Below are 288,358 nucleotides of genomic sequence, written 5' to 3' on the forward strand. Positions count from 1 at the left end.
CCACTCTTTTCCTTTTTTCTCCTCAGAAAACACGGGTTATTAAAAAAGTGTATGTGGGTTGGAGAGCCCGCTGTTTCTAGGAAAGCCTCTTGGCCAGAGGGTACATTGGGTCAAACTCACAAAACACCAATGGGAGGAGCTGCAGAAGACATAAATGAACGATAGGGATCAAGAGAACCGAACTCAGATCTTAGAATTTATTCAGAGAGCCATAAATCACCCAGGGTTTCTGACCAACACACGGACGTCCCTTCCAAGTAGACTGCTGTTTGACCTGGCAACAACTGCAGGGAGACTTTTCTTGTTCATTTTTTCAAAATGGAAATCTCCGATAAGCCTTAATCTCCCACCTTGATATATTATGCCTTCCAGCAACCCCGTTCACACCCCCATGGCCTCTTTCAAGTCTTGAAAAGCAATCATTGTTTGTTTTGGAGAATTAAAAAAAAAATCTCTTGATCTCCCATTCAACATGGAAATTTGGGGCATGGGAATTAAAGTTAAATGCAATAAAAAAAAAAAGGAAATAAAAGCCTTTTGGAACTGTTTGGCTTAGATGAATGATGTGTGTGAGAATGGAAATATGCTTTTGGGAGTATTGTTTTGGTGGTTGTGTGTGGGAATGTTACACGATAAAAGGCACAATGTGTCTTTCATCTGATGCTGTGTTTCCTGCTGATATATTTTTGCTTGTTCATGTCACACTTCAATGGGCACATGGATGCTCACTGTATATATTTATATTTACATCTGGGTGTCCAGTTTAGACTCATTTAGCTGGATGGATCAGAAGCCTTGGTTTCAACACCGACGGAAAATACAAGTCTAAAGTCACAAGACTACCTTTGCAATTAGACAGTGTCAAATATTTGACTTTGTCATTACAACCACCTGTCCCTGACAGCTCCAAACACACAAACAGGCATCACCCCCACACCCTCAAAGACCAACTCGACTTCTCCTGTCATTTTGCAGACAAAGCATTGTTCATTCAAACCGTCAGCAGAATCTCCAAGAAAGAGCTGGTTGGAACCCTAAGAGTTTTAAATTTCTTTAAAAATGGGACAAATCAGGCACTTTTTGTTACAAACATTTGCAGACGCCTATGTGAAATGGGCTCTGTGCTTTGAGACCACACAGGTCTACCAACATACCCACCCCCCCAACTTATACAAAAAAAAAAAAGAACGCTTTTCCTTTTTTAATTACTATGTCAGTCGAGCATAATATAAAAAAAAATAAAAAATAATAATAATACAATTTACACAGAAACAAAACTTAACATCAAGTTGACTAATATGCCAAAAAAATGCATATTCTTGACTGAATACATATTTATATACACAAACACACACTTATACATATAGATTTATATATACACATACACGTGCAGATACACAAATAAATACATACATGTTTGCCAAAGTTTAAAAAATTCCCTATAAATTATATGAAATTTTAACCGTAAACTAGTTTTTTTAAAGTGTTAATTAATTTAAGATGAGTTAGTTTAAGATTTAAGATTATTTTACACTTATATGCAGTCAGTCAAGTGAAAACCACATCTTTTTGTCTTCCCACAGACAGAAAAAGACAGTCACTGCATCTCAGATGACCAACCACCTAAAAAATCTGGTTTATAATTTAAAGAACAGTCTTCAGATTTATTTATTGCAAAATAAAAGCGGGAAAGTGTTAATAAAAAATGAAAAAATGGCAGAAGTTTTGGGAATAATGCATCTTAGAGGGCACCAGTGAAGTAACTATATTGCCCAAGTGAACTCTGTTACCTAGAAGCTGGAGCGTATTTTAGAAAGTGCCTCTTACCACTGCAGAATGTAGATAAACACATACCATTTAAGCTCTCTGTCATGATTCTACAGTCAACAAATTTTGCCTGGCAACACTGCCAGTTTACAATGCTAAGTCCCTATTTCAGTGCCTTAAATTACTGGGTAACGTCAGTCACTTGTGTTGTGTGAGTTTGCATATATGCGTTTCTTCCTAACGTGGTACCAGTTTCTGCAAGAGGAAGAGTTTTTTTTAAGTTTTAGGGCTGCGGTTGCAGGGTAGAAGGAATCCCTGAAATGCGTTGGCGCATTTTATCCTTAAGCTTTGGGATGTTTTTAACCACCTGTGCCTAAAATACCACACATTCTGCTGCCAATATTAAAGAATTGAAGGGCTGGGGACACATTCTTGGAGGCTTTTAAACTAAATTGTAGGCCAAGAAGTCATACAAGACTTGACAAAAAAGGTCTAAAGAGAAAAAAAAAAAAGAAGCTCTTTTACTTTAACTGCCAAAGCTAAAGCAATTTTTGTCTTTTGATGCTCCGCTTTTTTCTTTTCCTCTTGACTCACCAAGAATTGGAGAGAGACGAGAGCTGTGCAGTGTTTCCTTTCAAGGGTCTCCCACAGTTTCTGCAGACCAGCCGGTGCAGTGCATAATTCTTCCGCTGTCATCTTCCACTTTTGTGCATGGATGTCGGCGTTGCAGAAGTGTAAGTCACCTTTGACAGGGTCAATGACAAATACCTAAAACACCACACGCCCTGGTTTTGCAACAGCTTAGGTGGTCCGTCTGGTCGTTTATCTGAACACCCACTTTGCAAAAAATACTAAGGTTTAAACAAAATGAGATTTAAAAATGATTTTTATGGGTATAATCATAAAAAAAAACATTCCAAAATGAATCACTGTTGTCTAATAGCATGCATATTTATATACTTAAGAAATAAATAAAACAAATATAATTAAATTTAAATACTTTTTTACCGCTCTAAATTGTTGCAATTGTTCATTTTTATTATCAAGAAAAAACATTTATTTCAAGAGAAAATCTAATATTTCTTGGTTGTTTTCGAGTTATCTGGTATATTTCACCAATTAAAGATCTAGACTCCAAAGGTTGCGGTCTTTAAGATCCACATGACAGTTTTTCATCCATTATAAATGTTTTTCATATACTAAACATCTTCTTACGCAAGTGAATCCATTGGTAGAACTTTTGGCTTAACTGGAAGCCACGTTCATAGTGCCCTTGGCAACGTGTGTTCAAGCAGCCACTTCCAATGAAAAGACTATGTAAATGCACATCAATGGTTTTTTTGGCCTTCGTGTTTAAAACTCTTGCATTCCTGTGTACCTACACAGATTTTAAAGACCTTTTACAGGCTCTATGTGCAAAATGCTTGGCCATTAAATGCACTTTGAAAATTAAACCTTTAATCAATTAGGGTTTTGGTAATGACGTGTGGATGGAGTCCCTTTTATTTCACCTGCGTAACATGTGGTGGGTGTATATGTAGCTTTAGATTTACCCCTAAACGAGAAGGATACAGCTGATCTTTGTATTTTGTCTGCATCAAAACTGCCGTTTTTGGTACAGTTTTCTGATCCAAAGTTATGTTTTGAGTTATGCGGTGTTCTGTTGTTAAATGTTTCCTTTCTCCACAGTCAACATCACACCATGTTTAAGTTTTAATCATTAAAGCTGCTCTGTTCCAGTTATAGAATAGTCAGTGCATTGAATTTCTTGGTTTTCTGTTGGTCATTGTCAGATCTTCACGTTACATCCTGTTCAGGATTTTTGTTTACCGCATTTTAATTGTACTTTCCTTTTAAATCAAGTTTTATTTTACTCATTAAAGATTTATTCATTAAAAGTTTCTGCCATAAGCCTGTGTCATGTTTGGGTCACTACAATTTCTAACAAAACCAAAAAACAAAACCAAAAACCAGCAACCATCATACCTTAAATGAGGTTTATGGCAGCAAATGGTGCCACAATGGTCATTCTGACCATAGAGTGAAATCACTCCATCTCTTTGTGTGTTGTAACCTGAGCTTGTGTATTCTATGTATGGCAGACATTTCAGCCACATGCCCCATGTGGGGCGTGCAGCCAGAGGTTACCTACCAGATTTACCCGAGACCACAGTGTGTGTCAGATAGGGACCCCACACAGAGAAAGGGAAAGTGTCCCTTTAGAAAACGCAGATGTAAATATTTAAAATGTCTGAAATTGGGGTATTTACACGTGCTTTGCAAAACCAATTAGGATTGGGTTGACACAACTTTGTACTCTAGGTAAATAGGGTGTCATTTTCATCCCACTGCTGGAGATGTTTGATTTGACAATAACAAAGTTGAGGTTCATATGGGGAGGTGCTAAACAAAAATGTATGATTTTATTGGAAAATTTGCACACAAAAAAGGAGGCTGTGCTGACTAATTTTTAAACAATTGGTTTTAAAATAATTCCATATTCAAAGCTTAACTTCAAAAATTAATCAGACAGGTTTTCAGCAGATGTTAACAATAGAAACGCAAGCAAAGGCCATTGCACCAGCCCAACAATTATATGCAATCTGAAACCCTCCTGACAGTTGTTTATGATTATGTTGAGCCTCATGCTACTTTTGTTGTCAATTTTATTCTTTTTTCTTTTTTTTTTACTTTGTACCACACATTTCTGTATTTTCTTCTCTGTTTGGCAGAGGTTAAAAACAAATTAAAACTAATAATAAACAAATTCCTCATAATAAAATAAGAAATATACCATTTCTAATCCCCTGTATACATTTAACAGACAGCAGACTTTAACAGACTTCCTCTATAAGCCTAAAAAGAGAGAAAAAAATAGATGAAGAACAACAAAAACTTGCTATCTATTGATATAAATGGACTTTTTGGGGGATTTTAGATTAAACAAATCCAAAGAAAAAAATCATTTTCTTTTGCAAAATTCTTGTCAGCACAACTGTAAAAGAAAATTTACGCACAAAAAGTGAAGTATGACCAAAATAGTTCATTGAGCAATAAACAAAACATTTTTGACAGAACAAAAGAACAATCAAGGAAGTGTTTTAAGTGAGCAGCCGTTATGTGCAGGAAGTGAGCCCTGACTCAGCTAAAATTATTTTGTGTTACCGAGATAAAAGGGAGGAAAAAGGAAACAAAAGTCAAAGTCTTGGAAACAAATCATTTTTATTGTTCCTGCCCTCTTCATCCGTGCTGACCTCAACCTTTTAATGTACATTCCACTTTTAAAGTGTATTTGATGCACAGCAAATCGACGAACGGCATTTGTAGTCGTCAAACTCTTGAAATATACAGTTGTGCATGCATTCACAACCATGTATGTAGAACACACAGAAGCTGCTGGCGGCAGGCGTGGGTTGTGCTTATCACCGCTGCCAAGAAATTTCTGGCTTTCTGTTTGCCATTTTCTTCTGTAACCAGAGATGTTACACTGACAGTATCTCTGTGCGGGAGCGTTTGAACTCAAATGCCAAAACCCAAACCAGTAATAACTGACACTGCAGATGAATCGGTGTGAACGCTCTGCTAGTTCCCTCTCATGGTGTCAGAAGGCACTCCGAAGTGCTTTTGCTGTGCATCCCAGTTATGCAATTTATAAGCAGCAAGCGTCGGCCTATAGCTCAGGCGCACCGTCTCCTCTCAGAAAGCGTCTGGTTAGAAGCTGTGTGGTCGAGTGTAAAGCTGCTAGCTGGGAACACATGCAATTCCAAATAACTCTGCAGGGCCTGAGGATCTGGTGACAGTGCCTCTTGGCTTGCAAAAAGTCAATGCTAAAATGAGACACACTTTAGAGTTTGGGGGGGTGGGGGATCTAAGATGGAGAGGGGAAAGGACAGATAGTGGGTCGGGGAAAGACGAGTGCAGCATGGGGCTGTGATGAACTCAATGAGCTCAAATTTATCCCCGCCCCGGCCGTTTGTTTTCGCTTTTCATCTCCCTAAAGAGTTTAATATCTGGTCTTCATTGTTTTTGTATAGCATATGAAATCCCTACCCAACAGGAAATCCACTGACAACCAACATTAGGAGGCATTATCATCAATCATAATATCTGCAATATTGAAAGACCTTCCTCTGAGCTAAAATGCAAAACAGCTAGCTGATAAAAAATGTTCATTTTGATGAATTCTGCCCTTTTACGCTCTTCTGCAAGATATTGAACCTTTTATTGCTTTTAAACTTTTCCCCGATTTTGATAAATATTTCATTTAGTCTTCTGAGTGTGCGGGTGTGTGCGCATGTCCTCTTATCTGTCTGTCCTTGAGTGTGAGCCAGGCAAACAAAGTTTGTAAACAGTATATAAGTGAAATTATAGCGCCGAGTTTTCACTCACAGCCTAATGCCAGAGGCAACCACTGCTGCGCCATTGCCAGCTGGGGAAATCAAGCCAGTCCTATCTATTTGCAAGTTTTAATGAGGTCAAGTAGAGGAGTCTTCACCACGTGGATGGGTGATGATGCAAGTTGCTGAAAAAGTTTTGGTGCAAGTCTAAGACTCCTCGCAGGTAGACCTTGGGGGAGCCTTCTCCTGGAGTGAAATCTGCCATTATGTGGTGATTGAGGGATGCAGGGGGACGAAAAGCACCGCTTCAGAGTGGCAGTTCATGGAATTAAAGGAGGACACAAGAAACGCTGCACTTTGGGCAGAGATAGAATTAATGCCATAAAGCCTTTTTTATTAATATTATTATTTATATAAATTAAAAAACAAAAAACAAATGCATTACTGAAATGGTAAAATGGATAACTGTCTGATTTGAGCCTTAAGAAAAGGCTATATTTTATTTATTTAACACATGATTTTTCAGCTTATAAATATATTTTTCAAAGCCTAAGCAAACTTATCCAACATCTGAACAATTTTTTTGGGTGAAATTCCACACTGTACATAAGCAGGATTGTAACAAATAAATAAATGAAGTTTTGCCAAATTGATTCATTTTATTACAGCCTTTTATTGTGAATTAAATATGCATATCACTTTTAAAGTTAAGAGTAGATAATGCTTATCACCATGGAGCTTATTTCCTGTCAAGCCGTCCCCTTTAGGAAGGGAAACCCTAACCGTTACCTGTGAGAATGGCTACACTTTTATTCCAACATGTCTTCTGGATATAAAGCATCATTTTTCTGTATGTTTTTTATTGCTGATTTGCATTTATATTTTTAGTTTTTTTCCCTTAAAAATGTCAGATAAGTGAAGCCCTGATACCACACGGCTTTGTACTACTGGACAGACAACTGTGCCTATGTTGGTGCTGATAAGAAGGTGCAAAAGTACATTGACGTGATAACAAGCGGTTGTGATAAACTGTCAAATGTCTGTCAGTTAGTTTTTAATGACATTATCAAATTTGCAGTTGTGACTGTTTAGGCTACCATTAAAGGGCCTTTCAGAAATCTACTATTCCCAAATCAAATGACTGCACATTTATCTTTTTTTGATATTTGATGAAAAAAAAAAGCTTCATGGGTGCTTTGTTTTCTTTCCTAAAAGGTTATGATGGAAATATAAACATTGTATGACGTTTTATTTGGAAAAAAAAGTTCATCTTCTGAAAATTTTCCATTTAAATTGTAAAAATTGAATGCTTCAGCAGTGTGGTTTAATCTCCTGTAAATGTATAAGCCATGGAAAGACATTAACACTTATTGTGATCTATAGACACCCGTCTCCTGTTATAAAGTAGGACATTTTGTCTATAAAACTAATGAAAAAGTCCACCCCCCCCCACCTTCTATAGATTTTGTGGTTAAAGAACAATGCCGCCCTTCTTCCACCATTGTTCCCCAGAGGAGTCTTGATTATTATGCCTACTTTTCTTAAATGCTTTTCTGGGGAGGACAATAGTCACGTATTTGTGTCCCACATATACTTAGTGGCTGGGCAGAGCAGGCCTTGCCAGACCAGCCTCTTCTGAAACAGGTTTGAAACAAATGTCATTGTGTTTGTACAAATGCCATCTCGTACCATGCATGTCATTTTTGAAAGTACCCTGACCACAGACGGATGGAAAAAGCCCATTTCGTGTGGACGCCTGTCAACTTTAAGGCAAGAAGTGATGTTTTCCTATCCCATTATAGCTTGAATTTTGCCCCTTAGTGATAAAATCAAAAAGGGAGAGGTAAAAAAAAAAGGTTAAATTTAAACTTTAGTTAACAGGTTTAAAGAGGTTAAAGAGAACACACAGATATGTGGCTGCCAGTGAGAAGTCATTTCCTGTTCAAATGTTTACCACACTCACTGTTTATACCTCTTTATTTGTTTATATTAGCTTAACTACATATAATTTGGCCATGAATAAAAAGCACTGAAGGGAATCTCACCAGTTTATATATACAGGCATGTCATTTTTTGTTTATTTTTGTTTGTTGTTAATGAGTCAAAAATATCAGAACTTTCCTTTCACTGCTCTCATTGAGAAAAATGCATAATTGCAGCTGATTGGTTAACGACTGCAAAAACAGCCCTCACTGTTTACAGGCTAAATTCAAGTACAGTGATGCAACAGCTTGTTCTGTGATGCAGTGCAGCATTTGGGAATGCAACACTTACGCTTTGTATGCATCCCCCTCTGGGAATGCTTTGCCATGCAGCTGTTCCTGGGAAGTGCCTTAAGCCCAAGTTTGACAAGAGCATTCTGGAATAGGATGGAGTCGAGGGACGACCAGCAAAGCTCTGAATGATAGATTTCCTTTCCGGCTTTGGCAGCAGTGATCAATACATGTGCGTGAAAATCCGTAAATTCGTTACAGTAAGAAGATTATCCCAAATCTACTTAAGGCTTTAGATATTAGCCTAGAATATATGGGCCACAAATTGTATGAAAACAAAATGATAAAAAAACACAAGATCTCTTGATGTTCAGTTTATTTTTAAACAGATGATATTCATTTTGTTATGTTTCTGTACAAGTGGCTGATTTTGCAATGATGTGTACAAAAAACGGTCTGAAAAAATGGACACGTGTGCAGTTTGTGCTCTTCAAAGCCATCTTCAAAGGTTTGGACTTGGATTTTAACGTGTGTAAATGCACTAAAAGCTGTCTGCAAACGACCACCAACAAAGTTTATTATGCACTCAAAGACTCAGGCTTCAGATTACAGTCTACTTGGGTCAAGCTAAACATAGGGACATGGACCAGATATAGCCGAACATCATCAAAAATACAGTTTCTTCACAATAAGCAATTTCCTTCCTTTCACATTTGAATTGTAAAACTGCCAGACCTCAAGCAAAGCAGAAATAATCACATGTGGATGATTTAAGCAGATGGAAATAGGCCGATTTCAGTTAAAACATGCTGGGAATGTCATAAGCTCACCTTTTGCTGGCCCCTCAAATTGCTAATCTCTTCAAAATATCTGCTGCTCCTGGATACCATGTTTCTGGGCTGCATGGCACCAGCAATTAACCACGGCTAATTAGCGGAAGGACAAGTCAGCCCTACAATAAAGCAATGAGGCATGGCTCAGGCGCTGCGTTTCTAGCTGTTAGACACAGTATGTTGTCCCCCTTTTTTAAAAGCAGCAGTTAACCGTGGATAACCAGCGTACTCTCACGTACTTCCCTAAGGGCGGACGCTCTTTACCTCAGTGTTTTAACTTAAGTAACTCATTCATTCAACAAAAATAGAAAATTCTTAAGGACCCACTCCAATTAAAATAGTGTTTTGGGCGTTTTTTTTTTTTCATGCTCTTGTGGCATTTTTCTCATGATGGAGGACATATAAAAAGAAAATGAAACTTATAATTGCATTTCTGATCCTTGTGAATCAGGAGCAGATGAAAAAGAATGCTATTTGAAAAAGAGCATTTTTGTAATCTAGAAAATATGATGGGTGGGTGGCAAGCTCCCTGCTTCACTCCATTCTGATGTATCCAATTGCAGACAAATAGATACATGTACATCTTTTTCTCCCTCATCTGAGCTGGCATCTGTATAGCATGTAAATACAATTTTTGTTGCTCTGCAATGTTAGCTTGGGGTTGTGAGGAGCTGTAAGCTAATGGGAGAGACTGTAAACAAAGGGATGATGGGAAGTCAGGGCAGACTTACTTAGTGCCACCAATCCTGCCCACGATTCAGACGTACATTTCTAATCGACTCTTGCCACTCTGCAGAAACTATGTCCAAGAAAACCACACAGGTTTTCTGTTTCTAAAACAGCATAATCATAATAAAAGACCAGTGGGAACACTTTTACAACAGATCGAAAGATGATTGCAGTGGTCTTTAAAGCCAACCTTCAAAGTAAAAAGCGTCACTTAATGTCCTGCCACAGACCAAAACTAAACCAGTGTTGACAACAATAAACTAAATGATAAAATCAGTTTGAACCAGTGTGGGAGATAACAGACGTCATCCCTTTTCGGTATGAATTAGTAAATAATTGTATAAAGGAAAGCTTGCCATTTTGTGGTATGACAGGATTCAGCATGAATAAATAAATCAGTTCCAAATAAAACACAATTTATGTGTCACACTTAAGCTGTACAGCTGGTCCTTCTATAAAGCTGAATGTCTCATGCAACTTGGAGTCAAATTGTGGAAGTAGCAGTTTAAAAAAACAAAAAATAACTGTGAGTGAACTAAATGGAGCCACACAGTCGCGGTTTTAATTTCCCATCCAGAACTCTATCACATTACTGGGAACATAATCCTCCAATTTAAGATAAGCACCTTACCTGGCTGTGTTCTTGGAGACAAGAGGCAGCAGTAAAATCCAGTTTTGTTATCTGTACACATTAAAGCAGCAAATTGACTTGAGTTTCTATTTCGTTCGGAAAATTAAAACATTTTCTGATATCCAAAAGAGTTTAATTTATAATCCAAAGATTGGGAATCAGGCTAGAACTTTCAAACTGAGGCAAATTCAAGCATAAAAAAGAAAAATAGAACCAAGTCAATTTATAAAGTAGCTACTGGGTGGATTGTTACGCAAGCGAATTATATCGTCTTAAATGCAATTTGAAACAGATGCATGGTGGTTTGATTGGCTGCTGACTGTTTCATCCTTCATCTGCAACATCCTTTTCCTGGATGTGTTCCACTAGGGGACAGGCTTGTTTGTCCCGCCTATTTTTGGAAAAGCCACAGCTGAAAAAAACTGTCTTTCTAACTGACTAAAAACAAACTAGTGGGTCACGTCTATTGATTGGATATTAGAACTGTACTGAGTGAGTGTGATGTCACCCATGGAAAATGGCTTTGGCTTCAACCGAATGAAGTCAATTTGGTTTCATGTCAATTTGGCTTCTTGGAGCCAGCGGGTACTTTCTGTTTGGAACACAAGTAGGGGGGGTCACTCAGTCCAGTTCTCATATACAGTCAATTGTCATGTCACATCCTGAATGTGCTCTTGCAAAGAAAAAGCTGGGCCTCATTACCCAATACAGGTTCACAGAACACCTTTTGTTTTACATAATCTGTACAATATGTACTTTTTAAGGGGGATTATCTATATCTCCATTACAGACATGATTTTACTATAAATTATTTATCTATGTTGGCTGCACGGTGGCGCAGTGGTTAGCGCTCTTGCCTCACAGCAAGAAGGCCCCGGTTCAAGTCCCGGCTGGGGGACATGATAAACTACATCAACGGGGGACCTTTCTGTGTGGAGTTTGCATGTTCTCCCCGTGCATGCGTGGGTTTTCTCCGGGATATCCGGCTTCCTCCCACTGTCCAAAAACATGCTACATAGGTTAATTGGCAACTCTAAAATGTCCATAGGTGTGAGTGTGAGAGTGAATGGATGTGTGATTGAAGACATTCTACCCTGCGACAGACTGGCGACCAGTCCAGGGTATCCCTTGCCTACGCCCAAGTGGCCGGGATAGGCTCCGGCAACCCCGTGACCCCGAAAGGGAATAAACGGTCAAGAAGATGAATGAATATTTATCTATGTGCTAATATGAAAAAGCCTCTGAATATGCTTGCATTTAATTATTTTCAGATTTCATTCATATATATATATATAGCGGTATATATATGACAGTTGCTTTAGTGTACTGTTGCTTTTTTCAATTATGGATTAGCTAATCTTAGCTAACAAACCTTCCTTGATCTTGAGAAACAGATTGCAGTTTGGTTTAAAATGTGGTTTTAGAAAATGAAATACATGCTAGAAATGTTGGTATATTACAGGTTTAAAGGATATTACAGGTTTCACTTTAAAACTTCTGGGCTTTTTTATTTACAATTATTCATGGTATGGAAACACCCAATTTCATTTTGATCATATCTTACAAAAAGCATTTATTTTTTCATTTATATTAAAATTTTTAATTTGCTTAAACTTTTCAGACTACAAGTGCATTGTTTTGTATGATTTTTGTTACTATTTTTTCTTATCTTAGTCTAAATTTTAACGTTTCTACAATTGTGGCAAAAACACAACGCAACTTGGCATTGGCTATAAAATTCAGCTAAAACATCACGAGGGATATTATTTTTGTTTATAAAGGGAAAAGTTGAGGAGTGTGCACCGTCTGTTTATTGCATTAAACAGATGACGCAAGGGAAACATCCTGGTCAAAGTTTGTTGTGGTCAATGAGAGGAGAAAACTGTCTGCCCTGAGGGACTGCAATGAACAGTGAGTCATTCAGGTGTAGAAGGCCGAAGAAACAGGAGGCTAAAGTTGATTTAAATGATGGGTCAACTTTGACTGAGAACTGTTTCTAAAATGCAGCCCGGGTGATCGTTGGTGGTAACAAGATGTCAAATTCAAAGAATATCTGGAAAATGTTAGAGCTTTTAAATGCAGCTGGTGGAAATGCTGAAGGACAAAGCTGACTCTTTTACACTCCTTTTATGGGTTGAAATAAAGGTCAGTCATGGTTTGGAGAGAAAGGATGTGAGATTTACAGTGTGTGTGTGGGAGAAAGACACAAATATTTATATGGTGCAAGAGTCTGCAGTATAGAGCAGGGAGTGTATTTATATAAGACTGTTACATACATGTTTGTTTTTGAAACAAGCTCTGAAAATGGTAATTAATTAAATTACATTACTTATTTGTTTGAATTTAAAATTCAAACTATCAAAATACATTTTAACTAATAACATGGAGGATTAAATAATTTAAACAAATAAAGAGGTTTTGCTCAGTTAACGTCCTATATGACATAAAATAAATATAAAAACCACCTCCAGTAGTTTTGATTTGTGCAACAATCCCCTGATTTTAGACCGTAGACGTGACCAGACGGAGGATGTAAGCTCTCATCTGATGGGATTCTGAATGAAAAAAGGGCTCCAAGGCCATTTTACAATAAACAAATAAACAAACAATGAACAAGACAAATGAGAGCTTAAACAATGAGTAGCAGGCGTGCACATGTTCAGGGACTCAGTTAAGACTTTTCCTTTAAGCTTCGGGATTAGGCGAATCCGGTTTCACTGCAGGGACATTTCTTTTATCCACCTTTGACAAAAACCTCTCATTTGCCAGCGTACATTACCCTGCAATCATTGATTTATTTATTTTTCTACAGTTGAATGACAACAATAATTGGTGTTGCTCTTAATCCCAAAATTTCACACTTTGTCAAGTTAGCCTCCTTACATGGTTGTTTAGGCGATCTTAAGGCTGATTCCAAGCTGGATTGAGTCCTTTTGTGCATTTTTAATTCAAAACCTCATTTAAAGTCCAATATTTAACTGAGTGATCCACAGGAATTTTCCTGGCTCACAACATTTTTTCAAAATATTTTTTTTAATGATCAAACGTGCCAATGTGAAAGCGCCCCAGGACTGTTGGCGGTTGGCACTGGTACTAGTCTTCTTTTGGATTTGGATTTACGTAAGGCAATCAAACCAAAAAATACTAAAGAAGAAAAACAAAAGAGATGTATAACATAGATATATCAAACTTTGGATGACTCAATTAGGAAAATTGAAAATGTAAAAGCAAAAGAAATACGAGTTAATAATAGTTTAATTAATTTGCTGAATTTGTGGACAACTGACAAGAACCAGCAGTGAGAGGATGTACTGAAAAACTAGCTTGTGTCATCAAGATGGGGGATTAGAAAAACCTGGTTTGCAGAAGTAGATTCTGCAAGGAGAACCTGGTTTGGAGGTCATGTAAACACGGTAAACACATTTCCCAGGGGCTTTTTCCATTCACGCATGGCAAAGCCCGCTGACACCCAACGCTTGACTTTCTGCAGAAAGGAGTGGCTGGATTCTGTGTGTGATGGTGCCTCTGTGATTAAGTGTGGTAATCTGGTTACTGCTAAACATGTAAACCTCTTAAACCACAATGATCTAAACATGTAAAAGAAATCAACAGGTCTCCCACGGATAAAAAGCGCATTTAAAGACAGCGTCCAATCCTTTCCCCTTACTTCCCTTGGCCCTTGTCTGTTTTCAGCTCTTTTCCTACGTTCTGTTGCTGGAATTGTATTTTATGATATATTCAAGTGAAATAACTCAAAGTTAAAGAGTTGATTTGTTGGCACTCACGTTGACATCATCCATTTAGAGAAGATGATTAATGAGCCCGCACTTTGGAACAAGTATCATTAACCTCTCTTGGTGTTCAGACCTCAGCAGCGCAGCAGAGGCAACACAGATCATCTCTTTGGTGTTTATCAGACTTGTCACTTCGGCGATTGCTTTTCTCAAAACTACAGCACCGGTTTCCAGCATTCAGTTTGAGTTTGCCGTGAAATTTCCTGTTGCATTGCCATCTGTACAGTTTCAAACTTTTCAGTCTGTACGAACCCTTAGGTTGACAGACCTAGATTTCGTCGGCCTGATCTTAGACACTCTTTCCTATTGACCACTCGTTGGTTATAAGCACTCAGGAGGAGCTCCACTTTGATCCGTTCTCATGTTTTGAGCCATGTGCCTAACAGCCTTAGCCACCACAGCTGACAAGTTTTAAGTAGTTTATAGCCATATTATAGAAGTGTCCAGGTGATCCTTTAAAATTCAGGCTGAGTCTCATCCAGTAGGACATGGTTCATTAGGGTGTGGTTGTAGTCTTTTCTTCAAATGTGTTAGTCATTTTTGTCTGCCATTGCTTGTGGGATGTTTAACTCTGCTTACGCTCGTAGTGTTTTCAGGAAACGGATAAAGAGAGGAGGCTGGAAAAGACAGCCGACATCCAATTCATCAATGAACCATTTGCATCGACACACAGCTCAATAAATGCAAGCAGATGCAGCCCAGTGGAAAAGCCTGGTGAATGTCAATGCCTTGGTAATGAGAGCGAGCTGGAATACGCCCTTGTGAGCGTTGACTGGGTGAGGCGAAGCCATTCTGAGAAGATCACAATTGACCAACCTGAGTGGATGAGTTTGGGTGAGATAAACATAGAGGAGCAATGGAAAAAAGGGACATTTTTAGTTTTATTATAAGTAGAATGCCTGATCTCAACTTTATTGAAATCCCTTTTCTTCTGAGTCAGAAAATTAGTGCAACCCCTTCCTAAAACCTCCCCTTTCCCCTCCGCAACATTTTTATCCTCTTTCACTTGTCCCCCTTCACCTCAATTAGTCTCGTTTGCACTCTGCTCCACTTATCCCTCTTTAAACTGGTTTTAGTCTCATTCAGTTCTGTCCTTCCATCTCCTGTTGCTTGCCTCATGACTCAGAGGGATATTTTTCTGGCTCACAATCGGTCATTAAATGTGGGTAAATATAGACTGGAAAGACGTACGTGTGACTGAGCACATCTACTCAGCAGACACACCTCAGGGAGTCTCTTTCTGCAGAGTTGTGATTTCTCTTAGTTTAGATCAGTAGTGTGAGGTAATCTACCTGCCAAGAAGCACGTTGTAAAGATCAAATGACTTTAATCCCACCTACATCGTTTGTCTTTTATTTTGACTTTGCTCTTTCTTCCTGATCTCTTCATCTGTCAGTTCCCATTTTAAGCCTTAATCAAGCTTCCCAGCTAAATAGACAGTGCCCCCGCTCAGCAGAATACAGCTCGATTTGATGGCTCTCTGAAAGTAATACCCTTGAATTGTGACTCGCGTCACATAATCACATCAGTTAACATGCAGACACAACACAGCCAAGGCCACGGAAATGAACAAAAACAATGAGAAGAGCCTTGATGGAAATGACAAACCAGGAAAATGCGTGCAGAGTTATTAAAAAAACTTAAATATTAATAATGACCACAAAACGCCAAGGGCTACAAAAACTAAAGAGAAGATAGTTTGCAGTTTTTTGCATTTTAAAAGTGTAAGTTCAGGGTTGGCAAGGACATAAAATAGCAGTCGTTTTTAAAGGAAACACATAAATATTGCATAAAAATAAATTATAAAATGATGGAGTAAAAAGTTCAAAATGAGTTCAGAAATTAAAAGTGCAGTTTTATGTTTTTATTATATTCAATAAAATATTAATATATATCATTAGTTTAATTATAGATGTAACTTTTTGTGTTAAAGTTATGGCATTCTTGTTGTTTTTACTAAGACAATTTGTTGTATGATTTGTATACCATTTTTGTGGTCAAATGTGTTCATTTATTATTTTACATTTCTATGCATAAAATATTTGTTTAAAACAAAACAAAGAGTGAATAAAACATAAAAAAAGTGATTTTGATATGTATACTATATTATACTATATTTTGCATTATGTACTATCATATAGAGAAGACAGTGTACACCTCTGCCGTTGCAGAAGTGAATGCTATCAAGTTTAACAATAACATTGTTGTTCTTTACCTATTTTACTTTTTTAACCGGTCTCAAATTTGACCAAAAGAAGTTTACAATTATAAAATAGAAAATAAAAAGAAATAAAATAAAAAGAGTTTTTTTTTCTACCTTATTATGTTATAAAGGACACAATATTATTTCTGATATAAAAACTAATATCACATCTTCCTCTGCACACTATTTGCAAAGGGATGCTCCGATTTTACAATGTGTGCACGAACACAATATATATATATATATATATATGTATGTATATATAAACTTTTGGTAACATGACCTTTCTTTCCTAAAATTAGAAAAGTCTGCAGAAATTGTGGTTTTAATATCCAAAGTAAGCCATCTATTGTGACAGATCAACAGAATATACATATATATATGTATATATATATATATATATATATATATATATATATATATATATATATATATATATATATATATATATATATATATATATATATATATATATATATATATATATACATATATATATATGTTCCCATACATATATATATATATATTTTTTTTTTTTTGCAGTTTACAGCATTTATAAATGTTTTGTGAAATTCCATAATAAACGTTGGTCATTTCTGTCCCATTTTCAAAAGATAAAGTGGGTCACAAAAACCCCACAAACAATGAAGAAACAACTTTTCTTACAAAAATCTTGCATGCAAAACAACCTCATTTAGTCAAATTTGACTGACTTGCTGCAAATTATTCAATGTACAGTGAATATAACAAGCCGATAGTAAAATGCATAATACCTTTAGTAACTCAAATTAAATATTTAACTGCAGTTTTTCATTTGCACCACTAGGTGACATTAGTTGTCCAAACTATTTGTATGGTATTTCTATGCCATGCATAATTGTATCAAAGTATTGGTTCTTTTCAAATAGTTTCTGGCCCCTTTTGTTTAATCAAGGATAAGAAAAAGTGTTTGGTTTTACTTCATCGGGTTGATCTGTCACAATAGATGGCTTACTTTGGATATTAAAACCACAATTTCTGCAGACTTTTCTAATTTTAGGAAAGAAAGGTCATGTTACCAAAAGTTTAAACAGTTTTAAAATGTCAAACCTAACAGAGGCATATTTTACTTTTATCCTTTTGGAGAATGGACACATGTGGCATCGGACGTTAAACACAATATTAGGATAAATTAGCAAATAGCACTTTTGAATCACTTTGCTCTTGATAATACAGAGAAACCAGCTGTCTCACAAGGTATAATCCAGATAACAGATGTGAAAAAACATGCAGGAAAACAAATGTTGAGAGAAAAAGATTCAATTCGTAATGCTGGTTTTGACCTATAGGGTGTGGTGCTGTTAGCTTTCTATAGGTTGCTTGGCTAACCTATAGGTTGGTTGGCTAAGGCCAATGAAATATATATATATATATATATATATATATATAAAAGACAAACTATGGGCTAATTTCCTGCATCCCCAATCTGTCTGTATACTTTTCATTAAATTGGTATGCAATTCAGAAGCACAATGGTTTCAGTCAGTCAATATCATCAAAAAGGATTTTAAATGTTAGATTCATAGACTCAAAACCTAGACTGAAATTTAGTTAACATTTTTAAAGGATTCTGAGATTGAGTATGCAGTTAAAAAGGATGTAAATGTGACAGAATTCAAAATTCTAAGTGGCAAAAATGCGCATTTACCGCACAGCAATATTTTTGCTGATATTTCAACCCCATGTTCATCGATTGAATTTAATATAGAGTTTTATTCAGAAACACACCTCCACGAGGGTGGGTGCATATCCTACATCCAAATAGAAGAGTTTGTCTCTAATTTGAAGAGAACCTTTGGGGGTTTTATGGACTTTCATATGGCCACACCTCTTTACATTAAATGTAAAGTAAAGTTGTGTTTGTTCTAAACTTTTTGGACAGGCTATGATATTCTGATTTGCTAAATCAGTTTATGACATTCTTTGGGGTGTTTTTGCTGAGTGGAGGGGCCCCCACAATTATTTACAGGGATTAGATGGAGTGCTTTATATTAAGGTATGCACAGAAAGAGCATGAATCACGGAAAGCAGAGCTTTTGCACAGCCGTATTAGCACCAGGCAAGAGCTAATCCAGCAGGAAGCACCGAGCAATGTGCACAAGAGGGAGAAAGTTTCAAAACAAACAGGACAAAAGCTCCCAAAACCTTCACTTAATCTACACTCTTATGGATTAGATGTAGAGCAGCCTTTCAGAGATCACATGATGCTGAAGAGTCACCACTAAAGGCCACTAAATACTAAATGAAAAAGTATCCAGATGAATCCTGTATGGAAAATCCTAGTTTTTTTGTATTTTTCAAGATGACAGCTGCTGTTGAAAATGTGCCTGTCTAAAATACTAAGCTAAAAGAAACTATGGAGCAGGGAAACATCGTATGAGGTTACAGGAAGCCGTACGCCATATTTGGACTGAAGTTCCAGGTAAAAGTCTGGATTTCCTCTAAAGAATTCTTCCTGGTAGTACAGTCCCATGTGATGCTTTCAGGCAGTCAAGCCAAAGTTTTCTTGTCCAATAGATCAAAACAGCTAGATAGAAGGAAGCAGACTATTAACGCCTTTTCAAAAGCGTTTAACATGCCATTATATCAGATGGTGATAAACCATCAAAGCCAAGTTACATAATGCCTTTTTAATTTTGGCAGCTTATCAGACCTCGAATCACTATGTTGTAGTATAAAAAGCAAGGAAATGTTATCTAACATTTGTGCCTGAAAGAATCATAACACCAGCAGTTATGTGGTGCTTTCACATAATGGCCTTTGTGCAAAAATGTCTGGCTAAACTCTTTAGAAAAGCAAACCACAATGAAAAATAAAATCCAAGTTATATTATGGGATGAAAAATGACTCACTAAAATTAGGTCAGTTTTCTTCTTCCAGCTGAAAAAAGACCAAAGTTTGATTGATGACTCAGTTGCTTGGTTTTTTACCGTAACTTGTAAACCTGATTTATACATCTTTTAAGAAAATGTGTTTTTCTGATAACTGAATTTCCCCTATTTTCCCACCATCTTTTAGTTTTTTATTTTTTATTTTTTATTTGGAACTTCGCTCCCAAGGTTATGCATTTAACCTTTTAACTGTCAGCACAACCAAAAGCTAGAGCACATTTAGAAAACTTTAAAAACAAAAATTGATTGTATTACTCCCACAAGGCAATAAATAGCAGAAAAAACCCCAATTTTTTTTATCTAATGAACTTGTCTTCTCTAAGTAGAGAGGGAGGTGATTAGGTAATTACCCCTTTGTGGATTCAATAAAGTTCTATTCTAATCTTTTCTGTTCTAGTGGGTTAAACAAAGCCTAAATAATGACCTACAAGTTCTACTCAAACTGCTTCTTTGATTGTCCTCTTTTATCCTATTACTCTAATTTAACGGACACGTCTATGCACATCATCAAAATGTTTGTTTATTCTTTTGGCTGATTATTTATCTGCCTTTCATTTAAAAAAAACAAAAAAAAATGAAAAACATGCAGGAATTTCTTCTTTCCTTATTGTCCTTCACATTACAACGTATTGAAATTCTAGTTGGATGTGCTGCCCAGGAATATGGAATCTTTGCTTAATAAATTCATGAGACACAGCATTCACAACACAGCAACCTTTTTCTTATTTTATATAAAAATTTTAAAATAAATATATATTTTTTACATAGACACATTAAACACGTTAATAGCTGGGAAAGAAGAAAACAGAATCTAACAGAGAAGGCTCGACGACTGCTGGCAGACAGGATGGAGATCCAAGTTTGACCGGGTGGTGTTGTGGTGGGGGCGCCTGGGGAGCTGCTAGCAGTAGTTTATCAATTTTTTTTTGCATCTTGCACAAAACACAGTCCAGAAATGTAACTACTTAAATACGGTTTAACTGTAGGACGCGCGGACAAATGTGCACACAGCGAATGCAGGAGAACTCATTCATACAGGCACTCACACGACAAAGTTTTTACCTTCACATGGCACACAAATCCATACACCAAAGGGGTTGCAATGGAGATGTCGTTAGTAATTTGCATGATCTGTTAAGGGAATGTTAAATTATTATTTTTTGTTATAGGAAAGCGCAAAGAGTGTCCAGGTTGAGAGCAGCCTTCAGTAACCTTACAAACAAGGAGAAAAGACAGTTATAAGTACATAACACACCATACATAAATAAAGAAAATTAAATATGTAAATGAAATACTGTAAAATATTATAAATTATCTAAAATGGACTATGACAAAGGGATACGTATGTACAAGTACTGAGCAAAGATGTGTTATCATTTGATTTCTTGTATTGTGTTCAACAGTAAAGAGATGCTGATAATCCTCTCTCCTTAAAGAAAAACAGAAAAAAATAATTTAAAAAGCTCTTAAAGATCTCTCAGTACATTATCAAATGGAATCAAACTACAGTATATTATTTTTCAGTGGTTTCTTGTACATAGCAAACATTAAATTCTATATTGATGACCAGTATCCCTTTAGAAGTATATGGCACCACAAGTCCAGAGTCTCCTCTGATCACATTGTGCAAGTCCATTGCAGTCCTGCCGTGTCCTCAGAGGGAAGAAAGCCACATGAAGCAGGGACAGATCTCCATCAACTGTCCCGTTTGTCTTGTTGTTTAGGTCAACTTGAAGCCTACGCAGCAGTCAGCCAACTTAAGTCCATCCATCATTTTTGTCTTTTTATGAAAGTAGAGCGCGGCCATGTCCTCATCCATATCACCCACTGATTTCGGAGTTAAATATATGTAGAGGTTTTGTGGGCGATGGCGACACTAAACCACAGTAGAGTTATATCCAGTGAAGAAGTTGTACAAAATGACAATAACACTACACCTGCAACTCAAGCTTGTTAGAAATGACAAAAAAAAAAAAAACACATGGCGGCTACTTTTTGCTTTTAGTAAAATGATGGGCTTAGATACTCGTTTCTGTAGCAGCATAACTCTTTTTTTCTTTTATCATGGTCTATGTACACACAGATATACAGAGGAGGAAACTTCGGTTCAGTCTTTCTGTTTGTTCTCTCTCAGTCCAACGGGAATGCAATCTACAGAAGAGCTTACAGTTCAAAAGTGCTGTGCTATGAAATATCGCGAGAATATTCCTTCATCTTGTACATCTGGTGCTGCCACCACTCTCATCTTCTTGGCTTGTCACATCTACAGAAAAAGAAAAGAAAAAAAAGGCATGAGGAAAGGAACACACAAGTTTATATAACGGCATTAGTGTTTAAAACTCTGTACAGTTTATAACACAAGGAATTCCCATTTTAGACATGACAGATTTAGGAGGTGGACTCATATGATGACATTCATTGATTTAGTCGGTGATATCGCAGCAAACTTAAAAAAAAAAAAAGTTGTTTATTATTTTATGGATCAAAGCAATCCTGATCAGGGTGAAAGAGTTTAACTGACACATTTATGGCTAGTGTAAAAGATACAACTTGGCGGAAGGCAGATCTTTTCAAGGGGGAGCGTGTCGTACCCTAAGGCGACGGGAAGACATACGCTCCTGGTTGTACTCACTTCGATATTTGTGGACTTCCATTTTGAAGTCTCAAGTTCATGTCACAAGTGAAAATGGAGCTTGTCGAGAACCATGGAAACTATGCATGCCCGTACAGTAACTACTAGCCTATCAAGATAACCCCCCCCACCACCACCCTTCTCTCTCTAAATAGGGACATAATCCTCAAATTGAACATCATGCAGGTTGTGTCTAGAATTTTCCGTGCCAAAGCTGGTAACTTGGTGAAATGTAGGAGAATAAATACAGCACTTTAAAGTCATAGTAGATATAGTGGCTTTTGTACCTTTCAGACAGTCAACATGTAAAGATTTCACATGAAATGAGTGCAGAAGAAGAGATGACATGCAAAACAAGTATACAGCTAAAGTCTAACCACTTGTTTCCACCGGACAAAGGTTGTGAGTTTCCAGCTCAGATGCCTAAGTTTATTGTGGCCACTAAAACACTGAGACGCTGCTCTTGTTAGTTTTCTTCTGGTCAAAGTTTTGGTCTTCTTACATTTTTTTGATGCATTAGAGTGGCAAAACAGCAACTATATTAATATGTCTTACTAAAACTGGGTATTTTTTAGTCTCAACCATGAATTGAAGAAGATTTTTTGTTTTTGTTTGCTTCTGCTATTGGAACCCCGAAAGCTCCCCCACTAGATTAACAGACAAACCCAAACCCGATGACAACATTTTGCACATCAACATCTAAGGCCCACCACCAACAATCTCAATCTTCCTCACCCAATAAAAGAAAAACCCACTCAACAAACACCTTTACTTGGAGAAAAGTTTTTTGAAACCTTCACTAGATTCCTTAGTAAAAATGGAAAAAGTTCAGCTCAAAGGTTTGGTTGGCAGCTCCTGCTGATGCTCAGGCTTCTTTCTCTTTTTCTTTCTTTCTAAAAAACACGTTTGAACAAAAAAAATAATGCCAATTAGATTGAGAACTGTGTGATTGACCTGACTGTGATCTGTTGAAATAAAGTCGTAACCACCTTCTAAAATACACAATTGCAAAAAGAAAACCCCACAACGAAAGGGAGTAAAGCAGCATGGCAGCCGGAGTGCAGCACGACCACGTTCGGTGGAAACAAGGGCTGACGAGCGCTAGCAGCTACTTTGCAACACAGGTGGATTGTTTATTTGTTAGTAGTGTTATTCCAAATGCTATCTAGCTAAGCTACGTTGCCCAATCGAAGCCTGGAAAGTCTAGTTTGAGTTTAGCTCTATCAGTAGCGCTTACTTGCAGGTCCTCTCGTTGAGCTCTAGCTGGCGTTCTTTACAGTATTCATCTGTGTGTTTGCAGGAGCACCGGCAGGTTGCAGGATCCTGCACAAACAAACGCTTTCTCTTCTCTGAGCAGCGATCACAACATGGCTCACAGACACTGGACAGACAGAGAGACAGACAGAGATGGGGAGGAAGAGGGAGAGGCAGATTATAACAGTGCACTATATACCACCTATAGGACAGGTAGCTTTTAATCCACCCCGTTCATGTTCTCCAGTTTGCCTCTCCAAGCCCCTGCTGGGTCGCTGTGCATAAAACACAAATGCACAGAAGTTCCCACAAAGCTTGCAGAATTTAACGCAAAAAAATAAAGAAAAATACACCCCCCCTCCCACCCATCCCCACCCTTATATCTGAATCCTTTCATATTAATGGAAAAACAGACAATTTGGGTTAGACATGCAGTGAGCAAAGCTTTAGACCAGTTCATGCAACAGACAAATGACATACAATGACTTGGTTAATGAGAACACAATTCTCGCTCTCACATTTCAGAGGCTTAAAAGCTATTAAGAAAGACTCATGGGTCTGTTTGGTGTACCGTTAAGAATTGTTCATTTTATTGAAGGAAAACTGAAGAACGCGAAACATGAAATTCAAAACAGAGACTGAATTGATCTGAATTACATTTCTCAACATGTATAAAGGGTCAGATACTCCACTAACATTTCAATATATATATATATATATATATTACATATAAACATACAGACAAGTGGTTTTAACAGTGAGCGAACAGGTCATCTTTAAATTAGTTTTAAATATAGTGTGCTAATATTAAACAGTTTTTGACACAAAAGTAGGCAAAACATAAGAACAAAAGTGGTACTTGACACACACAAAAAAAGGGAAGAACAAAAAAATACTCGAGATAGCCGTCACTCCTATCTTCACATGACATAAAAAGTACCAGCATTAAGCGGAGGACAGCAAAACCAGTTTTTAAAGTTGAAAAGAAAAAAGAAAAGCTAAGAGACGAGTACGAGACACAGCAAAGCGGCACAGACTCAACACCAAAGACAGGACTATGATTACAGTCTTAGTGATCCCAGCATAGATAGCAAACAGCTAGAGCCGATCTGCGACGCTATGCTGGTGGATCTGATCTGTTTCACCACAGGGTTTGGGTTGCTAAAAGCTGATCCACCATCTGTTTATTCCAGCTTCTTTAAACGTGACCATTATCAATCATGGTTAGCTATCGAACAACAATGTTCAGATTTTGGCTTTTATCGTCGGTGGAGTCTGCCATAAAGGGGAGGTTTTTTTTACAAACAATGCGCTGAGATCAGGGGTGATTTTGGAAGGCTGATAGGGGTTACGCTTGAGGTCTTGCAGGGCTCTGTATAGAGAACTCTGCAGCACTTCCTGGTCATGGGAAATTTTTAATAATTCCTGGCAAAAAGGCCAAGTTAGACACTGATTTGGTAAAAATGTAGAGCATGGCTGGCGAGACAAAGTTAGGACAATACACGGAAGCGACATGCTAACTGATGTGGCTGACGGGTGAATTAGATGGTACAAATTAAAAGGGGCAAAAAAGCTCCTCCCAAATTAGCTTAATTATGAGAAGTGCAACACTCAGGTGCAGGTAGGTGGAGAAGGCGGAGCTGACATACGCATCGTGAATTGTTTTGTCACTGTTTTTCTTTCGCTTTCTCTTTAGGCCTTTGCCCTTGCCTTTCCGGGATTTTCTGCAAGAGAAAAAGGACAACAACGCAGAAAGATGCCTGAGAGACTGGCCAGAGAGATGGACTGCTGAAACTGATGACAGCTAAACCCACAGTGGGTTGACAGTCATTTTTGTTGCGATGTAAAATACTGATAACGTGTTAATCAAAAAGGAAAAAGTCATTCCAAGAGTTCCCATTCGTCGACTTTGCTTCATTAAAAACAGTGTTTTGGGAAATTGACAGAGAGAACTGCCTCCCATTGATTTGAATTAGGTTTGTGCATTTTCAAAAGAAAGAGAATGACTTTTCAGCGACTGAATGAACAAAAATGACCCTTTTGACAGTGAAAGAAGGAGACACACCCAGAATTATCCACATCCTGCTGTGTATAAATCTGATCGCTATGACATGATCTGTGAGAAAAATCACTTCATTGTCCAAGTCGGGCTCAAAAAGACTGTCTTCATAAAGTGGCACAATGACTCTGCAGTAATCAATTAATAGAGTGAGGCTAGCCGTGGGCGGCAATTTCCCAGATGAGCTGAGGACAAAAGATTTGGGATCTCACCAAATTTGCATCTTCCAACAGATCTGGGTCAACTCTTTACAGGCGATTCAAGTTGTTTCAGAGAAGATGACAATGAGGACAAAGAAAGTGTGCTTATTAAGCAGACACAAAAGGCGGGATACGTAAACGCAACTTTGCGCCCATAAAAGCACACATAGAACCTTTTCCTGCACAAGGAAAATGAGAGGTAAAGAAAACCCTTTTTTTTAGCTTTAAAAAGTGATCAGATAGAATGGTTCCTCTCATTTACTTGAACAAAAAGCAGATTAACGTACTGGTATCTTAAAGTGCGATTGCATTTATTTTCTTGTTTTCACTGCAGTGTCAAAAACTTGCAGATAAAAAAAGACTTTAACACATCAATGTTTTATGCATCCTGCCTCTAGTGAAGGAATTGGAAATGTTCTAAAAGGCTTTTCTGTTACACCGCATAATCACCAAAACTAAGTTTATAGCATGTATGTTCTGTTTTTTTTTTGTCTATAATTACTTTTTCAGAATTGTACAGAAAAATAAATAATGTGTAACAGTTTAATGGCAAGAAGGTCAGTTTCTTCTCAGAATACAGTGTTATTTAGCCGCAAAAGGATTTTTAACCTATTATTAGGATGCAGTAGTTGGTTAGAGCTTCAGAATATCTGTAAAATAATTTGTGGATGTGCATTTTTTGAATGTTTTCCAGGGAAAACAATCACAACTCTGCACAAATTTCAGCACACAGGCTGATAGTCATTTTGACAAATAATGTTACTTTAATATCTCACTTTGTGGAATCTTCCACGTGTCTCCAGGTCTGTCCAGTCTATGGATGACTCAGAATTACTAAGTGTTGCTTATGTGATGCCGAATTTTATGGCTTCATTCTCAGCTTGACTGGGTTTTCCTTAAGAAAAGCTACACTTTTAACCTTATCATGTGTGCTGTATGTTTAGTAGCTTTCATATTAAAATAGTGTCACATCATCATTAAAAAAATAATTAGCTAACATTTCTTGGAATCATTTGTTATTTTTTGTAACTGGTGAATTATGGGTTAGATTTCATTGAGTGGGGATTGTGAGTATCCTATGAAATTAAACCCAAAGTAGAGGAATCATTGTGAAACTAATAAAAGATTTAGTGCTGGCACGACTGAAAAAAAAAAAAAAAGACCATGTTTTGACATTTCAAGGCTCTGCATCCGACCCACAGGGTAACACATGTTGAGCGGAAATCCTCCGCAGAGCTAAGTCAGAACCAGCCGCGACAGGATGACACCAACTGAATCTGATGCATGAATGAAAACTTCCTCTTTTATTCAACTGAAATCAGGTCCAGTTTGTCAAGGAATGCTGGAAGTTAACTACTTTCACAACCTCAGCAGGATGACTCACCCTAACAAAACTCAGAGACCTCCTCAGGGTTTAGCAGCCAGCGATAACGCCAACAATAACGCTTGAAAGCGTTAAGGCGAAGAAGTTGAATGACCCCAGAACTATTGCTTCGTAGAAGCAAGCCACCAAAACCAGACTCGTAAACAGTTGATACAAGGTTAAAGGGAAGGTCTCAGAGCGGAGCCTTATCTAAATGACAGACGGCCTGACATAGAACCAAAATACGGCCGACAACAACAACCGTGCAATGGAAAACTATTAACGACCACTCAGAGGGAAGATTAAAGAGCTTCAATAACCCTTAGGTTCATGACTCGTGTTGCTTGGGAAGGGAGGATCACTCAAGCAAGAACTATGAGCATAAAACTTCAAAAACACTTATCTATATCAGTGCAGGAGTTACAGAAGTTAAGTGGGATGTAAACAGGTGAGAAAGAGTCGGAATGTAAAGACGAGATAGAGGAAGAAGAAAGGGTATAGATAGAGGGCAGTGGCCTCCTCATGCGTCATTCATTCACATGATGATTAAGTGGGTAGTTGCCATGTTTATCAGCTGAGCACTGCATGTTAATCCATGCCATATATGAGACGACCACATGTAGCATGTCCACTTGGGTTTCAGAAGTGAGAATATCTCTTGTGTGTTTGTGAGAAAAGGAAGAGGTGAAACAGAAGAAAAAAGGGAGTGAGATCAATAAGGAGTGTACGTAAGGCCAGAACGATTGAAAGTTATAAAGAGTTTATCTGCAAATCACTATAAAATCCCAAATCCCCATCCCTACCCCCCTTAATTACCCCAATCTCCATGCAGAGTTGTGGTACTCACTTTTCTTTCTGTTCTTTCACTTCTTTCTTTAATCTGAAAGGCAGCAACAAAGCGGCATGACATTAGATCACAGTTTGTCAATTGTTCTCAAGTAAACACACACGGCATCAGAGGTAGCTCATTAGCATAGGTGAGCTCACAATAATCTGCTAAAATCAGGTTACGTCATTGTCCTTTGCCAGAAACCGCGATAAAAGCGGCTCTCGTTCCGAAATTCAGAGCTTAAGAATGAAAAAGGGAAGTTGGGAAATAATGCGGCGTGCACAAAGAAGGGTGTGTTCATTGATGGATACGCATGCATCCAAACACGTCGACCACCGAAAGCGGAAACTCGCCCATGTGACAGCTCCTGCAGATAAGGGATGGTGGAGCAATAAAAACGCTCTGGCACACTTAACGGACATCAGTTTGTCAATTATTTTAAAAAACTTTTATTCTCAGTCAGGTTCCAAGTTTCTATGCAAAAGGCCAGTGCAATAAACAGCAGAGGAAAGCATGAATCCATACATGTGTGTACAGTACTCCCATATACATTATCTAAAGGTGACTGATATCTCTTGGCCTAGACCCGTGTTATCTGTATGTGGTACACTATCTATGTCATGTGCCATGGTCAACGTCCTAATGTGCCTTTTGAAAGAAAGTGATCGGGATAAACCTATTGGGTTTCACTTTTGTCTACGGTGGCTTTTCAAACCACTTCCAGCAAAAACGTCTTGGTGATTTACGACTTACAGAACAAGCTCCAGACTAAAGCAAGAAAATGCGACAAAAATTTAAAAGTCAGCAGTAAAAAAAACGCTGAAAATCTTTGAATTTGCTAATTTCATTCACCCAATTTGAGATGAGCTCATGCTGCCAGTCCTCTTGTCGTGATGTGTGGAGCAATGTGGAACACAAATGTGAAAATTTGAATGATCTCATGCTTTATTGCCTTTACTGCCATCCCAAGCTCATTTACAGGACTTTCCTCCTATAGCTTGTGTTAATTTCTCCTAAATACTTGTTTTTACTTCTTATTTTGCTCATCCTTTCCTAACTTTGAAAGGAAATTATTAGAGATTTGAATTATTCTATTTTTGTTGAAACTTTCACATTTAACTCATGTACGTTTCTTTTCTGAGCCTGTAGGTGGTGCTCTAGAGGTGAAATGCAGCAACTTTAAGCAACAATTATGATGTTATTAATGGTTTAAAAAAAGAAACACAATGTGGAAAATTCTGTCACAAACATTTAAGTTAGAAAGGGGCTCAAACCATGTCGGATCATTACAGGTTAAATGTTTTTCTTAAACATGAGCATAGAGTCCACACAGCAATGAGACAGCTACACTAGAGAGAATTAAAAAGTAAGTTTCATCCAACAAATAGAATAGTAAATAAACTGTTCCAAAGAGAGTGCAGATCCACTCCAAAAATCTGTGCCAAGATGCACGTCCCTCCGACACATGACCGATCCGTTAATCATTTTCAGACAAAGAATTGTAACTGTTTTTTGGAGCGCTTGTTCCACTAAAAATTCTGTTTCCAAGCCAAGCATAATGAACACTAAAATGCCATAAAGTATACGAGTTTAAAAAAAACAACAACAATAAAGCCCATTTGAAGTTTGTAAACTCATGACAGAAAGTTGGCCAAATTAAAGAAAAAAAACTCCTGAAGTTAAGAGTGCTTGTGCTGACTGAATAAAATAATCAGGGGCATCTTGCCCTGACTGGGAATCAAACTCCTGATAGGCCGTGGCATTCTTTTGTCCTAAAGGGAGTGATTGTGTTGTCGCCACAGACAGAGGAGTCATACAAAAAGCAAATATTGCTGGAAATTTGAGACAAGTCATGATTTTTTTAAAGTCTGCTTAATCTTGCATATTAAAATCTCAAAAATAATTTACTTTAGGAAAAACTACAAAATTTTGCTAACCCCTCTTTACTTTAAAGCAGTTTATCTCAAGTTGGAGAGAAACCTGTGGTCACCAAACACTTCGTTTAACAAAAAAAAAAGTAGCCCAACCATGAACCGCAGGCTGTGAGTGCAAGCCACAAGATTTCGGTTTGATCAATAACCACTGAGGCAATCGCGGTGAAGGCATGCGGTTACTGGAAGGACGTCTACATGCCGCAGACCCTCAGCTGCACAGCGGAATGAGGCCGAATTCAAAAACATGATGGATGTCTGCACAGATACGTTCAAACTTGTTCTGAAGCCAAGGCCAGATTTGCATCAGTGTGATTTCCATCTGACAAATGTGTCAGGCAAAAACGGAGCACAATAACTTCGCACGATGTGCTTTGCTAACCTCTGCTCTGCCCCACAATGGTGCCGTGATTAGCTTTCTAATGGTTTCTTGAGTGTGTGTTTGTGTGTGTGTGTTTTTAGGGGGTTTCTTACCTACACTCACATGCGCTGTGTTCTGTAAAACTCATGAAAATGTCATTTTGTTGCCTTTGGGGTTTTATTCTTTTAATCTGTGGAGATAAGAAGAAAAGGAGAGTTTCTTAATAGTCTTGCATTAAAAATCAACATGTACCAATAAAAGAACTAAAAAAAGAAAGAAAAAAGTAAGGATTAGCATTTAGGTGAAGCAGAATCTGAAGTTTTCCTTCTGTAGGTTCCAACTTAGAATATTTAAAAGCGTTTCACAAAAACCACGCATTAGATCTGAACATATCTCCATAAAAAATGCTGCAACAAGCTTTTACTCAAAAATTTTGAAATGTTTTCATTCTGCTAGAGTTTGGTTAAAAACAGAAAAAGAAGATCAAAATACAAAGCATCCTTTGACCTCTCCACACTTGGATCAACTCGATGGGCCAAATAAAACCCCAAAACTTCTATAAATATTCAGTTAAAAAGCACACCTGTGCTTTCAAACAGGTAAGAAATAACATTTAAGTGCTACTGCTGACCTCCATTGTTATATTATACGTTTCTGTTGGCGTGCACTGCAGCATCTCGTCATTGCAGCACCCGGCACACCTTTTCAGAACCACACAGGAGGGGATAAAGATGTGCTCCACTTCTTCTGGATACTCCTGTAGGATATCCACCAGCAGCTCTCGTGGCTGACACAAACTCTTGTTGTACACCTCCATTAGAGGGATCACTGTTAGAAAAAAAGAAAAAAAAAAGAAAGAGGGACAGCGGGTTACAAAACAGCAACGGAACGCACTGAAACAGAGATTTGATTTAAATATTGGCAGGCGGGCAAGAGACTCAGAGAGAAGGAGGGTAAACCGGCACGTACACCCACATTTTAGAGCTTATTGTTCCATTCAAAAGCTCTTTGTTTATGTAAGCAAAAAGAGCGGCCTACTTTTACTAACACTTACACAATTTCTCACTGACATTAACTTAAGGTCTTTTGTGAGCCACAGCAGCTGTGCAAAAGTATTCCAGCTCTGGTGTATTATCATTCACCTTGTCTGCGGCTGCACAATAACAGCTTCTCGTATGGGTTTATTCACCTTCAGTCTACCCCCCCATGCATACACACATCTTTGTCTTTGCAGGAGTTCTGCTCTTGAGAAAGATGTTAGCACACAGAGTGACAACACCTCGGAAACATCACCGAGGCCACGGGTGAGCCTCAAACCAACCCAGCATGCCGGCCCTCTGGAGCGCCAAAGCAAACACGCCTGAGCAATATCATGAACCTCAGCTTGATTGTCCAAATTAGATTGGGCAACTCCGGGATTGTGCAAAATGAATTTGTGGGCCAATGAGGTGACATTCCTCTCTCTGAAAGAGTGGTGATGATCCCCCCCCCCAGCTTGACCTCATCTGGTACGCAGGTTTCAGAGGTGAAACTGCACTTATTAAACAATAAAAAGTCTAAGGGGGTTCAATCTTTGCACAGTGAAGCTACAAAACATCCGCCAGGGGGCGATCACTTCCTTTTGGAAAGGCTTTCTTTCCCTCTATGGACGCATGCCAGAGAGCGACTGTATTCTCTATTCCCACGGTGCCCTGTGGGACACCTACCGTCATGTGGACCTCTCGCTGCTTCCTTCGGTATGTGGGCACTCTGCAAGAGGAAACCCGTGTTAATAAACAATAGTAAAAAAAAAAAAAAACGTAATTGTAATAAACATGCTCTTTAGTTATCCAATTGTACAAACAATTATGTTTGCATTCAAGCATTTTTATTGACGTCCTATCTCATTATATCCGGAGCCACAAGAGGAAACTGTTATATACAAAAATCCTTATTTAACGGAAAATGATTTGCCAAATGTTTATGGTCTCGTATCTTAATGCACTTTATTATTTTAAAACCCATTATAAAGGGCGCGTGTGGAGTTATATGGCCATATGTTTGCGCAAAAGAACAAGCCTGTAGTTCCGTCTCAGCTACGTGGCAAAGCTTCAAAAACTTGTAAATCATTCTTAGGTTTTCTGCGCCCCACAAATTCCAGATTAATAACAGGACGTCACGGAGAAGAGTGGGGGCGGCTGTCACAGTCCAAAGGGGACACGGGACCTTTTTGGCGTCCCTCCATTTGTTAGTTACGCGCAAAGTTTCATTTGCCTTTACCGTATACCCTCCTCCTCCCCTCCTCTCTTCTGATCCCACACACACACACCCACCCTTTCTCTTTCTCCCTTATTCCCACAGAAAAGCGTGCGTAACTCGCGCAATCCCTCCCCAGTGTTGCATGAGACAGTTCCAGTTAAACCGGCGCGCCGCAAAGGAGTTCCCTGGAAATAAAGTCATGAAAAGTGAAAATAAAAATTCAAAAAAGGAAAAAGAAAAGAAAAGCAGAAAAAAAGAAAGACGGAGGGGGGGGGGGGTGCAAGGAAGCTCCACCCACTTTGGGTGGCGTGAGAGGGTCCGACCTTGTGGGCTGAGGGGACCCCAGCCCCCCAAAAAACACAATATACTGTATTATTAATGGATGGGTGTTGAGCCGTGAGCGCAGGCCCTTTAATCGATTGATTTGCGGGTTAATAACTGCGCTTTAAGAGGCGTCATCCTGGCACAGACGGGCGCTGATTGGCCGGCTCTTACAAGCATTATGGGTCGATCATTTAAATATTTACAAGACTCCTAAGAGGAGTCATACTTTTGATGGTTATGGGAATAAGAGGAAAAGTGTCGGGAGAGTCCAATCATGTCTCAAGAAAGTTAGAAACCACCTCCTAAGGTGGTGCGATGCTTCATTCTCCACCTTTACTCAACGCAGTCCAACACTTGATTAATAATTATTTAGAAAACGGCCCAAACACGCACGCAGACATTCATTAATTATTGAACCTAGTCGAATAATCTATATAAAAAGGTCTTGGATTTGACACATTTTGGTTACATTTCAATTTTTCGGAAGCCTCCCCCAGCCTAATGTGAGTGAACTTGCTCACATGCCCTGCCGCTGCGCCTTTAAAGCGTAATAATATCTCCAAGGTGGTTTAAGAGCAGGCCCGCAGTCACACATACAGCGACAAAACTTCACAACATGATTTCAAAATCAGCCCTTATGTCACATTTGTTGTACAAAAGCCACCCCACGTGAGGTGGGTCCGGGTTAAACAGTGGCAGCTTTTTGCGTAATTCTATCTTTAACTTTCGCCACTAAACATTTCGGCTTGGTGACCTCGAGGCAAGGGCATTCATGGCAACTCACTGCTTTGGTTCCAATTTGCGCCTAAATCGAACAGCAACACACTCACCTTGACAGCTGACAGTGTCAAAAATAATAGTGTCAAACTGTCAATAAAGTTCATGGTGTTGAATGTCTAGTCCAATATAAAAATATTTCAAAATAAAAGCGGCCGATGAGGCGATCTGTCCCAAAACATCAAAAGAGAAGAAGAAGAAGAAAAAAATCAAGAACAAGTGGACCGGCTAAAACTTCTGTGAGTGAGGAGCCGGGGGTTGTAAAGGCAGATCCATGCTGGTCCCAAGGTTGAGAGCGTGCAATCCTTTTTTCTTCTTCTTTTGAGCGTAGATTTTCTCTCGTTCTTTCAACTGTTGCCAATGATTTTCAAGATATCCAGAAACACGAGAATCCAAGAGGCGCAGCGTCTCACATCGTTCCGCGGCAGATCCTGGCTTTCTTGAGGAGTAGCAATCCACATTACAAGAATAATCCCATACTTGTTAGGCCGATCGTCTCCAAGCTTCTGTCCATTTGAAACTTGTAGCCGATGCGCTCCGATGCGTAACTTGAACCCGTGGATCTGTGCCTGATTCGGTCCTCTGTCAGTGAAGCGGGTCAAGCGGAGAAAAAACGGGAAGCAGCGTGCTCCTCGGGTCTCCAACTCTTTCGTACTGCAAATGTGCTGCTCGGTCTATGCCATCAGTGGATCTCGGGGCGGGACATAGCCTTGTAGGTGTGTCCCTGTGACGGTGCGCCCATGGCTGCAGTAAAAAAAAAAAAAAAAAAAAAAAAGAAAAAAACGGCCCAAGAGAGGTTTCTTTAAGAAGTCTCTGTCTTCAGACGTTGGAATCACCTAAAGTAACAGCGGGGTGGTCGTTTAATTTATCTGATTAATATCCCATGGTTTAAAAATCACTTATAGGCACAAACATGATGTGACACTGATGAGATTTCTGCAATAAAAATACATTTTAAACACATTATCTTCCCTGTAAAATTGGTCAGTTTAGCTCCCCCCTGAATTGGTTCTTTATAGGGAACCAGACCCTTCCTCTTTTATCAGATGAGGGCACACATTTTCCAGTCTTGTGGATCATCAGCCCTTCGCAGTGCCGCCCCCCTGGTCTATCTCTAACCACCAAAAGAGGAATCCCAAATTGCAAGGCACGGAGAGCGTGTGTGTCGGGACACGTAGGACCGGCTCCGGCGTGCGTGCGCCGTTCAACGTTTGCCGGGTGAGTCGTGGTCAGGAGGCTTTCCGCGGAAAAAGCGCGCCGTGACGCAGAGTATCTATGTGCAGCACCTGGCCGGCCAACGCTGACCGGTGGGCTTCTTTGTTCATCAGCTGAGACATATGCAAGAGGAAGAGGAGGGGAAGAGAGGGACAGATGGATTCCTGAGGAGGGGATTCAGGTAAAATGGCTAAAAAGGGGGGAAACATGGGCGTTGATTGATCCAGATCATCAAGTCAACTACATCATTTAAAATAGGTAAGGTAGGACAAAAAAAGTCCTTGCTGGGTACAGTACATGTGATGGTAAATAAACTTAAATATTCCTTAAATAAATACATTATTTAAACAGAAAATGCCATCATAATATAAATATTAATATTTTGAGTCATTCCAAAAGTCTAGCAGTTATTGATCTGGGTTTTATAAAGATACATTGGATATGAATAAAAAATTACATTGTTGTGTATTTTAGTACGCAAAAATAAAAAATGCTTAGATAAAATAAATATGGTTTATGAGCTGCTTCATTTCTGTTTGCTATTGAATATGAAATCCACACTATACATATCTTCTGATTGAGCTTTCATTTCCATAACAGCAAAATCAGGATGTGAATTCCAAATGAGATTAAGGCTTCTTAAAGTCAAAAATCCTTTCAGTTGAGTTCTTCTGTGAGTTTTTTAAATCATGCCTTTAACTAGTTTGAACTCTATGGATGTCTTTGTATATAAAGGGAGCCCTCTTCTGGATCGATGCTCTACTGCAGGTCTAAAAAAACGCTTTCATCTGCCTCAATGACAGATTGATAGGCACCATGGAAACGGAACAGCTGATAAGTACTGACATAATGTGGCAGCTATCTGGCCGCCACAGAAAGCCGGACTGCTGCAATTCACAATATTGCTGTGCATGCGATGGGACGAGGAAGCAAAAAAAAAAACAAAAAAAAGGGGGGGACAATGAGAGACTATTGAGGATACCTGAGACATGATAAAGCAAGAATACAGAGGAAGTAAAAGATAAGGAAGAAAGGAGTCTTTTCTAATGGGAGGAGGAGGAGGAATCCCGACTAGAGTGCTGCTGAGAGGAGTTTCTCAGCCTGATCCACAGGTAAATTGAAGAATAACACTTGGGTTCATTAGCAGTGTCACAGAGCTACCATTTCCGCTGACTCAGAGTGTGTGCACTTGTGTGTCTTCTCCAGTGGACAAGGATACATTTGATGGAGCATGCGTGTGCAACTCAGTATGTGCTGACTCAATGCCCATCCGAACCCACACACTTTAATTGAAGGCTCTTCCCCGAGTGTACAATAAGCAGCCTCCCCTGCATTGATCTGGACATTGACACAGCTTTGTAAACACTATTATGTTGGGAAACCAGGGTGATTCCTGTCCGTGCTGCAGAGGACAAGTGAGCGTGCAGTAATCCTCCAGCAAACACTCCCTGTGAGCATCCACTCTGTCAGGAGTAAGACATGGGAGTTATCGATGTGGGTGTTTACAGTGTGGCCACAGTGTTTAATTTAGTCAGAGTTTGTTCTTTTTTCCACGAAGAGCGATTGTGCCGTGGCCTGATTTCATGCGGCCGCACGAGTAGTTTTCCACACGAGTGCAGGATGCAGTCACAAGGTGCTCTGACGTTGATGAAGGTTTGAGAGGGTGATGGTTTGCAGTCCTTCTGGCCCTCCTCTCAACCCACTGTTGACTTCCTTTGTTTCTGACATTGTAAAGCATTCCTAATATATGATAACAAACTGAATTTCATTTAAAAATATTGCTCAAGTTTTAGTCATAAAAGATGCAGGTGGAATAAGACAAGAAATCTAACTTTATCGCAATATTCTTCCATTATTTCCATTAACTTTTTGTTTCATAAAAAAAAACCAAATGTGTAGCAATACATTTTTCTACTTTTCCATACAGACTGAAGGGTGTTTGAGTGTGAAGAAATTAAAGTCACATTGTGTTCTAAATGTTACCAATAGCCTGCCATATACGCTTTTAACACCTGGTGCTAAATTATACAACTTTTTTCCTTTGCGCACTCCCTTTTGCAAGAAATCGTTCTACTTTGTTGATGTAAGTTCACTAAACAGCTGGAAAAATCACAGCAGGAAGTGATTTTCCCTGTAAAGTGCTTCTGTCTGGGTTATCAGAGTTCACCTCCCAACTCATCTTACATAAATTATACAAAATTGGGTCTTTATGAACCATCCCATCCCACTATTGAGGGGCTGAGCTTTGTGCACTTGTACATCTGGCTGCCCCAGAATAGCATACTCCAAAGTATTTGTAAGTTTCCTAGACGTAACTTTTTTCTTAAAACTTTAAGGGACTTGGCTGGGACTGATTCTAAGTCAGTTTCACAACTGTTAAACCCTCCCAACGTGTCATTTACTGATTTATGTCCAAGGTCAAGACTTACTCTATCCCTCTTTAAATTCTACGTACATGAAAGTACATACTTACAGTAATAACTGTTTCTTACCGTGGCATCCAAGTGTAAAAAATGAGTTACAGTCAGTTTTAATGGGCAAAAATGTCTGGCTTTTTAAGGCAAGGATTTATGTGAATAGAGTTACTGCCATGCAGTAGATCTGAATTGACCTAAAAAAGACACCTGGTTGCTTTCCACCATTTGAGTTTACATTTCACTTAGCTCAGTCTTAGGATGAAACCACTTCTGTTGGTTTAATAGTTGATCATTAGGGGCAAATAATGCTTCAGAAATTGGACGTTTATATTTGTGAGTAGTAGTTTAGGCTGTTCTGCAGGCAAATCTCCAAATACCAGAGGGCATTGTGGGTTCTTTGGTGCAGGGTTATGTAACATTCTTTTGTGTGGTTAGTTGGTTATGGACCAACTCCCACGTTCACTATAGTGTATATGAAGTTTTGCAGTGATGCCTCCAAATCTTAGATGTCTGATGGTTATTTTGTTACAGGTGGTGCTACTGTAAAATTTTGTTGGTGTAGCAAACTAGCGCTAATGCTAGCAATTTTTCAAGGTTTAGTGTTGGAAATTTGCCAAAGCAGTGTTCACACCCAATTCAAGGGGTGCTCAGCGTCAATGTACAGTTTTGATCAAAGGTCCTGCGGCACGTTTGAACTCTGGGTTATATCCAGAGTTCAAATATCTAAAACTTTGGCAAAGAATTCCTGTCGCGTCAACCAATCAGGGACTTTGGCGTGTGACGTGTTGATGATGTAATCTTTCGTTGGAGTCCAAGACCAACATTGAGGACACGCCAATCCTTTTCCTTTTAAACTTTATGACATTTTTCTTCTTTGTATCGACATAATAATAAAAAGGTCCTCTAATTTTATTCTTATTTTTTCTCTCCTTGGACAGCTAGTCGTCAAACTGGGGTACAGAGATGGAAGTACCGCTGAAATTGGCTGTCATTCAAACGCAGCTCCTGCAGTATATGATAAACTTGACCGTACTGGGAAAGTACCTAAATGATCTCATGAATCCAAACATGGAGATGTGTCACTCATCCTTTTGTAAAGATTTTCAAAATAAATAAATCTGATTTCAACGTCATCCGTATCTTCCATGCATTGATTTTATATGAGATGCCACAGAACCATTACCATGCACCAACTTCCCTGTGCAACAGTGGAGGAAAGTTGTATTTTGTAAACATCATGATAAGTCAAACAAAGCATAATTTCAAAAAGAAAGTTCACTTCTTCCCGCTTGTTCTTGTCCAGTAACAAAAAAGAAACGAAGTCAAATAGCTAAATCGTTCATTCATCCTTCTTAGATTCTCTTCTCTCTTTCTATTCTGAATCATCCCAGTCTTCAAAATAATCAAATTCAAACAAGTTAAAGGAAACTAGCATGTCTTATTTATTGCATTGCTGTTTGATAAACTGGATTAATTTGTGTCATCCTACGTATTGTTAATAAGAAGTTTGAAGTGTTTAGATTTCTCAGAAAAGTGATCCTACTGTCTTTTTTATAATGTTTCAGATTAGAGAACTCTGGATCTGATGTTTTTTTAATGGCTTTTTTATTCTTTATTGTTTGAGATTGACAAAAAAATACCCCTTGGTGGTGTGAAAGTAAAGGCTGGTGGAAGTCTGTTACAATAATAAAAAAAAACTTCATAAAGCCACTTTTTAAGTTGTATTTTGATCTTTTACTGTGCCACATTGTCACAAATGTGAATTAAAAGACTTCACAATGAGGCTTTCCACAGCAATTATTAGGTTAAATTGAAACTAGATTAATTACAGTAGATTCATTAATTACAGGTCATGATTAATTGATCGTTAAAAAAGTTAATCAAACAACAGCTCTAGCTGATACTAGCATGTAGTTCATGTTCAAATGTTTTTGTTTTTAAAAAGCCAAAACACTTGTAACCAGAGAGAGAGAGAGCCTCCCACATCTCGACGTGTTGAAACATTGCAGCTGTGGACCAAATCCACAAGGAGATGAATGACCAGCAGACAAATCCAAGTCAAATTCACTAACATAGTGCATGCATAGAGGAAGGCTCACACCCACACATTACTCTGACAGCTGTGTTGGAATACAGTTTGTCAGACTCAGTGAAAACAACAATTTTGCTTTGCACCTTTTGCATTTACTTTGATACTGTCAAGTTATTTTTTCGAGAGTGGCTTGGCTGCTTTGCTGTCCAATTCTCAGAAGTGATTCAGACAAAAAAGAAATATTTACTACCAAAATCTTCCTTCCTAGAACCAAGTATTTTTGCATCTCCTGTTTATCTTCGCACAACTTGCGAAGAAAAGGGGAAATAAATGGAGTAGCATTTTTATCAATTATTTACATAACACATCTAACTGTCCGTTGGCAATTCTTCTGTACAGATGAATTCCCTCACCATCAATATGACCGTATGAATCATCAACGAAATGAGTGTCAAAACGGTTAACCCTGAACATCTGCGTGGAGCGTGCTGCTTGGAGGCAGCACTCATCTACCTCCTCCTTCATGCTGGTGTTTATTAAGGATGTATGGATCAGTAAAAGCAGTTATATAGAATCAGAGCGGAAGTTTGAGTACTTTAACTAGAAAAAAACCCTCCTTTCTAATCATCATCACTTTATCATCTTCTTTCAGATCCTGTCGCAGAGTTGGATGCTATGTACTCGGCAGTCCAACGGTTCATGGAGTTCATAAGGTCATGTGTTCAGCAAAGAAGAAAAATGAAGAGGAAAGTGAGGGTGAGGAAAATATATTGTCGTTTAACCCGACCAAAGGCTAGTCTTGTCAACATAGATCATTTAAAAAATTGCTGGGACCAATGTTTAAAGAGCACATGCTGGGCGAATCAGATTCATTTCTTTCTGCCAGATGGATAATTTCTCTTTCTTTAACTAAACTTCCACAACAAGCTATTGCTAACTGCTCACATGCAGCACAGAACAGCTTCTGTTCCCTTGTCAGGAAAGAGTCTGAGGCAACCTTTGGCCTTTCACTCTTTCATATTGCAGGTTTTACAACGTGTTGTGGGGTGGCAAAGTGTTTACGGGTGCTTTCACACCTTTAGTTCGTTTAATCTGGTTTGAAGCATCTGAGGAGTTTGTCAACACGTGATGTTTTCTGCTTGGTTCACTTTCTTTACACACTGTAAAAAAATTCCCAGCATGCCATTATGCGTCACTTCATACCCTACAAAAACTTCCCCACAGGTAAATGATCCCTCATGTGATCTGCAAAAAACAGCAAACAAGTAAACACGGGAAAGTTGAGGAGGGTTTTATGCTTCTGTAACACAGATGAGATTCAGATTCTCTGATGTTGCTTTGAACTTTTTTGCAAATTGCATTTTTGAAATAAAATAAACATTGTTAAGAGAGTGTCAGTGCCTTGGGATCACACATGAATGCAAATGTTTGGCAAAGTAGAATCTTAACATGATTTATTAGCATATACAACCTGTGATTTCTAGTCCACATGACAACATGGGACCATAGACAATATATATCACTGGACAAAGTGGGTATGACTTCACCTGTAGAAAATGCCTTACCTTAGGTTCCAGTGAAATGAAGCCAATTCAGTCGCCATTTTTATGCAATAGGGGTGCTACCATTTGGAGCCAGCCCACAGTGATTGTTCCGAGTCAGTCTGAGTCACATTTGTAGGGAAACTGCTGTCGCCAATCATGAGTAAACTTGTTTATTAAGACATCTGATTGGTCAGTTTATAACTTGAATAACTTGCGATTAAGAAAGAATATAACTTAAAAAAGTTAGCAAGAAGATGTTAAAAAAAAGGTAGCAGAGCAAGAATGGTTACTCTGTCAAATAGAATGAGTAATAACTGTTTATTTTCCAATAGAAGTCTATAGGATTTTTGCAATGCAGTTGGTAAGCGTAGCAGGAGGGGTCCGTGTGTTCTCTGACATATACTGTCTATGCATGAAACTCACTTCACTTGCAAAAAAACCTAGTATGGTTCACTACCATCTGATGCTACGTTCACACCATGCTAGGAAACATGCTTTTGAGCAACCGCTTCCGATGAAAAGCCTGTGTAAATACACATATATGCATGTTTCCGCATTAAAAACTCTTGTGTCCATAAGTTGATACACAATTTTTTTGTCTGTTTTAGGGCTCTATACAAAACACGCACCAACTGTGCATGTGAGAAAAAGTTAAACCAGTTAAACTTTGACCGATCAAGGACTCAGATTAGGTAGTGACTTATGGATAATAATATGAATAATAATGGATTGGATTTATCTGCGCTTTTCCAGATACTCAAACCGCTTATACTGAGTCTCCATTATTCATTCATACATTCATACCAGTGATGGTAAGCTACTGATGTAGCCACAGCTGCCCCGGTGCAGACTGACAGAGGTGTGGCTGCTAATACGCGCCCCAATGACCATCAGCAGGACATTCATATGCATTCACACACCAGTGGAGCCACACTGAAGGCAGGTGAAGTGTCTTGTTCAAGTACACAACAGTTGGCTGGAACCGCCCAGTGGCTCAGATGGTAGCGTCCTTTTCGAAACACAGAAGTGCCAACCACTTGAGAAAACGATCATGAAGGGCAAATTAATCATTGCGGTTTATGCTGATCAATGCTGATCAATTTCACTCTTTCATACAATTTGCTTTCACAAGTGATCGACCTTGGGAGCATTTCAGGCAGACTACTTTAGCACTGCTTTACTTCGGTCACTCTCTAGGGCGGTTTAGTTTAATCAACTCACCTGTTCAGCGTCCTATTTAAGTCCAGGTGTGCAAGTTTTCCTTCTCTTCCTTTACCGCAAGCGCTGCGTTCGTCGCCCCACCCTCCTCCCCGGCTTCCACCTGTGTGCTCCACTAGGGGTAGTTATTACCCAAAAGTTTTAGGGAGATCTTGTCTTATGTCATTGAACGGAGCCTTATGCCAAACAAAAATAATGTAAAAATAATGTCTTTACTGCACGAGTTGTCTGACTGATAGCAAAGCTATCAGGGGCAAATCAAACACTTACGGGGACTAAACCCCCGAAAGAATATCATCTAGTTCCCGGTTCACTGGGGGGACAAACAAGCTCTAAGCAAGAAGAAACAAGTAAACCAGAAAGGAAAATCGGGAGGTCCAACGAAACTGTAACTTTTACTTTACTGGTAAGCTTCTGCATCTCATCACCACATTTACTCAGCAGATATTTTCAAGTATTTTTGTGATTCACACTAATTCAAATTTTGTCTGTGTTTTTTTCACTTGTCATAAGGCACCATTCTGATGTAATTTACTCCCCAGCTTTCCTCTCTCCTATTTGTTTGTTGTTACTCTTCGGTCCTCCGAAGCGAGACCCTCGCTTTGAAGCAGACCCTAGCTGCGCGTAAACGTGAGAGGTTTGAACACAGAAGGCCGAAACGTCCATCTACGTGTGTTTAAATGGATTTTTCATTGGAATTGGTAGCTTAAATGTGCATTTCCAATAGCTGATAAATGAATCCTTGGAGACAAGAAAACATTGAATCAAGAACAAATTCTTTCCCTACTTTTGTCACGTCTTGAAAACAAATGTTCTCTTCTGAAGAGACATTAAAGTTGTTAAATAAAAAAATGTTAAAGGTTTGAATTTATCCATTTCAATTGAAGACTGGTTCATTTGAATGTAATGACCAATTACACTATTACCTATTACTACATTTTTGGACTTGATCAGTGCTATAATGTAATACATTTGGCCTGTTGCATCACCCACTGTTTCTTCAGCAACCCTGAGGCATTTGCATATACAGATGTTCAATGTGTGGTTTTTTTCCTATCTCTACTAACATTCACTTCTGTTATCTGTCTGCCTTTAAGCTGATGGAAAAACCATTAGAAACAAAAAATAACAAGACACTAGGAAGTCAGCTTTATCCCTGTTTTTTAAGCTAAGCCACACTAATCTTTGTGTTTAGTGTTTTGCCAAACTATTTCCATGACTGTTCCACTTGGTCTAAATAGTATTTAGAGAAGTGCAATTGCTCATCAGAAATAAAGACCATAATCTTAACCAATGTCAAAAGTCAAGCCTCCAAATGAATGGTATTTGCTGTAGATGTGTTTACAGCTTTAATCTCTTGGAAGAGTATCTTCCAGGTGTGTTTGTGAAGTCTCAGTGGAAGTCGTTTTCCTACACACACGTTGTCTTATCTGTGTGTACCTTCCTTTGTGGGCCTGTCACAACCAAGCCATTCTGGCGTGCTGATGGCCACACAGGCACTCTCATAAGCACAAATGCAAACGTATACCCACATGCTTGTCAGTGGGCCCAATTCCTCATGAACACTGACCTGTGACCTCAGGCCCTGACCTCAGGTTAATTAGTGTCTTGTGAGTTGAAGATGAACACATCCATATTCTACAGTACCTTTTCTGCTGTTAATTCACATAGATTTTGATTTTTTAAGCATTTGTTTCTCCTCAGCTTTTAGTCACAACAACAATTTCCCGCTCTGCTGTCTGTCCTTTCCGAAACCACATAACAAAATGTTAAAAGGGTGGCTTGCAGTTAACTCACTCAACAAGTATTTACACCCTTGACTTCGTAACAGGCCTTACCCATTAAATGCAACACAGACTACAATTGCATCATGGATCTCTTGATTCATAAACTGACTCTGAAACCTCATAGTGTTGTGATGCCACACCTATGAGTCTTTCAAACTGTGGCAGCGATGAGGGAGCACTGAGACATGTGTGCTGAATCATGTTTGCACTGCATTTAAAAAGACGGAGGAATGAGGGGGGAACAAAGCGTGAAAATAAACCATCGGAGGCTGGAGACGGCTCCGGTGTATCACCTGTTCATCCAAGAAGGCATTCATTACATTACTCAGCAAAATCTGTGATTAAGATAAAAAGAAAAAAAATGGTGTACCAATAAATTATACAGACGTCTATAAAAAAAGATTTCTATAATACCTTTACATGTTGTATGCTTATTTGTCCACCTCATACTTACACACCACTTTCCTTTGCACATAATGTTTCATTATAGGCTATAATAATATCTCCCTCCCAGCAAGACGTTCAGCCCTCAATCATTATCACAGCAGGATCTGTAGAGGCCCACTTGTAAGGGAGTACAATGCAATTAATTCAGAACGTATCGTCACATTACACAATTTTCCCTCCAGTCTATCCTACATAGCCGGTTTGTGTGAAGTTGTTGTTGGGAAATAAAATGCACCCTGATTGATGTGGGAAAACACAAAGTCAGACTGACAGTTATGGGAGAATTATTACAAGTATGCACACGTCAAAAAAAAAAAAAAATCTGTTTACAAAGGGCTTTTCCCAGAGCAGGAAAAGGCAAACTTTATGTTGCCCTGAGCAGAGACTGGTTTCAAATTGGTGTGAAAGCACTTCCACTCTGAATTCTCATCCTGATTTTATACAACGTCCTTCTATCACACTTACATTTACAGTAAAAAGGATTAAGGGATTAAGTTAATTTAGGACTCACATATATCTGAGAAGCCTTTAGAAAAAAGAAATACAGTGAAAAAGGCTTTTTAAAAATATTCATTTAAGAAAAGATATTTTAGCTGAGTTAATTTTTTATTGTGTTTTTCAGTTTCCCTTGTTTAAAAGTAGTAATATTACATTTGATTGAAATAGTTGTGAACACTGTTTTCTTTTTTCACTATTCTTATAGTTCAGATACAGACATCTGTTCTGTAAACAGATGACATGCAGCATGCTCTTATTCTCTTGGGAATATTATATCACTTCACTTGGTGCGTCAGTTAGGGAGGAAATGACGATATATAAAAAAGATGTCAGTCTTTCTCTGCATTATGACATCTGAATGTTTGCCTGTATATGTAGATATAGGTAAATGGCAACTGGCTTATGCTTATACAGTGCTTTTCTGCCTTCCTCAAAGGCCCAAAGTGCTTTACAGTCACAGCCCCATTCATGAATACATTCACTCACTGATAGTGAAACAAATCAATAACCACCACAGGCAATGTGGGGTTCAGTGTCTTGCCCAAGGACACTTTGACACATGGGCAGGCAAGGCGGGAATCAAACCTGTAATATTCCGATCAGAGGTCTACCGCCCTACCACTGCACCACCTTCATTTGTATATACTGTGCATACACATAAATAAATATAGAAAATCTCTTTTTTAAGCAAATTAAATGGAAAAACATATTTCCCATTCTAAAAACTACAAATCCCACCAGAACTGACAGCCTAATGAGCTTAATTTTCCAGGTAAGTGATGGAAAGAATGTGAAACGCATGGACAGATAATGAAAAAGTACAAGGATCACGTTTCAAATACCGGCAAATTAAATTCAAAAATCAATTCAAAAAGGAAAACTAATATTACCATGTTCAGCAGTCAAAAAACGTTTCTGTTTCACACAAACTTACTTGAACTTTGAATGGTTGCATAATGGCTTGAAATGTTGGTGGTTAATGGGAGGTACCAAAATATTTTTAGCGGTAAACATGGCCAGGCGTGAAAAAGGTAAACAGCTGTGTAACAAAACAGGTTTTTGGAAAAAATCTGGGACAGGTGTCAAAGGAAAGTGAATTATTATGTGAAAAAGGGCCTGTGAAAGAGACTATTTATATACACGTACATTTAATTTAAACATTCTAAAGTTATTCCCCAATATACCGGTACTTATGTACTTATCTTTTTATTTTTCTACCTATAAATTTACTTTGTGACTCTACCTTCTTAAATAAAGATAGGCTACAGGCTACTAACAAAAGATTTACTATATATGTCACCTCAGGTTTACAAAATTAAAGATTTCAGCAGCTGAAGAGTTAATCCTGTGTGGAAATAATCGAGTTTCTCTGGTTTATTAATTTGCAATGCATGTAATTAAATGGACATGGCTTGGGTACCAGTGGCCATAAATCTGTTCAAATGAACCTTGTTTTGCCTCTGTGCTTTAGAATTTCACAAGTCCTCCACTTTAGTCTCACGCTTATCTAACCTTGCCCCTGTGGGTTTGCGTAATATACAGGAAAAAATATTGCAATTATCATACAGGGTTTTTTTTTCTTTCGGCTCCCCTTCAGAGGTCGCCACAGTTGATTTTGCTTCAGTTCAAGTCCAGGTTCTACATCTACCTGGACTTGAGACCAGCACAGCAAAACAAGTTACTAAAATCGCATGAGGAACTCGGACTACCAACCACACCCAAGCCAGCTTTGCAGCTAAAAAAAGGTTGTTTAAATAGTCTCCCATCTATGTGGACATCTCTCTCCAAAAGCCAAAAAACAAATAAAAAAATACTCTACAAATATTGCATGAATTTGAGCTCTAATTAAATCAAAACATCTGGTAAAAATAATGTCAATTGTAGTTGACAAGAATAAAAAATTAGGCAATAGCACTAGAAAAAGGTTTTTGTTACCAAGCTCTTAGTAAATTACAGCCAAGTTGGACTAATAGAGCAGTCAATGAGACATTGCTCCCATCTGAAGCCAGCCTCCTGTGGCCATTTAAGGAATTACAACAATTAGTGATTTTGAGTTTTCTTCAAATTTTGCAATGGAATGTGAGGAACTGGTGGTTTAGTTTGGTTTATTTTTTTGTTTTTTTTTAGTACAAAAAAATAAACTTGCTGTTCATCAATGTGATTAATCTTTAAAGTACTAACACCAAATCTGATGGTGGATGTACTTTTTGTCATATCAGAAAAGGGGGAGAATATCTGCTCTTTATGCTTTTTTTCTAATTTTTATAATTGAAAGCAGAACTACCTTGCAGTGTGTGTGCCTGTTTGTATCCCCTTTCAGGTGGCTAAATTGCCTTGTCTTTGTTAGCACTGCTTGTTTCACTAAGACAGAGTCCATAGCCTGGCAGTGAAACCCAACACTCGCTTGGGGAGAAAGGTCTTCCCCAAAACTCAGGCTTGATTTCTTTACGAGGTGCAGAGTCACACTAGGTGGGGCTGCACACTGGGGAGTCTGCAAAACCCGACACCGAACACGCTGAAACGAGCCCACGCCACTTAAATTTACTCAAAGAAATTAAGACTCTGTGTTCCCCAAGAGCAGGATGCCCAGGGTTTTAATACAGAGGATGTAAATCAAAGAAAGGAAAAAGAGGCAAGCAGGGAAAGTGGAGTGGATGAGACAAAGATGACCTTTGGTATTGAAGGAGGGTTATTTATGGGTGCGAGGTAAAGGATCAGAGTGAGGTTATGAGAGGCTGATTTCTGGTGTTGACAAGAAACTTTGACATTTTGCATAAAACTTGAGTTGACTAATGACAAAAAGATGTATTTTAAAAAGCCAAGGCTTCCCCAGAGTGTTTTCTGTCTGTTATGACAATGTGCTTTACTTAGTGTTAATATAGGAAATAGATTAAGATTGTTGTAGAAAAAGGTGAGTGTAAGATGATGTGTTAGTTACAATTGTTGAAGCCTGAGCAATAATTTTATTATTTTAAAAAAGTAAAAGAAAAACGACCTAAAAGTTATTTTTTATGATCATAAAATCGTTTCTACATCAGTGAGTACAGCCAGAACGCATTCATATACAAACCTTTTGGCATTTTAAGGTGCATTGTTGCTTTTTGAAAAAAATTACGGCTTTAAGTGCGCCTTATCGCTCAGAAAATAAGGAAACACTTGCTAGGAAAAACACTTGAGTTGGAGTTTATTGATATTTTCTAAGCCGTGATTTATATTTCTGATTTGAGACATATAGTAAATTGTCAAATACTGCAGTTCCTCCAAAGACCACTGGAGGTAGGTTGCAGAAGGAAATATTCTCTGTTGACTCCAATGTTTAAAAGTAGAAATATTACCTTTGTTTGAGGCAGTTGTGAACACTGTTTTCTTTTCACAGTACTTAGAAATGTATAATATATTTATGCACATTTTGCTGTTTTTTTTTAAAGTTTAGAAAACATTCTGAGGAAGGTTGTATTATCACATTTTTTGTAACAGCTTTTCAAATTTTATCCTGTTAAGTAGCCTACTCCTTTTTCTTCCCGTTAACTCAGTCTTACATCTTAGAGGCCTTTGTGTTATCACTGTTATCTCCCTTTCATTACAATAAAACCACACACCTCTCTTTGTTCCTCTGTCCTAATATCCTTTAAAATCACTACGTATCCTGAGTCTCATCTGGCTGCCAGACATGTAACATTGTATGAACTCAGGTTTCCCTTTATTAATATTTATTCTCTCCCCGAGGCAGCAGCTGTAAATCTGAACATGCTGCTAACTGTCTTATCTGCTGGTTGACTCTGGTTGGTCCGGAAAGAGTTTTAATGATGACACCATACGTACATTGGCTCTGAGTGGCCTGCTTGCAGACTTAACAATGTAATATAGACCTATATAAAGCTTGGGAAGCTGTATTATTATCTTGCTGCAGGGAAAGTGAGGTAGAACTCATTTCTGCTTTTGTGAGCCAGAAAAAATCCACAAAATAAGGGTCTCTCATTACTTAACTGAAACACGACAGAGGCAATTTCCTGTATGTTGTCAGGACTGTAAACTGCAATTTGGCGTAAAGAGAGAAGGATTCTGCAGTCTGGATCCATCAGCTGTTGTGAGCATTCTTTTCCCTCCATAACTGATTAGAGATCATTTTAAGTAAAATAAAAAAAACTTAGATACTAATTGGGATGCAGAATAATAGATCGAGTACTTTAAACTCTTTAATGCACAGAAAGTGAAGACTTGAGATGAAAATGCTGCAGTTTAACGGGCGCCTTAACTACTTCCTACCTTTTTTACTCTTGCAAAAACTACCCAAATCCCAGTGACATTCTTTACTTCCCTGAAGCCCAAATCAGAACATGAGAAAAGAACTTTTGCATTTTCTGCACTATAAGACACACTTAAAAGCCTTATTTTTATTCAAAAAATGACAATATGGATTAATTTTGGTTGTTGACGTCGAAGCAATTTTAAGAGGTATCCAACACTCTGTCAAAATGGCAGTCTGGAATTTTTATGAGTTGCAAAAAGTTCGATGTTATGGGAAATACACTAATGTGGGTAGTGTGTGTTTTTTTTATAATTTAGTGGCATTCGTTTTGCAAACAAGGTTAGGAGTTACTCCTGTTGTGAATACGCTAACGTGGTTAACGTGAAACAGGTTCTAGAGTTATTGTGAACTGAGTTAATAAAGTCTGGCTTTATTAACTCAGAGTTATCTCAGATTCTTTTGTCTCACTTTATAATTCAGTGCACTTTATATATGACATAAGTTCGGTATTCATTGACGATGCGCCTCATAATCTTGTTCCCCTTTACAGTGCAGAAAATATGGTAAACCTCATAAGCAGAACAAACAAAATACTGCTTTCTTTTTGTACGAGAAACACCAAGCTTTCTCCCTGACCTTCCTACAGGTGATTAACCCACTGGAGGGCCAACTACATGACCCATTTGGGAAAGCCCAACTGGAACTCATGGTTGAAGATCCAGCTACTTATCAGTGACCCCTTTGCCTAGAGCTGGCTCCAGAGAGGGGGCCCTGGTAATCCTTGCCTCGGCTACAAAAACTGGATCTGTCCTTAAAATTGCAAGTAAGCTACTGTCCCCCTCCCTTAGGCAGAAGCAGAAATTGTGAAAAACAAATCACTTATTGGTTTTGGTTGGTTCTGCTACGAGCTGGCCATGAACCAGTGTTGAACCATATCCGTGAAAATATCACACATTTACAAAGGCTGCTGTATCATTTGGATCTCTGCTTTGTATTTGCTTTATCATTCATTCTGAAGGAGATTGACACATTTTTATATAGTTTTGCTTTCTGTATACAAGACTGTCAAATATTCCATTCAAACGTCAACATTACCAAGATTTGCCACTTTAAGTTTTCACTTTTAAAGATTGTACTCTTTATCAAAATATTGGTGTTTCCACCATTTTCCTACATTAAAGAAAAAAAATACACATTTGCAGTGAGTAATTATGGGAACCTCCATCTTCTATCAAATGTGATGATCAAGTGCATCCAAGAAAATCCGTTGTTTCTCATGATGCCTAGATCTGAAAATCTTGTATTTTGAGGCAGAAACAAATAATAAAAAAAATCCTTTTCATTCAAAGTACTAACACAGTTTTAGAGAAAACAAAACACATGGACTTTTTCCAGTAGGAGTTCACTTTTCCTGCAGCTTCTTTGAAGATGACCCACATTCTACACATGGCTGGGGACACAGCAGGAGAAAGGACTACTTTCTGACCCTACCACTGTGACCAGAAGATGACCTCTACCAAAGCAAGGAAAGGATCCCATTCAGTGAACAGTGTCAACTAATAAACACTGACCATTTATGCCGGTCATTGCCCATCCAAATTGTTCACTGTCACTTTTACAAATGCAGATGTTTATCTTTTTCTGGCTTGTTTTGGAGCAATTGCAGCAAACAATAGGAAAAATTACAGTTTTTATAAAAATTTTCTCATTTGAAAGACAGAAAACAAATTTCAGGAGGGTCAACGCCACATACGACCTGTTCAGGACTTCGAATCTTTTGTCAAACTCTTATCTTTGAAGGTACTCACTCACAAGCAAACCTACTGGCAGACTGATGAAAGCCTGAGGTAGTTTAGCTCACAAGTATGTTAACTCTACTGCACACATGGCACACTTAGGAAAACACATGGTTTCATACTGCGATGGTAAACATTGAAGCTCTCTCCTCTTGACCTTTGTCAGTGTAACCATGCACAAGTGTGTGTGAAATGCCATGCTGGTTTCCTTTAACCATAACCTTTGTGGGGAACTCGTGCTTTTACAAAAACTACAGTCAACCAAACTGATTAAACACTATTAGACTATTTAAAAAATGAGGAAACCCAAGAGCTGTGTTTGTGATGTAGTGTACTTACAGTGTTACTATGCAAATGACAATGTTAACATATGTTGAGAATTTATTAATTATATTAAATAATAAAGTCTGCCATTTACTCCCCTTCTCCCAAAAAGGTGCATTACTTGAGTTAGCAGCTGTTAAATATGAGATCTAATTGAGGAGGTTTACATGCCAAATTGCACAATATGGATGATTAATATGTGTAAATTGACTTAAGCAATGTAGTCATCAGAAAATCCTGATCATATGGTACTCAAATATCCAATTTATTTGGATTACATGCCGATGTAGCTTTTGAACTTCCTTATAATTCCATTATCTGTCTAATAATGGATCATGAACAGTTGCAGAATTAGCTTTGCTTTTGTATGAATAAATATAAAGTTACTGTTATTCTCCATTTGTATTCCTAAGGAAGTTATCCTAAATTTATCGAATGTGTTATGTTTTTTTTTTTGCTTGTAAATTGATTGTTGGCAAATTGGCCAGAATCAGGAAAATAGATGTATACATTTTCATGTCAAAAACTACATTATAATATAGATTAGACAATAAAAAATAAAATCTTAGTAAGTTGGAATGGTGAAGCTGGTTACAAAATTTAATGTTTTAATTTTTACATCTACCCAGTGAAGATTTCTTTTTCTTATTTGAAGTTTTTTGCTTGATTTTATGATCCGAAAAGCTCCTGCATGTAGTGACTTAATGTGCTCATTTCTAAAACAAAATGTATAGGTAAGGCATATTTTTCCACTAAGTAGGCAGATTTTGATATTACTCTTGTTCAAAATCTTGTTTGTTTCTAACAAAACCTGCTCATTTGTGGAGAGCTCTTAAACGAAAAGTCAGCTAAAACTTTAACGATCTGTTTTGGTGTCATGTATGCATCACTGTCATTGAAGCCAATTCTGATCAATACCTGTGACAACAGCCATGTCTCTTGAGACTGCAAAAAAAAGCTACATATTGGCAGTTTTTGATTGAAAGGGGCTGTTGGTTCAATGCTTTGACCAGAAGGAAGACAAGGAACCTTTTGCCATACAGAGGCAAGTAAATATGTGCACAAATTATTGTACAACCTAAATCCTGTAATTACATTTTAATGGTAGGTTTTTGGATTTTTGAAAACTGCAGCTGGAAATCTTTATAAAATTCAAAGTTATGGTGTTGTAGAAGGAAATAAAAAAAAAAAAAAAAAACGACAACCAACCCCCCCAAAAAACATGCATGCACATCTTCATTTGCATGGTTGCACATGCCTGCTCCGCCAAAACAAGACCTGCTGGGGCCAGGTAGGGACGAGCGGAAGGAACTGTTGAAACACAAGTGTGTGCTTTTTGTCACCTGAAAGAAGGTTTCATGTTAAAACTTGCGTGCGATTTTAACAGACGACTGGATTGACAAGCGTAAGTGTGTGGGATGTGTGCTCACAGAGCGTGAGTGGGCCCCACCACACAGATTTCTCGATTCGTTTTTTTTTTTACAGCCCTTAACTCCACTCTTCCAGGATCTCAAGAGAGTGTAGAGAACTCATTTTTAATCCAGTAATTGAAAAACTTTCCAGTAGAGCAAATACAACCCTTTAGATTAAAGGTTAATTTATAAGATAGTAAAATGATAAATGAGTCTGTTTGCTAGTTCCTCAAAACACCGTTTAGTTTTGTTGGAGGTCCTTGGATGCGTTGGAGCTCCTTTCCCAAACTTAATTTGTTTCATACTTACTCGAAACAGCCTTCGGAAACCTACATGTGAAGGGAGGAAAACTGTGGCTGTGTTGTCTTTGAGGGAAAGCCAGAGTCAATAACGCAAAGGCGAGGGGCACTCAAACGAAAACGCAAGCAGGAAGGCTCAAGAGTGCACTGATGACGCTCCAACCCTCTTCCTCATTCTGTCTTACCTTGTTCTGTATGATGAAAGTCAATATTGACCTTTAGTCATGAAGTGGGTCTCAGATCTAATGTAATTTACTGTGAACAGTAAAATCCTGAGATGCTGAGACTGAAGTCTGCATGAACAAGTGGACATGCTACACGAGGATGTGGAGAAATATTACATGGGGTGACATAATGTTTAAGAAAATACGAATTTTTCTTAAGAAGATAGGGAGTTAAAATGGAGAGGCCTGAAGGAGGTGATAAAAGCCAGTAAGTAAGGAGGTTTAGTGGGGGATGAACAAAAGAAAGGCAAAAAGCTTGAGAGTGCTATGGAGGGCAGTGAAGGGGAAGAAAGAGGCGAGACAGGAGGGAAAAGAGGAGGCTCAGGGTGGCAGTGAAGCTGAAGCTCCACAGGAGTTTGAGAACCAGTGAACCGTGCTGTACCCCCCTCCTCCCCTCCTCCTCTTGTGCCCCTCTCCATCAATGTGAGGAAAGCCTCCTGTTGCGCTAGCAATATGTTTCCCATGAGCTTTAACATGTGGCCCATTAACCCTTCTCCCTCACTGTTGTTATTCTGGAATCTTCGTGGAAGAAAATAATATTTTGCAGAGCGCAGAATAACATTTGTTTGATGGAGATGCTGGCGAAGATCAAATGAAACGAGTTTCGACCGGTCAGTTTGATGAAGATGATGACAACAGAAAGGACTATACCTGCTTCACATCAACTTTGGAATCCCCACTGAGGTTCTCTTCAATGTTAAACCAGACAACTGTGGCAAAACCAACCTTTTTGTTGGTTTTTCACTTTAAGAACCATCTTTCCACCCAGTTTTTGCACCAAATCCATCCTACTCCAAATCATGAAGGTGCTTTAGCAGATTCCAATGTGACCTACATCACAGAGATCAGGATAAATGTAGTTAAGACCTTTGGTTCCCAATCCAAGCAGGAATTGGTTTTCAAAACCCATCCCATAACTGTACTGATAACTGAAGCCTCAATGCACATTTTATTCACTGGAATTCTTAATCAATAAAAAATGTTTTTTTTAGTAATTCCATGTTCTGTTGTACAGAATTTATTGCAGTATATAAAACCAAAACTCTAATAGAGAAGCTACAGTAACGTTTGTAAAATGTTACGACGTTCAAACTGCCTTGTAAAGGACATGCATTTGGACTTTTTCAATAAATGAAAATCCATAGCATTTACAAAATATACTTTCAATCAAAAAAAGAATTAGAGCAAGAAACTGACTTGTTGATAAATTAGAAGTTTTTTATTTGTTTGATTTGGGAATTTGTGCATTTTCTCAAACACAAAGATATATGAATTAAAGACCTAAAGTAGATCTAAAGTGAAGAATTCAGTGGATACAGTTGATATAAGAAGCATACACAGTGGTTTTGTATTTTATAATTCTTTATTGTGGAGTGTTTTCTGCTTCATGTATCCCAACAACACCTGGGTGTAACACTGTCAGTGCGTAAAACAGCCTCCAATGACAGTAACCAAACATCGGACTTTACATTACATCAACATTTTCCTACATTTACTCGTTCAAAACTGGGATATGTCTTGGAAAAGTGTTGTCATTAGCAGAAAGCATTCAACTGCAGCCTGATGGGATAATTTCCGATTGTATAATGGTTTCTGCTGAATGCTTTTGTAGGCTCAGATTGTACCAAATAAAATAAAATGGATGCCAACACATTTCTGAACCTCATCTGGAGTTAGAAGTTCAAGGTAGTTAAATGAGGGAGACCGACTGCAGCTGTTATAGGTTTTCAAAGCCATGTTTGGTTCCTGATCTTTAACAAACTAAAGACGGAAACGTGCCAATGTGCGGTGGACTGTTGTTTAAAGAGTCTGCTGTTTTTACAAAAGCTGAATTGTAGTCTTTTCTATAGTTAAAGTGTCATATTGTGGCTCCTCTTAGGGAATTCATTCTGTGTTTGCATGTTTGTGTGTGAATGTGTGTATTCAGGCATGGTTACTGATTAGATTCAATAGAAAGGCACTTATATGAGGCACACCCACGCGAGTGGAGAGACAGCTCCAAGTTAATCCTGGACAATATCAAAGAAAGAAAGTCCAGACTCCTGAGAAATGAAGGGAGTGACCGTGACACACACGACACATAGCAGAAGAGAGGTCAGGAAATAGGTGGAGTTCAAAGACAGCGACAAAAATGAGGGGTTTAAAAACCTTTTGTAGTCCGCGACTCATTGTCTGTTCCATGCTGGATCTTTTTGTTTGGACCGTTTATAGTCATGAAGGAGATTTTATTGTCAGTAAAAACTAATTTTCCACAACATGAAAACCGTGCAAATACTTGCCAAACAAGCGCACAGATTCGTTTTTATTCTTGGATTGAAAGTCAGTTTGATTTTGACCTCTGTTAGGTACAGTAAAGAAATCAATGTAGAGTGTGTTATGTCTGAGCTGCCTTGTCAGCCTCCCCTTGTCCCCGTCGCCAGTGGCGACACATCCAAGCTAGAGAAAGGCCAGGACCCCATTAAGGAGATCAAAGCTCCATGAAGTGAATGAAGCTCTTTCTCCTTCTATGTTGGTCTGTCTGATTCACATGTGTTTAGATGTGACACACTATTTCCTCCATCTCTCTGTGGCATCATTTTCTTTTTACCTGTTCAGAAAGCAGTGCAGAGATTGCTTTTAATACTCTGTGTTAAGCACGGAAAAAAAGAGTATCTTTGGTAAACACTCAAACATATAGTAGAGTTATTTTAAATGTTATTACTCATACTCTTTACCCTTTAAATAACACTACATCAAAGAAATTCAGATTTTTTGTAATTACCGTATTTTCCGGACTATAAGTCGCCCTTTTTTTCATAGCTTGGCAAGGGGTGCGACTTATACTCCGCAGCGACTTATATTAGAAATAAATTGAAATAAATACATTGTTAACCCTCCTGTTATGTTCATTTGTGAGGAACAGAGATGATGTTCCTGGGTCAATTTGATGTATGAGGTATGTTAAGTGTTAAGAGTATGTTAAGTGACTCAGAGAATCAGCAAACTTTTTTTTACAGTAAGATCTTGAAGGCTAACAACATAATATTCTATTTTCCAATGATTTCATAGATTCAGAAATGCAATAAAAGTGAAAACTGTTTCTACAAATACAGGATGAAAACAGAGTATTAGTTGGCCAATGATGCTTCATGAAAAGAATAAATAAATAAGTTTGAGAAAAAATTACTGTGAAATTATTAGATAAACAGTCTGCTATGATTGTGTCATATAAGGTTGTGAAAGTTAAAATGCGACTTATAGTCCAGTGCGACTTATCTGTGTTTTTTTCTACTTTATAATGCATTTTTGGGCTGGTGCGACTTATACTCCGGTGCGACTTATAGTCCGGAAAATACGGTAAAATGTTTCTTAATCGGTTCCATGAAATCAATAATTATTTTGCAATGTTGTTTTCTTAATGACATATTGACAGTATCAGTTATGATACGTTGGATGATTTGGAACGTTTTTGTTCACATCAATGGTAGTTTAAGAAGCAAAAATATTCACACGTGTTCAGGAAAAAACACCCTATGTACCCCACTGTCTCAAATTTGACACAGACCTTTTTAATATGGTTTAACTTTATTTTTAAGAATACATTTTCAACAAATTTTGCAAATTCTTTTAATACAACAAGTGGTCATTGTAAATGAGTAACAATAGATAAATTATTCTCATCATGAGGTTTTGAAAATCAGCAAAACATTTCCTGCCAGAAGTGTTTATGAGATTTCATAAAAGCAGCCGTTTTTAACCCTTGTGCTATCCTAGGCACTTTAACTTTGGGAGCGGGGTCATTTAGACCCACCAGACAGTGCTCTGAACCTTTTTTCTTCAATGATTTGTGATCTTCAATGGTGTCCATGGATTACATGAAATCTTTCCACCTTTGCACTACAATTACATAATCCAACATTCATTCATTTTCTAATCCATTTTGTCCCTTTTGGGGTCACGGGGATGCTGGAGCCTATCCCGGCCGCTTGTAGGTGAAGGCAGGGGGATACCCTGGACAGGTTGCCAGTTTGTAGCAGGGCAGAATGTCCACAATCACGCACCCATTCACTCTCACACCAATGGACAATTTAGAGTTGCCAATTAACCTATGAACGAATGACTTTCCACCTTTATCCACCTTTGTCATGGTAGGGAGAACATGTCAATGTAAGGCTGGGGTCATCTAAGATAGCACAAGGGTTACATGACCAGGAAAAGCCCTTTTACTGCCCCTAGTGGAACTATAATGTACTACAGTACAGGAAACAGACGATAGAGTTTTAGGGAAAGTTTGGATCACGCCAGTATGATAGGGGTCTCAGAAATGTATCAAATTGACACGAATAGTTATATAATGTTAATGACTTCTTAAGTAGACTGGAGTAGGGAAAATGAGCTCTTCTGCAACAATTTCTTGTTTTGGTTTATTTAGGTTTTACACGTTCCTTGGAATGAACAAGACTGTGAAAATAGTTTAAGCAGAGAGAAATCTGATGACCCAGTAACACATTGCACTCAAGCTTTTCTGCTTCCTCCGTATGGGTGAAAGTCTGCCTGAGTGAAGGCCAGGGAAGTGAGAACATTTCCTAAATCACAAACACAACTGTAAGTGGAACAGTGTAGCAGAGTGAAATAAATTGGAAGAGACGCGTAATTTTGGTTCTTGCTTTCTCAGTCAACACGGGGAGCTGGCCTTGTGTAAATTTCATCATTTTCTCTTTCCAGTTTCTAGTTTAACATGACTGAACAGCAAATACGTTTTGAAATGTGACTGCAGGACATTGAAGGCTGATGTTTCCTAGAATTATTTTTGGCCTCATTTGCTTTTCCTTATTCCTCACTCAGGAGGGCTAGGAGTTAAACATGCTTTGGGCTAAGAAATGTTTTGGTATAGAGGGTTGACCTTGCAATAGGACACTGATTTTAAAGAACACAATCAGTGTAGTCTTTCCCATTACTTTTCATAACTTCGTAAAGTCAGGAGAACTTAATAAATCCAAACTGATAGATTTTTATCAAATACTTTTCTTGTCATGTAAGCAATTGAGTCTTAAATAATAATATAAAATAGGGCAGGGTGTAAATTAGATTCAATTTCTTTAAGATTTAATAAAAGACAATCCCAGGTGTATAGAGGCAATCAATTTAGTTGCATTAAATGAAAGAAACCAAAAAAAGAAAAGGTTTTAAACTGAATAAAACATTGAAGTGAAGTCATTGAGGGTTTTTTTTGTTGAAACGGGTTCCAAAAGGTTTTAATGTTTTCACTATATAGACAGAAAGAGAATCAACAGACTTGTTGGAAACTCATTCTAAAGAATGGAATTCTTCGTTTCCCAGGCGTTGTCAACCAATTCCTGACAGGTCACAGTCTATCACCCATCTGTTGTGACAGCAGCACACTCTGCATTCATCATTCATATTTAAATTAATCTTAAACTGGAACATGCAGACGTGGTATGCAAATGTGGCTGGATAAAACAGCTCCTGTGTGTTTCACAGAAACTTTTAGAAGTGTGAATGTGTGCACACTGCTTTTCTCATGTTCTGCTTTAATATATGCGTGATCAAATCCACGCAGAACTAGGGGTAATGAGATGTTATTCAAACATACTTTTATATAATATCTACTCTGTCTACTACGTCTTTGCCTTATGTAGCCGACGACATTTAAGGTTTATCTTGATCATTTTATTGTAAGGATTAACCACTTCGTTACAAGTCAGCTGATCCGTCTATTCTCCATAGTAATTTGTAGAGTGCCTTTTTAAAGAATATATTATCTCTTCATAGTCATTTTTCTGGCTACTTGCATTTTTGCTTTACATTTTTTTGCACTGAAGCACTTCAAAAAGCAAAAACAGTGTTTTAGAGCAAATTTAACAAACCTTATGTACCTTTTCCAGATAATACTTTTTCCTCCATGAGAGGGTGATAAGATCACACATGGATGTTGGAAAGATGAACCTTTTTACTTTGATCTAACTTAATTATTTGCTTCAGTTAAGATAAATCAATTATTTTTAGTTAAGTCAGCTAAAAATAACACATAGTTATCAGACAGTTATTTTACTTTCATTTAAATCAATTCAATGAAGTAGGTGTAACTTTGGTGCTGCTGTTAGATCGGCACCGCAAGGAATTGTGGGATACCATTCCCTTTGCCTGTCTGGACGGATTTGGGTTTAAGTGTGGATTTATGACCAAATGTGTTTAGTTGTTGACCTGTTTTATGTGTTTTGTCTAGTTATTTGTCCTGTTATGTTTAAATTTCTCTGCACCATGAGTGAGAGGGTGGGAGAAGATGATGGGTTATTTAGCACCCCTACTGGTTGGTAATGTAAATTTGAAGTAGGAGAAATGGGAAATGTCATATTGTTTTATTGTTGTTGTTGTTTTTTTTAGCTTGTCCTGTCCAACAGCTGGGCAGGCAGATGAGAACTGAGGGCCTCTTGTGTTGGACATATTTTAATTTAACAAGAGGGGTTATTAATCTTCAGACAAACCAAAGGTATGTCTGAATAAACCACTTTTGTAATTGAGGCCAAACTTTATTAATTTCAATCATGTTTGAAAATCTTTGCTGTTGGACCGGACGGAAAAGGAAAGGAGGGAAAAAGAGAGAGGGATGTTAGAGGGGGGGGGGTTGGAGGGTGATAATAGGAGGGGAGGGGGGATAAGACCATGAAGCAGCATAGAGCAGCAAGTTTACTGGTTGTTTATCATTACGGTAAGGTTCAAATGTAGTACAAAAAGGGCGGGGCCTGTCCACACACACACTCAAATGTTATCAACACACCTGCTGGCTGCAAAAATGTCCACATGTCAACATGTACACAAAACAGATAATGTTCACACACGCATACTTATGCCTTTAAACCAACTAGTGTGAAATATTTCATTCATTTAATCATGCAAACTATTAGTGCAAAGGTGAGCTAACACCTGTGCTCAGGTGAGTGTTTATGTTCTTCTAAAATGGACGGTGGAATGTGGAAAGAAGGAAGGAAAGTGCCCAGCCATCCCCACACCAAGACCCCCGCCGCAACAGCAGCGGCAGCTGGAACCCCCCAACGCCACATGGCAGCAGGCAGGGAACAACCGCCCCCCGGGCGACCAAATCTGCCACCCAGGCCAGGGCCAGCAGGACCGCAGCAAGGCCCCCAGAGCCAGAGAGCAGGGAGGCACGGGGGGAAAGAGAGCGCCGCCCCAGCCCAACCAGGGGAGCAGTCCCCCGGCCGTGCCGGGAGAGCCCAACGCGGGCATCCCCCCGCCCCAACCCCAGGTACGAGCCAGGACCCCCCCAAGGGAGACCCGCTCCGCACTCCAGGCAGCCACCCACCCGGCCCACAGTTGGGCCCACAAGGGGTGTTGTAAACTTGGCCCGACCAGGCTCGGCCACAGTTGGAAATTTGGCGGGGCCCAGCGCTCAGGGGCAAGGACCAGAACCCCCCTCCCCGGGCGGAGAGAGCACCGCCGGGCCCAGGAAACCGGCACCCAGGGGACACGGCCGCTGTTGCCAAGGGCCCCGTACCCCCCACCAGGGAAGGGGTAGGGGACAGATGGTCCTAGGTCCCACCTTCCTTGCAAAATGTTTGTGCGTGTATGTGTGTTTGTGAGGGTGTGTGTGTGCATGTGTGTATGTTTGTGTTGGAATGTATATTTTGAGGGGGGAGGGGTGTGTGTACTAAGGGGGGTGCAGTTAAAATTGGTGGGTAGGGCACTGAGGGGACATCTCGTGATTACTCACAGTGATGTCCCATCACCCTCCCCACCAAGGGGCCCTAAATGTCTAAGGTGCGGTTGAAATTGGCGGGTAGGGTGCTAAAAAGACATCTGCTGCTTGCTGGAAGTGATGTCCAAGCACCCCTGCACCATGAGTGAGAGGGAGGGAGAAGATGATGGGTTATTTAGCACCCCTACTGCGAGGTAGTGTAAAGTTAAAGTTGGAGAAATGGGAAATGTATATCTATAGGCTCAAACTTAGACAAATGAGAGGTCAAGAAGTACAATAAATTAAGATGGAAAAACAGTTAATTGAATTTGAGTAATATGACATTTAGTTAGATAAATATGTAAATTTGAGTTTTAAAAATAATTGAGTTGGGTAGACATAATGAATTAGGTTGAACATTTTTAACTCAATTACTTGTTACCAATTGAAGTAATTCGTTTATGTTGGATAAGTTATATATATATGTGTCACACTGAAAATAGAAATGAGATAGAAACTCGTGCGTTTACTTTGTCCATTCTTTTTCTCCAAGCAGAAACTTTCTTTTGCTGATGATGCAGCCATATTACTGTTTTGATGAGCGTATAATCTTCATACCCTGTCATTTAAATCTCTGACTCCGTCTCACTGAAGTATAGCGCTCTCATTTTTTTCTCCACGCGTTTCCATGGTGACTCAAGAAATCGGCGATCCATAGAGAATGTCTTTATGTACCTGCTGTGCACGCGCAATAACCCAGGGTTACCAAGTCCAGCGTAATTAATAATTATATTATTAATATATTATTATTATTATTAAATAATTAATAATAAACTCATATCCGGTCTTTTGGAACCGAAAATCCCAGAATGAGCAAGTTCAGGCTGATTTCAGGCAGAGTTCAGGGTTAAAATCCGAGTAGTTTAAACATGCTTCCTGGAATACCCCCCTGGTCTGCAGTGATTGATTAACTCATTTTATACCATCCTCTCACTTTGTGTTGATTTTCCCGAAACTATCTTAATCTGCACAGAAGCATGGATGGGCAAGGGGAATTTAAGAAACATACAGAAATAAATAATAAATTATTCTGCAGCTTGAAGTGAATCTTCATCACTGCAGCTCCTGTTACACACATCTTAAGTTATTGTGCTAAACGTGCTTACTTTTAGCCTGTTTTTGTATATACTTCACCCTGAATTTTGGTCATGAAGTGGTCTGTGTAAGGCATTGGACTAAACTAAACCTTTAAAGCCATGTTTGTATCTGTGATAAATACATTGCAAGCACTGCTATCTGGTAAGAACATCCTTTTGGAAGCAGAAAATTCCTCCACAAAGCAAACTGTGATTTTGATCATTAAACCATTAGACCATGTTCATTGTAAATACAAGAGTAGTAACTGAGAAAGCCCAAAAACCATAAAATCACTATAAATTTAGAAACTTCCAAAGGGCAAATTCAACTAAAGGAGTCTGAAACAAAAATCCTATTTATTCATATCTGATCAATGTTTCTCATCATTAGTGGCCCATTCTGATGTAGAAACATCATTTTGATTGAGATGTGTAAACACTCAGCATCTGCGTAACAGATGTTGAGTAGTTATGATCCATTATTTTACAGATTCATCCGTGGGGACTGTCAACAAAAACTGTTTGGGATATTTTATTAAAGGAAATATAACCATATGGCTTTTGGAAGTAAACAATGAATTAATTCTAGCCTGTGAGCCAGATTTGGAACATTGTTGACTTTTTTTTTCCTGCAGGTGGTTTGTCAGCTACATGATGTATTCAGAGTGTTTCCCTGTTTGTTTAGAAACCCTTTTTTCACCTCAGTCTTGAGGCTGGTTTAAAAACTAAAGTATATGGAGCAGGATCAGATCAAGAGAGACCACCATGGGGTTGTTGCACAAGCAAGACAGTTCAGTACTCAGCCCAGCAAAAAGAAATATTTTTACTCTCTGGCTCCAAAAGGCTTTGCTCTTCTGTGATTATAATTCACATCCAAGATTATTGTACGTTGGATTCATTTTATATTTGACACTAAAACCGTGCTGTAATGAGGAATTGATTTTTTTTAAACAATCATTCAGTCATTAACTCTGGAAAGACCTTAGAGAATCATATATACTCTTATAGCGTTTAATGACACATTTCAGGCAAGATAATAACAGCTGAAAATCTGATAAAAGTGACTTCAAATAACCCTGAACAAAAAAGTTGTTTCATTGTAAATAATAAACACTATGTGAGATAAATATACATTTGAAGTGTTTTTTTACCAAAATGTAGTGTTTTTATTTTTTCCACTTTTTCTTTTTTGTGCATTTGAAATTTCCATGTTCTAGCAACAAAATTTAATACAAATGTGGGTTATTTAATTAGGCAATTACTTTTGAACTTATTTTATTGTGATGATGATGATTAAAGTCACTAAAAGATGCCATTTGTTAGACCAAGGTCGAATCCAAATTCTTCCTCTATCCCTCCAGTTGTAGGGGTATTAAGATAGGGTAGGGTTGTCTGAAAAATGTTTTTTAAGGGCGTCATGCTGTGCCGCTGAGGAGAAGCACTTTTCTTCATGTGGGTGTGCTCTGATGTACAGAAGTTTACCTATAAATGTAAGTAATAACTGTTTGTTTTAGCATGACTTTTCAAGGTTTTTATGTATTTCCGAGCGCTAGCAGATCTGCGCTTACGTAGCTGACCCGTGACCATTGATGACGTCATCTAATGGGAGCCGTAAGGGTAGGGAAAGAATTCGGCCCAAGTCACAAACCTGGATCTCCTGTAAGAATCATTTTGTCAATTTACTTAAAAGAATGACAATTTCTACTATAGCTATATTGGTCAAAGTACTAAACTAGCTTCATGAACTAATCTTGTTTTCATGCGTTTTTACATGGCCACAAACACACAGCTGATGGAATTGAGGTAAGGAGTCAAAGTGGGCAAACCTGAGAAGTGCGCTGTCAAAGCAGACAAAGAGGCAAAAACCTTCGATTTTTATCTTCAATAATATTTTTATTTATATTAAATTGGGCATTAAATGTGATGAATCTACACATTCTTATATAAATTCTTGAAAAATGACAGTACTGAACTGTCAGAAAAAAGGGCCAAAACAACTTTACAATATGAGCAAAGTGATTTGGAGTTTATAAAGAAAGTGCAAGATTGGTGAAACAACACAAATGTTCTCAGCTTTGCATTTATACTAAATACCCTAAAAACATATTTCAAGCCATACAAATATTGTTTAAAGGAAAATGGAGTAAAGATGGTGACATTTCTCTCCGAAACATAGTGATCAGGATCTTCTTGAAAGCACAACATTGGCAGCTGGTGGTTAAGTGTGACCCATGGGGGTTTGTCAGTGCAAGTGACATGGATGACTTCTTTGACATATGTCTTTTTCAGGGAGGTCTGTGGTTATTTAAGCACAACAGAGCCAGATGTTATTCTACACATCTCACAACAGCATGGCTGTACAAGAAAAGAGGGTTGTCATCCACTTGTCTTTATGCATTTCAGAAAGAAGTACAAAAACAGAAAGAACAGAACAGAAAACAGTGACTACAGACTAGTCTTGTTTTTCACCAAACAACTTTAAACTAGGTTTAAGTTAGCATTTTTAACTAGACAAATGCAATTAAAACAACATATAGGATGCTCTTGTCTTGTGTGATTAACTTCTGTCAAATTTTTTAAAACATAATATTTTGTAAATACTTTGAAAATGAAACACGTGTCAGAAAAGTTGATATCATCATACGTTTTGAATGAAATACAAAATATCTTCTTTTTTATATATAAAAATCTTTTGTTATTTATGGAATAATGTAAAAAATTAAAAAAAACTAAATACACAGTGGTTTTTATTTTGAAAATCTAAGCTTTTATTTTATACACGTGTAAAGAACTATTGTTCTAATTCTTGGTACGAGTGAGTCAAGTTCTGTTGTTGTTACATCATGGAGAGGAAATGATGTCCGATCTCAGGGACAACAAAATACAACCAAGAACATTTGAGGACTAGGACTTTTAAATTAAAAAACAATATTAAAGTTAAAAATGTGTTTAAAATGTCACTTCAGCTCTTCTTTTTTTACATCAAGGCAAAGTGACGGCATAACAACGTCACGTCCGAAGGAAAGCAAAATAAAATGTGTTTACACAGTAAACAAGGCTGTTTTTTCTACAATAGACAGCCCTTTAAAGTTACATCACATAACCTTTTGAACACATTTCTGGGTTTTATGTTTTCCATTGCTGCTCTGAACAGCTGCACTTTATGAGGGAAATGAAAGTGCTTTTTATTTCCCAGCATTCAGCTTTTTTAAAGAAACGTGCATGACCTCAGATGACCTCTGTTCGGGAGAGGGTTGCTCCTGCCGAACGAGGTCTAACTCTGGATCGCATTTGTGTGGCAAAATGACACTTCCTTGATATTGGTGAGACAAACAGGAAATGGTGGTTTTACATCAACCAGCAAATTACCAAAGCAAAAGTGATACTTTATAACCTCAAAGTGAAAAGTATCAAACCTTCAATCAAGCATCTCAGTGAAAAAAGAAAGAAATAAAAAAAGGTCAAATGTAGTGACACCATGGTAGAAAGACATCCAACCCACACACTCAGAAGTCTCAGACTACATCCTGGTTGTCTGTGCACCCAGATTATTTTGTAAGCTGAAACATGAGAGAGTTTATATTTTACAGTATACCAGAGGTCTGACGATTGAAGATTAGGTTTCAAAAAGGTGATGATTTACAGCTTGCTCCTAAAGGCTGGGTCCAGATTTGCTGCGGGCACGTTTCCAACAGAAAACTGAGGAGGTGTCAGTCTGAAGGTAAACCCCTGAAAATGTTACCTTTGAACTCAAAAATTGCTGCACAACAGGATAAAAGCCACCGATTAAAAGGCGACACCAAAGCGGCCTTTTTTAAATGCCAATTGGCTAAAGGTTTTTGACGCTTTACTTATATTCAGTTAGCTTCTTTCTTTAGATACACAAATGCAACATTTTTTTAAAAACATGCAATTGATACTTTTTTTTTTTCATTTAATTTAAAAATGCATACATTTAGGTATGTAAAACAAAAGTTGTATCAAGAATAATCCTGAGACTTACCCCTAATCAATAAAAGGAAAACATAAAGATTACTGTTTATTTATTCATTTAAAATCTTTGGCAACAAATTCTGTTTTTTTGGACTAGTCCAAGTGTTATGGGAGCGCTGGAGGGTGATGCTGTCAGTAACTCCTCTGGGGAAGTTTTTAGTAACAAAGACGAAGCTTTGAAATGATGCAAAATGATACGTTCACAAAGTATCTGTTCCCATCATGTCAGTTTTTTTGTCATGATTTAATCAGGGTTGCTTATCATATGTCATCTTTGATGTTCCTCATTGGTGCAATATACCTTAAAGGGATTTGGAAGCCCCCCACATTGTTTTTTGGGTAAAAAATCACAATGAACTTCAGGTTAGGAGGATTTCACAGACAGTTAAAAACTGTCTCTCTAGCTCTAATATTATGCAGAAGGACATACAGATTAAAGTTCATAAACATAACTGGGGGAGCCAACGGAGGGGGAGATCCTGCACAGCCAGTAAACCTAAACAGAACCCAACACTGCATGCATAAACACACAGAGGAGTGTATGTATGTGAGTGTTTATCGAGGAATCTGCCTCCTTGCTCTTCCTCTTCAAACTGGATGTGAACTTCCTCCTTTGCTCTGCGTCGCTCTGCAGCTGCATCACACAAACTCAGCAAATCAAACGAGAGAAGGTTTGAGGTATTTAATCAGTTGCCATGGTAATCTGAACAAACAGGGTCCCCCGTGTGGGGAAACAGCGGTTGCGGTTTTTGGCAGGTCCTCAGGAAAGAAAAACAGTTTTTCTAATTAATGTAATTCTTGTCATCAGTCTTCTTGAGTGCCCTTGTGGACATCTGCAAAGCCACCTCTGGTTCTTGAACATTACACAGCTTTATGGAAAGCCACAACACATACTGTATATTAGGCTGAGCAGGAACTCCAACAGAATGTTGAGAATTTATTTTGGCCATATATGTTTTCCCATATGAAATTAGCAATTGCCACATTTTCATGCCAGGATCCAATTTTAAACCTCTGGGAAAAGGTCTGGAGGTCAAATTGGAATATACAAAGTTCTGTTTATATCTACTTCAGACAAACAAGACCGGGCTTCTCTAGCGGGTTTGCAATGGTCAGCATGTAACTTTGAGATTCCTAGTTTGTGCCATCTGTTCTATGCCAGCCCCTGTTTAGCTCCTCTTGTTTCCTGTTGGGACTGGATTGTTTGTCTGAAAAACAATCCCCGAAAGAAAGGAAAATACAACCGTGCAGGCTGCAGACACTCCTCTGAATGGGTGAAGGAAAAGCTTGAGCTAAATGCTGACTGCAACAGGGAGGTACGCTGACTTGGCATTTACAATATATCAGAGCCATCATAGTTCTTAGAAAGACGACGCTGAGCCATTTCAACCTGGCGTGAAGTGACTGAAGATTGTTCACGGAAAATAATTTTGACACACAAATGAAACAAGTTTAAAGAAAACTTTATCATGCTGGAGTTTCAGTTCCATGGTCTCCACATCCATAAAAGATCATCCATATCTGTATGAAATTCCACTGCTACCAGGGGTTGAAGAAGAAATTGTCCTTTGACCCAAAAATTCAACGTGGAGCATCAACACATCCTTACTTTTGAATAATGTGTGTATCAGCAGAAAACTCAAATAATGTATTAAATGTTCTCCTCTAAGTCGATTCATTCACCTAAATGAATGAACGGAGAAGTCTATAGGGCAGATTCTTGTACAACTTTGATCTTTTGATTTAATTTAATCATCAATTTCTACAATGATGATAAAAAAAATTAAAGCTTTATATTAAAGTTCATTTTAAACATGTTAATTGTATTTGTCTTTATTATTTTGGTTTCATTTAGATAGCTTGATGTTAATAGTTTGATTGGATTTCAATAGGATCCTCCCAAATATTAATGTATTTTAAATTTATTATCTTTTATTATAACAGCACTACGATCAGCTGGGTTAATTAAATAATTTTTTTTAAATTTAGTGTAAAACTTTGTATCTGAACAACTTTTTGTCAGTCTATTAGTAGACGTCCTATCTAAAAAAATTTATCTCTACAACTTAATTTTAAATTAACATATGCTTTGGGCTCCACATGTACTTTGACCATTGCTTTTCAATGGAAAGTTGTGTGAAATCTATGAGCAAACTTAACTCACCCAAAATGCACTTTTGGAAATGGTTAACACACTAATCTAATTTCATAAATTATTTTGGGGCAGATCTTTATTTAAAAAAAAAGGAATAAAAAGTGTCACAACCATTCTATAAATAAAATGTGTGTTTTTGTTTTTTCTTAGATGTGTGTTTTCCTTTGTGGGATGGCCTGTGCGCTACTGACTCCGCCTTATCTGGGCTTCCCTGGAGCAATAACTTTAAAACTATGGTGAGTGGGTGTGGACATTTGACTCATTGATGATAAGTCAGTTTATAATTAAATTAAGATCATCAATTGTTGCTTTCTTGGAAAAGATATAGAACACAGACAAAAAAAAAAAAGCTTTCAATATTTTTTTTTGTAACTTGTCAAGTTCACTGTTGACCAGACAATTATCCTTGGAGTGAAGAGGAGCTAACAGCCCCTTGTGGTTACCTAGAGAACTGCCGTTGACTCAGGTTACATTTATTTTCAGACGAGCTTCAGGTGGAAAACTAAACATGTTGCAGTTCAAAATGGTTCTGTCTCCAACTCCATCAATGCAATAGAAGTTGGTTATTTAAATCCTGTCTTCTATGGAGGAGATGTAATTTTAACTTCCAGCTTTATCATGTCTAGTTTAGCGCTAGCAGCACGACTATCCATTAGATAGAAGACAGATTTTGGAATTCAAAGTTGTTCTTTGCACAGATGCTTTTTGCAAGAATTATAAAATACTATAATTCTCTCCCATATCTGCATGCATGTGAGTTTGTGCTAGTTCCGCACTACACCCTCAAATGTTTCCAATGTCACGCTCCATCAAATTACTGATGCATGCCGTTGCCACAGCAACCTCGGATGATTCTGTGATGCTGTCTAGACTAACAAATCAAATTTTGTCAATTTTGAACAACAGTGCAGACAGTCCTTTCTTCAAGATTAAATTTGCCTTCCATCTAAAGCTACCATCTTTTCTCAAGGGCATCTTACTGACAGTTGCTTGCTGACCATCGTGCTGATGCTTTAAAGAAACAGAAAAACAGTATTAAAAAGAAATGTATGACCTGCTCTTCTGAAAATACTTGAAGTGTGCAACCTTCAAAACCAAATGTTACGTGTGACTGTCCATAACAGTTTTAAAATCCCATTTAAAAAGCATTCCCAGTGGTCTTTTAATTATGATTAGGCCGTTTTAAGCCAAATCTAAAAACCTGTCATTTTCTAGGACATAGTTTCTGCAGAGCGGCAGTAGCTCATTAGAAATTCACCTCTGAGTTGAGGGCGGGACTGTTGGCGTACTGTTGGAGTAAGTCCGTGCTCATTTCCCATCATCCCTTTGTTTACAGCCCTTCACACCCCCAACCTAACACTACTGGTGCAACAAAAATAAAGAACAAATTTAAACATTAGTCTGCTGTTCAGTTGCGAGCCAAACCCCAGCTTGAATGAGGAAATCAAAGATGTATATCGATCTATTTGTTTACAAGTGGATGCATCAAAATGGAGCTGAGCTTAAAATTTGTGTCCCCAGGATTTTAATTTTAATCTTATTGTCCCCTTTATGTTGTTCATCATCAGAGAAATGCTAAAAAAAAAAAAAAACATGCTAAGAAATTCCATTTTCATCAAAGTCAGAATTTAAAATTGAATTCTAATATTTATTGATCACATTAAGAAACATTTTTTGGGGAATTACACAAACACTAAAATAATCATTTTTATGGTTTTCTGCTTTTTAGAAAACAAAACTTATCTAAATCTTAATAATATAACCAAAAAAAAAAAAAGCAATGACAAGGAATGGGTTAAGGTTATAAAAAGATCTCTTAAATATCATCATGAACTTGTAAGTGGATACGTTTTCATACAGCCTTTCTATTCAGCTGACCAATGGTGAACATTCATTTGAAGTCATGCATGTGTCCCTTAACGCATCTCAGACCTACATCCACTCCACTTTTAGCTCAGGTCTAATAACTCCTAGTTCCTGAGCGTAATGGCAGACTCTTTGCCAGTTAGATGTGATCCAGTGTGTGTCATGTGTGTGTCTGTCATTTACTGCTGAATCACAACGGTAAATCTTTGAGACAAACAAGAAGGTAAGAGGAAAATGTTTTATGAAAAAAATTACAGATTTTAGCACTTTGTTGTTATGTTGGATACATTACAATGTTGAAATGCTTCATGTTGGGCGTTTTTTCTAAATCGCCATCATAATGGCAATTTAACTTTTGATGATGGAGCAACCTTTTAAATAGAAATTTTCTGAAATGAGTTATTGATCTTTTGCATAAAGGTTCAAATAAACAGTCGTTATGATGTGCATAAAGAAAATCAAGTAAATTGAGCAATCTTACACCACTTTGTTTCATAGCTAAAATGGTAAAATAAGTATTTCTATGGTTTTTATTTATTTAATTTGATAATAAAATGCAAACAGAAGAATTATTAATAATTTACTACAATGACTTTAAACTATTAAATGAACGTTTACGCGTTCTCAGAAATCACTGACTGTTTTACCAAAACTTTTGCAAACAACTGTGAGCTAAAATCTGCTGTTTTGTGTAGCAGGTTGTCTTTTACTCACCAATAACCAAAGACAGCACTGTGTTGTTTTCCTGGGTGTAAAACTTGGCATGGGAGCCTCTCACAATCAGCAAATGAGCAATCTGGACCTGTGGCTTGAGTGAAGGGGAGTGGGCAGAACCAGTGAGAGGAGAACAGGAATGCTAGATGGAGTGGGGCAGTTCAGTAGTCGTGCTTACTTTACTCTGTGGGTTAATTACCATACTGACAGACTGATTACTGTGAGTGACATTGGAAGGGGATCTGGCAGCAGCTGGACTCCTTAACCTTCCAATAGTGCAAGTTTGTGTGAGAAAACAAGACTGCAACAGGGAACTGAAAAGGGAGGAACGGTTTTGTGAATAAGAAATGATTTAAAATAAAAGGACTTGAGCGATTTCACCCCTCAGTGGATGCATTTTGCTGCCAGTTCGACTGTGGAATGCATCTCTCTTTCTCTGTGTGTGTGTGTGTGTGTGTGCGTGCATGAGTGTGTGTTGGACACCTGGAGTTTGAATAAAGTGTTTATCCATATACTTTTCAGGTTCAGGGTCAGTGAAAAGGTCCTTTGGGCCACAGCAGATGAAAAACAAACACATCAACAGACAAGCCATCCTTTTCACTTCGGCGAGGGTCTGGCTATGATCACCACTGCAGTAATTATAATTACTGTGCGCCACTGCAGAAGCAGCATGCTAACAAGGTAAATGATATCTCTCAAGACATGGATGACAATTAGTGCTTATTTGGGTACTTAAAGACGCACTACGATGAAAATTGTGTTTTTGACTTGTTTTTGTTGCATTTTTCTCATGATGGAGGACATATGTAAAGAAAATTAAGCTTAAAACTGCATTTCTAAATATTTCTTTATTCCAATCAAAATGAATCAGGCGCAGAAAAAAATCCAGTTCGAAAAAGTTTGTATATCTGTCATGGGTGCTACAGTCAACAGTTCACAAACTCCCTGCTCCACTCCATTCCGATGCATCCCCTTTTAGACGACTAGATCCATGCACATCTTTGTTTTCCTCGTCCAAGCTGATGATTGGAGTTGTTCTTTAAACAAATAGTCAAACTTTTTCCTAACCCACTGAAAAGGTCTTTCAATGCATAAAGACGCAAATATGTTTGCATTTGCATATTTTTTGTCATTTGTAGTTTTTAAACAATATATAGCATTCTAACATGGGGGCCACCACCCTGCATAACCCCAGTGACCCCCTCCTCCAATGCTACATATCTTGGGAGCACAGAAGCAAAGGGATGACCCAAGAAATGAAGAAGGAAGCAAAAGAAAAAGGGCTGTCTAAGTAGCTTAAGTGTTTTTTGTCTTCATCTCTTGGGGATCAAAGCCCTCTCCCGTAATAAAAGCAGCCTCTCTCATGAGGGGGATTAGCGCAAAACAAATGTGGCTCTGACTTGGCCGTCGCTGGCTGACTCCCACACAAAACAAGGGGAGGAGGAGAGGACTTCCATGCCAGCACAGGTGGGCAGCTGGCAAGCAAAAGGAGCCCAAACGACACCTCATTTGGAAAATATCCCGTAAAGTATTTTGGAAAAGAGCTGTGGGGTGAAGGATTATGATCCCCCAGTGCACAATATCACAAATCATCCTGTGATGCCGTGATAGGCAAGTATGTGTTGGGGAAGCCCTCCGTCAGCCAAGAAAAGGCGACTCAAATAAGAAGCGACACTTTGGGGGTGAACAAGTACAATATGACCACCATCTGAAGCTGTTTCTCTTTATAGTTAAAGCTTTGGCAGAGTCAACTTTTGAAATTCTGTATTTTAAGTTTAGTAATACTAAGATTCTTGAGTTTTTTGGTCTAATTTGGTCAGAAACCGCAGAGGATTTCAGCAATTTTGCACAGCATGAAAAGCATATGCACTGCTATGTCCTCATGCCCTTAGTCAGTTGTCATACTCAATATCAAGCTAAAATAGAGACATGCAGCTGTCTTCAGCAAGGTTATCCAGCCATCAATGTCACAATGTAAGCCACAACTTAGAACAGCGTCTATACAGTCCATGTGAGTGTGATCATGACAGATATGAGGGGCTGGAGTGACTGACAGATGCTTTTCAGTCAAGAGTGGGCTTCGAACACCAACTTGTCCATGACTCAAAAAGTTACTGCCATGATCAGAGCTGGACCGGGACAAGAAACGCCGTGAACAAGTCACACGCCTGACACCACGGCGGTGATGGGATAATTCAACAGGTGCCATGGGGACCAAATACTTGTGCGATCACGATCCCAGGAGATGGATGACACAGCAGTCATCTGACCCACTGACATTTACAAAGGTGAAAAAAACAGTTTGAAATATGACACATTTTCTTTAGTTTTGACTCCCCTGATATGCACACGGTTTTCACGTGTCTGTATGCCATTTGTGAGAGTTTGTATATATACTTTATGGGCATCATAATGTTGTCATAATTTTGTGCTGCCAAAACAATGAATATCAGTGTGCCAAGCAAGCTGTGGTTATAAAAACACAGCTCTGTGGGAAGAAGGTAAACGAAATAAAACTTTATAATCCTTAGTTTTCTTAAACAAATCCAATAAAATGTGTAATTGCACTACAACATGAATGTTAATGGGTTTTTTCTGTCGTTTCCATCAGAGGAGCACCACACAGTTAAACCAAAACTCAAAGTAGACATGTCAGTTTTGTCATAGCAAGTTGTTTTGCCATTGGCAAAGGGTTCTAAGGCAAAGAAAAACATTCCTTTGCTTCAGTTTCTTCTACCGATAATGATCACAGATGCAGCACAAAAGCAGAACAGTAAAACTATCTATTCAGTCATGCAACAGTTGGATTCTTTGAAAAACCTGGTGATTGCTCCTGTGACTGTTTGTTAATCTGTGCAGCAGCTTCAACAGATCTCTAACCCAAAAGATTTTCTCTGGATGTTTCCTGAGAGTGTAACAGAAAAGCACGAGGGAGTCATTTATCCCCAGACTAATGTGTTAACATTAGCATAACTACACAATAACTTGGCGTAAGAAATTTGTTTCTGGCGACATTTCTGGCCATTAAGAGAACTACAGCCAAAAAATAAATGTGTCAATTTATGTGTTATGGAATTTTTTAATGCAAAACTGTAATCTCTTTTGAAAGATGTGTTATTGTTTGCATGTTTATGCGTTTTCTGTTGATACCAGACCAGTTTTGCAAGCCTATCCCCAAAATGAAAGTGTTATTGTTGATATCCTTTTATGTTTTGAATGTTGTCCAACATCTTATCCTGCATCAAGTGGGATGAAAGTAAAGCTGATGAGTTTTCAGAGAGAAAAAGAAAAGCACATAAATAAAATGAATCCAAATACAACAGTTCTGACGTGAAACTTATGTAACGTTACACAAAAAATGTCCGATTAAAAAAGAAATAATCTTATTATCTGGTTGAGGAGAAAGTGCTGTTTTATGTGTGGATTCTCGACAGAATGAGTTAAAAAAAATCTTTTCTTATTTTTTTAAAAGGAGATCCCCTCAACTCATTATTCCAACTTCTTAGCTTTATTCTAATTCCCTCACAAAACAAATTCCAAAACAAAAATAAATACTTTGAGGCTAAAACAATGTTTGCTTGCATAAAGGAAACTACTTTTTACACACGTCGGTGCATCAGTCATTTGGAGCTTGCCAGACTTGTAGTTGCCTGCTTTGGGTCAGTACCCATTGCTTTTAGAGGTGACGAACAAGAGGGGCTGACATGTTCGGAGCTGTTTGACTTTGTTTCCTTTTTATACACAAACAACGTCCCACTGTCATCACTCCATCCCTCAAATACCAAAGCATGGCCCCAGTGTTGGCCCCTCTGTTTGGCCCCATGATTTTTCCTGTGGAAAGCACCCCCCCCCCAAGAGAGAACTCCAACTGAATGAAAGCTCAAATTTGTTCCTCATTCAGTGTTAACTGGGGCTAAAAAAGGTTTTCAGACGTGAGGCGGGTTTCTGCAGCCAGGGTCATTTTTTGTTTTGATTCTTGCCATCAGAAGGTCGCTGCTACCCACCCCTATTGCCTTGTAACATTTGGATTGGATTACACTCTGACTAACACCGCACTGTACTCTTGCTGATACAATTTACCACTGGTAGTCAATCTCCGCCTGTAAAGCTGCTGGCCTGCGTCACTTTGGGTTAGTGGTAGTTTTCTCACAGGTTATCACTCTCACAGCTGTTTTCTTTTTTTTTCTTCTCATCCCTCTGGCTGTAATTTAAGCTAGCCTGTGATGGTAATGGATTTAACAGGTTCTTTTTCAACAGCACTCTAACCAGATGTGCTCTGTAGCCTCAGGATGGATGTGCTCATTTCTTCTGAGGTGGTCCTCCATTTTTAACCAGGTAGGACTCATCTGGAGGTCCTTACCCCGCCTCCTAATTATCCTCACCTTTCTTTTCACATACCTGACTTCACAGATCTTAAGCTCTCTCTGTATGGCCTCTTTCATTGTCTGTTCCTACCGTAAATCCAAATCTTTAACTCTGAACCCAGGTGACATGTGAACCCATTTTCAAATGAATTTTTCATGTTCTGGTGTCCTCCAGGTACTTGTATGTTCTCAACTGCAAGTTTGTTTAAAGTCATATATTACAGTGGTCCCCAACCTTTTTCCAGGCCATGGATCGGTTAATGGTAATGTTCATATTTTCATGCATCAGACTTTATGACCCAGAAGTTGACGTCCAATTTTTTTTTTTTGCTTCCAGTTTTCCTTAAGTTGAAGGCTCTTCTTCTGCTTCCTCGTTGGCTCTTTTCTACAAAAACAAATACAAATACATTTGTTATTTGTTAATTTTACCTCAAACGTTTCAATTTAGCTTTTTTAGAAAGTAGCAAATGTATTTTAGATACGGGACTGAGCGACTAGACATGCATCAAGAATGTATCGAATGTGGTGGAGAATCCAGTAGTTTTCCAAAATAAAACTTCCTTTGAGGTCAGATTATTAATGAAATGGAAAAAAAAATTTGTTGTGTTTTTTTTTCTCTGTGGCCCGGTATCAACTGTCCCATGGACCGACACTAGTCCGCAGCCTGTAGGGGTTGATACCACTTCTATAGTGTATTAGACATGTCAAAAACTGTCACAAGACTGTAAAAAGGATTTATAAACTAAGGTTATGGCTGGAATCAGTGGAAAAAAAAGATCTGACTCAGTTGCAAGTTTCACATATGATCCTCAATAGCTTTGTTGCAAGATGAAGTAACGTTTCTGTTGTCTGGGCCACAGAGTTCATTCATTGGTTTCACAAAGCATCTCGACTTCATTTACTGCAACACACAACTTCTACAACTAACTTCTCCCAGATGTGTAAGTCAGCAAACGCTGGGTGTGAATCAAGTAGGTGCAGCAATGATCTGAGAGAGCTCTGACGGAGGAGGGCAGACCAATGGGAGATGTAGAAAATGGCTGGGTGAGAAAGGATGTGAGAGGGGTTGTGACTGTCTTAAGGGAGATCCAGAGGTTAAAAAAACGGGGGGTGTCTATAGTGGGTGGTGCAGGACCCCAGGGAATGTCAAAATTATTAGAGCCAGCATATGACAGGAAATAGATGCAGCGTGGGCAGGATAGCCACGAGGCAGCTGGCCAGACATTGTTAAAAACTACAATGAACTGTGTTGTATGTGGGTTAAAAAAAACTCTGTGTACTTCTCCAGAAAATGTACAGCCTTTACTGCTTCTACTAAGAGTTAAGCTGTCTTTTCCAGACAAAAATTCATTATATATTTTACTCGCATGTATTTTCAGAATTATAAAGATCTGAGGAAAAGAAATTCTTAGCCTATTCAAAACAGTCTAAATAACTAAACACATAGTTAATAACACTGATTGGATATCTTCTCTGTTTGATTTGGAATGCTTGAAATCCAGAATATTGCAAAGACTTTAGATTCCATCTTGTTGCGTTTGGACCACAGAGCTCACTGGATACTTCAGTCTGTGCTGGTCACCTGTTATCCATCCTTTCTGTTACTTTTCAGGAAATTTGAAAGGACAAGAAGGAAAAACACAGAGACCTCCAACCCCCCAAAATGGGAAAATACCCCTTTTTTGTTGTGAGATATAGAAAACAAAACTCTTGTAAATTTGGTATATTGGTTGTGGAAGGCATTTGAAACTAAAAGGAAGTCATCTGGAACACAAACAATAACAGAGTTGGAAGTCAAGCTAAGATGTCATATAGAGACATCCAGACCACCAGGGCGCACTATTGTGATTGATGCACTGCCAGAATTAGTCCTTTTGGAAGATTTATGAAGCAGTTTAGCCATTCTCAATACCACAGGAAAAACAGAGAATGTCACCAAGTTTTTGGGTGACTTGAAACTTAATAGTTGGGAATATATTCAATGAAATGTGTGCTTCAAGTACCAGCCGCTGTTTTGTTGTTGTTGTTTTGTGTTATTAGATATAAAGATGGATGAAAGTGCAAAATATCAATAGTGCCGAGGTTTGGAGAAGGAATGTCGCTACCCGACTCGGCTGTGATATCTAGTGGTTACAAGTGGGAATAACATTTATTAACCATTTGTGTAGGTGCGTTTGTTGGGCATAGAGCAGGGGTGCTCATTACGTCAAATCGCGATCGACCAGTCGATCTTTCTATCAACAAATTAAAATCCTCACCAAGAAGAACATGACTTGATTGACATGCAGAACGGCCAATCGAACATCCCCCTAATACATTTGTGTTTGCGTGTTTAGATACACTGATTGCAAATTCTGTCTGTCATCACAAAGTCGCTACTTGCCCCACGGCACGTCAAGTCCCCGGCAGAAGACCACTTCGGCCCACTGGAGTGTTTATTGTTTATTGATCGCCCCTTGTGCCTCCTCAATCTGGAGTCGCCGCTTCTGACCCAGCTATCCTGCTGCCGGCTAGCAGCTCCTGTAGCAAGCACTTCTCGAGCGCTGCCCAGGGAGCCAGCAGACAATTTCTCTCCCATCAATCTAAAAATTTGGCAGGAGACATTCATATAGTTATTTTGAATTTGATTTATGTCAGTTACTACTTTGGGCTTAAAAAACGTCTTTGTCCAAAATAGAATAGTTTATTACGGGCATCTTATTGTAAACTAGTATTCTGCTTAATATAGTTTTATTGAGGAACTTTTTTTTCCTGAAAACAAGTGAAATACAACTTTTTTCTTTTCTTAATGATCTTTTATCAAATCTAACTCTTTAAACCCAAGACTTGATGAGTCCCAGACATTTCACAAAGTGAAGCTGGAGTAAACTTGGCTGCAGAACTACTGCTTAAAAGATTGTCAAGCGTCAAAAAGTTTTGCATGTGTGAATGATCTTTGTAATTCCAGAAGGATTGATTTTAAATAGTTTAGAAATAGCCTTACAATCATTCTCATTTTTATAGGGTTTAACGACTGTTTCTCTTTGGCCATTGTTAATGTTTTCCCTTTTAGCAGTTTGCTAACACAAGGCTGAATGTTCCACATCAACAAACTGCCAATCCTTCTTTTTTTTAGAGTAAACTTGGATAGTCACGCAAAGCTTCTGCAGTGCATTTTCATTTTTCATTTGAGCTCTTTCGATTTCATATATATGTGTAGCTACAACGTGATGAACCACCTGAAAGTCTCTTTGAAACTGTGAACGAAGCATTGAGGGCAATTCCTACCACAACAATCACAGAAACCAATGAACTGGTTTACACTTCAGCAGCAGTGATCCTCAAGATGCTTGGATATAAGAGCAACCACGGGAGAAAACAAAACCCACCATGGAAGCAAAGGTTGGAGGCTAAAATCAAGGCAGCTCGCTGGGATGTGAGTCAGCTGACAGGCTCAAAGAGGAGCACTGAAAAAACAAGTACCTAAGAGATACAGACAAATCCCCATTACTGAAGCAAGGCTCCTGGCCGTGAGCAGCTACCTAAAGAGGTACACAAGAGACATTGAAGCAAGGCAGATAAAAAGGCTGTTTGCAACTAAACATGTGAAAGTGTACGCTCAGTGGCAGGGTCAAAACAGCAGAGCAGACTCACCAAGGCTGGAAACTGAATAGTACTGGAAAATTATAAGGGACAAAGAGACAGCATGTAACAGCAATGCCCAACAGCTGGTCTATCAGAGAAAAGAACATAGCAACCTCCCTGAATAGAATCCAGTAGCCATCACAGTGGCAGACATCCAAGAAAGAATCTCAGGTATGAAGAACTGGAGAAAGCATGGAATGTAAAGGTGACAGTGGTGCCTGTGGTAATTGAAGCACTCTTGGCGAGAGGGGCTTTTTTTATATACCGGGTATATATATATATATACTATTTCATTTATCAATAACTCTTTATAAAGTGTCTAAAATCCTTGGACAACTTGGACAGAACGTGCTACAGCATGACTCCTGTGGAAAACACAAACATGACTTAACAGTTTTCTGATTTATCAGACTCTTGTAGCTGATTCCTGCAGACATTACTTGCGTCTTTTCAATCAGCTCTCAATGTAACCATTGCCCACAAAAAACAAAGAAGAAAGAGGAGAATTATTGCCAACATGCACAGGAACAATAGCAAGAAATATTTGCAGATTCACCGTTTTGATGTGGTTAGACCATTCCTCCATGTCTCTTTCATGATGAGAGTAAATGAATGGGCAAATGACTCTGGGCTTGGCTCTGGATCATTGTATCACTCAGGAAATGTGTAATGCCTCTTAACTGCTGAACACAAACAGCAGAGTTCCGTAAATTAAGTCAATTACATAAACTGATCTAAAGAATAATTATTTTACACTCAAGGCACAATTAAATCCCAGCCAATATCATTAATTGCATTTATTAAATATATTAATTTTACTCTATTTTTTGGTTTGTCTTACAACATATTTTTTACACAAAAAGCTATATCTGCATCTGGTTTAAATGCCTGAAGAAACCTGAATATAAATCCCTGTGATATGGTGCCTCTGTCAGACTCCTCCCCCCTTCCTCTCCGCTTGGTTCCTGATTCAGCCCAGCTGCGACCACTTACCTCATCGTCTCTTCTGCCTTCATAAGGAACTCCAGGATCATCACTCCTCGCCAGTCCGTTGCCCCTGATGGAATCCATTGCCGCAAGTGGTCGCCTGAAGCTGTCTCAGCTGAAGAACCTTCCTCCTGACTTCACTCCTTGGTTACACCTCGAGCCTCTGCCGTTTCCTCTCTCCCCCCGGAACCTCCGCCGACGACAACTCACTCTGTAAGCCTGCGAAGGGATCCACCAGTGATGCCACCGAAGACTACCTTCCGTATTCTGGAAGCCACGTATCCTGCTCTCCCTCCATTGCAGACCTCCTTATCAAATCCTCTTACCTGCCACTCTCGTCCTCCTCTGTTTCTTCCGGGTTTCAGCGTTTGGGTCGAAAAGTGTTCTGTAGCCATGACACCCTGTTTGTAGATATGATTGAAGGGATTTAGATGTTTATTCAAAAGGAAGCAGACACTCACATTTATCCACAATATGTCTTTTTTCTCCTTGATTTTAACCCATTTTTTTCTTCACTCACTGGGCTTTGAAGCAAGTTTATAAAGAACATTATAAATGTTTTTGTTGAACAAGCCAACAAAATGAAGACTGGAATTGTTCTTGCTATACCACAAAACAGAAAAATGTATTTTTACATGGACCTTTCCTCTGCATAAAAACCAGGTTTAGAGCATTGTAGTTTTGAAAGGCACTTTGTGTGGTCAACAAGAATGAAGTTTATTCTCCCTTTTTGCATGGTTAAAAAGCACTTTTATACTTTCTAGATAGCCTCATCCAAGAAGAAAGCTGCAACAACACATCAGTAATGGCTGGTTTTCATAACCTCCTTGAAGAAGGCTGGACAGAAATGATCCACCACTTATTATTTATTTAGTTTCTGCCTAGAGGGAGCTAACACGGACCATTTCTTCACACCAGGATGACGAAAACGAAACAATGCCTAACAAACATGAAAGATATGTACAAAGGAAATATTTGACGGGTGAGAAAAAAATTCCACAGTGCTTGGGATGACTTCACAAAGCACAGCGAGGCCATTCTGAAAAGTCAGTGCTCCACCAAGTGTAAACACATTTTTAATAAAATATTTATACATTTTATGCAAGTTCATAAAATATTGACTTAGAGGAGACCTATTAAGCATTTTGTGTTTTTCAGTCAAATATTTTGTGTAATGTATTTATTATGAACATGGTTTAAAGGAATAAAGCAGAATAAAATCAGGCCTTTTTGGATTTTCAAGATATTTGTAAAGACAAGAATACCTTGTCTTTACGAAGAATACCTTAAAGGTATTCTTGTTTATATACATTTGACCAAAAAACAAGAATATTTTTAAGGGACATTTGTGTTTTTTGACAAAGCTAAATGCTGTGGTCAAAAAAAGGCTCATAAATTAAGTAAAAATATTTACCATTTTTTACTTACTTCACTTCTTTGAACTGAAAAACTGCTCCTCCACAGCCAGTGGCTACATATTTTCTTTTATAACACAAATGTCCTACAAAATAAATTCCCCCTATAGTTTGTGTTTATGTGCACATACTGTAGATGATGCCATATGAAGGTAAGCCAATTGAAAGACAGTCACACATTGATAAGTCGAAAGAAATTAAAACACACTGGGGGGGAAAGTGAAAAGATAAAAAAAAGATTGGCTCATGGTTAAGATGACTTTTTTTAAAGTAACACAGTATTAATGCTGATAGAAGTTATATTGTATTAACACCAGATTGCTTTAACAGCATGATATGGCTTTATTATTAGTTGTTTCCTAGGAGCAGTCAGGGTCACTCTATCATCCCAGAAAGAAAATTAAAGCCAGTCCAAGGAAATATTATTGAGCAAAAGTAAAAGCCTTTGCGTATTGATTATGTATTAAATCCCCGGTAAAACCCCTCAAATGGCAACAAAATCATTAACTAACGGTAATCTTTAACGTTTTCTCTGCCTCCAACAACAGTGAAACCACAAACCCGTCCATACATTTAGAACATTCCAGAGCAGCATAGTAGTTTTTGGCTTCCCCTCAGCCATCAGCTACACACAAAAGCCTCCAAATTAGTTTTGACAAAGCAAATTGTTGTAGAGAACACAAATTTGGCGCATGATTACACATTTATTATCCATTGCATGTTTTGTGGGAAACAAACAGACTTCTGTCATTTAAGAGAGCCAAATAGTCAATGGTGTGCTGTGAAATTTGAGCAGCACTGGTTAAATGCACATTTCCCTTCTGCTAAGGTATGTGTTTGTTGTGTTTCAACTATACCCTATAATGGAAACCAGTTTCAATGTCTATAGGGAACATGTATCTAATTATCAAGATTATCTCCAACTGTCAAACAAGTAATATTATTCTTAGTTTTTAAGTAACTACCATACCTCTTTAAAAGGATGTAATTTAATTTCCAGCAGGGCCCCATTCCTCTGAGGAACACTCTGTTCGGAGCGGATTCACCACAATCCCACCTCTGCACGAAGAGATAGACCATTTTCCCAACCCTAAATGCTACATGGGAAGCCCAGGGCCCCCAGACATGAAACTTTTACTATGTCCCAAACCCTCCGATTAATGCAGACTATATACAACATAAATATTCTTGAGTGCATTTTTTAAGCAGTCAGTTGGGATTTGGCTGAAAGCTGTCATGATTTTCATTAACCTTCAGGTTACTGTTGGGATTCAACCATATCATGAAAATGAAGTAAGAACTTTAAACCCCTGCATGGGACAAAAGATAACTGTGCTTTTAATTTCACATTACATGAGCTGGATCAACACAAAACAGGGGTTTTAGATTATGTAAAACTTAAACTGATAAAGAAAGAGGTTAAAATGTCATATTTCTGGAGAAAATCTATTTTACTTCATGATTATTGGTCAATTGGACACCTCCCAGAGGACAGCTCCTGGGGTCTTTGATTTGATCAGCACTCATGGTGATTGCAGTCTGGCAGAGGTCCCACGAAAATGTTTTCAGGACCAACTTCACGTTTGGTACATGCTCAGGTTCTGTGGTTTTAGTGGAATTAACACCTGGGCTGACACCTTTCTCTGGAGAATTGAACAAACTGCAGTTAGTTAGTTGTTGTCTCATCAGATCCATAGAAACTAAATGCAGTTGTTTTCTTTTACAGCTCTTTTTCAAAAACAATGTTGATTTTAGCAGGACGGCTTTAGCACGCTCTAGTACAGTCAGATTTTTCAAGACTTCATTTAATTTTATTTATTTCATATAGCAAAGTTGCTGATTTACTTTACTCTTTACTTTATCGTAAAAGCATTCCTGATGGTCTTTAATTATGGCCATTGAAACCTTCCAGAAAGTTTTTGCTGCTGTACAGCATTCACTTATTCAGCTAAAATTGGTTCTCAATGCTGACAAGACAAAACTAATGTTGTTTTCAAACTCAAAGAAGGTCCCTAAAACCATTCCAATGGTGTCCAACTTGGATGGAAATGTCATAGAGTTGGTTCATGAGTACAAGTACCTTGGTGTCTGGATTGATGACTCCCTCACCTTTAAACCTCACACAGAAAAACTTGTAAAAAAAAAAACAAAAAAAAACTCAAACTTAAACTTGGCTTTTTCTTCCTTAATAATTTGTGTTTTTCTTTTGAAGTACAAAAGAGTCTTGTTTTAATTTTAAGTTACTGTAAAATGTTGTGAAACATCAAGACTTTACATTTTTGTTTTTTCATGCTGCTGGCCATTAAAACAGTAAAAAACAAAAAAAAAGCTATTGTTTTGGATGCAAAGCTGGTTTGTGGCTAATCCGGAACCCTCTCTTTTTCTTCGGCAAAGCATGGCTCTTCAGCGAACATTGACAATCATTTTGTCAGTGAAGTCAGATGTGATTCAGGCTGTGCATGTTTCTAATTCTAACTTCTCAAAGAAGCAGCTCTGGGATTTGGATGTCTTTTTGTTTCACTGTCAAATTTAGACTACACAAATCAATAAAAAAAAGTCTCTGTTTTAACATTTGATGTTTTCTCTTATCTGTTTTCAAAAAAACACAAAGCTAAAATGATTTAAGGTTTTTTTGTTTGTTTAGTTCCCACCGAATTCAGTTTTTTCCACTGAGATTGTAGCCTTAGTATTGCTCATAAAAGCCGCCACACAGAAGTCTACAACCACCTCTTTGGTCTTTTTGATGTTTGGCATCAGGTTGTGGCTTCTCCATCAGACCGCCAGCCCTTTTGCTTCCTTCCTACGTGCCGAGTCATCGCTGTAAGAGATTAAGCCAAGCACTTTGGCGTCGCCTGCAAATTTAATGATGTGATTACCGGAGTAAGACGGGATGCAGTCATGTGTGTAAAGGTTGTACAGAAGTAGACGGAGTGCACATCCTTGAGGAGCACTGATGCAAAGAATTAAAATAGGTGAGATGCATTTGCAGAGTCTGACAAACTGTGCAGTTGTTCAGGAAGTTAGATCCAGTTGCATATGGTGAGACTAAGAGCTAAAGCCCCTGCATTCTCTGAATAGGTTCATTTGACAGGATTATGTAGTAATAAGCTTAAAACTGAAACTCTTTTTGTATTTTAAAAAAAGTGAAACAGTTTCATATGGAATAAAAAATCTCAATTACCTGTGAAAAACCTTCAAATTGTTCAGATCCTCACATGAACCTCCCATTTTCTTCTTTCCTTTTTAGTGTATCATCTCTGGACTTTCCCATTTCTTGGCATGCAAGCTGTCAGAAAGCCTTTCCATGCTTTTCTGTAAGTAGACATCACTGTAAAGGGAAGACAAGTGCAAACGTCTTCAGAACTGCAGCCTTTTCTAACTTCCTGCAGCATGTGAACTAACTCTTCTTCTGGATGATAGCAGAATGGACTCTTAAAAATGTGGCCCATTGTGTTTGAAATACCGTATATCTGTTTCACATTACACTGCACCTCCCAAGGTTTACCCTCGCAACTTGTTGAGGTTACAGATCCAATAATCCGAGCCAGATCTTTGCTGAGGAAGCTTCTTGAGAGGTAGGATTGAAAGATCAAGTTAGTGATAAAAAAAAACAATATTGCCGATTATTGACATGCAACAATGAACCAAGCTGTGTACTCTGAAATTACCTAAGAGTCCAAATGATTTGTTTTAATGTGTTTGATCCATAATTTTTTTATTATTTGGGTTTGATGCAGGAATTCTTCACTTTCAGCTTTAGAAGATCTACCACGAGGCCTCCCTTTGGTGGAACATCCCTGTAATACTCCACCAGGTAGATGTAGTCTTCCCAAAAGTTATCTCTGCTACCTCTGATTCCCCAAAGACCATGCAGGCTTTCATCTGAGTTCCTCCCTGATGACTAAACCTTGCACTGTGTTTCTAAAGGGACCCCCAGCTGTTCTGGGAAAAATGTACATTTTCTCTGCCTGTATCCCTGACCTGAACCGTTCTTTCACAGCCAATACCCCCCAAGGATGGTTTTGAAAGAGAAGCAAGTCCCATTCACTTTTTTTCCAACTTTCCTCAAAAATGAACTCATGTCAAAGACAAATTTAATCTTTATGTCGTGAGTTCCCATTCATGACAACTGAAAAAGAAGATTTTTTTTGTTTAAAAAGCTGTTCAGATTTTATTAGAGCCGTAACTTCTGCTTGATAGTGGGGTGTTTGCTGTTTTGATTGGCAGGTGGGTGGACCAGTGGGTAAACTTAAAATTTTTTTTTTTATTCTTTCCTATTTAGTCACTCATTTTCCAATCTGTGGGGAGATGGGTGGAGTAACCTCCAGTCCATCTGGTCACACCAGTTGGCACTTCACTTTTTAATCCATTTACAATCCTGTGGGCGACGTTAGAGTCCTTTTGTGCAATTATTATTTGTTCCTTGTTAATATAAAAGTAGGAATATAGACTGAAAGACAAATTGAGGATTTTTCTTTCTTTCAAATTCAGCACTTCTGAAGACACTGCACTGATCTATTGGCCATTCTCATGCAACAGATTTTTAAGCTCCTCCACCCAGGAAGGTGAGTTACTTCTGACCTGTCCTGTAATACCCAAAGTAAATTGATCAACCAACTTGAAAAAACAAGAACCAGGAAGTAATCTGAGTTTTGGTTTGGCTGTAACAAGCAGGATATCGTCTGCAAAAGAAACAACAGAACTAACCTTTACTTTATAATCAGTTGTGAATTTGAAAACGAAAGTTTATCTTCCTAAACTTCAAGATGACCCTTTTAGCAGGAGCAATAGAATTCTATGTCAAGGCACCAAGGCTGAGTGAGTGAAAAATCTCTCTGACAGGTAACCCTTTACACCCTTAACACTCTTTCTTTACACTCTTGAGTAACTCTTTAAGCTTTTACACAATTAACATAATTCCAGAGGATTCTAAAATGGAGAAAAGTAACCTTGCATTTCGATTTAACAATTTGTAGTAGTGATTCAAAGTAGTGTATTTATATATCAGTGTATATCAGTTGATTCTGTCATGAAGAAAAGCGACTGTGCTTCAGTACAAAGCCAATATGCAAAGCCGCTTTTTTAGAAATGGCTAATTTACAGTTGATCGCGTAAACAGTCGAAGAGCTACAGTATGTCAAAGGCCTGTGGTATTTAGGTGTAGCCAGCGACATCTCAGATTTTTAAGGGTTAACTAACTAAAACAGACAAGAAACGTCTGTGCAAAGCACTGCAATTGATTACTGCGAGAGAATCTGCCATAAAAAAAGAATCTGACCAACACAGATGGAAAAACAGAAGATGAAGGTGTCAACATGTATTTCCAGCACCAAACCACCCTCTGCCAACCTCACCTCAGAGCAGAAACATCTGTAAAAAACAGACCATTTTATCTCCATCCTACCTGCAGATATAGAAAGATGTACAGTTGTCTTGAACATTTCTTTGCTGCACAAAGATTTCCATAATTTTGCGCAACATAACCAAAACACTTAAAAAAGGGAGCCCGGGTACCCCAGGAGAAAACATCCCATGTTTGGATAAATTCTCAAAAATCCACAAGGGAGGAGCACTCCTAGGACCAATTGTGAGCAGCCTAAACTTGGTCCTCTACAATGAGGCCAAACACCACATGATCTTTTTATCTTTGTTGGTAAGAAACACAATAAACCACATCCACAACACCCGGGACACAGAAATGTAACTTTTTTTTGCCACCCCTCTGAGGCCGTCTGCACAATAATAATCTGAAGGAGAGGTTACTCGGATGAGCAGCGAGATGTCTTCCACATCAGTGTTTCCCAAACGGGGTCCTCGAGGCACAAACTCCTGCAATTTTTCAATGCAGCCTCCCTCAAACACACCTGCCTTTCATAACTATCATTGTCAGGATACTGTAGAACCTGACGATGAGCTATATCAGGGCACCTGTTCTTGATCAAACTTTAAAGTCCAGTTGACCTGAAGGACAGAATCCAGAGATGACACAACATGGGTGACTGTGTGTCTCCTTAGACATTCATTCGCTTTTTGTGAATACCTTTGCGTGACACAGATGTGCTAACTCTTTTCAAAGTTGCTATAAATTTGTGATTGATTGAAAATTGTCCCAATTTTGGGGATGAGTGGTAAAGGAGCTCTGTTGGTGACCAAGACACTAAAAGCCCATAAAAAAGGCAAGACAGCTCTCCTTAACGTATAGCAGATGGAGCAATCGCTGCAAATCGAATTCCTCACTCATCATGGAAAACTCACGATACACATAGCATTTAATCCAGACCATAATGATTTCCGCTGTGAATTGTTTTTCGCACTTTTTTAAGCAAACTTGAAACAGCATTTAAAACTACAGTTTCAAGTTACACAAAAATTGGCCTAAGATAGTTCTTTATACTGATAAAGCCCCTTGGATGAGTAGCAAACGGTTTTAGGAAGGTAGATTTTTAGACTCAACTTCAAGACAACTGGATGAATGAGAACCGTCACCGAGATAAAAGAGAATGCATGCAAAAATATGAACAGGTTACATTACATAAATCACAGTTTCTCCCATTTTTTTGCTTGGGGTCTTACGTTCACTAGAATGCTGTTTGGTGTAGTTTTGCTGAAAAGTCTGAAAAGCCTTACACAGGATTTTTGTTTATATGTATTTGACATATGCTATCGGTAAAACGTACAGAGAATTCTTGTGAAAAACCGTCAAGACTGAATCCCATCACTCAGCAGCTGTGGAGTCGAAACCATGAAATTGCACATGGGTAGGAAGCATGAGGGACTGAGCTCTTTTATGTTTTGTTTTTTTCTTTCGTGCGACCATGTAGGGACGCTCTTACAAGCGGGTGTTTATCGAACATAAAAAGGCTCCGATTAGCTGAGTGCTTGTGTTTGTTCTCATGGCCTGTCTCAGGTTTTTGTTGCTGTTCGCTCTCGTCTTTCATCTGGTTCTTTCTCTCCATCATCACACCCATAAAGGTCCCCCGTGAAGACATCATTGTGCTCACCACAACAGAGAAAACATCCCACATTTGTAAATGGGCTGCTGCCAGTTGGACAGGTTTTTCTTAAACTGGGAGTTCAGCAGGGAAGGGGGAGAAAGTCTTCCTTTTTGAGTTCAAAATGACAGCACATAGGGGATGAAGACAAAAATGACTGTGTTTATTTGTATGCTTCTTTCTAACTGATGTAGTCCCTAAACGCAAATTATGAAAGAGTTTACAGTTCACCACAGGATCATGCAGGGACAAACTAAAAGGAACATGTGCAATCTGCTTGCTACATCGTAATTTGATTTGTAAATTGCGCAAATATAAGATATGAAAACATCCCGACACCCTAAGGACCTCTGTTATCATCAACATGGCTCCCGTAAACCGTAAGGGATTTTTCTAAATCAAAACACTAATGTTTTCCAGGTATCTTTCTTGGATAGTACTCTGTGGTCAGATTTTTTGTTATGGTAGCCAACTCCTTTTTGTTTTTTTAACCAAACCTGTTTGAGATTAGGATTTACAAGGCTACAGATGCTTTCACACCTGTTTATTGAGAGTTTGTTTTCACAGATAATCTGTTGTATTTTGGGCAGAAAATAAAAGTCCACTGAACTGTGGACCAAAGGATGGTCCCTCTGGAGACAAGAGTATACTCTGGTACAGTTCAGCAAAAATGTAAATGTTGATTTGTTCTTTAACAGACTTAAGACAAGAAGAATGTGCATTTTTAGTACACAACAGAACGCCATTTATCTCTTCGTGTTTTCCTTCTTCCTGGTTGTTTTTGGCTAAAGCAATACCACCCTAAAGCAAGGTTCACACCAAACACCAGTTTTAACGATAAAACACAATCAGTGGTCATGTGGTGTGTTTTGGTGGTTTGGCAGCAGTGCATTTCAAGCATTGCGACGTAATGTTTCCAGAGTTCAAATATCTGAACTCTGTCAAAGAGTTTGTGTCATGTCAACCAAACGGCTTTTGCGGCATGTGTCGTGTTGGTGATGTCATCAGCTAGTGGAGTCCAAAACCAACATGGAGGAGAATCTGGTTATTGCTGTTTGTTCACCTCTTGAACGTAATGATATTTTTCTTATTTGCATGGAGACAATAATAAAAATGATCCTCTTCTTTTATTCAGATTTTGTGGAACTTCAAAATAAATAAATCTGATCTCTCAACATCATCCGTGTCTGCCATACTTTGACTGAGATACACAGACATTCAGTGCTTCCATGAGTGATGAGGCCACACACTTAGTTTAGACAGTTGCTCCTCGCACATCCATCAAGAACATCAAGTTTTTAATACATCTTTGGATAAGTGTCAAGCAGCAAATTTGTCTAAAGAGAGGCGACAGACATGAATTGTACATGTGAATCGTGTTTAGTGTGAACGCCGCACAAGACCGATACGACTGTAATCTAACCAAATCTTCAACTCTATTGTGAAAGCTTCCTAAATATTTTAAACTACTCTTACAAGGTTTGAACAAAAAATGTTTTCTGTCTAATTTTGCAGTTGGACTGCCCTGCACATGACTGAAAATGCTTCACACATTTTTTTTCTGTTCGGCTCACCCTTAAACAGATCAAACCGTGTGAAAACATCACACAGCTACAACAGCTTCTTTTTTAAGCGATTTTTCCTCAAACAAGACACTGTATCAAGACCAAGAAGAAAAAACAGCTACAGTCCTGCTGCTGGTCCCCTAACTATCATATGCAGGTAAGTGCCGTCATTCCATGAAATGTACCGACAACCTTTTTATTATTCCCATTTTCCAGAGCCTTGTTTTGTGTCACTTACCCCCGATTATCTTCACTTCCCCTCTTTGATCTGCTTACATGGTCTATTTGCATCTACACTGGAGCTGAACAACAGCAGAGTTAATATTGAACTGTACCAAGACCCCTTTTATGTCACACATAGTTCAAGTGAGTTATCTAACATGACAAAGAAAGCAGACAATCTTAGAAAATAAACTCTGGTGTAGAGCAAAGATGTTTGCAAATACATCATAAGCTGGTTAGTTGTGGTTTTGATTGCTTTCTCTCCAATGAGATCCAAACACTAGGGATCATCAATCATATTACGTAATATTTTCTTTAAAAGCAATTATTGTAAAACTCGTGTAAGAACCAGAACCCTTTGTTGTACCTTTCCAATTTTTCACACAGACTATCTTCTAATTTTGTTGGTGTGGAGGGCTCACTCGCCTTGCAGCAGGGAGGTCTTGGTTTGAGTCCTTTCTGTACATTTTCCCAGCCTCTTCTCTAAGTGAAAACTTAACAAGACTGGAGATACGAAATAGATCATTGGAAGTAAATCTGATGGATGGGTGGTGACAAAGAACCAATTGCACGCATGTCAATTTTGTCTTTTGAACCAGAAGTGGATCCCCGTGAACAATCCGACCCTTAAACATGTGGTATAAAAGCTTGATCCGTTTAATAAATCCAAACCATCTGGTGAACAGTTTGGAAATTTTCAATGTCTAGATGCCAAGCTTGTCCACAACATTTGGAAGTGTTATGATCAAAAGTAAAACATGAGCATACAAAGCTGGAGTTAGCAACAAACAATCCCCTAATGATCATCTATTGAAGGCTATCCAACGTATACAAGCTCTGTCTCCAATTTAGGCGAAAATTGAGCAATATGAGTTTACTCCACGCAGTGTTAGGGGAAAAACAGTTTGTTACATTTGGTTCATGGTTTGGCAGAAAAGTGCACATCCCAGCCCCCTCTTTTATAAACCATATTGCACTGTCATGCTAAACTGGGAGTCTGAAAAGGAGAAAACACACATAAACTTTGGATTTTATTTTTGTTCTCCAGATTTAAACGTTTTTTTTTTTTTTAAGAGATTGAGGTATGCCATAATAATAAACTTAACTTTTTTAATTGTCTGAGTGTTCCCCCCTCCGGCAGAACTGACTAGTCCCCACAATCTGGTCATGTAAACATCATAGGCACCTATGATTCACATTGAAAGTACAACAAATTCCAAAAGATTACAGGGTGGAAGAAATCTTGCAAACAGCAATGTAAGTTGAATCTCTGCTGTCCAGAAGCCACCTAAGATCTCATACAGCTGCAGCATAAACATTTATGCACCCATGCTGCTTTCAGTCAAAAATGATTCAATACATTACGGAAAAGCTACAAAAAATATTTTAAAAAAAAAGATAAGAGAGAGAAGAGATCAGATAAAAAGTTTGAAAAAATGAAGGAAACACTTAGCTTTTTGTACTGTCTTCCAAAAGCTCTTCCACAGAACCATCTGAAAGCAGCTCCACCTCCAATTATCTCATGGATACTTGTGATCAAATATATAATCATAACCTTCCCACATACATTGATTGGACATTCTGTAGAGTCCAAACACATACCTCTGAAATTTTACTTTGAAATAACTTGTTTTTTAATTTTTTTACTTACAGATGAATGAAGAATAAAACCAATCCCAATGTGTGCAAAGCAAAAAAGACTGCCCCCGAAATGGTAAGAAACTCCATTTTAAAAATTGGGATTCTTTTTTAAATTTACTTTTATGAGGAGGAAATTCCAATTGTGAACCTTTAGACGTGTAGAGCACTTCCATTCATTTACTTTTTTACACTTTTATCACTTGCATTATTTCTTCAACTGTCTTGCTGTCAGTCTTTTTGAAGAGTAATAGCTACATTGCAGTGAATTTTTTTAAAAATTGTATTCAACGTTGATTTATCATAATGTAAATATAAGTTGTGAGATGGCTGAGACTCAGGGTCTCTTTCCCACATGTGTTATTGTCACACCGTTTTACCACAGAACTGAATCATATCATTTTTTATATTACAAGACTAAAAAAAGAAGTTGCAAACGCCGCAACAGACAAAACTTGTTGCCCTTTTGCATCCGTCAGACTGCAGATTAGTGTTACCTGAATGCAGATAAATACAGACTCCAGATAATCATTTTTCTAGGGAAACTATCATGTGTTCAAAATCCAGCCAGACTATGATAAAACATATTAACGTGTGACAACGTTAAAACCAGGACTATTTCACCAGCTAAAAAAAACACAGATTCTCTTTTAAATGTGTTTATTTAATGTGAGCGGAAAGAATTAAACACGAGTGTCCTTCCACTCAATGACAAAACAGCACTTGGAAAGAGGAGCTCTTCCTCCCAACCGTTCCCCGTCCTGTGTTTGCCAGGCCTGGAATGTTACTGGAGAGTTTGTCTTGTGTTTGACTGCCCAGTCCTTACACATACAAGTGAATGGGATATGGAAGGACTTCAGATTTGCCTCCTTTCAGCGTCCAGTCTTTTGTAGGATCATGTCTCTTTGTTGGACTGAATGTTTCCTCATTAAGCCTTATGTAAAAAGACTGGAGAAACTCTTGAATGAACGCAGTTGAGGTAAACTGGATTCAGAAAGCTGCATTAAAAAAAGCCAATGTGAAGTTGTTTTCATAAAAGACCCCCAACTGGGATAGAGAGACAGAGTAAGGGTCTCAAGTCATGTTCCCTGACTTGTCTCTAAAAGAGGCTAAGGGAGTGAAATTAGAAAGTGCATGGAGCATTTGCTGTTCTCTTGTTGATCTTTTGTTGTTTTCCTCAGTGCTAAATGGTTTGCAGGTCAGCAGTGCAGAAAAGGTGAGAAAGCAGAGTGTCAGTAAACCACACCTTCACCTAATAATCACCAGTGCCCCCTGCTGGGCTTCTCCTGTCTACAGTTTATCCTAATTTTATGCATAAAAAAAAGAAAAAATGTATGCCAATGAAAGAGAAAAACTGGCCTGATCTAGTGTCACAGTGAGCTGCACCCCAGGTGTGTTTCATATCAATAAAAGAACAAACTTTTTTTTATTTAAAAAAATATATATATCAGCTCTTAAAATGCAACACGTGCCATTATGCGTTGCAGTTTCTAGTGCATCATCTGAGGTTTTCTTGAAATGAATTGTGATGTCACATGGTTTGATAGAGGCATGCTTTTTGATGATAAGAAACAGATCCTTACAATGTGCCGTCTGATTTCAAAATGGAGTTTGATCTGAATTTCGTGCCCATGCTAAGAGTGAAAGGCAGATGCTTAAAAACCCCACTGAGATAAGAATGCATGTGAGGAAATGTGCAGTGGTGAAAAAGGAGGCTGTGCACACCAGACTTTGTAGACTAGAGTTTTGCAAACCGTGAGCATTTAATAACTCACATGCACATGGTGGACAAAACGCTTGTCAGACAGGGAATAGGCCAAAAGCCAGGAAGTTTAGGCAAGAAATTTCAAGTTATGACAGGAAATGTACTCAGAAATCGGATGTTTTACAAGAGAAATAAAGAAGCCAGAATTGAGATAAGTTTTAGAGACCTATTTTTGTTGCTCCTTTGGGGTCTTCTGTCAGTTTTAAGACCTTCATTTTGGTTGTTTTGCAGTTTTGTTTCTCCTTTTGTTTTTTAGATGGGAAAACTCCACTTTGAAAAGCAAAATTCCGTTTTTGTTGAGAGAATAAAACTTAGTAACTCAATTTTATGAATGAGTAGAGTTCTTAAGTTTTTGCTGTAATTAATCTAATAACCCAAGATGTGAGGAGTAGTGAAAAGCATAAATTACTGCTGGACTTTTATACCCTTAAGAAAGTGTAAAAGGTTGACCCTCCATGACACACTAATTCGGGTCTCCCTGTGATGGAGAGGCACACCGTCCAGAGTGTGCTCCGCTTTTTCTACACCGTGGTTGGGATAGGCTCCAGTAACTCTGTTACTCCAAAAAGGGATTGAGCAGATATAGAAGATGGATGAATGGATGGATCAATTCAGGCTTGCCTTAGAATAACCAGGGCAGGGCTGCCTATCCCCCCTGCTTAGATTGATACATCATTTTCTATTATTGTCATTATTATTTCCACCATATGTGCCATGGATACAACATTCTATTAACATATTTGAATTAAACTTAATAACAATAAAAATTAGTTGTTCATAGCCTGCTATAAGTTAGAACCTGGGGAAAGTATGGTGCACTGGGGTTCTTTCATCTACTTCTCCTCTCTTGGTACAGTGCGATTCATGTGATGTCCCTCTTTTCCACTCCCCTCCAGGGGAGCGGGAGTAAGTCAAGATTCCATTTGGCTCGTCTGTGCTCCTGTACTTGACCGTGGACCTCACCTCTGGCTCGTCTCGTGCCCCAGCTGTCTCCAGGTTCCATCCGGAAGAAGCCCATTTGCTACACCATTCAAACATGTAGTTGTAGAGTTAGATGGGGTAAATCTTCTTTAACAGTCCTTGTACATCGCCTGTCCATCCTGGAAAATGATGCCTCCATCATGTGGACATACCTGAGGTTTCTTCTTTGTGTTTCCTTACCGAGAAGGAAGCTCTAAGGGCAGGGATGCCCAGTTTAGCTTAGTCTGTTTAGTTAAGCAATCAGCTGCTGTGCTTTATAACTGATTTTATGTTTTGTACAATTTGTTAAGCCAGTTGAGACAACTGTGTTGTAATATTAGGCTACATAAATGAAATAAAATTGAACTGTTTTGAAAAAAAACACAAAAAGGGAGATACAGTAGAAATGTCAGCAATGCTTTTCTTGAAACTGTCTTTACTAATCGTGTTATTTTTTTAAAGAGACACATTTGGTGTGAAACGAACCATGTTTGACCTACATGCCAATACTTTAAACATTAGACTTAAAAAGAAAGCTGAAGTATGAAAAAAATACAAGTTTTCTTTGCCTAAAAACTAAAATCTGATGTTTCCAAACAACCTCTTGCCAAAATGTCCCGGTAATCCAGTATTTTTTCTGTCTGTAGAGGGTTCAACTTCTTTGTCATATTCGACCATTCTTTATTGATTGTTTTTGTTTTGGTAACATTGGAAACAGAACTTAATTAGACAACAATCAAAAACCTGTAAATGTAACAATGCTGCTCAAGTGCATCTGAAGGATGTTAAACAGTAATATGAAAAATAGGGAGGTCTTTGAAGAGCACCTAGAAATCTAAACTAGTGGTTTAAAAACTGACATTTTTGGCCTTTTTAGGTTTGAATCATTTTTTTAAAAGGGGAGTTTTCTTCATGTCAAAAACTTTCACAATGTTGACTCTCCACAGTGAAAAATGATCCTAAAGGACTGCAAGTGTGTCAGAATCCCAGACCGAAGGGGCCTGGAGCATCTGCACATGTTTAGTGGCGGATCAAACCAAGCTGGTGAACGAAAGAAGCAGAGAACATACAGTGGCTTAACGCATCAGGTATTTATTTGGGTCAGTGGAGGCTATGAAGTGTAAAACAGTGTGATTTATGTTTGTCAGGTGAGCACCACCAACATAAGCAGACGGTACATAGCTTCATCTCTGTGTGATGGAAAGCATTTTTAGTACAGTTTTAGTTTGATTATGTGGTTGTTTTGTAAAATGAACAAGATGTGTTGTTTCTCATGACACGCAGTGGTCACCTGGAAAGTGTCTGCCCACTTGTAGATGGCCTCATGTAAAAAGCAACCTCGGTTAACTGGAAACCATCTGTTCCATGTGAAAATGCAATTAGAGGTTTCATGGCAACATGCACAAAGGAGAAGTTATGAGGCAGTGAGAAGACTCATCTGAGCAGAAATGGCATCAATAAAATCTGCTCAGTTTGAGACAGCTCAGAGTTTCTTTAAACAATGAGAAATTTGTTTTTATCTAGACTTTTTATGGTTTGCGTGGGTCTGATCATGCGGTAATATTGTGACATAATTTTAAACCTACACTATATAGAACTGCAGGCACATTGGATTATTATTATTTTTTTTAATTGGCCAGTTGTGTCTTCGTTTCCCTCTTGTCTTTCTTGTCTCAACCAATCTCTGTGCTGTTGGCTGCGGGGTCCCGCTCAGAAGGTCGGACAAACACAACCCCTTTTGTCAGGACCTGGGGGTGCAGCATCCCTTTCAAACTGAAAAGTAAAAAAGACAGAGAAAAAAAGACGAAGATTGTTTTCCAGCAAGAGTCAATGAGCTGTTGTGAAATCGGCAATGCAACTTGCATTAAAACTGTAACATATATTCATTTGTATGGGAAAGGCAGATGCAGAGCCGCATATGCGTGAGAGAGAAGATGGAAGCCAGCTCTCTCAGCAGGCTAAGAGGAGAAAAAAATGGGGGATAAGTCTCTTCAAACACTAGTGAATTTGCTGAAGAAGCCAGTGCTGTTAAGCACGTACGCTCCAGAGAAGTACGGAAAAGGTAGCGTGTGAAAAGGCTGAGTAACAGATGAAGCGAGAGGTCTGGGCAACTTGATACTTGGATGCATAAAGTTTCATATCAGTTGCAGAAACCAACATCTGTTGGAGAGTCCATTTAGACCTACATCCCCATTTCAAGGTCCCTTGGTTTCTGTTTTCAAACATTTCCTTTGACGTTTCTCTTTTTTTCTTGTCTCGTTTGTCAGTGAAAAAGTGTCTTAAACCCAACTCCTTGAAGCCGGATGATTGTGTTCAGTTGACTTCCTTGGATGGAACAGGCCTCACAAGTTAATCACCCAAGAAAAGCCTCTTAGTGACAGCTATGCCTTAATTGCATACCAGAAAGCACCCATCAGTTTGAATGCAGCAAATCCACAGATTGCTCCTACATGGGAATGAAGCTTCTTTCAAACTTTAGAATTTCTCTGAAAAACAAGAACACAACTAAACACGAGGCATATTTTCTTTGATACATTTGGCATTTGAGAAATTTTGATTCGAGGAACCGAGTTAAATTTTGCTGTTTTGATCCCACGGCCCTCTCACGGTCCCTCCAGGGGCCCTTCAGCACCCACCAAAACACTAAAAGCAAAACAAACGGACCAGTGTGACAGCATAAAGGGAATGCCGCAGGGTGGGTTTGATTTGTTTTTGTGTGATGTGACCATGCCCACTCATCTTCACCAGGCTCTCATCTCATCTGCTTGTTCCACGCTGCGTTTTAGCAGTTTATCCAGAAAAGTAGGGGTGAAAAACGCTAACCTTTTCCACACAGCAGTAACTTCCCACCATGACATCAAACCAACATTGCTTCAGGGTCCCTCATTGTGAAAATGTCAGACATGCTCTTTTCATCTGAGGGAAATCCTATCTGATTTACTCTCCCCCATCTTCCTCGGCTGAGGCGCCTGTTTGTACAAGGCCATGTTTCATTTGAATATCAAAGAGTGTGAGGAGGTGGCCAGACGCTTTAAGTGACATTTTTTGGGCTTCTTTTGAGGAATGTGACTGCTTAAGTGTCCTAGACTGACGAATCTGATCACTGCTTCAATACAGTCTTTGTGATGGCAGCCCAACAATAATCTCTATTTACCTATTCTGTGCTCTGCGGAAAGAGTGGACACAGATTTGCATCACAGCATGCTAGCCTTGGGTTCCGCAGCGTTGATGGCACTTTAGAAATTGCTCACATTTTTGGCCTATGAAACCAAAGAACTTAAATGAGCCTTCTGCTCGCAACAACCCCTAAAAAAAATCCAGCTTTAAACCAGCCTCAAATATGTTACTTTCAAGTAAAAGTTACTTTAATTTTCTTTGCTACTAATCAAAATGCACGATATCTTCTTCTGAAGCTTTACACACATGCTGAACACTTTAACTTCCTCATAAAAACTTTAAAGGCAGATTTTTTTGAAGTTTTGTTGGCACATTGTTGTTTGGCTTGGCACAACTTGGAATGACTGCACCTGCTAGCAATGTGCAAAAGAAAGGGGAAGCAATTTAAAAACATACACTCTTGAGAATTTTTGGCTCAAGCAGCATTTTCTTAAAGCCAATAGAAAATCGTGCCTCTGTATATTAAATAACATTTCCCCCATTGTTAACAAAAGCCAAAATTAATTCTGTTGTCACCAGAACAACTGGAGGATTTCATTCTTGTGTTCTTAAAGTTAGATGTCATTGTGAAAACTTTGCAGGTAAGCTTCTTTGAAAGGATTCAGGCATTGAGCAGTCTTATAGTGACATCATGAGATTCCTACATGGTCTAAATTTGCAAATGACTTTCTAACAATTCATAACAATGTTTTGGTTCTTACCCAATGAAAGCCTGGCGCCAACATTTGGACGTGAGATCCAATCAGACCTGTTTAGATGATGTGCAGTAAAACTCTGAATGTTTTATGTGAGTTTTAAAGACAATAGGTTTGGGAATTTTGGTTGTTTTTCATAATTATTGAATAAAGAAAAAAAAATATACACAGATACATGTGAAAAACAAAGAAAGACATTATCAAAAGGTGTAAAAACACAAAAATAAATATAAAAAAAGAGGTCAACCAAAAGTTTTCATTGCTGATGTGAAAGAACACATTTTTGTGTTGGGAGACTTCCTGTTCCCATCATTCATTATTACAATCACTGCTGGATTTAAAATTAGGTTAAGGTTAAGTTTCTTTTTTTCTTAAAATGAACTGAGCATAATTATATAAAGAGAAAGGGTCACTTTTGAGGTTTACTTTCAAATACCGATGTTTAAATGTAAGCAACTAATTTTTGAATTTCTTAGTTTCCAAAGTTACTTCAAGGAAGGTTTCAGGTTCAAATCCAGAATGGTGTATTTCTGCCTTGTTGTTATAGCATTCAGAACTATGCCACTAGGTTCAATATCTGAAAATATTAAAACAATTCGGAGTTGAAGTTGAAATGGTAAGTTAATTTAAATATTTTTTACTATAGATATACATTCTTACTGACTTAATACTGCTCTGTGTATAATTGGCTTCACACACACTTAAAGAACACAAGCTGTCTTGAACAGATACTTAGTTGGATGGTTTTGTACAGAGCTGCAGTGATTGAGTTCAGGATCATTACCTACGTCTGCCTCTTTTATTCTTCTCGCACTTTTTTACTGGATACACTTGAGAATAACAGAGAAAGTGGGGTTATTCATTGAAACTGTGCTGAGTCTTCCCGTCTGCAGAGACATGAGGACTTGAGTCGCCGTCTTAGATTTAAGTCACATACAATGTGACACAAGTACAGAATTGAAAATTGAGGTTTTGGGCTTTTGAATTTAAAAGTATCTTGCTGACCAAATTTTTGCAAATTTTAAAAGAAATTTACAAGTTTTGTGATCATGTGACTGAATAAGGAACTATGAGACTTAAATTTGACCCCTGATTATAAGACTTTGGACTTATTTTCAACTCTAGATCAGAGACTAAAAGTTAAGTTTCTTTTTTCTTTAACTTGAAAGTCCAGTTCACACACAGAATTGTTTGCATTAGCATTACTAATTGTTTTACATCTAAGTTGATACATTTTTTGACACAATAATTGTGTTTGTGCATTTGGTAAAAAAAGTCAATATCTGTTGTAACTCTTTGTTGTTTAACCTGACTTATTTAATCACAACCACAAAGTACATATCTGTAATTTAGGTTAAACTTTACTTATATTGATTATATTTGTAATCATTTTTTGTTGGACCAGACAGAAAAGAAGAGGAGGGAGGAAGAGAGAGGGATGTTATTGGGGGGGGGGGGGGGGGGGGTAAAGGGCACAAAAGTAAGGGGTAGAATCATAAAGCAACAAGTTGCTGGAAGTTTATAATCAAGTGTAAATGTTAGTCAAAAGGGGCAGGGCCTGTCCACTCACACTCACATATGTTACCAACATGCCTGATGGCTCCAAAAACCTCCAGTTATATTGTGCACATGTTTTCACTTTCTACACAAATCCACTCAGAAAGTAAAAGCTATTTGTTTGAGTTTCTAGAAAAATATTTCAGTGATGGCTCGAAGCAAATATCAAGGGTTGAGAAAAAAATAAAAATGTCAAATTGTAGTAGGATGTTAGGGATATTTAAGGGGGTTGGCAATGCCACTGTTGCAACATCACACATAAATTATTTTTATTTTATTACCAAGCGAATAGATTTACTAAAAAGATATTAATCTCAAATAGATTTCTTTCAACCATGATAAAACCTATTCTGTGTGTCTTGTCTTTTTGAGACAAGAAACTGTTCAGTGAGCTTCTGTGGCAGATCCTGTAATTCAAAGATGTTCTACGCTAGGACATGTTTTAACTAAAGGTTCACTGAACTCATAATACTTTTATTCAGAAATTTGCAGCTGCAGGGACACCGAAAACAGAGCACCATTTCTGTAAAAAATACTCTAAATCTGTTACTGTTTCCACTTTATTCATAAAAAGACAGTTACATAGGACAGTTCTGAAAGCTGCCTTTTATGCACAGAGATGAAAGCCTAAGATAAATGACAAAACCCAACAAAGCAATACATCTTAACTAGACAATTGCATATTTTTCTCATGATAGTATTATCAAACATCAGACACTTAATCTTTCTTTTTATCAGTACATGAAAAGTGCGCCTGTATCTTTTACTCTTTAGGCATGTTTCTACAATAATCCTTTAGTTGATTCTCATCCTTTAATCTGTTGAACATTGTTACGAGAAGAGATGTGACACAGAGGGTATCTCTAAGGTTCTAAAGAGAAGCAACAGACGGTTGAAAGTATCCAGGATTTCAATGATAAATGCTCAAGATTGTTCTGCAAACAGCAGGAAATACAGTCCCACGCAAAAGAAAACCAGTTATAAACACTACAAACAAAAGCATTCATATATTTTGATTTTGTTTTATTTTATTTTATTTTTATTTTATTTTATTCCAAAAGAGGTTTTCTCTGAGCCTGGTGTGCAGTTGATTTATAGTTTACTTTTTGTCAGTCTTTTTAAAATATACTTTTAGTTAAATTATTTTTTTTTTTTTACTTTATTCTCCCATGATACCGATAATACATAAATGAATAAAATACTGTTCAGTTATCTATGTGTTGTTACATTATTGTCGCTAAAAAAAAAGGGGGGGGGGGGGAGAAAAGAAGAAAGAAACCTGTTGCTTTCGGACGTGACTACGTGGTTCTCGCGAGATAGAAATACAGGAAACGACTTCAGAGGAAGGTCACAAAGTAAACATGGCGGTCCATGCAGTGTGGAGGTCTTTTTGGACCTCGTTCTCGGGTTTAAAACTTGGTAACAACTGCATAACATCGAGTTTACATAAAAAAAATTCCCCTATAATGTCTACCCTGACCGTTCAGAGCAGAGGAATTCGGCAAGGTGAGTTTATCTGCAAACGTTACCATGTTAGCCAAACAGTCAGTGTGAAGCTAACATGCTAATATGTTTTAGCACTATTATTTTTATAAACATAACTGTTTGTGTAAAGAGAAAGGTCGGTACTGTATCAGATTTTATTTGGATCACATGATTAATAGATTCTGATGTTTTTAGTGACAGAATAATCTGCTGAAAAAAGGTTGTTTTTATTTTGTATCACCACGATGATGTCAAGCGTGCAGAATAATAAATTAGCTTATTACTAATGTTCAAGTGTGTTGCACAGGTTGTGTCAGCAGCATGCTGTTTAATTTAAAGAACTTCTGGTTACTACAGGCTTTAGTTAATTGAAGTAGCTGCATTTACGTTCTGTTACATTTAGTTTACAAAAGTAATTTTAAAGTTTACAGAATAATATGCACAGAAAGTTTTTCTTTTTTTTTAAATATTGATTTCAAGCATTCCCAAATGATTTTAAGTAATCCACCGCTAAACCATTTTATCTAATACAAATCTATGTAAACATTAAACATAGAAATTGTTATTCTTTTGAAAATATAGAAGCTGCCTACTCTTTGATATGTTCAAAGTCTCATTTTTTTCTAGATTTTAGAAGCAGATGTATGATGAAAAACGTTTTATTTATATTTATTTATTGCATTTTTAATAAAACCTTTAGATCTTTTCCCCTTTTTTAAAAAAACTCATACAGCATAATGACAAAAAGCAAAAAGGATTTTCAGATATTTCTCTTTATGGCTTAATCTTATACAGTGTTTGTTAAATTTGCAGTGGTGGAAACACAAGAAAACAAAACAACAACTGTAAGTTGGAATAATAAATTGCCTTGAACAAAACTTTGATTGCTTGTTTGCTTTGTGACATTAGGTTTATTCTTATGTCATTTAGTTCCTAATAATTAGTTTAGACATGTTATGACCTCAGTAGATTTTTGATATTTATTGTGGTTTATTTCTCTCTTAGATTGAAGGAAAAATTCTAGATGATCCTGCTGGACCACAACCTCCAAATCCCACTGCCAAGTGTCCCATCTATAGATGGAACCTTCAGAACAAATACAACTACACAGTGCGTGCCACACTGCAGTATGAGGAGTTTTTTTAAAACATTGTGTTTCAAATAGCTATTGTTCTTAGGTGGTTATTTGTTTTGTTCTTTTCCACTCGCAGGATGTCTTGTTATTGAGTCAGTTTATCAGGTCTGACGGAGGGATGTTGCCGAGGAGAATAACTAGTCTTTGTCCTGAGGAGCATCGCAAGATTGCCATCTGTGTACAGATGGCTCAGCGAGCAGGTCAGCGTTTGGTTGAGTTTAGTTTTTGTTAAGTATTGTTGGGTCTGAGTAAAGAGAAGGATTTAATAGCTTATAAATCAATCTTATCGTACATCCCTGGTAAAAAAAAGTTTTGGGGATTTCAAAATTCACAACAGGCTTTTGAATCAATAAGAACCCTCTTCTGCTGGAATGCCTTCCTTCAGCTTACATTTAGTGGAGTCATAAGCTGCAAATGATCTTCAAGGACAAATAATTAACTTAGAAAATGACATGTTTGGCTGTAGTTTATTAACATATGAACCACTTTTGTGATAAAACACCATTTTCCTTATATTCTTTTACATTTAAAAAAAACTAGATAATTTTCAAATATTTTGGCAATCAGCTCTATCAGTAAGATACAATTTGTTGGTGAATGGGACTGAAAAAGACAAAGAAACACCGGAGAAAAAATGGAAGAATCCACAATTTCTGTCATTTTCAACCATAACATGCTGAACAGACAGACATTTGATTGACAGCAGGTTTCTGTAATTATCTTGTTTTCTTAAAACATTGGAACTGAACGGGTTACATTAAGCTAAACAATTTTCAAATATTTATTTAAAAAACTGAACATTTCTTAGTACAAAGCAGAAGAATAAGACAAAAGTGTTTCCTTTAACAGAGAGAAGAGACTTCACTGGAGTTGCAAAACCTTTTTTTTTTTTGGCTATTAGAAGAACATTCATCTTTCTTGTAGTTCTCAGTTGTGCAACACTCAGCATGAAAATGATGCCAAATCCTACCTCAGAGTTTGAAATGCCAAAATTCACATGAAGCTGGAGTCTAGTTTGTGATGTTAGCTTGCATTTGGTTAGGGCTGCACGAAATGAGGAAAACTTGCGATATTAGTGATTATTATTGCGATGACGATATCTCTTGCGGCATATGAACTTATAGCAAGACAACCAAAAATGTAATTTCCATTTCACTGCAACAGTTTAAAAATTACATTCCAAAGGACTCACATCTACATAGAAGACGAACATTTAACATAAAAGGGCTCCATCCGATTGGTCTATGTAAAGGAGTCCATTCAATTGGTCAAATGCAAAAAAGAGATTTGTTTGTTTCGTGAAATTCTTCAAGCTTCCTTAATGCCATTTGTTTTAGCATATTTAAGATAACCATTTATTGCGATTTTCTCCGTCTTTTGCGATATGCATATTGCACAGCTTGATGTTGCGATAACGATAAATTTGCGATTTATTGTGCAGGCCTACATTTGGTTGAAACTACTTCAACAAGAAGATGCAGAGACCGTCTCCAGCCAACGTTTCTGGTGCCACCACCTGTGCCAGTGTTGGTTTAGATGTGAAAAATGCCAAACCCAAATGATAGTTAAGCCTAGATTAATAAAAAAAAAAAAGGTATAATGTACAGTGCGTCTTGCTACTTGTTCTATTGTTAAAAATTGTGCAGTTTAAACCGTCTGTCAGCCTTACAAGTTATGGTACATTTGAAGTGCACTAAAATGTATCATCAAATCTGAAATTATTAAAAGTATTTATTTATCTGTGTTGTAGGTCTTCTTCCTGACCACAAGCCTAAGCTTCCAGAAGGTCACGTACCTAAGAAGCCTAAGCAAAACCTTAACAGGTGACACATGTGTCTGTGAATGTGAATTTTAAGTTTGAATCATTTCTTTATCTATATTTTTAACCATCTTTTACTAATTTCCTTGGTGCTTTGCAGGTACCTGACACGGTGGTCTATTGACTCTGTAAAACCCATCTATAAAACTGGACTGAAGTGGTGTAAGAAGCGCATGGCTGTGGGTCATCCAGCTCTCAAGAACAATGTGCGCTATGGTGTAAAACCTCTGTACATAAAACACTGAAAGCTGGAGGAGGAAGTTTGGCTCATCACTCAAAACGTCAATGGAATTGGTTTTGGAGAAAACCCTAAACCTTTATCCATCATTATTTATTCCAACTCTGGTTTATAAAATTCTGTTAGCTGTGTTAAACTGAACCACAATAACAATCAGGACATTTAAAAAAAACTGGAGAATGCAAATGCTGACTGTAAACTCAAGGCATCACAAATGCTTTAATAAAATATTAGCTTTTCTGTCTGAGAATCGGTTTTTACATGAAAGACGTTTGCCATTAAACTGGAGAAAACAGCAACACTTTTCAAACAAAACAACTTCAAGGAAGTATAGGATGTCCGTCTCACAGCATGAATGGAAGATCGAGATTTTTCATTCCAAGGCCCACATAAATGTATCCGTGCTGTGGTGTCATTGGCACATGGTAGAATGTCAGACCGAGCCACAGGAGGCTGCGCAGCACACACACACGCCTGGCACACTCAAACTGGAGACTCCATGATCCTAAACACAGAAGACATGATGGTTGATGTCAGTTTTCTCTGCTATTTTCTTGTTTCACATCATTTCTAAGCCAAAAGATACACAAATAAATCATCCCTTTTTGATGTCTGCCATGAATCCTCCCCCTTTTTTTTAATGTAATACTTCTGGGTGTGCTCGTCAATACGAGGGTCATGAGAATTAAAGAAGAACTGGATTGGCTACAACGCAAAGCTTTGCTCGCAGAAAAGGGCGGTAGTTCTAGGAGAAAGGATGCCTGTTGCAAAACTGGTCTCAAAATGTGATGCAACCAGAAGCAAAGCAGTTGTTGTGCAAGATGCAGCATGCAGTGTCTGCAGCAGGAGGACAAACAAAGATGGAAATCAGGAGCTGGAAGCACTTTGTATGTTATAGGAGGGGAGCTCAACGAGTCTCACCTGTCGTCTTAGCGGAGACGTATTTCCAGAACGCCAAACTCTGTTTCAGCACGCAACGTGCCTCAAGAGAAAGCCGCGTCTAGAGTAGAACTGAACCAGCTGTGCTGTCTGCTGCAGTGACGACACAGCCCCAAATCCACAGTACGTTCAGAAAACACGCACATATGGATGCTCTCTAAAAACCAGACATCTGCTGCCTGTTTGCTCGTGGGTGCTAAACATTTTTTTTTTCTTGCCTTCAAAGTCTACAATGTTTTTGTACCCGGGACCCCATGTTGTGCGTTCCTGCTGAGTAGGACTGCAACCAGTAACAAATCTCACAGCCTTGTAGACATGACTGTGCATAACTAAACTCAGATGACTGGTTTCAAAGTATTCGTAGCTTAATGTTTCCCTCCTGGGTTTGAGTTTTGTCCAATACACGTATTGCTGTAAGTGTCTGAGCTTGCTACTGTAGCTCTTCCAACTTTGAGCATGAAATGACACCCGGACAACGATGGCTGACTAAATATTTAAACCGTTTAGAGTGTTGCAGAACCCCTTGTGGAGAATTAACCACATCAAGAACATTAGTCTTTTTTGGCCACTGCATTTTTTGACCAAGGGTCTAAAAAATCGTTTAATGCCTGCACATAAAAGCCCAATGAGGTTCATTAGTGGTTTCCTTTATAGCTCGATGACAGAACTTTCACATCTGTTGGTTTCCACAGGGCTCAGTTTAAGGCCCCAATTTATTATTGTAGGAAGTCGAACACAAATACTCAGGTAACCTTCTACTTTAATGATTGTTTCTTTTATAATTAAAATAAGTGCTGGTAGTCTTCCATTAAGGTTTGAATCAATAATACTTACCCAGTCTATTTTTATTAAAGAACATCTCAGTTATATGAGGTTTTCTTGTCTAGATCAGTGTTTTTTTTCAAATCAATTTTTGAGCCAAAGTACATATTTTCCTTTATAAAAATCACAAGGCACACCAACTGAAAATGTAAAATAAAAAAGAAAATCTGTTTTCTGTATTAACAATGTACAATCATTATTGTCAAACTGTCTTGAGTCAGAATCAAATTAACACACATCAAAAAGTATTTTTTGATATGTTATATTCCTAACTACTCAGTGTTAAACTTGGTTATGTTTGGATGATCACAGACCTGATATCCTATTTTTGACCAGTTAGGTGAAATGGAATAGTTTCCCACGACCCGCCTGATGGTTGAAAAACACTGATCTAGATGAGAATCGGTGCTGCATATGATCTGGATTCATTCAAGGTACTCTGCAGAAACGAAATCTGAAGAAAGTAAAAAATCTTTGTTTCAAGAAAAATGGTCTTATCTTATATTGCAAGAAAAATAATCTTATCCCAAACGTTTTTCGATACCAAAACAACTCTAGTTTAAGAAAACGTGTTTGTGACGAAAAACTTTTTTTCATAAATTCTCGGGGGGGAAAACATTTTTACTAACCCACTGGCAAATTTTCAAATGTTTATTTATTTTTAGCTTTTCTTTAGCAGGTGAAAAAAAACTTTAACACCTGGAGGAACATCTCAAAACTACAAAAAATGTTATCCATATGTTTATTTCTTTGTTATTGTATTTTTGAAAGGTGTCACATATTGAAAGACTGTTAAAACCACATTTACCCGTCTAAATTCCATAACTTTATCGAAGTGATTAATAGTTTCAAGGTATAAAATGCAGTTTTTAGTTTTGATTTTAAACATTTTGATGTCAAAACTCTTCCATTTTGCCTTGGGGCAGTTAAATCTCTGCTCCGGCATTCCTTCGAAATCCCACATCTATAGTTTATTAGGAGTTGGGACGTGTTAAGTAGGGAGAACCTGATGTACCACTGTGTGCTAATGTTCTGTGCTGTTTTCATTCACTCCATGTTCGTACGGGGACATCCTCCCCATTTTGAAGTTTCAGTTGGATCAAATGCAAGAATGACTGAAATGAGTTCTGTCTTAACCTTTTGGAATGTCCTCGCTCAGGACGTCCAGAAAATCAATAGCTGGGGCCCACTCCGCTTTCACGGGGATGGGTTTCTTTTGAAGAGTCTTGGGTTTTCTGAAATGCATGAAATTTTCCAGCCTCCTTGCTTCTGATTCAGAAAGTCCTAGAAACAAAATATTAGACATAAATGTAATCTGTGTCACTAAAGGCATAGTTTTGTTCTGAAATACATTGAGTCATCAAAATAGATTTTCCTATATTAAGGTAAAAATGTGAGTCAGAGATCCTGCACATCTGAGTCATTTACTAGCAGAGACACAAGTATACGCACACCAAACAGGAAACATCGTAAGTTTACCACCAAAGCTGCGGTTTGTCTGGACGAGACCCCTTAAACTCTGGATGAAAGCTCCTCGAGGAACCACAGATGCTTCTTCATCGATGTGGTGCACTGTCACAGCCAGCCTCTTCTCCTCAGTCACACTGAACTGTGGCAAAAAGAAAGATCCTCATCAACACAGTTTTTCAGATGCTGTGTTTAGATAAGATCATACATGTAGGAGCTTCCTCACCACTTTTTCCTGCTCCTTTCCCTCCTGTTGGCTGACCTTGTGCTCATACACAAAGGAAGGGTTTCCTTTGAAGCGGCCCTGTGCCGCTTTGGACACTTCCTCCACCATAGCATCTGTGACAGAAGGGAGCAGGAGCCAGTCCACGCAGTTCAGGCTGGTGAGGACAAAAGAGCAGAGCATGAGGACAAACCTTCTGCAGGGAAAACTGGATTATTTGGTGCTTTTTACCTGTACAGACTTTTTCTGTCTGTCATTTCATCCTCCCCTCTCCCCTGAGCGACAAAGTAGTCATGTTGTAGTCCCAGGATTTTGCCCCAAAACAAAATTCGCTGGAACTTGTAGTTCGTTTTGACAATGACCAAAGATGTCTGCAGAGCTGTTCTTTCCTCAAGGGTTAAAATGCATCCGCTGCCGGCAACGAATTCCAGAGAGTACGGCAGGGAGTTGAAGTCCATTTTTTCTTCTGCTTCTTTTACTATTTAAAAAAAGCTTTATGAGTTTCTAAATCTTTAAATATTGTTTTCGATCTCCCGCTGTAGCTAAAAAGTTAACCAAACGTGAGGGTAACCAAGCGTCTCTGGTTGCTAATGGCGACAAACTCTTAGCAACGGACTACAGGATTGAAGGCCCACCAGCGCCCCTATTGGCATCAATGTGGAATTGCAAGAACGAAAGGTCACATTTTATTCACTTAACGCTTAAAAAAAGAAACCCAATATCTATCATTTTTTTCTTCATTTTATCTTTGCTTTGTCATAGTAAGCTATAGGTGAGGTGCTTCTTTCTTTCTTTTTTTATTTTAAAGGTTTTTCTCTCATGTTTGGGCGTTGGATAAAATAATAAAACAGAATTAGTACGGAACCTACCGGTATATCATGCAAAAAAACATTTATTTCACAAATAATGTATTTATTAATCTTATTTGTAAGTTGAAGCTTTAGGTGAGTGAAGGGCAGGCCGATTGAATTAACTTATATTTTACCTCACCCCAATAAATCTGTTAAAAGGTTTGCTGAAGGCACAGTTTATTACTATAGGTTTTTTTTCATTATGTTTTGACACTAAAGACTAATATTTGGAATCAGATAAATAATTAGGCAGTTATTTTTTCTTTAGAGTAAAATAGACGTTCTCAATTTCCCTTCTCATCTTTTAGCTTTTCTCTCTTTCATTACAGATGAACCGATGAATAAACAAACCATATCATTTTACATCATGTTAAACCCTACTGCTATCAACCTGCTTGCAATTAGCAACATTTTCAACCGAGTTTCATCTCATTTATTTATTTAAGTGCAAAGTTGCATTTGTGATTCTTCCAAAGGCCTATAGAGCACCGGTGCAACATGTGTTTGCATCTTTCTTAAATCAGATTTCTTATTCAACCCATATGTGCCGCTGGCTCATTCAAACCCAAACTGTATTTTGAAAAGGAAAAAACTTCATTTTAAAGCTGTATTTGCCTTGAGAGGATGTTGGTGTTTACCTATATGTGGTAGAAATCTTCTGAACTGCTGTTCTCTTGCTCCTCAAACTGTGATTCACTTCCACCATCCCTGTCAAACTTTGCTGTCTCATTGTGGTCATTTGTTTTTTTCCTCTTCACTGTGGCGTGTTAGTCACAGTCGTGTCTCCCATTGGTCTATTTGTACACGCAAAAATACTTTCCTTGGCCAAAACAGGAGAGGCCAACGTCATTCCCGACTGGCTCACGTCTGAGTGTTCCTGATGCAGTCTGGAGCAGATCAGACAGAGAAAGTGAGTCTCAAGCATGACTCCATGCTTTCACCTCTTCCCAAAAGAGGAAATCTGATGATTGTGTTGACGTCACGTGGGTGACGAAACTTCAAGCTTTGAAGAGGAGTAAACACAAACAGCATGTGAGTGAAGAGCAGATAACCTGTGTGTGTCATCAGCTGAACTTTCCCAGGATTAGACAGTGTCTTTAGACGCAAAGAGCAGACGATCCAATCATGCTGATGTGTAGCTGCAAACTTTTTTTTTGGCCTTAAATGAAAGAAGACATCAGATGATATTGGTTTTTCCTGATATATTTTTGAAAAATTTCCAGTCACTTTTTCAATAACTTGTGGTTTTGTAATCATTAATTCAGGACGGCTTGTGTGTGGGCTTGTGACACTCCCTCAAATTTTGAGCAGCTTTGGGTCTGACAGTGTCCAAATGTTGGGAACATAAAATCGGGTAAGCCTAAGAAACATCTGGCAGGATACATGAGTAGATCCCTCTGACATGAATGCAGGCTCATGGGAATATGAATGAACCTTGCCAGGAAATCAACTTACGGTGCATTTCCTGCTCACAATCAGTCAGTGCATTTAAGTGTTTTCGTCCCTCCATTTGAGACTAAAATGATCGTTTTCATGAGTACTGTATGTGCTCGGTGTGGAGATTAAATTGACGTTTAAATCAGGACCACAGAAATATTTTTCCATATGTGTTATATTTTTCTCATTTTATCTTAAATATTTTCATCTGAATCCACGGTGACTTGCTTTGTTGATTTTCTTATAAGTCAGAAGCTTCTGGGAAGGTTGACAAATCTTTGGAAATTTCCAGTGGTCAGTTTGTCACAGTGAAAAAGTGTCTTTATCCCTTTTATCTGTATCAAAATTTCCAACACTCCCTCATTCATGTAGTTTTTTCCCCCTCCATTTTTTATTAATCTTCAAAGATTATTTTATTTTTTTTTTATTTTTTTTTAACATTTAGTCACTGAGTCATCTGCAACTGACAGGCATCTGCACTAGTGAAGAAATTGAGGAATTTTTGACCATATAACAAACTCAAAATGGCTAGTGTTACAAAAATACTAAATATTTTGAATAAAAAGTTAAAAAACCGATACCTTGAAAAGAGTAACAACTCTTTGTTGAGTCTGACAAATGTAAAGACTTTGTTATAATACTCTAAAATGGGAGGCAGTGGCTCAGGCAGTTGAGCAGGTCGGCCAGTGATCGAAGGGTCTCTGCTCCCCCAGCCAACTGCCACCGTGTCCTTAGGCAAGACACCTCACCCTTCCTGCCTCCAGCGTTGCCTCACTGATGTGTGAATACGTATGAAAGTCCTGGCGATGGTCAGAGTACACAAACTGGCAGCCACGCCTCTGTCACTCTGCCCCAGGGCAGCTGGGGTTACATCAGTAGCATCACCAAGTATGAATGAGGAGTGAATGAATAATGGAGACACATTGAAAGCACCTTGAGTGTCTGGAACACACATACAAATCCAATCCATTATTATTGTTATTAAAATAGAAAAACCTGAATGAACTCTATCTGAATTCGCTTTGGTCAATTTTACATTCAGCACTTGTTGTTCAGCAAATATTATGGTCTACAAGCTCAAAGTTTCTGTAAATCATGAGCATGGAGACGCTGGAGGAACATGCAAACCCCACTTTTCAGTTTTGAAATAAACATGACTTTGTGTAGATCTTCCACTCCTCTCACCCAAAGTTTGGAATCAAAAGAATGGCTTCACTTTGGGGGGGTCAACATTTCTCATATATTATTCTCAAATATTCCAAATAGATGACATTGGCCTCCAAGAAATGCAAAAAGCAGTTTTTTATGTGAAAAAAAACAAATGTTTGTGTGTGTTTTTATTCCAACTCAGCATGTCAAATATGTTTCATTTCTTGAAAACCCTCACAGACCTCATCAAGGGGAAGGGTAACATGAAGGCTGTCTTTGCTTGTCAGTTGTTGTCTTCTTTTGTTTTTATGTTTGCTCTTGAAGCTCCCGACTCAGAAACCCTCAAATACTTGGATTTCAGGGGCGTGAAAGTCATATGGCACAAATTAAAGTAATGGAAAGATTCTCCGTCAGGCAAGGTATAATAGGATTGTCATGCAAAAGATTAACTCAATACAAGCAGATTCTCCTAAATCGTTTGTTGGACAGAGGCCAGGTGTGGTTTTCAGAGTGCAACTCAAGCCAACTTCACACTGCTTCTTCTGCCTGAGGCGATGGATCCGAGCCAGACAAACCCAACAACCGATGTTCAGAGAGTGTCTCTGAAATGGGATTTGTTTCAGACACTGCAAAGAGAGGAAAAAATATTTTCCGTATTGTTTAGGTCTTTATATATAGATATATCAATATGTAAAGACTTGCTCAATAATTCTCCAGTATAGGATTTAACCCCCTTGATGCCTGCTTTACCTCTGGATATAAAAAAAATCACTTTGTTTTTGCTTTCAAGTAGATGCTAAAATAAGATACCGGTAATTTTAGAGTCGAAATGGTTTGATGCATAGTTGCATATGGGCATCAAGGGTTAATGACTGCTGCTGATTTTAATAAGAGATGAATAAATTAAATTTGGTTGAAAAGTATTATTTAGAGATGATTTAAATGAGAGATCACTCCTTATTTTGGCAATAATCTTACTAAAATGCATGTTAAAAACAAATAGGACAAGAGTTTTCTTGTTATTTCTTCTTTTTGACTTTAACGTTTTACTGTTTTCACACCATTAGTAACAGACAAATACATGGTTTTTGTTATAAAGCATATCCATATTGTTTTCTTCTCACAGGTTGATCAATTTGAAATAAAAGATAACCAGAAATTAAGAATTCAATACAAGTTTTTCTTCACTAAATAAAAAAATGCATTAGAGTTCAGTTTTACTATTGAATAAACTGACTCTTGGGAGTTCCTTTATGTTCCAAATGTGGAATAAAATCTTGATGTTTGAAAAAAGTCAGCAGTCACAGACGACACAGTAAGGTTCTAATTATTCTTGATGCCCATTCATCCCCACTCTTTTTTTATGTGCGTGTCACAAGACATTTCCAGGGCTCTGAGTGTTGGTTGTAATTGTCCAAACAAAGGGGCCTGGGTCTGGAGTCACATGCTTCATCATAGTGGTGATTTCAGCCGCCTGGCCCTCTGCCTTCCTGGCTAATATAGTCCACTAATAAGAAAAGGGAGAGGGAGTGGGGTGACTTTTCCACAGAGCACCCCACACAGAAGTGGGCACACAAGGACAGCCCTCTTCCAACCCACCTACTCACCCACACAGACAAACACACTTCTGAGCTTGTGGCTCAGGCTGGCATCAGCGTTGGCAGACTTGATGGAAGGTTTGGTCTTCCAGACTGACACACAAACACACACACACACAATTCCTGCCCTTGCACCCCCCTCGTTGGCCTGGAAAGGAAGTAAGACTTGGACTGAGACGTTCTTTTTCTGTCCCCTATGCTGTTGCTCTGGGAAATTCACCTCCCATGTGGCCAGCGTTGCCATGGCACTAATCCTGACAGACAAAAGATGGGAGCGCCACGGAGCATGATACTGCCAGAAGCTTGCTCATTGGCTGGTATAATCCCACGCGATGCAGTGATTGGTCAGGGCCATGTTTATATACAAATTGGAGCAGATTGGTCAGAGGTCACATCCATCGATCTTAGCAGTGACAAGGAGGAAATCTGACCCCAAAACTTCAGAATCCTAAATGGGTTTAATCCTTATTTGATACACAAATGCACACAAACAGAGATTTTTTGGGGGGGAGTTCACTGGTCTGGGAAGGCAGAATGAAGTGAATACTGAGAGAGGGAGTGAGGTGACTAAATAAAAGCATTTGTTGTACACAAAAGAACAGATGACAAAAATGTCAGGAATGTATACAGGGCACAAAGTTCAGCTGTTGTCACACCTATGGAAACTTTTGAGATTAACACCAACGAGGCAAACTAGCTATTCAAAATGATCACTATCAATACATTTTAACATTTGCACTTTAGTTTTTTTTAGTTTATTAAAAATTGAATGAAGACTTGAAAGAATTCTTTGCTAAATTGAGAAGTTTAAAAAAAAACCACACATTTCTTTTCAATGACAACTAGCTCAGTAAAACCTACATTTAAAATCAAACAATAACAATAAAAGGGGCATTGTGAGCCAAATGATTAAACAATCATTCAAAGAAACATTTGGACCTAACTAAAAAAATAGAAATAAAAACCTAATCTCAAGCAAATATAAATGGGAAATTTATAGAGCCTCCATACATGGAAAATCCTGTAAACGTAAAAAAGATTTATTTTTATGTATTAATCCTTCCAATTAAAAAAGAACATTTTTGTGCTTCTGATTGTTGCAAAGTTTGCATTTCTAATTCTTTTCTTTTTTGTTTATCCATTATTTACCATGTTTAGAAGATAAAATACAAAGAAATCTCAGTAACTAGTTAACATCTGTCCTGCACCTTCTGTGTCCTGTGTGTTCTGTGAAGGCAGGGTACACCTCAGATGGGTTGCCAGTTCATTGCAAGGCCAACACAGACCGCATCGCTAAAATTTGACCCTGGGGATCATTATGGAGAAATCAATCAACCTATGAAGCTGTTTTTTTGGACAGTGGGCAGAAGCTGGAGTATCCGGAAAACCTTTGTACGCACGGGGAGAACGTGCCTGAGAAATGATCCAGCTGGGATTCTAACCAGTGACATCTAGCGAGGAGGTGAGAGTTTTAACCACAAAACCACCATTCAGCTCCCATCTGATCACGATAAACACACAACTTAAAAGTATTTAAGACTTGTTTGTTACTTTCACTCCTAAATGTGTCAGTTCAATTGACCGGTTGCTTTTTTTAAAATCACTTTTACTCAATGTAATCTTTAATAAATATTTGTCCTATTTTAAAATTATTAAATCTAATGCTTTTTATAGCTGAATGTCTTAACGTTGTTGGACATTGGGGGAGATGTGATGGAGATCCTCAGAGTGTTCCTTCCACCTTTTGACAGCAAGTGAGGTCAACAGCTCCCCACCTGCTCCGCTGACAGTATTGCTGGAGAACTGCTTCACCTCCTGAGGCACTGGATACTTTGCCAGAATTGTATTTAACCCTTGTGCTATCCTAGGCACTTTAACATTGGGAGTTGGGTCATCTAGACCCACTAGACAGTGCTCTGAACCTTTTTTCTTCAATGATTTTTGATCTTCACTGGTGTCCATGGATTACACGAAATCTTTCCACCTTTATCCACCTTTGTCATGGTAGGGAGAACACGTCAATGTAAGGGTGGGGTCATCTAAGATAGCACAAGGGTTATAGCTAACCAACAGTCCTTCTGTATGGCCTCCCCAAACTCCTCCCAGAGTCCAGTTTTTGCCTCTGTCACCATCAGCACTGCATGAGGCTTTGACAGCTGATGCCTGCCAAGCGACATGGACTTGATAGCACTCCTCATTCAGCCTAACACACCACTGTATTTCTGGATTGTTTCTTTGGAACCTGGTTAAAGTTATAGACTCTTCTGACTGTGAATTTAGCCAGATGTTTCCAACTCTCAAAGTATGTTTAACCTGCTGGGTAAACCTGGCTTCCTCCTGTGCCAGTTGATGGCTGTTCAAATCGGATGACACATCTACAAAGTCAATCATTGACCCTCTGCCTACGGTGTCCTGGTGCTATGTGCACTTATGCTTGAACATGGTGTTCATAATGGACAGTCTGTGACAGGCACAGAAGTCCAACGACAGTGCACCGCTTGGGTTTTTTCTCTCTGTCCTGCCCCTCCAGTTATCAGTCATTACACGTCAGCGTTGAAGTATTCCATTAGAAGAGTAGGGATCCTTGTTGGAATACTTTCTGGTACTCCTTCTAAGACTCTAAGTAGGCTGAGTACTCTGCTCTGCAGGTCGGCCTGTGAGCCAATATCACAATAAGAGACCGCTTCCTGACCCAGATGCCTCTCGCCATGGACAATTTAAAGTTGAAGGGAGTACATAGCCTCCCAAGGAATTGGGTTTGAGGGCCCAAACTGTTTGTAGAAGAAAGCCCAACAATCACTAGGTGGTACCGCTCAGCCTTGTGGGTAAGCTCATGCTATTTCCCACTCTATGAGGTGACATTCCATCTCTCATTTGAGCGGTAAAGGCATCTAACCTTTGACTGCCACCTGGTTTACGTGGCACTGGGCTTTTGCTGTCCATCTTGCAAATCACGGGCTTATGGGAAGGCAATCCTACAGTTTTTTTGGGTTGACCACGGCAGGCTCAAATAAGAAGAGGCCTGGGCTAAGGTAATTGCCTGCAAGCCCAAAATTTGTGCTTGGCTTTAGAATGGGTTTGGATCTCCCCTGGTGATGGCGGTCTGGGCAACATAGCAAACCTTGCTTTTAAATTATATGCATATGGCCAATTAACACAAAATAAAGATGGAAGTGAGCTGCAAATAAAATCTGAGAGAGATATGAGACTAACTTGAACATGTGAATTTTAGTCACAAATAGAATCAATGTCAGGGGAAGTAAGTTCCAGAGTTTGGGAGCAGAGAAGATGAAGGCTTTGCTTCCCGTAGGTGGGCAGATGAAATATCAAAGTGAGGGAAAGAGGGACCATGAGGGTGTAGAAAATCCTATTAACATGGAGGAAATTCGACAAGTATGGAGGGGCAAGATCATGAATGGTCTTGAAGGTGAGAAATTGTCTGCCAGATCACGCTAAAGCATTGCTCCAGGTGGAGAACGGGGTGGAGGAGGGCCAACAACACTGTGTAGATTTTGGAGAGACAACCATTCATGAATTAGAAGGCAAAAATTTGATTGTGGTTGGCTGAGAAGAAAAGGTGGCCCATTTAGCCTTTGGTTGAAAGAGAAGGCCTAATCTATAAAGGAGAGTAACACAAAAACTCAATAGACGTGGAAGTGAGGTTAATCTTCCTTTTAAAAAATGTGCCAAAGCTTCACTTTTATCCAAATAATTAAATTACAGGAAGTGGGTGGAGTTGACAGTAAAAATGGTTAACATGATGAAAAGAAGACATTTTTGTTGTGATGTCTGTTGCTGAATTGTTGCCCAGCTGGAATTTATGAATAGATTTGGAAGACCAAAGAAGTGGAAGTAATTAGTAATCAAGGTGGGATGTAACAAGGCTGTCAACAAAGATGGATGGAGAGTTGGGAGTTGAGGCACAGAGTGGAAATACAAGGGAATATTAAGAATGAGACTCAGACTCTTTACCTGAGGGAAGAGTGACAACTGAAGAGCTTTAAATATTCAGAGGAAAACTGTCTGTTTTGGTGCCAATAAGCAGGAGCTCAGTTTTGTTACGATTTCATTTTGTGACGTTTGAAGTGAAACTGGATTTTATGGTGGAAAGGCACTTAGTTGAGGAGAAAAAATGTGGAATTAGGGTTGCTATACAGAGAGATCTGGAATTCATCAGCAAAACAATGAAACAAAAAAAAGAGTAGAGGCCCCAGGTAGGAACCCTGAGGCACCCTTGTAGTGACAGAAAGGTACTATGAATTTTTGGTTTTGAGCTGAATCGAATTTAAACCTTAGTTAATTATTTTAAAATATGATTGTAGGAACAACAGTCCATTTATTTGCAACTGATCCCAACTGACAAGTCAAGTCACAGAACCATCTGGGCCAAAGCAGGACCCAGGAGTCAGAATCTGATCATTTTAAAGTTCCAGTTACTGGACACAGCTGCTTCCTAGGCTCCTACAGTCCTCACATCTCTGTTACTCAAGCTCCACAGAGGAAGTTTTTCCAGCAGAGAGCTTGGACTAAACCTACACAGCAGAGACAGTATATTAGGTGTCTTTGACACCAAACTCTCATCCTTGGAGCCTCAAGAGAATATCTGCAAGTTATTAGTGACCCTGCACAGATCTCTCCTGTGAAGGTTCACCTGCTCAGATCCATTTCCAGACCCTTACACAGGAGGGTTTCTGCTCTGTTTGTCTATTATTAGATTTTCTTTAAAAACAGGCCACGTTATTAGATTTACTTGATCACGTAGCACCAAGCAGACTTTTTTGTTTAATCAAAAAAGAAATCCCTGAAGCTGGTAATCCAGAGGGAAAAAAAAGAGTCACAGTCAAATTTGCTGTACAAAGGTGCTTGCGCAACCACCTTTTTTGCAGGTAGTTTGTATGGAAGGCAATATGCACATTACTGTGTGCGTCAGGTTCTTGAGTTAAATGTTCTGAAGTAATTACTAACTCAATTCAGGAGTTATTGTTCCTCAACTGGCTTTTGTTGTGAAAGCACAACTGTGAGGCTCCAATAGAAATCCACTGAGCCTCATTCAAACTTCTCCTTTCACCAGAGCCACTAACCCACCACTTCATTACACATTTTTAACTACTCTGCTAATCACCACAGAACCCTCAGTGTCTTTTTATCTGAAGACAGTGTTGTTTCCTAGCTGAGGCAGGTACCGTGTTGAGAAAGGGGAAAAGGGCAAAAACGAGGAGGAAAAAAAGAAGAAAGAGCCTGGAAACTGCGAAACATCAGGTGAGGAGGTGGATCTGCAGGAACTCTCAACCAGTAAACTGGCTTCATACCAGTGTCATGACAAGTTAGAGATACTTAATGCAACATTGAGTGCTTGAGCTTCTTGTTACAGCTTCATTCATTGTACCTTCAAAGTCTCACAGCAGCGCAACACTGCCCTCTACTGAATAAAATAACCCTTAAAAAGTAGGATTAGATTTATTCTTTGCATTCAAAACTGTAAATTGACATCTTCATCAATCTGTACAAAGGTTAGTCCCACTTGATATTTCTGTTTTGCTTAAAAGAATCAATACCTAAATAAACAAAGATCCAGGTTTCAGACTGGATCCTTTAAAAACATAAAATTATAAACCATTATAACATTTAAAAAATACAGGTTGACCTATTTGAAACACTTCTTCAGCCACAGTACAATGTTCAATGTCATATCATTGTTTGACCCCAACATTAATTCCATTAATGGCTAAAAAACAAAACAATTATTTGGGTCATAAATCCAGTCATTTCTTCATATTTTGTTTTGATTATTTAACAAATACAAAAAAGCAAAGTGCATTTATCAGTTATTCCCTTGGCAGATCTTTGTTTTCATCAAAGGCACTTGTTAGAAATGTAAACTGGATGCCTTAGTAGAACAGAACAAGCTGTGCTTGAGCAGTTCTGTGCTGCTGGCTTGATTATAGTGTGCAAAACCCAAACTGCAAGGGCAGTTTCCTGGATACCTTCATATATCATATATTCCATATATCTGTGCTTTGCAGATATTAAACATATCCTGTTTGAGCTATTAGCATGCAATACATGATATTTGAACATAAAATATAATTATCAGTAAAAGGTAAAACAAAATAAACCGTTTTTTCTCCGTGCAGCAAGTAACAACACTAAACAGATGTTGCGAGAAAGTACAGTGACAGTCTCAGTTGACGTATCCATAATTGTGAAGAAAAGAAACTTCAAATCAGGATTCCGGCGCAACACGACTCAACAATTCAACAAAATGTTGAAGTCCTTGAAGTTAAGCACTGCTGTTCCTCACGGGACTATAACCATTTTCTGGGCTGTCTTCTGTGGAGCCATAACACTGTGGTGGTTTAGGGTCCTGTGATGTGCTGACAGGGGACTTTGGGTTGAGAACTCTGGGGAGGTAAACCTGAAAGAAAAGAAGAAAACATTTAACAGATGTTTTTGTTGATCCATTTTCATTAAATATAACAGGATGGAAAACAGACGAAGCTCTTTAAAATCTGCAAACTACAAATTCAAACTGCATAATAACTGCTTGGTCAGAGTGTCAGAATGTGATCCATCTGGATTTCAGTTTACTTTCCTATTCCTGCACAGTTCTGTAATCCCATCAAAGCAGAGGGAATCCATCACAATGCTACTTATTTCTTTGTTAATGACAGACATGAGACAGATGATCAATAGAGCCTTTAAACACATACAGAGGTTGACTAAATTCAGGACTGACACATGTTTAAAACACGCTTGAGCTTTGCTGAAGTGGTGGAATTTGTCTCACAAAATATGAGTCGATTACCCGAGTGTTTTCTTCCACTCCCTCCACTGTATCCTCATCTTGTGCACTGACCTGAAAAACAAACATACATTTTATAAGGGAGGACTGTAAAAGATTGTGGAAGTGCAACATCATATTTACACCAATCAAACACTCACCGTATAGTTATGTGGGCTGAGGTGCTTAAAATGGCCGAAACAGGTGAAGCCAACGCAGATGAAAACGGTGACACACAGGACCACCAACGTGAACAAGGAGGTGGAGGTCCAGAAACCTGAAAAGCACACGTGCACACACTTCAAAAACTATACATATGTCAAGAAATACTCATAACTTGTAAAAGAAAAACTCTGTTTTGCATAAGTGTATTTATGCTGTTTGTAAATGAGGCTGATTTGGATTTTCAAATTTGTATAATTTCTCCATCCCCATATATGTAGCAGAAAACCTAAAATAAAAATGTTTGTAGCAAGGGAACACTGACTAAAAATCATAAAAAACAAACAAATAAATAAATAAATGTTCGGCTTACTGATTAACAAAGAGAGTAAAATAGTTCAAAGTATAAAAAAATAATCAAAACGCCAACCCAAAAGTCTATCTTTAGCACATTCAGACACATTTCCCTTCTCCTATAATACATATGTTCTGCATGAATATGTAACTGTAATGAAATACTTTTCATTGGTGTTAAAAATTGTCATGCTAATAATTGTGATAAAAAATATATATATATATATTTTTTTTTTATATGAGTACACCAGTACTCACTTAAAGGTTAGTATGTATGTTTCTTAATGTTTTATTAGTCTAAGAAGTTGATGTTCTGCTTTTCTTAATCTACATACGCCATTTATTTTTGCAACTGAATAGAAAAAGTCCCGCTTTTTAAAAACAATAACAAAAAAGAAGGAACTAAATATAAATACAAAAGCCATAACCAGCTCCTTGTTGCGTCACTCTTTGCTTTTCAACATTTTAAAATGTGTTGTGCATGCAGCTGGAGTGTTATAGCAGTAAGATCTGGCCCTTTAACCTCAAAAAGACTCTAAATCCACTTAGGATGAGCTTCAGTGCCCACTTCTAATGAAAAAGAAACTTTTTTTTTTTTTTTTGCTGCTTTGTTATTAGTGTTAATGCATCTTGGGTATCCATGACCGTTTAAGGGCTTTAGCAGGTTCTGAAAATAGATGGATGCCATTTGGATGGTTTTGGAAATTGTGTAACTTTAGCAGGTGTTTGGAGTGCATATTGTGTAGTTCTGTCTGAAGCCCATTCGTGAAAGGAATAAAATAAATCAAATTTAAAAAATTCACAATGAAAAATACTGAAAAAAAGTCGTGCTGCATCAAACGTTACCCAGAGTTTACAAATCTGTGGCAGCTGGTAAGAAACCAAAAACATGTCAATGTGGGGCAAATGTGCTCCACAGTGGGTAGGTAGATGTTAAATCCTTAAAGAATAATTAGCAGTAATTGTTTCTAACCTGCTCTGAGGACAGAAAAGAAGTAAAGCCATATCAGGCAGATGATGGGTGCAGCCAGAGCTTGATCCACAGCTCCCATGTGAACCTGATGGTCGAGGCGCGTAGGCAGGTAAGCAAAGTACAGGTTGTGTCTGTCCACCAGGTGCTTCAGCAACATGTATAGAAGACCTGATGGAGTCAAGCACAGAGAAACGACACAGACAGTCTTAGACCTGACTGAGGATAGGCTTATCGTATGATGGAATGTGGTGAAATGAACTTACCAAAGGGGACAATTATAGGACATATGATGCTATAGGCCATGATGACAGTAAACACACAGAGAGTCCATCCATACATGGCTCCATATTCAAACTCATATGCCTGGTTCTGCAAACAGATTATGACAGAGTTTGAATTAACACCCAATAATCTCCTGACTTTGCTGTTTGAGGCTGGGGGGGTGTTTATGACAAACTAATATATGAAAAGGTGTCATTTCTCACTAAGCAGGATCAGGTGCAGCAGGTGCAACTGGTACAGACACACACACACCTGTTTCACATATTTTCTCTCAGCGGCGGAGCGGGCGAGCATCATGCGGATGAGGTAAAGTAGTAACCCGGGCAACCGCAACAAATCCATCCCAGAGCCAACCAGGCCGGCTGCAATCACGTAGTTCACAAAAAAGGCTCCTTGATCAGGTAAAAACACGCACCTGATTATGAAACAAAGAAAGCAGAACAAACAGAAAAGATGGTTTGAATGTAGCAACAACTGAGGGTAAAAAACAATTTAGGGATTTTAGAGAAATGTGCTTCTTTAAACCAACAAAAAGTGGCCTGACATAAACAATTAATCTAAATCAGTATGATGGGATGGCAGAAAAGAGAAAAACAAGTACTTACTCAAATCGGAGTTTCCCGAGATTGAGAAACTCTTTATCAAACAGCCATCGGAAAAACACAGCCAGACTGATGCAAACACAGAAAAAAAAAACACAAAATTAAGTTATCAAGAAATCAAAAAGTGAAAGTTCATCTGTTCCCTTTAGAAAAATACCTAACAGCTGGAAAAAATCTCATCTTTTGCATTACAGTGTTTTTAGATGCATGCTAACATGACTAAAAAATAACCCATCTTGGACCTTTCATTTTATTTTATCTCTTTATTCTAATATATTCTATTCCTGACTCTATCATTGCACTGTTTAAATTAGTCATGCATGTCTTTTCTTAAGCCGGTGTAAATCACCTGGTGAGACCCAGTGAGGGAAGAATCAGGACCATGAAGAGCAGGAAGAAGTACAGTTTCCGCATCATACTCAGCTGTTCGCTGGACCTGAGACCAGTAGAGGGATAAAATAACATTTAGATCTTGTGGCACAAACCCTTTGGTGCCTTCAGACAGCTGAGTGTGTTTGGATACCTGCTCCAGTGGGCTTCTCCCAGTGTGGAATAGTACACTATTGTAGGCAGCAATGCAGAGAAAGACCACAGAAGGAGAGTTGGGAAGAACTGAGTAATGATGGGACTCTATAAAGAGAACACAAAGGACGATTTAAAGCTCTGAGGAGGATCATGTTAAAGCTAATGTTTGCCACTCACATTGAGATAGTAGATGGGTTTGGTCACGTTGAACTTGTCGAAGGTGTTAATAATGATGGTGGGAGTGGTCAGGAAGGTAAGCAGCAGGAAGAGGAGTAGATTTATTAAAACATAGCGAACAGCCCAGGTAAAACCTCGCACTGACAGGTTTTCCCTTTGGAATAGAGAAGAAGTTAGAAACACACAACCAAAAAAAGAGAAAATAACACACAAGAAGTGTTTTTATATTTGGTTAGGAATTCAACTAAATTGAAAATAAATATCCAAACTGATACATGATAATTTTGACTAATAATATTGACATTTTCTTTAGAATAATTTCATTTTAGTATAATTAAAAATGATGGAAAACCATTTTTTTAAATAGAACTGGAATTTTTCCTTAGCAGACCACGGGAGTTTGCTATAAAAAGACTTCTTGACAATATTCAATTACTGGATAATTCCATGGCTTTAACAAATAAAAACTAAACTACAGGTGATGTCTGTGGAGTTTAAGAAGATGACTGACTGCCGTTTCTTACCAGTATACACTTTTGGGATGTGGTGCAAAGCTGACACGCCACTTGTTTACTTTCAGAGCTCTGCTTTGGGACGAGGGTTGGGGCTCCCTCCCGCAGCAGGTTGACCCCCGGCACTCGATGGCGTTGAAGTCCTTCAGAATGCTGCAGAAACAGTTGCCGTCAAGGTTACGCATTAACAGACTTTAGACACAAACGGCCGCACATTTTTCCCTCATAAAAAGGATCATACGATGGCTTTATAATTCAGGTCAACAAGCCCCACGTGATTCAGTTAAAGTCTAGGAAACAAAACGGGGACTTTGGCCATGGATGGCTTAAGAATTTCTGTGGATTCTCTCTGATGCAGTCATGAGAAAAGTTTGTAATAAAAAAGAAAAATTGACGCACTACTTAGCCATAGCCTCGTTTTTCAAGGTGACAAAAGCGATCCCTAAGGTGTGCTGCGGTACGATTTCAGCCTCCTGTCTCACTTCTTCCAGCAGGAACTTTTCTTTGCCGCAGTAATACTCAATTGCGTCAACCTGAAGGAAACCAAGCACAGAAAAAAAAATGAAAAATCTGTCTTCCACATAACGCTTATATTTTACCGCGACAGAACTGTCAGATCAGATCACTCCTCACCTTCACACAGCCGGAGCAGCAACATATGTGGCCACATAAGCGAGGGTTGATCAGCTCCCGCTGACCCGTTTTATCCAAGACGCGTTCGTAGTACCGGAGGTTTTTTCCAGCTCGCAACCTGAGTTCAAAAAAAGTGAGACAAAAAGAAATCCAAATATGATGCACATGTGCCTTAAATGAGGAAGAATGCATTCCTCTTCATGGGGGTAAAACTATTATAGCAGAAGATAAATGGATCAAATTGGCAACAGTTAGAGTTATAAAAACTAAATAGCAGATGAAATGTGTGGGTTATACCACTAAGATAGTCATACAACAAGGAGAGACGTTCAATATTCTTATTGTTGATTAGTAGGGATGTAATGATTATTGAATCCAACCAGATTGATCTGTCTGGGGACAGTTATTATTTAGCCTATACCATCATAGAATTGTTTCAAAATGAAATAAATTAATTATATCAATATTGAAAAATACCATTTGGATTGAGACATGCTAGGTTTATTTTACTATAACATAAAAAACACCAAGTGTCAACACAGCAGACAACAAGATCAGTCCCTGTGTGGAAACACTTAGAATTTAGCAAAGACATGTGACCTTTCAGTGTGCTAGAATGTTCTAATTATGTTCCCTTTGGATTATTTTGATGTAGAAAAACAACCGTGGGCTGAACTTTAGGAAACTAAATGGTGAATGCAATTAATTCTTGTTTTCTTGATTGCTTGAATCTGGAAAACTTTACCTGCAATCATATCGACTAGGAATCAGATCGCCAACCCCAAATTATGATATGAATCAAATCATTGTTAAAATGAATCTTTAAACCCCTATTTATTAGAATGTAATGGTGCTAACTGTGCAGAAAGTGGGACTTTGTAAGTCAAAGTGTTTCTCACATATTACCTTTCCTTATCAAGGTGCATGAGTCGGGCCACATCATAGCCCAAAGTTACAGCACATACTTCACAAGTGGGATACGCTTCTCTGTGAAAAAACAGAACAGCCAGTGAAAGATTGGTCACAGCTATGAATTATGAACACACACGAGAAAGAAACCTTCTCAAGAGATGCTGGTTTACTCACACAAAGTGAGCTTTCACGTCCTCCTCTGTTGCCGTTTTAGGAACTGGACTCACAAACAAGGTGTTCCTGGCCTTCAAAACCAAACAGTTTAAGGTGACTACATAATTCCAACTAACAGTCTTGGTTCAAGCAGACAGGAGACGCACTGTTTCCTTGCGAAGGCCTTTCATTTGGGATGTGTGGACTCTCAGCATCACCACCGTCAGGGCCAGGTAGATGACCGCAAACACCGTGTGCAGCCATAACAAGTTGTTTCTGTAGAACAGTCACGTTTTTTTTTAAGGCACAAACACCTCAAAAATTTCTACAGAACACATTTTCCATTAAAGTTACCCAGTTTTAAGATTCCCGATAGTCGTCCTTCCAAAATTTTGGGGGTCGTTTTCTAAAAAAGAGAGACATTTTTAGCATTTCTTAAGTTCTAACCCAAGACCTAACTAACTAAATCTGCACACATGACAGTTGCTAATGGTTAAAGAATGCAGTCTGCCGTGGTGACGGCTTGACTTACATGCATACATTACACTAAAATGATAACTTTGAAATCTTGACTGGAATTTTTAAGCACAAATAACTTCATGCAGTTGTCAGTAGCAGGACACGTGTGATCTTGAACTAGTTTTATAAAGCTTAAACTTATTTTCTAAAACACCCAATAAGAAGCCTAAAAATTGAATTCTTCTTTATTGGAAGCCTCAATGAGCGGCATATCTCATTAAAAATGTTGTGATCAAGCCAGGGTTTAACCTAAAAGTCAGTAGATAAACATTTCAAACATACAGAAAAATTAATTTTCCCCATAATTCTTCCTTTATTTACTTTGTGAAATGAAGTTTCATCATGAGTGTTTTGTAACGCAAGCTGTGCTTTGAAACAGGGTGTGTTATTTGTCAAACTCACTCAGCAGGTCTCCAGACATATTAACAGGCATTATGATTGCGAGGGAGGTGACGGTAATAACCACGAGCAGGATGATCAGATGACGCTGGAAGGACAGATAGTGGACGGCGTCTATGCCACATTTCTCCTTGATCTTTTCTTCACTGGAACACAAAAAGTCTTTGTTAAAGTTGTGAAATTCAAACCTTCAATTTTGCCTCGCATGACGAGGCAGATTTAGGAGGGGGAGAAAAAAGAAGGTGTCCAACGCAGCAAAACACTCACTCCATTCTGACGATATATGGCAGCCAGGAGCAGAAGCCCTTTAAAAGACAGAGAAAGCAGTTTAAAAAGCAGAAGATGACAAAAAAAAAAGAAGTTTAGCTCTTTTTATACACACCGACTCATATCCAAAGTCCTCTGTGTTAGAAGCTGCAGATGACATACGTCCATAGCGACGATGTGTTGATTCATTAAAACTGAAACAGAAAGGTTAATTAAGAAAAATCAAATTTTTTTTTCTGCTGATAAAAAGTTGAAACTATGAGTTTACCCATCACTGTCTGAAACCAACGCTAAACGACCATAGTCCCAGAATTTTTCCCGGATTATGGAAAAGAGAACCAGCAACACCTGTAGGAGACGAAAAAAAACTGTGACTGCTTTAAGGGTAGATTAAAACAAAGCCTTGTCAAAAACAATCAAAAAAAATATAAAAAAGCTTAAATTTCTGTCACTTGATTGGAGTTTTCTGAGAGACAAAAAACCTACAATAAAAACACAGAAGTCAAGCAGCAGGACGAGTGGAATTCCTCCAAAGTTGAGTCCAGAGAGGACGGTGCTCTGGTTGGTGCTGAAGCAGCCGTCCAGGAAACCAGAAGAATTGGCAAAATTTAGATCCAGCAGATCCCTTGGGTCCTGCCAGCGGAGAGCCATGACTGACCTCCAACAGATCTCCTGCAGAAAACCGATGAAAACAACATTAAGGTGAATTTTCAGCTAATTTTGTGGTGCTGAGTTTAGGAGAAAAAGAGCTTTTTTTTCAAAGTTACTGGTTAATGAAGCATACAAAATAAAAAAAAGCATTTTTCAAAGTCAGCAGTCTTAACTTTTTAACCTAAAGCAAACAGCTAAACAACTTATTCTTAAGAACATTTTTGATCAAAAACCTGTTTGTAATTTAATGTCTGCTGTCACTATTGCTAACATTAAGAAAATCAAACACTTTCTGACTTTGACAGTAAAGTTGTTTGACACTAAACTTTTCACAAATGTTAATTAATATCAGATATGTGGCCTAGTAACAACACTATGAATGTTTTGTGAAGTGTCTGATTTAACACAATATACAGATTAGCCAATGTGTCGTTACCTTATTTTTCAATGAGTACCATGAAACCCTTTGGCCTGCATCGCTACAGTAGTTGCTCAAAAATAGAATAAAAAAATAAAAAACAGAGTACCTAATAAATACACTTCCACTTTCTTACGACTGTAATTACTTAACTTCTTACGCTTCATTCTTTTTTAAATGCTCCATTGCTCATCAGTGCAATGATGCATTACTCTTGTGTTAAAAGTTTCCAAATTGAAGGTGTAGATAAGATAATCTCACTACTGTTTGAAGAACAAAAGTGAAAAATGTAAGGAATTGAGCCTTAAGCTCAACGGAGCACATTTTCAATCATTCCCAATTACAAAATAATAATAATAATAAAATTTAAAGCAACTTCTACATATATTTTTCTACATGAATTATTTTTTTTATTGAAAATTCATCCAATATATGCTTCTTTAATTTAATTTAAAAGACAAATAATAAGTTAGGTTATTTTTTAAATACGTTTTCAAGTTTAAAAAATAACAAAACATGTTTTACAGACCCACTTCAAAGAAAATTGTTTTTGGGTGTTTTTTTTAACATATTCTTTAAGCATTTTACTCATGTGGGAGACATATATAAGGAAAATCAATATTAAAATTGTATTTCTGATTATTTCTTTATTCAAGTCGAGGAGAATCAGTAGAAGATGAAAAGATGCCTTTTGAAAAAGCTTGATTTTTTGACACAGCAAGTGAAATGGGAGGGCTAAAGTCTCACTGCTTCATGCATCCACTTTCAGACAAATAAATCCATGTACGTCTTTGTTTTCCTCGTCCGAGTTGAGATCTTTCTTGACACTGTCTGGCTGGATAGCTCCAATATTGCTCACCATTTTTGTTGCATCACTAATGTTTGCTTGGGGTTGGCTGTAAGGGGCTGTGAGCTAGAGGGGGAGAGTGTAAACAAATAAATGATGGGATATCAGCAGAGGCTTACTTCCGCACCAACAATGTCGCCCACAACTCAGAGGTGAATGTCTGATGAACTCCAGCTGCTCTCCAAAAACTATATCCCAGAAAATGACACAGGTTTTTGGATTTTGGCAAAAAATGGCATAATCATATTTTAAAAAACACTGGGAACGCTTCTATAATAGATTAATAAATGATTGTAGAGAGACTTTAAATGTTCAAAAAACAAAACAAAAATACATGACCATGTCCATGTAAAAAATAAAAATTTATTAAAAAGAAGAGACAAAAAAATCGTAATTGATAAAATTACTAGTTTATGTTGTTTGTTTCAGACTGTGTTTTTAATTTGTAAAGAAAAGAAACGTTTGTCAGAACTAGGGCGGTTTTAGCCTGAGGGAAATGGTTGCTACTCGGTTCTAGTTTCAGGGAACACCTGTTTAGAATAGGCGTTGTCATTTAATTGTTGTTGTTGTTGTTTTAAGTTTAACGTAGACTTAATCTTTTATTCACCTATTTTTATTTACTGTTAATATTTCAAATTGTATTTTATTTGTTCTCCAGACAAAGACCGTCTGCGGCTGCGCGGTCGTTTTAATTAGTCACAAGTCAACACAGTAGCTTCTCCCGTAATAGTCAAGCACGCTCCAGGTCACGCGGAAGCGGACTAAAGTTATAAAGTTCGACATACCTTCACAGTCACCACTCATAAACACATTACTGAGTCGCGTTAACACAATGGGATATATGTATTGATTTATTTGATTCCTTTAAGTTTAACTAAACAGCAAGAGTTTGTCTTTAAACAGCTGTGTCGTTGGGAGTTCTGACAGATGGGGCAAACTTTGAAAACACAAAGGGGAACGAAAAAACACGGGCTGTTGGGTCTACTACTAAAAAAAATTCTGAAGTCTTTACACAATTGTACAGAAAGTTATTTTGGAGCAAAGAACCTTACCTTAAACTTTAAGTACCTGAAGTCAACCCGTTTAGGACATCCACTTTTTAAAACTGTAGTTTCCTTGTAGCAAAACGTTATAGATCAGATATCCAGATTGCTCTTAAAGTACCCAGACGGTCCTGTTTGGAGAACGATATTTTCTTTCAGTTCTGTCAATGCAAAAGAATCGGTTCTTTCTCATTCGTCACGCTGTTCCGCGTATGCACAGACGCGGCAGTTTACGACATCAAACTTTCTTCTGCAGTTCTCTGAAGGGGCGTCAACATGGGAGGCTTTGGCTGGGGAGGGACTGACATGACACTTTAAGCAGCACAATAAGTCACATGAACTTTTGATTTTTTCAGTCGGTCAGCAAAATAAGTAACAGCAAACCTTTGGTCGTGGCCTGCGTCTTGTTGACATTCTTCAATCATCTGATGGATGTTTGAAAAGCCCTTTCAGTATTGAACCCATTGCCTTTTGCGGGGTTTTAGTTACCGTAAGAAACAGTTCTATCTTTAAAAAAATAGTTTTTTGAAATAACCTAGCCTAAAACGAGGTTGAACTGCCACTGTACAATATTACCATATTGGTGAAATAAATAAAAACAGCAATACATGCATTTACTTTGAAAATTTACAGGTATTTCCGGTGGAACCCGCAAAAGCTATGTTGAATATTTGCTCGGCAGAAAGGTTTTTGTACAAAGCAGGGGGGAAAACACACGACTTTTTCGTGATACACAGCAATTTATAAATATATACATTTAGTAATAGCCATTCATCTATTTTTTAAACCTGGTGAGGGTTGCTGGAGCCTACCCTAGTAACTTTCAGGTAAAGGTGGGGTACATACAAGTCCACACAACCTTTATATAGGCTCACATTCACACCTGAGGGCCAATTTAGAATATATCCAAGTAATAGGGGTGTAACAATTAATCTACGTAATTGATTTATCAATTTAAAATCCTAGATTCATCAAGTTGTTTGAGGCAGATTATTAATTGAATTGACCTATGCAATTATAAAATCATCTTTAAACGAAATAAATCAAAAATATCAATATTGGAAAATACCATTTGGATTGAGGCATGGTAGATTCATTTTACTATAATATAAAAATGACCAAGAGCCATCACAGTGGACAGTCAAGAACATTTAAAAAGGTCTGAAAGACCACAAATGGAAATGAAATGATTTAGTGTCAACAGATATTTATTGATAGGGCAGAAATCCACTTTCCCTTTTTCCTACATATCTATCCAGCATAATGTTCAAATGTTTAAAGTCACCATAGACAAAATATATCTAAAAATGTAATTTGCCAAAGTAGACCAAAGCACATTTTAATAAAACACATGATGGCACTCATTTTCACCTATCTTTACAGTAAATAAGGTAAAGTTTGAGTAAAACTGGACTGAAGCAACTGATACACAGTTCATTTCATGGGTACTTGTTACATTTTTGCACATCAGCAGACAGCAAAGCAAATCTAAATTGTTCCAGTGCGCATAGATCACATGAGCTCTGTTCTTTGCAGGACAGAGCATTCCAAACCAATAGGCCCCAACAGAGTTCTTTTTAAAAAACACATGTAATTCACCTGATACTTTTCTGTTACTTCATTGATGTCAGTATGAATCCAACTCCATGTTTCCAATAGATTTCTGCAAGTTTTCCAGTCTAACTGTTGTGCTTTTCATTTCTGCCTTCTTATGTCCTGCTGTGTGTGTTTATGTGCTTCTTCTCAGCAGTGAACACACAGAAGAGGAAGTATTATTAGTGTGCTGACAAACATCCGTTTCCTTTTGCGAGTGTGTGCGTACATATCTGGCTCCATGCCTCACTGCAGGACGCGTTGATTAATGCTCACTGCAGCTCAGCTCTCAGCTGTCCTTGCAGCTGGCTTCTGATTAAAAACTAAATGACACCACCCCTCTCCCTGCCCTAATCACTTGCTGATAACTTGTGAAGGGTTCCAGAAGTTTTCATGTTGATATGGTTTTTGGAATGATGGTTGAAATAGGTCTTTGTGAAAGGGAGGAGTTTTGATTTTTGCTGCATATTGCGTGGAGCTGAAATGCCAAAGCCATACAAAGCAGCAGCTCCATACTGTACAAGTCAAGGGTGTAGTATTTCAAATATTCCAGATTTTGCCACTGAAGGTCAAAGAATCTTGGTGAGTCTCCAGCACACGTGATGTCCCACAGGGTTTAGTTTTTGGACAATTATCATTCATTCATCCATGTGTCCTCCATTGTTGAGGACATATGAGTTATGTGGACATTTAGAAATTGACAAAAGAGAATGTTAGGACTTACCCCCCTGTCATCCCTCAGTTTAGTTCAATTTGTTTGTTTTGCACGTTGTGTCTGATTAATCTCTTACATGTTAATGTGTGTCAGGACAGACAGGCAAATAGGTGCTGAGGGTAGAATGTATTTGGGTGAATCCTGACAATGTGTGTTGTCAAGGTTTGTTTTGATGTGTCTGATTTTGCAGATGATAAGTTAACTCATGCATGCTTGGTGTCCCTTTACTTGATTTGAGTGCAACATCATGCACAGTAACAATGTTTCAAATCACAGTTAATCAAACAACAATCAGCTGTGCTTTCCTCTTTCATCAAGTCAATATTTTCTACCAGACAGACATCATCACTGCCTGGAGAACTGAATTATTAAGTAATATAAATTAGAACAAATATGTGATGAATCTCTTTTAATAAAAAATGACTTACTGGTAAAAGTTACTTATAAGCTTTGCTTTGAAGAATGAAAAACATTTTTATAACTTGCACGAGCAGATACAGTTTCAATGAAGACAAAGGACTCACATTGCTCCACATGACATACATTCACTTGTACGTATTGTCCCATGTTATAACATCATTAGTTACATTGAAACACTCAGAAACATCAGCCAGGGACAATGAAATGACTAAGACAAGTTGTCTTGCACCATTTAAGGTTGTGGTTTGTAAATGACAAAAGAAATCCCCAGAGGGTGCTGTTAGAGTATTTTCTTTACCAGAGTTTCACTTCTGTCTCCAGAAGATAGATTACTGTAAGCCTTCATTGTATTAACCTGTGACAAAAGGAAAATCAAAATCTTAAAGACTCTTTTCGTCTCCTTTGGGTTCTTTGTGCTTTTTTTTATTTTTTAAAATAAGCCATACATCTTTGGAGGGTATATCACTAAAAATGATCAATAATAATCCTCAAAAAGAACATTATTCATCATTTTTGTACTTAATGACAAATAGTTTGTCAGCAACATTTGAGAAAACAAATTTAATACAGAAATATGAAGAAAAACGTCCCAAATCTGAAGTCAATTAAGTACTTTGGTCTGAAAGGGAGACTCACAAGTTCAATGAAAGCCTTTCAAATTTTTTATTTTTTTAAAAGGCGCAATTACATCTTTCCTCATCTTTATTTGCAGGTGTGTTTGTCTTATTTTTCTGGTCCAAAGCTGTCTTTCATGACAAATATACATGCATGCACGCAGACAGACGAAAAAGACTAAATAAGCTCGAGGCACACAAGATAGCGTGACAATAAGTGAAAGAAAACATCCCAAAAGGCTTGTTTTTAACTTGAATTTACTTATTGGTTTTTACACCAGCCGCTGTTCTGAAAAAGGCATTGCTGTCTAGGTCGAGCTACTTATTTATAACATGTTTGTTATAAATAATTACAATTGTTGTGCATTTGTTTTCTGATGGGGATTGTTGTGTTTGTCAAAGCTCTATTGTTCCACACGGTGGAGCCATGGAGCACAAATGCATCTCCAAATCCTTCATCAAGTAACATTCACTTCATTCTTATTGTCTTTTAGGAGAGGCCATATAAGACATACTGCATGCTTTGTCGCACAAACTCTACTATGCTTTTACACAAGTACTATTATAGTCCTGTAACACTATTAGGCTATAGAAGTTGGGTACTATCAAACCCCCAGGCAAATACTACCAAACTCTTGCATACAAGCTCAATCTCAGTATCCCACAAAAACAGGTTTTAAATTTCAAAATTGATAAAAATGAAAATAGAAATGTATTTGTATTTGTAGTTGTATGTAGAAACGTTTTTTTTCTTTGGCTCTTTGAAATGTCTAAATAGTTCAATAACCTTTCAAAAAATATAGAATTTCACTTTTTTGCTAAAATTTTTTTAAAGAACCTTTAGTAATCAATTTCAAAAGTTTAGAAAATGTGTTTTTTTTAATCCATCTTACATTATTTTTTAGTAGATAACTAATTCAATGTTTGATAGCACCATAGAAACCATCATTACCTCCATTACAAGAAATCTGTAATATTTTATTATCACATAATTTTAAATTAGAAGAGTTGTATTCAAAAGGGCATATATCATGGTCATACATGATTCCTCTATTATAACTAAGGCTGTCAAATGGTGTTAGGAAAAAGCCAAGTCATATATACATTTGAGTTTACCGGTATTTGGAAACTGTTGCTTTAAGAAAAAGAACAGAGGAAAGACTTGTCACCTTATTTTGATCAACTGTTATTTTCACTGATTTGCAGTTTTTGTGTTGTCAGCAGGTCTTCCCGACCTTTTTTTTTCTACTATGCTTAAATCAAAAAGTAAAATCCATTGCAGTTGCTAAACAGCTTTTTTTGTTTAAACTGATACATTTAAGAGGTACAAAACTAATATTTATAAAATTAAACGTATGTTTTATTAAAAAGTCACCTCTCCTGTGCAAAGATCAGTATCCTGCACATAAATGACTTAAGATGCACTTCTTTTTATCAAATGTAACCTTTTCCTCACAATGTGTACAACCAGGAGCTTAGTAGTTGATTTTGTTATTTGAATTCTGTCTTAAACAAATTTTAAGGAAGTTGCCTTTTGTGTAGTAATCTTATAGTTATTTTTTTCCCTTGTTTTCAACATATCTTGGATTTTTTGTTCTTTGAGGCCCTTCTTTGCTTCTATCTTCCTACCTCTGATCATCCTTGGTATGTTGCACCTGTTTTCTTCCTGCATGTTTCATTCTTTTAGTTGCTGCCTTCTTGGGTAATCTTTGTCCTCGGGCATACTTACAGCTTACTTTGTTTTTTAAGTTCTTCAATTTATTATTTCCATCTATCAGAACCCGGTGAATCCCCTTTGGGGTCATGGGGTTGCTGGAGCCTACCCATCTACTGTTAGGCGAAGGCGGGGAACACCCTGAACAAGTCGGCAGTCTGTTGCACGGCCCCATGCTTATTAATTCTTTTGTCTTTTGCAATTGAATCTTAGCTGTGAAATGAAAATATTTGTCAATGTAGGTAAACAATCGTTTGCAATTGAGAGTTTGGGGAAAGAGGAGAAGGAAAGTGTGCAAACACGTGGAGGAAGATTTCAGGTGTGATGTGGGACAAAAAAAGTCTGAAAGTAAGAATGAAAGGAAAAGTTTAGAAGACTCATGAAAGCAGCCATGTTGGTTGGGTGCCCAAATGCAAGCCTTGAAGACTGGTGTCCTACATGTTTTCCAACCAAGCTGCCATTAAAGTTCCTTATTGGCTAAACACACCTGATCCAGGTAATCAACAGCAGGGTTTCTGGAAAACCAGCAGGCCTGGATTTGGGCTCACCTGAGAGACTCTGAGAAAGAGACAGGAGGCAGAGCTGAAGGCAGCAAAGATGAAGATGTTGGGGTTCTCTTTGGGTGTGATGAGAATAGATAGGATGAAGGGTGAATTCATCAGAGAAACAGATCATGGTAGATGTTTTGAAAATAAATCCAGCAAAGCAGATTGTTGGGTTTGGACATGTTGAGAGGAGGAACAGTGCATATTGGTGAAAGTATGCTCAGATTGGAGCTATAGTACCATAAGAGGTCCAGAGGAAGAGGAAGTTCATGGATTTATTGAAGGAGGGCATGAGGGGGGTTGGTGTGAGCAAGGAAGATGTAGATGAGATAATTAGATGGAAGCGGATGACCTAAAAGGCTCTAAAAAAACCAAATGATTAAAAAACATACGGTAATTAAAAGAACCTAAGGTTTTACAAAAGACCCAAGCCTAAACTTTGAACTTGCGAGGACTTTCTTCAGAAAAATATGGAAAAAATGCTGTGTCTTTAAAAGGAATGTTTTACCATAAATACATTTTTGTTTGTTGAAAAAAAAACACATTCTTATATGTGGGATTTTTTAATTCTTTGCTGTACTTCACTGAAGTGTGCAGATCTTTCTTTCCGTGTCAATCTTCCATGAAGTCCCACAAACATTGTTCACACGCTAACCACACAAGTTTCTCGGTTTCTCTCACCCAAGCTTATCCAATCCTCAAGACAGGTCTCAATATTCCTCTGTTGGGCGTATCCCAAAGACTTTTCCCCTTCGGGGTGACGGGGCTGCCGGTGCCTATTCCCGCCACTTGTGGGCGAAGGCAGACAAACAACCGAAGGCAACCAATTCACCTATGAAGCATGTTTTTGGATGGTGGGAGGAAGCCGGAGACCCCGGAGAAAACCCACTCATGCATGGGGAGAACATGCACAGAAAGGTCCCCCATTGGTGTTTTGTTCAGGTCCCCCAGCCGGGACTTGATCCCCCCCGGATCTCTTCTTTCTGTGAGGCAAGAGCGCTAACCACTGCGCTACTGTGCAGTTTAACTTAAAAAACAAAAAACAAAAAAAAACATTGCAAATATTAAAAAAGAGGTGCTATAACAGCCCTAGGTTTTTGATTTGAAATGTTTTATTTCAAGCAATTAAATAAAAATAATACACAAAAGCAATACAATCATCAGTTATACATTCATACAGTAACTAATCAAACTTAGGATAATTAGACATATTAATAAATATTGCTTGAAAGGGAGTGGAGGGAAGCGAACTTATATAATCCCACCCAGTTATACTATAACCATTTTATAACATGATTTAACATTATCCGGTTCCTAGCTTTTATCAGACAGAATTAAGAATCTTAAAGTATCAAATATAAAGTCAAAGGATTTAAAAAAATGTTTTTGTTTGCCCTTTGAAGGCTTAAATTTAAAATTATTTATCTAAGAATAAATATTTTAAGCAATTTGTTTGCTGTAGGTTGCAGAAAAATATATTTTAGCAAACAGTGCAAATGTTCAACAAACAAAAGAAGTTCTGCTCTAAGTATAACCTGCAGCTGATAAAAGTGTGCAGAAATACTTCCTTCATCTTCTCTGGAATCTTTTGCAACTTTTTGGGGAAACCCATTATGTTTATGCATGTTCTAATCTTCCTGAAGTGTTGTGCAAAACAAGTCTGAACCAGATTTACAGTAAATTACTTGATCACAACAGAAGGTTTAATCTTTACGAGACGTCTGCAAAGTGTTGGACAAAAATAGCTCTTAACCAGGAAGAAAACATTTTTTACATTCCGTGACTTTGCCCAACAGTGCGAATGGCAGTTTTTATAAGAAGTGGAGAGATGATAGCTCTGTCATTTGCAAATGTACTGGGGACCTGGACACAGCTGGGACAGACACTGCTGTTGGTCATAAAAAAGATGACAACATTCCTACGATACAGCTTTTTTGTTGTTTTTTTGTTTCAATGTTTTTTCAGCACCTATTGGACAATGGAAGCCAAAGCGCCGGGTGATATAATAATTGGAGGAATATTTCCAATACATGAAAGTGTGCAGGAACATGGCAGTGACAGTAACACCACATGGACTTGTAACAGGTAACTTTTTGTTTTGTCAACTCCAGCACTTCATTAGACAGTCTACAGTCATGGGCAAAAGTTTTGAGAATTACATAAATATTGGAAATTGGAACAGTTGATGCTTAAGTTTTTATAATAGCAATTTGCATACACTCTAGAATGTTATGAAGAGTGATCAGATGACTTGCATAGTCCTTTTTTGCCATGAAACTTACCGGTAATTTTGAAGAAAGGAAATTCCGCTGCAATTAATTTCTGTCATTAAAAGACCAGCTGAGATCAGTTCAGTAATCGTCTTGTTAACTCGTGTGATAATGTTGACGAGCCCAAGGCTGGAGATTATCATGTCAGGCTGATTGGATTAGAATGGCAGACTTGAAAAGTTAAAAAGAGGGTGATGCTTGAAATCATTGTTCTTCCATTGTTAACTATGGTGACCTGCAAAGCCATCTTTGTGGTGCATAAAAATGCCTTCACAGGCAAGGATAGGGTGGCTACTAAGATTGCACCTAAATCGCGAATTTATAGGATCATCAAGAACTTCAAGGAAATAGGTTCAATTCTTGTTAAGAAGGCTTCAGGGCATCCAAGAAAGTCCATCAAGCGTCAGGGATCTCCTAAAGAGGATTCAGCTGCGGGATCGGAGTGCCTCCAGTGCAGAGATTCCTCAGGAATGACAGCAGACAGATGTGAGTGCATCTGCATTTTTGGAAGATGGCTTGGTGTCAAGAAGGGCAACAAAGAATCCACTTCTCTCCAAAAAAACCCATCAGGGACAGATTGATTTTCTGCAAAAAGTATGGCGAATGGACTGCTGAGGACTGGGGCAAAGTCATATTCTGCAAAGAAGCCTCTTTCCAATTGTTTGGGGCATCTGGAAAAATGCGTGTCTGGAGAAGAAAAGGTGAGCGTTATGCCAAAAGTAAAGCATCCTGAGACCATGTGTGGGATTGCTTCTCATCCAAGGGAGTGGGCTAGCTCACAATTTTGTCCCAAAACACTGCCATGAATAAAGAATGGTACCAAAACACCCTCCAACAGCAACTTCTTCCAAAGGTCCAACAACAGTTTGGTGACAAACAATGCATTTTCCAGCACGATGGAGCACAGTGCCATAAGGCAAAAGTGAGAACTAAGTGGCTCGAGGACCAAAACGTTGATATTTTGGGTCCATGGCCTTGAACCTTCCAGATCTTAGTCCCATTGGGACTTGTAGTCAATCATCAAGACCCACTAATTCTGACAAACTCGAAGAAGTGACTATGAAAGACTGGGTTGCTATCTGGATGCCCAGAAGTTGATTGAGAGCATTCCCAGTAGAATTGAAGAGGTCATAAAAAAAGAATGGCCAACACTGCAAATACGGACTCGTTGCATAAATGTCATGTAATTGTCGATGAAAGCCTTTTAAAGTGCTCGTAATTAGATTTCAGTACATCACAGAAACAACCAAAACAAAGATCTAAAAGCAGTTTAGCAGCAAACTTTTAAAAACTACTATTTGTGTCGTTCTTAAAACTTCTGGCCATGACTGTACATTTAAAAAAAGTTTTCTGTCCTCACCTTGAGTAACTGGTTTTACAGGTTAAGCATCGGGCGGCTGTCTCAGTCTATGATAATGGTTTATGCAATTGAGGAGGTAAACAAGAAACGTGAACTGGGGAACATCACTCTGGGGTATCACATAGTTGACTCCTGTGGTGAAGTTTCTGCAGCACTAGAAAATGTTCAAGTCTTCATGAGAAAAACCCGTGAGTATTCACAACGGTCTCCAAACATTTCCTCATTGGCTTCCTTACTGTCAGATTGGTATTTGTTTTTACAGCCTTAACGATGTTCACCGTACTTCCTTGTATTTAAAAGTAGTATTTTTGTATTTATGTTAGGTTAGTGGCCAACAAATTTCTTTGGGTAAAAATAGCCTCTCACCCGACAAAATGGGTAGGGCTATGATATATAGAAATGATATATAAAAATAGAAATGGTTGGCAAACTACGCTGATGAGAGCCGCTGATGTTTATTTTACCAAGCTATTCTTTCAGAGATTACAATTTTTTTTTACTTAGGTAGTTGAAAACTTTCAATATATATTAATGAACATCGTTGAGTTAACCACTGAAGTTGGCAAAAATTTGGTTTGAAACTTTTAAAACCATCCTCATCTTATGTAAAAGGACAGTCCAGTATAGACTAACAAAACACACTAAAAAACAAAAAAAACTCCTGTTAAAAGCTTTAAAGAAAGACTAACTGGACAATATCTTTTCAGAAATAAACTTTTTAAAGGAAAAATGTCCAACATCTAGTTTAAAATAAATAAGTATTAATAGTGCTTGATGTACCTGATGCTGCTACGTCAGTGATATTGTGAAAGTATATTTGTCCAAAGACGTCTTCCAGATGTGATTTTAGGTTGTCTTCCTTAAACGTTTTATGTTTTCGTGCAGGTGATATCAATGACCCGGCTCTCCCTCCTGTGCTGGCTGTTATAGGCGGCTACTATTCAGAGATCTGTGTGTCAGTTACAAGACAACTCAACCTGGACAACATCCCAGAGGTATGACTGAGATTCCGAGTTTCAAGAAGCTTTTTCTTTAAGTAAAAATAGAAAGTTACAAGTATAGAAATGCATTGATTGCTTGTGTACAGAGTGGCGTGATCATAAACTTAGCTTGAAGTCTTGAAGTTTTGCATAATTCTGCATAAAAAGTAATATCTGTTTGATCTGTTGCACAGATAAGTTATGGAGCAACCTCTGGTCTGCTAAGTGATAAAAACAAATTCCCAAGCTTCATGAGGACTGTACCTGAAGATGATTACCAAGTCCAGGTCATCATTCAGATTCTAAAGCACTACAACTGGAACTGGGTTGGTGTGTTGACAACCGACGGTGAATACGGCCGCTATGCTATTGAACGCCTTCAGGTCCATGCAGACAAAGCTGGCATCTGCCTTGCTTTTGTCTGCATTCTGCCAGAGTCTCTCAAGGCCAAAAGAATCATGCACACCATTGAGGGCGCTGCCAACAAAATCGCGCAAAGCAATGAAGTCTCTGTCATCATTTCCTTTGCAAAGCAAAACCACATGATGTATATTTTTGATCAGGTTCTCCAAAAACCTGGAGGCAAAGGAAAAGTTTGGGTGGCCAGTGATAACTGGTCACAATCAACCAATGTACTGAATACTTCAAGGTGGAAGCTGGACGATGTAGGAACAGTCATCGGAGTAACACTGAAGTCTTCCAAAAGCCCAGACTATACCAGGTTCCTTAAAAACCTAAAACCTGAAGAGTACAAGAACAACGGCTTCTTGACTGATTTCTTCAACTCAAGTGGCACTGAAGCTTTCAAGAAAGAGCAATTGATTGACATGACATACCCTTATGGTCTGTTCAGTATTCAGCTGGCTGTCAAAGCAATCACTCAGGCTCTCAAAGATGTCTGCATCAAAAAAGAGTGCAACCCAAAAATGCTGAAACCATCTGAGGTAATCACACACATGACTTCAACATGTGATCGCTGCCCTGGTTCATGGTTATTTTCCCACTAGGTTAATGACAAATCCTGGAATAATTTACTAATTCAAATTCACATTATGCCATGAAATTACACAATTTCAACTTTTTGTCATTTTTTTTTAGTGAGAATTTTACTACTTTTATTTTTTTTTGCACTTTGTTATAGTTCTTATTACTTTAGACCAGTGCTTCTCAATTATTTTTTGCCAGGCCCCCCCTAGGAAAAGAAAATGTTTCGCGCCCCCCCTGACCCCCCCCCCCCCATAACCCCCCCCCCCACACACACACACACACACAGACACACTCGCGCGGTGACAATACATCAGGTCAGTATCTATAAAATTTGTATACCTAAAATTGTATCTTTTAACACTAACAAAAGAAAAAAGCAAAATAAATCCACTTTCAACAAATATTAACTTTATTTAGCCACAGAAACCCTGTTCTAGTCTAAAACAGAAAAGAAGCTGAAAGTACCTGAAATAAAAAAAATCTGTCATTCCTTATTTAAACTAGAAACATTTTGACCAACTGAACCATTTGATGCCGAAAAAAATAATTCAATCAATAAATAATATTAAATCTAAATTGATCTGAAACATTAACACAGCAGCACCAATATATTTAACGTTTTTAGTCTGAAGAAATAGGTAAAAACGTGCTGATTTTTTTTTTCTAAATGACGGATTGTTTATTTCTGATCTCATAAAAGTGCAGCTGTTTTCCTGCATTACCTGCTGTCTTTATGTCTGTCTGACACCAACTAAACCACAGGCAGACAAAGAAAACATGGATGGAAAATAAAGACACGTCATCAAAATGTCTACAATAGTTCATAAAGAAAGACATTGTTAGCATGAGCTTAGGAATCTAAGGGCAGCGGTGATCTTGGGCAACAGGCAGCGGTAGCAGTGGTCCGCGTGCCCCGATTCCCCTGGCAGACAGGGCCCACACCACCCCTCCCCTTTCGTTCTCACTCGCGCAGCCGCGGACAGACAGAACAGACAATAGGAACCGAATAGTGGACCAGATTATTTTCCAAGCACTGAGCCGCTGTCACCGCTGCCCCCACGTTAAATTTGCGCACCGGACAAACCTGTGCCTAAAACCGCCACCACCGCGCGCCCCCCCTGGCATCGCTTCGTGCCCCCCCCTGGGGGCGCGCCCCACTATTTGAGAAGCACTGCTTTAGACAGTCAACTTTCATTTAAATATAAAGTGGATGAAATGAATACTGAGCTTAGATGTACCTGAACTCATTAAAAACTTCAAGGAACTTCTAAAAACACATGGTTCTAGTAATAAACTCAAAAATCCTAATCTAATTACAGTTTGTCACATTTTGCCATTTCAGTTTAAGGATGCCTTAAGGGCAGCAAAGTTCTCCATGGATGGTAATGATTACTCATTTGATGAATATGGTGACATCAACTCTGGATATGAAGTGATTGTGTGGAGGGATCAGAGATCCTCTATGGACATGAACAACATCATTGGTTACTTTGACATACAAACTCAGAAGCTGATTTTTAACACACATGTAAAAGACATTCGCAGACACATGGTAAGTCTTTTTTATGAGTCACTTTTATTTTATTTTTTTATTTCTCATGCACATTGATTTGTAAAGATCACAGCATCAATGATTTTCCTTGTTTGACTTGTCTTCAATCATATTAGAAATTTAAAATGTTTAATTCCTTCAGTTAAAAGCTTTGACAAAAGTTGTTGGTTGTTTTAACACGGCCTAATATTGCAGGTTTATATTAATTGATTGAAATTAAGCAGCTCATGGCACAAAAACAAAGAATGAAAAAAAAAAAACGATTATTTGCTTTCATCATGAGGTTATGTTGGTCTTCACAGCAAGAAGTGACATCCAGGTGCTCAGAGCCCTGTTTTCATGGCACCAGGAGGAAGAGAGAGGACAGCCAGCCTGTTTGCTGCTATCAATGTGTCCCCTGTCCTGCCAATCACTTTTCTAACAAAACCGGTGAGTGATGACAGAAACTAAAATGTTACTATAAAATTAGTTCATGAATACATGGACAGGACTGTCTCCTGGTTGGACTAACTTTTGATGAACCTTTACGTTGCAGATTCTGATGACTGCTATAAGTGTAACAATGCTACTGAATACTCCATGGAGGGCAGTGACAAGTGCTTTCTCAAAAAAGTGATCTTCCTGAGGTGGGAGAACATGTATCACATTGTGCTGCTGTCTTTTGCTGCTCTTGGAGCTTTGCTCATCATTATTGTAGGAATAATCTTCCTTGCTCACTGGAACACCCCCATGGTGCGGTCATCTGTGGGCCCCATCTCCGTGCTGCTCCTCCTGTCTCTGTTTTGTACATTTGGTGCCATACCCTTCTTCGGGGGAAACCCCTCTGGTTGGCAGTGTCAAGCACGACAAGTGATTTTTGGCCTGAGTTTCACATTATGTGTCTCCTGCATCTTGGTCAAGTCGTTCAAAATCCTTATGGCCTTTGAATTTGACCCTGTCGTACAGAGTACCCTAGAGAAGCTCTACAAACCGTACCTAATTATTCCAATATGCATGTTGGGTCAGGTGGTGATCTGCACTGTGTGGCTTGCAGTAACGCCTCCCAAAGACACGTGGAATAATTATATAGCTGACGGGGAGCGTCTTAAATATTGTGACGAAAGGCTCTTTCCTGCATTTGGAGCCATGCTGGCTTACATTGGCCTTTTAGCCATAATTTGTTTTTGTGTTGCTTTCAAGGGTAGAAAGTTGCCTGGAAATTACAATGAGGCGAAGTTCATCACCTTTGCAATGCTCATTTACTTCATCTCTTGGATTATCTTTGGCCCTGTTTACGTTACTGTCACAGGCCAGTATCTTCCAGCAGTTGAGATGGTTGTTATTCTAATCTCAGCATATGGCATTTTATTCTGTCATTTCTTCACAAAGTGTTACATCATTCTGTTCAGGAAGGAGAAAAACACTAAAGAAAGCTTCAATGAAATGATCAGAAGGTACACCATGAAAGACGGCAAAGATTGGGATAGAGACATAAAGAAATCTATCTGCCGGAGTCTTCCCAATGATTCCATAAAACTCTATAATAGTCATAAAAAAGACATCAAAGCCTCAGATGATGGGGGAATTTCTAACCCTGCCTTGGAAACGCTGTCAAGTCCTGCATCAGATTCTGGGTTGGATGTGACGCCACGCATAAATCTAATTGTGACTCCATATTACCCCCAGCCAATGCCAAGACAAATAATCAGAGACTCCAAGGGAACAGAAAAGTGATTAAAAGTTACCTTTAAAAAGTTTAAATCAGAGGAATTAAACCTTGTCTTTTACTGTTACAAGTTAGTCCCACTCTTGTCCGTCCATCCATCCATCCATCCATCCATCCATCCATCCATCGATTTCCTTAACCCGCCATATCCCTGTTAGGGCCAAGGGGTTGGGCAAAGGTGGAGTACACCCTGGACAGGTCACCAGTCTGTCACATGGCCCCACTCTTGTTTTAATCTGTAATTTGATCAAGGGATTTTACCATATATAACAAACATGAAAATAAAAGTAATCATACTTTCACCTAGACTTTAGTGTGAACAACATCCATGTAAATTAAAAAAAATATACACTTTACAGATACACTTTAATTTGGTAAATGTTTTGTTAAAATATCTAATACTATTTGATACATTTACTTTTGTTCCTTATGGTTAAATGTCAGTGTGTGATATCTGTTAAAGTTTTTCTGTTTCTTGTTAGTTTAAAGGAAAGCTTCAATGTAAACTCAGCCCAGCAGTAGGAAACTAAATCCCAAAGAATAATGTGTTGTGATATATTTGTAAACTATTAAAAACAAAAAAAAATGATTACATTGCTCCTAATTCTTTGTTGTCATTTTTAAGTCTGCCATCGCTTATTTATTCTTTATTTTTTTAATCTTTAGGTGACATTTTTCTTTTCTTTCAATATTTTGGTTGGGAATAAGCACAAAAAACAAAAACAGATGTGATCCTATGAGCTGAGGATTCAATAAAGCATGTAATAGTTGCTTAATGTTTGCATCTAATTACATAAATCCAAAATAAAAGTGGGTAGACATGAACAGATCAGTGAAGCTGTTTTGAATTTTGCTTGTTTTCTGTTTCGTCTCCTCAGAGGCTCAGTTGTGGTTAACCCTACTGGTGTTCATCTATCAGTAATTTGCATATCATCAGACATAGCAAAGCAAATGTGGATTGTTCCACATCTGATTCATCACATGAGACGTGTTGATGTGTTCCTAACCAATGTCACGGGCGCCTAGCAGATCTATTGCTGGTCTAATTAACAAAACCAATGCAATTCGTCAGACAGTCTTCTGGTGGATTCTGTGGTTCCTCTGAGGACGACCCGCTCTGGTTTTTATGAGATTTTCTGTTATGCTGTTCTTTTTTTTTTTGCTTCACATATCTTGCTGTGTGTGTTTGTTTCTTTTCCTGAGTGAGTGTACATGCAGAGAAGGAAGTGTCGCCGGTGTGTGCATACAAACATCAATCTCCCGGTGTGTGTTTGTGTGTGTGTGTGGTGGGTGTTCATGCTTCACTGTGGGATGCGTTGATTAGCACTCGCTGCGGCTCAGCTCCCAGCTGTCCTTGCGGCCGGCCGCTGATTGAAACCAATCAGGCCTACGATGGCCCCATCACGGTGACCCCTCACCCCTCCCACCCCCGCCCTAATCACCTGCTGATTGGCCCACGCAGGGCCCCCTCCCATTGGAACGGAAGGTTAATTTGACCGGCGGATGAAGGTTCCAGGAGGGAATAGGAACGTGCACTGGGTGATATTGCATGGATATAGCCCAGCTGTCAATCACGGTCACTTAAAAAAGAGCAGCTCGAAAAGAGAAGAGGAAGAGAAGGACAGCAAGGAAACAACAACATGAAAAATAAAGACTGTTATGAATATTTTGACTTCAGTAACTTTTTTCTAAATGAAAAATCCCCATAAATGAAACCAAACTTTTTTCTGTCACAAAAAAGAATAGGAACATAAATGTTATTTCCACAAAAATGATACATTTATTAAAATTCCTTTTGGGGTGACAGGGTTGCTGGAGCCTATCCCAGCCTCTGTCGGGTAAAGGTGGAGCACACCCTGAACAGTCAGACAGTCTATCACATTGCCTCCGCCCAATTATGCACAGCACATATTTTGGCATTGCAACTGTGATTTTCCGTTTACTCCCATGTGGGAGATAAAATGACTGGAATCCCTCCTCAATCAGCAGCTCAATGTTAACAATGAAATACCTTTTTTACTAAAAATGCATTTACGTCAAGAGGTAAACACTCCCTCTTTAAATTCCAATGTTCTGTTCACCTATCGTTGAAATGGAATGCTATGTGCAAAGGATTACACTTATAACGCTTTCTTCCTGCTTCCAGAAGTGTTTCTTGTTCTTGACCGTCAAGTTATGACGACTTAGAGAAAAAAAACTGCTTTGACAGCAGATTTAGAATTCCTGTTTGTGTTATCAGTTTTTTACATCAAAGGGGAATCTTGCTTTAGTTGTCTTTATAGAATCCTGATGCTTTACCATCAGTACATGAACTTCCTTAATGAATAGTCAACACATTTTAGTTGGGTTGGCATAAACTATTTCATGTACAGACTCTGATGTAAATGTGTACAATGTAGGGACCCTCTCCAGCTCCTTCATTGCAAACTTAACCCCCCATCTCCGAAAAAAAAAAAAAAAGGTAGGAACACTAAATCCACACTTGTGTTTAATTAAAATAATTCAAATTTCCCCAAGTAGAGTGGGGAATTTGTTGTCTAAATATTGACTTGAGTAAATGCAAGTGTAGCAACTGTTAAAAAAGAGAGTTTGATTACAAGACCTGACTGACCGTTCAGGACTTATTCAATCAGACCGACAAAAATGATCTCAGAAAAATCACATAAACATTTTTTGTTAGTAATGGTGTGTGGAATAAATAGCAAACAGCAGCAACATCCAAAAAATAATAAAAACAAAATAAAATAAAAATAAAGAGTTTAATGAGGGTCATGGCTCATCATCACTATAATCAAAAACCATAAATGTACTTAAGTAATTGAAACTCGTTACATTGGTTCTAGTCTGCAACTATTACCATTAGTTGTCTTCCCTAAAAAAACAACAAAACAAAAGGAGAAGTATTATTTGAATTTCTGAGACTTGTACCAGAAATGTACCCATTCTTTGTGTCTCTGAGTCATGTAGGTTACAATATATATTTTTCCTTGTGTACTGAGCCTCTGAGCCTCAGTGTCACATTTTCTGTGTTTATGGGTCTCTAAAACAGAAAGTAAACTTAACTTTTGGAATCAGTAAAGCTTTCCAAATCAGTGTACAAAGCACTGTCTAAAAAAATCAGTTTATCTGATTTGAAAAGCTTCACTTTAGATGTTTTCTCTGTTTCCAGAATAAGGGCTGTAGTAGAATTGTTACGTCAGAGGGTGGCGCTGTAGTGTCCATTGCAAAGGAAGGATTAGGTTTTAAAAAGTCTCTGCATAAATTTAAAGTTCTAGTTTCTCTCTTACAATAAATACATTTTAAATTCACATACACACATTATATTTAATTTATTTAATATAATTTTTTATTGTTTTTAAAATTTTTGGATGACTTAAAAAGGTTTATGCGAATTATTAATTTTTGAACGGTTGATTGTTAAGGAATGCTTTTTTAAACAGCATTACATTTGCGTCATAAAACATATTAACAACTCAAAACAACAAGAATAGCAGTTAATCTCACACACTGTGTTTAAACAGTAACACTTTTGCAACATCACACACTTTCTTTCAGTCTTACTCACCGTAACCATATCAGTGTCTGGATTTAAGCTCATCCTGTGTGTGTGTGAATGTGTGTGTGTAGATGTGTGTGTGTAGTTTATGGCAAGGTTCCTCTGGTCTCTGGTGAGAAGAATAATGTTGCCAGATTACCATATCATTACCATATCATTTCCATGTCATTATCTTTCTGCTGCCCGATATGTCTGAGTGTGTGTACGCGCATGCATGTGTGTGTGTGTGTCAGCTGTTTTTCTTTCTGAGCTTCCACATGTTCACTCACTCTTCTTCACTCTTCCTTCATCATAAATCTCTGATTGATTCCTGTTTTTTATTCTCACCAACATTGTTTGTTGATGTGTGTGTCCATATGTGAACACTTTAGTTTAACTTGGTTTCCATATTCAGTTTAGTATTTTTCATGGTTTTCTGAGGCTTAACCTGTGTTACCTGTTTTTAGTGAATAATTTCCCTAAGTGCTTTTAGCTAAAGATAAAGTGTCATTAGTTGTCACAGTTTTTTTAAATTGCTAATTTTTCCACATTTCACCTGATCTCCTTCATTCCAACCCTTAATGCTGTGTCCAACAGGAAGGAATTGGGTCAACCGTCTCCCAAAGCCAAAGTGGACATTCTTCCATCAGACCACAGAGAGACTCAAATATGTCTCTTCTTTCATGGGTTTATTTTAGAAAATCCTCCTTTTCAGGCCCTATTTTGATTTTAGTTTAGATGCCAGCCCTCCTACACTGTGCACATCCATCAGTTTTGTGCATAAATGCTGATTATCGAACACTATATTTAAAAGACAGTCGTTAAAAAATGTTTTACTCTTCACTCAATGAAATTAAGTCAAATTAAGTTACCGGTATTCCTCTGCAGGATAGCATCTTATACTGTCGTGCATGAGATTTTTTTAAATCTTACATTACCTTTTTTTCAAATCTTTTTCTGATCGAATAGTTCTTTTTTTTTTTTAAATAATTTTAATTAATTAACAAATATTACAAGTATGCATTCTAATAAATATTAAATCAACAATAAAAAGTTCATTTCTGTAAAATGAACAATATTAGGATAACCTTTTTTGCAATTCCTATATAATTCAAATCTAAAGTTGTAAAACAATTTGGCGGAATTCCTAAAACACTGATCTTATGTATACCTAACTTCTGTAACTGAATCACTACATTGTTCAACATTTATTTATCTTCCAGTTTCAATGAATGTGTAACTATTTTTAAACTGGTTTACAAACTGAATAATAACAGAAAACAATCTTTGCATGGGCTTTTTAAAAAAAAAAAAGCCCATATAGATTAACTTCCGATTGCTGATTTCTTACAAACAGTTTTTGCTCGAGAAAGTTCGACTTTCCAACATCTTGTCTATCAGTTGTTGAAATTATGCAAAGCATTTGAACTGAGCACTACATCTACCATCAACAAATAAAATTCTGCACTTTTTGCAGCTCTGATTTAACCAGAAACCAATAATCCTAAATTTAGATTATATTAAAATATTTTGCTAACTTTCAGAAACTAAAGACCCCCTCCTTTTCCTCTCTAGCTGATCAGCGATTCTGGCTCCAATTTCTCTTCTCGTGCTAACTCATTCGTTTTGGATTCTGCAGATGCCAGAACCAGCCCGTTTACTGAGGAGAGCATGTTTCGGGTCACGGCCTTGTTTACTCAGGGAGCCACAGCTGATGGTTTTAAAATGGCGTCCAGATGGTGACAGAGGATGGGTTGAAACAGAGGAGGGGGGGGCTTCTGCAATGTGTCCACCACTGTAGAGCTTCTCTATCTCTTTTTTTGCTTCCCTCCCTTGTTGTCATCAACTTGCATGTCAGCAAACTTGACAGGACTTCATATTTATGAGTGCAATCTCAACAAAAAATCTCAGGAAAGTTGGAAAATAAACAGCTTTCTGCATCCTCAAGAAGAAAAGCAGTGAATAAGACGGATGAGGAGGAGGAGTTCTGACTGTATGTCTGTATGGAGGACCCCTAAAACCTTCATGGTACAAACAAATTTGGGGGTCCAGTGAGATGTTTGGCTGTTGTTTTGCAGGTTTTGATGTAAACGTCATTGTTTGCAACTGTGTGAATGCAGTTTAAACTCACTCAAGGTTACATTTATAGTTACATTTTTGTTGTATGTCTTTAAGCAAGCTGACAATAGCATGCCCCACCTCACCAGAGCTTGTTCCACAGGCTGCTGGCCGAGAGCCTAGCTCAGAGACATGGGGAAGATGTGAAATGAGAGGAAAGAGAAGAAAAGAAAGAGAGGAACAAGCAAACAGAAGCAAGAGGGAGAGGTGGAGAAGGAGGCAGAGGCTGTGTAATTAGCGGCAGGTTTTTGCAGCCTTCTGCTTCTGTTTAATTAAAAAGCAGAAAAAAAATGGCAACGAGAAAAGAGCGAGAGTGATCAAAAAAAAGAACTTTGCACAGTTGTTCTGTTTTTGCCAGACACAGATTGAAACTAGGATGAATGCTCAGCAGCTCCTACTTCCCTCAGGAGGAGAAGTTAAAGCAATAAACTCCAACAGTTTGACTCACTCAAAAAGCTGGTGAAATAACACATTTTTGTTCTATTTATTGAAATGTTTGCTGCCTTACAACAACGGTAACAGGTCTGATGTGTGATAATGGAGGCAACAGCAGCTCTTTTATCTCGCAGCTGTGTACCAGGCTAATAATGAGTCAGCAATATTGGCAGCAGTCTAGGTGCTGATGAAGAGTTCTGTCTTGTCTAACCCGCAGCTATAGATCCATATTGCTGAGCGTGCTCTTTCTCCTCTGCAGAAAACTCTTTCCTTTGTCTTCTTTTTTTTTAAACTTGGGCTGAAACAAATTTTTGCTTCCATCGTTTATCTCAGGGTTTTTGTGATTACCGCCCTGTTTCTCACTTCTTTTTTTTTATCTTTTCCCCCCCTCTGGCTCTGAAGCGAGAAGCACCTGCAGAAGCTGCTGTGGCGTAAATAGATTTTTACAAGTTGCCTTTTTATTTATTTTTGAAAGCTGCATGTGGAGATTCCTTTCAGCTACTTGGAGACAGTAAATGAAATTCTAGGGACTTATTTTTGGTGGCTGGGTTGGCTCCAGCAACCCTGTGATCCCAAAAGGGAATCTGTGGGTTCTCAAGAGAGGATGGATGGATGGATGGATGGATGGATGGATGGATGGATGGATGGATGCTGCTTGATAAGAGTCTGAGCATAGGCAAATCTCCCAGTTGACTGGGTCTTTCTAATACACAGACTACATGCAGAAACTCATACTACAACACAAACTATTTAACTCATTGTCGTCTATTGATGCAAACATGCATGAAACCCATTCAGCTCAGAAATTATTTATTTAGCATCTACTTAAAAGCATTAATATAAGGGATTTTTTTAGTTTTTATAGCTGGAAATAATCAAGTCATCAATGGGTTAAAGGCATTCAAATAAAGAAAAACACTTTCCTCTAAAAAAAATTTTAAAAAAAAGTAATTTGGCTGTTTTTTTAATCAATATGGTATTTTAAATTTTAATGTTGCATTAACATCTTCAGGCACAGACACACAATTTATTTCATTTATTCTTTTTTTAAAGTATTTTTTTAGTAACCACACTAACGAATATCAACTTTCTATAAGGGTTTAAAAATGCTAAATTATAAATTAAAAAAAAGTATCACCCTTTGTGTTAACACCTTTCATTTTTCACAATTTAACAATGGTGCAGTCTTTACAAATAAAACAAAATAGAGAAACTGTTACAATAGCTCAGGTCTACACAGCTTACTGTAAAAAAATATTTCAAAAAAGTAAAAAATGAATGTAGCATCTTCATAAATACTGTATCATGTCCATTCAATTTGACAACACACACTTAGAAATGTAATTTGTGCAGCTCAAGTGCACAAGTGAGCATTCGAGAATCAATGTAGTGACAAGAAAAAATGATCTTTCCCTCCAATCTCTGGGCAACTCAACCAATGTAGCCATTATTGATCAACTATTTGTCCACATTTTTGTGGTACTGTAAAGAAACCAACAACTGCTTTGTATCTATTCTGTCTTTTTTAAGTAATTTGACTCCAAATGGCTCTTCTTTGCCTCTGCAGGTTTTCTCTCTGATGTTCTCTTCTCCAGTTCGTCCTTTTTAATTTTTCCCTTTTATCTTCTGCAAAGTCCTCCCGTCTTTAGAAGTAAATTAGAGGCAAGGCGAACTAACATTTGATCAGGTGGAAAAAATAAAGACAGGAGGAAATTGAAATGGGGAGAACGAAGGAGAGGCATAAAGGAAAGATGAGGGGAGTTGGGGGAGTAAGGAGCAGCTGCCAAAGCCAGCCAGTTGGAGGAGAATGAGGACCAGGGAGATAAGGACTCTTCCAGACTGGGCGCAAGCAGGAACCCAAGAGAAAGACAATGATACTCTTTCTCTCTTGCTCTTCATCTTCCTCATCCCACCATCACCTCTTCACCCTCCTCCCTTCCTCCCCGCACTTCCAGCCTCCTCTGCTGCTTTGTGCGGTGTCTCAGTGGAGCAATGTTTGAGTGGCAGGCCGTCACAGATCAGCTAGCAGCTAAAGCAGAGGGCTGTGTGTGAGTGTGTGTGTACATGTGTGTGTTTGTGTGTGTGTGTGTCAGCCCAGCCAGGGCAGGGCAGGGGGGGGGGGGGGGGGGGGTTCTGCTAGCCCAGAGCGAACAGATCAGGGGAGAGTCTAAGTGGGTTTATCGGTGCTGCCGGGAGCCAACACTCACACGTCATAAAACTTGAACACACAGCTGTCATGAGTGAAAGTGAAGAAACAAAGGAGTGTGGAGCTCTCAGTCAGTTTTTTTTAGGGATATGCTCACGTGCACACAAGCACACATACAGAGAGAGAAAGCGGTATTAGACTCACTAAAGCAAACCTGTGAGCGTGAAAGCGTCTTACTGCCTGCCTGCTAGCAGGAGATGTGACTGGATTCTTAAGTAGCTGCGGGAAGAGAGTCGGGGCTTCTGAACACACTCTTCGTCTCTCGATCACACACACTTGTACACAGTAACAGCATTTCTCCTAGGGTTTGCAGGAAGGCTTGTGCCTCATTCCTCTTGTTGTTAAATGTCTCATAGTCCCTATAGGCCGTTTTGAAGTCAGGTGTGGGTCTGTAGTCGTTTCCCAATGCTTGGTCTATAGTTTGACCACATGTATTGACTTTTTTGGTGATTTTTAACGATATGGCATTTCGTATTGGGCATTCTGTGTACTCAGAAGAATATTGAGGGTGACAAAGAGGACACAAGGTGTTTTAATCATTACCTGCAGGGATTTTACTTGAAATTTGGGTTTTACATTTATTGCAAAACAGGAATCTGTGGAGGATATTTATTGCATAGTTGTACCACTTTTGTGATGACGCTACTTTTACACCAGGCATGTGACGTGCATTCAAGAACTAAATGAAATTGCATTTTTGAACGTATATTTAGCATACGGTGTTCACACAAGACTGTCTCAACCCGATACTAGCGCATGTCCGCCCCTATAGTTGGAAGAGGCTTGGTGTGAAATGTCGAAGCAGTGCAAATCTTGAATCTTGCTCCAGGCTATTTCTTTCACAGCTCTATTCAACATATGAAAGACTTGGTGTCATAGAATTACATTCATGCTCAAGCTGCAATCATTAATTTCTCCTTCATGATCAATTTTCAAATGGTTGGCACTTAAATTTAATTAAAAAGGACAACATCTATATATCTCCACAATATTAGAGACCCTGATTGGTCAAATTTCGACCTGGTTTAACTTTCAATACACTTTCAGTGGCCACTCCCTTTGTACATTGACCCCAAAAATGGTTGTAGAAACTTGCAAAGCGACACATGAATGCAAGAGTTTCAAACGCAAAAGCCCGAAATACACTTTTACATGCCTATACATGGACTTTTCATCGGAAGTGATCGCTTGAACACATGTTGCCGTGGGCCGTGTGAACAAAGCTTTAGGATTAACTTTGCATATTTTTGTCAAAATAAATGTCCCTTTTAGCAGAAAGGTACTTTCTCTGGGCATCCACTCAAGTGGAATAAATCTTAACATTCAGTTTGAAAGTTGCTGCATGGAAATCCTACAGTAGAATAATGGAGTTTAACACAAGCTTGCCTGAAACAAAGTCCACGATAAATGAGAAGAATGTCCAGGAGTGAAAGCGATACCAAGACAGCCCCACCTGAAACAGAATTCATTATATTACATTTGGTTGTTAGTTTAGTGGTCGTATGCTTTGAACACTCGGGTAAAAGATCAAGCTGTCAGCTGGTCATTTTGAAGTAGTAAAATTGGATCAGATGGTAGAAGACAGCAGAGAGACCTGGTTGGTTGTGAGACTATTGGAGTTTTAACCTGTGCTTCCAAATTTAAGGGCATGGTTATCAATCTAAAAAAAACTGAATGCTCTTTTCTGTTAGCAAAGGAGACACTCCAAGTGGAGGAGTTTAAGTATCTTGGAGTTTTGTTCTGAGTGAGTTGGATCAGGATGATGGACAGTTTTTTGTAGTGTCAAATGCCTTTTCTAGCACTCTGTTGGATTGAAGAGAGTCGTGTCAAAGAGTGAAGCTTTCAAGTTACTTGTTGATCAAGGTTCCTACCTTCACCTGTACAGTTAAAAAAAGAATGAAACCTCTGATTCAAGTGATTGAAATCAGCTTTCTCACCAAAATGGCGTACACCTGCAGGTCGTTTCTACCTTCCTCAAAGGCTCTAGGTGCTTTACAGTCATAGTTCCATTTACTCACTGATGGCAGCGGCTCTGCTGTCAAAGCTGGTGCCAACCTATAACCACCAGTCGGATTCAGTGTCTTGACCAAGGACACTTTGGACACATGGGCGATCAAGGCGAGAATCAAACCATGCAATCTTCCAATCAGAGACTGATCAGTGACTACCCTTCGCCGCTGCACCATGCCCCCCCCCAATTATGTAGCGCACCTTGTAGATAAGTGAAGGAGTGCTCAGAGTACGGCTCCATGTCCCACCCCACATTACATCTACAACCAGGTTGACTAATGAAATGTAGCTGAGCAACATTTTTACCTCCTGACTTCCATTTTACCTGACAGACATTTTTCCCTTCTGTTTATTTTCAAATTTATGATGAGCTGAAATTAAAATAAATCATATTCTTCTTGTGTTTCTGCGAGTCTTCGTGTTGCCTTCCCAAATTTGATACAAACCAGTGAGTACCATATATTGTGATTCCACAAATGACCACTAGAGGCAGGTTACAGAAGGATTTCCCATTTACTTACATGTAGAAAAATCTGATTTCACACCCAAAACAGACGTGTTTTTAGTTTTGGATATACATTGCTCATTTTCTTTTAATGGAAATTGTATGGGTGGGGGGTATTTTTTTCTGATATAACATTACTTCTTATTTAGAACAAAATTGTGGGATTATTTTGATTGGCAGGTAGTTGGGCTTAGATGGAACCAGCAGTGCTTTAGACCTGACTTTGTCTCATACAGCTGTCATTTTCAAAAAGTTGTTGAGTTGTGTGTGGCAAACTCCAATCAGTATCCCCTTCCCACCTTAAGAGTACAACAACAAAAGGAAGCGAGCGTTGCTATATCAAGAATTGAAATTTTAACAGGTGGGCAAACAGTTTAAACCTTTGATTATAATTGCCCCATTTTCCAACATCACTAATTCAAATCAGCACCTGTGGTGTGTCATCTAAATGACTTCATTTATACTAATGACTTTCATTTCGCTTAATATTCACACTAAACTTTCTATACCATTTAAATCCAGAGCACATAAACTTATTATAAGATTAACCTCCAAATTGTTTTTCCAACATATTAAGTCTGGACAGTAAATAGGTTCATTATGATGCATGAGTGTGTGTTGGTGTGTGTGTGTGTGTGCCACGTGAGAAGTCTTTCTCTGCTGAGTGCTTATCTTGGTTTAATGCCGGTTACTCTTCGTGTATCAATGTTGCAAGGGGGGCTAATTATGTCTTTGAGTGTGTAATTAGAAGCAAGTTAAATTGGTGGTTTGCTGTCAGAACAAGCTCATGACTGTAAAACACAAATTACATCTGACCCTGAGCCTAGTATACCTCGTCACTGTAGAAGCAGATGGTATGAAGATTTGGAAGGAGCCCCTGTATGAATTTTTTAGAAGACAAGAAGCTCCAAAAAAGATCTATTTAGTACTAAAACTTTGCACCGCAGTACTCCCTGACATGACGGAGCTAATGCTGTGCTTGCTCTGTCATGCAGTATAAAAATCAGCTCATCCTGGCTCATGAAGAGGAAGATACTGGGGCGGAAGCGAGGAATGAGATTGACAGAGCAAGCCGTCAGCCTCTCCCTCATCCACAGAAGAGCTGTTTGTTTAGAGGAAATGACATGTGCTACTGAGGAGGAAATGATTTTCTTGTCCCCGTGTGAGATCCTACCTGGCACAAACACCACTGTGATCAGCTTTTTTTTTTTTTTTCCCCCCCATGCAGCACACCCTCACACACGCCGGCACGCACTCATGCCCCCTCCCTTTATTCGCCCCTTACCTTCATCTTCTCAGCTCTCCATCCATCGCTCGTCTGTCACGGCGGGAGTGCAGCCAATCCATCACAGGTCGGGGCTGGGCGAACCGTTGGGGCACGGGCGTGTGCGTTCCTGAGTGCCCCTGTGTGTTTATATTCAAGCATTTATGCACAAGGAAACAGTCTTTTTTCTCACTTGTTTCCCTTTGATACAGTGGCATGTGGGACACAGAGGATATCTGCAGTAAATACTTCCTTGTCTGTGCTTTACTGATAGGTTGTTGAACCATGGTAGGGTGGTGGAACCCACACCCTGCTGGGCTAGATTCCTATGATGAAACATCAAACAATTTGGTGTTTCAGGGACGGAAGGCTTCCCGGCGTTCACAAACACACACATGCACAACAACGCTCAGTCAAGCTGTTGTAACATTGCACTTAAAGTCTCCCACTGAGTCATTATGATCTGCTGGTAGCAACAAGCCAGTATTACTGATGGCATGTTGTTTTATTTACGTAATACATCTCCTTTATACAGCTGATGTGGTCCCCGTAAAACCACTTTGGATTTATGAGGCCATTTTCATGCTTGTTACCACAGGAAATATGAGTATCTATCAGCATGTGTTAGGGAGGAGAAGAGCGAGAGTCCCAGCTTGGCTCACATCAATGGCCGCGCTTTGTTTTTCTCGTGACGGGAAAACTGTGGCTGTGAGCCGAAAGACAAATTCAAGCTCATAAAATGAACCAGAGCTGGAGCCTCGCAGGGTGCTATCAGAAGGGCTGGATGTATGTGCGTCTCTAAATGTGTTGCAGGTTAACCACGGAGCGAAGCAAAGACATCGGGGGCACACTGGGATCAAGTTAAGCCCAGAAGGGAGCTCTTGGCGAGGCATCAGTATGCAGCTCAACAGCCTCTCCTCCTGACTTTCATCTGTGAAGTGTGCATGAGCATGTAGTGCTGGTAAGTGCTGCATGGTCTTGTGATCAACAAAAACAGATCATATTAAACATTTTTCACAGTTTTTAATTAATTAATTCACAGCATTAATTTCTTACAAATAAGCAACTAAATGTAGGAATTTACTTAAAAATAAAGGGTTCAAAAGGATGAAAACAGCTGTTTCCTGTGTTTTTTTGACAGTCTGTGCAGCTGCAGGTGCATGTTGATTGCACTTGAGTCTTTGCCAGACGGTAAACAGATCTTTGCTTGCTTTTCAAGGAGAATCTAGGAATTGTTTTTCTCAAAAAAGATAGATTTGCAAGCTAGGTTGAGGCTTTAGATCCATGTGATGGGATTTGTTTGGAATTTTTCATGTAATATAGTGTAAATTATGCCCTAAATGTCATACTTAAAATGTCATCTGGACGTATTTCATTTAAAAAATCCAGATCTGTTATTTAATTTTTAAGAGAACAGTTTTTTTTTTTAGAAAAATTCACTTGCAATTTTTCTGGTTTTTAATAATAATAAAAATGTGTCAAACATCTGTGTGTAACTCAAATCCCGACAAGCAGATGGCTCGAACTCCAATCAGGTATAGATTGTGCTTTTCAGCAGGAAAGCAGACAGAGGCCTTGTGAATCAAAAGCAATTTCAGTATCGATGGCTCATGTTTCAATAAAAATCAATGGTGCTTGGCTCGTGTCAGGCAGGGTCAACTCTCCAATTGAATTTCCTCCTGAGGTAGAGCCACACCGGCAGAGGTTACGGGGAGCAGAGGGTCTGTGATGTATGAGCACGTGTTGTATCTTCAGATCAGGATACCCTGTCACAGTAAAATAACATTACAACAAACACTTGTAATTTCATCATTTACAGTTTTTTTGCAAGTGTTCAACCAACTGTCTAAGGTGACTTAAATTATCACAGTCCTATCTAGTTGGGTTTTTGATTTCAGTGCATTTAATGACTAAATTGACATGATTTTAGATTTTGAATGAATTAGGATTTTTTTTTTTTTTCTCTTGTGATTGTGAAGTTGAAACATTTTCAGTGAATATTTTAAAGTTTAAAATATATATAAAATGTCTCTAGTAATTGATATTCAGTATGTTTAATTTAAAGGATCTCAATTATTTTGATCCATCCATCCATTATCTTAACCCACTCTATCCTTTTTGGGGTCATGGGGTTGCTGGAGCCTGTCCTAGCTGATGTTGAGCAAATGTGGGGTACACTGATATGCTACCTGTGTGCTGCAGGGCCACACAATCACTCCCACATGCACACACCAATGAAGCATGTTTTTGGACTGTGGGAGGAAGCTGGAGTGCCTGGAAAGAACCCATGCATGCATGTATGAAGAGAAAATGCAAGCTCCTCAGAGAAGGGTCCTGGCTGGGATTTTAGCCAGGACCCTTCTCACTGTGAGGTAAGAAAACTAACCACTGTTCCACCATGCAGCTCAGTGAATGGATCAATTAAACATTTAAACTGATGTAACCCTGGATTTTTGTCTTTCCTCAAATCTTCACAAGAATAAGTTAAATGGGGAATTTGACCTTAAGATAACTACTTATTTAAAGAAGCTATTTTATAGGGATATATTTAAAATCAGTTTTCCAGTTTTCTGGTTTTATGGTTTCTTACAAATAGTTGGAAACTATTTGTTTTCATCTTTTGTCTGAAGTAAAACTTGAACAAATATAAAATTATCAAATGACAAAGAAAATAACATGAATAACACCTACTAATGTAACGGGTTTACAGAAGTATTATATAATTACACAAAATTGTATTTTTTTATTTAATTTATTTTATATCTGGCAATTGATTAGCATGCCATCAGGGTCCTTTAGACTTGGGTATAAATTCATGCTCCCCCCCCCCCCCTCTTCCCTCTTTGCCATTCTAATCGGGAAGAGGTGAGCATGATGAAGATATGTTTCTTTGTATTCAATGTTGGTGCTAATGTGAACTTTATATTTTTAGTTTTGGGGCATTATCTGACAGCAGCACGTGTTGATGCCATATTTTGTTACAAGCAGAAGCAGAAAATAAACAAAACTGCTCCAAGAAAGTTCCTCCGGTGTCTCCTGGCTACCTGATGGTGCACAAAATCACACAACGCAGAGCAGAGACCAGAAAACGGTTACACTAAATCATGTTTATTTTACACACAGACGGATGGAGGTGTGCTGTTTCGTACAAATACTACCGGTATTCAACATTTTTATTTTTATTTTTAAACATTTTTTTGGAAATTTTGGAAGCAGCTAACATGGTTACTCGTGAAGCAGAGAAATGTAAACAACCCCCTAACAAACTGCATCCACTGCTGCCTGCTACAAATGTTCTTTGGGAATGAAAAATTCCTCTAAAGTACAAAAAATTACTTCTTGGGAATTCAAACTGGTCTTTTAAAGCAGCACAGCAGACACACTTATAAACGTCATCTGACAAATACTGTGGTCTCTTTTGCCTCTTTATTTGCTTCACTCTAAGATGAACTGAGTGCAGAGATTTAAAATGAAAGAATTTCAGGAGATGGAGGAAAAGCAAAGATTCCACAGCCATACTCAGAAAATGGCTAAATTAGACTTGGACCTTCTTAACTTTTCAAATTGAAATATTGAACTTAGATGAAGACAGTTAGCTAAAAGCCCTTTAAGCAAGTGATCCCATTGTGTTGCATTAAAAGCCTTTTAGTTTCATCCTGCCTTTGTTTTTGCTGTTTCAGGGCTGTTCAGTTTTCACAGGAAGCTGAATACCATCACAGAAAAGTATTTATTTTATGACTTAGGCATCAGTCATGAAAATAGAAAAAAATGACATAATCTTTTTTGTCCATCTATTTACATAAAAACACACTTGCTCATTGTGGAGTTCCTAGCAAAAAATTCATATACAAAACTCATCATAGATTAAATATGGCCCTTCAAAAAGAAAGCAGAGGACCACTTCCACCCTCCACTCATGGCCCCTTCCCACTCTCTGGCACACACGTACTCACGCTTTACTGGCTATGTGCTGATTGGAAGCAGGCATGGGTTTGCAAACAGAAGTGCTGCGTACAAGACTACACCATGAGAGATGAGAGGAGCCCCTGCAGTGCTGAGAATTGGTCTGCCGTTCTTCATATTCTTAACAATGAAAAATTCAGCAAACAAGAAAAGGCAGACAGGCAAGGACACAGATTGCAGAAGTCTTGATGCAAACATTAAAAAAAATGCTCCTAATAGCCTTGAGGCCGGTGGGGTTTTATTGCTGCACTGTAATCTGGAGGTACACATCAATTGATGTGTCTGTTGGGATTTTGTGAATGTAGAGGTGGTTCATGAGAAATATTGAGGGAAAAAAAACTAGAGTGGAGCAAGATGAGCCTCAACCATCCCTCTGCTGTCAGATTGTCATTTCCCAACTGATCCTCACCGTCTGGCTGTGGATCTAAATTCTGGCTGTCTTTGTGGAAAAACCCGACGCTCGGCTCAGCTCACTGCAAAATGAAGGCAAAATGAAAATGAAATGAGCTGAGCTTCTTTCCCTAAACCTGGCCTGCACTCCATCCTCTGCTCAACTCCCCCTCCCACAAAACCTCCCAACTACTAGCTCTCCTCTGTATCATCATCCGCCAACCCCCTCCCTACTGCCACCCCCTGGGTAATCAGTGTGCTCTCTCATTCTGTGGCACACGGAGACACATTGATCTGGCTGTGCACACACTCACCTACCTACACACACATCGGGATTGCTGCTCAGACATGTAACACACACTCATGCACATACATTGATCTAGCCCGCAGGTCAAGTTCAATAGAAACAGCCAAGCGGCACCCCCCCCCACCCCCTTCTGTTTTCATTCACCAGCTCTGTGGTGTTCCGCAAGGAGCTCCCACTCCTTATCTATCTTGTTCTCACACAAATATAAACTTTCATACTCAAACTGACTGAGTTAGACGTTCAAACAACACAAAAAAGATGATCCATCACAAATCCTTAATTAAACAATACTTTAAAGATCAGATTTAGATTAAATGCGAATTACGTCTCCCTGTAGGTTTGGAAAATGGTACAAAACATGAAACAAGGTTATACCCACAAAAAAAAACATCTGACCATTTTCTTTCCCTTAGGAATAAAATGAAATTTAGACTTCATAATCATTCCTTCATACTACATGTCATGGTGGAGGGTGGCTCGAGAGCCGGTTGGACCCAGACGCAGAGGCGGAGGCATGAGGATCAGAGTCTAGAGGGTTTAATGAACAAACAAAAGGCGCTGCAGAGCAGGATGACAAAACCAAACAAAACTCACTGTGGCGTGGAACAAGAAACGAGGAACATGGCATGACAAGGACAACCAGGACAGGAATAACTAATGGACCAACACAGGAGGAAGGCAGAGACAAGACTTAAATACAGACAGGGCAGACAAGACACAGGTGAACACGATCAGGGCTGATGGGGACCAAAGGAAGTAAAACTCAAGAAAACAGACAAGACAGGATACTTTCAAAATAAAACAGGAAACAGAAACAAGACAGAACAAGGACCAAAAACAAGACAACAAGTTCAAATCATGACACTACATCCTAAAAACAGGATTTACCTGAATTCAAACTGACAGTTTTATTGCCAAAAGATGGTACAGACACCTTGATTGCAAAAAACTGAAAATGAAGGAATAAAGGGAAAGTATTTTTTTCTTTTTCTATTTTAGGACTTTTTGGCAATTTTTTAGTAACAACCTTCACAAAGACACAGGTGACATTTCTATTCAGCCTCACAAATTAGACAGAGACACAAAGTAAAGTCTCCAAACCTTTTTTTCTAAATATAAAGCATTTCACTATAGGAATGTCATCAACTCTTCAGACAAGGAGAACACACAAGTGTAAGTCCGCTTCTGAAAAGTTGTTAGTGTAAATATGAGTGCATAACACACCATATGTGATTTTCTTTATGCATAACATCATAAAAACATTCAGATGAGTCTCAATGTCACACTCAGTCAGAGTAAGCTTCTTCTTTGCTGCTGTTTACATTGAAGTATGTATTAAGTTGTGATGTAAATCTCATTTAATAGATTATAAAGTATAAAGGGTTAACACAGGAATATTCAAAATCAAGAGTTTATCTGTAAAAAAGCTATGCATGAGCACACAATCTCAAAATGCCAATATGTTGGCTGTTAATCAAGCTATAAAAATGTATTTGTTAAGCAAATTGATTAGGTTGTATCTTGTCAGTGCTTAATGGAGTCTGTTTTTGTTTTCTTAAATAAGTTATAGGGAAAAAAATGAGAAAATACATATATTTTGAGCAAGATTTGGAACACGGACAGACACCGACCAGGCTCACATATGTCTTATTTGCAGGGAACGTCCATGTTTGTTGTTCCAACAAGTGCATTCAAGGATTTTGCTGGGAAGGGCACATGAATACTTTAACAATGTGCATCTACGCAGACATTACAGGCTAACAAACAAGCAAAGCAGCATCAGGAAGAACTCTCTCCACTTGCTCCAGAAGTGCAAACATTAGCATGCTACCATTGTATAACAGGGCAAATCCCACTTGACTGATATGTCTTTTTTTGTGTGTCTCTGTGTGTAATTATTTTTTACTCTTTTATGTTTGTGGAGTCATTTTTTCCTTAGAGAGAAAACCATTCTTAAAGGGAGAGCAAGAGAACCCTTTTACTGAAGCAAATTTAATTTTGATTGCTTTATGGACACAAAAAACATTGTGTTGATTTCTACTGAAGGGGAAAACAAAGCTAATGGGAGTTTGTGTATCACCATAGCTAAGGCTAACTGAATCAACCTCATGCTTATGTTTGATGCAGATATGTTCAGTGTATCCTGTCATCCTTTTAGGGAAGCTTTGAGAGCTAAGCTGCAACAAAGTGATGGTCTCCAAAAGTGGCTTCTGTGGGTTTTTTTATTCTGCAGAAGCTTATTTGACGAGGGTGAACGGAGCAAAGCTTATTCCCCGTTTTTGAGCAACTCTTACAGTAAGGCTTGTGAATTGAATTAGGGAGGATTTTTGGGGAGAGAGAAGGTATTATGTTGTTTTGATGTTTTCTTCAAGGTGAATTTGTCTGATCATTAGGAATCAGAGAAATTCCTCACAGTGAGAGATGCTTTAATGAACTGAAGCACATCTGTAGCCTGGGGTAACTAGAGACTGGAAGTGCTGGGAGACAATTTCTTTGAAGGTATAAATTTGTTTCTCCAAAGAAGGCCGTGCAAAAAGGAAGAATGGATGGAAGTAGATCAGAAAAGAGGCCAACAAAGGAAACAAGAGAAGAATATCACTGAAATTAGTTTCATTAGCACATTGAAAGTGAGCCTTTATGTTCTCACAATTAGCAGTCATACTGACAAATTTGTGGATGACATTTCTTCCTTGATTAGTGGTAAAGCTTTGTAACATTTGCCATGTGATTGAGGAGACTTTTATGCTTCGTTGTGATAAGTGTGCAATGATTTGTATTTGTGCACTTTATTCAGCACTCCTTGCACAATCAGAGAATCATGAACAATCTCCAATGTAGAAGTTGCTGCCTTATTTTCTGTAAGTCAGCGGTGCAGTGTTTGGTGCATGGGGTGCTGCATTACTGCTGAAATTCTCCAATCGCTGGGTCCAGAGCATGCAGCGCAGAGGATGTGAGCAAGTATAAGACGGATGCAAAGGCAAACATCTGGAGTCTCCTAAAAATGTAATTATCATCAAATAACATCATTGACCAAATTATAGGTGTGTTGTTTTTGTGCACAGCAAAAAATTAGTGGTGACATAAGAAATTGTGTTTTTTGGGGAAGGGGGGGGGGGGATTTGTTCATTTCTTTCAACCTTTCCTTTTAAGAAATTAAACTCCTGTTCTGACCTACCCCCCTCCACTCACACACTCACTCTCATCAAGCTACTAATTAACCACCTTAGTCACTAGTGTGCACCTGTGAGCTGTCAGTAGCCAACTAACTACCTCATTTCTGCAATTTTGAGGCCAATTTTTCCAGCAATAACTATGAGGTTTGTGCCAAATACTTTTGACTATCTGTGCTCAAAAAACAATGTGATCTTCATAGATAACCAGTTAAAAAGGAAAAAAAAAGTCCTGGCTTTAAAGGCTTTCTGTTTTTGCTCATGCATGTCTACCTCAGGTGCCAGGATTTTCACATTGGAGGATAAAGGCTTCAGGTGGGATTTGTGACAAAAGAGCATCAGCAAGAAGGAAAGGAAAGGTGCAGAAAACTGTGGTGGGAGCTGCCATGTTTTTGGTATAGAGACTCTGACGTAGAGACAGGAGGCAGGACTGGAGGCAGCAGAAAGGATGATGTTGAGGTTCTTTTTGGGAATGATGTGGATGGTTTAGATCAGGAACAATTTAGAGGGACAATTCATTTGAAATGTTTTCGAGATAAATGCAGGGAAGCAGAATGAGAGGGTTTGGGCACAGTGATTGTGTTGGTAAAAGGATGGTGAGGATGGAAAGAGGTCTGGAGGAAGACCAAAGAAGAGGTTCATGGATGTAGTAAAGGAAGACATGTGGGTGGTTGGTGTGAACGATGAAGATGCAGAGGATTGGGTCATGTGGGGATGGATGATTCACTGTGGCGACCCCTAAAGGAAACAGCCAAAAGATAAAGATGCTCCTGCAATGACATTTACAGATGACAACAATAGCATAGAAGCAAGAAATAAAAGGTATCATCTGTCTTTGTAAAGCAATTACAGTCTTTAAAATTTGGGATTTTATTTTATTAATTTTTGCTTTTGTGTGTAAATGAATAAAAACAGAAGAAGAAAATCTCTCTTCCTCAAAGGCTCAAAGGTTTGGCGCAAAATGATCCAAACATGCTTTATCTAAATGTGTCCGTAAATACCTTAATAATAGCTTTACTTTCTCTCCTGAACAGCATCAATAAATCCAAAATAATTACCTCAATCTTCTAACAATATATTGCTTCTGACTGCTCGCGCGGCTCTCATTTCTATCGACTTGCCTTGCACTAAAACCTGTTGCGTGTCCATTTGCATGGATCGCTGTGGATTTATCTCTAATGTAGACCAGAGTGCTAACTTCTGTATGGGCATGCGTGGAGATTTAGTCCTGTTTTAACCTCGGGGTTACCCATCAGTATCGATTGGAACAGACTTAGCCTGATTTTAATCCCTGCTTGCCCAAGACTATTGATCAGAGCTGAGCTTTCAAAGTGGGTTTAACAACATACCGGCCCCTTCACTTGTCCCTCACATCCCCCCTTTTCTGATAATCTCTTTCTCTGCACAGGAGCAAAAGGTATTTTTCATGATCACACCCGACAGCAGAAATCAAGTCCCCATAACTCTAGGTTTCAAATGAGAAGCATTAAAGAAGCATGTGACAAGGAGCTGCCAGTAAAATACGACATGCTTCCACCTTATCCAGAGTAAATGTGGGACATTATAAAAACGGGAGATGAGATGAAACTGTGCACTTTGACAGCAAAGATGTGGTAAAAAAAATACCTGCAGGTGAATTATAAACACTCAACACAAGGTATGAGTGTCCCTTTATGTCTTCTGAAGGCAGTTATATAGGACAACATGGGAAGCCTTATACGAGCTCTGGTGCATTGAGACTTAGAGGTTTCGGTTAGTTGATGGCTCCAGGAGAATGGTCGTCAATCTTACTGGTCCGGAACAGCAGAACCAGAAAGAGGTATGTTTTAAAGGGATAATAGTTGCAGTTTTCTCGCAAGTCTTTTTGCAGACAAATGAAATGAGGGGCGTTTCTGCGACACGCTTGCCACCGTGTTTGTGTGTGTTTCCGAGTGTGAACAGTCAGTGTGCATGGCATTTCTCCTCCATTTGTCCTCCCAGAGGCAGATCAGGCGGAGGGGAAATAAATTGGAGAAAGAGAATAAATCAATGCTAAACTGAGCACCAGTGAGACCTCCTAACCCTGGTGCTGTCACTCAGACAAGCATATACACACACCAAACCCACAAAACGTGTCCAAGGAACCTCAGGTCCACGTCCATAACATGCATATGAATCCCAAGAACACGGAGAAGAGAAAGCGGCAGGTTCAATGCACGGCTCAGACCTAGATAGTGTTATAAAACTTCCAACTTGCCTTTAACTTGACAACAGCTCAAACTGCCCCCTGCTATTTAGATTTTTTTTCAGTCATCATACATTTTTAACTGCTTTTGGGTTTTTACTCCTCAGCTGCTCTTGTTTTGGCAGTCTTCGTGCACAATAAAGACTCTGACACTTGAACTCAACTCCAGCTAATGTTTTTAATTATTTAGACTCACACCAACTCAACTCTTCACAAACTGCAGTCATTTCACAAATGTTCAAGAAACTGAGAAACATTTATCCTGCCAGAAAATACCAAAATCATGTGAAAACTGTTTTCTTTGGTGTTTATTTATTTATTGTAAAAGGTACACCTTTTTGCAGCTTAGCTGAGCTCTCCGTGATCAAAGACACTGGTGGAATTAACTCGTTTCCCAGCTGAAAAAGTACAGAAAACACCATTTAGTAAAAGTTTGATATCCCTGCAAGACTTTTAAGAAACTAAATACACCTTAATTTGAAGACTCACTTGTTTAAAAAGAAAAAAAGTAATCAGAATGGCTCCTCACCCCAATCACTGGTCATCAGTGAGCTGTTTTGGAGCTTAGGCTAGTTCAGGCCACAGATGGAGTTGAGCACTGGAGGTTGGGGGCCAGAGGGGGTGAATAGATTGGAATTATGAGGGTGCATCAGGAAAAGGCTCTTCACTCTGTTTTCCATTCAGCCTAAGTCCTCCAAGATCTCCTCATCGCTTCTGAGAGCAGCAAGCTGAGATCTGATCTAATGCCGAGTGCCACATGTGAGTGTGCACAAGTGAGACACAACACTTTGATGAGAGCCTGCTGGGAATGGAAATGTGTGTGTGGGTAATGAGCATACTGTGTGTGTTAACATTTGGGGCTGATGCTCTGGTTTGGGCTTCAGATATATATGTGTGTGTGTGTGTTTGTGCCACGTGATGGCGCACTCTCTTTTGTCTCTGAAGAGTTGTTTGGGGTATTCTGCGCAGGTTTTGCCCTGAAGGGGGGTGGATTGTCAGGGTCTTGTATTCAGATGTAATTAGCCCAGACAATGGCCTGGTTAAAGCTGGAATCCTTGGAGCCCTCTCTTGCTTTGATTGTGAGGGCCAGCTGTGGAGGAATGGCCATTATCTTCATGTGTCCGGCAGCATAAAGAAGCCCCCTCTGCCAGGGTTACCCCCTGTGCTGGGGTTCCCACAGTGAACAGGACACGAGTGGAGCATGTACAGATCTCGAAAATGTGCTGAACATTGAAACACTGCCTTAAATGATTGAATTTGTAGCAATCTTTCCGGAGTAATTGTGAAGGAGCAGGTGGTTCCATGCAGAGCATCATATCTGGAACACTGATTGGAAAAGTTGAAGTTGCATGTCTGGATTTAAAATCTTCAAATCTGCACTAAAGTAAAAACAGCTTTCTGCTTCATTTGTATCCGTTTCTGGAAATGTGAGCGTGTTTAATATCTGTAACTCAGTTGTGCCAGCACACAGGGACACTTAGGCCCATTAGACTTTAGAACAAATTGAATCTTTACAGCAGCGGGGCCATATAATTACTGTTAATTTAACATGCTGAATCTCCATCATTAACCCTCACTCCTGATCACATAGGGAAACTGAGACATTACGTGTTTGAAAGTGCTGCCCGTGTTGACAGCAAGCTCAAGCCTTTGACTGAATTAACAGTGACCTCTTCGACTTGTAAGAACAAGACTGGCATCGTTTATGCATTATTAGCTGTTATAATTGGGCAGCCAGTAGTTTGCATTTTAGTCTATTAGGGTAATATGTTTTGCCTCTCTTAGTACACGGTTTGCCAAAGCCCCCGGCGACATATTTGGTAATTCTACGAATTAAAGCCTAATCATAAACCAGTGTTCTTTTGATCCCAATAAATTCAATGCATGCCGATTTAAGTTTCCAGTTTTGCCTGTGAAAGGATAAATTGATTATAGGTTTATTCTTTGGTCAATAATATTAGTGCTGCTTTTGTGCGTTTTAACGTTGGAATGAACACTTTTATTTCAGATCTTCTCTGCAAAATAGAAGAAAGAGATATTTTGTTCTTGGGTCATATTTACATTTGGGGGGGGGGAAAAAATAAAAAATCAGTTCTAAGCTTTGAACCAAATAGTCACAATGTCTCAACACAGAAAGTTGCCAAAGTGAAGATGCCCCAGGGGTTTGGGAGGGTTTTCGCAAAACTCAGCAGAATTGTATTTCTGTTTCAGAATTGCTGCATTAATTTTTGCTTTGGAGTAGCAATTAGTCCGCTGAAAATTTTCTGTTCTTTAAAAAAAACTGCACTCATCATTTTTAAAAATTTAAGAACCACTTTCATGAGTGAAACTAAAGTATTGATATGAATAGAAAATGGTTATTGCACAATTATAAGATCAGTTTATGTTTTAAGGAATTAAACCCCCTTATGCAATTTTTTGTGCATGCACAAATTAGGATATTCTAGTTTGCTATATTTACAGTGGGAAAATGACAATCAGCAAGTTAATTTAACTAAAAATATTTCTCTTTCTAAATATTACGTTTTATTGTGAAATTATCAGATAACAATGTCATGTGTCACGTTTTACACAAACTGAATGAAAGCCTTTTTTAATTCAATTTTTATTGTTTAACTGCTATTGAATTGTGAATGTATGACAGATTATAGATGTTTTATTATCTAAATATTTTTGTTGAATAGTGGGGGGGGGGGGACTCCTCATTGTGGTCAACTTTTTAGAAATCCAGGCTCCTGTGTCACTGTGGTCTCATCCATCTCAAAGTTTGCCCAACAAGCAGGTGGAAGTGGCCGCGGCAGACTGAGGGTCCCATTTTTCCAGCGCTCCTCTCTTTGGCCTCGAGCTGCCTTGTCTGATCGCCCCCCCATTATTTGTCCCGACGGTCGAGCGCCCGACCCCAATGAGCCCCTTAGGAAGAGAACGAAAAGAAGGGGTGAATTGCAGCTGTGACGTGGGCGTTGTTGTTCCATTCACCGCGCTCTCCATGGCAACGGGGCAGAAGCTGCAGGCACGCAGCACCCCTCTCCCTTTCTCTGTCTCTGGACTGGACAGCGTCCTAAGGGCAGCGAGGCAGCTGCGGGCTTCTCTTCAAATACTTCTCTGAAATTTTTTTCTCAATGTACTATCTCTCCAAACATCTCTACAAGCTTGGTAATATTGGTAATATTTTGGGTAAACTATGGAACTTTACGCAGCGTTATACGACGTTTAAAACAAAAAGAAAAAAAATTCTGACCCACTGACCTACATCAGAGTCAAAATTGACCTGTTATATATATCTATATAGATCTATATATATCTATATAGATATATATATATCTATATAGATATATATAAACAGAAGTTTTGCCTTTTCTTTGAGCACTCAGCTGCTACGTTCCCCTTCTGTTTTGCGCTCCAACGTGCTGCAGGACTGCTTGTATTGTTAGGCAGAGTGATTGGGGTCTCTGTACAATCTCCCGTGACCAATGAGCGGGGTGCTGTCAGGGGTAACTACATCTGTCAACCGTTCTTGGCCAATAAAGAGCGGAGCGAGGCGGACCACAGGTGCGCGCCTCTGCGTCCCCTTGGCACAGCGCCCGGGAGATGCTGGAGAGACGCCTTGCTGCCCCGTGGCGCAAAAGAGTTACTGTCAAAGGCAGCCTCCTTTTAACTCCAGCTTTCACTCTGTTCTACATAGTTATGGCGACCGCAACGTCCAACCACTACAGCGTGCTCACCACCCCCAGCAGCGCGCCGCCGCCTCACTCGGAGTCTGGGAGCATGCAGCAGGCGGCAGCATACAGAGACGCGCACACCCTGCTCCATAGCGACTACGGCACGTTACCAGGTGGTGGGCATCCGCTCAGCCACGCACACCAGTGGATAACGGCGCTGTCTCATAGTGACAGTGGGGCGCCCTGGCCATCAAGTCCCCTCGGAGACCAGGACGTGAAGCCCATACTGCATGACAGTGACCGAGAGGAGCTGCAGAACTCCAGCAGTCTGCAACAGCAGCAACAGCGACACCCTCACCTAGCGCACCAGCAAGCGCATCACGACGCCAGAGCATGGCGAACCAGCACAGCCACAACGCACATCTCCGGTATGGCGACATCTGAGGGCCAGAGCCTGACGTACTCCCAGTCCGGCTTTGCTCTAATGCCGGGAGGAGAGCAAGGAGGAATGCACCACCACCCCCTGCGGGATGAGGAGCACCACAGCCAGAGTCCGCACCTCAGTGAGCACGGGGGCGGCCCCGGGGCCCACCATCAGTCTCTTTCCCACCATCACCAGCACGGGGGCCATCAGGACCAGTCGGACGAGGACACGCCGACCTCTGACGAGTTGGAACAGTTTGCCAAGCAGTTCAAGCAGCGGCGAATCAAGCTGGGCTTCACGCAGGCGGACGTGGGACTGGCTCTGGGGACGCTCTATGGAAACGTTTTTTCTCAGACCACCATTTGTAGGTTCGAGGCTCTTCAGCTTAGCTTCAAAAACATGTGCAAACTCAAGCCCTTGTTGAACAAGTGGCTGGAGGAGGCGGACTCCACGTCGGGGAGTCCCACCAGCCTGGATAAAATCGCAGCGCAGGGGAGGAAAAGGAAAAAGAGGACCTCCATCGAAGTGGGCGTCAAAGGCGCTCTGGAGAGCCATTTTCTGAAATGTCCGAAACCAGGAGCGGCTGAGATCAACTCCCTGGCAGATAGCCTGCAACTGGAGAAGGAGGTGGTAAGGGTTTGGTTTTGTAACCGGCGGCAGAAGGAGAAGAGGATGACGCCCGCTGGGGGACAGATAGCAGGAGAGGACATGTACGGGGACACCCCTCCTCACCACGGAGGACAGACTCCTGTGCAGTGACCCCCCGTGCGTCATTTGGAGAAAAACACGGACCCCAAACGGAGGCGTAATCCCTCCTTTCCTATTTAATTCTCTGCGCTGGACCGATTGGAACAGCAGGTGTGGATGTGGGAAGGACACAGCGGGGACATGGAGTGGCACCGAGGCGCTAAATGCTCATTGCAGCGATGTAAGAGGTTTCTCCCGGCGAGCTGATTGAGCTAATATGTGCTAACCAAAAAGAAAAAAAGGAAAGAATGAAAGACAACAAAATTGGGATAAAAAGCAATGCGCCTTTCTGTAGCTCCCTTTCACTGAGGCGCCACTGTGTCATTGTGTCATAAAAGGAGAACCGGAATATGATGGAGGGTCTGCAGGTGGAAACAAAAACTAGTTAGAGGCTGGAGGCGGTGGTAGCAGGGTGCGGGGACGCACGACGCACGCCATGTTTCCATCACAACAAAACAGACGGGGGTTCTGCAGCAGAAAACAGCAGCACGGGAGAGAATTATTATTATTATTATTATTATTATTATTATTATTATTATTATTATAGAATTGCACTATTTCATGTTGTGTAAATTATTGAAAATCCAGAATTTACAAAAAAACATTTAGCATATTTCTCTAAATAATTTTAATAATAACCTAGTGATAATACTAAAGTAATATCTTAATAATAATAATAATAATAATTTACCTTTACAGATTGAATGATGATGGATGACCGAGCTGCATTCTGTTGCGCGCAGACGCTTCTTTGCGCCTGTTTCTTTTTTTTCTTCTTGCTTTTTGTTTTTCCAAGATGCTGTGATTTCTAAAAGACCGAGACTGTATAGGCTGGAAAAACTCACAGACCCCCAGCCCTTCCTGCCTATAGTAGAAAAAAATAAAACCCAAAAGTGACTTGATCCTCTTTACCAGCTCTGGCCACAGAGGCCTCAACTGTCTGACTCTGTTCCTCACGGTGAAGATGACGAGTGGGGTGTGTTTCCAATATATATTTGTTTTATTCCTTTGGTTGTTTCGGTGACTATAATTGTTCGTTTGTTTGTTTGCGTGTTTGTGGCAGAAGCACCAACACGCATCCGTGTTTTTGTGCCACCAAAATCCTGTGATTACTAACCTGATCTGTCACGGTGGAGTTTAATCTCCAAGAAACGAAATTGTTTCACCAAATTCTAACACAAATATGGAGCCAGAAACTCAAATTCACCTGAATTATTTAAATCAAAATATTATATTTAATTTTCTATTTTTTCCTAATCAACTGTGTTTTAATTTTCCAAACAGCAATAACACACACACACACACACTGGGCAGATTTCTGTATATTTTCGATCTTTAATTGAAAGGAGGCCCAGAATTCCAATAATCTCAAACGCATCACGTGTGATTCCAGATGAAGTTGAGTTTCTGGTGTGAGGTGGGAGGCAGCGGGGGTCAGTAAAAACCAAAACAATATATAGCATCGACCTGAAATCTGTGATCAAAACAAAGGGAAATCAAATCAGCAGTTGCACAATTTCTATACTATGCTCTTTGTCATTAAATCGTATTTGTTTTTTACAAACGCGGCTTTGCTTCTTATTGAGCTGGGAGGGGGGGTGTGTGTGTGTGTGTGTGGGGGGGGGGGTCACACTGGTCGTCCAGGTCTCCTCATTGTGGTCATGGATTATATCAGTCGCTCTCTTGAAAGCGTCCTGCCGCTGCTGCAGATGTGAGGGCTGATAATCTGCAAACGTGCAGTTCTTGTGTCACAGAGAGGCCTGGGATCTTAATAGTAGAAATACATTCATGCTTGTGCAGGAATGCATGGTACAATAACTGGAATATTTAGCTAAGTAAACATATTTTTTTGCATGTTTTATTGGGCAAAAAGTGCAGCTCCTAACAACAGCTGCGGAACTTCATTTGATCAGGCCTTCATCTGACTTTATCCAGAATGAATAGAATCCTTTAAACAATATAAGCCCCAGCACAGCAACTCTGATGTCAGGAAGTCAATCCACAAAATGAAAAGTATTTTCTATTTATTTCTTTTCTCCTTCAGGCTAAATCTTAGTCTGTTCTCCTCAAAGTAGATCCGAGCGGATCAATGCCCAGATCAGAAGATGCACTTGCTCCACCTACTGGTCAAATCTTGTTATAGCAACTACAGAGGATTCAAGTCAGGGGTGTCCACCCTTTTGGCAAAGAGGTATAGATTTTGGTGAGGTCGAAAACGTCTGAGAGCCAACCAATTGGCCCCGCATTCTGTAAACCTTCATAATAATATTGAATTCAAATGCAATAAATACATAAATAAAAATAAGGAAATAGGATACTTTTCATTTTTTTCACTTAAAACAGAAAGAATTTAAAAACACTTCTGCCTGCACAGAAAAAAACGTTTATCAACATTAAATCCCAGGTCATAATAAATGTTACTAAATATTCATGATTAAATGCTTACTTAGCCAATCACAATCAAGAAATAGTAGTTTAAAACGGTATTCACTTTTGCTGGTTTTCTTTTAAACTCAGGAATAATAATAATAATAGCATAATTTGGGTTAAAATGAAACCAGTATCCATAAAAAAAACGTGTTTTAAGTGTGTGATTTAAAAAAAAAGTTCCTTCACAACATGTGTATTTTATTCATTCTGTATGTCAGTATTTGTGTGTTTGGATGAAGTCAGATCTATGGAGGATCCAGTTAGCTGGACTCTGACATTCATCAGTAAACGACCATCTATCCTCCTTATGGGCCGACACACACATACAGGTATCTTTTCCATATTCAAACACACAAGGCCTCACCTCGCCCACCATGCATGCTCACCATGCATGATAATAATGCATGCATGCTCACCATATATGATAATAATGCATGTATGCTCACCATATATGATGATAATGCATGCATGCTCACCATATATGATAATAATGCATGCATGCTCACCATATATGATAATAATGCATGCATGCTCACCATGCATGATAATAATGCATGCATGCTCACCATATATGATAATAATGCATGTATGCTCACCATGCATGATAATAATGCATGCATGCTCACCATATATGATAATAATGCATGTATGCTCACCATGCATGATAATAATGCATGCATGCTCACCATATATGATAATAATGCATGTATGCTCACCATATATGATAATAATGCATGTATGCTCACCATGCATGATAATAATGCATGCATGCTCACCATATATGATAATAATGCATGTATGCTCACCATGCATGATAATAATGCATGCATGCTCACCATATATGATAATAATGCATGTATGCTCACCATGCATGATAATAATGCATGTATGCTCACCATGCATGATAATAATGCATGTATGCTCACCATGTATGATAATAATGCATGTATGCTCACCATGCATGATAATAATGCATGTATGCTCACCATGCATGATAATAATGCATGTATGCTCACCATGCATGATAACAATGCATGTATGCTCACCATGCATGATAACAATGCATGCATTCTCACCATGCATGATAACAATGCATGCATGCTCACCATGCATGATAACAATGCATGCATGCTCACCATGCATGATAATAATGCATGCATGCTCACCATGCATGATAACAATGCATGTATGCTCACCATGCATGATAATAATGCATGTATGCTCACCATGCATGATAACAATGCATGCATGCTCATCATGTATGATAAAAAAATGCCTGCATGCTCACCATGCATGATAATAATGCATGTATGCTCACCATGCATGATAAAAAAAATGCCTGCATGCTCACCATGCATGATAATCATGCCTGCATGCTCGCCATGCATGATAACAATGCATGCATGCTCATCATGCATGCAGCATGTTGCGCAGCCTCAGATCGTGTGCCGTCTCTTCAGACTGTCTGCCGTCATGTCTGTCAGAGGTTTGTCGTCTCTCTTGGAGGGGATTCCTCTACATGTTTTTTTTAAGTTCTACTGAAGGCCACAAACAACTGTCATCTGTTTACGTTACTTCTCCCCTTTCCAAGCCTATTTCTCACACGATTCCATACCACTATGTGATCCTTCCTTTCTTTGGGCTGTTCTTCTGTTACTGCAGAGCTCCGAGAACAAAGAAAAGGAGAACAGAGTTAATCCTTCTGCACCGTGTTCTCATAAAACAATCAGGGATTAAAAGACAGGGTCATGCCTGAGTGCACCCATTACTAAATGTTGATTGTGAACACTTTTAAAGGGGAATTAATGCACAAAAATGCAGTCGAGCCAAATGAAAGGATCACAGCTTTATTGAAATATTTCAGTTGAATCTTTTCTGTACAGCCTTCTGTCTCTACTTGTGATACATTCATGAGAATCTTTGATTCCAACCTCACAGAGAGCTTTATTCTGCACAATATTTTATATATTCTTGTGTATATTTATTTTTCCTGGCTCTCCTATTTACAATTTTGAAGAAATTCCACATCTTATCCCACACAACACGAGGAGACAACGCAGTATGGCTTCTACAAGCAGAAATGCTGGCGGGAAAAGCAAACCCTGATGGTGACCTTTTAAAGGCTCTGAAGCACGAGGACAAACAGAGGAGGTCATGGATACCGGTGACAGATTCTCCTGCGACAGGTGAGGAGACACTGATCACATCTCACCCTGCTGATCTGGGATCAGTCAGTTCAGCTTCTCAGCCTAAACTGAACAGGAAGTAACTCTGAGAAAGGTTTCTTCAAACTTCAACCAGTAAAGTAAACGTTTTGAGCATAAAGTAAGAAAAAATAAAAAAAGCAGCAAGAATTTTGTCAGTAAATGTAATATGGATTTAGAGAAGATGGTTAAATATTGCACCAAAACACACATCAGTACATTTAGTCTGACAGTATTTTTTTCCTCCAAAACAAGAAAAAAGCGAAATAAAAAATCCACCTTGTAGCTAAAAAAACATAAACATCATACAATTATACAAAAAAACCAACAGAAAATCAAATACTGGCACTCCTGTAATGTAACTTCATTTCCAACAAATCTGACTTTTGTTTGAAGAAGGCAACAGAAATGAAGTGAGGAATTTAAGACATTGAATAAAGTTTTTTAGCACACACACATGCTGATTGTTCAGAGAAAAAACAACAGAATGCTTTCAATTTCATTTCTACATTATCATACAATAAATAAACACCAGTTTACCTATAAAAAAATAACATTAAAAATCTACCATAAATCATTTTTATTATAGCTATATGGTTATAAGAAAAAATGTCACTATATATCATCTCTGGGACATTCCAAATGCCTGTTCAGAAAACAGATTTTTTTGTTTTCAAAAGGAACCTAAATTAGTATTTGGGGGTTTTAACGTAATTTATAAATTTGCTTTGGAATATCTCTATACTATGTTTTATGGATCGTTCACTGACGAAGGAAACATCAATTTCTTCATCCCACAAGCTTAGATCACTTCATCTTTTTCTCCTATGTGAGAATTTTCTTCCACAGAAGTGACTTTTTTTCTTTTTCCCCCCTGATTTGTATCAGTATCATTGAGCAGTAATGACGGTAAAAGACGCATGCATGTCATTTAAGTTCACCTCCAGCCTCCAAGCTTGAGCCCCAAATGTGGCACGGAAAGAAGCAAACGCAAGAAGCACCTTAAAATGCCTCAGCATGGCCCAGCTATACTGCTGTATGTGCATCTGCTGCATGACAAACACACATGAACATTTAACCCCGACCCTCACATAATCTGTTGTATTAGTCTGACATCAAATGAATCCCTGCAGATTTTCTCTCCTGCTGATTTCTGAAGCAACACATTTATTTAAAAACTAAAAAGTTCTTTTTCAAGATCTTGTATTTGCACTTGTGTCGCTGCTTTGGTCACAGACACTGACCAAAACAAACAAAAAAAAACACTAAGAGAACAACTAAAATTGTATGGTAAAGATGGACTTTTACAGGCCTGCCCTGCTCTTTTACCTTCTCAGATGTCGTACCTTGGCTCGACTGCAGGGCAACTTTAGGGCAAGCTAAAGCACAAATGAAAGCATGGTTCTAAAACGCTTCCTTGGTTCACGAAGCGTAACCCCTCCGCATGAAAAATGGGCAGCAAGCACTAACTGTCTGTAAACAGCTGCAAATTATTTTGATCCAAGGACAGCCGAGTGGGCTTTGTGGTCTCCATCCCAGACCGAAGATGCTTTAAAGATAAATCACCTGCATTATTTACAATATTTCATAATAAAAGAGCGGATTCTCTGTTCTTCAGGTGGTCTTTACTGCTTATATTCACAAAATGTTAAAATAGTCTACTGATTCAATCGGAAAATTCTGTCAGATTCTTGAAATATTTACAACAGAGATGCATCTCCATGAGTGTGGATTGTTGTTTTTTTTCTAGTCATAACTCACACAAAGCTGGGTGGTGCAGGTTATCACGCTGGACTATGGTAGGGGGCACATAGGAATGCAGTTGCCATGGAAACAACATTGCAACAAGGACGAAAGGCTGCGGCTGGATGGTGTCAACCTCATGGAAGAGTTTTTCAGCAGCAGCATCCTTTTTTGATTTTCCTCATTTTTATTTTACGCTGTCAAACACTATATATTTTGATCCTTTTTTTTTTAGCTTTTATGCGTTTCCTGCTGACTTGGCTCTATGTTCCTTTATCCTCGCCAACTCAGGCAACACTAACCACAGTCCCCAGCTGTTTCCTGCTCACAGAAGGGTGGGTGCAAGGAAGAAGAAAAAGAAGAACACAGCTCCCCCCTTTGCAGTGGAGTGTGCAAAAAGTGTGTCTTTCGTCAACACTTGAGCGCATCTATCTCAGAACACTCTGTGTCCATGTCAGAGTCATACAGAGAGTGACCTGTGGGGTCGCTGACAGGCGACGGCGGCTCCTGGGGTGTGGGCGTGTGCGAGGTGTGGGGCGTGCGTGACAGTGTGTCGCGGGATGAGTCCGTGCGGGAGTAGAGGCCGAGATCGGGAAGTTTGGAATCACTGCGATCAGTGACGTCGTCGTAGCTGAAGTCTTCCAGGTCAACAAACCACTCCGGCCAGAACCTGCGGCGGATGCGCTCGCAGTACATTGCCAGGTTAATCAGCTCTCCTGGGACGAAGAAGGAGCTCAGTGAGACAAAAATATCATTTCAATGGTTTTTGTCCTTAAAAAAAAGATTTCTCATCCCATGACATTTTTAACCCCATTTTTTTTAATTTTCATTTTTTAATGTGTAAAATTTACTTTAAAAACAATTGTTCTTGGGTTCATCAGAGTAAAATCTTTCAGAATGTCTTCTCAAGAGTTTTCACAGGATCACTTGGTGCCTTTAGAGTATTTCTTATAATTTCTAAATATTGTACAGTAAATTGTATATTTTACAGATGAGCATCATCTAATTCCTGCCTGAAAGCAATCAATTCTCAGACTCACCTTTGATTAACTGTTCTGGTCGTGATCCCGGCAGGGTCCACATGGCCGGAGCCAAATGACTGAACACTGTCGCGTCCACTGTAGAAAGTTTGGAGCCCATGAGGTATTTCTTATCCCCTAAAGAGGAAAACAGTTTGGTGTGAAATTGCACAGACCGTAATACCAAACAGTACCACAAGAGGTCAGCCTCGCGCTATATTTACATTCATCTGCTGATTTTAACCAAAAAGAAGTGATATCAGCTATTGATTAACTACAGAAGGGAGATTGTGAAGTAAAATGTAAGTACGACAAAAAATTTTTTTACAATTTTATATTAAAACAATCAATAAAAAAAATACAGAAATATTAAAATATATTAAAAAGCAAAGTGTAAATCATTTTAAAACCTAGTCTGCTTAAACAGAACCAGCATTTTGCTTTAAGAAATTCCAAGAATTGTGTTTACTTGGTAGATTTACACTTTTTTCCCATTGGTTTGCTTTTTCCTTTTTTATTTTGTTTTAACTGAAAAGTTTTGTTAAGTATTTCTGTCTAGATAATGCAGCACATTTTAACTGCAGGTTTCACAGAATCATAATGAAACTTTAATGCCCAAACTGTGTACTATTAGCAAAACCAAGGAGTGCAGAAGGCAGTTGATATATTTTTTAAATATTAAAAAAGATACTTTTTAAAAATGGTAAAAAGAAATCTTATCTGTGGTTAGATTACTTTAAAAGACATATTCCAATGAAAATTATGTTTTTTGGTCTTTTTAACATGTTCTTGTGGCATTTTTCTCATGATGGACGACACATATAAAGAAAATTAAGATTAAAATTGTATATTTCTTTATTTAAATCGTTTTGAATCAGGAGCAGATGAAAAAAATGAGTTGAAAAATGCTTGTAATTGGTACCTAAAATCAACAAATCGGCAGGCCACAAACTCTCTGCTCCATTCAGATCCACTGTCAGACAAATAGATCCATGTACATCTTTATTTTCCTCATCTGAGCTGGAATCTGGATCTAAACTGTACGAAAAGATAGCTCCAATATTGAGCCCCATTTTAGTTGTACCGTTAATGTTTGGTTGGGGGTTGTGAGGGGCTGTAAGCTAGCGGGAGAGAATGTAAACAAAGGGACGATGGGGAAGTCAGGCAAACTTGCTCCGTGGCAACAGTCCTGCCCACAACTTAGAGGTGAATTTCTAATGAACTACTGCCGCTCTGAAGAAACTATGTCCTAGAAAATGACACAGGTTCTTGAATTTTGGCTAAAAACAACCTAATTATAATTACAAGGGCACAAAGCACACTTTTGAAATTGATCAAAAGATTATTGGAGTGGAGTTTAAAAAAAAAATTGCACTCGTGTAGCTAGTCACTCTGGATCTTTATTTGACTTTTTCTTTTTAATCTGGTATTTTTAACTTGATTTTCCTACTAGTATGATCAGTGTAAATACTCTTTTTGAGTCATGTTTCGTTTTCTTGCTGTTTCTCAAATTTCTTTCCCTGCAACTTTGCATGCTTTTGTTTTTCTTTCTTTTTTTTTTAATTTAATTTAATTTTTCTGCTTCTTGATTGGCCTTGTGAATGAATCTGCTCCAGGCCGTATCTCCTGTACAAAATAGCTTCAGTTTGCCAAAATATACCGTAAATTCCGGACTACAAAGCGCACCCGATTATTAGCCGCACCCACCCATTTTCATGTGTTTAACTAATTTTATACATACACAAGCCGCGTCGGGGTACAAGCCGCATGAATTAGGCAACATTGTCATCCTGACGGATCACTTCCTGACTCAGAGTGTAAGTGTGATTTATTAGCACACAGTGGGTGGAGTCATTTTTGCCTCAGGCTCATGTCTTTGAGTTTATCTGCATCTGCCAAACAGTATGCACCTCTATTCTGTTCACAAGTTCCTCAGTTATGGTTTTTATTTTTATTATTTTTTTTTAACTTATTGACAATCTAGGTATCACACATAAAATTACAAACAGTAACCATATAATCAACATTACATCCCTCAGTTATGATGAGGAAATTTACATCCCCGATCCCCCATTTCCCATGAGTCTTAGGGGCTAAAGGCGGGGCCAACGCCCGGCTCGCCATTCTGTTGTACGTGTTTAAGAATGAGCAGCAGTGCATGGAGGGGTGAACGGGTAAAGCTCTCCTTCCGCTTGTGTCGCGGCAGCGTTATGGGAGTAACAGGGCTGTTTAAAAAACACGCTAGTAAAATAAAGCAGCGACGACTGAAAAGCGCGCGCCTCAGCGCGATACGCGCGCCTCCTCACGGCGCGTGGGTCAGAAGTTTCCTTCCACAACAAACACTTGCTCCGCGGACGCCTCGAGTAAGCCCTGGCTGCAGCCTGCAGAATGGCTCGACGCCTCCGCGCTCCCGCGCGCTCCTTGTCTCCCCTTCCTATCTACTCCGACAGCTCTGGCCAGCGCGGCTACAGGGAGGAGCGCTTCGTCCCCATTGCGCCGGTGGACGGAGCAAATCGTGTCTGTGCAGAGCAATCGGACTTAATACTGTACGTTTTGTGTATGAGGGGCGGATGCGTTGTTACGTGTGGGAGCCTTCAGACTGCCATCGGCCCCGCAGCTCACACGACACGCAGTCTCCAGCTCACACGGAGGCTGTGAGCGTTTCAATGCAAATCTCTGCTCAGTCCTTAGAAACCGTTAACACGACCACGTCAATTTGTGTTTCCAGTCGTGTCCCGACAAAATAAAGGCTGATATTATTGCCACATATTTACGTGCAGCCAGCCGAGTCACTATGACTCAGAGGTAAATGCACTCCTGAGCATGCGCTGTTCTCTCCGTCACGCAGCTGACCGGCTTTTCCAAACCCGTTGGTGATTTTTTCACGCTGCTTTTAACGATTGCTTTTAACTTGAAAGCTTCATCATATTGTAGCGGCGATCACATGCACGTTGGGTCTAATGGCACCAAAGGATTCTGGGATGCGGCTGGACATGCGTGTTTCGTTTTGTTGAACCATGACTGAAGTGTCTAAGACCTGAAGTCAGGTCCATGCTGTTTGGCTGCTTAAAGGTGTGTTGAAAAACAAATGACTTGTGTTTGATGTTAGAGAATTCAAACCATTCACTGTGTCCAAAAATACATACACGGCGGCCGCCAATAAAATCCAATAATTAGCCGCGTCACTGAATAAGCCGCAGGACTGTAAGCGCAGGAAAAAAGTAGCGGCTTGTAGTCCGGAAATTACGGTACATAAATCTTTGATCGTGATCAGATATTTCTTCATTCATTCTATTATACTGGACATATTTTGCTATAAAGGTTTGAACTTTTAACGTTTATACAGGAAAGAAAATGTGAAAATGTCAATGTCTGTCTGACAAAAATGCATCAAGGTAAAACATCTGTAACTCTACCAATCGTGGGTTATTTTTTAGAACCTAACCCCAGTGATAAAGAGGGGTCCACCGTGTCTAAAATATCAATATTTTCAAAAATAAAGATCCTAACCTAGCAGAGTGGCCAGTGTGCGCATGTCCTTCTCCATCAGTGTGTACACCTCCTCAGCAGAGAACCGTCCAATGCCATGTCCGTACATCTCCCTCTTTACAATCCCACTGTTCAGGTGACTCAGGATCCATGTGAGCAGGTCACTCAGCGGTCCGCTCACCGACAGCATCTTCTGGGTCTCCTCCAAGTTGTCCACCCACTGGCAGTAAGCAATAGTCCTGAAACAGCAATATAAACGTAGATTTATGCTTCAACGGTTGACGCTGTTTCAAAACAGCTTCAATCTAAAATCTGATGACTGCAGGCAATAATTGGCTCATTTATCTGTAACTTAAGATGAAGTGGCATTAAGCAAGTCACTGGAAACCAACTTCAATATTTTCCTAAAAGTTCATCTGTTGCAGAGTTGCTGAGTTCTTTTGGATCCATTTTCTGTAACCCTTGTGCTATCATAGGCACTTTACCATTGGGAGTTGGGTCATGTAGACCCACTAGACAGTGCGCTGAACTTTTTTTCTTCATTGATTTGTGATCTTCACTGGTGTCCATGGATTACATGAAATCTTTCCACCTTTATCCACCTTTGTCATGGTAGGGAGAACAAGTCACTGTAAGGTTGGGGTCAAGATAGCACAAGAGTTAACAAGGTAGCTTTGATCAATCTGTGGCCGTATAACAACTGAGCTCCCAGTTACTGGAAGATGTTCAAGTATGGCAGCTATAAACAAAGCCAACCCAAACCATTAAAACTACACCACCTTGCCTAAATTCTGCATCTGGTTTACTTCTACATGGTGGCATTCAACAAATATTGGTGTAAAACCGTATAGCTACAACATTGAAGGTATTTGAACCTAAAAATAATACACCAAACACAAACAAAAAAATCAGCCTGAGCTTTTTTCTGGACTTACCAGTAGAAGTGCTCCTCTAGCATTTTGGTGATGGCACGAGACATAGCCTTCTCCTGAGGCGTGAGGCCCTTGTTAAGGCTCACCCCCAGCCTCTCGTCCAAGAAGTCAATGATGAACTCAGTCCCAAAGACCTGTTGGTGATTGTACTCGATCCACGGCATCTTTCCTTGAGGAGAAAGCCTTCCATCAAAGGAGTTCTAGAGGGAAAAGACAGGATTTTAGAGTCACTAAGAGGGCTTGGATGCTAACAAACACTTTAATGGAATTGGTTTTGCTGATGTAATGGTATACCTTGTAGGGTAGATCAACCATACGGAGGTAGGTCTCCAGTTTAAGGCAGAAGGGGGACAGAGATGGGGCCCCACATTTGGGCCTGGAGAACTGATGAAGAATAATGGCATCTTTAGAGTCCAGCTCCTCTTCTTTTCTGTGGATACAGGAGCAGCAAGTCACACAGAGACTGTAAAAAGGCAAACAGCAGGAGCTCCTGTAACAGAAATCTCCTACAGTCAATTGAGATACAAAAGCACAGGTTTAGGACTTGCAGTTTTATAAATTGGTTGTGTCCAAAATGTTTAAAGTTGTTCCTAAACGTTCAACTAAAACTGATCACAGCTATACCTTGTTTAAAGTAAAAATATATATTTATGTACATTTAGGAATGGTCACAAATCTCACATATTTCTGACAGATTTCTGCTCTCTTGTAAAAAAAAAAGATATTAAACATCACATTTTGAACTGCCAGGCACTGCTAGGCTTAAGGTGAATTAGCCAGTCATTAATTATATTATAATTAATACATATAATGAGTACCATAGTAAGGGATTCAGCAAAGGTCACACAAGGACACAAACTTAATTGCATGTAGACTGTTGGAGTTCAAACGTTAAGAGCTTCTTCATTATAGGACTCCATGGATATATAATAGAATAAAGCCGTCTCATATCCTGAACAAATTCAGACTGCAGAGTCGCGGGGAGCTGTCCTTTGATCGGGGTGCTGAAACTGAAAGACAAACAAAACAAAGTGGCGCGCGCGCAGGAGCTGTCCGCGCTCTGGTGCTGAAATGCCAGCTGGTGTCTTTCAGAAAGCTGATTTCAACAGAATCCTCCGTAGAGATTTAGGATATTTACTAGGAATACAGCACTTTTCTAACTTGATCTTTTATTAAATAGCATTTCACACAAACGCCCATAGGAATATTTAAACAAAACCCTATCATAAAAGGATTTGGGACTCAATAAAAGCAACAAAACTGGTAATGTAAGTGGCCGATTTTGTGGAAAACACAACCTTATGTCACTTGTGTACTTCGCCAATCAGAGTGGCTGCTTAAGGGAGGCAGGTTGCCATAGCAATTTAAATAAACATGTTTTAAAACTGTAGTTTCCGGTTGAATAAACGAAACTAGAAGAAAACAGATGGTCATTAATGTAAAAAAAAGTCATTTGAGGTGGAGATCAAAGGTGTGTCTGTAACAGGGGTGAGTTACATCACAACCCCCCCCCCCCTTCCGTTACTGAGCTCTCGCCCCGCCCAAACAAACAAAATTAAGTAACGTGCACCATTAGCACAAATGCAAGAGACTGATCAAAACACTCGAATCTACATGCATTTCTATCAGCACCGGCCTGTGTTTTGGGCCCCCCGGGGCCTGCATGAGGAGTGCAGAGCTCTGACCGTCTGTCGTTCGTTCTACCTGATTGCCAGCAGTTCGTGCAGCAGATAGGCAGCGGCAGCGAGCAGAGCCCCTCCGGTCAAATACAAGGTTTTCCGCCACCACGAATCCGAGCCCAAAGCTGACATGATCCCGCCGTGGTGATGCAGAGGGTACGCGATGATGCACCCAGAAAAAGGCAGCTGGTCATCGGAACCCAGAAACCCGGAGGGGACTATCTGGGTCTGGCCAAGATCAATCACACAGGAGCCTGTTAACGCGAGCCCGGCGCGCCAGTACATGCTCAGTGTCTCCGGACACTTTCCGCCTCACTTTGGCTGCTCGGGCCTTCATCGGCGGGGGCTTCATGGGTGCCGGCAGAGGCGGGGGCAGAGCTGGGGCTCTGGGGACGGCGGCGTGGACGCAAACATCCCGTCGAAGGCCTCTCCGCTCGGCGGAGCTGGCTTTCATTGAAGCCCGCCTGAAGCCCTCTGATCTGACCCGTCTTCCTAGATTTGTGTGAAGTGCAGCTCCCTGAAAATTCAATTCCGTTTTGGATTTTTCAAAATAAAATAGGTTTTTGTTGATTTATTTTAACAAGGATGGCAATATTAAAACCCAAACAACTCAATTCAAAATATGTTTACTGCATGCAATTTCATCCTAGTTTTGCAAAAATTACAGTCCTTTTTAGTAATAAACAAGAAAAAGAACAAATAATGCTAGATTGATGAGAATAGCCACAGAAAAAAGGATCAATTTACCTTCAAATAAAAAACAAACTGTACGCAAAACAGATTAAAACTGAATAAAAAAATTACATTTAATATGTTAGCTTTGATCAGTCAGTGGTTATGATAATAAATTTCAAATGCTTTAAATATTATTTTGAAGGAAGTGGTCTTGTTTCCGCTGCGCTCTGCAGCTTCATGCAGTTGATGACGTCACGAGAACTAACTGTTCTAAGATTTCAATTCACAGAGCAAGTAATAGAAAGAACCAACACCAGAACCCTAATTGAAGAAAAAAACAACATATTAGTCAAGTAAATTTTTAAAAAGAGGTATTTGGTGCATTTCTTTTTTGGGGTTTAAACTGTCGGCTGTTGTTTATTCACCTCTAGGGGTCCTTCTAAAGCTGCAGCATTGAGCTGACATTGAAGTTACACAAAAATAGATATAACACTGCAGTTTTACTGGACAATTCTCCAAAGTCCATTACATGATGCCAGCAATAAAAGCAGATGGGCCTTTTAATGTGCATAAAAACAGTTTTGTAGTAATAAATCCAAATAATTTTAAACACAAACACGAATGATTCGGTTAGATACAAATTTTTTGTCAAATAAATCAGAATAACGGGGCAAAATTCCTAAATGAAAAGCCATTTAATGCAGCACAAGACTTTCCGTAAATGAATCAGGTCCATTGTACATTTTTCTCTGCATTGTACAGAGAAAAATATTTTTTTCTCCTCCAAGTACATATTTTTGTTGTTTCCACCACCTATATTGATCTAACCTGATTTAAAATAATCCTAAACACGTTATAACTGACCTAGATGGGGACAGTGTGCCGTTTCTGAGGATCTTTTCAGCAGCTTTTATTTCTTAGGGCTTTTCAGCATGTTGTCTTGATGGCAGTGCTCACGCAGCTCTTACAGGATCACTTCACAAAAACAGGGACAAGCAAACACACAAACATCACAAGCTGGCCATTTAATCTGTGTCAAACATAAAAAGGGAAAAAAAAGTTAAAAAACCTAAAAGGTAAACAGTTATTAAACAGGACACTTATTTTAACCATAAAAACAGGCGGAATTTTGCTCAGGTTGAGCAGAAAAATAGAATAAAGCTATTTACATTAAGAATTAAGAAAAAAAAAAAAGAGTTAAAGAAGTATCATGAAGAGGGGTCTGGTTTGGGCTTCTTTCTCTCATAGTGCTTCAGTAAAGCAGCACAGACCCTTTCCACAGGGCCGACTTGCATCACAAGGATTTCCGATCAAATCCACAGCAACAGCACAAAGATCCTCTGATTTTACAAGATTACTGAAATCCCTGAGGAAGGAAAACTCACACAGGCCCGCGTCTCACCTGCAACTCACACATTCACTCCACTTGTGATCAAGTTTTAACAAATCCCTCGGAGCTTCTTGTGAAATGATTCGCTCCTCTGGGCAGTTCAAGGACGTCAGGATCATTTCAGTTCCTTCAGTTTTAGTTCATTTCAAGTCAGAGTGTCGAAACGATGCTGCTGGGTCACAAATCTGCCGTTACTGCAGGCATTTCTGTAGGTGCTTGTTTGGGGAAAGCAGATCCAGCTTCTCTGGAGTTTGTCCGTCGATGTTAAAAAGAGCAGCTGCGTTCATCTGACACTAAAAAAGGGTTGTGCTGTGTTTACGAATTTCCCACTCGTCCCAAAGTCTAAACGTTTCCATCAAGATGGAGATTGTCAGCTAAGACTGGCTGTAAGAGTTGCCTTGGTTCCCATTGGAGTTCTGATCACCGTCACTGCGGGGAGAAAACAACAAGCAGCTCACTGACATGAAGTGGAACATTTTTGAGACAACAAAATAGCTTTTGGACAAACGTTTTGCAGCGAGGCAGCACGAACTTGCAATGTGAGATAGTGATCAATATAGATGTCTTGTGATAAAAATAATTTCCATTTCAATGCAACCGTTTAATTAGATAAAAAAAAAAACATATGCTCCAAATGACCCACTTCTACATAGGAAGTGGGCATTTAACATAAAAGGGCTCCATTTGATTGTGTAGACCAGTGTTTTTCAACCTTTTTTGAGCTACGGCACACTTTAACCTTGACAAAAATCCCGCGGCACACCAGCATCCAAAAAAAAAAGAAGGAGAAACTCAGTCTGAATTGATCTACAGCCCCCTCTGCAATCTCATGTGCATTTTTTGTGATCATTGTGGCAGAAAAGCTGGAAGCTGCAGCTGTTTTTTTCTAAAAGATGTAATAAAAGTTAAGTTAGAAGATTTAAAAACTGTTTGATGTGTGTTCGTTGTGGTTTCAAGACATAAAAGGAAGACTCCTTGTGCGCTGAGATGCTGTCACTTTAACCCAATGCATCATGGGAGATGTAGTGCAAAAACCCGCCCAACGCCGGACAGACTTGCGTCTCTGAGCTTCATTGTTTTGTTCACTTGTTCCACAGTCTGACACCGGATTCTGTGGAAAGCTACACCGCTAAAGACGAGCTTTGGCTGGTATTTTTGTTGGAACTGAGAGACTTATGAGCTAAATCGAAACAAGGAAGTGAATACTTTAACCACTTCTGATTGGTCAGACTGATGACATGTGATTAAGCCTCCAAGAATGATTGGTGGAGACAGTTAAAGGGGCGTTCAGAAAACGGCTTTAGTTGCAGCTAAATCGCGGTACCGTCATTCTTATCAAAATGTCTTTAATAGAATCAAATAAATACAAAGAAACAAGTATTTTATGATCTTTCATATTCCTAACTACTCAGTGTTTTCTCAGGGTTTGTTTGGATGAACACAGAGCTGATATCCTGGAGATGGGAAATGTTGTTAGATCAGTTAATGAGGGCAATTTCCCACGGCACACTGGTTGAAAAACACTGGTGTAGAGGGCTGTTTTTGACTTGACTCACTTCAATCTGGCATGAGATTCTTTTGCACGTGTGTAAACATTTCAGGTCACCATTTTTCACAGTGTGTGTCGTCTTTTGCGGTACACATATCGCACAGGCTGATATTGCAATGGCAATACATTTAGTTTATTAGCCCACTTTGCAGTAAATTTTACACGTGTAAAATCAAAGGCGGTGCATTTGACACGCATTCGATACATGACACCCCCCCCCCCCCCCCCCCCCCCCGAAATGTACCGTTCTGTGTTTTCTGATAATAATATGGCTCCTGTTAAATGTCCATGTTTGTCCAACTCCCATACAAACTTTGAAAAGATTTAAACAAGCCATTAAGAAAACAGGACTCCAAACGTACCTGGTAGGAGGCGGTTTAGGTTTGGGCATCTTGTTTAGAACAGCAGCGATCTCTTTCCTGTCGTCAAAATTCTTCCACTGATCGTAGAGCTTCAGGATGACGCGGATGATCTCCAGGATCTTCACACACACACAAACACACACACACCCATTTAGAGCCAAGCGTGCAACACGGACATCAAAGTAAGGTAAGAATCTCACTTTGTCCATGTCCACAGAGAGCTCTGCAAACCACTGCCTGGCATCTTTCTGCTGCACCACACAGGCCACATGTAGGCAAGCTGATGGAGGAACAGAAGCAGTAATTAATCCATCTTTTTGAAATGTGAGTTAAACTGCTCTACTTTCAAAACCTAAGAGGCATTTCTTACCTAAAGCTATCATGAAGGGAGGGTAGAGCAGACACAGATCTGTCCTGTACGTGTCGTTCACTATTCGCCTGGTAAAGGCAGAAAACAATGCAAAGCCTTCCAGCGGAAAAATAAGCTAACATCAATGGGTTTTGTTCAAACGAGGCAGAACGTACCATGCTAAGGGCAGCAGCATGTCCTCCTGCCCCATGTCCTGCACATACTGCAGCAGAGGTCTGTAGGGGTGGTACACAATCAGGCAGCAGTCCTGAAAAATTAAGCCAATCAAGGATCAATTCTTCTCTCTATGAAACAACTCATCCTTTTTATCTAGATTTCCACCCACCATTAGCTCCAAAAGGTAAAACTCACATTCTAGAATCTGGGGGGAAAAAAAAGAGGTTTAGAATTATTTCAAAAAGACATTTAATCATGTTTTCACTTTGAAAATGCCCCCCAAAATTTGTGAATTCATTTTTATTTATTAAGTCTCGTCATCAGACTGGCCTTTGACCTCCTGCTGTACAGATGATGACTTTGTTTGCTTTTAACAGCTTCGCACTTCATCATTGTCACACTTTTACTAAGTGTCCAATGTCCACAAGATGAATGATGTTTACGAGTCACGGCCCTCTGCTACCTCAATCTCTGCCGTCTGAACCCCCCCCCCTCCGTAATTTATAGCTTATATAGCATTACGTCAGAGCCGTCTTGTTCTGGAAACTCTGGAGATCTGCGAGGCAAAAGCATTGAGCAGCAAGCCCCCTGACTGACTTTTTTTTTGTCAGCAGAGTGTGAACATTAGCTGAGGAATCTAACGCACTGATAGGCAGTAATGTGGCAACACTGTGATACAGTCTGAAGGCTTCTCGGTAAGCTGCAATGCAGCACATAAATAACTTTGCAGAGGAAGCAGTTTGATGTGACCTCACCTTCTTGAAACTTAAACCAGTAAACCTTGATGGCATTTACTGTTTACCGTCACATTTCTGCATCGTCAGATTTGTTCATGATTCTTAACTTTTTCATAAAATCACAGACGTAATCGGATTACTTCCACTGTGTTTTACTCACATGATTCATTCTGTAAGGAAACTCCTTTGGAAAGGCATAAGAAAATCTTGTTTTTACTACAAAAAAACAGAAGAAAAAAAATTTGTGTTGCTGGAAACTCCAAATGAAAACAGGGAAAACTTAAATTTGAGATCCACAATGTGGGTCACTTACATACAGAGGTGGCGGCTGAGATCAATCTGGTGTTGGACACGACTCCAAATTCCTACAGGAAAATAAGCAATACAAAACAGATTATCGTGTGTACTAAAGAAGCAGTTAAAGACCCTAAAATGTGTCTCACTTATGATTAAAAATGAAATGTAACATGAAATGTTAAAGATGATTCCACCAAATTTATACCTCAACTTTAGAGGCCAGGAACACACAAGTGGGAGCCATGAGCACCGGATCTATACTCTTCAGAGAATACCTGCAAAATGACACAAGGTATTTAAATATTAAACAAACAGATCATGGAAAGAAATGCTGACGACGTCAAAAAGTAAGAGTAGCCAAAGATAATCATGGCTACATGGGTAGTAAGCACAGTATAGTTAAGGGAAAGAATTTAAAACAAAAGAGGAAAGTTTTTTTTTTGTTTTTTTTGCCTTCCTAACTGTTATGCTAATGTCAGCAAAAGTAAACATTCCTTTGTTTACTCATTGATACATCATGTCGACAGCCTTTTGTTACAGGGTTCAATAAACCAGACCAACTTATCCGCTCCCGGACACAAAAGCTGTTGATGCTCTGCAGAAATGAAACTGTCATCAACACTGATGTAATCTCATTAGGGCTGCCCAATATGTTCACACTTTACCCTCCATGAGCTGTCAGCACAAACGTGTAAAATACCAACAGCTTAACTTATGGAAAAAGCGTTTCGAGCTCCTTACCGGGCGTAGAAGCGCTTAAAGTACACAGTCGCAGTAGCAATGACCTGCTGGCGCAGCTTCAGATGTTCGCCCAGAGCTTGGATAACTGAAAAATACCAAATGAAAAACATTAGTTGAAGTGTGTGATTTAGGTTTTGTTCGTGACTATTCAAGATTTTCTCATGTTTTCAAACAGACCCGGAAACAGACCCAAAACCTGCATGAATGTATTAGAAAAAAAACTCACCATTTGCAAAGAAAATCTGAAGCTTCCAGTACTCCTCCTCCGAGAGAAACTTCAGGTCTTTCTGGCGCTCCTTTATGAGGTCCTGTTTGTCCAAGACCCACTGCAGACTTTAAAAGATAAGCAAGATTACTTTATATGATAAATTTATACAGACGTTTGAACGGGTCAAATTCACTTGACTAACAGTAACAAGCTCCTGACGTGACGGCAACAAAACACAACGAAAACAAGAACCATTGCTGGAGCTCAAAGGAAAGAAAGTCCACATTTTTAGTTACAGTGTGTTCCCCAAGTGTTATTTTTACACCACAATGCTATAAGTAAACTGTTAGCTTCAACGCAGAACAAAAATAGCAGCTAGCTAGGCCTCACAAGCGAAGCGGCTGATGATTACGACAAAAACACACACAACGTCGATATTATTTTAACAAAAACTCACTAATGAGAACTCTGCCAAAAGTTACCCGCCATCACTGCAGTTGAGGTAGAAATTTACAGAAAGGAAAATTGTGTTTTTTTTAACCAACAAAAGAGCGGAGACAGCGAGAAAAGTAATTAAAGTGGCAGAGCTGGTGTATCACGAATAACGTTCCGACGAGCCCAAAGATTGGTTCCGCAGTCTCCTGTAAATGTCGGGAAACACGATTACTTCAAAGAGGGTATACTCACATGTTTTGCATGATTAAAACATTTATAAAACTAATTGTTTAAGATGCCATTTACCATGTTTAGACGTTTAAAGTAGATGTGATGAGGCTAGTATATGAGGTTTTCAAGCAACAGAAGGGAAAAAGGAAATAAAGAAAGTGGTCAAATAAACATAGCATCCTTTATTTCAAAGGGTTCATTGATTATCTCCTAAACTCAATTGAATATTAAAGCATTTGGGTAACTAGAGCTTTTATACCATATTTGTTTGTGGTTAAGTCAACTACAAGTTGTTTTTTTTTTTAATTATTTTATTTTGGCTATAGTTATTCTACATTGTGTAAAGGGTTATACCTAATATAGTCTATTAATATTAAAAAAACAAAAAGCAGCAATTAAGGACTTTTGACTTTTAGCGATTTAGCGATCAGCGATTGCAGACATCTTTTCTTTGGTCTAAACAAATTACGTAGCCCTATAGAAAAACAGGAAATTGTATTCTATTGTATTTATTTAATTTCAATTAGCCTTTCGTGAAGTCAGTGGTGTTCTGTTTTTTCAAATGTTTTACTTGTTTTTATTGTAATTAAGACAACTAAAAATCAGTTTGTATTGTTCATTTTGCTTGTACTTAACATTTGAAAGTAATGTTTAATTCAGCTTTTACTTCAAAATTAATTAAGTCCTTCATCATTCGAAGCACAATGTTCTTTCAACAGCCTATAGGCCAAATTATTTGGCTTGTTGTTGATAGATGCCTGTGCAGGCATTCATACTTGGTATGGAAGGGTTCAGCATTTCACTGTAGTGTTAGGGGAAGGGCCAAGAAGTGTATAAAGACCCCACCTCCTCAGACTGACAGAAGAAGCAAAGGCTCCATTTCCAGTTTCCAACTACAGTTGCATCAACTTAAAAGCCACCATGAGCCGAAGCCCGGAGAGGATGTCTTCATACCGCCGTTGTTTTGAGGACAACATTGCCTCAACATCCCACCTCCGGGTTTCCAGTCCTTCTCCCACCAGGAGAGAGAACCGCCACCGCTCAGCCAGCTTCAACCGAAGTGGCGGGTGGAAGTTGGGGGGGCATAGAGCACTCACCAAGCAAAAACTGACAAGGTAGGTCATCACCTCAGCCAGCTACACAAAAAGCCCACAACACAAAGCCACTTACACCATTATTTTTGGGCTCCTGCAGCAGTTCAAGTATGGGGGTCCTTTGTGTAGGTTCATCCCTGGAACCGGGGAATAAGATGGATCTGGATGTGGCTGCAGCACAAAACCAGGCCTTCAAGTTGACACGCACCAATGAGAAGCAGGAGATGGTTGTTCTCAATGATCGTCTGACAGTTTATATTGAAAAGGCAAGATACAAAGATTTACAAGTCGAATATGCAGCTTTTGCTTGGCTGTCACGTTCACACTATGACAAACCTTAAAACCTTTTCTGTGTTTGGTGCTTACCTCTTGGGAATTTTGCTTATTTAAGAAAAGTATTAAAGCCCGGTGGCAACTGGGTAGGTCTTTCACTTTTGTGTTTATTTGCACAGGTTCGATCATTGGAATCCAAAAACAACCTTTTGGAGGCTGAGATTGAGGCCTTAAAGAGCTCCTATGAAAGAACATCCAGCCTGAGGCAGCTCTACGCGTCTCAGCTGAAGGAGCTCAACAGGGAGGCTGAGCAAATGAGAGAGCAGAGGGTAAGAAACCAGTTGACTCTGGTGAACCCATCACAACTGATTTAGATCAGACCATTTCAGTTTTGCCAATTGTGTCCCTGCAGAATTTGTCCTTGGCAGAAAAGGAAGCAAAGCTGAGCCAGCTGGATGTGCTGAAGGCCAAATATCATGAAGCTCTGGATGCCAGGAAGCAAACAGAGCTCCACATAGAGACTTTACGTCCTGTAAGGCTTATGGCAAAAAAATTCAAACAAAACCAAAAAAAATCAGCTACTCTGGAATGTGGCCTAATTGAACAGTTTTTCAAAACTTTTTTGTTATGTCCATGTGTCACAGGATGTGGATAAATCAACCTCAGCTCGAATTAAACTGGAGAAGCAGCAGGAAAACCTGGAGGTTGAACTGGCATTTCAGCAAAAAGTCCACAAGGAGGTAAAATGAATGAGTGTCTGTCTTTTATGGTATCTGCATAGTTTGTCACATGACATTCCACTCATTTTAACATGAGTGGTGTAATGCAAAAACGTTAGTAGTAGTAGTAACCTTTTTATTTTGGACAAGTAAAAAAAAGTGTTAACAAACTAACTGACTAACAAAACAAGACAAAATTATATAAAACAAGAAAATTATTTGAAACAAGACAAGACAAAATTATATAAGACAAATTTAAATAAACAACACAAGTCCAAAAGGGAGAGAGAAGAAGAAAAAATGTATAAACTCCCACCCCCCCACTATTGTAGTGAGGAATGGGTAGAGTGTCCAAAAATGGAACTCAAACAAAAGTAATGTTACTTCAAAATAGTATTACTCTAAAGAAGTAAGAGTATTTATGTTAATAATCAAATAAAAGTAAAACAAAACATGAAATACAAACTTTTTTTTGCCAATAACAGAAGTTTTTCTGTTGTTAAGAATAAAACCAGGATACAAAATGCTGTTTTTTTGCATTTATACTTAGTCCTTTTTCAAATACATGCTATACTTAAAACCAATAGATTAACCATTATTCCTTTTTTTTGTGAAGATACAACACAAAAATACAAAGAAGTTTGTTGTCTGTGGGGTTTCTCTGAAATATTCATATTTTATTTTAATTTTAAATCACCAACAAAAAACATGTTACTTTTGATACAATTCTTTAGCTAAAAAAAGGAGTATACCAAACTCAATTTTCATTAGAAATGTGCTCAACTTCAAGTGAAAAGTACAATTTTTACTAAGAGCTGCTTAAGTTCATGTAACTTGTTACTGCTCACCTTTAGTGGAGGCTTATTTGTTAATAAGACTGAGTAAATGGTGACGAGGTCAAGACCCCCATGTGGGAGAAAGCACAATGTTCATCTAAATGTACCAAAAAATGAAATCAAAAAATGTTTGACAGGCTTCTAAAAACCTATTTTTGCCAAAAAAAAACTGTAAATGCAGAGGTTTTATTTCTGTTGTTCAGCATTTTCGTGTCTCTGCTCTTATTCATTGAAAGGAAATCGAGGAGCTGATGCAGCAGATCTATGCAGCCTCCTCCAAGACGGACCTGACCTTTGGCCTCCCAGATCTTTCTTTAGCTCTCACACAGATCCAGTCTCAGTATGACAGCATTGCTGCCAAAAATCTGCAGGTATTGTAATTATGTATTATGTTTTGACTGGGAGAGTGTAGTATCTGGAATTTTTATCTTTCATTTTTACAAAATAAAATAAAGAAATCACAACACTTTGAGCTGTGAGAACGGCTGTTTTCTTTCAGGAAATGGATACTTGGTACAAAACAAAGTTTCATGACATGAGTCATGCCTCTACAAAATATGCAGAAAGTGTTCGAGCATTGAAAGAAGACATTGCAGGTTACAGGAAGGATGTGAGTATGACTTAATCATCTTGATTTACAGTTGATTCTGACACTACAAAACACTGCACACTCTTTGATATGTATTTAGATCCTGAACAAAGAGCGGGACTTAGACTTTCTGAAGATGAGGAATGAGTTCTTGGAGACTCAAATTCATGAAGCAATGGACAAAAACAAGAACGAAGAGGAGAACTTACAGGTAACTGACTGCTAAAGACGATGTTACATCATTAAACTCAGATATGACTTCAATAACTCGATGAAAAAAAAACTCAACCAAAATAATGGCTAAAATATAGATTAAAAAGTATTTATCCCACCGAGCAAATATATTTTATGGCATCAGAAATACAAAACAAAAATAAATATTTTCTCTTTTATTTAAATTCTGAAAGCTGTATCAGCAAGGAATTGCATGTACCTATTATAATGAAATAAAAAATCCCAGACGTGTTGCACCAGAGAGAGAAATAACCACTGAGTTATTAGAGCAAGATGTTGCAGTTTTAGGTTTGTGGCTTTAACATAAATACTTCTGAAACTATTCTGCAAGTAAGAGGGCAAAAAAATGCTTTTTCAAGTCTAGACTATCTAAAATTGTAACTGCCGTTGCAGTTACATTCGGATATCTTGGGGAGCAGGAACCGTCTTTACGCATGCTTCAGAAAAAAGGGTCGTTGTTCTTCCTTTTTTATAGCATTTATTTTCTTGAACGGTAAAAATATAAAGTAAAAACCACAAAAATACTCAAAAGCATGAATACTTCTTTACTGTAAAAATAACATGTTCTAAACACAGTTTAAGCACGGTCTAAGATTAATGTGCTGCCGTGCTTCCCAAGTTCAAAGGCCAATGCCCATAAAAGACACGGCGGCTCCCAAAATGCACCTAACCAATAGGAAGCCGGAACAGCTGCATGGCCAAAGAATGACAGGCACATGCATGCATTAAATCTAATAGATAACCGAAATTCAGCCAAATGGCTCCAACAAAAATAGTTTGCAAATTGCATAGAAGTTCAGAGTTCAAACATACAGACTGAAGGGAAAACTTGAACCTGTTATTTTTATTATTGTCAGCTGACCAGAGTACAGCACAGTGCCTTTCCCAATGCTTATGTTGCAGATTATATTTACCTGCTTTAATACTAGAATCAAATAATCAAGATGGAAAAAATACTGGTCTAATAGCCAGAAAGAGCGTCTACATGGCAGAGAAATGGTGTGTCTGTAAAATTGCCTAACGATTTTTTTGTCTTTATCTACATTTTAGTGACAAATCAAACAGTTAAAGTTATAATTCAATGAACTTAAGACTTTTCAAGAATTGTTTTAAGATCTGGGAGATTGTGACACCCATCTACTTTAAGGAACAAATGGAGTCGATGAATGCGGACCTGAAGCTCACCAAGGAGAAGATGGCTCTGCTGATGCGGGAATATCAAGACCTGCTGAACGCTAAGATGGCTTTGGAGATAGAAATCACCACATATAGGTGACTTTCATAGGTCAAGTTAAATGATCACTCAGCCATTTCCCTGTATGCCATCATATCAAACAGGAAGCATAAAGGGGGATTGCATGACTTTTTAGCGCCGTTGCTTTCTCTCTGTGTGGCAGGAAACTGATCGAAGGGGAAGACAGTCGTCTCAGCACCATGGTTGGAGGCCTGAGCCTGACCGACGGTTTGAATCCGACTCCAGACTCTCTATTTTCCTCTGATACACCGGCCCTCACAGGTACTTTGAAGCTCACAGAAGGACTCCAAGATACAAGTGGAAGCAGCAATGAGAAGGTTGCAGCTTCCGGACAGTTAGAGGGCGTTTCTGAAGAGACCCAGAAGAATGGAACTTCCCAGGATCAGGCATGTGCAGTGTGCGAGAGGAAGACGCTCCTCATCAGGTAAACATCGACTGCAGACAATACATTCATCTTTCTCAGTGACATTCTTCTTCCCATTTTCTGTTCATTTTTCCCAGAAAGGTTAAGACAGATGAGGACACGTATGTGAGCAACACTAAGCAGTGCACCATCACCATTTCTGGAGCAGCTGAGGACACAGATGAAGAGTAAAGCAGTCATCGCCAGAACCAGTGATTTATCCTGATTTAGAATATGTAAAAAAAAAACAAAATAATGTATGAAAACGGTTATATCCTTCTTTGTTGCTGCTTCTAACAAACCTCAAGCTTGTGTATTTATTTAACATCCCTGTGTCAGAAGTAACAAAATAAACAACAAGCAAGCATAGTTGGGATTTTTATTATGTGGTGCATCACTGAAATAATAAAACCACATTCTTTTCTTTTCATATTTTATTTCTAAAATTTGAAGGAGCTATTAACTTTCATGTAAACTGATATTTCATTATTATCTTAGAAAAAATGGCTTACAGTATTGGGTTGATTTAGTAAAAACAATACAGTTAAAGAAAATACAGATCATTGTTACCCTAAACAGTATAGAAATCTGACATTATAGGTCATAATGTTTATTTCCGTCACATTAAGTCAAACTTAGGCACAAACAAATCTTATCTTCCAGCGTAATCCCTCATAATCACAGTTAGAGTTTTAAGTGCAAATAAATATTTCAAAGTAATTTAGTACTTCCCAGAAAAAACCCTAAAAATTTGCATTTTTAGATTATTACCAGCACTGTTCTTTAAAAATACTGCATCTTTAGGTTGACAATTGCACTTTTAATGAAGTGGTTTGGGTTCCTCGCCGACTCCACCCGCTAGGCGATAAACTGCAAGGCTGACCTCATGAGCCAGAGCGTCAGCACTCTCCTAAAACCCAAACAATCGAAAGAAATTTAGCGCCGTGCACCACACTTGATGACATTTTTTTACACAAGAACCGTGACATTTGTCTGAAAATAGCTATTCACCTGTGTGTCTGCCTCTGCGTAGACTCTCACCACATCCTCCGTCCCAGACGGCCTGACAAAAGAGCGAGCCTTTCTGTACGTCTTCACTAGGTTGTCGATGGCTTCTTGGAGGCCTGCTGGGCTCACTGCCCTTCTCTCAGCATCTGTTGTGTCTATTACTCTGCGGTCAGACACCTTTAGGGAAAAGACAGAAACTAATTGACTCAGAGTTCTTCTGTAGATATGAAATGTCTAATTATTTCATGCACCAAAAACAACACATTTTGATTTGGCAGATTTTTTTGCCGATATTCTATACCCCTAATATCTGAGAATCTCAACCTGAGTCGGCACACAGCAGGGTGGGTTTCTCTGTGTTGGTCTGGTGACATTTGTAAATATGTCTGCAGTACCGTTTAGAGTGACATCCCTCTTATATTGCCACAAAGCTTGTCCAGTATTTAAACTGGCAATAAGATTGAAACAACTTCGAAGGAAAAGTGGCATCTGCGTCTTTCAAAAATGGTTAAAAAGTAGTTTCTAGTGTAAAAGCAGAACAATGAAGGTACAAGTTTGATGACTTTAGGATAAAGATGAGTGGCAAAACTTCATAGTGATGTGTAACAGGGACTAATCCTACAGTATTTCTCTGAACAAGCAAACAGCTTCCCAGTAAGCTGCTGTGCTTCATTGTGAAGTTTCACTTGAACAGTAATGAAGTTAAATCCTCCAGTTTGACCCGTTCCCCGGCTTGGCCATGGGGCTACCTTGACTTTGAGTTGCCTGTTTGGCAGGTCTGTGTAGATCCTGTCCCACTGCTCCACTGTCATTCCTTTGATGGCTAATATGGCCTCGATTAGCAGCATGTCAGAAAGAGCATCTCCAACTGTCTTTAAGGGGAAAACAAGCAGAGGATTATTGTTAACACTATGTTTCCCCAAAGCAAGATATCAGCTTGATTTGTTTGTACCTGGTTGATGACGTTGATGGTACTTTGCAGCATGAGAGCTGCTCTCTTCCTCTCGTCATCGATCCTGCTGTCCTGAGCCAGCTGCTGGATTTTGTCCTCAGCTGCCTTGCTAAACAGCACCTTGAAACACCACAATCAAGTACAACTGAAAGCTTTTCCTTCCAAACCTTCGAAATTGTTTAAACCAGTTGCTACCTACAGTCCCATGACCATTTGCCTCAAAGTAAACACCAACATCAAACTCCAGGGCCGCATGATGAAGATGTTTCACTCCTGTCTTAGTGCATCTTACTGTTACCTAGGAGACATGAATGATATAAAAACTAATTCAAATCAAGACTGAAACCGGGTGACTACTGTGTGGATTCTCTCACATTCATCGTGTTCTCCAGGTAATCTGTTGAGCTCCCATTTGCATAGGCAGTTTGCACCACAGCTATCTTCAAGTTCAAACCTGCCTGTGCATAAAAGTGAGAAGAAATTAGGGAAAGCATGCCTCGTCTTTGTCAATATATTCGTATTTTAGAGCATACCTGAATGAGCAGCTCTTTCAGAAAAGTACTGATGAGAGTCGCAATCTTGTCTCCGTCCAAAAGGTGAAAAACTTGCTGGGAATCAGCGAAGTAATAAACAATTCGGTCAGCATCCCCGTCAAAGGAACAGCAGCGATCTCCGGGGTTAACCTGAATGCCTTTTTGTAAGAAACACAAACATTTTGGACACGGACAGAAAAAAAGAAACACAAATCTTTTTTATTTTCTAAGTGAGCACAAGTATTTGACTGCTTGCACTACCAGTGCACTAAAGGGGACTAACAAGAATAATTCTATTTCATGGTTGCAATTTGCACAAATGTGCTTTCAGATAGAAACATCAGAAAATTGCTTAAAAATTTAACATTGTGCCAAATAGCATAAGTACTTCAGACTGGTAAAATCTCTTTCCCGTTTCCGTATGCTTCACCTGTAGGGGTTTTTTGCTGCACTTTAACAAAGTCGGCTCCACACTGGTGGTTTAGCTTTCCTTTGCTGCCGTCATTAAAAATGGTCACTTGCAGACCCTTGTTGAGGTGACTTATCATCTCGCGCAGCTTCAAAGCGCCTATGCCATTTGCACCATCTACACAGAGGTGCTTCTGGTCATCTGTGCAGTTGGATGCCTAATGATTAGATAGGGGGAAAAAAAAGGGAAAATAGAATGTTTAAACTCAAAACAATGAAAGAGAAGCTGAAAAGCAGACTTCTTACATTTCCGACGAGCTGCGTGAAAGCTTGGCAGAGCTTTTTGTAATATCCTTCCACTGTAGCATCTCCATATTTCCCCTGTGTGTTTTTACAGCAGACCATGTAGTGCAGTTGTGGGGTGGTTACCAAGCCATAATCTGACAGAGAGCCTCAAATGTTAGTTAAACCGAATCCAAATGTAAATAAAGTAATAAAAACACTGCGTTTTTGTGCTGAATTTACCTTTGCTGTGACCACCAAGAGCATGAACTCCATCCAAAACTGCTTGTGAAAGACTGGCACTACTGCTCCTGCAAGGAGAGAGAGCAAATCAACACATATGAGGGACCCATTCCCAGTGAATTCAACTTTTGTTTGATTTATATATACGTACCTGGTGTCCTTTCCAACAAACACAGAAGCCTCCTGGCTCTTGTCAATCCCTTCCTTTTCTATGATCTCATTTAAGGCTGAGATTAACTCTTCTTGTTCTGCATTAGCCAGCATGGTGGCGTAGCTCTCCCATGTTGCAGCCAACATTTCCCCCATGGGGTCGACCAGCTTCACCCCATTATCTTCCTGAAAACAAATAAACATAAATGAAATTGGTTTCATTTGGGACAAAAAACAAACAAACATTTGAATAACGTAAAACGTCCCTAAACATTTCAAGAATAAAAAAATAAAAAAAACGAGGAAAAGGCAAAAAATGACAACTGGATTTGAATGAATGGCTAACCTCAGGGTTGTGTGACGCAGTAACCATGATTCCAATGGTACTTTTAGTTTTCTTGGAGCGCAGCACTGCCAGCAGGCCCATTCGGAACATTATGTGGTCCAAATGTATGGAATTGCTTCTGAAGCCGGCTGTTCCATACTGCAAAGCCAAACCTGCAGGCTTTGGATGCAGGATGGACTGCTTTGACACCTCCTCAAACTGAGCCATCTCTGTAAAACCAAAGCAAAAATGACCGTTTCTTGTGGAAAATGTATGAAATTTACATAATAAATTACTAATGTAGACGTTTGGGGCCTTTCTCAATCTGTCAGGATCAAAATAAATATTCACTAGACTGAATTACGGGGTAAAACATCTGTTTACTTGTAAACAACTTTTAAAACTTTCAAGAAAAAAATATACAAAAGCATTTGGAGGTGTTGGTACGTCGTCTTTTTTAAACTTTTAATTTGTTTTTTTTTGATTAAGTCAGCAGTTTTTTTCTTTTTATTAAGTTCATGATACCTGGTTATTTTACTGTTCTTATACTTGTATGTCATTGTTTTTATATTCATATGTCATTGATTTGTATACTTTTATGACATTGTTTTTTATAATATACTTTTTATGTCATTGCTCTTATACTTGTTTGAGTGTTTATTTTTATCCTTAGGTCTTTTATATGTTTTGTGGCAAATGGACCTTGAGTCTGTAATAAAGTTTATTATGTATTATTATTATTATTATTATTTTCATACCATTTTAAAGAAGTAGTTCTTCAAAAGAAATCCCACTGATTATTTGTATTTATATAGACACATTTCAAAACCACTAAAATAAAAGCCAAAAATTTGAAACTAGTGGGATACAATACATTTAGGAATCAAAATGGTAACAATTATTGTTACCTGTTTCAATAAATAAAATCAAATTAAACAAGTTTCGTGTTTGTTTTCTGTATTTAACTGCTTCCTTTTTTTAAATCATCTTTTAACCACAATTAATATAGCTTCTCTGAAATAAAAACTTTATTTACAGGAAGGGGAAAAAAAACAGAGCCAATGAACGCACCACACTAAGTGTACAAACACATGTAGCATAAACAGAGGACAAAGTTTAAGCCTATTCTACAAGCAGGATTGTGTGGCTCATTGTAAAGATAATAACGCTCAATAAAATGGACGTTTTTGTCGAATAAATGAAACACTATCCGACAGAGTGAGCTTCGTTAAAGTTAACACGACACACACACAGCGCGATCGCAGTGTTCTTACAATAGTCGCCGCTCTGAACACAATCTTTTTGTGTGTGTGTGACAAAATTGATTCACTTACTGTACTTTATTTATGTGGAGATTTGTGAAGCAGAGCAGTGTGCAGAACTTCCTCTTTCTTGTAGTAGTGACACTCCCCATTGACGACGTGGCTCCAGTTCCGGGTACGTCACGTGACGTAATACGCAGCGCGTGACTGGAGAGTTCTGCTCTGCAGGTGTGCTAAATTAATTTAATGTTATTTTCCTGCTTTTTTATTATCTAAAAGACACTGCTTTTAAAAACTATTCCAAGTTTTAAATAATTTATTAAATTACAATAGACATTATAAATAAAAAGTACCGTAAAACAAGTTTATAGGCTATTAAAATAATTTCAAATTAAGACTACATTTTTATCAGTGTTATAGAACCTAAAATAAAAAATAAAATAAAAAAACAGTTAAAGGCAAATATGGGATGAAACGAGGCGGAGGGTTAAAGAGTAGTAGAGGGTAAAAAAACAATAGTTACCTTTTCTCCGTTACTCGAATTCTCGTTGTGCGCAGTGTTGGCGACACCACCGGGAGCGCTGCGCATTTTCCGTCGCTCCGAGAAGACGACCACAGCAGCCAGGGCGGCGTTTCCCATCCGAACCGCAGCCCTTGTGTCTGGCAGCCGAAGAAGACATTGCGGGTTCTTCTCTTATTTTGAAAGCCTTTTTAATCTAATGCAGGAAAGGGAGTCAGATTTGATGCCTCGGCTCACGACGCGCTGATTCCTTTCATCATCCAAATATTTATATATTTTTTAAGGATCTAGGAGGCTTCGGTCGGGTAGGTTTTTTAGGGGGGGCAATTTTTACTCCTTGTGAGGGACAAAACGGCCGTTATTGCCACCGAGTGTTACATAACCGAGTTGCTTTAGCTGTCCAAGGTGCTGAACTGAACGCTAGAAGAAGCCTACAACAGGCCCATCTGTGGGGAATACACAACCTTTGCGTAAGTCTTTCTCATTCCAAAGCGCGAATTATCAACGTGATCCCGCCACATGATCTGAATTGGACATATATTTGCTGCTTTTAGCCCATTTTGTTTGTCGTTTTTCGCCCCCACAGAAGGTCACAGGCCTATTAACCGGGAGGAAGGCGAGAGCCCAAAAGACGGACCAGCAGAAGCCGCCGGATCTTTTTCCATTTTTTCTATTTTTGTTTTTATTTTTGCTCCGCGGTGAAACAAATTGCTGAGGGTTTCTGTGCAGCATCGAGAAAATGTCGGGGCAAACGCTCACTGATCGCATTGCCGCTGCGCAATACCAGCTAACGGGATCGGATATGGCCAGGGCTGTATGCAAAGCCACCACTCATGAAGTGATGGCGCCCAAGAAAAAGCACCTGGAGTGTAAGTGCTGTTCATTTCAACATTTTGTAGAGGCACTAATGCGTCTCCCACAACACATCACGTGCAGCGGTGCAGCAATGAGTTATGTGCTTCATATTGATTCCTTCATCTTAATTGGGTGTGGTGCTATAGGAAAATATTGACAAAGAATAAAAAGCCAATGACAGTTTTCATGTTTGTGTAAAGCCACTTTAATGCATTAGTTGCAATACGCGAGATAATGTACCCAAAAAGCACACAAATTTAATGTGCAGGTGTGTTTGAACAAAGTCAATACAGCTTTATTGACACATCCTAAAATGACAGAGAGGGGCGCTTTCATGAGGGAGACAGTACAGATAGTCACACTGCAGATGACCTGTGGTTTGATTGGTTTTGGTCCTTCATCTTCTCCTTAGTTCTTATATCTTGGGATCTACTCCTGTGTTGAATAATTTAATAATGAGCCAGTGACTGCTTTGCATTATTCACACAGCCAAAGGTGATAAGGCTAAAGCTAGAATGCACAGTGGACCATTGCCACCGTCCCGCATCTATCTTTAACTTTTCAACAGTGAAGACCTGAACTTGTAAGACTGATACCCTCTTTCTGTTTTTGTCGACTTCTGATATTACAAACACACACCAGAAACACTTATTTGGCTACTGGTGTGCTTCAGCTGCATTCAAAATCCAAATTTTGTTTTCCAGCAGGATTCTAGTCAATGAGAGTATTTTGTGTCTCTTTCTGGGGCGGTGTATGTAGGCCACTGTGCTTCTTTTGCACAGTGAATTGGAAAAAAATCTTCACCTCAAAACACAGAAATAAAATCCACCGAGATTTAAAAGAAACAGACACAGCAGAAAGAATAAAGGCACAAAGCTGCAGAACATTTGAAGAGGCAAAAGACGATCTGGTTGCAAGATTGAAGAGTATTCCTTAAGCTGCAGCTAAAGGGTTTTACTATGACATTACAGATGAATATCTGGAAACAGCTGGATGGTAATTTACATATGCATACACCCCCCAAGTATTTATTGGTACTCTTATTGGAATTTCACGGTCCACACTGTCTACATTGCCTTATCATTAAGTTGTCATGGGCATTAAAGAAATGTACATTTTACTTAATAGACTTAAAAATTGTTAATTGCCTACGTCCTAAATTGAAAATCGCAGTTCGCAAAGCTAGATATGTGATTTTTGAAGAAGTGATGATGCACAAATCTGCTTTGTTCAGCACTGACGAAGGAGCAGTAGGCGGTGTAAAACCATGGGTGGCAAAAGTCAGACTAGTGCATTCGATCTACAGCCAACCCGACAACACTGACACTTGCTATTGTCACATTGCTGTTAATATTTGTAGTTTGGGAGATCTAGGTGAGAACAAAACAAAATTTTCTACATACTGTACATTCACACAAATATAAAAATAAAAAAGACAAGAAAAGAATATACAGAATATACATGCCCAACATTTTTCAGCATTTGCATGCTGAAAAAGACATGGTTTGAAGTAGAAATCTCCTTTGTGTGACATCTGAAGCCTCAGTTACTGTCACTTCCCTTTTTTCCTTTTAAAGAGTAAATAATTATTGCAAATCAAATTAAAAAGCAAAGAGACATGTCAAAATAGTAAAAATAAGTACTATTTATGTCTAACTGTAAAATGTTACAATTTGACTGTCTACATCTGTGCACCAATTCTTCTTTGTTTTGAAAAATACAACTATTCATTACATTTTTTTTAGACTTGATGTCTGATTACAAGTTGGCAGCATATAGTCAAGGCTTTCTGACATTTACTGTGATTTTTGGGGGTCAATGTTTTCGCATTTTGTGAATTTTGATTACACTGTTGCAATCACAACTGCACACAAGTGTATGAGTGCCACAGTGTGAGGACTCTCCGAGAAAGAAAGGTTTTGATATCTCACTGCAGACACAGTCCCCATGGCTGCATACTTCCTAAATTAAAACTCCTCCTTCCTCTATTCCCGCTTGGTCATGTGCAGGGTCACAGGGGTCATTGGATCTTATCTCAGCCACTGTTAAGCAGATGCAAGGAAACCCATGGAGTCTGTCAGTCCGTCACAGGGACAGACAAACTCACATTTCCCTTTAAGGATGGGCTTAGAGTCACCATTCAACCTATGAAGCATGTTTAAGAATGATGGGGAAAAGTAGAAGATGCAAACTCCTCATATTAAGGTTGTTGTGAGGCGACTGTGCAAAACACTATGCCACCATTCAGTTCTAAATAAATTCGAATTATTTTGTGCAATCTGGGCGCATTTTCTGAAAGTTACAGATTGATTTTTGTATAATTGTGGATTTGAAAAAAAAAAGGCAGATAGCTTCAGATCTTTGGCCTCTGTGTACACAAAATACAACAATGCCTGATTACTTCAAAAAAATTTCTGGTGCACAAATGAAACTGCTCCGTCACTTTTCTTTGCCACCACTCTAAGAGTGCAATAAAAGTATTCATTATTTTAAATTTAATAGAACAATTTCTATTTAAATTCTGGCAGATATTTGAAATTTGACTTGAAATGATTGTATATCAATCTGTTTTTATGTACATTTTCGTAAGAACTTTTGCTTGTTGAGCACACAATCTTCATGAGGAAATGTCAGCATACAAATAAAATCTTCTTTTGAAAGAAATACATTTTAATTTGGAATAGACATGTGGGAAATGGTTGGCACTCACCTTTTCAAACTTTCTCACAGGTTAAATCTTGAGCACAATGCCACCTATTCCTATTTAACCCTTTCCATTTCGCTGATTAAGTATGGTTGTTAGTACCATTTTCAAATTTTTCTGGAATTTTCTGTCTAGTTTTAAAGTGGTTTGTTGTGTAACTTTTAGTAGCACAGGTATCTCAGCTTGACTCGGTCACAAAGTAGAAAATAAACAGACCCACACTCTTACACAGCATGAAGTCTCACTGTTCATTCTTAGAAACCCTCTTCAGGCGCTGGATTAGCATAAGAGTCTTTATTTAACCCTGCCAATCCTCATTATGCGTCTACACACGGTTTGCATGTCAGTGTGTGTTCGTTTAGGTGATGATGCCACAACAGAAAGCATGGATCTGTGATAAGCCCCATCTGGCAACAGGTTTAACACCATTGAATTGTTGAAATCAGACATTCAAAAGCAGTTAATAAAAGCGGTGTAGCTGAGAAAACGGCTGTGCTCACCATGTTAGCAGAAATATTGTCTCGTAGCTGCGTCTGTGACATGATATTATTATATAATCACATTTCCCCTTTGTGGACTGTGTCTCTGCCTGCATATTATATGAAAAAGGCTGCAGAGAAGGTTTGAACAATATGACTAAAATCCAACACAAGGAAGAGATCGTGGGTGGAAATGATCAACAGTAGAGAATTCCAGACAGTACTTTGGGAAATGAGGTGCTACAGAGGAATAATGTTAGTGCAGTCTTCATTAAGCATAAAAAACATCATTAGAGGTGCTGCCATCTGGTAGTCAGGGGTTTGAGTCTAATTAGTTGTAGAAAGATCTGAAGAAATTTTGAAATCATCATCTGTAAGATAACAAATAGGCACGGTTTTAGAATTCCTTCAGTCGGAAAATGTAATGGTGGAGTCACGACAGTCTAACATCCTACAAGACAAAGGATCAGTGTTTAGCATTAATCTGTTTTTAGGCTTTTAGCTATAGATCGCATCTGGTATCCCACTGGGTTCTGACATCAAGCAGCTGTGGAATTGGCCCTCCTTTCCTTTCCATTCTTCAAATCTCTTTTATCACCTTGCTGTTGTTAGCCCTGGTAAAAAATGCAGGTCTATTTCCGGCGTCTTCAAGGCTGCAGTGGAGTGGCCTTCCTTTTAGGCCTCCTTCAATGATGTTTCCCAATATCTGTCTTGTGGACTTACATTTATATAGAATCTTCAAAAGGAGCTGCCCTCCTGTCTATTTATTACTCTGATGTCAAACAGGTTTATAGCTTAGACTGCATGACTGAGGTCTCTGATCTGAAAACATCTTCCTTTGAATATCAACAGCGAATTGAGAACTCTGCTGACACACCCGTAATGCTGTCTTTTTCTGTGTATAAAGTAGCAACCGGAGAAGAAGAGACATTCTTTTTTTCCTCTGTATATATGTGGAATAAAAAATTGGGATCTGCTCAGAAGTTAGCAGTAACATCAAATCGGAAGATGAATAAAGAGTTGCCTACACTACAAGTTTCTTTTTACAATTTCTTTTCTGTGTGGTTAAATGTTCTGTTGTTTCTGTGCTTGTAGATCTAGTATCAGCCACCAATACCACCAATGTGAACATCCCTCAGATGGCTGACACACTGTTTGAGCGCTCCACCAATGCCAGCTGGGTGGTCGTCTTCAAGGCGCTCGTCACCACTCACCATTTGTGTGTCCATGGCAACGAGGTTAGCCAGAGGAAACGATATTATAATGCTGTAAAATAAGTGAATGTAGTTTAAAGAGTATCTTTGGAGGGTAATTTGTTTGTGTGTGTGTGGAGGGTGTTCTCAATGAAGTCTGAGCCCCACAGATCAAGTATTCATGTATTCATTCATTTACCCTAAACCATAAGTATAATTTTGTTTTTCAGAGGTTTATTCAGTACTTGGCTTCAAGGACCTCCCTGTTCAACCTCAGCAACTTCATTGACAAAACTGGCTCCCATGGTAAGAATATAAAACTTGGACTCTAGTTTAGGGCATATAAGTGACAGTATGGCTTGTTTTTCACTGTAATCACAAGAAAAATCAAAGAAAAACCAAACATACTATTTAGATTATGTAACCTTTTTAGTCTTTGATTGTCATTAGTCACCAATGTTCTCTGACGACACTTTCACATGCAGCTTTTGGAAAAACAAAAACTGCTTAAAAGATGCACAATATTCTATTTATTTTTGACATGGATTGGATAAGTCCCATTAATGTGTTTGTGGATAAACAAACATGTGCATAAACATTAGTGAAGCTCCTGAGAACTCGTTGATTAATTTCTGACTTAAAATGCCTTTCTGTTGAGGCTATGACATGTCCACATTCATTCGGCGGTATGGACGATACTTGAATGAGAAAGCCTTCGCTTACCGCCAAATGGCTTTTGACTTCACCAGAGTCAAGAAAGGGTAAGTTTTAAGATGAAGTAAAATTGAAACAGCTGAGTATGTTCTTTTTATCCCCTAAAAACGCTCTTCATATTGTTTCCTCCCAGAGCTGAAGGAGTGATGAGAACCATGACGACTGAGAAGCTCCTGAAGGGCATGCCTGTGCTGCAGACCCAGATTGACACGCTCCTGGAGTTTGATGTGCGTCTTTTTTTTCTGTGTGTGCTCCTTTTGTTGTTTTCAGGTCAGGGAGCCTAACTTCACTGTTTCTCCTCTCAGGTTCATCCAAAGGAGCTGAACAACGGGATCATCAATGCTGCTTTCTTGCTTCTCTTCAAGGATCTGGTCAAACTGTTTGCATCCTACAACGATGGGATCATCAACCTTTTAGGTCATTGACCTAAAAGCAGGTTTGCAAATACAATCAAGTGATGTTTGGATGCATTAACTTTTTTTTTTTTTTTTTTACTTTGCAGAGAAATTCTTTAAGATGAAAAAAAGTGAATGTAAGGAAGCCTTGGAGATTTACAAGAGGTTCTTGACCAGGGTGACCAAAATTGGAGAGTTTATGAAGCTGGCTGAGGTAATACTAAACTACTCAAAATTTCTGTTAAGTGCATAGTCAAGAGCTAACATTTTTTTTTCTGTGTTTTCTTTAACAGACAGTTGGTGTTGAGAAAAATGACATTCCAGACATCAACTATGTAAGTTACATTTTAGTGAAATGTGTTCGTTTGCCTTCCCTTGAAGCTCTGGGACCAAAAATATTATGCGCATAAATGTCATCATTCCCTCCCTGCACATACTTACACAGAAGCCCATGACTCATCCCACACCATCTCCCTACATAGTGTCTCCACCCTGGGGTTGTGGTGGATCTAGCAGACTCGGATGATGAAGATTGTCCCTTTAAACCTGTTGAGGACCCGGTAACCACATAAACAAAGGGGTGCCCTTGGTTTACTGCCTGTTCAAGTACAGGATGACGTGTTGGCATGTCGAGTTATTTCCAGACTCAAATAATTGTGTGTCTCCATTTACACATGAATGCTAGGATTGAAGTGAGACATCTCAAGTTTTTTTTTTAATCCTGCTGTTTTATGTTTTTTTGTTTCTACTCTCATAAACCTTTATGCATGCATTCTAAAATTAGCTCAAAACTTGCGTACTAAATGTAAAATATTGTTGTCATTTCTCACTTTTAGCACCTGTCTGTTTCAAGCTGCCACGAACCATATTTTCTTCTTTCCCATTGATGTACAAGAAACCAAATAATGCAGATAAAAAAATCCCCTCTGCCCAGCAGGCACATCTGGATTAAATACAACAATAACAGCAACTATGCATTGCGATGAAGGGGAAATGCACACAGATAAAACATGCAATCTTTCTTTAGCAAAGAAGGTTCTGAATTAAACATAAAGTATTTTATGGTTTATTTGAAAAAAAATTAGTAAAAAACATTCACAATCTAATGTCGTTTTTGTGTCCTTTGTGTTTTCAGGCTCCCAGCAGTATCCTGGAGTCTCTGGAAACACACATGAACGGTCTTGAAGATGTAAAAGGTGGAAAAAAGGGGTGAGCTTCTTTACATTTATAGCAGCAAAATTTTGTTAAGGGGACCTTAAATTAAAGTAAGCTCAGTATTTTTATCTACTAGAATATTTTTCCAAGTTTCTGCCATGAAGTAACACAGGTTATTTGTCTTGGTTGTGACATCACATCCTCTAAGAAGTTCAATTCACCTTTTTCATGTACAATTTTTTGAAGTGGGCAGAATGGAATTTCATTTTCCTTAACACGGAACCTTTAAAGGAATCATTATGAAAAATGCTGGAAGGAAGAGATGTTTCCATGTTTTCCTTTAACCCTCCTCTCTTTTATCCTTCTGTTTGTTGATTTGGAAACGACAGCGAAGGGTGAGCATTTGTTGACTGCTTTGTTTGGAGTTTGCATAGAGAACTGTACAGATGTAGTCACTGTTTCTCAGGTCCACCATAAGCTGAGTTTAACCTTTGTTCACATGTGAAATATCTAGATGCTCATTCTTCACCCAAAGTTCCTGCTAACTTGATTCACATGGAAAACAGTGTATTTGTGTTCTGTCTATACGTGAGAGTCACATGATGGATATACAGTGAACAGCATGCATGCTGGTATTGACAATGTGGATCACTATATGAGGAGTTTCTATTCCACAAGTCAACTTTATTGTTGTTTATTTCTACATATACCATTATACAGCAAATAAATAAAGTATTTGCACTCTGGAAATGTACTCCTCACGTGATCACATGTGCTCAGTCAATATTTATCCATCTAATTTACACCAATGTACCGGTACTCAGTTAAAGCCAGTGACTAACTGTTTCCTCTCATATTTTTATTCTTGTAGGTCCCCAACAAAGGTAAAAAAAAACATGGAGAAGTATTCTCATATTCTCTACTGTGATCTTCCTGTCTGACAAACCATCTGTGACATGCTCCTCTGATGATCTTACAGGGTTCTCCAACGAACAATGTGTCTCCCACCTCAACTCCTGCCAAATCTTCAAACGCTGTTCCCACACTGCAGCCTCCTCCTGGGGACAGTGCAGCCGGTGCTGCTGCAGCTCCCGAACCAGCGGAGGAGTAAGTTCTCCTCTTTTATCACATACGTATATCATTATATATGGTCGCCATAAATCTAGATTAAAATAAAATTAAATGGGTGGCTTGGATGTAGGAATATTTAATGTACTTTGTTTTGAAATTTTTATATTTAAGGCATACACTTTTTAATGAAGCAAATGGGAGTATTATGAGAGCCAAACCTGATTTTCTTTTGCAGTTTGACATCAGGACACATACAATTACCTTATTGTAAAATTATATTTGGGTCCTTTTTTATTTACTCATGCCTAAACATTAACCTACAAGCCATTTAATGGCATTTTATTATAAAGTTTACTTGTCGAATTTGAGTCTTTAACCAATAAAAACCCAAGGTGACATCGGTGTAACAAAAGGTCTGTGGTCCACTTAGTCTGTGGTATATTCCATATAATTGTTTTTTCTTTCCAGAAAAAATGTTTAGGGTTCCAATGGGTTAAACAAATCAGTACCCAGTAGTTTATTGAGGAATCTTATTCTTAAGTGCTACCGTCAGTGTAATTTTTATTGCCAAAGATGTGCTTTTTTAAATCACTGACAGATTTCACTACACAGATATTTTTTTATCATCCTATTATTAAAAATGCCACTGTTTTCATATAATATATTTTGAACAATAAAGATTTGAAGCTATTTTTGTTTTATTTCAAGTCTGAGTTAAGTTGCTTAAGTTATGACTTGAATGTTGTCTCCAGCTCTCTGTTGGACTTGGATCCACTGTCCTCCACTGGTCCTTCCGCAGCATCAGCTGCTCCAACATCTTGGGGGGGTGAGTGTAGAGAGTTTAATGCTGACCCTTCATTTGAGAGCTAATATGAAACAATGACTTGTTCTGGCTCCAGAGAAACAGCAGCAAAGAAAAGAAAACTCATTTTAGTAATATGTTTAAATAACTTTAATATTTTTTCCTTTTTTTTATTCCAACGTAGATCTTCTTGGATCAGGTAGGAGCACCTTCCATCATACCTTTAGGATATTTCCCATATTGATCTGTTCAACTATTTTATATAACAAAAGGGACCCTTTAGGGCTAAGAACATTTTGAAATAGCCTTGCCAGAATGACATAGTTACCTCATTTTTTGTCTTTGTAGTCTGAGTACTGATTTCTTCTGTTTTCTCTCCCCTTCCTCCACATACTCCATTGTCTGTTTTTTGGTTTTATAATGGGGGCTTTTTTGGTGGTTGCTTTCTTATTTATCACTTATGACTGGCGGTGTTGGATATTTTTTTAACTTTGTTTCGTGCACATGTGGATCATGTCAATCTACTTGATCCAAAACTGTTTTTGTTTGAATTTTTGTTTTTGTTTTTTTGGCTTTCACATTTGCGTTACATCGGTGACTCCTCTTGCTCCTTTGGTTGCTCCTCTTTCCTCTTTTCCACGGGAATTTCAAACTCCCCATTGGCAGAAATGGGCGATTCCATGTTATCCGAACCCGCCCTCACCGCAGAGCCCACCCCTTCCTCCACCGCAGCAGCAGCACCCGCTCCAGCAGCGGCAGAACCCGGAGTTACCCTAGCTCCTCCTACTAGCTCAACAGCTGCCACTTCCCCCGGTACCGCCAATATGGATCTGTTGGGAGGTCAGTGGGCTTCCAGAAAATTCTTGAAGAAGGAATCACTCTGGGAAGCTCAAACCCTAAAATCCGTTGCACGACACACAAAAAAACAGATGACTGCATGATTAAGCGTACAGAATATAAACACAGCTGGTGTTGTTTGTGCACTGCACTGGCTTACATTCCCCTTTACACTTTTTACAAGTACGTTTTTCTTTTACTCACATATTCAGATTCTTTCATAAATACCCAGTTTAGTCTGCACACTTACCATTTGGCTGAAATATAGCATAAGACCACACCCATTGCTCACATTTGTCTTGTTTGATAGGCTGATGTGCTTTTCTTAGAGTAAAGAGAAAAGCACATCTATCAAACCCAAAGACAATGCTCCAGCTTCCGATAGTAGCTCTAACCTTTGTAGATGCTGGCTTGTTTGACCTCTCTGTGCAGTAGATGGATCCTTGCTATAGTGCCTCCTGTCTGTACACCCATCTGTCCTTCCATGCGTCAACCATCAGTGTCAGTCACACAATGCCGTAAAGCTGTGGAGCTGCTGAGGTGTCAGGGGCAGACTATTCTCCTCCTCTAATATTTCTAACCACCTTTATTTTCTTGAATCTGTCCCTGACTTTCCTTTTTTTTTCCATTTCTTCTTTTTCTTTATTTCTTCTTCACGTGAACTTCAGAAGCCTTTGCCACATCTGCTTCTACCACTGAAGCCCCTGCTGCAACCGCAGAGGGCGGTGCTGCCGCTACGTCTGCCCCAGCCACAAACGCTGGAACTGGTGGGTGACTGTCTCTTGTCGTTGGTGTGAATGAGTGTGAACATGTTTGAAACAAACTCACACATAAGTGACACATCAAAGGCTGCGACATGCAAACATCTCACAGTATTTCTTCATTTCCTTTACCAATTCTTTCTTTCTTTTTATTGCTGTTTTTTCTAAACTTTTAAACACAATATTAACTTTAGTATCAGTATTAGTTGGTCCATTTCCATAAATCTTTTTTGATGCAGGCAACTACCAAAAAATGATCTTGTAATCTGTTGACTCTAAAGGACTTTTGAATGTTTTGCACCTTTCAAAGTGTACTGCTCTGACCTGTGTGACTTTCTCACTTTTCTCTTTCATGTGTAACCAAATGTGATTAAAAAAAACTTTTCCTGCAAAATTTATTGCTTATTTAACGCCAATGCGTTACTTTTCTAAACTTTTAGCTTCTTCTTGTGTATAGTATTTCATAAAACCATCTCCTTGGATGTTACTAAAATGGACATAGATTTGTGACTATTTCGAAAACCTTTTTTTTAAAACGCTGCGTGTATTACTCGCAAAAACAAAATAGAAAACCAATCTTTTACATTTTTTTTCTTGGGTAGGTGTTTAAAGGCCATATTCTTACTGTGCTACTGTGTCTGTAGGTTTTAGGTTTCTACTAATTAAAGAATGTGCTTTTTGCAAATGAATACAAATGTAAGCATTTTCCAGACTGCTCTTGGTTTTGATGAAATGATAAACAGAGAAACAGACAGATGGAAAATGACTTTTTACATGAAAAGTATTAAAAAGAGGGGACCTGTACTTTTTGACACTAAACTATATCTCCAAGTTTAAGGTGACCTACATACCAACCACTTGTGACACCTCTCTTGATTTTTCTCTCTCAGACAGTCCTCCTACTGGCACATACTCTGGGTTTCATATGACCTAAGCGGAAATCATCTCAAGTTTCTGTTTCATAGACATCCTATTTTCAACTTCAAATTGCAGGATTCTTACTAAATCATTCCTTTATACACGCAACTTATCTTGTTTACTTAACAGCTTGAACTGGATTTCCTCTTGAGCCCTTCTTTTGGCATTTACTGATTCTTTTTCCCTATAAGGGCTCAGAGTAAAAATCTTTCTCCAGCTTCAGCAGAACATTTCCTTCTGCACATTGAGTCCATCATGCTTATTTATCTCTTTCTTTTTTTGTTTCTTCTGTTTTTAGTGGTGCTCTTCAGAACTGCCTCTTACTTGTTTCTTTGTGATTGTTGAAAATTTAAAAACTTTGATTAGAAAATCTACAAAAAAGAGGTTTGTGTCACTCTGCCAAATCATGAGTCTGCTACTGTTTATTACGTTACAGTTTTAATGTTCTAACCTTTTATTGTACAATATGTGGTATTACATAGTAACTTGGCAATGCCAAAAGTAAAATTTAAACAGGGAGTAGGTCATAAAAAAATCCTTTAGTGCTGATTACCTTTCTGCCTTTATGTAAACTTGAATAAATGTCTGCATCATTTGGAAAATGAGTCACATTTTCCCTTTTAGTAAATAAGAATCTCACACTGTATTTTGACTCCTATAAGTTGTGTAAGAGTGTTCATTTCTTTCGGTTTAAAAAACATTGTCTAATATTTTTCCTCCTCTCTATGTGTTATTTTTGTCTCAAACCAACCCTCCGCTCCCCTAAAGACCCCTTTGCCCCTTCGGACGGTAGTGCCAATGCCGTATCTTCAGGTCTAGATCTTTTCAGCATGATGACAGAAGAGAATAACAGTTCGCTGGATGCCTGTTTTAACTCTGCTGCACCCCAGTCCTCCCCTTCCCCTTCCTCTTCTCCGCTCTTCACCTCCTCATCCAGCATCATCGTCACCACTGCGACCATTTCAGCCACAAACACCTCCAACCCTGTGACTGACCTTTTCAGCGGTAAAAAATAGAGAAGTGTGTGGTTCAGCATTCCTCTCAGTGTTTATTCATGACCTGCATCCACCTATCATCTTTTCCTCCCCCCTGACTTGCCCTATACCTTCTTTTTTGTGCATTTTATTGAAACATTAAACCGTATCAGCACAGAAACACATACAGCATATGGAACTTTTGCCAGTTCTGAATGTGGTTGTGCATGTGTTCATAGATATGTTTGACTCCGTGCCAGACTCAAGCTTCACAAAAGTGGAGCCTTCTCTTGGTGCTGAATTGCTAGCAGGTACTCCTTTTTGCACGGCGTGTGCTGTCTTGTGTGCGCTCCTATTCTCCTTTTCGCTGTCTGCCGTTCAGCTTTGTCCTTGGCTTAAATCAGTGAGCAGATAAAAAAGGGAATGAGATATCTCTCCTACAGGTCAGCTGAAAGCTCTTGAGCAGTTCGGTACTTTTACTGGGTGATCCTTACCTCCCTACCCTTTTCTGGAATGCACTGCGTGCTCTGCAACTACAATGAATGCACTTATTGAGCATATTTGAGCAAGCGTGGGTTTAAACATGATCTTCATTGCCTCCTTCAGCGGATGTGTTCAACTCCCCTGCCCCCAACCTTTCTTCAGCACCCCCACCTAAAATTGACACAGGAGCCATCCTGAGCTTGTTTGGTGGTGGGTAACTCATATGATTGCAATGGACTCACAGTCTCTCATCAAAAGCTTTGTGGCCTTTACTTTTGGGTTTGTGTCCACTTGTCTATCTAGCAACCAGTTTCTAAGCACTTTTGCAGATATTGAACATCTGTCTGCATGCTCTTTGTAAAACAAGCTGAGCTTCTTAAATGAAGCATTATACATTATGTAAAAAAAGACCAGATCCAGAAAACATTTTTGCATTTCTGAAATATGTAAAATGTTGCAGGATGCCTGTATCAGTTTAATTAGGCTAATGGACCAACAGTAGTCTAAAAGCAGCAAAAATAAACATGGTGTTTATATTAAATGAGTGGGTAGATTTTGAGCTAACTATTTTCTTTGTTTTATGTCTCCTAATGCCAAATGAATCAATCTGCTCTGACCTGATGTGAAACGCTTTGACGGGGGTACCTGCCACTTGCCACAGACTCCACAGGAGGAGATGCCTCGGCGGCTGCTCCTGCTGCTGCTCCTGCAGCCCCTGGTGCTGAGCTGATGTCAGGTATGTACCAACCAGCATGAAAATACAAGATGTCATCAATGTATCTTTCTTTTTATTACTGTTAAACAAACTCTCGGAATGTCTTGTATGTTTGTCTGCATGTTACTCTTTCAGAGCAGACAAATCTAAGGAAAATTCTTAAATGAAATGAAATGTGGACCTGAAAGAATGTTTTAGCCTGAAAAGCTCAAAAACATTGTTGCGTGCCCTACTGAAATTTCCAGGCTAGAACATAAGCTCTGTTTCATGAGAATACTGTTAATTCACAAAAAAATAAATAAATAAAAAATGGAAAATAAACAATATTTATTACTTGCTAAAACAAATAAACAGTATCTTTTTTGGTATTTAAAAATAGAATGTTTTGGATTAATCAAAATTTCATGTTTTTCAATTAACAACCTTTTTGTTTTGTGTAAACTGTTTCTTGTTGTGTTGACCTACTAGATAATTATATTTGTTGCTTTCAATAGACTTCCCTCTGGTAGTTTTTTCTGTTTATATTGGTAATCGGTCTAAAATGTTTACAGCTTTTTAAATGATGTCCAACTACTGGGCTTTATCTACATTGAATGGACGTGAAAACATTGCCTCTATTTTTATAGCAACACCAGCTTTTGCAATTTCGCTGCTTATTGCTTAACTGTTTGCCTGCCTGACTGAACACCACAAACTGCTGAAGGTTTCTTTGTCACTCGCTCCTTTAAAACCTCATTTCATCTTCCTTTTCTCTCCCTGGCATCTATGTGTTTGCTGTCTTTCTCTCCGTCAATCTTTCCTGCTCTTTATCTCCATCTGGCTCCCGCGCTGGCTCATTTCTTGCTTCCTGCCGTTTGATTGGGTGAGTTTTCCCTGCTCTTTAACATGCTAATTTCCCACAGTGCACTGCATTGCAGTGGTGCAACACAAGCTTGACTGCCCTGTACCCTCCGCCACCAAGGAGATTGATAGTTGCAAAGTGTCTGTATGAAGGGGAAGTATTTATTAGTGCTTCTTTAGCGTGTAATATACTTTCATTCCAGCTGCAGCGCTATAGCCCTCCTTCCATTTGTAGCAACTACAAAAACCCAATATCAGCCCCAAAATATCAATTTTTTACCAATGCAAATGTTTCCTTGACATTTTTATAAATTTCTGGAGAGTTGCAGTGTTACATTCAGGCATTTATTTGCTACAATACTCTTAAAATGTTACAAACATCAAATTTCTTATAAATCTATAGTGAACATGATGTGTCTCCTAATCAAATATTACAATATAAAGAAATCTGAACCGTCTAATGTGACAAAAATTTACCTATTTAGCAATTTTGCAATTTGATGTGATGATTCCTATTTTCCACATAATCCTAGTGTCCTCTATTGTCATGGAGATATCTCATTGGTTGTCATGGTGATCCCCAATAGCAGGAAGGGCTGCTATTGAGTCATGGTAGAGTGTGAAAATAGCTCAAACTGAGGGATGCTAACATGTCCCTACCTTTTGCAATATCTCCCTTCCTTTTTCCTGCACCCTCCTTGCTGTAGTATTTGATGGCCTAGGGGATGTAATGAAGCCTACTGTGATCCCCCAGGTGGGGGATGTTGACACCTCCATGGCTAACATGGCAAGTAGTAAGTAGTAATTTAGACAGTCACTGACATAAAAGAGGCACCTCATATCAGCAATTGTTTGACATTGGCTTGGTAAATTTCTGGTGAGTGTAAAGAAAAAAAAACACTGAAGATGGATGATACAAATTTAAAATTTTATTTTTTTGTGTTGTTGTAAGAAGTATCTTTTTCGTATTTATTTTGCACAAAGCACACCGTTTGATTATTTTAACAGCATGATAGATGTTGTACTCAAATACAAATTGATAGCCGCGCTATGAGTGAGGTTCAAAATTTTTCTTTTCATGCTAAGAAACATTCTCTTACCTCTGGTCCATTGACTGTGTATGAGAACTGGATTTAGTGACTCCTCCCCCCTGGCGTTCCAAACAGGAAGTACCCGCTGGCTCCAAGAAGCCAAAATCCCATAGAGTTTTAAAGAAATAAACAGCTGTTAGTCAGTCATTAAATTTGTCAGAATAACCATTCTTGAATTGTACTAATTGTTTTTTTATCATCATTATGTCTTTTCTTTATTGCAAGTTATTAAAAGACTAAAAGACTAAAAGACTAAAAGTGACTAATCGGATTTCTTAATAAAATAATGTGGTCCTACGTTGAATGTTTGAAAAACTCGATTGACATATTTTGTGCTTTTAGGACATAGAGCTGTGGACATCCAACAAGCTTATTCCTAAATGACAAAATTGGTTGCCATGGAAACATTGACTCAGACCAACTCGGACCAGTTACTGCTTACTGACAGCGTCTGGCTCCAACAATACTCATATTTATTCAAAATGGCAACTGATGTAACTTCATTTCATTGGAGCTGGGTGAGGTCACACTCACTTGGTCCAGTTTTCTTATACAGACAATGGTTAAAACATTACTCAATGTTTAAGTCAGTGTAGTTTTATAATGTGGTTTTGGGTTATTCCCCAAAATGTCAAACAAATGCATTCGTTGACCCTGTCTGATAACTACTTGAAGTTGTATTTGATCATAATGGTGCACATTAAAACAACCATTTTGCGGCATCTTTCTCTCTCTTTCTCTCTTTGCCCAAGATCTCACAATGGGAACCCCAGCGGCCCCTCAGGTAGCTCCCCCTAGTTGGGGTGCTCCCATGGTAAATGTTGTCTGTGTCTTATAGCATGGAGTGGAGCCGCATGGCAGACAGGAAACATCAAAGCATTTCCTTCATCTACCTCTCCAGGTTCCAGTTCAGACCATTTATCCAAGAAACTGGAATGGTTTTGATAGAGAAAATGTTAAATAAAATCAATGATTATAACATAAATATATTGGATAAAGGCTTTACAAAGAAGACAGAGCATTAGATGAACCACAAATACATGTGCATAGTATCCAAACACACCCATGAACCCAGTTTAAAAGAAATATAATGAATCTGGAATAAATACTGGAGAGTGATGAAGTGACCAAACTAAGAAGCTGTTGCTTAGAAACTACTTATGCTCATGTAAGAGCATTTTCCTTTTCTTTTAAGCAAAATTAGTCTCAGACCAGCCAAGTGGTTCTCCCTTCATTGCTGATCATCTTCATTGACACTGCTCTATTATGATAATAACTGCCTGCTTCAAGCTTTCCTGAGCTTCGTGAATGACTTAGCATGTGTCAATAAAGAACCTCACCTTTATAATAACCTCTTTTTGTTACGAGAGATCTTCATTTCCTGTCTTCAGAATTGTTGTGTCTTTTTTAAACATTGTTTGTCACCTGTTTGATGCATTTTTTTGTGTTTATTTTAAAGCATTTAAGTCTGTGTTGTTTGTAGTACAGTAACATCCCAACCCCTCCTGTCATTCCCGGTCCTTCCACACCTTTAGACCAAACCCATGGGTGTCGCTCCTTTTATGGGGACTTACCCTAGCTTCACCATGGTAAGATGACCACTCCAGTTTATCCTAGCAATGTCCCGTTCGGACATTACTGGATAATGATGGACAATCAGCCCATTAGGTGTCCCTCACGCAACCATTAGAAGCCAGACATTTTTTCATTGTCCATTGTTTTGCTTCTTTTTTTTGTACCTGAAAGGCGGGCGCACCAGCTGCCGGAGCACCTATGATGCCCATGGGCAGGCAAGGCTTCCCTGCCACTGGAGGGACTCCAGGAGCACAGGTAAGAATCAATGCAGTAGAAATTTTTGATGATGATAATAATATTTAATTATGAACGTATTCTTTAAAAGGAAATATGGGACATGATGATAAAAAATACAAGAAAGGGAGTGAGAGGAAGTAAAATCCTTATAAATTTTCACTTTCATGCCCAGGTCCAATTTTAATACTACACCCAGTGCACCCTCCATGTATTATGATCTTGGTCCCTTTACAATGAGAACACATTCAGTTTCATATTCAAATTCAAATTAATTTTATTTATATAGCACCTTTCATGACAGCAAAGACAGCTCAAGGTGCTGTACATAATAACAAAATCAAATGCAATAAAATACAATAAGATACATTAAATTAGCCCCACACAATAAAATACACAAAGACAAACACCAGTGGATAATAAATATATGAATAAATAATAAAATAAAGAGAAACCAGAAGGCGCCGTCTGCCCTGTCCTCTTATTGGCAGGGGTGTCAGTATAAAACCCAAACACCACAGCCAAGGGTGAGAAAACACTCGTAAACAGTCTAATAAAATAAACATGTGTTAAAATATCATAAAAAGTATAAAAGTAAAATTCTAGATTAAACAGATATGTATATGATAAAATGTCATAAAATACAAGAATACAAATTCTAGATTAAGCAAATAAAATGATAAAATGATGCGATAAAACATCATAAAACATAAAAAGATTGAAGAATATATATATATATATATATATATATATATATATATATATATATATATATATATATATATATATATATATATATGATACAATATCATAAAATATAAAAGTTAAAAAAAATATTTATATATATATATATATGCATATATAGATTAAACAAGTAAAATGTTAAAATTATGTAGTAAAACATAAAAAACATAAAATCTAATTAAAAGCTAATTTAAAAAGGTGTGTCTTTAATTTCTTTTTAAAAACCTCCACATTGGATGAGGCCCTCACATCCTCAGGTAGACTATTCCACAGACGAGGCCCGTAGTATCTAAATGAGGCCTCGCCGTGGTTTTTTGTCCTGACCCTGGGGACCTTCAGCAAGCCTGCACCTGAGGACCTAAGGACTCTAGGAGGTTCATACGTTAAAAGCAAGTCTGATATAATAGAAGGACTAAGACCATACAATTATACATTTGGATAAATATATGCATAGAAACATTCACACATGGAAACATCATACACACATTGTCATTTATAAACACCCATTTGTTCCGTATAAATCTTATTCCCCAACACACCCAAATGCATCCACACACGATTAATTTTTACATTAATAAATATTTACAGATATATCCCAGTTTATTTATGTTTAAATATGTACATATATATCAATTAGGCTGCACAATAAATTGCAAATTTATCGTTATTGCAAGATCAAACTGTGCAATACGTATACCGCAAAAGAAGGCAAAAATTGTGATAAATGGTTACCTTAAATGTGCTAAAACAATCTTATGTCAGCTTGAAGTATTTAAAGAATCAAATAAATCCATTTATGCATTTGACCAATTGAATGGACTTGTTCACAATGTTAACCAATCGGATGGAACTTATGTTAGATGTTCACCTCCTATGTAGTCTAGGGTCATTTGCAGTGTAATTTGTTTTGTTGACTCTTATTTATATGTTTTTGGTTGTTTTTCTATTTGTTCATGTATAGCAAATTATATCGCCATTGCAATGTTGATCATTAATATCGCACATCGCAAGTTTTCATCATATCTTGCAGCGCTAATATCAATAATCATCAATATTTTTAATGCATCTACAGATGTCTCCAGGAATGGCCCAGAGCCCCAGGAAGCCTGCACCTCCCCGGAATGCTCTGGATGACCTTAACATTAAGGATTTCATGTAGATTCTCTAAACCTTAAATTCCAAGGTAAAACGATGCCTCTTAACTTTAAGTCTAACTTTCTAGACTGTTTACAGGAGAGCATGCTAGAATTCACCATATGGATGAATTTGATTCAGTTGTTTGGTTTTTGTATCTTGGCAGCAATTATTAGACTAATAAAGATTACATCAAAAAAGTCAAGAAATATTCTGGTGTTATATTCTTTCATTGGGCTTCATCCTTCAACACAAGTTATCTCAACTGAAACTAATCTGAACCATTTCAAAAGGCTGAAAGAATGAAGCTTGTCAAAATAAAAAATAAATAAGAAATGGGATCTTTGATAGCACTAGTTTTTCACTATTAGTCATTTTACTTTAGATTTCACGTAACTGCACTAATTACATGAGTTACTTCCTGTTACACTAAAGTTGAAATTTATTTCCCTCCATTACAGGTTTGTCATTGTGTCGGAAATTCTGTGGATGTGGATGTCTGCACTCTTCATGCCCCGTCCCAGCCAACCAGCTATCATCTCTTCAGCCATTGCGTCCAACCTCCCACCAGCCTCTTTCCCCCCAAAAAAACAAAAAACTGCAGCCCTTCTTATCTTATCTAATGTTGTAGCACAACTGTGAATGTGAACCGTAGATTAAGAAACCCAGAATTCTGTTTGTGTGTGTGTGTGTGTGAGTGAGTGTGTGTGTGTGTGTATAATTCAGTGTTTACCTTTACACAAAATACACAAAAAGAAAAAAAAGAAAAGTTAACGTGCATTTAGATTTATGCTGGCTTTCGGTATATCAATGGACTCAGATTGGTGGACATATGCTGGTCTCTTTGTGCATTTTCCAGACAAGGGACATGTGTTGTTTAGATGTGGACTTTGTTAGGTGTAACTTCACTGGTCAACCCTGCACCTTTACCCCTAAATGTTAAGACATTGAGCTATGTTTAATGTCTCGTTTGAACTGGTATCTGCTTGGCCGCTCATTCTCCCACCAGTCCACTTTAAGTTCCTGGAATCAAAGCGAAAGCTCTGTGAATCTGGACGTATCATCAAGCACATCAAATAGGTTCTTTTTGTTTTCAGGTATTTTGTTTTTAGTGACTGTTTTAAACATGCAAAAAATTTGTGAACTGTGTTCAAATTGAGATATGCATTGTAGATTATTTGAAATGACAGATTACACATATTTTCGTCAATACTTCTTTTAATAAAAATGTATCATATATTTTTAGTTACTTTAAATAACAAGGGAAAAGGCAAGTAGACCGTTAGTTCCCTTCTTTCTTTGTACATCTTCCCTATATTTTGAGGTTGTAATCAATTGGGGTACTGCCCAGATTACGTTCTCCTGCGCTCCTTGCTGGTTTGGAGTTGTACTTCCTCATAGCATGCAACACAGGTCAATTTAAGAGATGTATTTTATTACTCTCTCGGAGCTCTTTTCCTCGTCTTTGGTCTCTCCACAGGAAGAGTAATTGTGAGGCTCTTGGGAACATGTTCGTGGCTGGAATTGGGCCTGAGCTCTTTGGGTCTTTTCGAACACAGCAGCCCTCAGTGCACGAACTTGTGCGGTGCTGTTGCTTTTGAGACTCGTTGTAAAGCACTCAAGTATTTGCTGGATGTTTCTGTTGTATTTATTTTAAAAAGTGACTGTATCTTAATCCATTGTGGCATTACCAATGTGTTGAAAGAAAAATAAAGATGAGTATTAAACATAAAAAGTGAAAATGTGGATAAGTAAAGGCTGTCAGCTTTTCTTTTAAAAGTATGTTTTGTCAAATTTATTGTTCACATAAACCTTTTTGTTTCAATTGCATGGGGTTCAAAATGATATGCAATAAAAGAAAAACTATATACTATTTGCATTTGATTGATTATCTCTGATCAGGTAAATGTGGTGTTTAGAGGTCCACTATTTAAAAAAACAGCAGATCTTTAAGTTTTCCAGAACTATTAAAATAAACTGACACGTGTGAAAACAGGGTTTGATTCCCTGGGGGTGCCATGAGCAATAAACATAATCCAGTATGGGTCAACTAGCTCAATGTTCCAACATCCACAAATGGAAACTGCTATTACAGCTTGAAGTTGAAGAGGTACGATAGAAATGCAATGCCACAGAAGAGCCAGAACACCAGGTCAGAAAGGTTGCTATGCCAACCCACCAAATACAACTTGGGAACACAGCCCCAACAAAATACCATTACAGTGAAAAAGGCAACAACTTGTCTGAAAAATAGGGTCATGACTTGAAAGAGTCATTGTTGGCAACAATGAAAGAATGAAAAGAGAGTGAAAGAGTCATTGTTGGCAACACCAACAATTACAGTTGGTAAGTGCCACCTGAAAGTCTCTTGGAAACTGTGAATAAAGAACTGAGGGTGTTTCCCATGACAATAACTGAAACCAATGACCTTGCATACACTTCAGCAGCAGTGATCATGGAGATATTCGGCTAAAGAGCAATCATGGTAGAAAACAATACCCACCATGGAAGCATTGGTTCGAGGCATTTGTATTCTGATTAGTCTGGACAATTGGGCTTTGATAGCAAACTCCAGTGAGAATGTGGCAGACCGTCTTGTTCTGTCTCACATTCAGTAGCCGCGGTTACATGGGCAGAATATCTTGATCGGATCAATGGTCGGGTTAAAATTCACCCGTGCACATCCAGCTCCTCTGCTCACTCGGGAGCCAGTGGACCGAGTGAGCATCGGGGGGCACGAAGCGCTCCTCCTGTGAATCTCCCCCGTGAGGGGTGAAAGAGAGGGGAGAGCCAGCGGGGCGAGAGCGGAGCGCCGCTTTTCACGGAGCGTCTGCAGAGCTGGTTGGTCCCGTATGCGCTCCAAAGCTTTCTCTCAGCGAAACACCGTCTATGCATGACGTAACCCAGAGCAGCAGTGACACACGATCGGAATGAACCGTTTACATGCTCCACGATCGGATAAACGATCGGTATAACCCACCTATCTCGATCGAAAAGAAATTCTGATCCGAACGAGTCTGACCGGGGCAGAGTATTCTGAACGGCGCGTTTACATGACGCATTTTCTTTCCAATCAGGCGTTCACTCCGATTACTTTTGTCCATGTAAACGCGGCTAGTGATTGAGATTTTTGCCTTATTTCCAAAAAGGTGTTCAAAACAGTTCTGAGGCTGGAAATTTGCTGCACGTAGCACAGTGTGGTGTCGTTGTTCCACTTGCTTAGTTTCAAATAAGACACAATCTGCAATTTGCAATTTGCAATGCACTTAGGGTCATGGGGGTTATTAACCCTTTAAAACAGTATAATTTGCTCCAGTGTTGACATTCTTTCAACAACCATAGCTCTTTAACTGTTTACACAATTAACATAATTCTAACCGATTCTGAAGTGGAGAAACACTTAACTTTAGTGCAGTGTTAATGTAATCAACATAAATCATTTGATTCTATCACAGAGAAAAGCAGCTTTGCCTTATCTCCACGTCGGAATCAGCTGATTCACACCGACTGGGTAAACAGTTAAAGAGTTACAGTAAGCCAAAAAGCACATTATTTGGGACTGGGTGTCATACAGCGACATCTCCAGTCCACTCTGATCATCTTTTGATGTATTATCAAGTGTTCCCAGTGGTTTTTAAATTATGATTATGTCGTGTTTAGCTAAAAAAAATAAATAAAAAACCCCTTTTGTTTGCTTGAAGATACAAAGCGGCAGGAGTTCATCAGAAATTCACCTCCGAGTTGTGGGTGGGACTGCTCGTGTGGAGCAACCCCGCCCCCATTCTCCTCCCCGTTGTGGAGTGGGGCAGGAAGCTTGTATCCTGCTCAGTTTATTTTCTAATAAACACAAATACACCCTTTTTCATCTGCTCCTAATTCACAATGGTTTGAATAATAAAATACTCAGACATGCAATTTTGAGCTTAATTTTTCATCAGAGATATGCCACAAGAACATTTTTAAAACACTATAAACACACATTTCATCATTGTGGGTCTTTAATGGGTTCAAGCCTAACACAACTACCGGTACTTTAGGGTGAAGACAGGTTAAACCCTGCATGGATCACCTGCAATCGCAATGTTCCCTTTGTCAAAGACAAACAGTAATAAAAGTTCTTGTTCTGATAAAAACGAATAAAAAAAGATGTCCAGTGTTTATCAACTGTAATTTATTATTGAAAAATTAAATTTTTTTGTCAAGGCTTGATAAAGGCTGGTGTTCTTTTCCTGCTTTTTCTATATTTCTCCAAAATCGTAGTTACTTAGATTTACAAGTTAGCAAACATGACAACTATGAGACATGTACGTTTCCGGTACAAAAAGTTGTGCTAACAACATAAAGGCTCGCATCAAATTAAGGCCTTGAAGGATTCACTTTGTTGGAAATGGTAAGGTGCAGATTGCCAACCTTCATAAAAAATAAAAATCAGCTAAGCCAAAAGCACAAACTGACATAAAAACCATTTGGGGTTGTAATGAAATTTTCATATGTTTTGCATAACTTCTACAGTCCGTTGTTCATATGTTTAAATGCTTCCCTTCTTAGAAGGGTGGGAGGAGTTCATTTTTCCATACGGTAAAACCTTTCACTGCTGTTTTAGAATCTCAGATATTTTGTTGGGCAGAATCACTCCCTGATTTACATTCTCTCCAGCAACACTGCAGCAAGGAGCTACTTAACTTTGGTATGTTCATTTAAGACATATTCTTAATAAATTCCAGAAAATTGTATGTTTTTACATTAAACAGGTAGTTATTCTTCATATCAAAACCTTTTAGTTTTTCCGTTCACATTTTTAATTATTTTAGGAAGCAAGGCATCATGGAGCAACTCAACCTGACTGCTGTAACTTTGGACAGCTCCTCCATCACTGGACGTCTCCCTTCTCCTTCCATGGACTCTGGAGGTGTGGTGCCTGCAGTGCTTATGTCTCTCTGCTTTCTGGTGGGACTTCCTGGAGCCCTTGCTGTCATCATTCTGAAGCCAAATTTTCAGCAGCTGTCCAGCATGACCCAGAGTTTGATGCTGAATCTGGCCGTGTCAGACTTGCTTGTCATGCTGACGGTCCCTCTATGGGTTTACAATCTGCTCTACGGTTGGATCTTCGGCTTGGTGGTCTGTAAAATCATAAGATATTACATGTACTGCTGTGTTTATGCAAGCTTGCTGACAATAGTTACTTTGAGCCTCCAGCGTTACATGCTTGTGGTGCACCAGCAGTTTTTCAATCAGACAAAAATGAGATTGATTTTGGTTTTGCTTTGGCTGGTTGCACTGATTCTTTCGATCCCTGCTTGTGTGGTTCATCAACTGACCCTTAACCAGGAGTTGGTGCAATGCAAGAATATGTACTCCTCCAGAGCCCAGAAGATGGCTATTTTTCTGGCAGAGTGCATAGTAGGATTTACTTCATTATTTATTATAACATTTTCATACATTCAGCTTTACAGGAAGTTGAAGCAAACTCCATTTTTTAACAACCCTCAGACATCCAGATTGGTTACCAGTATCATCATTGTGTTCATCTGCTTTTGGATTCCCTACTGTATTGCAGATGTTCTCAGAGTGGCAGCAACTGTCTTACAAAATGAGAGGCTTGAGAAAGTATTTGAAAACATGCAGGATATCACTGGAGCTATTATATACTTAAACAGCTGTCTGAATCCACTCCTTTATACATTCAATTCTCACATTTGTAAATGTGGGAGGCAGGTGAACCACTGACGTTGATGTTCTTCCACGGATTCTTAATCTCCACTGATTAAAAATTGTCAGATGACTTTATTCACAACACAATCTGGCTGTTTTGTCACAGCATTGTAGTTGGTGATGTACCTCAAGTTTCTTTATAAACTTTTAGCAATGTGACATGAATGTAAAGAAAATGTATTTGAATATTCAAATGACCTAAAATTTAAATAAAGTTCCATAGTAAGTCATAGATTCTAAAACAGCTTTATGAAAATTTAAAGTTGAAAATTATGTATTTAAAAGTCTCTATGTGTGAAATAAAATATAACTTTTTAAGCTTTACTTCATTACCATAACTTTGTAGAAGTCTATTCTATACAATTTATGAATATTTCATTAAAAAGTAAGTGAGAATAAGATTAGGAGGGAATAGATGTGTTTATCATAGCCTGGTTTAATGCAATTAATTCTTGTGTTAAAAACCAATCTGTTTGACGAAAAAGCATTTCAGTTTATTACTAAAACACTGTCGATATAATCCATTGTTATTTTTCAAAATTTGAAAAGTAAACTCTTTCAAAATAACAACTGTCTGTGTGTCTTTTATTCAAGTGTTTAGAGATCTTTCAGAAGATTTCAGTTGCCTTAGGGATATTTTTCAACTTATATTTTACTGGTTTGCTCATCTATTTTCTTATTTTTTTACTTGTCTTTACTTATAGGTTGTGTTAATTACTACACACAAACAATCGTAGTGAGAAACGGTTTTAAAAAAACTTCTTTTAAACAAATTGGGTAGAGAAGTGTATTGGACGCTCTGTCAAAATTAAGGACGTTTTTCACAATTGCTGTATTAACAGTTAAAATATTATCAATCCATCCATCCAAGAGAAGAACAACATCAAGGGCATCGGCAAGGGAGCCCTCGATTAATATGAGAATTGCAGCACTGGTCCACAATAACTGGGATTTGTGCCATTCTGAAATAGTGGAGATGGATCTGCAAAGCAAAGAAGCATGATCCACAGTCCAAACTTGAGCCCAAGCCATTCCTATTTCATATTAGAAATAAAAGCTAAAAGATGCAGCATTTTTCTCAATAGCAGAGAGTGAGAAGCTTGGTAAAGACTAGCGGCTTGTATGTTTTAACCCTGGACACAAAACAATGAGCCAAAAAAGAAAACATTTCATGGCCCAATTACTTTGAATTTTGGAGATAAATAAATAAAAAAATAAGAAAATGGGAAAGAATGAGGTCTGAGATGCTTTTGGGACCTCTAGTGTTATCCATTGCCACATGTCAAAATCTGGTTGGGACAGGCAGAAATCCAGCAAATGCAATGAGTGGCATTGCTGGGTGATGGTTGTTGGGGGTCTGTCAAGAAACTGTCCCCACACTGTCCTCCTTTCTCACATGAAAACTCATTAGGGTATAAGCTAAGGGGGTCGATCTGAAGTGCACTTTGGGGATGGGGCTACTTTGCAGGGGGTATGCAGAAATGAGCTGGATAAGCTTAATACCCTTTACAAATGGGCCTGTTGAGTCGGTCTAGCCTCATCCATCGCCAAGAAACTAAGCAGATGATGATCGGGTGAATTCTCCACATCTCTCCTCATTATTCACACAAAGATGACACAACTACAAAATTCACAATCAGCTTCCCAAGGTGATCAGCTGCCATGTGCACTGACGGATTAAAATATGGTGATCATTATGGACAAGCTGGGGGAGGAAGCTGATCAGCTTTGGCTTTCCTTGTAGGGAAATGCCGAAAGGAAAAGAAATTATTGACAGCACATGGGTGCTGAAGCCTCCCATATAGGAACAATAGAGTTCAGAGTAGGGGCACCTTTTATTACCCAGAAGCACTTTCTTACCCATTAGAAATCTGCCCCTGACCTGGAGGTCCAGTGTTACTAGGGGTACCTAGGGGGGCATAACATAAGTAAAGTTTTTAGCTACCAAATTTAAACAAACACACCAAACAAATGTCTCCATACAAAAGTATAACAAATTTATTTTACTAAATAAACAACCACCAACAAGAACTAAAAGTGAAGCTGTTAAGATGTAAAGATTAAAGTGCGCCCTTACTCAATGTGTTATGGTAAAGTTAGAACCTGTGTTTATGTGTGTGTTCATACAAGGTGCTTTACGGTAACCTGTTGACAGAGATGTCGGATGATTCTGCAGCAGAGCTGCGCATGTGCAATGTTCGGTGTGTATGGCAGACTCCATGATCCGAGGAGCATGTACTATGTCTTTCTCATGTGAATAAATGTGCCTGTTATGCACAAAAGAGAAAGTGGCTCTACGTTTCTTCATCACCACGCAAAGAGGACATGGAAGCAGACACCGTTCCCTCCATCCCTATAAAGGTTATGGGCCCAGGCGGACATTTTCACCGGTATGTGTACGGAGGAATGAATGAACGCTGAGTATCAAGCGGATTCCTTAAACGTCTAACGGACTTGCTAAGTATTCAAGCTGCCGTTAAGAAAGGTGAAATTTGGAGAAACAAAAGAAAGAGCTAAAGACAAGTTTGCTAAAGAAAAGAGCTGACGGAGCGAAGCACGAAAAAGGCGCGAAAAGCAAAGAGCGAACTAACAACATGGCTAACAGACTAGCAAGCCTTCAAACAGCCCAGGTAGTATTTGACGGTTCAAAGGAAAGATATGAACTGTGGAAAACACATTTTCTCGGACATTTACACAACTTGAAGCTTAAGTAAACCATCCTTAATGAACCTGTGACCGAAGAGCAGCTAGCTAATGATCAAAGCAAGAATGCCAACTGCTATGCGGAGCTAATACGGCTAATTGACGATAAGAGCTTGTCACTCAGACATGAAGCTGCGGACAGAGGCAGAGAAGCTCTGAAGATTCTGAGAGACCACTATTCGGGGAAGAGTAAACCCAGAATCATAAACCTCTACACAACGCTAACGAGGCTGAAGATGGCCGAAAATGAGTGCGTGACGGATTACGTGATAAGGGCGGAAAACACGATCACAGCTCTACGTGATGCCGGGGAGAATATGAGTGACGGACTGCTCATCGCCATGATCCTAGGTGGACTCCCCGACTCATTTAAACCACTCGCCGTGCACATAACTCAGAATGAAGATAAAGTAACTTTCACAGACTTCAAGAGGAGGTTAAGAGTCTATGAAGAGGCAGAAAAAAATGAGCAAGACAGAATCAACAGACAACGTAATGAAAACCTACGCAAAACAAGAACAGACGAAAAATAAAACTTGCACCTACCACAGAAAAGAAGAAGAGGCTGAAGTGACATGCTACAAATGTGGAAAAAGGACACATAGCAAAAAGATGCCAACAGAAGGTGTGGCGCAACTTTTGCAAAAGTAACACACATAAAGTGACAATATGTAAGAAAAGGGGGAGACAAAACGACATCCGGAAGGTGACAGAGGACGCAAGTGGAAGCACAGACCACTTCTTCAAGGCCAAAGCAGAGACACCAGCAAGCAGGGTGAAGATGAAGGGCATCATGGTCGACGCAGGCGCCACATCCCACATCGTGAATGAAAACAGGAAATTCACCAACTTTGATGAGTCCTTCAATCCAGAGAGGCACACAGTGGAGTTAGCTGACGGGACGAAGGTCAACGGGACAGCGCAACGCAGAGGAACAGCGTTGATACACCTGGTAGACTGCGATGGACAGCAGAACCTGGCATATCTGAGAGATGCCCTCTTCATGCCAGCGTACCCCCATGATATCGTCTCGGTGGCAAGAGCAGCAAATGAGGGGACAACCATCACATTCAAGAAAGGAGAAAGCCACCTGATAACAAAAAGCAGATGCAGGTTTGATATTCATGAAAATCTGTACTATTTACCCACTATTGAAGATGACAGTGACAAATGTAAAGCAATTCATGATGTTCAAGGTTGGCATGAAATCATGGGTCATTGCAATTTTGACGACATAGGAAAGTTGCAAAGTGTGGTGAAAGGAATGGAAGTAAAAGGGGATATGCATAAACAGGTGAACCCATGCAGAGTGTGTACAGAAGGTAAAACCACTCAGACAAGAAACAGGGAACCAGATGTAAAGGCTGAAAAACCACTACAACTAGTACATACAGATCTAGCTGGTCCTATGCAAACTAGTTTAGATGGGTACAGATACGCACAGTCTTTTACTGATGACTACACGGGGACCGTTTTTGTATATTTCCTTAAAGCTAAAAGTGATGCAGTTTGTGCGAATGAAAAGTTTATAGCGGATGTAGCACCATACGGTGAAATAAGGTGCATTCGTTCTGACAATGGCACTGAATTCACAAGTCAAGATTTTCAGACACTTATGACCAAAAACCGAATCAGACACGAAAGGTCTGCACCGTACTCACCTCATCAAAATGGCACAGCAGAAAGGGGCTGGCGTACTCTTTTGGAAATGAGCAGATGTTTACTGATGGAAAGCGGGTTGCCAGATAAGTTTTCGAACTACGCAATGCAGACAGCAGCTTATATCAGGAACAGGCGTTACAGCAGACGCACCAAGAAAACCGCTTATGAGATGTTAACAGGAAAACAACCAAATATTGCTAACATGCATAAATTTGGCTCCACATGTTTGGCTTACAAACAAGATAAAGGGAAGTTTGAGTCAAGATGTAATGAAGGAGTTTTTGTTGGATATGACAAATATAGCCCAGCTTACCTAGTCTATTACCCGAATGAAAGTAAAGTCCAGAAGCACAGGCTGGTAAAGTACATGAATAGGGCTACAAGTGAAAAAGAAACACAAACAACAGAACCATTTTTTGAGTGTGTTGATGGAATGTTTCCTAGAGAAACAAATGATGATGATCCAACAGAGATGGAAAAAGAAATGGATGAAAATGTTGACACTGACTGAGGTTCCTGAAACTCTCACAGAAGAGGCAGAGCAACCCTGTGTGGGGAAACCCCGGGAGACAACTCAAAGAAAGAATCCGACTCGAACCAAAAAGAAACCATCTTATCTCCAAGACTATGACACCGTAAGTAAGGACAATCTTCAAATGTGTGTAGACTTCTGTTACAGAGCAGTATGTGATCTCCCCAATACCTACCAGGAAGCAGTAGCATCAGCAGAGTCAGAGCAATGGAAGATTTCTATGGAGGAAGAAATTAAGTCACTGATAGACAACAAGACTTTCACCCTCACTAAGTTACCTGCAGGCAGGAAAGCAGTGGGGGGAAGGTGGGTCTATGCAGTTAAAACAGACGTTGACGGAGGTGATAAATTTAAAGCAAGGTTTGTGGCTAAAGGCCATAACCAGAAAGAAGGGACAGTTTTCAGTGAGACTTTTTCACCCACTGCAGACATGACAAGTGTAGGGATAGTGATGCAAAAAGCAGCACAGGAAGGTTTAATCCTACACCAAATGGATGTAAAGACAGCCTATTTGCATGCTCCAATAGACTGTGAAATATTTGTGGATCAACTAGAAGGTTTTGAGAAGAAAATGAAATCAGGTCCAAAACTGGTATGCAAGCTACATAAGTCACTTTACGGGCTAAAGCAATCAGGTCGAAACTGGAACTTATTGCTACACAAGTATTTGACGGAAAACAGTTTTGAACAGAATCCTGCAGATCACTGTCTCTATTCTATGAAAAGAGAGGATGAAAAAGTGATCCTTGTGATTTGGGTTGATGATATTATTCTGGCTGGAAGCAGCGAACTGGCTCTAAGTGATGTAAAGCAAATGTTAACTGACAGATTTAAAATGAAGGATTTGGGAAGATTGAAACACTTTTTGGGTATTGATTTCCATCAAAACGAAAACCAAGTCAAAATGTCGCAGAAAAGATAGATAAATAAGATTTTAGAAAGATTTGGAATGGAAGACTGCAAACCAAGGGAGACACCTTGTAAACAGAAACTGGTCTATTCTGACAATGGAAAGAAAATGACAGACATAAGGAAGTACAGGGAAGCAGTAGGAAGTCTAATCTACTTGTCAACTTGTACTAGGCCAGACCTGAGTTATATTGTGAGCAGACTCTCTCTGCATTTTGGGGATCCTACAGAAGAACACTGGAACAGTGTTAAACATGTTCTCAGGTATCTTAAAGGTACTCAGGAAAAGGAGTTGTGCTTTAACAAAAACTCTTCAGGTATTTTAGGCCTCCAGGTTTACTGTGACGCTGACTGGGCATCCAATGAAAAGGATAGGCGCAGTGTTTCAGGGTACTGTGTGAGTCTGAGTGAGAAAAGCTCACTCATTTCTTGGAAAACAAAAAGACAACCCACAGTGGCACTTTCAACATGTGAAGCAGAGTACATGTCTCTTGCAGCAGCTTTACAAGAGGTCATTTACTTAGAGCAGTTACTCACTGGCCTAGATGGATGCAGCTATGCAAAGACAGAAGTGTTTGAAGACAATCAAGGCACCATAGCTCTAGCTAAAAACCCTCTTAACAGACAGAGGTGCAAGCTTATTGACATCAAATACCATTTCATCAGAGAGATCGTGACAAGTGGTAAAGTTTTGTTAAACTACTGTCCAACTGATAAAATGACAGCCGATGTGATGACTAAGCCAGCAACAAAGCTGAAGTTACAAAGGTTTTCCCAGAATTTGTTTGGTGTTTAATGTGTTAATGTGAAACAGTTAAGTGAATCAAAATGTAACACAGTGAGCTAAGTTCGAGTGGGGGTGTTAAGATGTAAAGATTAAAGTGCGCCCTTACTCAATGTGTTATGGTAAAGTTAGAACCTGTGTTTATGTGTGTGTTCAGACAAGGTGCTTTACGGTAACCTATTGACAGTGATGTTGGGTGATTCTGCAGCAGAGCTGCGCATGTGCAATGTTCGGTGTGTATGGCAGACTCCATGATCCGAGGAGCATGTACTATGTCTTTCTCATGTGAATAAATGTGCCTGTTATGCACAAAAGAGAAAGTGGCTCTACATTTCTTCATCACCACGCAAAGAGGACACGGAAGCAGACACCGTTCCCTCCATCCCTCTACAGAAGCTAAAAGGCTTCAGGGTGAACCAAGGCCAAAATAACAAACAAAACCCCAACTAACTGAAACATGTAAACTTACCTGCAAATGAAAGAAAAGGGAAATCAAAGACAAAACACCAACCTCCCTAACCTAACAAAAACAGGAGAAAACATGTACTAAACAAAATGACAGTTCAACCCTACAGCTTCACTTAAACAAAATTATAAACCAAAGGACTAAACAGAGTGGGCACAGACAAAACTACAAAACACTAATACAAAATACTAAAGTGCAACACACAACTAAACAAGTGGTGAAATCCAAAACAAAATGGAGAAGTGGGCCTTGCTGCTGCTGCAGTCTCTGCTGCAGCAAGGCTCCCGTCTCAGGCTGGAGGTCCAAGTGCTGGCTTTAAAGGCTGCCTCCACCAGCTGGTCCAAAGGGAGGCCACACCCTTTCCACCACACCTGAAAATAATCAGACAAAGACATACAAACCTAAAGATCCACAAAACACAGTAGTCCCACTCTGACACAAAAATACACAAAACAGAACAAACAGAACCAAAGCTAACCAAATACGGCCACAGCCATAACACCAGGGACACAACCCTCTCATTCAGCCTCATTGAAATAAACTTAAACATGAAAGCTAAACCATGGGGCACCTACCCTTGACTGCCATCCAATTTAAACGGCCCAGCCCCTTGTGATTTTTCCTGCAACTGGTGTTATATAAAGATGAATCCACTGTGATGCCTGTTTAGGCAATGTAGTGAATTTTGCTTTTAAGATTTCCGTAAAGGCTATTTTAACAGCTCTCAGTCTCTTTCGTCATCTTGGACCTGTTTGTCATGAGAGACCCTACTAGAGTCTTTTGCACCAGACAGCATTGGTCCTTGGATAATTCAAGCTCTAAACACATCTTCCACACCACAATAATATGGCAGTTCATGGGGGGATCTTCATTTCTTTTTTGTAGCACATTGTGAAATACTCTGAATTTTGTGATTTCATGAAATTATGGACATTTTCACAATTGGTTTAAAATAAGATAAATGGTTGTATCTTTTTTGAGAACATTTTAACAAAATACTTGCCTTCGCATTAAAAATGTCTGTATTCAAACTACTATGTTCTCTCACTAATATTCTTTGGCAAATTATTTTTTTTTTTAGAAACAAAAAGAGACTACCAAACCTAAACAGCAATATAAATGTATCTTCAAGCATCTTTGGAGAGAACTGAAGCACAGGGGACTCATCTACGTCGTGTCTGAGATACTTTGACACAATGAAAAAAAATTAACTTTCAGTTGAAGTGGTGAAACACTCTACTAATAAGGTTGGTTCCCCACACCAAATTCTTTGTTTTTCAAATAGGAGAAAGCAGGGATGCATGGTCAGCATTGTGAATGCAGATTGAGACCTAGTTGACTGCACTGGTATGTGTCCCAATGCTGCCCCCACATGTTGGCCAAAGATAAGTATACCATATCCAAGAACTGAACATCTTCATGTCCCTTCTTTTAAAAGGGTAAATTAGTAATTGACAAAATTCTGAACCCATAGTCATAGTTTGCCATCAGTACCAAGCAGTTGAAAACATTGCAGTTGTGATTAGTTTCAAGCCAAGCGTTCAGCACATGTTCTCTGTGAGCCAGAGACTGATGATAAACCTGATTGTTTTAGATTTTCTCTAAATGCTCACTCTTCAAGTGTGAATTTATACTTTTTCCCACATCTGGAGCTTTAACCAGGTAAGTTCCTAACATTCTTAGAGTGCTGCACTGGCTAACTGTGACTGTTTTGAGGGTTCATTTTACTTGCAGTGGTACATTAGGAGAAGACACGTCAAGTGGGAAGGAGAATGCTGCTTGTGATACTGTGGCTGGTTTCAATCATCCTTTCTCTGCCTAAGTGGTAAAACAGGTGACCACTGACTAGAACAAAACACACTGTGCATCTCTGTAATCTCATTACATTTTGATGCATCTGTCTCCAAAAAAGCGAAAAGGGTGACATTTTTAAACAGTTGTTGGACAATAGGCTGGTAATCAGAATCATCCTTAAACTTTTTATTCTTTAGGTTCCATATCATATTATTTGAACATTGTTTAATGTGAGCTCCAGTTTTGCTGCATTTAAAAATATTTTTATTATATACAAAGTCAAAGCTAGTTTCATATGACTTGAAAACTGATGTAAATAAAAATTGTTTTCAACAAAAATGTTTACCGAATTATTATTATTTTTTTTTCCTGTCCAGCAAATTAACACTTTACTAATGAACAACTTTATGAAGTTTTAGCCGCTCCGAAAAAACGAGAGGGGAGGGGGGGGGGTGATATTACAAGGTCTTGGTAAGGGTGTCATATGTTACTTACATTTATCGCGTTGATGCTCATACACACATGTACACACACCATCACGTGGCGTCCACTCAACTGTTTACAATTCTTAATCATACCTATAGAAATTCACAGTATCTATAGAATCACTGTAGGCAGCACACTCTGAGTGGAGTGATGTGATCACAGAGTTAAAAAGAAAAACACACATGCTAAATGTGGCATTCAAACACATACTGGTTTGTTTTATACTTTTAAAAGGGAAGAAGAAATCAGGAAGCTAACAAAGGTGTTACTTGCTAGATTAGTTAAAACCTTTGTTTCCATCCACTTCTTCTAGCACTGAAACAATGCAAAGCAAATGCATTGCAAAAGATCTGTCAGTTCTTTCCACTTTTTTTCTAAATCTTTGCCCTTTCAAACAAGATTGTCAAAACAATTTCAACTATGCCATTTGCATTAAACAAAAGCAAAGTTCTAAGTTTCGCAAAGCCAAAGGTCCAATTCTAACTCCAATTCTAAAGACAAAATATAACTTTATCGGTAAAAGTTTGGAATATATTTGATGACAAACCTGAGAAAAGTCAGACCTATCTATGGCTTTTCAAAACAAGCTCTGCTTTTGTTTTATTTCAGAAGAGAATGACATTTGAATCATCTTACATCAGAACTGCTATGGTAGCTTGATGTGTTACTTTTTGAACTTAAAAAAAAGAGAAAGATAGTGCATATAAAAATACAAGACAATTTGTAAGTAGAAAAACTTATTAACAGCTGACAAAATCTCATGTAAAATTTTAAGTGTGTAAAAAAACTCAACCACAGAAGTTTATGGTCCCACTTCTACAAACTTTGTTCCCATGCTAAACATTAACAATCGCATACCTAAACAAAAATGGAATAGGGTTTTGAGGTCAAACTATTTCTGAGTTGTCATAAAAAGCCTTCAGGTGATGTGGTGTCTCAGGGTTAATAAAGAAAAACACACACAGGAGATGTTGGCATTACCACAACATTATTTTAGAAGGTTAGGCTCTGATAAATACTCCTGGGGTGTGAAAATGATTGGTCTCAACTGCAGATGCCATTCTATTTCCTCATTACATTACTGGCCCCTTAATTATTTTTAAGACAACAGCACATTTGAAACCATCACTAGATGACTGTACAGTCTTCAGAGAAGGATCGCAGCATGAAACAACTAAACTCCAGTGAGCTGTCTTCCAATGCATCTGTATCTCCAGGAAATTTTATCCTTCATCCTTCCTGGAACTACAATGGCCTCGTACCATCTGTGGTGTTCTTTTTGAGCTTTTTGTTAGGAGTCCCTGGGAACATCGCTGTGATTATTTTCAGACCCAACTTTCAGCACCTGTCCTCTGTGAGCCAGAAACTGATGCTGAACCTGGTTGTTTCAGATCTGCTCTGCCTGCTCACTCTTCCATTGTGGATTTATGCGTTTCTCTACATGTGGACCTTTGGACCGGTAGCTTGTAAGCTTCTAACGTTCTTTGTGTACTTCAGCAAATATGGCAGTGGACTAACTGTGACTGTTTTGAGTGTTCAGCGATACTTGCTGGTGGTGCATCAGAAGAATTGGACATATCAGATGGGAGTGAGATTGCTGCTGGTTTCCATCATACTTTCCATCCCTCCACTGGTGTTTCGACAGGTGATCACCAATGAGAACACAACACTCTGTGAATCCCAATATTCCTCAGAAGCTCAGTGGATCACAGTCCTGCTGGTGGAAGGCCTGGTAGGATTTACCATCTTTTTTCTGGTAGTATTTTCATACACCCGTCTCCAGAAGAAGGTGAAGCAGGCAGCATTTTTCAACAATCCACAGACAACCAGGCTGGTTACCAGTATCATCATGAGTCTTTTGGTTTTCTGGGTTCCATACCATTTTTTCAATGTCCTCAGTGCTGCAGCCATATTCTTAAACAATGAAGACCTTTTTAAGTTTTGTTTGACTGCACTGTACACAGTGAAAGCACTGCACGCAGTGAACAGCTGCCTGAATCCACTCCTGTATGCATTTACTTCTCACAATCTATGTTGCAAAAAAAGCTTAAGTACCAAGATCTGACCTTAATGATGAGAGATTAAGAAATCTTTTTTTTTTGTTTTAAAATGTTGATACTTTGCACATTCAGTTAAAAGCTATCTGTGCTCATTGTAGTTTTCTTGTAAATTTTCTTTTGTTTTGGTGTCATGTTGACTGCCCTATGTGTTTCTACTTTTTAATGTGTCATATGTCCTGTACATATATATTTTAGTAGCTTCAGTGTTTAGACTTCACCTATCTATAAAAGTTCAAGAGGAATGAAATAAATATGATCACTATGTATATACACACAGACAACATTTCTTGTGTGTGTCTGACCATGCGTTTACTTATCTGTTTTAAAATTTTCCTAAAACAGTGACTTTTACAACAAAACAGGGAATTACAAAGTACCAAACAATATAATTACAAAACAAAAAAAGTTGTTAATAAAATGTTGCTGTACTGGCAATATAAAGGATATGAAACTGAAGCCTGAAGCAAAATTTTCATCATATACACAACTATGCAAAAACTGCAACTGTTAGGTCACATCTATATGAAACAACTAGGTGTTAAATAAAAACAGGTATAATTTTAAATAAGTTCCAGTTTCTTTGTTCATGTTTCACATAGTATAATGGTGGGAGGAGTTGTTCCCTTTTGCATGAAAAAAGCTGTTGTCTCTGCATTTGCATCTCATAAATTACATTTGGCAGCATACTTTCCTGATTTCATATTCTGTACAGCACGACAGCAGTGTGGAGCAGCTCAAATTTAGTATGTTCATTGGACATATTCTTTGTAATTATCTGAAATTTGGCAGTCTGTCTTACACAAATTTTGAATTTTTGCAGGAGGTTACTTTTCATATTGCTGGAATCTTCTTATATCTTTAGGGAGGAGGGCGTCATGGAAGAACTCAACTCAGCTGCAACTTCAAACAGTTCTTCTACTCCTGGACCTCTCCCTCATTCTCCTCTTGTGGACTCCAGAGGTGTGCTGCCTGCAGTGATTCTGTCTCTCTGCTTTCTGGTGGGACTTCCTGGAAACATTGCCGTCATCATTCTGAAGCCAAATTTTCAGCAGCTGTCCAGCATGACCCAGAATCTGATGCTGAATCTGGCCGTGTCAGACCTGCTCTGTCTGCTGACTCTCCCGCTGTGGATTTACAGTCTGCTCTACAGCTGGATCTTTGGTCTGCTGGCCTGTAAAATCCTAGCATATCTCGTGTATTGCAGTGTTTATGGAAGTTTTCTGACTATAGTTTTGTTGAGCTTCCAGCGTTACATGCTCGTGGTGCACCAGAAGTCTTGGGATCAGACAAAAAGAAGATTGCTGGTGGTTTTGCTTTGGCTGGTTGCAATGATTCTCTCCGTCCCTGCTTTGGTGGTTCAACAGTTGAGCTCTGACGAGCACTGGGTGAACTGTGAACATCAATACTCCTCTACAACCCAAAAGATAGCCGTCCTGCTAGCAGAGGCTCTGGTGGGATTTGCTTCTTTGCCTATTGTAGCATTTTCATACATTCAACTTTACAGGAAGATGAAACACACAACATTTTTTAACAACCCTCAGACATCCAGACTGGTTACCAGTATTGTCATAGTGTTTTTTCTCCTGTGGATTCCTAACCACACTGTAGATGTGGTGTGTGTGGCAGCAGTTGCCTTACACAAGGAGGCGCTTGAACAAAAATGTACAGATACACAGGATATTGTTAAATCCCTGACATTTATAAACAGCTGTCTAAATCCACTCCTGTATGCATTCACTTCTCACATTTGTAAATGTGTGAGACAGGAGAACCACTAATTCATTACTTCCACAAATTCCTTTACTATTACTTGAATTAAAGCTGTCAGAAGAAATTGCCTACAGAACTTTAGTTTTTTTTCGTTCTTTTTAAAGTAGAAGACATTTAAGTTTAAAATAGATCACTTTTAACGAACTAAATTAACTTGTTCTTATTTTTTTTTATGCATAAGAAAATTTTTGTTTGCCTCAACACAACAAAAAACTTGAAAGACACTAGCAAAAAAATGCCAAGGGTGTCATGTTCTGACAAAGTGTTTCGATGTATGTTTCTATAAAAACGCATCCTATTCTTTAATGCCTCTGAGATCTAATCTGTCCAACTTGTTGGCTAAATGCTTGCTCAATTGTTTGTTTTATTTAAATTTTCTTTGTTGATATTATAAACCCATTGTCTTAAATCTTTGGTTTTGTCACTTGATGTCCATATAATATGTCTGGAGTAGACTTGCAATGACAGTGTCAATCCTGTATTGAGCCTTTTTGAACATTGATGTTCTTGATCTTAGCAGGCAAGTGAATTCGATCTAAAAAATGTGGTCAAGTCTGTTGTTGAAATAGGTGTCAATGTATATAAAAGAATGTGCTTGATTTGACTGCGAGGGGTCAGGTTAACCCTTTAAGACAAGAGTCTTAGCTTCAGTGTTTACATTCTTTCAACTACCGCAGCTCTTCAAGCATTTACGTAATTAATGTTCAGTTGTGCTCATAGGTTTACATGCCTTGGAAAAAATCAAGATTTCTTGGTCATTTTCATAGAATATGAATGATAAAAAAAAAAAAAACTTTTTCCTTTCATAGTTACTTGTTGGGGAAGCCATTAATGGTCCAAAAAAATCTGTTTACCCTTTTTAAATCATAATGACAACAGCAACTTCCCAAATGATCCCGTTCAAAAGTTTACATATCCTGATGACTTTGTTCTGAAAACGTTTGTACAAGCTGTTACAAAAGGGTTTGAATTACAGCTAAAGGTTACTATCCTGACCTGTGACTCCTTTGCTTGTAATCCATGTGTGTAACTTAAAGTAAACAGACCAATGCCAGAATCGCTCCTGACATGAACTCCAGTTCACCCTGTCAAATATTTTCACAAATACAAAGTCTTAATGATGACAGGCAGGAAAAATGCATTTTTATGTAACGGGCCTTTACATTGTGTCTTATTCATTGCTATAACTTGATAAAACATTTTTAAGCAAAAACATTTATTTAACCAAACTGAAACACACTCTTGATTGCTAGGTCTAAAAGTCAGATTCTGCTGCTGTTTCCTTTTGGTAGGGAAAAGAAAATGGGAAGTTTAAAAAAAAAAAACAGATGAGACTTGCTGTTTAGTACAAACTTTTGTTCCTGTCAAGCCTACTTCATCGAGCACTGTGACAAGAATTGTTCCTCCATTTCAGCGCTTTAGCATCAGCCTAGCCCTGTTATTAGGCTTGTTTGAATCTTAAATTAGTTTTATGCTTTCTATTCTTTTCTGTTTATGTCTTTACAATGTTTTAATTTGGTTTTATGTTTTTAATTCTTTTATGTTTTGTGAAGTTACTTCCAGTTCTCAGGGAAGATGCCACAGATGCATAGAGCTGCTTCACTTCCCAGCTCTATTTACCGCAAAAAAGCTTAAATTCTGCGAAAAACACTCAGGTCATCTTCTTTCTGGTGGCCCACACTACAGGCTGACTTAGCTCAGTATGTAACCCAATGTACATCCGGCCAAATGGCTAAGTCACATCGACAACTTCCGGCTGACATGCATCATCTACCCATCCCACGACGGGCATGGTCACACATCACGGTGGATTTCATCACTGATCTTCCTCGTTTGAGAGATAATACTACCATCCTCTCAGTGATTGATTGTTTTTCCAAATCATGCCGGTTGATCCCTGTCCCTAAGCTTTTGTGCTGGCCTTTCCTGGGTTTCTGACTGCAGGTCAGTCATGCACAAAGTGGAAAGCCCGTTGCCGATGAGACAGGGGAATGTACACCCTATCAGCCGGGCAGGACACTGGTGGAGCCTCTGTGGCATTCATTTCAGACAACTCCGTACTTGATAAGGGCACGACGGGGTTCAGGTGCGACAGTTCCTTCCGCAGAGGCATCGTGTAAACGATTATACCATTATTATTATAGTTAGAAAAGGGATAAAAGTGGGATACCTACAAGCTTCTATCGTTTGGCGTTTCAAAGAATGCAGTTGCTGGTTTCACCATAAACTCCTGATTTATTCGGAACAGCTCGGTTACTGTCGGCCGTAACCACGCCATACATTCAAGAGAGAGGACCTCCCAACCAAAAAATGAGAGCTTCCCTCTAGTCTCGCGGCTTTTCCCTCCTACCGCCACGCCCACGGTTCTCCATAACTTCTTCCTCTTTCGGCTTCTCCCATCAGGGGTCGCCACAGCGAACAAGTCGCATGGTAAACTTGGCAATGTTTTACGCCGGATGCCCTTCTCAAACCGGGCTTGGAACCGGCACAGGGGTAGAGAAGGGAACAGGGAGCAGCCCGGAGCCGAACCCTGGTTTCACGGACGGAAGGCGCCGCAAACCAGCACGAGCTAAACCGGCTCACACGAGCTAAACCGGCTCGCACGAGCTAAACCGGCTCACGGTTCTCCATAACTAACAGAGCAATTTAGCATCTAACAGAACATTAACAAGGGAACAGAAGACAGGGATGCCACACTGTCTCCCCCTTACAAAGTCCCTCGTCCTGAGGAACCACAGAAAAAGTCGTTGAGGTGCCCTGGTGGCTTTCTCTGTCTCTGAGGCCTCCTTGGAGTGAGAGTGTGAGGTTGTGCTTGCGTTGCTGGGACATCCAGCTGAGGAGCAGGGGTAGAGTTCAAGGAGGGGCCAAAAAGAGAGGGTTGTAGAAGTGTGCCAGCTTCTACGTCGGATGGGGGTGTTACATTTCTTGGAGGATGTTTTGGGGGTCCAGAGAACTGCTGAGGCTGAGCATCACCTCCATAAGGAGCAAGCCTATCCTGCTTATGCAGTGGTTTTGTTTGTAGTTTGGTGGACTTGAAATTTCCTGTTGCATGGAACCTCCTGCCTCCTCCTCCTCTCTGCACCTGGGTACACCCTCAACGTTCCCTCGTAACATTGTGGACCAGCCAGACATGTACCCAGCAGAGAGTGACGTGCTGCTTTTTGGAGCAATTTGCCAGGAGGCAGATAAACACCAGCCGGAAGATTTCCTTTTTCCAGGGGTGTGTGACATGCAGCTCCTGGAGGCATATTGCCGGGAGGCGGAGAGGACCAGGTCCCCTTGAACTGCTGACTGGGCCCAGTTCCCTGCCTCTGTGTCTGACAGGAGTTGTCTGACCGTAAGAGGGTGCCGTCGTCGCCACTCCTCAAGTGCTCTCCTGTTTATTGTGGTGGAGCCGGACGCTCTCCAGCAGCGGTCCTTCTTGGACCCATTGGACCAGGACATGTGGCTGTGGGAAGCCTATAGCAATCCTTCTGACTGGTTCCAGCTCCCCGCCTCCGCTTTTGATTGCAGTTGCCTGGCTATGATGGGGGGCCACCATCGTCGCCGCCCTTCTTGGCGTCCCGCCTCTGCTCCCGGGGCTGTCCTCGACGCACCCCAGCCCGCTCCAGTTCCGGAGGTTGTTCTGGACCAACCCCAACCCGTCCCTGCTCTCAGGAGGGTGCTGGACGTACCTCATCCCATCCCTGCTCCCAGGAGGGTCCGGGAGACTTCCCAACCCGCCCCTGCTCCCAGGAAGGTGCCAGACACACCCCGACGCCTCCCTGCTCCCAGGAAGGTCCTGGACAGGGGGTTGCTCGACAGGGAGATGCCGGATACACCCCAACCCCTCCCTGCTCCAGATGCCTGGCCCGAGCACCTGGCCGTCCCCCAGACTGTGGACTCTGCTGCTCGTGGCAGTTCATTTACCAGACCCCCCTCCTCCTTGGCTTTGTTGTGGAAACTCGGAGTGGTTCCTTGAGGGAGGGGTTATGTCACGATTTTAGGTTCTTTGCTTTTGCATTAACCTGTTCACTAACGAACCTGTGGTGATGATTCTGTTGATAGAAGAAATCACAAGGGGATTTATTACAATGTTTATTGCAGCTTTTTCATATATTTGTCTTTATAAGGTGAAAGTGAAGCAAGGAGCTCTTTTTAACAATCCTCAAACAACCAGACTGGTTTCCAGCATCACTGTGATCATATTTCTCTCATACTTTCCATATCATGTCAACAATACAATGAGTGTGATTGCAGTTTCTTTCAATACTGAAGACCTCTTGAAGATTTGCAACATGCTGTGGTACAATTTGGGAAAAATTGTTATTTTGAACAGCAGCCTGAATCCTCTCCTCTATGCGTTTACATCCTTTAACTTTTGGAAGTGTGCAGAAAACTGTGACTGTTGTGGCAGGAATGCTGGTGTTTCCCAAAGACAAAGCAGTATTACCATCATTGATTCTGTGAGGTGACCTTAACGATAATAGACTGACCCCAAAAGTCCTTTATGCAAAAAAAAATCATGCTACTTTGTTGATTATTAATCGTTGCCTCGGAGACAGCTGTATTTAATTTGAATTAGCATGTGTACAGTATTTGTATGAAAAAACAAACAAAAAGTTTTTCATGTATTTTGTGCTCCATTTTGTAATTAAACTCTAAGGCTTTCCAATCTCACATCAGCACAGTGAAATTGCTGCCTTCAGAGAAAATAAACAACTGTTTTGACTTCTGCAGCAATATAAGGGAAAATAACATAAAAGAAGAAAAATACGAAAATAACCCCAGAAAGCTTTTGACATCTGTCTAGATAGGCCAGGCAGAATGTCACGGTGAGGGGGGCTCGAGAGCCAGTAGGACCCAGACGCAGAGACGGGAGGCAAACGGGTTCAGGACTAGAGGGTTTATTAACAAACAAAAAGCGCTGCCGAGCAGGATGACAAAATAAAACAAGACTTACTGTGGCGTGGCTAGAAACATGGAAGCATGAGCGTGGCTAGAAACATGGAACATGGCATGAAGGGACGAAGACACATGAAGACGTTACAGACGTTACAGACAGTAAGACGCTAAGAAGTTACGGACGTTAATGCTATGACAAGAAGACGTCAACACTATGACAAGAAGCTAATGGACCAGCACAAGAGGAAGGCAGAGACAAGACTTATATACAGACAGGGCAGACAAGACACAGGTGAACACGATCAGGGCAGATGGGGACCAAGGAAGTACAACTCAAGACATGACAAGACAGGAACCCTTTCAAAATAAAACAGGAAACAGAACCAAACAAGACAGAACAAGAACTAAAGCAAAAGCCAAGACAAAACAAACTCAACCATGACACATAATTTAGTTTGAAAGAGTTCATCTATTGTATAAAATTACCTATTTGTCTACTGAAAATACAGCTCATTCCAGTTAAACAACAGCATAATTCAAAGTCTTTAATTTTAAGCATATCAGTTAACAATCTTAAGGTAATTTCAAAACTTCAAAATTAAGTTTGACCAATTTTTCCTTTAGATATCTGACTAGACAAGGTCCATTTGACTTTTTCTACATATACATATAAAAAAGTCATTTCAGACATGAGTCTGCATAGGAGAGGACAATGAACCAGCGTTTTATTTTTTTTAATTTTTTTTTGTGGTACGACAAATGGCAACTAACCAGAACAAAACATGCTGTGAATCCGGATTTATTTGTTATCATGATTTTCATGTATCCGCCTCCAGAAGAAACTGAAGCATCAATATTTTTCAGCAATCCAGCAACAACCAGACCAGCATCCAGTAGTGTCATCATGAATTGTTTTTTTTTAACCTGTTCATAATATTTCAATAATCTGCCTGGTGCAACAGCTGTTAAAACAAACCAAACAAAGTGGCAAAATCTTGACATGAGCTCCAGTTCACCCTGTCAAATATTCTCACAAATGCTAAGTCTTAATGATGGCAGAAAAAATACTTGAAAAAAAACAGACGAGACTTGGTGCATGAGTACAAACTTTTGTAACCTGTCTAGCCTACTTCATCTAGCACTGTGACTATAGGATACAAAAGTGATTATAAGCAACAATGAGCTGGACTTTCCCATAACTTGGTTTTATCAGCTGCAGTTTTCATATGCTTATGAAATACGCATAAAAAACTGAATACAAAAATTCCAAATATAATTGTGTAAGACCCGAACAAGCAAATGCTAGTGAGTTGATGTATGTTTCTGATGTATGTTTACTATGAGATCAAATCTATACAACTTGTTGGCAAAATGCTTGCCCAATTGTTTTTTATTTTATTTTATTTACTTTTTCTTTGTTGATATTATCAACCCATTGTCTTAAATCTTTAGTTTTGTCACCTGATGTCCATTCAAACTGTAAGTCAAGGTCTCAAGCTTTGGTAATAGCAGTCTCCATTGGTGACTTTTCTGTATTGAGGCTTTTAGATCTTTGCAGTCCAGTGGTACACGTAGCATTCACTGCACTCTCTGTCCACATTGTCACGGTGTCCCCGGCCGGGCCCTCGTTATCAAGTCCACCTGCTGACAACGGCTGTGCCTCGTCAGCGTCATCAGGACCCAGGCTCTTAAGGAGGACCAGGACCTGTACTCGACGCTAGTTCGTTGTACTCCACGGTGCTTCACTGGCTACTTCATGTCTTGTCTCGCTCTGGTTCTCGCTTCCACGACTAACCCCTTGTTTTGTCTACTGCTCAGGATCCTGCCTTCGTCTGGAAATCAGGGCCGCACTCACCTCTCGCTGCTTCCTGTCTCGGCGTCCCTCTGGCATTCCTCTGGACCATGGTGTTCGCCCTCAAGAACCTCCAACCATCTTCTCCTTATTCGCTCATTTACTTCTGTTCCAGAATTAAATCCTTTATGACTTATCACTCTGTCTGCCGAGTTTCCTTCTGGGTTCCAGCATCTGGGTCTGCCACAGCCTGCTAGCCATGACACACATATTAAGAAACTTTAAGCTGTTTGGAAATAGTGCTGTCCATGTCTAATTGCTGAAAGATAATAGAGACTAGATAATTATCTTTAGAGTGTGCCAATGTAATGTTGAGGCACTGGCAGCACAACAGAGACCTTAATGTAGCCCTGACACGTTTGCTGAATTCGATCTAAAAAATGAACGAAATTGGGAGGATTTCAGGCAGGCAGCTCAGCAGTGTGTCCACCTGTTTACACCTCCCGGTGGACGGTTCACCCCAATTAACTCAGCTTGTTCCGCCACCTACTTAAAGAACCAGGTGTGTGCTCTACGCCCTCTGTCATCCTTTTCCATTTGTCACCCTACCTTCCTCCCCGGGTTCCACCTGTGAGCTTCGTCAGGGGTACATTTATACCCCGAGTTTTTATGGCAGATCTTGTTTTATTGTATCTGATGGGAGCCTTATGGCAAATTAATAGAAAAATCTGGAAAATAAATCATTCTGTACTGCATGAGTTGTCTGACTGATATGTCATGAAGTCTGTTGTTGAAATAAGTGCCAATGTATATAAAAGAATGTGCTTGGTTTTACTGCCAGGGGTCAGGTCAATCCTTAAACACCGGCATCTTAGCTTCAGTGTTTACATTCTTTCAATTACCGCAGATCTTCTACCATTTATGTAATTCATATTCAGTTGTGCTCATAGGTTTACATGCCCTGGAGGAAATTAAGGTTTCTTGGTTCTGAAAACATGTGCACAAGCTGTTACAAAAGGGTTTGAATTACAGGTAAAGGTTACTATCCTGACCTGTGACTCCTTTGCTTGTAATCAATGTGTGTGCACAAAAGATCTAATGGTTTCTGTTGTCAATTTTTTTTACTAAGACAATTACAGGTGGTTAGCAAATTAAACCAGGGAAGACAGTGACAGGGGGAATACAAGCGTCAAAACATAACTTTGAATACAGGTTAGACATAAAACATTTTTTTTGACAAAAGATTTATTTAACCAAACTGCAACACACACTCTTGATTGTTAAGTCTAAGAGAGAGATTCTAACGTGTTAATGTTAATGTTGATGAACCAAGGCGTTGCTTGCTGAGTAAAAACTTTTTGCTTACATCTAGCACTGTGACTATGTGTTCCTTTAATGTTTATAGGAAGGAAAGAACAAGACTTGCTCATAACTTGGTGACCCCCTCCTGGGGTCAGTGTTTTATCAGCTGCATCATTTTAACTTATTTTGTTCCTTATCTTTTTTGCACAAAATCTTAAAGAAATCAAATTATTCAAACTTAAAAAAACAAAGACAAGGTTCTAAGAGTGCTAGAGCCAGCAATTTTCCTTACAATCGTAAGTCTAACTGTTGTATATGTAATGGATAAAGACATTTAATAATAATTCATTCATTCATTCATCAGAAAACACAACTGGACAGACTCAGCTCTCAGCTTTTGCCTTGATGGCATGTAGAAAAGGAACTTAAGTGCTATAATCTACGTGACAGCGGCATCAAACTCTTTTTGAGGAAAGAGAGGAGGATGGATTTTGTCTTCAAATAATGAGAATTTTGATGAATGAAATGATATCCTAATAAATGATATTCCAAATTAATGTGGTTGTTTTCAATGTTTTGTGCTGGCTGTAGTTGCATAACAAGATTTGTTTACTGTTTTCTTTATTCAGTTCATTTAGAGGCTAATAAAGGCTTAATGAGGGGTTGAGTGATTCAGACACTGCACTACTGAAGGCCCAGGTGTATAATGCAGTCTGGCCCTGCAAGCACTGTGCGCTCAAGAAGAGGTCCCTAAAGTGAACTTGACGTGGGAATTAGCTTTGATGTTAACACAGCATAAGGGTAGTTAAGCCTTATACAACAAAAGTCTTGAAAATCTATTTGAAAACTTAAAGATCAATATATGGAGCAAAATTACAAACAATTACGAACAGTTATAAAGTTATATCAATTGTATCAATCCACTCTTATATGCATTTACTCCTCCCATTTGTAAATGTGTGAAACTGCTAAACCTGTGAGGCTTTCACAAACTCTGTCATTGCTTATTTGAAGTCAGTGAAATGAGTCACTACTCTCTAGCAAACAGTAGAGGCTTTTCTTGGTCAGAGTATTTTTGCTCTGTAACAGAATGCTGCAGATAATGTGCATTTTGTTTGTTCAACTTTTTTTTTTTTAAGTTCTACCTGCTAACATTTTTGTTCATCTGTACATCTTTCACTGTTTATCGCTGCTATTGTTAGACCCAATTCACAGAAATGAAATGAAGACAGGAAATGTTTGTCATAAAATGTGGTCAGAAACAGGAAGCTTCACAATCATATATATACTGTTCTGATGTGTGACAACTGATCAGAACTAAACTAATAAACCGAGTCTTAATATTTGACAAAAGCTCAGTGGATTGCAGTGCTGCTGGTGGAGGACCTGGTAGGTTGTTTTAATCAATTCAATTCAATTCCATTCAATTCAGTTCTACTTTATTAATCACACATTGACCCTTTAAAGTTTTTTCTGTGTGTGTGATTTCTGACACTTCTTCACTTTGCATTAAAACCATTTCATGTAAGTAATTCATGAATGCCCCTTTCCTGCCCATCACTTGCATTTAAGCTGATAATAACTGACAGTTGTGTGACACCGGTATAAAGCTGCAAGAAACGTAGTTGGAAGAACACTCCTTATTTTATAGTCTTGTTTTAATGACAAAATAAAGATCTCAAGAAATCAAAAGGCTTTTCGACTCTATGTTTAAATGTCTATGCTGTTTTGGTCCTTAGTTTTGTCACAACTGCCTGTTACAAAATAAGATAGAGGTCTCAAGAAACTATTTCCAGCGACTCTTATATAGCTAAAGTCATGCCGTCATTGCTATTCTCATTTTGTGAGTTTTTTGCTCTAGAAATAAACAGACTTTTGATCATCAGGCATGTTTGTTGTCAAATTCTATTAGACTTGTTCCACTTCAGAAATGATCATTGACCTTAGGTCAGATATATGCTAATAGTGTGAAACCTCTGAACTCCTGATTATTTTGTGACTCTTATGTCCATCATTTGTTTAGTGTTGGGCGTCATGGAGCAACTCAACTTGACTGCAGTAACTTCAAACATCTCCACCACTTCTCAACTTTTCCCTTCTCCTTCCATGGACTCCAGAGGTGTGCCAGCTGCAATGATTCTGTCTCTCTGCTTTCTCCTGGGAGTCCCTGGAAACATTGCCGTCATCATTCTGAAGCCAAATTTTCAGCAGTTGTCCAGCATGACCCAGAGTTTGATGCTGAATCTGGCCGTGTCAGACCTGCTCTGTCTGCTGACTCTCCCGCTGTGGATTTACAGTCTGCTCTACAGCTGGATCTTTGGTCTGCTGGCCTGTAAAATCCTAACATATTTCATTTATTGCAGTGTTTATGGAAGTTTGCTAACTATAGCTTTGTTGAGCTTCCAGCGTTACATGCTTGTAGTGCACCAACAATTTTACAATCAGAAGAAAATGAGATTACTGTTGGTTTTGCTTTGGCCGGTTGTAATGATAGTGTCCATCCCTGCCTTGGTGGTTCGCCAGCCGATCCCTGACCAGCACTCGGTGCGCTGTAGATATCAATATTCCTCTCAACCTCAGAAGATTGCTGTGCAGCTGACAGAGACTCTGGTGGGATTTGCTTCATGTTTTATTGTAGCATTTTCATACAATCAGCTTTACAGGAAGGTGAATCGAGCAGCATTTTTTAACAACCCTCAGACATCCAGACTGGTAACCAGTATCGTCATGGTGTTTTTTGTCCTGTGGATTCCACACAACACTTTAAATGTACTGAGTGTTGGAGCTACTGCTTTACACAATGAGAGACTTGAGAAACTATTTGGAAACATACAAAATAATGTTGGAGCCCTGACATTTATAAACAGCTGTCTGAATCCACTCCTGTATGCATTCACTTCTCACATTTGTAAATGTCTGAACCATCAAAACCAAATTCATGAAAGCTCGTTTGATGTGGCGACCCCAGAAGAGATATCCTGAAAGTTGAACAACAACGAGTCATTTCTCTGGATGCAACTGCAGAGGATTTTCTCCATCAGGGTATATTTGTTCTGTCACAGACTTCAGCAGATGATGGGGTAACTGAGGCTTTCCATATAATTTCACCAAACACAGCTATGGTTAGTTCATCTTGCTTCATTTTCCATAAATTGTTCTACATGTGATCATTTTATTTGTACAACCTCCAACAAAAGGTAAATGAAGTACAAAAGTAAAGTTCTAATCGTGGGATTGTCAGACTTGACACACAGATATGATACAGTAATAAAGGAAAATTTTATTTTTGGAATAAAGCTTAAAACAGGAAGCTTCACAGTAACACCATTCTCACATAAACAGTCACTGAGAGGTGGAGGTCTTATTTTAAAATAGGTTTTTATTCAGATTATGTTGATAAAATGCCTTGTGCTTGTAGCAATTACACTTACATTTTCTCTTCTATAACTTTAAAACGTATTTTGATTTTTTAAAAATGTGTTTTTTTCCTATTGCTTGTCTGTTCTGTTTGTGCGTGTTTGCTTATCATTCTTTGTTAAATTAACTGATCAGTGTAGGATGATTCTTACACATGTCTTGAGATAATGCAAAAGAAAAGGCTGTATTTAAAAAAAAAAAAAAAAGAAAGTTTGACAGACGAATTATTAGTTACCTGAACTGGTATGGACTTGTTGACATTTTATTATGAAGGTTCAAATTTATTGGAGTTGCTATTATTATAAGCTAATATTACCCACATTTATATGTTAATCAATGCCTGTTTTTGATTGCAATAAAGTTTAATATGATCAGTTTATCAACATTGTCTAATTCTAACTCTTCTTGTTTCACTCCACACACACTGAGTTCATGTGGCAGACATACATTTACTTTCTTTAAAATCTTTTATTGGTCCTTTATTAAATGAGCAATCTACTTCCTGTTCTGTAACCTATGGAAACATTGGGGGTGGGGCTAATTTATATGTTAATCAATGCCTGTTTTTGATTGCAATAAAGTTTAATAAAATCAATTTATCAACATTGTCTAATTCTAACTCTGCTTGTTTCACTCTGCACACACTAATTTTAGCATCAAATTTAGCATCAACATAAAAACAAGAACATAGCATGCAGCCGCCCTGGAAACCCAAGCTGACTGGAGTTAACCCTTTAGTTTATTCAGCTCACATGGAATATACTTTCTTAGATGTTTAAACTCCTCTCCGGACATACAGATCAAAAATAGCGAACGAGTTCGCCTTTCAGGGAGCCAAAACTCTGCAGTCTCTTCCCCCCCCTAGGGCGGTAGTTAATTAACTCACCTGTTCAGCGTCCTATTTAAGTCCAGGTGTGCAGCCGTTCATTGTCTTTCTGACCGCAGCGCTGCATTCGTCGCCCCACCCTCCTCCCCGGATTCCACCTGTGGGCTCCGTTCGGGGTTTTTTACCCTAAAGTTTATGGAAATTATCTCATGGAATTGTACGGAGCCTTATGCCAATCAAAGTTTGTGAATGCCAACTAAGATGTAAATTAAGTATGTGAAAATAAATGTATTCTACTGCAAGAGTTTGTCTGACTGAAATGAAACTGTCAATGTGCTCATCTTTCCAACTGGATTTAAAACTTTAACTTTTTGTCAACCCTAAGCAGGATTAATTTGGAATACACACCCCCAAGTCTGTTTCTCCTCTGCGTGGCACTTATAAGAAACCCTCAGCCACAAGAAGATATCTCCACCTTAAATGCATGCAGGAATTTATGATAGGAGACTGCACATTCTTTATGTGGGATACAACCCTTCCACTACAATTTGAAGACACAGAATAATTTTTTAATTCCACTTAACCTGTAAGACATCTCTTCACAGCTTCAAGATATCATGGACTTCAAATTTTCAGGTGGGAGGGCTGGTGAGCATGAAAGTCCCAAAATGCAGAGTCTGGAGGCACACGGTTCCAGAGGAAGGGGTTTATTCAACTGAAACCATCACGCCATCACACCATCAATTTTTGTATTGATGGTATTGTTCCAAAGAAAGTTGTTAAACATTTCCCTAACAATAAACCTTATGTAACAAAGGAAGCAAAAATGTGCATAAATCTAAAAAAGCTTGCTTTTGACAATGACAAAATTGGATTAAAGACACCTCAAAAGAATTTGGACATTGCAATAAAAAAAATCTGAAAATAGACATTGTCTTGATATAGAGAACAATTTCAATGCCAAAGACACTAAACACCTATGGGACACAATGAAAAAAGTGACAAACATGAATTCTGTCAAAACACAACCAACAACTGTGAAAAGTGCAGACAAAGCAAATAAACTGAACAAATTCTTTTTGCGGTTGAATTCTTTTTTTTTTTTTTAACTTGTCCTGTCCAACAGCTGGGCAGACAGATGAGAGCTGAGGGCCTCTTGTGTTGGACATATTTTACTTTAACAAGAGGGGTTATTAATCTTCAGACAAACCAAAGGTATTTCTGAATAAACCCCTTTCGTAATTGAGGCCAAACTTTATTAATTTCAATCATGTCTGAAAATTTTTGGTATTGGACCGGACGGAAAAGGAAAGGAGGGAAGAAGAGAGAGGGATGTTAGAGAGAGGGGGGGGTAGGGGGTGATAATAGGAGGGGAAGGGGGATAAGACCATGAAGCAGCATAAAGCAACAAGTTTACTGGTTTTTAATCATTATGGTAAGGTTCAAATGTAGTAAAAAAATAAAAATAAAAATAAAAAGGGCGGAGCCTGTCCACACACACACTCAAATGTTATAAACACACCTACTAGCTGCAAAAATGTCCACCTGTCGACATGTACACAAAACAGATAGTGTTCACACGCATACTTATGCCTTAAAACCAACTAGTGTGAATTATTTCAGTCAATCAATCATGCAAACTGTTAGTGCAAAGGTGAGCTAACACCAGTGCTCAGGTGAGTGTTTATGTTCTTCTAAAATGGATGGTGGAACGTGAAAAGAAGGAGGGAGAATGCCCAGCCATCCCCACCCCAAGACCCCCACCGCAGCAGCAGCGGCAGCCGGAATCCCCCCAACGCCACACGGGAACCGGCAGGGAACAACCGCCGCCCGGGCGACCAAGCCCGCCACCCAGGCCAGGGCCAGCAGGGCCGCCGCAAGGCCCCCAGAGCCAGAGAGCAGGGAGGCACGGAGGGAAAGAGAGCGCCGCCCCAGCCCAACCAGGAGAGCAGCCCCCCCGCCGCGCCGGGAGAACCCAACGCAGGGCCCCACCGGAGAAGGACGCCCACAGCCCCAGACGAGCACCCCACCACCACCCAGGAGTTCCGGGCATCCCCCCGCCCCAACCCAGGTACGAGCCAGGACCCCCCAAGGGAGACCCGCTCCGCACTCCAGGCAGCCATCCGCCCGGCCCACGGCTGGTCCAGGGAGGAGCGAGGCAGGGGCCCGACGCCCCCGCCCAGGAGGGGGGAACCCCGGGGAAAAAAGAGGGCCCACAAGGGGTGTTGTAAATATGGCCCGACCAGGCTCGGCCACAGTTGAAAATTTGGCGGGGCCCAGCGCTCAGGAGCAAGGACCAGAACCCACCCCCCAGGGACACAAACACCCCCGGCTCAGATGTAATGTGAACCCCCCCACCGCGCGGAGAGAGCACCGCCGGGCCCAGGAAGCCGGCACCCCGGGGACACGGCCGCCGTTGCAAAGGGGCCCGTACCCCCCACCAGGGAAGAGGCAGGGGACAGATGGTCCTAGGTCCCACCTTCCTTGCAAAAAGTGTGTGCGTGTATGTGTGTTTGAGAAGGTGTGTGTGTGCATGTGTGTGTGTTTATGTTGGGATGTATATATTGAGGGGGGAGGGGTGTGTGTACTAAGGGGGATGCAGTTAAAATTGGCGGGTAGGGCTAGTGGGACATCTCCTGATTACTCACAGTGACGTCCCCTCACCCTCCCCACCAAGGGACCCTAAATGTCTAAGGTGCGGTTAAAATTGGCGGGTAGGGTGCTAGGAGGACATTGCGGTTGAATTCTCATAACGCTGGCCACATGGCTGACTTTAATTTCCTTAATTCTGGTGAATGTAGTTCATGTACCGAGCTCATAAATCGTGACTTGGTAATCAACATTTTTAGCAACGTACCAAGCAAGAAATCAGCAGGTCCAGATGGTTTAACATCATTCCTGTTTAGGAAGTGTTCTGAAGAATTGTCAGAAGCTTGGGCTCCAGTGTTTCAAATGTCAATACAGAACTGTAAGGTTCCTGCACTATGGAAAAAGTGTCCCATGGTATTCCCATGATTTTTGGCATTCCCATGCCAAAAAGCAGCAGTCCACAGTCTGGAAATTATTTTAGACCCATCGCATTGACATGAATAGCAATGAAGTGTTTTGGAAAAATCATGACTGATTGTCCTAAGGAAGAAGTTTCACCACTTTTGGATAATCTGCAATTTGCATACAAACAGGGCAGCAGCACTCTCGATGCAGTGATTAGTCTCACCTCATACTAAAGCACTTGGAGGCACCTAACACTTATGCTAGAGTGTTATTTGCAGACTTCAGTTCTGCTTTTGATACTGTTCAGCCAGCGATACTGGTCAAAAAGCTGATGGAAATTAATGTAAATCTAGACATGGTTAAACGGTTTCCTTCACTCCTGACTGATAGAACACAAGTTAAGCTCAATGGCACACTTTCAAAAGTGTTATGTTGTAACACCGGGATACCACAAGGGGCAGTGAGTCCACCATTGCTCTTTACATTTTACACTAACAGTTGCCAAAGCAGCCACAGACAGCCGGCTTATGTGCTCTCTCTGAGTTTTGAATGAGGTAATGTTTGCAGACGTTGTGCTGTACTAACAGTTTGATCCAAGCAAAGAAATAAACGGCTTCTAGCCTGTTCCAGACTAACGGTGTCCCACTTGATTAGTTACCATTTGCGTCCCGACCGGGACGGACTGGAAATAGCGGTTTCGACTACGGTCTGAAGCCTGAGGCTGAAAGGTAACACGCTGATGGGGCTCCAGCTGTCCTCGAACAGCAAAAGCAGCGCACAAAAGCACCTGTACGAAGTCATTTGGTCTCAGTCGGTGGTGTCCTGAGTTGACATCACTGACGTACGGCTCGTATTTACTGGGGAATATCCGATTTGTCTGCTTACGTGGCATGAGCAAATGCACGTATCCGATTTATTTCCACATATGAGTGAGGCCTGAATCCGATCTGAGAAAATCGGAATCCATGTGGTTTTTTCCTGCTTACACGTTCACTGGTCATATCAGATCTGTGCCGCATGAGAGGAAAAAAATCGGAATTGGGTCACTTGAACCATACAATGTTAATGGGGCCTTAGAGTGTACCTTGAACACACTGAATGCTCCAGCAAAGGCAGGAGGCCCGGCACCCCACACCCCAGAGCCAGGGGCAGACAGCACAGCAACCCGGCCGATCTAGGCATCCAAGAGCCTCACCGTCAGGCAAATATCCAGGAGTAACCACTCTCCAGTGCACCTGACCCCCACCACAGAAACGGAGACAGAGGTCGTGACCCACCAGCCCCCGGCCGAGGAGTAGGAGGAACAGAAAGCACGCAGAGCCGGAGCCCTGGCCCTATACCCAATGCTCCGACCACTCAAGACCAACGCCGGTGCCCAGACGAGATGCACGCCACCGCCCGGGAGTCATGAACCCCCACCTGCCCTCAACCCCAGAGGCAGCCCATGGTCAGCCCACACTGCGCACCCTTGCAACCTGCTCCCCAGCCCCACCAAGGTCAAGAGGGGGGAAACGGCAGAAACCAACCGCCCGATTGGGAAGGCGGACGCAGGCGACCAGCGGAGGCCCCAGACAGGGCCAAGGGACGGTGCGCTAGAGGACCAGGCTCTAGTTGCTGTAAGCAACGATGGAAAAGATTGGGGTGTCCCGGTATGCCCAAGAGAGGGGCCCCTCTTGGGCATAGGGGGGCCCCTGGGGATGCCGTCCAGCCCGCTCAGATGTTGTATACTCACTCCCTGCACGGACAAAGAGCCACAAGATCAGGGACGCAGGAGCCCCCACAGCGCCACCAACACCCCGGCAGCAGACGCCGGCCCATCAGCGTGAAGGGCAGGTGTTTTAAGAGGTGCAGTTAAAATCGGTGGACAGGGGTGATTCAGACTCCTCCATTCTACAACTGCAGAATTTGATCACCCAAGCGTGTCCACCACAGGGCCCTACATGAGTGTATTTATGTATGTTGGTGCTTAGCATTGGGATATATTGCAATGTTTATTGTAGCCTTTTCATACATTTATCTTTATAGGAAGGTGAAGCAATCAGCTTTTTTTTAATAATCCTCAAACAACCAGAATGGTTTTCAGCATCACTGGAACTTTATTTATCTTTAACTTTCCAAATATTGTCAATAATATACTGTGTGTTATTGCAGCTACCTCAAGAAGATTTCCAATAGTTCATGGTACATTGCAGGAACAATTGTTTTTTGAACAGCAGCCTGAATCCTCTCCTGTATGCATTTACTTCCTGAAACTTTCAGAAGTGTGCAGAAAACTGTGGCTGTTGGGGCAAAACTTCTGGTGTTTCCTAAAGACAAAGCAATATTGTCATCACCAATGCTGTAAAGTGACCTTAATGATAACGGACTGGCCCCAAAAGTCCATTTTGCAAAAAAGATGTCATGATTCGTATGCGAGACAGACCCAGGTGCTGGAACCCGGAAGGAAAACAGGTAAGTGAAGAGGTAAGTAATGAATTGATTTTCCGGTTAGCAGTTGGGGTGATGACGAGCGATCTTGACGTGGCGTGGCTGGAGGTAGTAGCGCGGTTAGCGTTAACAGGTTCTTCCTCTGGAACGCACAAACAGCTCATGAAGACATCCGACTCAGGTGACACTCGTGGGTAATGAATCCTGAGGCAGGAGAATAAGTTTAGCGTAGCACAAAGACAAGGAGAGCTTAACAAGAGTAGACTGGACCAGGCTTAGTCACCATAAGGGGCAATGAAATTGCGTTGAATGCTGGAGCTGGGTCTCCTTGTGAAGAGCAGAGGCTTGATGATGTGAGTGGTCACAGCTGGCGGAGTCAGGAGCAGAGCAGAGGGGGAGGAGAGCTGACAGAGGCACCATGACAAAGGATCGCACTACTTAGTTCATTTTTAATTGGTGCCTTGGAAACAGCTGTATATAACTTGAATTAGCATGTGTATCTGTACAGTAGGCTGTGGTTAAGAAAAACATGGATTTTTAATGTATTTTGGGCTCCTTTTTGTAAATAATCTCTAAAGCTTCCAAATTTCACATCAGCACAGTGTGTTTCCTTTAACTACTATTCATGTGACAGATAGCTGCCTTTGGAACCAGGGGAAAAGTAAAATGTGTTTTGACTGCTGGAGCAATCAATCTGCACAATATAAGTGAAAATAACATAAAAAAAGAAGAAGAAAAAAAACTATCACCCTAAATATTCCAGCAGTTAAAAACTTCCCTTATCAGTCCAGAAAGCCCCAGGCAGAAATTAATTTGAAAGATGTCATTTATTGTGTATAATCACCTTCTTGTCTTCTCGAAATACAGTGATCCCTTGCTATAACGCGGTTTACTTTTCACGGTTTCGCTACTTCACGGATTTGCATCGTGCATTGTGTTCTGCAATCTGATTGGCTAAAAAGTCACTCCGCTTCTTCTCTACCTGTGCGTCAATAACGTTGCCGTTTAATACGTATGTGCACATACGTAAAACAGCTCGCCAAATTTACATCACGTTCGTACAAATTCTCTTGATGGTGGCATGTCAGTGTATAAGGATCTTTTTGCAATGTTAATTGCAGTTGTGTTGTGTTGTGAGTTAATGTGTTGTGTTGTGAGTTATTGTGTTGTGTTGTGAGTTAATGTGTTGTGTTGTGAGTTAATGTGTATTGTGTTGTGTTGTGGGTTAATGTGTTGTGTTGTGAGTTAATGTGTTGTGAGCTAATGTGTTGTGTTGTGAGTTAATGTGTTGTGTGTTAAGTTAATGTGTTGTGTGTTAAGTTAATGTGTTGTGTGTAAAGTTAATGTGTTGTGTTGTGACCCTTCTGGGCCACCGTATTTAATTGTATAATAATAGTTAAAAAAATAAAGGTTTCTACTCCACGGGTTCTTTTTGGAACGTAACCCCCGCGAAAAACAAGGGTTTACTGTACATCCAATTCCAGTTAAACACCATATTTCAAGGTTTGTAACTTTAAACAACTCAAACAACAATCTTAGGATAATTTCAAAACTTCAAAGTTAAGTTTGCCCTAATTTTCCCTCTAAGTATCTGACTAGAAAAGTCCATTTAGCATTTGAATGTACATATTATAAAGTCATTTCAGATATGAGTCTGCATAGGAGAGGACAATGAACCAGTGTTTATTTTCATACACCCGCCTGCAGAAGAAAGTGAAGCAGCAATATTTTTCAGCAATTCACCAACAACCAGACTATCTTCCAGTATTATCATCATGAAATGTTTTGTTTTATATATATATTATTTCAATAGTCTGACTGGTGGTGGACATTGGAAATAAGGGATGCCGTCAAGCTGAAAAAAAGAGTCCTACCAGGCCTGGCTGGCCTGTGGGACTCCAGAAACACTGCTAAAGACTAAGCTTTACATCTTCTAGCAACCAGAATGAAGCTGGCTGAGTGGCAGGAGGAGGTGCAGGTGTGCATGAGGACACATCAATTGGAGGCAACTTTCTCCCGTCGGTAACAGGACGGGGGGACACTGTAGCAGTGTGCCCCTTCGCTGCACCTCAGAGGCCTGCGGCTGATTGCCATTCTAAGCCTCACAGAAGTTCAGAATCTGTAGAGGGTCAACAGGGTGTGATTCTTGGTGCTGTGGTGGTCACTCTAATTCCTTGTCACATGGCAGGTCAGCTTGTGACTGGTAAAATGGTGAAATGGGAACGGAGCGTGTCGATCACTGTTCCTCCCTTGGGTGATTCCGGTGCAGATCAGAATTCTTATGTTGCCCTACAGGAGGCACTTATCCCCTGTCGGCAACAGGACGAGGAGACGCGATGGTGCGGTGTTTCCCTACATTGTGCCACGAGACCTATGGCTGGTCACCAACTCTAACCCTCACAGAAGTCAAAGTTCTGAAAGGTCAATGGGATATTTCCTGTGAACTGCAGTGGATATCACAAATGTCACATGGCAGGTCAGCCTGTGACCGAAAAAGGCGAAATGGGAACAGAGCATATCGCTCCTTGTTCCTCCCTATAGTGATATCCCGCATTAATCAGGTTGGCTCCTTGGGTCTCAGATAGTTGGGGTTGTGTGATGCATCGGCTCTCAGGTGGTGCATGAGTTTTCATCATTGACCCACACAGAAGTCAAAAGTCTGTGGAGGGTCAACTGGATATTTCCCGTGAAGTGCAGTGGATATCACAAATGTCACACGGCAGGTCAGGCTGTGACTGAAAAAGGCCAAATGGGAACGGAGTGCATCGCTCCTTGTTCCTCCCTATAGTTGATATCCCGCATTGATCGGGTCTGCTCCTTAGGCCATGGATATAGTTGGTTCCGTGGGTTTTCGTTCATTCCATCGTCGGGTCCACGATGCAAGCCTTTGGGGTGGATTGTAGCAGGATGAGTTAATTGGGCTCCCAGGTGTAGGCACTCCAGTCCTGGTGCTGCTAATTAGCACCAGGCCACCTATATGCCGGGACTGAGCTGGCTTCTGCTCATTCCTGCCTGAGACTGCCTCCCTGGGTTCCTGCACCTGGAAGTGCAGTGCTGTGGATGTCACCACTCCAGGTCATACACCCGGTGGGCGTGTGACTGGGGTGGAGGCGAAATGGGAACGGAGCGCATTGCTCTGGTTCCTTGTGATATCCCCCACTGACTGGTATGTGAGTGATGTGTGCCTCTTCACCCTGCATGTCCTCTGGTTGCAGAGGTAATGCCCTGCTACCTGTTTTCTGGTTTTCCTCCACAGGGTGCTGCTGTACAGAGTTCTGGTCCTTTTTATGGAAGTGTCCGTAGGTGTTCTCTACACGGCCTTCCCCCCCACCATCCGCTTTGGTGGTCCAACGAGGGAGTCGCTGACTGCGGCGTCTGCTCCCCCCTCCCACATCGTCTACGGCCAACCATGTGACTGCGCAGGGGCTCCTGGGAGTTGGAGGCCGGTTGTGACGTGTGTACACCTGCCGCTTCCTGACCACCTGTAACAAAAGGACTCGGGTACACAAACTGGGACTTCACTGGTTTGCTGTGTTTTGCTTGTTTACACCTATACCCCTGCATGTTACTGTTGTTTGTTCTGTTCCAGTGTTGATGGTGTACCTGTGATGTCAACAGGTGGGCTTGAGGCCCTTAATGTTATTTGTTTTACTCTGTTTTAATTATTTATATGAGGCTCTTACTCTTATCTGGTTTTACCCTGTTTTTTAATTATTGATATTAAAACTATTTTTTAAGCCAGAACCACGTCTCCACCTGGTTGAGTCCTCAGTTTTGTTTGGTGTGCCTAACCGCTCGTGTTGCCACAATTGCTTGAAATAAACCACTTTAAATCAAAAAAATGTGTGAAACTACTAAACCTGTGATGCTTTCACAAACTCGCTTACTACTGAGTCACTTTTTCGTAGAAAACAGTAGAGCATCTTCTTTGTCAGGGTATCTTTGCTCTAAAACAGAAAGCTGCAGATGATGTGGTAGCTGAGGTTTTTCAAATAAACTCTGACATTTATTTAGTTCAACATGTTTTTTTAAATTGTTCTACCTGCTAACATCTTTGTTCATCTGTACAGCAACAGGGTAAATAAGGTAAACAACCCTTACATCTATTACTGCATATCACTGCTTTTGTTACACTCGATTCACAGAAATAAGAAGAATTGAAATGTTCCTGTTAGAATGTGGTCAGAAACAGGAAACTGCACAGTGAGAACTGCCGACCACTGAACAGAACAAAACTAAAAAACTGAGTCTTAATACTTGACAAAAGCTCAGTGGATTAAAGTGCTGCAAGTGGAGGACCAGGTAAGTTGTTTTCATCTTTGTCTTGTAGTAATTTTACTCACCCACCTCCAGAAGAAGGTAAAGCAGGCAGCATTTTCCAGCAGCCCACAAACAACCAGGCTGTTTATGAGTATCATCAGTAGTCTTTTTGTTTTGTGGGTTCCATATCATTTTTCAATGTGCTCAGTGCTGTTGCTGGTTTCTTACAGAGCAAGGACCCTAAGTTTTTGTTGAAATGTATTTCTCTTCTGTAAAAGCATTGCATTTTGTGAACTGCTGCTAATCTACTCATGTTCACTTTTATTCTTATGTTGCAAAAAAACAATGTAACAGAGATCTGAACTTCAGGTTGGCAGCTTAACTGTAGCCACAAGTGGACCCACGTCTGGGTCTCCCTGTGCCGATTCCCAGCCTTGATCGAATCTAGGGTTTTCTGGTGTAAATTTCTCTGCCAATCCACCTGTACAAATTGGTGAAAGATGATTCACTGTGGCAACCCCTGAAGGGATATGCTAAAAGGGGAACAAACGCAATTCCTCATAATTGCTCATTCCTTAGAAATTCAAATACGTCTTTGTGCTCTAGACATCGTCTCTTTTTCTGTGTGTGTGATTACTGACACAGCTTCACTTTGCATTAAAACCTTTTTATGTAAGTAATTCATGAATGCCACTTTCCTGCCCATCACTTGTACCTTTAAGCTGATAATAACTAACAGTTGTGTGACACCGGTATAAAGCTGCAAGAAACGTAGTTGGAAGAACACTCCTTATTTTAGGGTCTTGTTCTGATGACAAAATAAAGATCTCAACAAATCAAAAGGCTTTTCAACTTTATGTTTCAATGTTGATGCTATTTTGGTTCTTAGTTTTGTCATGACTATCAGTAACAAAATAAGATGGAAGTCTCAAGAAACTATTTCCAGCCTCTCTTATAAAACTAAAGTCATGCCGTCATTGCTATTCTCATTTTGTGAGTTTTTTTGTTCTTAAAACTAAACAGACTTTTGTTCATCAGGCATGTTTGTGGTCAAATCTTTTTGCCGTGTGCCAATTCAGAAATGATCATTGACCTAAACTCAGATATATGCTAATAGTGTGAAACCTCTGAATTCCTGATTATTTTGTGACTCTTAGGTCCATCATTTGTTTAGTGTTGGGCGTCATGGAGAAACTCAACTTGACTGCAGCACCTTCAAACATCTCCTCCTCTTCTGAACTTCTCCCTTCTCCTTCCATGGACTCCAGAGGTGTGCCGGCTGCAGTGATTCTGTCTCTCTGCTTTCTCCTGGGAGTCCCTGGAAACATTGCTGTCATCATTCTGAAGCCAAATTTTCAGCAGCTGTCCAGCATGACCCAGAGTTTGATGCTGAATCTGGCCGTGTCAGACCTGCTCTGTCTGGTGACTCTCCCACTGTGGATTTACAGTCTGCTCTACAACTGGATCTTTGGTCTGCTGGCCTGTAAAGTCCTAATATATCTCATTTATTGCAGTGTTTATGGAAGTATGCTAACTATAGCTTTGTTGAGCTTCCAGCGTTACATGCTTGTAGTGCACCAACAATTTTACAATCAGAAAGAAACAAGATTGTTGTTGGTTTTGCTTTGGCTGGTTGTAATGATAGTGTCCATCCCTGCCTTGGTGGCTCGAAGGGATATCCCTGATGAGCAGTGGCTGCGCTGCAGAAATCAATTTTCCTCTCAACCTCAGAAGATTGCTGTGCAGCTGACAGAGACTCTGGTGGGATTTGCTTCATTTTTTATTGTAGCATTTTCATACGTTCAGCTTTATAGGAAGGTGAATCGAGCAGCATTTTTTAACAACCCTCAGACATCCAGACTGGTTACCAGTATCATTATAGTGTTTTTTGTCCTGTGGATTCCATACCACGCTGTAAATGTACTGAGTGTTGGAGCTACTGCTTTACACAATGAGAGACTTGAGAAACTATTTGGAAACAAACACTATATTGTTACGGCACTGACATTTATAAACAGCTGTCTGAATCCACTCCTGTATGCATTCACTTCTCACATTTGTAAATGTCTGAACCATCTAAACCAAATTCATGAAAGCTCGTTTGATGTGGCGACCCCAGAAGGAATATCCTGAAAGGTGAACAACAACGAGTCATTTCTCTGGATGCAACTGCAGAGGATTTTCTCCATCAGGGTATATTTGTTCTGTCACAGACTTCAGCAGATGATGGGGTAACTGAGGCTTTCCATATAAGTTCACCAAACACAGCTATAGTTAGTTCATCTTGTTTCATTTTCCAAAAATAGTACTACACATGATCATTTTTCATTTGTACAACCTCAAAAGAAAAGGTAAATGAAGTACAACGGTAAAAGTGAATTATGCTAGCATCTTTTATTATCATGGGATTTTTTAACGTGACAGATATAACGCAGGAATAAAGCAAATACTATTTTTAGAATAAAACTTTTACTTAGATTGTGTTGATAAAATGCCTTGTGGTTGAAGCAATTACATTTACATTTTCTCGTCTATAATTTAAAAACATGTTTTGATTTTTTTTTAATTGTGTTTTTTCCTATTCCATGTCTGTTCTGTTTGTCCGTGTTTGCTTATCATTCTTCGTTAAATGAACTGATCAGTGTAGGATGAAGCTTTGAGGTGGTAAGATGATGCAAAAGAAAAGGCTGTATGTTATTTGTGATAAAAGGTTTGACAAAAGAATTATCAGAATTACCTGCACATGCATTGAATTGTTGACTTTTTCTGAAAAATAATCATTTTATTTTTTCCTTTTTTATAATTGTGTTAGTTAAAAGCAGTCAGAAAGGTTCAAAAGTATTGGGGTAGCTATTATTATAAGCTAATATTACTTACATTCATATATTAATAAATGTGTGTATTTTTTTGCGATAAGGTTTATTATGATCATCAACAATGTCTAATTCTGACTCTTCTTGTTTCACTCTGCACACGCTGAGTTCGTGTTACATACATTTACTTTCTTTAAATAATTTTATTAGTTCTTTATTAAATTATCTAATCTACTTCCTGTTCTGTAAGCTATGGGAACATTGGGAGTGGGGCTTATTAATTACTGCACTCTTCACAAACATAATGGCATGGGGAAAGTTTACAAATCCGTGTTGCAATCAAATAAAAAATGCAGATCAAAAAATTTAGATCAGCCAAATATAATCTTCATAAAAGGTTTGTTGAAAATTTCCTTATCAAGTGGGAAAACTCCATTTGCACCTTAGACATGTAGGGCCCTTGTAGGGGGGTTGCTTGGACATAACTGCCAGCAAGCAGCAGCTGTCCTCCTAGCGCCATACCTGCCAATATTAACTGCACCTTAGACATTTAGGGCCCCTTGGTGGGGAGGGTGATGGGACATCACTGTGAGTAATCGGGACAGCAGCTGTCCCCTCAGTGCCCTACCAGCCAATTTTAACTGCACCCCTTTAGTACACACACCCTTCACTCCTCAAAACATATATTCCAACATAAACACACACACATGCACACAAACACCCTCACAAACACACACACACGCATTTCGTAAGGAAGGTGGGACCTTGCACCATCCTTCCCCCTACCCCATCCCTGGTACGGGGAACTGGGCCCTTGGCAACGCCGGCCGTGTCCCTTGAGTGCTGGCTTCCTGGGCCCGGCGGCCCGCTCTCCACGCAGGGAGAGGGATCCCTGAGCTTTCTGGCAAGGCCAGAAGCCGGGGATCACATCACACCTGAACTGGGGGTGTCCGTGTCCCTGTGGTGTGGGTTCTGGTCCTTGCCCCTCAGCGCTAGGCCTCACCAAATCTCCAACAGTGGCCGAGCCTGGTCGTGCCATCTTTACAACACCCCTGGTGGCCCCCCTTTTCTCCTTGGAGCCCTCCTCCTGGGCGGGGACGGCTGGCCCCTGCCTTGCTCCTTCCTGGACCAACCGTGGGCCGGGTGGGTGGCTGCCTGGAGCGCGGAGCGGGTCTCCCTTGGGGGGTTTTGGCTCGTACCTGGGGTTGGGGCAGGGGAATGCCCAGAATTCCTGGGTGGTGATGAGGTGCTCGTTTGGGGCTGTGGGCACCCTTGTCGGGTGGGGACCGGCGTTGGGCTCTCTTGGCGGGGGCTGCTCTCCTGGTTGGGCCGGTGCTGCGCTCTCCCATGCCTCCCTGCTCTCTGGGGGCCTCTGGGCGGTCATGCTGGCCCTGGCCTGGTTGGCGGACGTGATCGCCCCTGGGGCGGTTTTTCTCTGCCTGCTGCCGAGTGGCGTTAGGGGGTTCTGGTTGCCACGGCTGCTGCGGCCGGGGTCTTGGTGTGGGGATGGCTGGGCACTCTCCCTCCTTCTTTTCACATTACTTCATCCATTTTAGAAGAACATAAACACTCACCTGAGCACAGGTGTTAGCTCACCTTTACATAAATAGTTTGTGTGATTGAATATAATATTTCACACTATTTTTTTTGAAGGCATAAGAATGCATGTGTGAACAGTATTTGTATTGTGCACATGTTGACATCTGGACCTTCTCACTTTCTTTAAAGTTTCACGCCATTTGGATTTTGTAGGGCTTCTTCGTCCCATACGCATACGTGCCCTGCCCATCGAAGTTGTGACGATGTTATTAGGGCATCAACACTAACTGTGTTGGCACGTCTCAAAACCTCAACATCTGGGATATGGTCTTGCCACTTGATGTTGAGAATGAAGCGACGGTAGCGAAGCTGAAGTCTTTTTAGAGCCTTGATATGTCTGCGGTAGAGAGTGGTACACTCGATGGAGTATAGCAAAAATGGGATGACTGCGGCTGCATATACCTGCACTTTGGTACTAGTACTGATGTCATGGAAACTTCACAGTCTCTTTTGTAGTGCACCATAGGCCTTAGTGGCAGAAAGTATTCTCTGTTCCACTTTCAGATCAGTGGCAGAAAGTATTCTCCGTTCCACTTCCAGATCAGCTGAGTTTGAGTAAGTTAAGGTACTGCCCAGGTAAGTAAAACTCTCTGTTGACTTCAGTGGTTCATCATGGACCATAATCGTCTCTGGATGTTCATTGGACAATGTGGGAGGCTGATACAGCATCTCCCTCAGCTGTGACTACTCTACTCATCAGCCACCTGCTACTTTAGGAGACCCAGCTTCATCATCCTTCGCCAGTCCGTTAACCCTGATGGTGCCTAGTCTCCTGAAGCTCTACGTCTGGCCCCCTTGCCTCTGTACTAAGCTAACCTTGTCTTGTCTTCTGCACTCAGGTTACATTCTCACGCCACGAGAGTCACCTGAGTTCACCATCTCGAGCAGCAGCAGCCTCAGCCTTCCACCGCTGACGTTTCCTGCCACTGTGAGCCACAGCCTCTGTTTCTCACCTAGACCACAGCCACGCCACGTATCCACTGAGCGTCCACGCTCTTCAAGATCACCACACCATGCCCGGGTTCAAGAATCCTGCCCAGAGACTTTGTCTCGCTCCCGCTCTGGAAGTTCTGGATCTACAATCGAGAGCCACAGCCACGATTACCCACTACACCATCAACGACCGCAAGAAACATTAAGAAAATAAAACCTCATACTTACCTCTTTACTTACCTGCCTCTGCCCTTCTGGGTTTTCAGCATCTGGGTCCTCCCTCCGCGTTCTAGTCATGACACATCTCAGCTGCAGAGGAAAAGCGATGTACAATCTTCACAATCAATGTACATATCAGATGCGTTACTAGCTACAAGGGCCGAGTCATCAGCATAAAGTAGTTCCTAGTTCCTAGCTTTTATCAGACAGAATTAAGAAACCTGAAATATCAATAAAGCACATGACAAAGATAAATTACTTAAATTATTATGTAAAAAATAACTTTTAGAAATCAACATGGCAAATACCAATCATTTATCCAAAAAATCATAGTAGTAGGTTTAGGGGCTGTCATCTGGACTTTTTTTTAAAGTTAGACGACGTTTCACCTCTTATCCAAGAGGCTTTGTCAATTCTGAATTAGCTGGTAAAAGAGCTGGTATATATGCGCTCATGGAGGAGGAGTCAGACCTGAAACTGGATGGTATTGTCAACTTAGCCTACATTGTTTCGGGTTGTTAAGAGTCCTTTGTCCTCAGTCCTCAGTTTGGATTTCAGAACACTGCCATAGATGGATGGAAGAATAAACCTGAGACCACCATTCTTAATAAGAGAAGGTTTATCCTTCTTGACAAAGATGGCTTCTTTCACTCCTCGCTCAAACAATCCTTTCTCTCTGGCTAGAATTCAGACTTCACTGTCCTCGAACGAGTGGTTTGTGGCCTTCAGGTGGAGGTGCACTCCAGACTCAGGTCCACTTGGGTTGGCTCTGCGATGTTGGTAAAGCTCCTTGTGTAGAGGTTGTTTGGTTTCTCCTATATGCTGTTCATTGCAGTTCTGTTTGCAGTGGATAGAGTACACAACATTACTCTGTTTGTAGCTACAAACAAGTAAGCAAGTGAAATAATATTATTAGAAATCAATCAATTTAATCATTTTCAATTGATTAAACTTTTTTTATTATTATTATTTTTTTTTATAAGGTAATGCTGTGAAGTAAAATTAAAAGGGTCCATATTCTGTCGTGTATCGGAGCTACTTATTTTGGCATTCTTTCAGCTAGAGACACCAATAAAATTTTAAAAAGCTCACAAGGCTTTGGACTACAACATATTTTAGATGTATGATCCTGCAATTTGAATTTTTTGCTACAAATTGACTTCAAACTTTTATTACTCTTCAACAAACTGCTGTGCTCTGGCGTGACGTCATACGCTGTGCCGGTCGACGGAGGAAAAAGCCTTCAAATTTTACATAATGTCTAGAATGTCAAATCAATCACAATAAAAATTTATAAAAAACAGTCATTTTTGTTGGCTTTTCAAAAATGTATTTCATCCTTGATGCCAGAGAGTCACAGAGCCGTAGAGTCGCTGCAACACTAAACGAAAAACAGCTGTTATATGTCCCCTCCACTAAACCTGGTTTGCGGTGTCATGGATTGACTTGTGGGTTATGGTGCAAAACCTTTCTAGATCAATACCTGGTGCTTGCTTTCACAAACATTTCCTTCATGTTTTTTTTTTGCTGTTTTTACTTTATTTATAGTGGCCGTGCTTCTAAGCTTCTAACATACCTGTTATTTGTCAGCATTTATGGCAGCCTGATGAAAGTGACTTTGATAATTGTCCAGCGCTATCTGGTTGTTGTGAAACAGCGAAATACTTTAAATCACTTTGGACCAAAGCATCTCTTGGTTCTGCTCTGGATGGTGTCACTCATTTTACCCATCCTTGTCTGCATAGCTCAACAGCTAATAATTTGTCCTCAAAGGACACATTGCAGATTCCAGCTCACTAACAAACCTCTGGTGATGTTTGTGTTGATAGAAGAAATCACTGTGGGATCTATGACAATGTTTATTGTGGCTTTTTCATAAATTTGTCTTTATAGGAAGGTGAAGCAAGCAGCGTTTTTCAACAGTCCTCGAACAACCAGATTGGTTTCCAGCATCACTGTGATCATATTTGTCTCATACTTTCCATGTCATGTCAACAATATACTGAGTGTGTTTTCAGTTTCTCTGTTTGAACTTTCGGAAGTGGCTTCAGTCTTCAGAGAAGCACAGCTGCATCTTCACACTGACAAAAGTCTGTCCATAAGTGTGAACCAGCTCAAGAGAAAGAACACACATGATGAGAAAGCATCATCTCCATAAGAAAGTTTAAGCTCTTTTATTCATTAGCTTATTTTTCCTTCAATTAGAAATCGTAAGAAGTTGTAGTAAGATGTAACTTAATGTCAGAAGTCAGAACTCTGTCGCCTCCTCAGGTCACCGGCAGGAGCAATCTCCAGAGTAATGAAACCACTTCATCTCCCAGCACACCCAGCGTCCACTTCCTGCTTGCAACATACCTGACTCTCATTCAAGATACCAGTGGCTAGAGTGTCCACCCTGTAACTAGAAGGTCGTGGGTTCAAACCCAGGCTGAGTCATACCAAAGACTTTAAAAATAGGACCCAATGCCTCCCTGCTTGACACTCAGCATTAAGGGGTTGGATTGGGAGGTTAAATCCACCAAAATAGTTCCCGAGCTTGCCGCTCACTGCTCCACCAGGGGATGGGGAAATTGTGGAGAATAAACCTTGGTCTGTGACAGATAGTGTGATTTAATTAATCATAATTAAATTCACTCAATCAACCACAGCAGACATAAGCACCGTACTGAACCACACTCAGTGTGAAGTATTGTTTGTGCCACTCTGCCTTCCTCACTGAGTGTTGTAGTTGGACATAGTGATGGGACGAGCGACACTGGTGCATCAGCACTGTGCCGAAAGCTCAAGAGCGAAACCTCGTATCGGTTCGTGTATTGTTTTAAGAAAGAATCACGTTACCGATACAGGAACTGTATCGTTTGGATGTGCTGCGCCAAGGTGTGTTTATCAGGAAACAAACTGGATCAACATGTCGTGGGTTTGTCGGATGGAGTTTTGCTTGATCATGGATCGTCCATGGAAGTGTTCCCCGGTGTGGAATAATTTTGATCTCGTGACCCCAAACAAGGTAAATCTTTTTCTCCTTTATATACTATTTTTTACAGTGGCACATTGCACTCACTTTATCAGTTTATCAAGTGAATGACCTGTGATACATATAATAGTAAGTTAAAGAGCCTTACAGTTGCTTTATTCATGTTATCATGTAATTATGAGATCCTGATCTCGTAATCATGAGATAGGGTGTCTATTTTTTTTAACAAGTGAATGCAATGTTCTGGTAAGAGGTTTGAATTGTTTTCAGATAAATCAACTTTTTATGTTATTGTAGGTGAAATGCTCCACAGAGCTATCCTATATCAATAAGAGCACTTCATCAATGCTGAGGCATTATAGAGCTCGGCATGGCAATGAACAATTGGCAGATACTTATGAGAGTACCCCAGGTATGTTGAAATTCTCTCTAAAAATTGTGCAAAAAAAACGTGCATGCAAACAGAAAGGCTCCAGGCCTAGTATCGAACCTGCAACCCTCTTGCTGTGATGCAACAGTGATAACCACTACACCACTATATCGTCTTATGTCTACTTGACATTGTTTGTAAAAATTACAGTCCTTTTATTAAGCTTTTGACAAAATAGTTCCTTTTGGCTTGCAGTTCCTAACAAGCAAGCAGTGGATGAGGCAGTGGTCAATATGATCATCAAAGACTGTCAGCCACTCAGCTTTGTTGAAAATGAGGGATTCAGGGAGCTCCTGAAGCTTATTTTACCCTTGTATGCTCTACCAAGCAGGAAGGTATGTTTAAGGATTTGTATTATATGTTTGTACTAACTATATAACTATATTTTATTGGTGTAACAGTTTTTGTATGGTTATTTTCAGACCATCAAGGACTTGGTTAGCCAGAGATATGAGGAGGAAAAAGGAAAAACCAAAAAGGACCTCCAGAGTCCCGTTGCTGTTACCTTAACAGCTGATATGTGGACGTCTATGAATATGGAGGCATATCTAGCTGTTACTGGCCACTATATGGACAAAGAAAGCCATGAACTCCATTCATCAGTCTTGGCAGTGCAGCATTTTCCTTAGAAACACACTGCAGAAAACATTGCCACGGTTAAAAGGAGCCTCATGGAGGAGTGGGGCATAGCAGGAAAGGTCAGGTGTCTTGTCACTGATGCAGCAGCAAACATGACTGCATGTGCTCGAATGCTGCAAATACGGCATACCATTTGTATAGCCCATTCCCTGAATTTAATTGTGTGAAAATCATGTGATCAAATCCCAACAATAACTGAAATACGCAACAAAACACAACACATTGTGACATACCTTTGATCGAGCGTGACCGCTAAAGAGAAGCTCAGTCAAATACAGCAACAGCTGGGAACACCGGACCATAAATTAATGAACCAGGTGCCAACACGATGGAACAGTACCTACCAAATGTTTGAAAGAATGACTGAGCAGAAGGAGGCAGTCTGGGTGTCACTGGCCACATTAAAACCTGACATCACTCCACTGACTCCAGAAGAATGTCAGATCATTGAAGAGATGCTCAGGGTTCTTGCTCCTTTTGACCAAGCTACAAGAGAACTGTCTGAGGAAAAAAGGGTCTCTGGGTCGAAGGTCATTCCCATGATGAGAATGCCCCACATTGAGCTTCAACGTCAGGCCACAACAGTGACAAAAACAGCTGCTCAGCAACTGGCTGAGAACCTGAGGAAGCGGCTAACTGACGCCATTTGCGGCATGGAATCTCTCAGTGTGATGACTCTGGCAACTCTGTTAGATCCCAGATTTAAAAAGAATGGATTTGTTAGTCATCAAAAGGCAAGTGGAGCGGTGCAGAGACTGCAGTCAGAATGTGCAGAAGAAATGAGGAGCCAAGAGCCTTACCCAAGACAAGAAGAGCCTAGCTCTTCACATGGGTCAGAACCCAGTTCAGGTATGAAAATACATTTCTGTGGCACTTTGTGATATGATATATCATGTGATAATAAAGTAATGATTAGCTATTTTTTTAGGGCACAATCTCTGGAAAACTTTAGATATGGAGGTTGCAGAGACCCAGAAGACGAGAAACACAACAGCTGACTCCATTACTGAAGTCCAACGCTACCTGGCAGAAACAAACACACCCAGAAACCAAGATCCTTTGCAATATTGGAAATGGAACCAGGAAATATACCATCATCTTCATGAATTTGCACTTAAAACTCTCTGCTCACCATCATCGTCTGTACCATGCGAAAGAGTATTTTCCAAGGCTGGGGAGCTGGTGTGTAAGAGGAGAAATCGCCTTGGAGCAAAGACACTTCAAAAACTTTTGTTTCTCAATAAAAATTCATGAACTAATCACTTTTTTGTCTTTTATTTCATATGATTTAACAGTTAAGTTGACAAATGTGCACATAAGTTAAAAAATTGTAACTCTGAATTTATACTCTAATTTGCTATATTTTACATACCTACTCAGTTTTATCATTTACACGAACAAGGAATTTCATTGCCTGCAATGATTTTATAACTACTGCAGGGGTCACTATTGGGTGACCAACACAGTATGATAACAGTGCCAACACAGTTTGTTTAGTGTGTCAATACACTCCTTGAGGTATCATCGTCCCATCACTAGTTGGACATGAGCTTCTGTTTGCCTGCCACCTGCCCTGACTCTTGCCTGAATGCTAATTACCCTGTCTCTCCTCTAATGAACTCATGCCTGTTTTCGACTCCTGTCTGTCTGACCCTGATTTAGCTTTGTGGACTTTTAGTGGGGCTAATAAACCTCCTGCAAAAGGATTCAGTCGTCTGCCTGTTCTTGTAACACTTAAGTTCTATTAGTTGTTGATGTGTGTTTAGGTTGCATAAGTGTCTGGGTTATGCATAACCAAACATCTGCTGGAGAAATTCATCGGTAATTTATTGTTGTGCAATCATATTCACCATGAAATATGTTGTGTAAGAATGATAAGATTTCAAAACATTTCCTTCCTTGGAATTCAATTTTAGCGAAGCTTTGTCTGTATAAAAGCAAGGGTCCAAATTTCTTGTTACGTCTGCAGCATAAAATTAACAACACATCTAGTTAAGACTTGCCAGCCAGACCACAGGATGGAGCCGGTCACTGTCAGTGTGTGCCCCTCTAATATTTCTTCTTCAGGACATCTTATTCCTTTCTGGGACTTGTGGCGTTTATTCTGTTGTTACGAGCCGAGCCTTTTGGGGGTGGATGAGCTTTTTTCTTGCTTTGGATTGTTAGTTATGTTAATTGAACGCGGTTGTATCTGGGAGGCGATTGGTCTATCTCTTTTCTTCTAGGTTGGACGTCATCACTTCGTCGTCCTGGTTGGCCTGGCACTCCATCTACAGCGTCGGCCCCGCCCCTCTGCGCTGGAGGCACGGACACATAAGCTGACGTGGCCCAAGCACCAGGGCGGCTGACTCTTCAGCTCGCCATTTGTGTTCTGTGCACTTATTTGTGTTTCGTTTCGGTTCTTGGCACATTAGAATGAATTCTACTTATACTCGTCATGTTTAAATGCAGCAAAATACCTTAAATGACTTTGGACCAAAGCATCTCATGGTTCTGCTCTGGATGGCTTCACTCATTTTACCCATCCCTGTCTGCATAACTCAACAGCTAATAATTTGTCCTCATCACCAGAGGAGACATTAGTCTGCACAGAATAGGATGATGAAACAGCGTTTTTTTTAATTATATTTTGTGGTACAACAAAACAATCTGTGAATCTTGATATACTTGTAATCATGTATTTTCATACGTTCGTCTCCGGAAGAAGTGAAGCAACAATATTTTTCATCAATTCAGCAACAACCAGACCAGCTTCCAGTATCATCATGAGTTGTTTATTTATATAACAGCTGCATATAACAGCTGCTTCTCTATTGAAAGAGGACAGGCTAGTGGCAGAAATAAAAGCTTAAATCTCAAAGAAATACCATAAAAGGATGACAAAACAGATGACCTGACAAAGAAGAAATGGAAAAATCAGACACTTAAATACACTAAGGGTAATTAGAGCCATCAGTTAACATTGCTGTATAGTTATCAAATGAAACATGGTAAGACAAGTGACAGGGGAAATACAAGCAGGAAAACAAATAATTAGGAACTAAGAGAACACAACTAACTGTCATGATTTCAAAGAACCGAGACAGACCCAGATGCTGGAACCTGGAAGGAAAACAGGAGAGTGTAAGGTAAGTTAGATGATTTATTGTTGTGGGACGCCGATGCAATGGCGAGGATGACGGCTGAGGATTGCAGGTGAGTAACAAGGTGAGAACCGGGGAATCTTGACTTGGAGTCGTGGTGTGGCTGGAGGGTTTCTGCAATGGCTGAGCTGGAGGGTTGGCATGAACAGGAATCCTGGCGTGATCAAGGAGGACCGATAGCTCTGGAGGTGAATCCCAGGTAAACACTTGTGGTATGTATTTCCTGAAAACAAGGCATAGGAAAATATTAACAAGAGGTAACTCTTAAAGAGCGAGACCATGAGTGATCTGATTATGCACCATGGAGGAACAACGAACTGGCGATGAATGCTGGGGTTGGATCTCCTTAAGACTGCTGGAGGTTGATGAGTTGAGTGAATACAGCTGGGAATCCTCAGGAGCAGAGCAGAGAGGGGAGGGGGAGGAGAGTTACCAAAGGCACCATGACACTAAGGCCGCCTTTACACTGCATGGTTCAAGTGACCCAATTCCGATTTTTTCCTCTCACGGGACACAGATCGGATATGATCGGTGAACGTGTAAGCAGGACAAAAGTGCATGGATTCCGTTTTTCTCAGATCGGATACAGGCCTCTCTCATATGTGGAAATAAATCGGAAACGAATCGGATACGTGCATTTCCGTGTGCCATGTAAGCAGACAGATCGGATATTCCCCAGTAAATGCGAGTCGTACATCAGTGACATCAACTCAGGACACCACCAACTGAGATCACATGACTTATAAAGGTGCTTTTTGTGCTGATTTTGCTGTCAGCGTGTTACCTTTCAGCTTCAGACCGTAGTTGGAAACCGCTGTTATGTCCGGTCCGGACGCAAACGGTAACTAATGAAGCGGGACACCGTTGCTATGGACCGGGCTAGAAGCCGTTTATTTCTTTGGGGGACGTGTATGATGGGGACCGTGTGTGTGTGTGTGCGCGCGCGCGTGCTTGCGTGTGTGTGCGTGTAACTTAAGGAGAGGAGAGCGGGTGTGAGCGCGGAGCGGGGGACTGTCGGAGAACCGAAAATTAAAAAGAAGGTGTCTCGCCCAAAAGTTTTGGAGTCTTTCTCAACCCCCTCTGGAGGCTGAGGGTTCAGAACGGAAAAGTGAACCCCGAGGAAATCTTCAGTGTGTTTCTGACTACGGTCGGAAAAGAGAAGTCATCGCGCAGGAAAGGTTCAACACTTGGATCAAACTGTTAGTACAGCACGTCTGCAAACACTTCCTCATTCAAAACTCAGAGAAAGCCGAGCAGCCCCCCTTCTTTTCCTCCCCCGTGCGTCCCCTCAGGAGCGCCCAAGGCAACGCCTCCTTCCGTCGCTGCGTTGCCTCCATGACAACCGCAGTCACAAAAGTCTAAAGGAGGTCCGCGGAATGCGGAAATACAGCTAATTAGTCCTCAGAACGTCTACGTTTGATAGTTTCAGCATTGCATAGTGTAAATGCAGAAATCAGATACGGGTCACTTTTAAAAGATGATGTAAGCGGGTCGTCAAAAAAATCGGATATAGTCAGAAAATCGGATATGAGCATCAAGACCTGCAGTGTAAAGCCGGCCTAAAAGTCTTATTGATGACGGACCCTTACATTGTGTCTAATTTAATGCTATAACTTGAAAACAGGTGGAAATAAAACAGTTCCAAAAAAAAAAAAAAATTTAACCAAACTAAAACACAGTCTTGATTACTAGAAGTTACTAAGTGAGATTCTAACTTGCTAATTTTGTTGCTGTTTCCGTTTGATAAGGAATCAGGAAGTTAAAAAAACAGATGAGACTTACTGCATGAGTGCAAACTTTTGTTCCTGTTAAAGCCTACTTCATCTAGCACTGTGACTATATGATACAAACGTGTTTATAAGCAGCAATGAGCTGGACTTTCCCATAACTTTGTTCAGTGTTTTATCAGCTACACCTCTTTTTCTGCTATTGTTCCTAATCATTTTTTTGGCCTTCCACAGAATCTTAAAGAAACCATAATACCTACTCAACATTAAAAAATGAGACAAGGTTCCAAGTCTGCTAAAGAATCAGCTCTACATCTTATGGCAACCATAAGACTATGTTTTTTATATATTATAGATAAATGCATTTATTCAAAAATAATGAGTACATTTAATGACAAATGGGAATTTTGATGTTACCTAAACCTGATGAAAAAAGTCTTACTTTGTAATACAGAAGAGACACAAAAGAATTGAATCCTCCATATTGGTCATGGTGTGGCTCAGTACACAAAAAACAGAGAACCATAGTTCAAACATAGTTATACCATGAAGGGAGAGTGCCCAGCCATCCCCACACCAAGACCCCCGCCGCAGCCGCGGCAGCCAGAAGCCCCCCAACGCCACGCGGCAGCAGGCAGAGAAAAACCGCCCCCCAGGTGACCACGTCCGCCACCCAGGCCAGGGCCAGCAGGACCGCCACGAGGCCCCCAGAGCCAGAGAGCAGGGAGGCATGGGGGGAAAGAGAGTGCTGCCCCAGCCAGGAGGGGGCTGCGCCCAACGCCGGGCCCCACCCGAGAGGTGTTGTCCACAGCCCCAGACGAGCACTTCATCACCACCCAGGGGGTCTGGGCATCCCCCCGCCCCAACCCCAGGTACGAGCCAGGACCCCCCAAGGGAGACCTGCTCCGCGCTCCAGGCAGCCATCCACCAGGCCCACGGTTGGTCCAGATAGGTGCAAGACAGGGGCCAGCCGCCCTCGCCCAGGAGGGGGGCTGAACATGGCACGACCAGGCTCGGCCACTGTTGGAGATTTGGTGAGGCCCAGCGCTGAGGGGCAAGGACCAGAACCCACACCACAGGCACACGGACACCCCCGGTTCAGGTGTGAACTCTCCCTGCATGGAGAGCGGGCCGCCGGGCCCAGGAAGCCAGCACTCAAGAGACACGGCCGGCGTTGCCAAGGACCCAGTTCCCCGTACCAGGGATGGGGTAGGGGAAAGATGGTGCAAGGTCCCACCTTCCTTGCGAAATGCGTGTGTGTGTGTTTGTGAGGGTGTTTGTGTGCATGTGTGTGTGTTTATGTTGGAATATATATTTTGAGGAGTGAAGGGTGTGTGTACTAAAGGGGTGCAGTTAAAATTGGCTGGTAGGGCACTAAGGGGACATCTCCTGATTACTCACAGTGATGTCCCATCACCCTGTCCACCAAGGGGCCCTAAATGTCTAAGGTGCAGTTAAAATTGGCGGGTAGGGTGCTAAATGGACATCTACTGCTTGCTGGCAGTGATGTCCAAGCACCCCCCTACCAAGGGCCCGACATGTCTAAGGTGCAAATAAAACCGAGAGAGGGGGGGCCCATTCCATACGGCAACCATGGGAGGGGGACCACTACCAAGTAGCCCCCCCCCCCAAAGCGCAACTCAGGCTAAACCCCCCACCCCTCACCCTAATATGAGATTATATGAGGAAAGGGGTAAGTTGGAGACAGCTGGTAGACTGTCCCCCGGTGGTCAAACAGCCGTCCCCCAGCCCCCCCCAGCAACGCGCCCAGGACCTGCAAACCTGGGGCCCCATCCCCGAGGCGCCGACGCCCCAGGTCCAGCACCACCCACCCTACACAGAGAGAGAGGAATTATTACTTTTTAACGCACATTACGTCAGACGGTTCAGGCTTCCACCGCGTTCGTTAAAAAGTAATAATGCACACTTCGTCGCCCATTAACCCTTACATATACGATACTTTTGAAGCAGAAACATGTGTCAACAGGTGATCTAATTTCTTTTGATTTCAAATATGTGAGAAAACTCAACCACTAAAGTTTTTGATCTCACTTCAACTAGTTTTGGTTTGTCAAAGAATGTTGCAGTTGATGTAGCGTCTCATGATAAACTAGAAACAATAACATTACCCCAACCTTTTTTTTTTCAAGGTTAGCTTCTATAAATACTCCTGGGAAGTGACATGAGCAGTTTTGCCTGTAGAGACCAGTCCATTTCCTCATTACATTACTGGCCCCTTATTTATAAGACAAGAGCACATTTGAAACCATCACAGTCTTCAAAGAAGGATCACAGCATGAAGCAACTTAACTCCAGTGAGCTGTCTTCCAATGCCTCTGTATCTCCAGGAACTTTTATCCTTAATCCTTCCTGGAATTACAATGGTCTGATACCATCTGTGGTGTTGTCTTTTAGCTTTTTGTTGGGAGTCCCTGGGAACATCGCTGTGATTATTTTCAAACCCAACTTTCAGCACCTGTCCTCTGTGAGCCAGAAACTGATGCTGAACCTGGTTGTTTCAGATCTGCTCTGCCTGCTCACTCTTCCATTGTGGATTTATGCGTTTCTTTACATGTGGACCTTTGGACTAGTAGCTTGTAAGCTTCTAACGTTCTTTTCGTACTGCAGCTCATATGGCAGTCGACTAACTGTGACTGTTTTGAGTGTTCAGCGATACTTGCTGGTGGTGCATCAGAAGAATTGGACACATCATACGGGAGTGAGATTGCTGCTGGTGCTGTTGTGGCTGGTTTCCATCATACTTTCCATTCCTCCACTGGTGTTTCGACAGGTGTCCACTGGTCAGAACACAAGACTGTGTGAATCCCAATATTCCTCAGAAGCTCAGTGGATCACAGTCCTGCTGGTGGAAGGCCTGGTAGGATTTACCATCTTTTTTCTGGTAGTATTTTCATACACCCGTCTCCAGAAGAAGGTGAAGCAGGCAGCATTTTTCAACAATCCACAGACAACCAGGCTGATTACCAGTATCATCGTGAGTCTTTTGGTTTTCTGGGTTCCATATCTTTTTTTCAATGTTCTTAGTGCTGCAGCTATTTTTCTACACAATGAGGAATTTTTCAAGTATTGTTTGAAAGCTTTGTACACAGTTAGAGCCCTGCTTTTTGTGAACAGCTGCCTAAACCCAGTCTTGTATGCATTTACTTCTCACATTTTTGGTTGCAAAAGAAAGCTTTTTAGTTAACAGCAGTCTAAATATCACAACTGTTAAGTGTTATCGATGAGAGACTGAGAAAACATCTCTGTAGGAATTTTTTAAAAACCTATGCTTTTAACCAAAAACTCTTAGTGTTCATTTGCATTATTTGTAAACTTACTTTTTTTGGTATCACTCAGAAGGATTCCAAGTTTTTTCCATCTAGATTGTTCCTGGTTGTTTAAAGAAAAAGTTTGTTAATAGTGACTATCTAATGACTCAACAAAAGAACATTTCTATTTCAGATCAATGCATTTTTAATGCCTTTTAAAGGATAGAGTGGAAATGCTTTCCCTATTTTTTTATTTGCACTTAGGGCATGTAAACATTATCGCATGTTTCTTTCTTATATTAGAAATTATGAAATGTAAATGTAAAAGAGATTGATCCAAAGTATGGGGCTGTAAACTTGATACAATAATCCTGTGTTTTTATCTCTTTTTTTTTTAGTTCCTTTGTTTTTTAATATTATGGATTTCTACATTTGTCTTTTTTTGCAGACTTTTGAGTGAAGTCCAAATAGTCTTATTACTTCATATGTACTTCCTGTAGATCAGTGATTCTTGTTTATACGAGACACAACTACAGTAATACCTTTAATGCAAATGCAGTCATACTGCACGCATTCTATTTATATTCACATGAGTTTTGTTTGTCTTGTAAGTGTTGCCTCTATGAAAGTTTGTCTTTTTTATCTTTGTGCAATTACTGATACTGCACTTTCCATTAAAAGCTTTTTTATTTAAGTCCTTTTTGAGTACCACTTTTCTGTCTATTCCTTGCACACCGTTAAGTCAATGCAGTTTTCTTACACTGACATAAAACTGAGAACCTTTCATGATTGTGACCGATATGGATGTGAAGCCAATTCCTAAAAAAACTGACAACATTTAGTTCCTGATTGTTGTTGCAAGAGCTTCAGACTAGATTCTTTTTAACTTTGTCACAGCACATGAGGCAACAAGATGAGTTACCATCCAGCCAGAAATTCATTTTTGCAGTGCAAATAATTTATTTTATAGACCAATTATTATGATGGAAGTATTACAATACATTCACTAAGCATTAATATACAGAGGAATGCAAATATGATGAGTGCAAAGAGCCAAAATGGATATAGTGGTGCAAAAATTACAGTATTGTGTAGTATGAAACAGAGAAGTTAAGTACTATCAGTGCATTGAATTAGATGTCTACCATGAGGTAATAAACAATTTGTATACTGTAAAAATAAAAGATAACTTACTGAAAAAGTTGGGGGTTCCTGGGAGTTGTAGTATAACTAAAACTCTGGGTACGGCTCCCACGGGTGACCAGAGGGAGAGACAAAGTTCTGACTTTTGACGGTAGTACACATACAAACAACAACAAACAAAATGCAAGCATTTCCCACAGGACCTGTGGCTCTACTGTTTTTTAGATTAATGTATATTAAATTTTTGTATCATAATCTGGGTTAAGGTATTCCACGAATAATACATATTAGAGGAATCCCTGGAAACATTGCTGTCATTGTTGAGAGTATGTTGAGATGTATGTTTGTGAACATTTTTGGAGCCAACAGGGGGGTATTCCAGAAAGCATGTTTAAACTACACTGACTTTAACCCTGAACTCTGGCTGAAATCCGCCTGAACTTGCGAACTGGGTATGTGGGTTCCAAAAGACCAGATATGAGAATAATTACGCTCGACTTGGTAACCCTGGGTTAATGCGCTTGCACATCAAGTACATAAAGACAATGTCAATGGATTTCCGGAGTCACAATGGAAATGCATGGAGACAAAAGGGGGGCGCCATACTTCAGTGAGATGGAGTCTGAGATTTTAATGACGTCGTATGAGGAATATGCACCCATCAAAATAGAAATATGACTGCATCAGCAAAAGAAAAAGTTTCTGCTTGGAGAAAAGAACGGACAAAGTAAATGCATGAGTTTCTATCTCATTTCTATTTTCATTGTGAAGCATCTTCTTCTTTCTCTTTCGGCTTTTCCCATCAGGGGTCGCCACAGCGAATCATCCTTTTCCACCTCACTCTATCATGAACATCTTCTACCCTAACGTTAGCCAACTTCATGTCCTCTGTTAAGACATCCATATATCTCCTTTTTGGCCGTCCTCTTGCCCTCCGGCCAGGCAGCTCCATCTCCAACATCCTTCTACCAATATATCCACTATCCCTCCTCTGAACATGTCCAAACCATCTCAGTCTGGCTTCTCTGACTTTGTCGCTAACACAGGCAACATGAGCCGTCCCTCTGATGTACTCGTTCCTTATCCTGTCTAACCTGGTCACTCCTAAGGAGAACCTCAACATCTTCATCTCTGCTACCTCCATCTCAGCCTCTTGTCTCTGTCTCACTGCTACCGTCTCTAACCCATAGAGCAGAGCTGGTCTCACCACTGTCTTGTACACCTTTCCTTTGAGTCTTGCTGGCACTCTTCTGTCACACAACACTCCTGACACTTTCCTCCACCCGCTCCAACCTGCCTGCACTCGCCTCTTCACCTCTTTTCCACAATCCCCATCACACTGAACTGTTGACCCCAAGTACTTAAACTCCTGCACCTTCTTCACCTCAGTCCCCTGTAACCTAACGCTTCTACCTTGATCCCTCTCGTTCAGACACATGTATTCTGTCTTACTACGACTGACCTTCATACCTCTTCTTTCCAGAGCAAACCTCCACCTCTCTAGCTGTTCCTCCACCTGCTCTCTACTCTCACTGCAAATTACAATGTCATCCGCAAACATCATTGTCCAGGGAGATTCCTGTCTTACCTCGTCTGTCAGCCTGTCCATCAGCATAGCAAACAAAAAAGGACTCAAAGCTGATCCTTGGTGTAGTCCCACCTCCACCTTGAACTCCTCTGTCTGACCTACAGCACATCTCACCACCGTCATACTTCTCTCATACATGTCCTGAACTACTCTGACATACTTCTCTGCCACTCCAGACGACCTCATACAGTACCACAGCTCCTCCCTTGGCACCCTGTCATACGCCTTCTCTAAATCCACGAACACACAATGCAGCTCCTTCTGACCTTCTCTGTACTTTTCCATCAACATTCTCAAAGCAAAAATGGCATCAGTGGTGCTCTTACGGGGCATTGTGAAGCATATATATGTAATTTATCCAATTTTGCCAACTTAAATGAATTACTTCTATTGGTAACAAATAATTGAGTTAAATCTATTCAACCTATATTCTTAGTTTGAATTAATTTATCTAACTAAATGTCATATTACTCCAATTCAATTAAATGCTTTTCCATCCTAATTCATTATAATTCTTGAACTATCATGTGTCTAAGCTTGAGCCTGCAGATATTCTCATTTTTATGGCAATAAAATGAAGACTATAACATAAATTTTGAGCATTTGTTCAAGTACCAACTTTAACATCACACATACTGTGAGTAAGGGTGCAATATAAACTCATCATCCTCTCCCTCCTTCTCACTCATGGTGCAGAGACTTAAACATAGTAGGACAAATAACGCGGCAAAACACAGTAAAACAACTAAACACATTTGGTCAAAAACCCACAGTTAAACCCAAATCCGTCCAGAAAGGCAAAGGGAATGGTATCCCACAATTCCTGGCAGTGCCGATCTAACAGCAGCACCAAAGTTACACCCACTTAACTGAATTAAGTAAGTAAAATAACTGCCTGATAACTACGTGTTAATTTTAAGCTAACTAAAAAGCTAAAAAAAATGTTTCATCTTAACTGAAGTGAATAATTAAGTTAGATCTAAGTAAAAACTTTTATTTTTCCAACATCCATATGTGGTCTTATCACTCTCTCATGCTGGAAAAAGTACTATCTGAGCTCCTTAACCCACTAAATCATCTTCAAATAGACACGCCATGCTGCTTCACCTCTCTGAAAACAGATTAACCTTCAACTAAACCTGCTCCAGACCAGGTTATGTTCAGAGCATGAGTTGCCATGGCAACTTGACCTACCCTGAAACATACCTCCATTTCTGGAACCGAAAGATGATGTTATCAACTTCCTTAGCCTCAAACTTATCGTGGGAGCTAGCATAACCTGCTTTCTGGAATACCCCCCAGAAGGCAGGTTATGTGAGTTACCAGGTTAAGTTTGAGGCTAAGGAAGCGGATAACTTCAACTTTCGGTTCCAAAAATGGAGGTATGTTTCAGGGTATGTCAAGTTGCCATAGCAACTCATGCTCTGAACATAACCTGGTCTGGAGCAGGTTTAGTTGAAGCTTAGTTTGTTTACAGAGAGGTGAAGCAGCATTGCATATCCATTTGAAGAGGATTTAGTGGATGAAGAAGCTCAGATAATACTTTTTCCACCGTGAGAGGGTGATAAGACCATGTATGGATAGATGTTGGAAAGAGAAACTTTTTTACTTTGATCTAACTTAATTATTTGCGTCAGTTAAGATAAATCGTTTTTTGTTAGGTCACCTTAAAAATAACACGTAGTTTTCAGTCAATTATTTTCCTTTCATTCAAATTAATTCAATGAAGTAGCTGTAGCTTTGGTGCTGCTTGCTGCTGTTAGATCGGCACCGCAAGGGATTCTGGGATATCATTCCCTTTGCCTGTCTGGACGGATTTGGGTTTAAGTGTGGGTTTTTGACCAAATGTGTTTAGTTGTTTAGCTATTTTACTGTGTTTTTCCCGAGTTACTTTGTCCTACTATACTTACGTCTCTGCACCATAAGTGAGAGTGAAGGAGCGGATTATGAGTTTATATAGCACTCCTATCTTTCTTCAAGTGTAACTCTAATGCCAGAGAATCCTTTTTCCCCGTCCTTTTAATTGTTATAAAAATGAGCACATCTGCCGGCTCAAACTTATACACGAGAGTTCAAGAATCATAATTAATTAAGATGGAAAAAAGATAAATTGAATTGGAGTAATGTGACATTTAGTAAGATAAATACGTAAATTTGAGTTGTACAAAAAATTACTGAGTTTTATAGAAATGAGGTTGAATAAATTTAACTCAATTACTTGTTACCAATAGAAGTAATTCATTTAAGTTATATACATATGCGTCACAAGGAAAATGGAAATAAGATCAGAAACTCGTGCGTTTATTTTGTCTGTTCTTCTATTACAAGCAGAAACTCTTTCTTTTGCTGATGCAGCCGTATTACTTTTTGATGGACGTATAATCTTCATACGCCGTCATTTAAATCTCCATCTCCGTCTCACTGAAGTGTCGCGTTCTCTTTTTTTCTCCACCTGTTTCCATGGTGACTCCGTAAATCGGCGGTCCATTGAGAATGTTTTTATGTACATGCCGCGCACATGCATTAACCCAGGATTACAAAGTCGAGCGTAATTACGCCAACTCATATCCGGCCTTTTGGAACCAACATACCCAGAGTACGCAAGTTCAGGCGGATTTCAGCCAGAGTTCAGGCTTAAAGTCAGGCTAGTTTAAACATGCTTCCTGGAATACCCCCCTGGAATACCCCCCAGGTATGTTTATTGAGTGTGTGCCCCACCCCTTCTAAATATGTATTATATCGGAACCTAACCATTATAATTATCACCATCCATCAACTTTTTGTTAATCACCCTCCTACAACCCTCTCTATTCTTCCCTCCATTTTTTTTTACAAAAGGGGTTTATTTAGACCTACTGTACATCTGGTATGTTAGAAGATTCATAGACCCTGTTGTAAAAGTAAAATTTGTCCAACACAAGAGAGGTCTTCAGCTCTCATCTGTTTGGTCAACTGTTGGACAGCATAACCAAAAAGACTGTCATTGCAGCTGTTCAGAGCAGCACAATCAAGTGTTCAATGCCCATCGTGCAGAAAAGCAAGATGACCAGGAGAGGGCAGAAAAGCCTGCAGTAAAACCAATACTGTAACTGAATGTCAGATAAATGCATCTAGACATTAAAGAAAAACACAATTAGAAACAACAGACCACAACAAGAATCAAGTTTCTCATGCACGAGGGAGAAGAAGCAAGAATGACAGAAGACAACCACCACGCTTCTCTTCTCAAAGGTCTGCTTCTCCGTGTGCTGCTTTTATTAAGAATTCAAGAGGGAAGTTACAATTTCCAGACAAAGAGAAAAGTTCATGAGGGGGTGTCGTATAATGACCCATTTGGTGGATTCTAAGTTCAAACAGTTTTCCTTATCAGGTCAGGACATTGTGTCGTAAAACCCCCTCATCCTGGCTGGGGATGAGAAACAGATGAACAAACACACAAAGCTGTCTAAAAAGGTAAAAAGGTCAATCTGTGTTAACATTTAAACAAATACATTTAAAAAATCTGGAAGCAGCATAACCATCATAAACAAAATAAAAGGAAAATTGACAGACCATTTGGAATTATTTATTTATTTATTTAATACAGGGGACAGTGCATATTAATAAACATTTCTGTCAATATGTCTGAGTTCGCCAAAGGGCTATTTTTCATCTGCAGTTCCTGGGTAGATTTTGAAATCACCCTAAAAGATCAAAATAAATTATATTTACATAACATTCCATACGTATATTAAACAATGCATTCAATAAAATTAGCAGTTACCCTAAAAACAAATTGGTGATAAAACAATCCAAAATCAGACAAATTTAAGAACATATGCACACATAAAAAAGACAAGATAGTAGTGAGGATCGGTGAGAGGTTTACTTAGTGTTGACAGCTCTGATTGTCAATGAGTCGTTTCTTTAATTGCGTCTTGACTAAATTATATGTGTTTTGATTTCTGATAGTTACGGGTGTAACTATTTAATGAGTATGCATGGACAGAATATAATTAAGACGGTTCAGATATTTGCTAGGCCTTCAGAGTAGGCCTTGAAGGCCCTGACAGCCCACCACTGTAGGAAGGTGAAGCAAGCAGCATTTTTTAACAATCCTCAAACAACCAGAATGGTTTTCAGCATCACTGGGACCTTCTCTGTTGTGAACTTTCCCTGTATTGTCATGAATATACTGAGTGTGACTGCAGTTTATCTCATTGTTGAGGGCCTGTTGGAGTTTGCAATGAGTCCCAGTACATTTAAAGCACATGTCATTTTGAACAGCAGCCTGAATCCTCTCCTGTATGCATTTACTTCCTGTAACTTTAGGAAGTGTAAAAGCTGAACTTTTGGGGCAGATATTCTGGTTTTTCCCAAAGATAAAGTAATATTGCCTTCACCGATGCTGTGAATTGACCTAATTGATAATCGTCTGACCCCAAAAATCAGCAAAATTGTGTGTCTTTGTTCATCTTTAATTGTTGCCTTGGAGACAACTGTATATAACTTGAATCATCATTTTAATCTGCACTGTATACTGTAGATACGAAAAAAGAAAACCCTGTTTTTAATTTGTATTGTTGTTTTTTTTTTGTAAATAAACTCAAAAGCTTCCTAATCTCACATAAGCACAGAATGTTTTTTTAACTCATGTGCTATTCTATGACCCCACCCTTGCAATGACGTGTTTTCCCTACCATGACAAAGGTGGATAAAGATGGACAGAATTTCATGTAATCCATGGACACCAGTGAAAATCACAATCATTGAAGAAAAAAGGTTCAGGGCACTGTCTAGTGGGTAGATGACCCAACTCCCAATGTTAAAGTGCCTATAGCATAAGGGTTAAATGTCTATGCATTTTTTTTGGTAGGTAGGGAGGGCTGGTGAGCATGAAGGACCCAAAATGCAGAGACAGGAGTCACACTGTTTCAGGGCAAGGGGTTTATTAACTAACAAACAGCGCTGCAGAGCAGGGAATCAAAACTAAACTTACTGTGGGCTAAACGTGAAAACATGGCAGAATACAGTCAGGGAAGAGACATTATGGTCCAGCACCAGAGGAAGGCAGAGACAAGAATTAAATACAAAACAGGACTGACAAGACACAGGTGAAAATGATCAGGAGAGATACAAGGGGACAAGGGAAGTAAAACTCAAAAGCATGACAAAACAGGAAACCTTCCAAAATAAGACAGGAAACAGAACTAAAACATTACAGTAACAAAAGGAAGCAAAAAAATAAGGCAAACCCTGGCACAACCGGGTACTCGGATTTGGTAGTGAAGTATGGATGGAGTCCCTTTTTAATTTACAGAAGTGCCAACTGTTTGACAATTAATCATGGAGGAAAAATTTATCAATTACGGTTTTGGAATTACATGAGACCAAACCTCATGAATCAGAAAAGAGCTGTGCAAGATAAAGCATCAAATGAATACACCATGGTCTACACCAGTGTTTTTCAACCAGTGTGGCGCGGCACACTAGTGTGCCGTGGGAGATGGTCAAGTGTGCCGTGGGAAATTACCCTCATTAATCA

General features: G+C 39.4%; 15 protein-coding genes and 2 long non-coding RNA genes across 46 annotated transcripts; 11 read left to right on the forward strand and 6 right to left on the reverse strand.

The window, feature by feature from the left end:
• Positions 1-20,136: 20,136 nt before the first annotated feature.
• vegfa (vascular endothelial growth factor A) lies at positions 20,137-34,133 on the reverse strand. 5 transcript variants are annotated; one of them, XM_023952718.1, is made up of 8 exons: positions 33,459-34,120; positions 31,773-31,815; positions 30,698-30,894; positions 30,180-30,256; positions 27,793-27,825; positions 24,973-25,047; positions 23,307-23,450; positions 20,137-21,700 (listed from the first exon to the last, which is right to left on the reverse strand). In XM_023952718.1, the coding sequence occupies exons 1-8, from the start codon at positions 33,510-33,512 to the stop codon at positions 21,679-21,681; spliced, it is 645 nt and encodes a 214-aa protein (XP_023808486.1). In that variant the 5' UTR covers positions 33,513-34,120; the 3' UTR covers positions 20,137-21,678. The 5 variants fall into 5 exon arrangements, with proteins under 5 accessions (XP_023808486.1, XP_023808487.1, XP_011490129.1 ...); XM_023952719.1 differs by lacking the exon at positions 24,973-25,047 and having other exon boundaries at positions 33,459-34,113; XM_011491827.3 differs by lacking the exons at positions 23,307-23,450; positions 24,973-25,047 and having other exon boundaries at positions 33,459-34,124.
• Positions 34,134-34,629: 496 nt separating this feature from the next.
• On the forward strand, positions 34,630-83,132 carry LOC110017700. Of its 2 annotated transcripts, XR_002293187.1 has the most exons (5): positions 34,630-34,878; positions 39,722-39,825; positions 67,995-68,080; positions 70,947-71,105; positions 79,432-83,132. It is a non-coding gene; the product is annotated as an uncharacterized LOC110017700 (long non-coding RNA). The 2 variants fall into 2 exon arrangements; XR_002293189.1 differs by lacking the exon at positions 70,947-71,105.
• Positions 83,133-83,427: 295 nt separating this feature from the next.
• Positions 83,428-94,218, forward strand: LOC110017738. Its single transcript, XR_002293235.2, has 3 exons — positions 83,428-89,528; positions 91,247-91,307; positions 93,893-94,218. It is a non-coding gene; the product is annotated as an uncharacterized LOC110017738 (long non-coding RNA).
• A 6,499-nt stretch (positions 94,219-100,717) lies between these two features.
• Positions 100,718-104,306, forward strand: mrps18a (mitochondrial ribosomal protein S18A). The gene is made up of 6 exons (XM_004083722.4): positions 100,718-100,891; positions 101,684-101,715; positions 101,876-101,980; positions 102,082-102,205; positions 103,756-103,828; positions 103,925-104,306. The coding sequence occupies exons 1-6, from the start codon at positions 100,747-100,749 to the stop codon at positions 104,067-104,069; spliced, it is 624 nt and encodes a 207-aa protein (XP_004083770.2). The 5' UTR covers positions 100,718-100,746; the 3' UTR covers positions 104,070-104,306.
• On the reverse strand, positions 104,252-108,121 carry rsph9 (radial spoke head 9 homolog). 2 transcript variants are annotated; one of them, XM_020714646.2, is made up of 5 exons: positions 107,745-108,121; positions 107,520-107,670; positions 107,303-107,432; positions 106,961-107,107; positions 104,252-104,567 (listed from the first exon to the last, which is right to left on the reverse strand). In XM_020714646.2, exons 1-5 carry the CDS (start codon positions 107,969-107,971, stop codon positions 104,407-104,409), a joined length of 816 nt encoding a protein of 271 aa, XP_020570305.1. In that variant the 5' UTR covers positions 107,972-108,121; the 3' UTR covers positions 104,252-104,406. The 2 variants fall into 2 exon arrangements, with proteins under 2 accessions (XP_020570305.1, XP_004083768.1); XM_004083720.4 differs by having other exon boundaries at positions 107,517-107,670; positions 107,745-108,119.
• A 9,865-nt stretch (positions 108,122-117,986) lies between these two features.
• Positions 117,987-130,466, reverse strand: tmem63b (transmembrane protein 63B). Of its 2 annotated transcripts, none has more exons than XM_020714564.2 (23): positions 130,358-130,466; positions 126,286-126,471; positions 126,068-126,147; positions 125,915-125,993; positions 125,800-125,837; positions 125,536-125,678; positions 124,969-125,020; positions 124,782-124,890; positions 124,636-124,706; positions 124,456-124,536; positions 123,550-123,667; positions 123,316-123,449; positions 122,929-123,069; positions 122,405-122,558; positions 122,226-122,332; positions 122,052-122,138; positions 121,706-121,771; positions 121,353-121,515; positions 121,082-121,187; positions 120,819-120,986; positions 119,491-119,606; positions 119,354-119,404; positions 117,987-118,963 (listed from the first exon to the last, which is right to left on the reverse strand). In XM_020714564.2, the coding sequence occupies exons 2-23, from the start codon at positions 126,448-126,450 to the stop codon at positions 118,829-118,831; spliced, it is 2,364 nt and encodes a 787-aa protein (XP_020570223.1). In that variant the 5' UTR covers positions 126,451-126,471; positions 130,358-130,466; the 3' UTR covers positions 117,987-118,828. The 2 variants fall into 2 exon arrangements, with proteins under 2 accessions (XP_020570223.1, XP_004083891.1); XM_004083843.4 differs by lacking the exon at positions 130,358-130,466 and adding an exon at positions 128,768-129,120.
• A 5,386-nt stretch (positions 130,467-135,852) lies between these two features.
• Positions 135,853-143,805, forward strand: LOC105357196 (G-protein coupled receptor family C group 6 member A-like). Its single transcript, XM_023953257.1, has 7 exons — positions 135,853-136,444; positions 138,011-138,177; positions 138,875-138,984; positions 139,164-139,913; positions 141,299-141,508; positions 141,811-141,937; positions 142,044-143,805. Exons 1-7 carry the CDS (start codon positions 136,161-136,163, stop codon positions 143,219-143,221), a joined length of 2,826 nt encoding a protein of 941 aa, XP_023809025.1. The 5' UTR covers positions 135,853-136,160; the 3' UTR covers positions 143,222-143,805.
• Positions 143,806-168,654: 24,849 nt separating this feature from the next.
• Positions 168,655-170,403, forward strand: LOC111947099 (POU domain, class 3, transcription factor 2-like). The gene has a single exon (XM_023953241.1). It carries the CDS (start codon positions 168,929-168,931, stop codon positions 170,180-170,182), a length of 1,254 nt encoding a protein of 417 aa, XP_023809009.1. The 5' UTR covers positions 168,655-168,928; the 3' UTR covers positions 170,183-170,403.
• A 4,028-nt stretch (positions 170,404-174,431) lies between these two features.
• Positions 174,432-184,188, reverse strand: LOC101168170 (failed axon connections homolog). The gene is made up of 6 exons (XM_004083845.3): positions 183,692-184,188; positions 182,282-182,417; positions 181,991-182,187; positions 181,077-181,294; positions 177,588-177,704; positions 174,432-177,263 (listed from the first exon to the last, which is right to left on the reverse strand). The coding sequence occupies exons 1-6, from the start codon at positions 183,949-183,951 to the stop codon at positions 176,959-176,961; spliced, it is 1,233 nt and encodes a 410-aa protein (XP_004083893.1). The 5' UTR covers positions 183,952-184,188; the 3' UTR covers positions 174,432-176,958.
• A 695-nt stretch (positions 184,189-184,883) lies between these two features.
• Positions 184,884-190,766, reverse strand: ccnc (cyclin C). Of its 2 annotated transcripts, XR_911223.3 has the most exons (13): positions 190,609-190,766; positions 190,170-190,276; positions 189,944-190,028; positions 189,408-189,477; positions 189,219-189,270; positions 189,066-189,121; positions 188,338-188,373; positions 188,168-188,259; positions 188,013-188,080; positions 187,843-187,922; positions 187,643-187,761; positions 185,442-186,160; positions 184,884-185,410 (listed from the first exon to the last, which is right to left on the reverse strand). XR_911223.3 is itself a non-coding variant. In XM_004083723.4 (12 exons), exons 1-12 carry the CDS (start codon positions 190,638-190,640, stop codon positions 186,106-186,108), a joined length of 852 nt encoding a protein of 283 aa, XP_004083771.1. In that variant the 5' UTR covers positions 190,641-190,766; the 3' UTR covers positions 184,884-186,105. The 2 variants fall into 2 exon arrangements, 1 of the variants encoding a protein (XP_004083771.1); XM_004083723.4 differs by having other exon boundaries at positions 184,884-186,160.
• A 921-nt stretch (positions 190,767-191,687) lies between these two features.
• On the forward strand, positions 191,688-196,589 carry LOC101157660 (glial fibrillary acidic protein). The gene is made up of 11 exons (XM_004083725.4): positions 191,688-191,932; positions 192,012-192,177; positions 192,364-192,513; positions 192,597-192,716; positions 192,829-192,924; positions 193,976-194,110; positions 194,239-194,349; positions 194,429-194,539; positions 195,710-195,834; positions 195,960-196,241; positions 196,319-196,589. The coding sequence occupies exons 1-11, from the start codon at positions 191,739-191,741 to the stop codon at positions 196,410-196,412; spliced, it is 1,584 nt and encodes a 527-aa protein (XP_004083773.1). The 5' UTR covers positions 191,688-191,738; the 3' UTR covers positions 196,413-196,589.
• pgm3 (phosphoglucomutase 3) lies at positions 196,586-201,576 on the reverse strand. Its single transcript, XM_004083724.4, has 13 exons — positions 201,456-201,576; positions 200,143-200,351; positions 199,798-199,982; positions 199,647-199,714; positions 199,428-199,561; positions 199,144-199,339; positions 198,714-198,871; positions 198,555-198,638; positions 198,380-198,478; positions 198,181-198,300; positions 197,978-198,100; positions 197,232-197,405; positions 196,586-197,130 (listed from the first exon to the last, which is right to left on the reverse strand). The coding sequence occupies exons 2-13, from the start codon at positions 200,347-200,349 to the stop codon at positions 197,041-197,043; spliced, it is 1,638 nt and encodes a 545-aa protein (XP_004083772.1). The 5' UTR covers positions 200,350-200,351; positions 201,456-201,576; the 3' UTR covers positions 196,586-197,040.
• A 342-nt stretch (positions 201,577-201,918) lies between these two features.
• On the forward strand, positions 201,919-223,445 carry LOC101157906 (clathrin coat assembly protein AP180). Of its 22 annotated transcripts, XM_020714839.2 has the most exons (26): positions 201,921-202,373; positions 202,490-202,772; positions 207,037-207,179; positions 207,365-207,440; positions 207,793-207,895; positions 207,982-208,075; positions 208,154-208,265; positions 208,351-208,457; positions 208,537-208,578; positions 209,379-209,452; positions 209,788-209,793; positions 210,270-210,282; positions 210,378-210,505; positions 211,222-211,295; positions 211,456-211,470; positions 211,938-212,111; positions 212,777-212,875; positions 214,556-214,600; positions 215,001-215,072; positions 215,368-215,454; positions 215,906-215,980; positions 217,507-217,593; positions 218,643-218,704; positions 219,637-219,720; positions 221,516-221,626; positions 222,039-223,333. In XM_020714839.2, the coding sequence occupies exons 2-25, from the start codon at positions 202,643-202,645 to the stop codon at positions 221,600-221,602; spliced, it is 1,989 nt and encodes a 662-aa protein (XP_020570498.1). In that variant the 5' UTR covers positions 201,921-202,373; positions 202,490-202,642; the 3' UTR covers positions 221,603-221,626; positions 222,039-223,333. The 22 variants fall into 22 exon arrangements, with proteins under 22 accessions (XP_023808591.1, XP_020570492.1, XP_023808601.1 ...); XM_020714833.2 differs by lacking the exon at positions 215,001-215,072 and having other exon boundaries at positions 201,920-202,373; positions 214,556-214,792; XM_023952825.1 differs by lacking the exon at positions 215,001-215,072 and having other exon boundaries at positions 214,556-214,792; positions 218,643-218,674.
• Positions 223,446-225,494: 2,049 nt separating this feature from the next.
• On the forward strand, positions 225,495-227,762 carry LOC105357229 (leukotriene B4 receptor 1-like). Its single transcript, XM_020714714.2, has 2 exons — positions 225,495-226,264; positions 226,389-227,762. The coding sequence occupies exon 2, from the start codon at positions 226,402-226,404 to the stop codon at positions 227,302-227,304; it is 903 nt and encodes a 300-aa protein (XP_020570373.1). The 5' UTR covers positions 225,495-226,264; positions 226,389-226,401; the 3' UTR covers positions 227,305-227,762.
• An 11,639-nt stretch (positions 227,763-239,401) lies between these two features.
• LOC105357198 (C-X-C chemokine receptor type 4-like) lies at positions 239,402-241,606 on the forward strand. The gene has a single exon (XM_023953133.1). It carries the CDS (start codon positions 239,561-239,563, stop codon positions 240,461-240,463), a length of 903 nt encoding a protein of 300 aa, XP_023808901.1. The 5' UTR covers positions 239,402-239,560; the 3' UTR covers positions 240,464-241,606.
• Positions 241,607-263,526: 21,920 nt separating this feature from the next.
• LOC110017737 (leukotriene B4 receptor 1-like) lies at positions 263,527-265,678 on the forward strand. Its single transcript, XM_020714715.2, has one exon. The coding sequence runs from the start codon at positions 263,543-263,545 to the stop codon at positions 264,488-264,490; it is 948 nt and encodes a 315-aa protein (XP_020570374.1). The 5' UTR covers positions 263,527-263,542; the 3' UTR covers positions 264,491-265,678.
• Positions 265,679-279,056: 13,378 nt separating this feature from the next.
• LOC110017744 (C-C chemokine receptor type 8-like) lies at positions 279,057-280,442 on the forward strand. The gene has a single exon (XM_020714735.2). The coding sequence runs from the start codon at positions 279,131-279,133 to the stop codon at positions 280,037-280,039; it is 909 nt and encodes a 302-aa protein (XP_020570394.1). The 5' UTR covers positions 279,057-279,130; the 3' UTR covers positions 280,040-280,442.
• The last annotated feature ends 7,916 nt before the right edge of the window (positions 280,443-288,358 follow it).

This window comes from Oryzias latipes, chromosome 24 (assembly GCF_002234675.1).
Source record: "Oryzias latipes chromosome 24, ASM223467v1".
NCBI classification, from domain to species: Eukaryota; Metazoa; Chordata; class Actinopteri; order Beloniformes; family Adrianichthyidae; genus Oryzias; species Oryzias latipes.

Coding starts and splice junctions, on each gene's coding strand:
- LOC101157660 (XM_004083725.4), top strand. CDS start 191,739: ATGAGCCGAAGCCCGGAGAGGATGTCTTCATACCGCCGTTGTTTTGAG. Junction 191,933..192,011: donor ACCAAGCAAAAACTGACAAG/GTAGGTCATCAC, acceptor GGGCTCCTGCAG/CAGTTCAAGTATGGGGGTCC. Junction 194,111..194,238: donor TTGCTGCCAAAAATCTGCAG/GTATTGTAATTA, acceptor GTTTTCTTTCAG/GAAATGGATACTTGGTACAA.
- pgm3 (XM_004083724.4), bottom strand. CDS start 200,349: ATGGCTCAGTTTGAGGAGGTGTCAAAGCAGTCCATCCTGCATCCAAAG. Junction 198,479..198,554: donor ACCTGGAGAACACGATGAAT/GTGAGAGAATCC, acceptor CATGTCTCCTAG/GTAACAGTAAGATGCACTAA. Junction 197,131..197,231: donor ACGCAGAGGCAGACACACAG/GTGAATAGCTAT, acceptor TTTGGGTTTTAG/GAGAGTGCTGACGCTCTGGC.
- vegfa (XM_023952718.1), bottom strand. CDS start 33,512: ATGAACTTTATTGACAGTTTGACACTATTATTTTTGACACTGTCAGCT. Junction 27,826..30,179: donor CACAGCGCATGTGAGTGTAG/GTAAGAAACCCC, acceptor GCTGCCTTTCAG/ATTAAAGAAAGAAGTGAAAG. Junction 23,451..24,972: donor GACAAAACAATTCACGATGC/GTATGTCAGCTC, acceptor CTGTCTGTCCAG/TGTCTGTGAGCCATGTTGTG.
- mrps18a (XM_004083722.4), top strand. CDS start 100,747: ATGGCGGTCCATGCAGTGTGGAGGTCTTTTTGGACCTCGTTCTCGGGT. Junction 102,206..103,755: donor ACAGATGGCTCAGCGAGCAG/GTCAGCGTTTGG, acceptor TCTGTGTTGTAG/GTCTTCTTCCTGACCACAAG. Junction 103,829..103,924: donor CCTAAGCAAAACCTTAACAG/GTGACACATGTG, acceptor GGTGCTTTGCAG/GTACCTGACACGGTGGTCTA.
- tmem63b (XM_020714564.2), bottom strand. CDS start 126,450: ATGGCTCTCCGCTGGCAGGACCCAAGGGATCTGCTGGATCTAAATTTT. Junction 124,707..124,781: donor AAGGCCTTCGCAAGGAAACA/GTGCGTCTCCTG, acceptor TTGGTTTTGAAG/GCCAGGAACACCTTGTTTGT. Junction 119,607..120,818: donor CTTTTCTGTCCTCAGAGCAG/GTTAGAAACAAT, acceptor TGTGCTTTTCAG/GTTTCTGGACCTCCACCTCC.
- LOC110017737 (XM_020714715.2), top strand. CDS start 263,543: ATGGAGAAACTCAACTTGACTGCAGCACCTTCAAACATCTCCTCCTCT.
- LOC101168170 (XM_004083845.3), bottom strand. CDS start 183,951: ATGTACTGGCGCGCCGGGCTCGCGTTAACAGGCTCCTGTGTGATTGAT. Junction 182,188..182,281: donor TGGTTGATCTACCCTACAAG/GTATACCATTAC, acceptor TTTTCCCTCTAG/AACTCCTTTGATGGAAGGCT. Junction 181,295..181,990: donor CTAGAGGAGCACTTCTACTG/GTAAGTCCAGAA, acceptor TTGCTGTTTCAG/GACTATTGCTTACTGCCAGT.
- LOC111947099 (XM_023953241.1), top strand. CDS start 168,929: ATGCTGGAGAGACGCCTTGCTGCCCCGTGGCGCAAAAGAGTTACTGTC.
- LOC105357196 (XM_023953257.1), top strand. CDS start 136,161: ATGGCAGTTTTTATAAGAAGTGGAGAGATGATAGCTCTGTCATTTGCA. Junction 138,178..138,874: donor AGTCTTCATGAGAAAAACCC/GTGAGTATTCAC, acceptor GTTTTCGTGCAG/GTGATATCAATGACCCGGCT. Junction 139,914..141,298: donor AAATGCTGAAACCATCTGAG/GTAATCACACAC, acceptor TTGCCATTTCAG/TTTAAGGATGCCTTAAGGGC.
- LOC101157906 (XM_020714833.2), top strand. CDS start 202,643: ATGTCGGGGCAAACGCTCACTGATCGCATTGCCGCTGCGCAATACCAG. Junction 207,441..207,792: donor TGACAAAACTGGCTCCCATG/GTAAGAATATAA, acceptor CTTTCTGTTGAG/GCTATGACATGTCCACATTC. Junction 214,793..215,367: donor TGTGACTGACCTTTTCAGCG/GTAAAAAATAGA, acceptor TGCCTCCTTCAG/CGGATGTGTTCAACTCCCCT.
- ccnc (XM_004083723.4), bottom strand. CDS start 190,640: ATGGCGGGTAACTTTTGGCAGAGTTCTCATTA. Junction 189,122..189,218: donor CTCAGCCGCCACCTCTGTAT/GTAAGTGACCCA, acceptor GTTTTTTTGTAG/TAAAAACAAGATTTTCTTAT. Junction 188,374..189,065: donor TTCCTTACAGAATGAATCAT/GTGAGTAAAACA, acceptor TTTTCCCCCCAG/ATTCTAGAATGTGAGTTTTA.
- LOC105357229 (XM_020714714.2), top strand. CDS start 226,402: ATGGAGCAACTCAACCTGACTGCTGTAACTTTGGACAGCTCCTCCATC.
- LOC105357198 (XM_023953133.1), top strand. CDS start 239,561: ATGGAAGAACTCAACTCAGCTGCAACTTCAAACAGTTCTTCTACTCCT.
- LOC110017744 (XM_020714735.2), top strand. CDS start 279,131: ATGAAGCAACTTAACTCCAGTGAGCTGTCTTCCAATGCCTCTGTATCT.
- rsph9 (XM_004083720.4), bottom strand. CDS start 107,971: ATGGACTTCAACTCCCTGCCGTACTCTCTGGAATTCGTTGCCGGCAGC. Junction 107,671..107,744: donor GACAGAAAAAGTCTGTACAG/GTAAAAAGCACC, acceptor TGTCCTCACCAG/CCTGAACTGCGTGGACTGGC. Junction 104,568..106,960: donor GAGCGAGGACATTCCAAAAG/GTTAAGACAGAA, acceptor TTCTGTGTTTAG/GATCATGGAGTCTCCAGTTT.